The sequence below is a fragment of the Ruditapes philippinarum genome, unplaced genomic scaffold (assembly GCF_026571515.1).
Source record: "Ruditapes philippinarum isolate M1 unplaced genomic scaffold, ASM2657151v2 ctg6550_1_1_1_1, whole genome shotgun sequence".
NCBI lineage: Eukaryota > Metazoa > Mollusca > Bivalvia > Venerida > Veneridae > Ruditapes > Ruditapes philippinarum.
Genome location: NW_026864127.1, coordinates 1 through 217,146, shown reverse-complemented (window position 1 = coordinate 217,146; position 217,146 = coordinate 1). Strand labels below are relative to the sequence as shown.

At 31.7% G+C, this 217,146-nt stretch overlaps 12 protein-coding genes and 2 long non-coding RNA genes across 14 annotated transcripts; 4 read left to right on the top strand and 10 right to left on the bottom strand.

The window, feature by feature from the left end:
* The first annotated feature begins 1,026 nt into the window (after positions 1-1,026).
* LOC132724511 (uncharacterized) lies at positions 1,027-65,023 on the top strand. Its single transcript, XR_009624921.1, has 3 exons — positions 1,027-1,158; positions 1,573-1,633; positions 64,396-65,023. It is a non-coding gene; the product is annotated as an uncharacterized LOC132724511 (long non-coding RNA).
* On the bottom strand, positions 13,777-51,651 carry LOC132724500 (nephrin-like). Its single transcript, XM_060709371.1, has 15 exons — positions 51,397-51,651; positions 38,412-38,495; positions 37,210-37,545; positions 30,916-31,248; positions 30,009-30,296; positions 29,472-29,762; positions 28,873-29,163; positions 27,819-28,124; positions 27,391-27,669; positions 26,244-26,537; positions 20,917-21,219; positions 20,386-20,682; positions 19,548-19,677; positions 19,093-19,142; positions 13,777-18,617 (listed from the first exon to the last, which is right to left on the bottom strand). The coding sequence occupies exons 2-15, from the start codon at positions 38,461-38,463 to the stop codon at positions 18,415-18,417; spliced, it is 3,453 nt and encodes a 1,150-aa protein (XP_060565354.1). The 5' UTR covers positions 38,464-38,495; positions 51,397-51,651; the 3' UTR covers positions 13,777-18,414.
* Positions 44,791-47,763, top strand: LOC132724512 (uncharacterized). The gene is made up of 3 exons (XR_009624922.1): positions 44,791-44,968; positions 45,200-45,273; positions 47,044-47,763. It is a non-coding gene; the product is annotated as an uncharacterized LOC132724512 (long non-coding RNA).
* LOC132724501 (uncharacterized) lies at positions 59,861-61,127 on the top strand. Its single transcript, XM_060709372.1, has 2 exons — positions 59,861-59,928; positions 60,282-61,127. Exons 1-2 carry the CDS (start codon positions 59,861-59,863, stop codon positions 60,979-60,981), a joined length of 768 nt encoding a protein of 255 aa, XP_060565355.1. The 3' UTR covers positions 60,982-61,127.
* On the bottom strand, positions 61,328-63,957 carry LOC132724510 (uncharacterized). The gene is made up of 2 exons (XM_060709379.1): positions 63,611-63,957; positions 61,328-62,921 (listed from the first exon to the last, which is right to left on the bottom strand). Exons 1-2 carry the CDS (start codon positions 63,813-63,815, stop codon positions 61,738-61,740), a joined length of 1,389 nt encoding a protein of 462 aa, XP_060565362.1. The 5' UTR covers positions 63,816-63,957; the 3' UTR covers positions 61,328-61,737.
* A 3,597-nt stretch (positions 65,024-68,620) lies between the features above and the next one.
* On the bottom strand, positions 68,621-78,190 carry LOC132724499 (nephrin-like). The gene is made up of 9 exons (XM_060709370.1): positions 77,906-78,190; positions 77,260-77,566; positions 76,843-77,121; positions 76,023-76,316; positions 73,583-73,885; positions 73,059-73,355; positions 72,219-72,348; positions 71,767-71,804; positions 68,621-69,895 (listed from the first exon to the last, which is right to left on the bottom strand). The coding sequence occupies exons 2-9, from the start codon at positions 77,324-77,326 to the stop codon at positions 69,693-69,695; spliced, it is 1,611 nt and encodes a 536-aa protein (XP_060565353.1). The 5' UTR covers positions 77,327-77,566; positions 77,906-78,190; the 3' UTR covers positions 68,621-69,692.
* On the bottom strand, positions 77,451-127,574 carry LOC132724508 (uncharacterized). The gene is made up of 8 exons (XM_060709378.1): positions 127,508-127,574; positions 93,021-93,113; positions 92,101-92,436; positions 82,785-83,120; positions 78,803-79,093; positions 78,412-78,576; positions 77,906-78,196; positions 77,451-77,566 (listed from the first exon to the last, which is right to left on the bottom strand). Exons 2-8 carry the CDS (start codon positions 93,070-93,072, stop codon positions 77,451-77,453), a joined length of 1,587 nt encoding a protein of 528 aa, XP_060565361.1. The 5' UTR covers positions 93,073-93,113; positions 127,508-127,574.
* Positions 127,575-145,093: 17,519 nt separating this feature from the next.
* LOC132724507 (nephrin-like) lies at positions 145,094-162,699 on the bottom strand. Its single transcript, XM_060709377.1, has 12 exons — positions 162,615-162,699; positions 161,873-162,208; positions 160,766-161,098; positions 156,907-157,197; positions 156,238-156,528; positions 155,612-155,902; positions 153,460-153,756; positions 152,051-152,353; positions 151,611-151,907; positions 147,598-147,727; positions 147,189-147,220; positions 145,094-145,308 (listed from the first exon to the last, which is right to left on the bottom strand). Exons 1-12 carry the CDS (start codon positions 162,664-162,666, stop codon positions 145,094-145,096), a joined length of 2,868 nt encoding a protein of 955 aa, XP_060565360.1. The 5' UTR covers positions 162,667-162,699.
* Positions 162,700-173,070: 10,371 nt separating this feature from the next.
* Positions 173,071-175,695, bottom strand: LOC132724506 (uncharacterized). Its single transcript, XM_060709376.1, has one exon. The coding sequence runs from the start codon at positions 175,693-175,695 to the stop codon at positions 173,071-173,073; it is 2,625 nt and encodes an 874-aa protein (XP_060565359.1).
* Positions 175,696-175,728: 33 nt separating this feature from the next.
* Positions 175,729-176,277, bottom strand: LOC132724505 (uncharacterized). The gene has a single exon (XM_060709375.1). It carries the CDS (start codon positions 176,275-176,277, stop codon positions 175,729-175,731), a length of 549 nt encoding a protein of 182 aa, XP_060565358.1.
* Positions 176,278-176,304: 27 nt separating this feature from the next.
* On the bottom strand, positions 176,305-177,084 carry LOC132724504 (uncharacterized). The gene has a single exon (XM_060709374.1). The coding sequence runs from the start codon at positions 177,082-177,084 to the stop codon at positions 176,305-176,307; it is 780 nt and encodes a 259-aa protein (XP_060565357.1).
* A 6,184-nt stretch (positions 177,085-183,268) lies between these two features.
* Positions 183,269-184,982, top strand: LOC132724503 (P2X purinoceptor 7-like). Its single transcript, XM_060709373.1, has 3 exons — positions 183,269-183,691; positions 184,204-184,437; positions 184,832-184,982. The coding sequence occupies exons 1-3, from the start codon at positions 183,495-183,497 to the stop codon at positions 184,980-184,982; spliced, it is 582 nt and encodes a 193-aa protein (XP_060565356.1). The 5' UTR covers positions 183,269-183,494.
* Positions 184,983-188,235: 3,253 nt separating this feature from the next.
* On the bottom strand, positions 188,236-195,856 carry LOC132724498 (uncharacterized). Its single transcript, XM_060709369.1, has 8 exons — positions 195,255-195,856; positions 194,241-194,348; positions 193,332-193,430; positions 191,932-192,021; positions 191,533-191,656; positions 190,649-190,919; positions 189,131-189,653; positions 188,236-188,418 (listed from the first exon to the last, which is right to left on the bottom strand). Exons 1-8 carry the CDS (start codon positions 195,636-195,638, stop codon positions 188,371-188,373), a joined length of 1,647 nt encoding a protein of 548 aa, XP_060565352.1. The 5' UTR covers positions 195,639-195,856; the 3' UTR covers positions 188,236-188,370.
* A 9,344-nt stretch (positions 195,857-205,200) lies between these two features.
* LOC132724497 (receptor-type tyrosine-protein phosphatase mu-like) lies at positions 205,201-215,714 on the bottom strand. The gene is made up of 16 exons (XM_060709368.1): positions 215,461-215,714; positions 214,855-214,942; positions 214,625-214,689; positions 214,455-214,491; positions 214,123-214,226; positions 213,775-213,900; positions 213,117-213,265; positions 210,645-210,780; positions 210,393-210,521; positions 209,448-209,550; positions 209,226-209,302; positions 208,782-208,916; positions 207,496-207,624; positions 206,929-207,092; positions 205,704-205,839; positions 205,201-205,310 (listed from the first exon to the last, which is right to left on the bottom strand). The coding sequence occupies exons 3-16, from the start codon at positions 214,628-214,630 to the stop codon at positions 205,245-205,247; spliced, it is 1,497 nt and encodes a 498-aa protein (XP_060565351.1). The 5' UTR covers positions 214,631-214,689; positions 214,855-214,942; positions 215,461-215,714; the 3' UTR covers positions 205,201-205,244.
* Positions 215,715-217,146: the final 1,432 nt, after the last annotated feature.

Here is a 217,146-nt window from a genome sequence, read left to right as displayed (position 1 = left end):
GCATTTTGTCAGACAAACCGAAAGATAATGAAATACAACTTTTAAACGAGCAGTTATTACAACAAACGTGTATTAAAATAATATGTTTGTATAATTTGGAAGTTACCATTTTAACAAAAATATTTTCTATCATAGGGATATACAAATTACAGTCAATGCTTTTGTAAACTAAAAAAACATATAAAAGCACTTTATTATGGTTACATCATAAACAACGTTAGAAAAACAAACAGAGAAAAGACAAACTTGAAATTTACCAAATAGACAATTTATTTTATCTCTCAACGTTTTCAATTATGTTTGTACTTGACATGTCTACAAGTGTAAAAGCACGTACAAGTGTAAGGGTGTATTGTATGTATATTTGAAATGATAATATTCCTTCTGTTTCTTGTATTTGTTATGCGAATATTTAAACTCATTTTACATGTCTTCAATTAAGTGTATGACTGGGACAAATATTTTAACACTTACAGTGATAGGCGTTTTAATATTATAATACAGCTTGTGCATGATAATAAGGTGAACACTGAAATTTATTGACCATTAAACGCGGCCAGGTCTCGGTGAATATCACAAGAAGCCAAGACATTAAACGTTGATACTTATCAGTAACTTTTCCATTACATGAACCGAATAAAATGCTCCTTCTGTGAATTTTCAAACATGTAAGCTAACAGGTACATTATTTGAATATTTTTGGGAAAAGTGTGTGGCAACTATATAAGAGTGAACAATTACAATGTGACATTCATTGAAAATAATATATCTAGTAACACCTATTATATTTCAAGCAACATTGGTATGTAATTAATTAAGAGGAAATTCACTTTCAGTCACTTTCATAAAACGTAGAAAGGGAATTAAGCATGTATTTACTAATTGATCCTTATGTTGTTGTTTTTGTTTTCATTTAATATCTCAATAACTTTGATAATAAAAATTTAAGTTTATATGTTAAGTTAAAAATGCTTTGCTGTTTTCAATAAATTTTGAGAAAACAAATCTAATGGTCTTAAATCATTTAACGCACTTGTGTAGAAGAAAACTGAATTTTTGTGGATTATAGTAGTTCATTCCGAAATGTATTGATCATCAACTCGTTATACCAGATGTTTTTATGAAGTAAATCTTGAATATTATATAGATATAGATCAAGTTAGTAAATTTTAATATATATTTGGTTTTTTCAGCTTAAGTGTTTGTTACGTGAGTATCTGTAATTTATTTGTTTCATTTTAAGTATAAAAATTCTAATACTATCAAAAGGAAAGATCTAGACTACCAGGTTTAACTTTAATATAGCATTGTGTGTGTAAAATTAAATTGATGTTAGACGTGCTTACATGTAATACTGTTTTGTTGTATTGAAAATCATCAAAAAATGTGATTTATGAAAGAAATCAAGTAAAAGATCAATATAAATGTCCTTTATATATAGTTTGTAGAATGACAAAATATTGTGTATTTCCTTGCGTTCGAACACTTTGATAGTTTGTAAGTCAAACTGTTTGAATCACATTAAGCAATACAAATTATTATATTAATATCATTTCCTTTTATTCTTTTTAGACGTAGGACGATATGCTTTTCCTGTGTAGCTGTTTATTTGTCGTATTTATATCGTATTCAGGTAAGCGTATACATTGTGTAGTTAGAAAACCTTGCAATATGTTTTGCTCAATCATTTGGCAGATAATACTGTCATCACTTTAAAGCTTGTTTTAAATCGAATAACTTTTTAATAATTAAGACTCCTTTCGGCACTAATGTTTTACCTTAATAAGTCTTTTCCGAAGTGTATTCTTTAAAAACAAATATCTAAACTGAAAGAAGGATTTAAAATCTCATCACTTCAACTACTTTCCATATTCAGATTGTAGGAGAATGGCGGCCTTCTATAATACAGTTTCTAAGGCCTACCTGTAAAATATGTAACAAATTTAAAATTTATGGTAAAAAATTAATTTGCAATCAATTACTTATTTGGTAAACATCGACCTTGATAAATCCAAAACAAATTTTTAGCTCGGTCCTTTCATAAGCTCACTTTATACCACGTTTGATTACAATACCTTGTTGTTAACGATATTTATCGTCGGGAATCTTTTTTCTATTTAAGTAACAGTGATCTTGACACCAAGGGGTCCTAAAGCAATTCAAATCAGGATTTTCCAAAAGAATTCCTAAATACCAAGTTTGAATACAATTCAATGCGTAAGCTTGATGTATACCAAGATTAGAAAACATTTATCAAAGTATTGCAAGCAATGCATGTATAAGTATTCTGCCGTTCAGAACCCCAGCAACATTCCGAAGGGCCGTGATCATTCAATTATGCCATTTTGGAAGACATAAATGAACATTAAACATTTCGAGTTCTTAGTTAATCTGTATCATATTATTTTGTTAAGTTTCCATGCTTTATACGAATTTATATTTATACAATATATAATCAAAAGATCTATTTTTTCAGGATGAATATAATTACCTAATGTTTAAACTTTTCTCTATTGCTAGTAAATTTGTTTGAAACGTCCCAAGTTCTTAAAAAGTAATCTCAGAAAACAGTTTTTAGGGATGGCTAAACCAAAAGAATTAAAATAACGAGGAGATAACTCTTTAAATAAAGATGCTGTGAGTGGTGAAAAAAAATATGGTATCACACACCCGTGCCGATTTTGCGACTCCGTAAATATGGTATTGCACGGCCGTGCATATATATCTTGACGTGACGTCATTAGCGTTATACAAACATAGTGTAAAGACGCGCTAAATGTTAGCGTTATACTATAGGCGCGTCAATAAAAAATGACTCTTATTTCACTTTAAACGGTCTTGATTTTGGGTAAGTGATAAATAGAATATTAAATTCGTGTAAGTTCATTACTGACTTTATTGCACTCGTTGAATAAAATAATATTATGCTCGCCAGAGGCTCGCATAATATAATTTTATTCAACTCGTGCAATAAATTCAGTATTGAACTTATACTCATTCAATATCCTCTATATCTCAAGTCCAAAGTAGATACCATTTATAGTAACAAAGAAGAAAAGCGAAAGATATAACAATCTTAAGATATATTTCATGCATAGTTACAAAGAAGAAAATACTAAAACATATATAACATTTTTCAATTAAGAAATATGAGTCCTCAGCATGGGCACTATCGACGCAATCAGAAATGAGAGGTCATAAGTTAGTTAACCAGTAGCTATAAACATCACGTGTGAGGACGTGATCGTGAGTAAAACTAGGCGTTGTGTACGGTTCGTTTCCTTTATTCAAACTGAATGTTTACATACATAGGAAATGACGTTACGTTAAATTATCAATGAGCGCAAAAGCGACGTAACGTGACGTCGCGCCAAATCTACAACATTCTCCGGGCCTCAGAAATGCTAAATGTAATAATTGTCATACAAAAACATAAAGTAATAAAATTACTTATTTAAAATCATATTGAAGTTAAGCACCCTAATTAAAACAGCTATATTTAGATAATTATATCAAACAACAGATTGGCGCTATGTAAAGTCTCTGTTTTGAATTATTTACACTCTTCTATGATTATACAAATTGAATTATCTTTTCACGAAATATTAGCGATATAGGATAAATATTTCAATAAGTATCGTAATGTCTATTTATCTGGTGTCTGGATAATTTCCAATGGGTACAATTTGACAATCGGTCGTGTTGTTAGCCCTCAGGATGTACGTATCCCTCGAAAACCCGTCATTTCCCGTTAAAAGTTCATCAACTACCGCATGGCTCCACTGTAGCCTGTGTGTAAAGTCGTCTTGGACAATAACAACGTCTCCAACTTTAATAGTCTGACTTGTGGTACCACTCGACCGTTGGTATTCTCTTAATGACGTCAGATACTCGTGTTTTCAGCGGTACCAGTAGTGATTAATTAACTCCTAACGTCGTCTAGCACGTTGTCGAACATCGTCACCTTTGCTATGGTAGACCACAGTATCGTAGAATGGTAGAGTTGTCAGTCTGCGTCCATGTAGTAAGTGTGAAGGGGTGAGAGGCTTTTGAGCATCTCTAGCAGATGAAACGTTGTAAATTGGTCGGTTGTTCATCATTCCTCTACTTAAGTAACTATCGTCTGCAGCGTTTGCAAATTAATGGAGGCTTTGCCGAGAATTTTCTTAATCGCTGTTTTCATAACACCAATTAATCGCTCCCACATTCCATCATACCAAGGTGCTCTTTTTTGAATAAACTGCCAGTTTGTTCTTCTTTGTGTAAGGGCAGTATTAAGATTTTGCGAATTATAGAGTCGCTGGATTTGATTGACTGCTGCATGAAAGGTGGTACCATTATCAGATATCATCAGTCTTGGTAATGATCGTCTGCTTATGAATCGTCTGAAGGCTAACATAAATGATTCTTCTGTAAGGTCTGGAACTATTTCTAGGTGAACAGCACGGGTTTTGGCACACGTGAATAGAGACATATGTATACATTCTGCTGAACTTGCTTTTTCTTAAATGTAAAGTGCCCCTGTGAAATCGACACCTGTTACGGAGAAGTGTGGTTCGACGATTACTCTGGAAACCGGAAATGGTGGGGGATCTGGGACGGTATGGGGTCTTCCTGTAACTTTTCTGCAAAATGATACATCTCCGGAGAACACTTTTCACGTGCTGTCTGATTGACGGTAATCCAGTACTTCTGGTGTAGATGGGTAAACAGTATGGGCGACACCTGCATGTAATTGATTGTAATGACGTCTTCTATTATCAGTCTGGTGACATGACCTTTTGGGGACATAAGAAACGGGAATCTTGTTGTCTCTGGCAACTGTGCGTTATGTATTCTTCCGCCACAACGAAAACAACGGGGGTAACCATCTTTGTCTATATGAAGTCTTAGCTGCCTATTTATTGGACTTTGTTTTTTCTGGGATGTTAGATCTTGTATTACGTCTGGGAAATATTATTGTTGGCAAGTTTCAATCAGTTTTCCTTCTGCTAATCTCAGCTCTTCACTAGTTAATGGACCACTTTGGCGATAATTATACGTCACTCTGCAGTTTTTAGTGAAACGTATAACGTATGCTGTAACACGTAATAACTTGTGAAAGCTGCTTTATCTGTTTAACTCTAGAATTTGAGGTAAACCGGAGTTACCTCTCTTGTCACATATTATTTCTTCCTCTGAATTTGTTCCGTCACCGCAGTGAATGTGATTGCCCTGGTTTGTTCCAAAGTCGACATATAGGTCTTTAGTAATTATATTAGCGGCAGGGTTACTTGCATTCAGGGCCATGTGTTTTATTAATGTAGCATTGAGAGTAAATGGGGAACATGTGGCTCCAAAAAGGACAACTCGAAATCTGTATGTCACGAGCTGGCTCTTTGGATCTGTAGGGTCTGATAACCATAGAAATCTGGTTATATCTCTGTCATCTTCGTGTTAACCGACATGTAGAAAGGCTTTCTCTATGTCAGTTGATACTGCATATCTACCAAGCCGAAATCTTAACAGAAGGGCGGTTAGATCATTCAGCTCTGGAGGTGTGGATTCAATGCAGTCGTTTAAACTTGGACTTCTTTCTGATAGACGGCAACTACAGTCATAAACTATTCGTATGGACGTTGTTGTGGAATTCTTTTCAACTCCATGATGGGGTATATAATGCACGTGTTTTGCTGTGGAACTTTCATCTACTCTTTCAATGAAACCTCTATTTTCTTGTTCCTGTATAATATCGTTATATTTTATCAACATTTGGGGCTTCTGACGTCTGATAATGGACAACTTTGGCGATTATTATACGTCACTCTGCAGTATTTAGTGAACGTATAACGTATGCTGTAACACGTAATAACTTGTGAAAGCTGCTATATCTGTTTTACTCTAGAATTTGAGGTAATCCAGAGTTACCTCTGTTGTCACATATTATTTCTTCCTCTGAATTTTGTTCCGTCAACGCAGTGAATGTGATTGCCCTGGTTTGTTCCAAAGTCGGCCATTTATTGTTGTGAATTAACCAAGTAGGTCCATTTTTTCATAATTTGCTTGACTGTAACTGGGTCGCAGTTAGACCTTTGGTTTGTAAATAAGCGGGATTTTGATCTGTTGGACAATATCGCCTTTCAATATCGGGGGTCAGTTTCTTTGATTTCTTCGCCTCTTTTCAAAATGAAGCGTTTTAGTGTCTTTGTAGATTTCAGCCAACTTAACACTATTTGACTGTCGGACCAACATGTGATTTTCTTGCACGTGACTGGATTTGACACGTGTTGGGTTACACGTGCACCGATGAGTGCTGCCATCAGTTCTAGTCTAGGTAAAGTTATCTCTTTGACAGGTGCGACTCTATTCTTTGCAAATACAAGGGTAGATGTATGACCGGACGTAAGATACGCTACGGCTTCATAACCACGTGCACTTGCATCGACAAACACGTGTAAATTAAAATCGGCGGAATTCGCTGTATTTTCAGTGGTTGGAAAATATGGTCTCTGGAACTTGGTCTGAATTACGCTGTTCAGGTCGATGCTCAAATGAGCCCAGGTGTTAATGATATCAACCGGAAGTGGTGTGTCCCAATCAAATTTCATCTTCCATAGGTCTTGAACTAGTACTTTGGCACGTACAGTTACTGGGCTAAGCAATCCTAGGGGGTCATATAATTTTGAAGTCTGTTTGAGAAAAGAACGTTTGGTTGTTCTCTCAGAGTTTACTATCGTGCGCTGTACAAATGACATCTCGTCAACATCCGGGTCCCATAACATTCCTAACACCTTAACAACTTGATCATTGTCCAAGACTTTTTCAGCTAGTGCGAGTTCACGTAGTTTACTTGAGTTTGAAGTCCACGATCGCAGATTGAATCAAGCTTCAGACATGAGAGCACGTGCGTACCGGAAATAGGTAAGAAGATCCTGTTCTTGTTGAAAACTTGAAATCACATTGTCGGCATATAGGTCTTTGGTAATTATATTAGCGGCAGGGTTACTTGCATTCAGGGCCATGTGTTTTATTAATGTAGCATTGAGAATAAATGGGGAACATGAGGCTCCAAAAAGGACAACTCGAAACCTGTATGTCACGAGCTGGCTCTTGGGATCTGTAGGGTCTGATAACCATAGAAATCTGGTTATATCTCTGTCATCTTCGTGTTACCGACATGTAGAAAGGCTTTCCTCTATGTCAGTTGATTCTGCATATTAAGCCAAGCCGAAATCTTAACAGAGAAGGGTGTTTTAGATCATTCAGCTCTGGAGGTGTGGATTCAATGCAGTCCGTTTAAACTTGGGACTTCTTTCTGAAATTGACGGCAATACAGTCATAGACTATTCGTATGGACGTTGTTGTGGAATTCCTTTTCAACTCCATGATGGGTATATTACATGGCACGTGTTTTGCTGTGGAACTTTCATCTACTCTTTCAATGAAACCTCTATTTTCTTGTTCCTGTATAAATATCGGGTTATTATTTTTATCACATTTGGGGGCTTCTGACGTCTGATAATGGACAACTTTGGCGATTATTATACGTCACTCTGGCAGTTTTAGTGAAACGGTATAAAACGTATGCCTGTAAACACGTAAATAACTTGTGAAAGCTGCTTATATCTGTTTTTTACTCTAAGAATTTAGTGGTAAACCAGAAGTTACCGGTCTCTTGTCACATATTATTTCTTCCTTGAAAATTTTTTTTTGAAAGGGCCTATAAAGGGAACAATCAATAAACGGGGGTTGGGACTAAACATTTCGGTCGTCTGCTAAAATAAATTAACATTTGCCGGATTAAGAAAGTTGAACCTGGCCCCTGGGGGTCGCCCCGAAAAGCTGATAAATGGTAAATCCTGTTCCCTCAATACCAAAATTTAAGTTTTTCGGAAAATTTTTTGTGTGATAAAAAATTTGGGTTTTTTTGTCCTTAAAATTTTTTTGCCCTTTTGCATATCGTCCATTGCAAAAAAACAGAGGGGTTTTTCGGTGTTTTTTTTAAAAAAAACATTTTTGAAAATGGTGGGGTTTTTGAAAAAAAATAAAAAGTTGTGTTTCCAAAAGTCTCCAAATTAAGTTCTTGGGGCCCGTTTAAAATAAAAATTTCCCCTTAACCCCTCAGCGTTTTTGTTTATGGGTTTTAAAAGGGGGCCCATTTTTGGGTTTTTGTTTGGGAAAAAAGTATTGGGAATGGCTGGGATGTACCCCAAGTATGATGTTTTTTCCATGACACTTTTGGGGGAACTGAAAAACTTGGAAAGGAAAATCCAAGACAAATTGGGGACCTTTTCCTTTTGGGGAGTTAAAAAAACAAAAAGTTTTAAAAACTTTTTTGAAAATTTGAATTGGGGCAATTTTAAAATTACTAAATTTCTTTCAGTTCCCCCTAATGTAAATTTTTCATCATAAATAAACGCCTTTTTTCCTTTTTAAATGCTTCCCGCCCGGGTTAAAAAGGACTTCCCGGGTTTCCTCTTTTCGTTTCGGGGGGTAAAAAATGATGCTTGGGTTTGGGGAATAAATTTTTTCCTGGTTTTTGGGGTTCTGTGACTTTTTTTCCGGGGCCAAAAATTTCAAACTCTTTTGTTTAGGGATTTGCGTAAGTCCCGGAAACGTTCCCCAAATTCCCGGAAAAGGGGGCCCTAGCTAAAAGACGTCTGGGTTTGCGGTGATGGGTTTTTTTTGGGTTTTTGGGGTTTTAATTTGATTGCCCTATTTTATCTTTTTAGTTAAACCCAAAAGGCTTTAACCCCCCATTTTGTTTTAAGCATAAACGTACAATTTTAAAGTAATTTTTTCGAATATCGTCTGCTGGGGTTGGTAATGAACAAAGTTTGCAATTTTTTTGCGGAAAGGTGATGTTTGTTTTTTTGTCTGTGGCTTTTTTTTTTATAAACACAATTTCCTGACTGTAGTTTTAAATTCGTTAACGCAAACCCCTTAAACATTTTGCAAGTTTCCCTCTAGCAATGACTTTTAGGGGAACTTAATTTCTGCAACGTTCCCGTTTAAACTGGGAAAATTGGGTTTGTGCAATGATGATTCAAATGAGTCCTAAAATGTCTGATACGTCAAGAGATCACCACAAAATGTCGGCATAGAAATTGTTGGCAACTTGTGATGAAATGAATTAGACAGCGGTATGCTGGTTCTGTCTCCAATGTAGTCCATATGCTCGCCGTGATTGCTGGATGATGGTTCCCATCGTGACGAGTGGTTGATATTGTTTCTGTCTACGTCTCTTGCGGAGTCTGATAAAACCTTGAATTTCTTATTTTTCTGTAGTTGACGTTTGACACGAATGTTGTACATAGCGGTTTCCTTCACCTCTACTGCTGTATTTTCGGTATCAATCTTGTTTAAAATGTCTGCATCAGTACTCGCCAAAGAAAGCATAATGTTTTCGATTGTTTTGATGAGAAGCTCTCACTGCTTGTAGATTATGAAGATTCATGGCGGTTTTGGTTCACGGCACCATAAAATGTGAGGACGTGATCCTGAGTAAAACTAGGCGTTGTGTCAGTTCGTTTCCTTTTTTCAAACTGAATGTTTACATACATAGGAAATGACGTTACGTTAAAAACATAAATAAACAATTTGCGCAAAAGCGACGTTACGTGACGTCGCGCCAAATCTACAACAACATGTATGGCCGTTGATATTTGCTTTTTTTCAATGTACAGACATCTATCAGAGTGATTACATTCTAATCAAAAGTTTAAAGCAAGTGAATTTACCATAGAGCAGACTTCCTATATCCATATTAGATGTAACATGATAAATATAAGTATGTTTTGATTTCTTATTTATGATAAATATTATGTAAACTTGTGTAGATGTAAACTTGTGTAGAATATCTTATGTATTTACCTCTACTCGATTTTGATATCAATGTTTTGATTTCTTATTGTTTACATCTATATCTGAACTTGTCACGTGTTATAAACATAAATCACACACCGCGTGTACGCGTGTATACAATTCTGCCCGAGCCGTCCGATATCCATTCATAAACAGCTGGTTTGCGCACTATCAACTACACTATATCGAATTTGACCTACAAATTAACCAAGCACAACAGTGGTGATTGAAGTTGCTTATCAAATGTATTACGCATTTTAATCATATTTCAAGTAAAATAATACATCACTTTTCATATAGAATGTGTATATAGTGTATATATGTAGGGACAAAAACTACTGAATGCAAAACTGTTTTGTGTACAACATTCATTATGATTCATCAACATATAAGCTACAAAAACGAACTTTCTCCTCATTTTTTATTAATATTTACTATATTAATGTAGTATGTCCGTACATATGTTATAGTAATCTAAGGGAAAGAAGCCAGTTACTCCTATTTTACATGAAAGGCAGAGTTACTCCGCCTATTTTGACAAATTTATAATTGTTGTATATATGTACATACATAACAATGATATAGAGGGACGTTTTAATCACTCCTAGCTTATTTGTACATTATATCTAAAGGACAAACTAGCCATTTTTTTTTAATATAGAGTTATGAATGTCCCTTATCGACTATGTTTTTCTAAGTAAACATTTTAAGTAATATTTCGCAATATTCACAGTCGATATTGAATCTTGCATTAAGTTAGCAAATTTTGAATAGATTTCTTAAAGGCAGAGAACCCTTTTAGTTTTAAGATACCTAATTATCATCCTTTCAGTTACTAAAAAACCTTAAACATGTTGTTTCCAGTCAGTCTAGAGCTACCCATTCACCGCAAAGCGCATGTAATATCTTCCTCTTATATGCCAATAACTTATATATTTCAGACTGATATATAAGTAAGGGTAGTAAAATCGTTTAAGGTCTGATACCATAAACAAATTGACAAACATCGTCCATCAGGCACGCATCACTATTGTAAATAATATTATAGCTTTATTTATTTATTTTTTATTCATTTATTTTTTTTCTTCTTGTTTTTTTTCTCTTTTATTTCATTTGCTTATTTCTCGTTCTTTCTTGACTTTTTTTCACATCTTACCTATTCTCGCTTTTTATGAGTATGGTTCTCCTTGTTGCAGTGAATGGAGTCATTGGTCTTCGTCAGCCTTTTATTAAAATGTTGTCAATCGTCTTGTCGGAGCGCTGTTTTGCGGCGGCACGTCGCGGCGCCAAATTAATTTATACTAAATAACTTGACTTTATGATATGATATTTAACAGTGTTTGCGCGCCGTGACACGATGTGACATATCATTTAGCACTTCTGATTATTGACTTCCTTAAACAATATATTTATTCTTATAAACTCATACAAAACTCGGAAAATAAAGTATTTTTGCATTTCACTTTGCTCAGTGTCCAACACGTAAATCTTGCATACCTTTTATTGATGCTACTTCTTTCGGACAACATTCATCCGCATCCGGGACCAGATGAACCATCTTTAAGCGAATCGCTTTTTGATAGTGATTCCGATGTCAGCATCCATGAAATACTTAATAACGGCATGAGCATAATGCACCTTAATATAGCAAGCCTTGCCCCTAAGCTAGATACGATTTGTAATGTCCTACAATGTATAATTTTGTAAATAAAATATTGTTTAAACTAATTAAAATAAACATTCTTTAAGAATATCTACGTTCAATGGGCACATAACTCTGCAAATAGGCAAGACATAAATATATTCGTGTGTTGGGGTTTGATGCACATAATGCATGTTAGTTTGTCCACGAACTTCTATAGTTATATCATAATTTTACTTGTTAATATATAAAGCTTAAACATCAATTTAACGCTGGTTTAAAAAAAAATAACATACTGTTGCTCTAGTAAGATTGACAATAAATAATTCACATAATCTATGATATTTTTTTTTATATACCTTTTTACATTTATTTATTTTATTTTTATGCTATTTTTTTTTTTTGCGAAATAGGACACAAAACAGGACACATGTATTTTTATATGATTCTTTCATGTTGTGCTGTTGGTTTCAATTGCATAAAGATTATTAATTATTATAACATGTTTTGTGATTTTAATTGTTTAGGTGCATCCGTGTCGCTAGTAATAGACGGTGGTATGACAAGTTTTCAAGAGGGTACGGATGTGACTCTAATATGCACGATATCTCCATATAACAATGTAATGACATGGCTTGTGGATAACGATGCATACGCTGACTGCTTCCTAGGCTCATGTGGTGTTTCTCCAAACAAAACCTACACATTCATATTCAACTTTACTGAAAGTGATGGGGAATTTAGACTCACTATAGAGTCAGTAAATTCTACTTACGCTGATCTACTTTTTGCATGCGACGACGGAAATGAGAGGAAATCCATAACTTTCAACGTGACAACAGGAGGCCATTTTTTATTTAACTTTTAGCATAAATGTCGATAAATTGTGAATCAACAACACAATGATCACACACAGTAGATTTTAGGTAGAATTACTGTCTTACACGGATTTTATTTTTATTTATGACGCGTTTGTGCTAGATTACAACATCAAGTGAGGTTAACATTAAATTGGTATTTCTATATAAATGTTAAATGAATAATAAATCTTAACAGAGAAATAAAAACAAAGATTACATTAAGATATCAAAATGCTGGTTCTTTGTTGCTGGAATTTGTTGGGGCTGCGTTCATTAAATGACGCCATTCTGTGTTGATCTGTGTCCTTACATTTAAAAGTCTTAAATTAAAATCAAATATACCCTCAGAACTCGTTCGGTCAGAAGAATCACATATAACACCCAACGTCTCATTTCCAAATGGATAATATGGCCTACGACTGCTATACATTGAGCTTAAAAAGTAAGGAAATGTCAGTTAAATAACTTTCTAAGAAAATGTCCCATTCAATGATTGGTGTTATACTTCCATGACACTTAATTAATTTAATTAGAATTTATAATACATGTATCAAATAAGACCATGCCGAAGCCTGAGGGAATTTGTTAGTTTAAATACACCACATAAACTATTTTCATCTGAAAATAAATCATTATTGTCATTCTCTGATGCATTGTCCCGCCCCAACCGGTGGGGGTTCTTTACCAGACTTAGTGTTTGAGGATGTTCTACTATGTGCTTCACTGCTTGGACGATAAACAGCATATACTGGAACCGTCTTGCAAAGGGATTTATACGACCAAGCCTGAGACATTGTGCAATTTTTATTAGGTTATCTTTTTACATGATTCATGCTGAAACACTAAGTGTAGAAACCACACCGGATTCACCAAATTAACAATTTACCCGGATCAGAAGGGTATTTATTCCATCACATATACTTTTTTATCATAATTATCAAGTTTCACAACTGTCATATTCGAATATTGAACTACTCTCCAGCTGATGCTGGAATTAGTCCATCCGGTGCTGTCTTACCAAATCGGACGCCAGCTTTTGATTAATGCCTTCCTAGAAAGTGTTCATCATGACGACCAACACTTTACCGACTTCATTTAAGTTTCCATTTAATTTAATCAAAATATACCCAAACACTTAGTGTATAAGTAATTGCTATCTCAATAAGTAAAACATTGAAATAAATTATTTATACGAATATATAATCGTGCAATGTGCTGTATAACCCATTCGGTAATGCCGAAGTCTTGGTTCCCATAAAACTATTGATTGTCATAATTTTTTCTCAAGCATGCGATGAATAAAAAAAAACTTAACTATTCGATCCTAAATTGAATGTCTTATTGAGTGACCGCTACTTTTTAGTGTTGCCTCTTGGCCACCAGTGCTTCAGGGTTAAATATTTTACACTGGGCAGAAACAAACTGTTGGCGTAGTTTTGATGTTTTAATATAATTAGAATATAATTGGTCTTAAAAAGATAATACAATAATTATACAGTATATACAATACATTACATATAAAAAGCAAAATACAGTTAAATAGCTATATATACAAAATAAAGCGGAATAAGAATTACAATTAATAAATTTTAATAATACGATTGATTTTTTACCACAGCGTGTGTTTAAGTAAATACTATTTCAATGTAAATTGAAATAAGTAAACAAAGGAAAAACAAAATAAACAACAGTGTACTGTACGTAGATTTATTAAATGATATTTAACTTAAGAACGTTCGAGATGACAGTTTAGAGTGAGGGGGACAGGAAAGCGCAACGTGCGCAGAAGTGAAGAATATTTTAAAAGGAGCAATGATTTTGTTTTTCACATAGAAACATATAAAATATACACAACAATTGGACAAGTACAAGAACGAGTGACCGGTGTTTAGGATATTGCACGGGTGAGCTTGACAATGTACATTAGTGACGGAAATTGTCGAGTTTCACCGATTTAATACCGGAAGATAAACATATACGGTAAAGCCTAAACGCAATCGAATAAAAACACGTGTGCACAATGTTTCCGTTTAAACGAATTTATGGAAAGCCACAACTGCCATAAACATATTATTTCAATGTGTGACATTAGTAATTATTGAAAATAATGACAAGCTAAAACGCATGTCCATCAAATATTTAACCAGATCACATAAATAAACCTTAATACGAGTATAAAGAACTAGCAATGCATTAATAGTTGCTATTAAATTCAAATTTTATCATATTTCAGTATAATAACAAATAAATCTGACAACAATGTACATGCAGACACAATCTGATTAAAATCAGTTCCTTATTAACGCTACTCATTAGGATCTGACTGGCACTTAAGGGAGTTCACCTTCTCGATACCTTTTAAACAGCCAAATCGGCGAGCTTTTATAATTTTAATCGCTGGAAAATCAGATCTACATGCAGGAAATAAAAAGATCTGAACTGTAGTCAGATTGAACCAGACATAGGAAAAAATTCTCATTTCGAGGGATATCCGAAACTTTGTGGACTTTCTTTGTTTTTAAAAATGTATTTGATATATTGATTTAAAATTCTTACACTGCTTAGAAGAATTATCAACTCAACTAATAAACATATAAAAATTCATGTTAGTACCTTCTTTTATCACAACACTATTTAATTTTACATAAACCCATGTCGGCCAAAAAGTTATTTATGTTAACGTCATAATAATGTTCAAATTGTGTTTTAACGTTACGCAGTCAATACCCGTTACTCCTTCTCGAAGTAATGTCCGTTTTCCCGTCCATCATTTAATCTCGTATGCCACTTAAACACTAATTATCGTGAAATTTTATTTTCTCTGTTTGCCTTCTGAAATTTTTCAAATGTTTTTGTAGGTGACGTGACAAATTACAACATAACTATATGATCGCGCGATTTATACTTTCTGCACGTGCGTCATTTTCCCCTTTGTAAACAATTTCGGCGTCTGGCATTTCTAGCGATATCAACAAAAAAAACGGAAATGAGGTACACAATTTAGAAAATAAAATAAATTACTTCATGGAAGAAACATGCAATGTTAAGCGGGTTTTATACGTTAATTATAAGTTTTTAAGCAAAAATAAACGATGACTTACTGCACATTTCTACCGCGCGCCGGGTGCCAGTATGTGCTTATTTAAAACAATATAAACTTATATATTGACATAAGTGAAGCAGTTGACTGTTCCTTTCAAAATGTGTTGATAATATCCTACCAGGTATGCTGATAAAATGTCATTACAATACACGTTAACGTTCTAAGGATATTAAATAAGCACACAATCCTTGGAGAACCCATTGTATATGGTTTGATTGTTCCTTTATTAAATAAGCTTATTGAATGGTTCTATTATCATAGTTTGTTAAATGTTAAATAAGCCATATAGAAAATTAGAAAATCATCATGGCTTAGATTGTTTATTATAAATATTTTCAAACTGTGTCGTGCATTTTAAAGATATGATAATATAAATGTTGCAAACAAGTTATAAGTATAGACCTATATCAAATGGTACACAAATCTCGGAAAATATTTCTAGTTCCGTCTTTTCAAAATAAAAAAGATAAAACACACACTCACACACACACAAACACACATGCACACACACACACACACACACGCACACGCACACGCACACAAATGTTGTGTTTTTGCAAAATAAAACTAATTCAGAGCTAGATATTATACTGCTGTTTAATTTTCCTGAATAATGACATAAATGTATCAATTGATTCTAAAATACCACCATATTCTACATACACGCTCTTGGTTATCTTGGAATGTTTTTAAAGCCAAGTGGCATAAAGAATTACTTCGTACTTTGTAATAATCTAAAGATTGCCAATGTATTACTTATTCATAGAGGTTTCAATCAGTAAGTTATTATAATGTATTTAGTATGATGGATAGTTATTCTGTAATTGTTTAACAATAATTTTGTAGTTGTCAGTATCATTAAAATATGTATTATATCAAAGTTTATAATCACATCATGTTCATGAAAGATTGTAATTTTCATCATGAAAACGATATATATTGAATTACTTTGTTCAGGCCCCATTTGCATTTTATGTTGTTTTTTATTTGTACTAACATTTACTTGACTCACATGTTAATATGATGCTTATGCTATAGTATGTCTTATTAATAATAATTGGCCTTTTTTTTAAAAAAAACATCCATTAAGTGAAAGAGTTTCAACTTATGTGAACTATGCATATATCATAATCTATATTGCATCAAATTGTTACTGTGTCTCTAAATTCAGATGAAAACTTATTTATGTCTTAATTTTGTGTAACAGCATCAACAACCTCTGCCTCTAAGTCATACAACTTTGAATGGAATTGGTGAAAATTAGCGAAAATATCTACAATGTAACGATTCACATTATGTCTGAACAAATTTAAACACATTTGTCTTTTAGAACGCAACACAATATTTATGTATTAAGTTCTGCAGTATGTTATATTAATTAAACAGTTACGCTGGACAAACAAATCAATATCAAAAATCGTGATAACTACAACAAATACTACTCTATGTACTCTTAAATTAGATACTTTAATCTATCATATTCTTCTTCACGAATTATATGTAAATTTAATTGACTCAGGACCATTTTATTTCAAGGTCAAGATGTAAAATATTTAAAAAAAACTATCGATGAGTGCTTTGTACCAAATAATCAAAATGAAGGGCTTAAATGATTTCTACAATGAGATTTTTTAAAATGATTTCTACAGTATCTACAGTTCTGTTTGGGGTAGCATGCTTTCATCTATTTCAAAGAGCATTCCAGGCAAGTCTTATTAAATTGCTTTGTTGGAAAAAAGAGCAACCATACTGCTTCACCTTGAGGGAGGAATAATTATTGTGAACAGATGAGCTATTTTTTGACAGAGAGAAAAACAAAATTAACATACAATTTCAAGTAAAGGATAATTTGCTACTTTATATATTTTAGTAGTATTGAATTGTTGTAGGATACTTTTGAATATATCAATAAAAAGCTGCTTACATATAAAGGTATCTTAGTTGATAAAATCGCGTTAGTATGTATAAATGCATAACTCTATAATTTCCTGATTAAGATGTTTTGTGTAAACATACACGTTTTAAACATGTAGCGATAGTAATGAAGGTCATCAAATTATAAGTGTGTGATTATGTGATTTTGTCTTTTCTTTTTTTGTTGTTAAATATTGGAATATTATCGGCCGGAGACCTTTGACGCTTTGGCAATGTCATTGTACCATCTTAAACGAAATTGGAATGTAATGTGACGCAGCCATTATGTAGCAAGAAAACACATCCGTTGACTGTAAAGTAGCCGTTCTAGTATTTATTTTTGAATTAAAGCAATATTATGTTAACTGTCACAAAGTAAAATATTTGAAAGTATCAAACATATCCTTGCTCATATTTACCATTTAAGCATTTATTTTACTTTCTCAAGATTTTAGCACTGTTAGAGTTAATGTACAAATGCCAATGGAAATATTCAACATTAAAAACGAAAATAAAGAACAATATTTTCGAATACTTTAATTACCAATTTGTTAAGTGTCAACCAGAAATCTCAATGAACAGAAAGTACTTACAATATGTATGTTAAAAATTTGAACATATTAGTATAATAACCTCTTTGTTGTATATTGCTGAATACATTAAAATGTATATCACACGATTTAAAGAAACTCCACTAAGGTCAAAAAAGCAAACTAAAATAATTAATTTTCTATTTATCACATAGATAAACTGGGGCACTTAAAACAGAAATATATGCAACATATATTTAAATATAGTCAGAATGAATTGAAAATCGTATTTTGTGCTATTTTTGCCTAATCTGAGAGAAAAGCGTTGCAACGCTTTTTATATTTGGATAACTTTTCACAATAAGAATATTCATTTTTAAAAAAAAGTGAGCGACGGATCAGACCTTTTGCACACAAGTTACTTGTCTTGACCTGCATCAAACTGAACACTTATTTCGAAAAGAATATATTCAGTCGCGTCAAGTAAAATCTCAGTGAAGCCCCTTTTAGTTGTATTTTCTTTTAAATTTTCATATTGATATAAACTGAAGTTTCACTTTCTTTGTCCATGCTGTTGTTATAATCCGGTAAAGTAGACAGTTCTTGCATAATTGTAGAGTTACTTTGAGCATAAAGATTATTTGTCACTACTTGAGCATAAACATTTCCGTCCTTTTTAGTTGAATCCAAATCTTCGTAGGGTGAATGTGAATTGTAAACTGGTCCTTAAAAATAAAGTTATACAGTATTTAAAACAGACAAAATACTAAAAGACTGAATTCTTCATAAAATAAATAAACAAAGATTATTCAAATCGGCCAACTTAGTTAACTAGGCAAATGTTTCAATATGGCATCTATCAATTTTATATGTATTTTAAGAGTTTAGTTCTTGTTGATGAAACGGATATCAGCAAGGATCTACAGATCATATTGCAAAACTTATTTACTTCTTATGTTATTTCTACACACTAATCACTCCGCGTTCCAATCCTTTACGTCAAGCTATTTTCTTTTAGATAAGATACAAGGTAAAGTGTTCATGTTATTTTACACACACGAATACAGTTTAATTTCAGCAGCTGCTTAGCAAGTGAATGTGTAAATACGTACTATGTTTATTTCAAATTCATACAAATAGCTAAAACATAATTTGTTATTATTAATAATTATTATTGTTGATCATTATATAAACATATACCTGTAACTTTACCCTCTATATCTTGTTTACCGGCATTATGTTTGTTCTTCCTGCAAAAAGTTAAAAAGATACATATAAAGCAATAATTCTTGAGTGAAATTTTTTAGAGACTAGTTAAAATACATTATGCTTATTTTCCCGCTGTAATTAGTATTATTTTACAAATGATCCACTATCATAATCCAACCAATGATTGAAATTCTTGTCATACATTTGTATTTTGATTTTGACTTATTTATGAATGTGAAACATTCTTTTGTGATCAATAATTACTTCTTAATTTAACTCTAACCTGACTGAACATGTTGTAATGATTTTAATAACAGCCACAAGTTATGTTATGCTCGACATGAATTGATATATTAAGTATACTGCTTGTTTCCCAATCCATGTATATTGTGATGTAAAATGACACCATGCTAAGTTTCCTAAATAAAAACAATAAACATACTTACCTTACGCGCCTATAACAGAACAGGAAAATAGCAACAATTGTTATTGTTCCTGCAAATGTACCCACCCCGACACCGACAAACGTTCCTGTACTTGTTTTATATACAACTGGCTGTAGGTCAGATGCGCTTGCTATTTAAACAGAAAATAAAGAACATATATTTATATTTATCCTTGAAAACAAACAAATCCAAATAAACAAAAAAAATGATAACTTTAACATTATGGACTTTTAACCATATTGGAATGCTAACACAAAAACAAATATACTGTAAATGATATTAAGATCAAGATAATGAAAAGGTTTGTCAAAACAAACAACTTGTTAACATCATTTATATCGCTGCATAGCTAAGGGTAAAGGCCAGTTATCATAAATTTATACATTTGTGTACATTGGCATATTTTTGAGTCCGTACAAACTGTTTATGATATACATGTATATGCTTAATTGTCTTTGTACTGATATTTGGTTGAATTTAATGAACCTTTCAAATAAATACGAATATCCTATCATATCTCATGTATATTATCGATATTGCCGCCTATATATTTATTAACTTGTGTATTTACGTGACATTTTAGATTGCTAACATTTGTCATGTGGTTTTTATTATAAAAAAAGAAAACAAAAAAGTATGTTTCGCTTTCAATCATATCAATCTGAATATACATATAACGTGCCCTGAATATAATCCGGAAATATTGATACTATAAGTAAACATTTATTTAAAAGCTACAAATATAAGACAAGTTTCACTTTATCTCAATGTTTTCTCTATATCGCGGATACCTTAGAATGTGATATTTAGGACTTGACGTCGATGGTGATAAGCTTACCGTTTGTTGTTAACTGTAAAGTTTTTGTATTGGAAGAGTTCCCCTTTTTATTCATTGCAAACATTCTTATATTATACGTTTTAGAACTCAACAAGTTAGTTAATGTATAGCTTATTGTCTGTTCATTTGTATCATGAACTTGAACACTATGCAACGTCTCTTTGTGACTGATATGATATAATAGAATGAATGTCTGTGGAAAGCCACCATTAAAACCTGGTGTCCAGACCAATATTACCGATGATTCAGTGATTGATCCCAATTTATACGTTAAATCTTTAGGCATATCTGGCTTATCTGTAAAAGAAATTAAGTATAATTATATTTATTAATTATTATATTATTAAGAAATAATATACGCAAATACGACATTATTTTAAATCAGTAAATCATTATAAATCATAATATAGTCATTTTTTTATTATTTAACAATACCATGCATATATTATTTTCATAGGATATGATCCGTACATAATAATCAATAACATATTCATTTTGAAAAAATCATATGAATACAGAAATTTAGTTTACCTTCTGCTTGTAACATAAAATGATGGGTATACTCTCCTATTGTGTTTGACACTTTGACGCTATATTCTCCAAAATCTATTTGTGTAATGTTTCTAACCGAAAGGCTAGAATTTAATCCAATTGTGAATATTTCAAATTTTTCATCACTTCTTTCGATTGCAATATTTTTGTGGAACCACATAAATTCTGTTTTATTTTCTTCATCCAAGTATTCATAAGCAACAAAATTCATAGTCTTATTTGTATACTGAGCAGCTGCGATCTTATTGGGGAAAATGCTATCAAGTGACGGTCGTGGTGAACCTGGAATTTATACAATATATTTTAATAGAAATAGTTCACAACATGTTCGTTCTATCCATTTTAAAGCGAAAAAGGATTTACACAAGAAACACCACACGAGTTAAAGTGTAAAAAACAAAACTTTTAATCAGTCATCACTCCTACATACACAGGATCCTAAAAGTTATTGGACCATCCGCGTCATCTAACTACCAAAATACAGTAATTTTCAGCAAATAAAGAATGTACAAAGGTGTATAAGCAAAAAGGAAAAAAGTACTGGTCTGTTCGAACAATATTGAGCGCTGCGACGTCGTTGGTGTCGTCATCATACAAAACTTTAGTGTGGCCAAGTATCCAATTAATATTAAAGGTATCAATATGAAACTTGGAACACTTGCTTTACATGAAATGAACAATTGTAAGACATGAAGCATTTTTCTGAAAGCTATGTTTTAGAGCAATGCATGTTTGATTTTATTTGTCAAAATAACTATTTAAGTATTAGAATTTATTCAAAACAAAAGGACATCACCATGACATTTTGAAGACTTGTTAATCTTAACAATTTAAATTAAATAAATAAATAAATACTTTTATTTCCTCCAATATTGAAGAGCATAACATATTTACAGAGGTGAACATAGACATATACATAAACAAGTATAATACATATTAACAAAATAGTATATCCAATTTAGCATCGTTCATATAAAACAAATATAACAAAATAAATCTTAACTTACAATTTGTCTCATGAGGTGTTATTTTGTCTTAAATGTTAACTAGTATACTTATCAAGGATCGTATATAGCTCAAGAGGTAAGTATCAAATGTACAAACAGTTATCAAGGTATCATATATTGCCTAGGGGGTAAGTATCAAATGTACAGACAAATATTAACTAGTATACTGTACAGAAAAATATAAACTAGTATACTTATTAAGGTATCATATATAGCTCAACAGGTAAGTATCAAATATACAGACAAACATTAACTAGTATACTAACCAAGGAATCATATATATCTCAAGAGGTAAGTATCAAATGTACAAACAAATATTAGAGAAAAAAGAAAGTCACTAGTATCAGATATACAGGTTGTGGTGTGTGGATTGCAATATAGTTTGAATGTATTAGTTGAATTTTTATAATAGTTAAATGTATATATATTTAATCAAATATAATAAGAAGGTATATATCCGTGTGCTTGTGATAAAACATCATTATGTCACATAGATTACAGTAATTTTAAATAAAGAAATAAAAAAAACTGCTTATAGCATTAATTTTTATCCTTATAACATTATGTTGGCATATCTGTCATATTTGACAAAAGTCTATGCGGACGAAAACGAAAAACGTATAGACTGATGAGATGAAAATTACATGATATCATGTTATATATAAATATAGTTATACTATTTAGAGTTGATTCCTATTTTGTTAGTTTTACAAGTCCCGTATTAGGTATTTATTACACCGAGTTAATTCCGGCTTTTTGTTCATTATAGAGACCTGGAACTCTATAAGATTTCACAGTCACCCTCCAGGTACCAAGCTTTTCTAGTTTGTGCGGATCTTTAAGAGATTACGAATAGACTTCGCAACTCTATAATTGCGCAACGCTAGACTGTCATTATCAGATGCTAGCCGGAAACATTGCCAGCATTGTTCCTCAGGTGACAACGCAAGAAGGTCTATAAATGCCGCTTATAAGTAAGAGTATGGTGCGAAATTCAAAAAATAAAAAGTAACCACCCGGGGGCGCGAAGCAGGCATTAAAAAACAAACGACAGGGGTGCGGAGTGAAAACACGCTCTTAGCCGGGGGCGGGCCGATGTTTAATAAATAAAACGTCACCCGCACCACCGCTAATTAGCTTATTTTCGTTCTGTGGCCCCGCCATTTTATACATTCTATTAAACTTCAACCAGCGATCCCGCCAAGCGGAAAATCGAGAAATAATAAGACATGATTGCTCTCAGTTGCCTACCAGAAACAACTGCTTTTCAGTGTTGGAAATTATCCATTGTCAATATTTTCTTATATTGAATTTGAACATAGAATATGTTTAAACAATAATTTGAAGAAATGCCATGACCTGGGCATTTAAGCTTTAGCTTAAACGTGGCCAATCAAATTAATATGAGCAAACTTGATAAAAGACTACCTGAGAATGTTACAATGTTTGGTGATCATCTATCAATTATTTCAGTAGGAAACAAGTTAAATATTGATACTGCACATCAAAGACGCCGCGAAATAATGTGAACAGTCAATCAGCATTGAAAATCGTTCTCTATTTCAGTTGAATATCCGAAGCACAAATCAATTTTTCTCAATGTTCTTGGTATGTGCTCGCTGTTTAATACTAAAGTTGCATATTTTTGTGAAAATGTAGAACCTAATGCATAAATTCACAAAATAATGCCAGGTCTGAAATTCTTGAATGTTTGTCTGTTGCTATTAAGACTGAAACGTCCGGTGGAATCAAAATAAATTAAATAACAATAAAATTGAAATGATTGGTAAACTTAAAATAAATTCAAGACAATATGTGCCGAGAATATACCCATTTAAATATTGGTACGAACTGCATAATGTTCGAATGATTTTGAGGACTGATCTCCCCTTACAGGCCGTAGCGCAACCGGCTTGTTGTACTTTCTTAACGGTTGAGTGAGAACCATCTCTCTAGTGGTGGGCGTGGTTTAGGCTTTGTAACTTGTAATTTAATGATTCGACATGTGATATTGATCAAAGTTGTCCTGGTTCCCTTCTACCCCGTCAACAAAGACTAAATGCTAGCATATGGAGCATAATATCAATTTTAATATGACAATTTAAGGCGGAGCCGAACTTCAACAGAGGCGAAGCAAATGAAATAAGTGACACTGCCTCAGTTGTCACCTCTCTTAACGGTTAATTTTTAGAACGATCGACTATAGACTGGCTCATTGGCACGTTATTTAGTATGTAGACAAAATCAGATAATGATAAAAAGAATATGATATTCAAACATGGCATTCCTCTTCAGTTAAACGTTTATTCTAATCCCTTTAAGCTCTGTGACATGTTGTACATCAAAAAAGCTATTTCTATTAGAACATTTAAAGACAGTGTTATTTTGTTAAAACAAAAAAAAAATACACAAAATCAAGTCTAAAATTTTCCCCATTGCTGTATGGACAAATGCATATCTAGTAGACGCCGCTTGCAAGCGGCGTCTAATGGTGTACGAAGTGTTTTTCTTTATTTTTAGCTTAAGTGGCCCCTAAAGGGGGCTAATCAAATAAATATGAGAAAACTTGATAAAAGTTGAATCAACAAAACGTCACCCCGCGCCCCCACTAACTAGCGTGCTTTCGCTCAGCGCCCCCGCCATTTTAACTTGTAAACTCTCGACTTATCATTTGGCTTTTACGCCGGGCGAAAACGCGTATGACACAAACTAGCCACCATACAAGGGGAATTTTGCTAAAGTTATATAAATCTGGAGTAATAATATCATGATACCTCTTTTTTACTTTATGTCAAAATTGCTTGTAATTTTAAAGATTTAAAAACTATCAAAAAAAATCAACATACAATTTGAACCCTTGACTGTGAGAAGGCGAAGTTGTAAAACAAGGGACATTCAGCTAAAATCAAAATGGTAAGAGTCCCTTGATATCTATTTTTACAAAATTGCTTATTTTGTGGAAAATTTAAAAGACTGAAAGATTTGTCATTGCTTGCAAGTCACAGTTGAAATACAATGGGCAGGTTATGCATATGATTATTCTGTAAGCTATATTTCTGTAGTAATGCCCCTTTTCAATTCAGCGTTTTTGTCACAACTTCTAAGCATCAGTACGCTGATTTCCAAATTTGAAACGTGTTATACTTTATAGTCATGACAAGGCACTATATACTCAACTCAAGACATTATGCCTCTTATAGAAGTTATGCTATTTATGAAAATGTGTAAATGATTGTGGATATACATTTTACATAAGAGCATTAACAGTTAATGTTGTGCTTTTTCGACATTTTGACCAGGATCTGACTGTCGCTTCGCACAATCAACAGTAAGAGGACCACCTAGGTTATATACCTTCTTTATATAAAAACTTCAGTCAATAACAAAAGCTGTACTCGAATAAGCTATTGTTAAAATGTATTTTAAACAGAAAAGTCACTGATTAAAAGTAGTACAAGCAAAACGTAACAAGGCATTATAAAGTATTTTAAGGGGGATTAATTATATTAAGCAATGCGGCTTTAAGTCTCCGACAATGTACTTGAATTATAAAGAATTTGTATTTGTTGTACTTGAATGTAAGACAAAAAATATCTATGTTCATTATAAAATGCGGATAGAAAAAGACATTATGAAACCCATTTAGCGGGGAAGTAATATTCATGCCGTCGTTTTGTAAATTTACATCACAGTTGACGTCATATAACCTTTAAGTAATTCCTTTTGTATGACGTGCATATAATGCCATAAAGTGTCTTTTTAACAAGGGAATATAACAAAGCAAGATGGAGTTAAAAGAAAACGCGTCATGATGTTTTTGTTACCCCATTTAAATTTTGGCTTTATATCATCATCTGATCATCTTTAAGTAATTTGACAGTGGAATTTAATCATAGCGTAAAAAAACTGAAGTGAATGTAATAAATTTAAAAATTAAATAATAAGTTGAATTAAGCGCGAAATATAGTTATGTTTTATAAAAAAAAAAACTTGTACATTCTTCTATAGAGTGATCTAGTATCAGATAAAACATGATTATCTTATATAAAAACACAATCATCACAAAATCCAACACACACACGGACCATCTTATAAACAAACTGACTTTACAGCAAGCAGAAAAAGATACCTCTTTCTGGCTCCCTTTAAAACCCTTGACACTAGTTAATTTGGACTAAATCAATGCAAAAAAGATCAAAACATTTTTTTTACTTTAAAAGGCGATCGTTCAAGCCAATGGTAAATGTACAAAGAAACACTAAATGAAAGAAAGTTATATGCAAAGCCGGTTAAACTTACATTTGACAATCATTGTCAGCTCTGATACTGATGGTTTATCCTTTGTGTAGTTGTTTCTGCCTTCACATTTATATTTGCCTGCGTTTTCGTACGAAGCATTATTAATGCTGTAAAGCAGCACATTTCTGTTTTTTACTGACGATATCCTCTTACCACTTGTATTGTATATAGATAAATCCGAGACTGGGTTAGCTTCTGCTGTACATTCTAATGAAACTTCATCTCTTTGGTTTACAATAAACGTTCCACTTGACTTGTCTTTTACAACAGTAAAATGTTTGATTTCTGAAGAAACTGAAACATATTATTATAAGTCAAGATAAAACAAAATCATTTGTTGCCTCCCTAAATATGTTTCACACAATACAATATAAACTATTCAGTTTTTATATGCCCGAAAGAATTTCGTGCATATAATGTAATACCCCCTGGCGTCCGTCCGTCTGTCTGTCTATCCGACCGTCCGTCCGTCCGCAATTTGGTTTCCAGAGCATAACTTAAGTTTGATTTCGCCCACAATATTCAAACTTCATAGGATGATTGTCCAAAATTTGGTAGAAGACCCCTATTGATTTTGGGGTCACAAGGTCAAAGGTCAAGGTCACTATTACCTTAAAACTGGAAACAGTTTCCGGAGTTTAACTTAAGTTCCATGTGGCCCACAATATTCAAACTTCATAGGATGATTGTCCATATTGGGTAGAACACCCCTATTGATTTTCGGGTCACAAGGTCAAAGGTCAAGGTCACTAATACTTTTAAACTGAAAACAGTTTTCAGAATTTAATTTCTTTTTGACTCATAGTGTTCAAACTTCATAGGATGAGTGTCCATATTCGCGTTAAACATGAATTCGCGGATCGGAGGAAATATGTGATTTCGATAAAACGACTTACTTCTCTGTCAACGTGTACTCACTTCGATAGTTATATTTTCAATAAATAGATAATAGTGATAATAACTGACAATTCACTCTGTGTAATCAATAAGATTTGGTTATAAGTGTTTTATTTAGACGTAAGTCTTGGTAAATTGGAACCTCAAATAGTTCACATAATAAGCTTGCGTTATTCACGCCCTTGCCACAAACATATATTAACATTAAGAGATTGGTATGATTTTGACTATAATAACAAAGTATACTTACAAAAAACACTAAGATGTATTGTTTTGCTTCGTATGGTCAATGTTTCGTGACCAATTGTTGGAATGATTGTACTTCGTAAAGTGCAAGTATATTGTGTATCATCTGCTCTGGAAACATTAGCTATAATCAATTGACTGTTCTTCCAATTCTTGTCATCACTTATTCTAGTCCATGACACACTTTCTTCAGTTGGGTTTCCCTTCTGAACTCGACATATAACATTGAGGTCTGATCCTTCGAGAATACTTATGTCTACTAGTGATGAAAGAGTTGATGGATCTGCAACCGTGTTTGTAAAGACTTTAAAATGATGTAAAAAATATGAACGCATGCAGGTTGACACATTTATGTTTTGAACAACTGCATTCCTCAACGTTTAATATATTTGAAATATCTTCAAAGAAAATAAATATTTATTTCATACGTACACATGATATCGAGAGACAAGTTGGAAATGTTCAATCCTTGTTCAGAGTCACCAAAAGTGCGTTTCATCAAGTTACTCGCATAACACGTGTAATTCCCGGCATCCTTTCGGCTAATATTTGTAAATTGGCGTATACGTCCCTGTACTGGATCATTGTGGCTATCCCAGGTGTATTTTGGGAGAGGTTTTCCTTCAGAAAAACAGGTCATATTGATGTTGTCTGTTTCTCTTAATTGTATAGTCGCTGCTGTGATGTTAAATTGTCTCGTTCCGTTCGAAATCGTGATCGTAGGAATGTATGGCGCATCTTTGAATGTAATAATGAGCATTTACAGAAATATTTTTTATTATGTACCGGCACTATTAACTACACTTAACGAAACTTATAAGTACTCCGACCAATTTTTTATTATATTGTGATAGAATTACTATAACTAGTCTAAGTCGATACTGTATAAACTTTAATCATAGTATCATCATTTTATAATAGTAAATGAATTTTACAATAACTCAAACTTAACAGAAAATCAGTAACTGAGATCACCATTGTAAACAAAATCAAATAACTTCAAGTTTAGTATATATTTTGAAAACCGGAGTTTTCCTGCAAGTTTGAAATCGGAGTACTTATAAGTTTCGATAAGTGTACTTAAATACTATCATTATGAGCATATCAGAAAAAAAAACTAAAATAAACAATGTTCTTTACTCAGTGTCTTTAAATAAGTCGTAATGATATAAATAAAAGAAAGTTTTAACTCACGCGTAAATGTCTTAATAAATAGAACACTTTTATAAACATGGTAAAATTTTAGGTTTCTAACAAAATGTGTTTAAAGAAAGACAGCGAAACTAAAAATAATGCAGGCCTAGCTTAAAATAAACCTGTTAATGGGCGGTGATAGTTGAAAATTGAATTTCATTGATATGACTGATTTAAAATATCACTTGTCTGAAAAACTTATTTTCACAATTAAATTTAAAGATTTAAAATTGTGTTTGGATCAGTTCTTAAATACAAGTTTATATAATACATGTATTATAATTATACATACGAAGAACCCTGATAGAAAATGAGGCAGATGTCGATACTGTTCGACTTTCACCGACTGTTTCCTCCATTATGTTCTTTGCATGGCATGTTTTATTTGTGTCGGAAGTAATTGAAGTTATCTTTAAAATACCGTTGCCTTCATTACTGTCCCACTTGTAAGTAGGTAATGGATTTCCTGCAGCATTGCAATGTATTGAAAACGAGTCTCCTGCTATAACGTCTATCATATTTTGAGTACTGACCTTTGTTCCATTGCTATATTCATATTTGAAATAAGGATTCCCAGGTGGATCTGATAAAACACGATATTTTATATTATTGACATTCATTTTCCTGCGTGTACGCTTTTCCTTTACAACTGGATAGGACAAGAATGTGAAATAGCTGTGTACATTTCTTTACTTATCTGTTTAATCATTGTTTGGCCCAAATTGGTATTTTTTGAGACAATAAAGTCTAATTCTAATCAAAATGATATTAATTGAGAATAATTTTATTTAGAATTTGTATGAAGTTATGATGCTTTATTAAGTTGAAATTATCTGACAGTCATCTCAGAAAAATGTACAAAGAAAGTGAGGTGTAACAAGTGATACATACACAACACCTTTATTGTAACAGCAGATTCATTATGTCCATCTACATGTGTACCATTCTGTCTAACCATTCGATTTGTTGCCATGCATTTAAACATCTTGTCTATCGTGTTGTTAATTGTAACATCCAGTATTTGTTTCGTTTTGCTCAAATCAGCTGGGCCTGTCCATGTGTAGTTTGAGCGTGGGTTGCTTTTACTTTCGCATTTAACTAGCACGGTTTTGCTCAAAATAACGTTAATAACGTTTGAAACGGTTTTATTGCTGATGGTCATTGTTGGTTTGTTTGGAGGGTCTTAAAACATGTATGTCAAAATATTTCGTATCTATTATTGATAATATTTATCAAGATATTACATAGTATTAATAAATTAAAGCACGTTTGGAAAAATAAATAAATACTAAAAATATTATCACTTTAAAGCAGTATACGTAATCATCTTCAGTACTTTAAATGTTTTGTTACTGACGAACGTCTTAATATAAAACAAAACCATACACTATGTTATTTATCTGATATAATATGAAATATAAAACTTACAAAGAACATCAATCATTACAGTTGTATTTTGCGTAGTTCCAGACCAAGAATGATGTGAAATACACAGACAAGATGACTGACCACGAAAACCTGACCATGTAACAGTGCTGAAAACTGTTTTGTCTTCATTGGAAATAGATGTTGGTTTACTGTCATAGCAATTCCATGTCAAATTAGCTAGTGGATTTCCGCCATGTGAAGAACAAGACAATTTGCCAAACTCAGATTCTATAAGTGAATATTTTTCACCGTCTGTGAATCCAATAATAACAGGTTTCTCCGGGGGATCTTGAAATGTTTCAAAATATATTTTAAATAAAATATCAAATAATTTAAATTAACAATAGCTATACAAGCGTCATTGATATCTTTTAACTTCACTTAACAAATACTTCACTACTTGACTTAACAATTTAGCAAGCGTTTATAATATATGCATTTAATATATTCTTTAAAATCTTTAAGTTGTCTCGCTGTTTCTACTTGATTGAACAAACAATACGAATAAACGTAGGACTTAATATAATCAGATTGCAACATCTTATAGTTTTCAGAACAAGCTTAGGTATCTTTCTATTAGTTTTCCGTTAAGTCGCTTTATTCCCGACTTCATATTTATGATAGAAGTTTCTATACATTTGTCAGAATATTTGAAATATATACTTCAATCTTTGCTTCTCCTTATGAACTCCTGTTGTGAGCCCTATCTTTTTATCAAAATCCATTATTTATGAAAACGGAATACAGGAACTTTAAAGAAATGTAGAAAACAAATGACGTTTACGGACACAACTATCTAAAAAAAAAAAGCTTGCAATTGTTAAGGCTTTGCTTTAAACAGAAAAGCCTAATTTTGACTCTATCAATGAAAAACTTATTTATCAATTCATTCAAAAAAAAGACTTACAAGCAATATTCAAGGTTAATCTATTGCTAAGAACTGCACTAGTTTCGTCGTCTGTCCACGCTTCACAATTCAACATCCAGTTGTTAATCGATCTATTTGGGTGAAACTGTAAGGTACTTTCGACAGTTACAAGTCCATCTCCGCTATCATTGATTATTTGTGTTGAAACATTTACAGTTATCTTATGTTTTACGCTTTTATTTTTTTCAAAGAGATACCAACTAACTCTTGGTTGTGGTCGACCAGGTGATGTCTTACACTTGATTGTTTGTTGGGAATGCTCCTTCATGAAACTAGAACTTGGTCCAGAAAGTACTACATTTGCAACAGAAACTGAAATATGTCAAAATGTAAAATATAATGAAATAATATAGCAAATTACATAATTATGCATATTTTTACGCATATATTAACAAAGAAATTCTTTTTTAAAGATCCTTCAGATATTAAAAAAACAAAGAAATTAATAAAAATAACATAATGTGTAAGGACAATCATTCGTTAATTTGAAGTTTACAGCATCAAGCTTATCAAAAATCCTGTATGTTATAATTGAGGTTGTATACCACTGTGTGTGTGTGTTTGTGTGTGCGTACGTGCGTGCGCGTGCACAAGCGTGCGTGTGTGTGCGTTTATTTATACTCGCCAACGATTGCCCATATGGGCGAGTCCTCCAGAAGAGTATTGATTAGTCATTTTAGATTCTCTTTGAGGATAGTGCAATTATTGATACAGAAAGTTGTCCCAATTCCAGAACCTTCTCCTGGTTCTTTAACGTGCCAAGTGTTTAAGCACTCATACACGGGACCTCGATTTAAAGTCTCATCCGAAAGACTGATAAGGTAAATAAGTTGGCCACACTAAAGTGAAACTATTTAATTATATGTGTGTATCATTATGCATATAAAACAATTTTCAAACGAAGAATATGTAATAAATATGTACTGCAAATATTTGTACATATTATATGTAATCATTAAAATATATGCATTCATTTCTTGTTGAAAAATTTAACTTAGACTTTATAGAAAATAACTTTTTTATTACCTCCCTTTATTTACATGAAATGTTAAATTCGTTAATATCAGTATAAATAATGCTTTTTGGAACTTTCAAAATTTATAAATCTTAATTTGAGCATCATATTTATGTTATTTATGATATAAAATCATTAAAAATGTGTTACATGATCTTTAACGAGAGAGAAGATGAAGAGCATAGTATTTAGGTTGTAACGAATACTTTACATGTATCAGATTATATTATCTAAAATATGTAAATTACGGATTTCGATAAGTGCTTCGAAGAATGCCGAGTGTCGATCTATTACAAAATAGCATCTACAGTACTATATGTTGAAACCGAAACTGGTTATCCGTAATATCGACAGTTTTAGGAAACAATTCCTTTTATAAGTAATTTTCACACATTAAAAGTTATTGCAAACGCCATGCCTTTGAAATATCCCAGTTTTTATTTGGATAATGAGAAATTGCACTTTTTGTATAATGGAAAAAAATAAACCCAAGCGACCGTTAATTTCGGTAAACTTCTACTATCAAAATTATAGCAAAGCTTGTTTTTGGAGTTAAATTACGTCTTAAATTTTTAAGATAGCACAGAAGCGGCATATTTTCTTCTTGTATTGAAACATCGACATAAAGGCTGTCACGTACGACTTCGTACGTTGCTTCGCAAAACTGACCAGATGAGGTATTTTCTCGCACTTGCCCAACCTGTGTATGAAATGGTCTCGAATGGTCACGTCCCACCATAAAAATGTAGCAGACTTTTATAAACAATGGCGCTTAAGATGACGGTGCAAGTAATTCAAATATATTTTAAAATTATAAATCTTAACATATAAGCAAAAGAAGCGTTGTGGTCAAGTTTGCCATAAAATCGTATAGAAAAGATGAAGGATATTATATTTAGAATTCCCCCTTACAACTACGCCAGACTTAAAAAATATTGAGATAATTGTTGTAAAACAGCCATGAAATAAAAGCTATTATATTTAATTTTTCTCGAAATATTAAGAATTACAAATATCAGTATCTATTACATGTAATCTATAATCATTCTGAAAAGATCCAAATATGTGATAATGCATGTACATGAACATTTGTTTAGTTTCCAGTTTACTTCCTTAAATTATATCTGATTTGATGGTGATATCTAGGTTTGGTTATTTTCACAATATTTTTAACAGTTTACGGACATTTAAAGTATCTCCTTGTTTTCTCACACGTATCAGTCACCCGGATATGAACACATTAAGTTATTGTGCGTTTTTTTTGTACCTTCATATATATTTAGTAAAAGCTAATAAAGTTTTCAATAATTATTATATACTTTAACAACGTCATGGTAAAAGAACGCCCCGTTTGAATAATATTGTTGACAACCGATCACGGTTCATCTGTTTGACACTTACCACCTTGACAATCACCTAATCAAAGGAAGTGTAAGGTAACAATTATGAAATATTATGTTATTTACGATCTATAACACACTGCTGCTTTAAATTTAATTACTGATAGAAAAAGTCGTTTGGTGATACTTTCAAAAGAGAGTTAATATGTATATGAATTTGAATCAATCTTATATTGGTTCAAATAAAGTCCCGCATATGTTGGTTATATCTGGTAAAAATATCGTATATCACGTTTTGAGTACTAACACTTACTGCTACAAGTAATGCCAGTCAAACAACTGTTTTGTTGATTACATAACTTGTCATCATATAGGCCTTTGAGTGACAATGGTGCATAGAAACCCTATTCACAAACTCAGGAGTTCAACATTTAAATTATGACGTCAACCTACGTTTGTACACCATATCTGAGTATTTTTATAGGCAGATAGTTGGCCTATATCCATTTACGCTTTTCGAGCACTTATACTTGTATACGGAGATTAATATGTTAGGATCGATTGTATCAGTGTCCTTCAAATTCAAAACAAAATGTAAAAGTTCAAATGAACTACTTATATTCATCTTTGCATCGGTATTTTATCAAAATGCTAGCTTTTTAATTGTTGGTTCATACTTTAGATTCGATTAAAAGTGTCTAAATAATAAAATGTGTTATTTCTGGTATCCCTTTTAGCCGAACGCAGAATGTCAATGCGTGAAATGCTACTTCCGTTCTCGGAAACATCATAATGTAAAAAGAAAACAAGTCTCCTTTTTTTGCTGCATATTGTGAATTATATGTGCACACAAGTTAATGATAATTGTGCACACAAATCCTTAATAAAAACTAGCTATTTATTGTGTACATAACAAACCCAAAGATGCTGTCGTGAAGATCAAATAATAGAAATTTCCTAAATTGTCATTACTTTGTTATTCATTTGCAAATTTGATTTATATTTGAATAAAACAACACAATGACAAAAATGACATCTTGAATAACTTGATTATGACTGTAAGAATTATTAATATTCTAAAAACCTAGGTAGTTAAAACTTCACGAACTGTTCTGTTATTTTACAAATAGCAAAAATATGTCTGTAATATCAAAAAAATAGTACTGAATAAATTGTTAAAATGTAATCAATTCTTAGTAACGTATTGTTAACTTATTTATAAAAATAAGTAAACAATTTGATTTAACACAAGATTGCACATTTGCCTGGAATTTAGGTACAAAACCAATTATAATTGTAAAATATCTAGGCAAAAGGGAATGAACATCACAGAATCCGTCAAAATAACCTATTGCAAATATTTGTGGTACATTTTAAAATAAGCGTCTTTTTTCACTCAGTTAATCTGTTTCATAACTTAAATGTTGATTATTTTCATGAAGGACACATTTTGTCTGTTTTCCAAAAAGTATATTTCCGTTGCGCCCGTAGCGCCAAAGTACGTATTTTAGTCGTAACCATTGTTCCCTATCCAAATTTGGTTCCGGCGTCGCGTAATAATCACACGGGCGTAAACCGGTCATTAGAATAAAGACTGGCATATTGGCAATTTTTATCAGGTAAATAAAATTAGATAATTATAAAAAAAAATATGATTTTCAAACATGTCACCATTTCTACAGTTTAATGTTTATTTTAATTCCTTAAAGCTCGGTCACATGTTGTAAACCATTTTTTTTTTAGAAATAATGAAAACAGTGTAATTATAATACGCAAAAGAAAGACTAACATTTTTCAAATTGCTGAATAGACTAATGCATATCTACTAGAAGCCGAATGTGCGCGGCGTCTAAAAATGCACACTCAAGGTTCGTACTCAATATTTTTCCTTCCCATTGTTTCGTACCTGTCTCGTACGTAATATGCTCTTTAAAGAGCACAATTTCTTACTTTTATGGTTAAATGACCTGTTTTGCTACCTCAAGCTTCGATTGCAGCATTATGTATTACATTTTCTAGTCACAAATATATTTTATTATTGAAGTCTAGTCAATAAGAGTTTACAATAGAATTTTCAGAAAATCTGTCAAAATATGGCCTGTAACTGCCGTTGGCTTTTCTGTTTTGTTTTTTCTATTTGTAGCTTTTTACCACATCGACTTGAATTAAGACTAAAGAGATTTATTTGAGTTCTGGTTAACTTATCGCTCGTATCACAGGGCGTGACATATAATTTGATATAGCTGATATGTTTAAACACTTATTTTTATATATATCCAAAACTATGCCATACATTTTTAAATGAAATCTTCCTTTTTGTTTATCCTTCATTTACTAGGCTCTTGATCAACTGCAAAGAACTACGAAAAGTGGAGCGCTCTGACCTTCTGATAGCTCTTTTTATTTATACAGTCTTGTAAGATAGCTTAACATTAAATATTACTACGAAAGATCGGTGATGACATTCATCCGTTGAAATTCTTGGGTGTATCTTTACAAATGCCTCGTGAACTCATGATTTTAACATTAGATATCATGAAACTGAATTCATGAAGTAGTAATCTTCATGAAGGAAAATTCATGAAGTTCAAAGCATGAATTCATGAAGTTGATTTGTTACGTTGAAACCGTGAATCATATGCATGAATCTGAAATCGTGAATTCTTGAAAAATTCGTAAAGTTGAAATCGTCAATTCACGAAGTCGAGAATCGTGTAGTCTAAAACCTTAATTGAATCGCGAATTTAAATCCGTGAAATTGAAATCCTTCATTCACGAAGATAAAATCGGGTATTCATGAAGTTAAAATACCTCCACCGTACTTTCATAAATTCAATATTACATTTATCACCTCGTGATACAAACCCAAGACAAAACAGACAAAACCAAGCATTACAGAACAATCGGCCTGGATTACTCAGTATGGAACCAAACAAAATTTAAATGGGGCAAAGTCCTACCAAGGAAGATGATAATTAGGGCCGTACCAATAAACAGTTAAATAACTGACAGTTAAAGTCATGGGTAACTTGGAACATTTAAGAATGTCAACATATGCGGCTTTCCTGCATTACCTACCACTAATTACCAATTTCTCCGCAAGCGTCCGACTATTCAACCACTGGACTTACTGTCCGTGATCAGATGTCACTCAGAAATTTCGCTCAACCGAGGATCGAACCGGTAACCCAGGATTACGAATCTGACGCTCTTTCCTCTTAAGCTATGCAGGCAGTTTCATATAAAACAACATATAACAATTTACAAGACATACTTTTGAAGGAACACAATAGGCATCTCAATTGAATTTTCAACCACAAAAGTAATACATGGATGGTTTATACCTGTAGTAGGTGCAGAAAAATCTCACTCATTGCCAAAATATACTATACTATTTGACGAGAGGTTTTTAATGAAATGACTCTTCATCAAGTTTTTTTATAAATTGTCATAGTCACAGAAAACAAAATGACTATAACAACTGAAATGCTCATGTAGATATTAATACTGAAAAGTTAAAAAATGACCATAACCAAATAACTTAAAGGTTAATTTAAAGATGAACAACTAGAAAATCATCTACAAAGGCTGGATGAAGAAGACATGAGACGAGAATAAAGCAATAATACCCCACTGACTTGACTAAAAGGAATTCCTTAAGAAAATTAAGTTACAACTCCAATGTACTAGCTTCTTTAACTCAATATAAATGTACAAGTTAACTTCCCAGTGTATGTAAGAATATCTCACTTAACCTTGTTGTATTTAAGCCGTTCAAGTAATATTTCAAAAATGTAAGTGTACCATAAACCTTTCAAATAGTGCCAGTGATGCAGTTGTCCAATTGACAACTATAGAAATAGTTGGTGCATAATAACATTTATTATTTTTTTTTAAAACTTACATACTATAACTTACCTTTTAATAATATTTTAACAGTATTACTTGTTCTGTCAAGATCCAAACATCTCCATTGGGTATTAAGATCTTCTTGTTGTACACGTAATATTGTTACAGTAAAAGATGTATCAGACGGACACCCAACTCTGTAAATTTTGTCATCGGTGAAGATTCCACTACCACTACAAGTATTATCTTGATGACGTACTATATATGGTGTATGCTGATTATTTACACGCCACTTCGTGCCTGCCACATTGGTGTAAGCAATATACGTACAGGTAAACGTGAGGGCCTCGTTTATATTGGCATAAGCGTTGGTCGGAGTTAGAACTATGCTTTGACATGATATACCTTTTATAAAAAGATGACAATATGTCAGTTAAAGATCCTGTATGTTGTGATCAAAGTGGTAAACCACACTAAGTGCAATTATATATATGTACATAATTATGCAAATAAAACAATTTTCAAACACCTTTGAATATGTCAAATATGTACTGCACACTTTTGTACATATTATATATAATCATTAAAATATATGCATTTATTTCTTATTGTAAAATTTGGCTTAAACTTTAAAGAAAATATTTTTTATTACCTCCCTTTATTTAAAATGTTAAATTCGGTAATATCTTAATAAATAATGATTATTGGAACATAAACTATTGATACATCTTAATTTGAGCATCATATACATGTATATGATTACAAACCAAATCAAAATGTGTTACTGGATTTTTACGTAAACGTCTGCATAATATTTTATTCTTTTTATTGGTCTGAATAACTTCATGCCCACTGCATATTTATCAGATATTTATCGGACAGTTTAAAAACCCAATTCTTACATTTTGACTGTATACCCCCTTAAAAATGTTTATTTCATATGTTTGGAAGACCGGATTATACTAAAATGTTATTGTTTTTTTACAACGTATGAAACTGAAGTTTTCTGACAGAAGAATAATAAGTATTTCGACTTGAGTATAAAGCAAACCTTTACGCTTCTTTTGACAGTAGTTTTTTAAACACTTGTCTAGAATGCAAGAAATAAAAGATTTTAAAATGGCAACAAATAACGATGCAACATACTGTTTCTTAGAAATTAGCTCATAAGATAAATCAGATGCATCTCGACTGAAAACGGATGCTAACAAAAACGTATTGCGAGTACTAAACGTATATAAAATCAATGATTGACTAGTTATTGTACTTACCCTGAATGAAACACAGAGCTAACATACTTAAATGGAATTTCCAATTCTTCATCTCTTAAATATGCGTATTACTAAATGGAGTACCTAAAAAGGGAAATATATATAGTTTAAAATGGTCACACGGAGACATTTCACTCCTTTATTGCGCATTTGGATTTGCAGCATGAATTTGAATGGTTAATTTATGAACCATTTATATTATGGTTTAAATCATCTAGAAATAATAATATAATCTGGCATATCATAACTATCGTAGAAAAACACTGGATAGCTATGGTTGGATAAATGTTGTTATCAATTACCATAAGTAAAATTATACAATTTTCTAATTCCTAAAAAAATGGCACAAATACTCAAATGGGAAACAGATACATAAAATGCAAAACAAAATAGGCATAACATTGATAATATAAGTATCTGCCCTTAAACTAATGAAAAATTAAATTCACATTCATTTCACATAGAACGGAGGCAATTCCTATACCCCCTCCCCCCCCCCCTGCTTTGCGGATGTGGGTTAAAATTTAAAACCTTTGAATTGACAATAAGTTATAGAGGAGACATGAAAAATAAGATATTTTAACATTATTGCGCCCTGCACGTCGTCTCATTATGGTGATCACTTGTGCCAAGATATTTCAAACAATTGTTAGCGGTTTAAACGTTATGATGCGGACACGAAATGTACACTTTTATCACTTGACCTATAAGTGTGACATTGACCTTGGAGGTAGCAACCCAATTATTGCGCTTTGCACATCGTCTCATAAATGTGGTGACTTGTGCCAAGTAATTAAAAAAATCAGCGATTTAAACGTAACACAGCGGACAGATACGACCTTAAACGTGAGGGTAACAGCTCTGCACATCATGATCACTTGTGCCAAGTTTTTCAAAAAACAATTTCAGCGGTTTAAGTTATGGAGCGAAAACAGAAGTGTTACAGGCGGACGGACGGACGACACAAGGACGAACTGACAGACGGAGCCCATTCCTATAATCCCCTCCCCGCTATGCGAAAGGGATCAATAAATAACGTTAAATTTCAAATACTTTTATTTGACCCTGAACTTTACATATCTGGTTCTAACATTTCAGTAGTTGATGAAACTAAGTTTTTAGGAATTACATTTGATTTTATACCACATATTAAACATTTGAAAACTAAATGTCTTAAAGCTTTAAATTTACTTAAGGTTTTATCAAGAATAAGTTGGGGATCAAATTCGACCACATTACTGAAATTATACAGAAGTCTGATCAGATCAAAATTAGATTATGGTTCTGTAGTATATGGGTCTGCAAGAAAATCATATCTTCAAATGCTAAATACCATATATCACCTGGGTTCACGATTAGCTTAGGTGCTTTTCGGACCTCGCCTGTAGAAAGTCTATATGCGAAATTGGGGACCCGTCACTCCATCTACGTCGAAAAAAGCTATCACTTCAATATGCAACTAGAATTACATCTTATAGCAAAAATACAGCTAAAAATATTAGTTTTAATCCAAGTTATACTGAAAAATTTGTAAACAAACCACAGGAAATTAAACCATTAGGCCTTCGTTCGATGATTTAGAGAATTTTAAAATTAATCAAGACAGCATCCTTCAACTTGGACTTATAATTCCCCGAAAATTAATATTAACCTTTCAAATTTAAAAAAAAATGAAAATCAAATTTAATAGTTCTTATTTGATGCCGAGTTGGACACACTAAAATTACCCACTCTTATCTCCTCACGAATGACAATGCCCTTTTCTGTGTACCTTGTAATGAAAATTTTACTATCAAATATTTTCTTCTTGAATGTCATGATTTTTAACAGGCCCGTAATAGATTTTATAGAACTCCTTAATACAATTCCATCAAAAAACATCATTGATCATTTGAAAGAGATAAACTCATACTCCTCTAGGATCTAATTGACTCATTTTTGTGTCATTTATAAAACATAAACATAACATTTTAAGCATGTTATATCATTCGGCACGATATGGCCAGTTATGTGTTGACGTGCCGTAAAATTCCAAGCAAACAAACAAATAACAATTTTAGTAAGTCCCACTTGTGCAAATTCTCGATAAATCTATTTATATGTCTTGACATGAACGCTTATTTATAAAGATCTTTTTAGATCAAGCTTTTGTAACTTGTTTAATACAGAAACATTTAGACTTTACTATGAGTGTTATATTTCATGTTTTTTTATGTGCATAAACAGAAGAGGTTAAACCTGCAGACAGATGTTAGTCAGGACGATTACTTTAAAATCGTTAAGGAAGGTAAAATGAAACTACACATAGTGATTACAGGCAACCGTGCATTATTCTATCTTCATTTCCAATTTTACTTACAATTTGATTGTACGCTCAATAAATTGGAAAACAAATGAACACATTTTTAAGAAAAAAATCTATTAATGGGTGGCATTGAGAAAATGTTATGTAAAGTGTTATTAATCTAACTTCAGTACTTTTTCCATTAAGTTTCGTTATGTTCTTTTGTTTTGTGTCCCCACTCAGTTTCTTTGTTATACTTTTGTAATTTTTCCAAACACTTCACTGATTCACTGTTCCACAGTACCCGTTATACATAGTTTATAATAATATCTCGGTTCACACATTGCTGCAGAAGAAATTTAAATGTTTAAAAAATACTACAGCATGTATGGCAGACTCCTTACAAGATAATAAACAAAAGAAGCGCGTAACAGTTATATAGTAATACACATAAAGCGTTTATAATGCATACACTCTGCTATCATGAAGATACTTATGCTAATGAGCCCATATTTGAGCTATAACAGCCATTAATATCTTTTTAATCGTTAAGATTCACAACATTACACAAGCAAATCCAGTATGTCATTTTTGTCGACACAAGGGTCGTTTTATTAATATTACGTTGACTTTTTAATCTAAGTAAGTTCCTTGTGAATATAATGTCCAAAAATGTAAAAATGTGATGATATGAATAACGTCAACAGCAACAACACCACTATTGTCTTCAAATACAATTTAGTCGTAAGAAATATATCAATGGTAATGCCTATATTCCTACATGCATTTTTATGACGTATTACCTAAAGTGAACTTAAAGGATCACATCAATACAGTTTTAAAAGACGAACTTGTTCATAAAATATCTGTTTATGTAAGATTGAGTCATGGTTACTTAAAATACTAGTTTTCACGAGGTACAGTACCTGTATGTGATTAAATCCAATAAACACTGTAGGTATACTGTTACAACAAGCAATACTGTACGCGGAGAGTATCAGCAAATACCATAATCATCTACAAAAACACCAGTATTCACTAACTTTAGCTGTGACAGGTGTACAATTGAGATAAATATTTTGATTTCATTCCTGTCTGTGTGATCCTGAAGCCAGTTTCTTTATCTTTTGAAGGGTCAGCATTGTGTCGTATTTATTTATAAAATCTTTATTATTTATTATTAATGGTACTGTAACATCAAAGAATGAAGTCTTTATCTTATTGATAATGTCAATAAAAATATATTTATTTCATCAAGCTTTATTACTAACGGTTGTAATAAAACAGTGATTGTAACACTATACGTTTCTCGACTGCTCAGGTAACTGATAAGGCTAAGGGTCAAATTTGAAGATGATATCATTTTTTTTAATGTGGTTTAATGTGGAACGGTTAACATATACGCATAAGTATTTAATTTAGAACTTAATTATAAAATCACTCAGAATTTTACTGATTAATGCGTAATAATACGTTTTGCGTACTATTTAATACATTATAACATTTTGTATTTAAGAGTTCATAGTCCAATCTCTTTATGTTTTGTTTCATATCTTAATAATAATAAAAAATAATAATAATAATAATGTTAACATCATATATTTGAACTATCTTATTGTGCTAAGGAGATTATCTGAAATAATGAAAGATAAAGGAAAGACAATTAATTGTGTTCATATGTTGCATCTTTGAAAGTAACAGACGATAGTTAACGGATACAAATATTTACTGCAATAGATTGTTGAAGATCTTGGGAGTAGAAACAGTTTAATATATTTTTGCAGATTTCTATACATATTTACATATTGTTTTAATGTAATGAAAAATAAAACAATGTGTATCGCTCTACATTGGTTCAGCAGAACGATTATGTGTAAAACTACTTATGAATACATTATACGAATTAATTAAACACAAAAAACACGCTAAACTCGAATTTCTAGTGAATGCACGGACCAGTATTTTATTCAGTATTCTATTTATATAATCAAACTTTTCAGTCTGATATATTTAATTTGTTTCTAATATTGGGTAAAAACACACAATCGCTGAATAAGGCAACACGTGTTCATCCACCGACTGTAAAAGAAATGTACAATATGCCAACTCTCGTGTATTTGAAGGGCGGAAAGTCCGCTTTTGTGTTGGCAGGTTTTGCGCATGGTAATCGCAGACATATTCATGACCTTTTGTAATTTGAATGTCCAACGATACACAGATGAGATTTCGCAAGGCACGTTATCTCACTGTATCAAAAGAATCCCGACATCACTCTGTTTAATAATAATTATACAAGCTATACAGCAAGAGATATAGTAAATATATCTCAAGAGGGATAGTATTGCATTCTTCAATAATTGACCCGCCAAAATTCTAGATCTGAATGCCATAAACATTTGTTGGACAATTTGGGCCAGCGCCCCATTTCATCATCGAAAATCAATAAACTACCATAAACCTTAAATAAAAACATTCAACATATCAAAACATTTGTCAGTTCCATGCACAAAAATTTAAAAAAAATAGAGAAAAACAGAACTCCTAAAGAAAGCCTAACCCGACAAAATTGAAAATGTTGCAGACTCGGTTTGATTGAGTCTGTTCATGGACGGTACTGGAAAGTGCAAGTTACATTCAACGCCCCCTAGCACCGGCTTAAGCAGAATTCAACAATTAAAAACTCGAAAAGTAACCCATTCTCAGAGAGATCATACACGGTATAAATTTGTGATTTTGCTCTACGTTCTCTACTTAATTTAATATACACTACCGTTATTTTTCCGTCAAGATATGGCGATAAAAATGTCTACACAAATTCACATTGGATACTTGTAGAATAGAAATAAAAATAGTTTAGATCTTCTTTCAATATTTTTGGTTTATCTGCATGTTCCATTTTCTGCTCAGTATATGCTAGTAGAATTATGTACAAATGAAGTTTATATAAGATAAACAATTCTACCGGGACCACAATAAATATGTCAGTTTTGTAATAGTTGTATAGCTACTACATCGTTAAAACTGTTACCATTAAACATTGAAATAGATATACATTGTATTTCTTTTGCTAGTCACTTTAATATTCAATTGGTCTGAATCAAATGTACAAATGTAGGTCCCAACTAAGTGCATAGACTTTTCAACAAAAAATATCTTCCTTAAAAGAATACATTTTTCAACTACAAATGTGTCCATAGGACACGGGTGCCCCAACACTCCACCGATTTGTCCATCTTATGTCTCTAGGTCAAATTATTTTTTTTTTGGCTACATGTGCCCAAGTTGAAAACTAAAAATCTTTTACCAAGTGAAGGGCAGATACTACAAAAACTGAATAAATCCATATGAAAAATTTCATGCATAAGTACACATGCTGACCGACGTTCTTGTAAACTTTCAGGCCTTAAGGTCAAATACTTTTTAGTTACGTACAACACAAGTTGAAAATTGTAAATTTTTACAAGGTCAAGGGCAGTAACTCTAAAAAATACTAAAAATATTCACATAAAAATACCCTGAGGCACAAGTACGCATGTTTATCAACATTCCTAAAAGGCTTCATGACTCTAGGTCAAATATTTTTTGAGTAACGTGCGACACAAGTTGAAAATTGGAAATTTTTACTAAGTCAAGGGCAATAACTCTAAAAAATACTAGAAATATAAACACAAAATACCCAGGTGCACAACTACACATGCTGAGCAACATTCTTGTAAGGTTTCATGACTCTAGGTCAAATACTTTTTTGTTACGTGCGACACAAGTTGAAAATTGGAACGTGCAACACAAAAAGAGAAAGGACGGACGGACGTACGGACAAGAGTAAATCTAAATCCCCCTTCCCTAAAGTTGGGGCACAAAAACATAGAGATTCCACGGGACACAAATTAAATCAACGAAGTTGTATTTAATAAGCGTAATACTGACTGACGGATGCAATTATCTCATTGTTGTTTGAAAATTGTTGTTTGAGAATATATCTTAGAAGATTATGTGCCTTGCAAAAGTATTGTTAGTATAGGTTCTCATTTATTAAACAGAAACGTTCAGGGATGAAACTTAAGTTTTTGCAATTGTTGATAATCAAATCAGCTTTTAATTTGAGTTAACACGATATGTGTACAATATGGTAGATTACGATGAATGCCGGTAGTTAACTTAAAATGTGTATCGATTATCAATCGTGTGTGTGTGTACAGTCTGTATTAAGAAATGACTGGATACTATATGAAAATTGTTAACCATATTTCAAGGATAATCTAGCTATAGAAAAGTAAGTAAACTGTTTAATTTTTATTAATTTTGTACAGCATATCTTGTATTTACATGTATTTGATTATTTTTACTCAAAAGTGACTATGGCTATAAATAGTTGGCAGAACTTCTTTAAGATTAACATTTCTTTACTTGAAAGCAAAACGTATCTGAAAAGGTAACGTTTTTATAAGAAAGTTTCAGTTTTTGTTTCAACCTCCGTATTGATATAATTTTTCTTGTTCTTCAGCTGTTGCGTGATGTGTGCAATACGATGGTTCCTTCTCAAAGGCTGTATATTCGGGATGTACATTTTAGTCACAGGTAAACATATTAGAAGTCAATATTTATGAAATCACTAAATCTATTTTAACATTACATTAATTGAAGAAAAAATAAGATATAATCTAGTGTAACAACCTTAATAATTCTAGGTGATAAGGGGGGTAGCGAAAGTCTTTTTTTTTTTTTTTTTTTTTTTTTGGTGGGGGGGGGTTGTTTTTTATATATTTTGAGATGACTGCTGAGTTGACTTCTATACACTTAATGATGATTTTAAATAACTAGTTGCCCAATGGATTCTTCGCTGCATTAGGCTTTCTCCTAGGTTTTCCTAGCTTTTCTAAAATGCTCCTAGGATTTCCTTGTTTCTTTTTATAAAATACTATTGTGACAAACACGACTCAATTTTGGTAACTTGCTTTGCTCATCAGGTGAATATTTTGAATTTGTTTTCTTTCACTAAGAAAAACCTTTCTTACGATTTAATTCTATTATATTTTCCTAAAATATATTTTGTAAAATGATGATATGATAAATATATCAATCCTGCCATTAACCATTTCCAACAAATTTCATAACTTGGCTGCAAATATACAACGGCATTTCATACCAATTTACTGCTTTTCTGATTTTGGCTAGTAATATAAAAATTAAATCCGGTCAACCTTGCTGTTTCACAGATTGGTCAGTGAGTGTATTAACATAACCTTTAGTTTACTTCCATTAAATATCTTACTCAAAATTGTAAACAATCTTTAAAGTGAGATGTAAATATTTTGTCACTGAATGTGATGAACTATTTTTAAAGTATTGTAATGTTTTAATGTTGACAGAAAACCAATTGTTAATATTTCCATAACAATCAAATTTATTCAGAAATATACAATATAAAAAGGATTTAGCATGTTTATGATAGTATATTTCTGCCACCAGAAAATAGCTAAATTTAGCCTGATATTTATGTGAAAAACTAATTATTTAACTAGAAAATAACTAAGTTAATTTTGTGAATAGCACGTTACGTAACAAGAAAATACTATCATGAATGAGATAAACATCTTGACTGAGAAGGGTGCATGCTATTGCAAAATAACTGTCACCACTTACAACATATCAACACATATATGTTAACGTAAGTGATAAACAATTTACGTAACGCGATAACTTCACATATATAATTAAGATAGCAATGTCATTTTCTAGTTCCTAAAACAAAAAGTTACTTAGGTTACTTGTCTTTGTTTAAAAAATGTAAGTGATCAACTAGCTACAGAACGCGTTTCCTAAACAATCAGCAGATAATTATCATGTATGAAGTCGCTGTCGCACTTTTGTTAAAGTTTTGCATCAAAAATTGTATCTTCCAAAATTACTTAACAAAAATGTGTTTTATCTTCACACACTTCTCTGAGAGGCTTGAAAGTCATTATCCGTAGCTCATTACTCTCACAAGAAAATTTTACATAATCATGGACCTTTTTGTACTTTGAGAATTCTTATTATTCAGGTTCTTGTTTTGCTATCAAGCACTAAAATAGTTGAGCAAGCTACCCTACCAACAACTCTTCTTTTCTTTAAAAAATGATAAATACAGTTTTTACAGTTTTAAGAGAGTTAATGTATTCATATTGAAAAATATTGCTTATTTTATCTAATTGAAATATATTTTAAAACAAACTAAAACAACAAAGATAATATCTTACTCCACAGTCCAGTTGTCTTTCTTTGAATGATATCTTAAAACCATATTGCGTCATTTTAAACAGATAAACGGCATTTATATTTTATTGATGCAGTATTTATATTTTTCAGGGGCAAGTGTTTTGCTGCAAACATTAAATGGAGAGACGACTTATTTAAAAGGCTCAAACGTAACGCTCGTTTGCACAATTACTCCCTATAATAATGAGATGACTTGGTATGTGGACAATGACCCATATGCTGGCTGCTTTTTAGGGACATGCGGCCCTTCTGCGAACAAACCATATACATTCACATTCACTTTTGATGAAACTGCAGGGGTTTTCAAACTCATTATAGATTCAGTGGATTTTTTTCACGCTGAACTTTCATTTGTTTGCGACGATGGAATTGTGACAGAAACAATTTCTTTCAAAGTGACAACAGGTATTTTTCTTTTATTAATGGATAAAAAAAAATTTCTTGTATTTATTCGTAACAGAAAATTGTGTATAACCTAGGAATACCTTTAAAGGATTCCATGTTGGCTGAATAAAAGCGTTTTGCTAACAGTTAAAGATCCTTAATGTGTGTATATTTTCTCAACATAATGCATGTTATGTGCCAGGAACATACACATATTATTATCATTAGATCAAACAATAAAATAGCTTGATTGTTTGTTTATTTAGAGGGCTATTTCTAATCTTTGCTATATTTCTGAAGTGACTTTACCATATCTAATACACGATGAGGTACATTAGGTCCTCCTCCACCAGTTAAGCTTTAAAGTCTCCTTATGACATTTAAAAGTGTAGGGCTGATTTAAATTTCAACAAAACAAAACTCAAATATATTGTAAAACAAAAAAATATATTTTTTTATTACATAAATATCCAACTTAATTGAGGTTGTACTTAAACTAAAATAAGTTTAAACACATGTTTTATGGCTGACCTTGTAATTTTTATTGCATTCTATTATAGCATGGTATTGGTAAAAAAAAATATCACTTTCTATTTGAAAAGAATCATTATCTAGAGGATCCCCACTACATTTGTTAAGATTTAGCACTATGGTCAAAATTGGCCCCGTCCAAGGGGTTCATTGATTTTCCTTATAAATAAATATATTGCAAAATATAAATTTTTCACAAAGGTTTCCCAGTACATTGATTATCACGTTTGTCGCGGCATCTCAATCAAGGCAAATAGTTTAAGCTATATACAGTATTGTTATACCGTCGTGTTAGTGTGCAAGACTTAGAAAAAAGACAAATCACTGTTTATACTGTTTATAATAATTTCGTCATGAACTTTGTTTCTAAGCCTTCTTTATAAATATAACCATTACTCTTACGTATGAGAAAATCTTCTTTTGTCTGTCATCTGGAGGCCAGCCCCTTTTAAACCCATTTGTTATATAGCTTTTTAGTTTTTATACCCCCACCACAAAATGTGGGGGAGCTATAATGGATTCGCTTTGTCGCGTCGGTTGGTCGGTCCGTCCGTCCGTCCGTCGGTCCGTCTCCATTTTCGTGTCTGCTCTATAACTCCTATACCAATTGAAGGATTTTCTTCAAACTTGGCTCAAATGTTCACCTCAACAAGGGAATGTGCAGAACCCATGTTACCCAGGTGTCAGCTCAAGGTCAAGGTCATAATTGAAGGTCAAATATCAAACACAATCAAATATTAGACAGTATGTCGTGTCCGCTCTGTAAGTCCTACAGTAAAGGAAAGATTTTTATTCAAACTTGGCTCAAATGTTTACCCCAACAAGGGGATGTGCAGAACCTATGTTGCCTATGTGTCAGCTCAAGGTCAAGGTCACAATTGAAGGTCAAATATCACACAATCAAATAATACACAGTATGTCGTGTCCGCTCTGTAAGTCCTACACTAATTGAAGGATTTTCTTCAAACTTGGCTCAAATGTTCACCTCAACAAGGGGATGTGCAGAACCGATGTTTCCCATTTGTCAGCTCAAGTTCAAGGTCACAATTTAAGGTCAAATATCAAACAATCAAATATTACACACTATGTCTTGTCCGCTCTGTAAGTCCTACACTAATTGAAAGATTTTCTTCAATCTTGGCTCAAATGTTCACCTCAACAAGGGGATGTGCAGAACACATGTCACCCTTTTGCCGACTTAAGGTCAAGGTCACACTTGAAGGTCAAAAATTGACTTAGAAAATGTTCTTAAATTTGAACATGTACTTGAATATTTCTGAAATTAGCACAGGTATTTGCTTGAAACTTAAAAAATTATATGAGGTGTCGCAAATAAGATATGCAGGTCAAATTTCAATATTCTGTATTGCATTTTGACAAAGTTAAGCCCCTTTTTAAGTCTTCAAATTGACATACAATCAATACTAGACAATATGTTTTGTCCGCTCTATAAATTCTATACTAATGGAAGGATTTTCTTTAAACTTTACTCAAATGTTCACCCAAACTGGGCGATGTGCAAAACCAATCTTAACCCTTGTGCTAGATTAAGTTCAAGGCCACACTTGAAGGTCAAAAATTGACTTATAAATAAAATGTTTAGTACATCGGGAAAATGAAAGGTTATTTGTAACTGTTTCGAACATCATTTGATAATATATATGGTTACAATTAGTCTTTTTTACACCAGCGATAAATTATTTTTATGTATTTGTGCCACTTAAGTTATTCCCTTAATCACCTTTCCAAGTCGTCTTCTGTCAAGGACATTGGTGGGGGTATGAAACGCATTCAGCGATAGTTCTAGTTAAAAATTGCTAAATTTCACAAAATGCTTAATAATGTTCAAATATAAATCATGTGCCTTTTCCCAAAAATAGCTAAAATTGTCCCTGTATGATTTTTTTGAAAATGTCACTGTGACCTTCACCTGTGACGACTGACCCAAAAATCAATAGGACTCATCTACTGACCGGGGCCTCACTTGCCTCTTCCCTCACTGAATATAAAGTAAGTTAACGAAATACAAAATATTTCGTTTTTAGGAATTAATATTTCAAAATAACAAAATAATATGTCGTAAAAATGAATGAATATTGAGTAATTAAGAAGTTTTCAACATTTAAAAATGTAATGCAATTTCGATTTAGAAACATCCGCAGATACATGTTCACACGCTGGTTATCATTAACTTTTCAATACGACACGTTTGTGTCATTAAATGAAAAGTGACGTATGGTCCCTGGGTTAAACATTGTTTGTGTCCTAAACGAGGAAACAATAAGCGGAAACAATAAGCGGAACAAAATATAATTTGGAAAGGGTATAAGAGGTTAAAAAGCCTGCACGTCACATTTGAGCAAAGAAATCATGGTCACCTTTAAGGTCACATAATGGATTTTGGCTGAATAACTGTCCTTTGTGAAAAATTTGATTGTATTTTCTTGAAATCCACACACGCAGTTTGTTTATGATTATTAAGTGGGCGTAAGTCCTCTGAGGATTTTGACTGAATTATCGTCTATTCTGAATCAGGAATTTACTTCAAACTCAACACCAATCTTGGGGTCGTAATGGAATGATAGTATCGGGTCAATTACTATTGCATTGATTATGACTGAACTATAGCCCGTTTTAACTGTTACAAACAATTCAAATGAATAAAATCCCTTTGTTAACATGGAAAATGATTTGTTAAAATTATGCCTGCGAAATATGAGTTCAAGTAGTCAAGTCTCTTTAACGTGTATGATTATACAAATCTTGAAGCACAACACAATACTGGATCAAATAGTGTACTTATAATGATTTCAGAAAGAACAATGAAATTAGTAATAAATAAAGAAGATAAAGCACAACCATGGTTTCACTAACATTTAACTATAGTGTATCCATTCATGTCTTTTATAACAATAAACTCAACGTTGTTTACAATTTACCTTGAACATTTATCGATACTAACAACTCAAACATTTAGAAATACTCCTCAAAATATATTTTAATAAGGAGATGCCTGTTTATGGCAGCAAATATCATTGTGTATGAAATTATGCATTCTTTGTAACATTAAATGACCGCAGACCAATTTTATAACAATGTCATGTCTTAAACAATTTAAGTAGAAAAATATCAATGAATGCTACGTACAATTATTATTATCATTATTATTATTATTATTATTATTATTATTATTTTGCTTTACATATTTTTAAATGGAGATTTTCTGGTTCACTCTGTCATCCACAGTTCTACATAGATATTTTTCTTATCATTTTTTGGTAAGGACGCCTTCCCGGCCAGTTGTAGCCAGGCAATAGGCATGTCAAAAACAGACCGAAACAAAACTTGAAGCACTTCGTGAATAAGAGAACTAAAATGTGTTTTACATGTAACATTTTGCAGGACAAACAAACACATGCAGTTTTCAAAGTATATGATAGTTTAGATAATAGGTACTTTGTTTAGATGTTTTAGCATTACTTAATTGATGTCGGATAATGTTGAATATACCAATAAATAACTACTTACGTTAACAGGTATCCTTGTTGATAAAATAACCTTCAGTGTGTTTAACTACACATAACTTCCTGATTTAAACGATTTGTGTAAACAATAATTCAAGTATACATTTCATACCTACAACGATTAAGTTGAAGATCATTTAGTGATAAAGTACATTATCTGTACTGTAAAGTATAACATTTTTGACATTATATGTTTTTCTTCTCCAAGTACATTGACCATTTACAGAATTGATGATAATTATATACTTTTCATATATCGAAATGCCTTTACCATTTATTCGTTAACATGCATCAGATAGTATTTATTAATAAATGCATAGAGAAAATTATAATAATCTTCAAATACTTAATCCTCTCTTACAAACTGTGTTTTCTTTAACTTTTCACTTTCTTTAGTATTGAATTTGACACATTTAAGGTAAAATGTTTCTGCCAGTGTATGCATGTCCGTTTTAATTGATTTGGCATATATTTACAGACTTGTGTACGCTGTAATTTTGGTCATAATATAGAAGAGAAAAAAGTCAGAAAACATAATGATGTAACGTTTGCATTTACATGTATCCGTTTAAAATTACCTATCATACATAGAGAACGTTTTGTCATGCTTGGTATTAAATGATCATTCATGTTATATACTATCTTGAACATTAGCTCTAATAATTATGAAATTACATATAGAAAAAGTAACTATTTCACTTATTTAAAAATGCATCTAACAGAGAATATAGTGACCATTGATATAGTCTTGAATATGAATTAAATTAATGATTTATGTTCACAACGGCTAAATAGATAAATTTGCTTAGATTATTTTGAACGGGTCTGTTGTTTGACTAACCACTATCTATGAAATTTTAAATAAAGTAGACTGAACGTATTAGGTTTTTCGCACGTACGTTTTTCATATAGCATGCGTACGTAAATCGTGCAACGTACATTTGATAAAAGCGTTTCAAAACCGTGCATAGTTTCAGAGAGTTTATCATTTATCGTTTTCGTGTACACTTTTCCGTTTATCGTGCGTTTGAAAGCGTGCGTTTTCTATCCTCAGAAGCATTCAACGTTCGCTTGCGTCTGTGTTTTTTTACCGGATTGCGGTTTAATGTGATAAGAGATTTAATCCTACATTACATGCGGTATGGATTTAATTGACCTCATTTCTCCTTGTAATCAGTCACAAAATATACACCCTGTATTAAGATCTGTAAGATATTAAACCTGCGACCCCTTTTACTTTGTATCATAAAAATACGATGCATTACTTCATTACTTAACATCTTGGAAGACAATACCAGATGTATGCCTACTTTTTAAAACACAAATAGCCAAAATTGTTAATCTATATGTCATCGCTGTGTTCCTGACATTTACCTGAAATGACAATATTAGGTAAGAAAAGCTTAACAATATAAGTACATAAACTGAAGCTATACATAATTTTGAAAAAAAAAGAATACTTGTAAGAAAGAAATATTTTTGTATGTTTCCTTAAAAGCCAATGTTGCATGCACAAAAAAATGATAAACGGTAATTATCCTCTGTTGTTATATGTATTTTTCTACTTTAATCATTAGAACTAAATAAAAGAGGCATTGTATGTTACAGTCCTATCGAAAATTGTCAATTATATAACAACAATTTACCCATTTAACGGACATAAATATCATGTTACGTGTCAAGCGTAACGAAACAGAAAAAAGCAACAACCGGGTAGCACAATTGGCAGAGAGCATAGTCATAATGCAAGGGCACCGTGTTCGAGTTAATATCAGTATGTTTATACTTTACATCCGTTGATTTTAACGCCCAGTGGGGTACGTGAATCGATATAAGTCTTAAACAATTCTTCTAAGTATGTAATTATTAGAAAACAAAGATAGTATGCCACTGTTTTGAAATCTTCATCGAATTAAGAGTTAATGTGTAAGAGGCCAGATAAGTATGAGCTATGGACCGGATGCACACAGTGCTCCAACTGTAACTTGACTATTTAAATTAAATGGATATCGAACAAACTATTATTAAATAATTATAAGATTTTGAAATAAACTTCCTTGAAAATCATTATTTGATCCAATTTTCAATATTTGCTTAGGTTTATCTGCATACATATGGTCGCAGTAAGTATTTATTATAAATTGATTATACATAATACATGCTGTTTGACATATATACATCTACAACACATGTATCTAATCAAAGCACCGAATGTACTGGTGGGGAGGCTATGACAGAATGTTTCAGACTTATAGTGTTGTTTTCTTTTTGCTTAAAATGTACGGTTATTTCAATTATTACCAAAATAGTCCATTGTGCCATTTATCGTTACTGTTGTGTTCAACCATTCATATATATGGTAAATATGGTGGATTATTCATTTTGTTAATATTCCAGAACTTTTCATTAAGGTCTACATTCGGACTGTTAATCTTGCAAATTTTGAAAAACGTTAACTGCCAATATTTAATGACCTACCAGCAGCAAGAATGACGACTGTTTATTATAAGATCACAATACCATTTTACAACTTACGGTTCCTTATCACAATATTCTAGGACTATTGATCATGCATGCATAAATACTTTATGTCATTTATCATGCAACTACTATGGTAACTGCCCGATAACACTTGCCTGATAATTATTTTTGATATCAGGTCAGTAACCTGATATCAAAAATAAGCCCCGCCCATTTTAACGGACTTTTTTCAATTGCTTATATTCTCATTTTTACCAGCATGTGAATTCTACAATGTAATCTCATACCCTTACAAATCTTGAATCAAGGTGCGATATTTAGGCCTATTATTTCGATTTCAATTACGAATGAATTAGATAGCGAATAGTTTTAGCTCCAACTAAATGAAGTGACGTCATAATTTATATTGCAAATGACATCATCGATGTTCACGTCATACTATACATGTAATCATAACAAACAGGCTAGACGATTTTCATTGAGATCTTGTAAATGTTTACTTTATTTCGCCGGATTATTATTCAATAAGTGAACAAATTGTTTCGTTTAAAAAATAAGACGCATGTTTGTGTAGCTTGTGTTTGATTGCCGATTTGACTTTTCTTTGATTGAAATTATCGTGAACTTTTGAATTTGACAATTTAAGACAAAAATTGCAGTAAAGTTTAGTTTATGTGATTTCTTAGTGGATTTTTGGATCGATGTTTAAATTAAAGGTAAGAATTTTATCGTATTAGGCCTACAATCTGTTGTATCTTTTATCCGAGTCGAAAGAAAAAATGGCCGCCAATAACAAATTCTAAGTTTCAGAGGCGGAGGAATTTTTTTCAAGAACTATTTCTTTGAACAAAAATGCCCCTTTTTTAGTTTTAACGAAATTCGCTATTTAAAAGTAGATTATTCTTTTATTTTGATAGTTGTTATGTGTTACATGATAAATAGAAAAACATGCTACTGTCTTTTGATATCAATTTTATCAGGCTCGGCTGATATGGGCAGAAAGGGCTCGGCAAGCCTCGCCCTTTCTAGCCCATATCAGCCTCGCCTGATAAAATTGTTATCAAAAGACAGTAGCATGTTATTCTCTATTTATCATCTTTATGTCATATATGCTTACAAAAGACTGGACTGTAATGAAAATGGTATTTCATTACATCATAATATAATTATTAAGATATAATCGTAAAGAGTTAGTAAAATAATAAAATCAACACATGTCTGTCATGGTAATAGTGCATGTTACCAACCCGAGAACTGAAGTAACACCCGAGGCGGGACCGACGGTTTTATTGCAGTTCGAAGGTTGTTAAATTGCACTATTATCCTGAGAGACATGCGGTTTTTTTTAAAGAACATCATTTTACAGTAAAACATTTTTATATTGTTCATGAAAACAGAGCGGCAAGTGGGAGTATTGCAAAAAGTCACCTGTTCACTATTTCTGGGGTGATAGATCAAAGTAACTATCTAGAAAAATGTTTACGTTTGGTAAACTGAAACAAAACACACACTATCTTGTGTATAAAATGTAAATGTATAGTCTGTCATACATCTATCCATAAATTGATATCTTGGATTATTTGTAATGCAAAAGCGTCTCAGAATGAGGCATATGAAACATAGAGTTTGTAATTTTAACGGGAATAGAACATTCACATATGAATAAGTGTTTTTGAGATAATACAAATTGGCTGTTTACTGAAAACTAATTGTCAATGATTTGTGTTAAATATTTAATAAAACCAAGATAAAATTATGTTTGTATGTTCAAATATGGTAATTATGTATCCATGGCAACACTGCTATTTATATTGATACATGTAAACAGTACACTTGAAAATTCAACTCGTCGTTTTTTTTTTAAATTCTTTTAAACGATCTCACCAAATGACTGTTTACTCTAATATGTGTTTATGAAACCTTATTTTACATGATGAAAAGATAAGATAATAAAAACAGCACAATCATGACCTTCCGTTTAAGTATCACATGTTGCGCATTCCCTCTTTTTGCAAAGTATAACTTAAAGGAGTGTGTGACATTAAATATGTATGTATATCTTGCTAACAGACAAATTTAACAATATACAGATTCATTTAATTACAGTTTATATTTATAAAAACGTTTAATGAATTTTAAAGCCACAATAACTTTTTTATATTTAACTTCATTTAAACTGTCATGTAAATCACAAAACATAACCAGTAAAGTAAACCCATTTCTCGCCTTTTTAAACTTTCCTTTCATAGTATCATGACACTTATTTTGTTCATAAAGATGATTTGCAAACCTTAAATTATCTTCCTCGTCTGTATTGATGGGAACACTAAGGGGAAGAATCGTAGTCAATACCCAACACACTCGAAATCTAATATATGACTCGTTCGTAATAGTACAAAACTCTTTTTTTCTCATTGAAAATGAGATATGTTTTCGTTGATAAGCAACTTAATATTCAGAATGAAAAATTAGCAAAAATATTAATGTAATACCGGTATTCTATTCGTTGATTTTTAATCACTTTCTTTCATAATATTTCACGTTATACTCAGAATAGATTTTAACACATCAGATGATGAGTTTTATTTTTGCTAAGTTTTATATATAAACATAAACAATTTTTTTCTGAAATATTTGTGCAGTACATATAATTTAAAACACTCATTTTGCATGCAATTTGCATTAAGTGAATATGAACAATCAACGGATTAATGTAAACTTCATTTTTCATTTTTCCAAAATTTTGAGAAGAAAACTAAAGAAACAAAATAATTTAAATATTTTATGCATAAATTATTTCTTTTTTATATTAAAAAATGATTGAAAACTATATCAAGACTTAATTTTTTTCCGAGTATTTGCAGATATTTTTAATGTTACCATGAAGAATTAAATGTGTTACGATGGTATGGTTCATAAGGGTGAAAGAGTTACTCCCCTAAAATAACTGTTTACTTCAGTATTATATACTTTATACACTCAAACAATAATTGACTACATTTATTTTGAATGTTCATTAGATTTCCTGGAACTAATTTTATTACAATATTAAATTAAAACAAGCCTGAAATAAGGACTTTAAACACACATATCAATTATAGATTTACGTTTCAATATGACTATTAAACATGCACATTATGTACTTTATAGCTTCTTTTTTATGAAATTATTACAAAATAAAATAAATGTTAAATACATTTCGAAAAATATGCATACATATACCATAAATAGACGGTGTAACTTAAATGAAACATTTTTTAAATAAGTCATTAACTAATTTGTTTGTGACTATATTGTAGTGCCACATTTCTCAAAATAATACATTACGTGGACCATATGCATATAAATATGTGTCAAACCATAGTAACAGAAACTACTATGTCCAAAGTCTCCTGAATGTCATTTAATAAGCAGAGAATGCCACGGGATAAAATGGATAATTCGGAAATGTCTTTGTTTACCACTATACCGATCTTACAACTTAATATATTACAATGAAATTAAAACAATGAAAATGATGTGAATAAAATCAATAGTAAGCAATTGTGTTTTTTTAGTTTTTTTTAAAATAAATCGTTAAATATGTAATATTCGAATGTTAAGTATTTTAATCAAAATTTGTTCGCCCTCATTAATTGGGTGATTGGGTGAAAATGAGATGTAGTTGATGTATGGAAACTAATTAAGAAACTTACACTACTTAAGAAGACTCTTGGGTCGTTTAAAACCTTAACATTTGCATTGATTAAAAGTGTATGTCAAACTTTTTTTCAGCTAAAAATGTCTGTTTGCAAAAACTTGGTTGACTACCCCTATATTAAAAGATCATGTTCATGTGTCACTAATTTCATTCTCCTAGATAACTCACGTCTTTTGCATGTACACTTAATTTTAAGGTAGGGTTTTAAGTTTAAGAAAAAATATATCTTAATTAATTTCTTAATTTTCATGAAAATAAGCATGAACCTGGAGCCATGCTTCTTTGAGACGTTCAATGTAAGTATAAAGGAATTTTGAAAACACTCTTTTTACAATATTGCATAATAAGTTTGACGAGTCATCACATAAATATTGTGTCCTACCTTTAATTGTGAGCCTTGTTAAAGTTAAAACACTACAGTACTGCAATGTTGCTTGAGTCTGTTACTTAAACGTTGATTGTGTCCAATTCTGTTAAGATGATACAGTGACACTCTAGCATTACCAGATGCCCATATCCATGGCTTCATGTTACCTTTAATGTCAAAAAAAATGTCGCATACAAGCGTGTATCTTTTATGTTCTTGTATATCCTAAAAATGATATAATTATCCTCCCTACAACTAAGAAGGTATTTATTTGTTGTGCGTGTTTTTTTATTAATAAAAGTATCCAATAAGTGTGATGTTGGCATGTCATGTGAGATCTCACTACGTAGGCTGAAAATTACAGCTGCATTAATTGTGTTTCATTTACTTATTATTTGATGTATACAGACACTAATACATTTACATTTTGTTTTAAAATTAAAAGACCGACATACTGACTAATTATTTTATTTTTGGTCACAGGTTTATTAGAGTTAAAGAAATGTTAATGCTTGAAAGAAATACTTTAGTTAGTAAATCATTTGTTCGCAATAAAAAACAAAACATTTTCGCGGATGAATATGTAATTTACAATCATTTTTGATATCGTTTTCATATCGTGGAAAGGCTTATTATCAACGTTATATAAAATTTCAAAAGGCACAATCGTAAATATATATGAATCATTGAAAATATGCCGTTAAAGCATGTTTGTAATGGATATTGTTTGCAACCTGAGTATTTTCATCACGCAATAGGAAAGTTTACAGATTAACAAAACGCAACCAATAATTAATTATATGCTTGATTCGTATGTTAGTACATATATGAAAAGTTGAAAGCTGCATGCATGTCGTTTTTATTTTTCCCTAATCATGCGCTATATAACATTTTTAATATCCGCAAGCTTAGTGAGCAAGCAATTTCACGATAAAGACCGACCGGTTGTAGAATAAAATTATGCATATTATAGCTTTAATTATTTATTTTTTTATTCATTTTTTTTCTTCTTGTTTTTTGTTTGTTTTATTTCATTTGCTTATTTCTCGTTTCTTCTTGTCTTTTTACATCTTACCTATTCTCGCCTTTTATAAGTATGATTCTCCTAGTTGCAGTAAATGGAGTCATTGGTCTTCGTCAGCTTTTTATTAAAATATTGTCAATCGTCTTGTCGGAGCGCTGCTTCTCGGCTGCACTGCACGTCGCGGCGCCGAATTAATTTATACTAAATAACTTAACTTTATGATATGATATTTAGCATTTTTTTTGGATAAAATTTAACATTCGATACACGTTAAAACCATTGTTCTTGTATTGTTAAAAGGTGTATGCAACTTTATGAAAGTATTTTTCATGTATTTGTGATAAAGAAGCATCATGATGAACGATGTATCCAGCATCCCATGGAAATTCGTTTTGTATAGTAAGTGGGTGGGGTACGACTTTTCGAACAGACTGCGTTAAACGTCGGACAAATATCAAATGACTGTGATTAAGTATTGAATAATATTTGAGTAATTAATCAACAATAAGTAGTAAACTTATTTATTTAACTTCCATAGATAAACTGACCGTTATTTTTTCGTGTTTTTCAGATTGGAAGCCTATGAAAGAAATTTGAACTTTGGACAATCTGATGTATCTGAACCTGATTATTATATTACGCTTCCAGAGAAAAGTAATTAAAAAGATGTTAATTCTGACACAAAATTCTGTCCAATTACATTAGAAAAGGTGAATGACTATCTTGAAGCGTTTGACAAAAATTTCGACATTGCACTGACAAAGAAAATTTATGATGAGAAGTTTTTACTATTTTTCCGCCTTGCAAGTGATGACAGTAAATTGTATGTTAACAGCTGTTGCCAGGCTGAGATGAAAAAAGTGTTTCATACAAAATCGATATTGTTTTTAAAAGGAATGGGGACATTCTTGAGAGTCAGTGTGAGTGTGCTGCTGGAATGGGGCCAAATGCACATTGTAAACATGTATGTACAGTCTTATATGCATGTATCATATTTGCAACTAAAAAAACATTACATGTAGAGGAAAACATGCACACAAAAGCTGTAGACCTTTCAAAAGTGCAAAAAATACATTGGAAGTCCTTTAAAGGCTAATCAGTAAAATTTACCAGGAGCAGATGAATTTACATCACTAGAATTTGATCCACGCCCTCCACAATAATTATTTAGAAACCATCCTGGTTACAAGGACCACTTTAGAAACTCATGTCTCAGTGTTGCTGGTTCATCAATGATGCCAATATTTCAACTGTTTGAACCAGCTAACAGCTTGGCTGTCGCTCATGATCATGACTATTTATTGTTAACCCCTGAAGATCATTTTTAGAGTGTATTCTTGTAACCAAAATTACACTGGAAGAAAGAAAAGCAATTGAAAGGAGAACCATAGGACAGAGTAAAAACCCTCGGTGGTATGATGAAAGAACAAAGAGATTGTCATCATCAATGTTTGGTCGCATTGTGAAAGCTCTAAATTCTGACAAAACAGACAAAACAAAACTAGCATCTTCATTGGTGAATGTAGTCAAAATAACTGCACCAGCATTAAAACATGGACTTAAATATGAAACAATGGCCATATCGAGATATATGACAGAATCTGGAGAGGAAGTTAAAATGTGTGGCATTGTTGTTGCCAGAGATTTTCCATTTTTGTCCTGCTCACCAGATGGCATTATAAATAACAAACGAATAGTTGAAGTGAAGTGTCCTTATTCTGCTAAAGATAAACCAATAAACAGTGTAACTGTGCCCTATCTGAAATCTGACAAAGAATCTGGATTTTATTTAGATAAGATTCATGATTATTTTTTTCAAATTCAAGGTCAACTTCTTTGTACTGAGGCAGAAGAGTGTGTGTTTATTGTTTACACAATAACTGACATGGTTTACTTTAAAGTACCTCGTGACGAAGATTTTATTATGAAAATGATACAGGGCTTGAAAACCTTTTTTGATTTGTATTTCAAGGAAGCACTTTTAGAAAAACGATTTTACAAAACATATGTTGAGTAATGGTGACACTTAAAAGATTTCTGAAAACATCAAACTTTGTTGATAATATTAAGAGAATACATGCATAGTGTATTGATGGTCAATGTGATGTATTTATAAAACTATCAAAAATATTTTGCTCATAGAATTATAGAAAAAATAAAATGTTGTGATAATCCATCTAATTTTTATTTTATGTTTTTCTTTGAAAACATTTTAGGTCTGTAATATGAAAATATTCACATTAACATGTTACATAAAAAAAAGTTCTGAAACTTATGCTTCAAAATGTATTTTAATCAAATCATTTTAAGTGCATGCAAAGTAAATTTTACACATGTATGTACAATGTATAAATTATGTTTTAAGGTATAGGCATAAATTTCAGACTTAAACTTAAAGGCATATAATGTCTCAGAAATCAATATTTTTTAATACTTCCATGTTTTATAGTGTAAACTGTTGAATAGTGGTTTAAGGGCATGCTAGACGTTAAACAACTAAAAAAGTAGCACTGAAGCTTAGTAATGTGTCATAAAGGAAGAAAATGTAAACAAAGTAGTATTTGATTTCCAGACAAAGTACTAACTATCTATAATTATACCGATTGCCAAAAGAGCTATAGTTGCAAAAGAAAGTCGATATATATGGCAAATGAGTATAACTTTGAAAACTGTATCAGAAAAAAAATAAAAAATTGTTTTTGAGAAATAAAATTGGTAGAATTTCTGAGACATAATGGGCCTTTAAATCAAACTTCAACTTTCAAAATTGAATTCATGCATTTGTGGAAATAATTCGTGGTCTAAAATTGCAAAGCATGAAGCATACAAATATAATATCTGATGAGACTTTAGCATCAGTACCAGACATTGGATAACACAAAATTTTGTATGTTTTTCCAAGGCCAATTAAGCGTTCTATATGTACTCTTTTGCTGGAAATTTGGCGGTCCTTCATAACAATTTTTCCTGACATTCTGTTCTTTTTTTTGAAAAATGTTGGCACATTAATTGTCACATTATAAGGCGCAAACAAATCTTGCACATTGAATCCTTTGTCTGCCATTATGGAATCTCCAGGATCACACATGGTAAATAGAGAAATACGTTCAACAATTTGTCTGTCACTTGTTGATCCACCATATAAGGGGGATATATATGTTATTACGCCTCCTGGTGAAGCACCAATTAAAGTTTTTACTGTATTCCGGTTCTTATAGGTTGAATATGTCGCCTGTTGAGCTCTTGGGGCCTTTGGTTTTTTTATAGGACACTCTGTTCCATCAATAACTACACGTGTAGTTGGAAATTTAGACTTAAAGTCTGAGGGAGAAAAGTAGCGCACTAAATTTCGTGATGGCCATATATTAATTTCACGCCACTGTTTAGACATAAATGTTATCCATGTATAGACTACATTTTTAACACTTCCCTCTGATATATTAAACAGTCTTGAAAGTTCAAAATGTGTCATATTCCTTCTTAGTTTCATAAGTGTGATGAAAAATTGGTTTTGCACAGAGATAGATATGACATGGTGGTATAAGTAATTAAGATTGTATGCTGCAGGCCCAAGTGTATTTAATACAAACATGAATTTCATGTAACTTTCTAACCCAGTGTAGAAAAGAATTCCTTCATTGTCATTTGCAAAGTTATCAATATCAAACATTGGTTTTGCTACTGTTTGCGAAGCACAATCTTTTACCATCTTTAATGGAACAGCAGTATATATATTATCATCATCCGAGGGTTGTACGATCTCTTCAATTACATCTAAAGGCTGCGAAAATTCAGCTTCTAAATGTCGGACAACATCAGACTCTCTTTTCCTCTTCCGACTTTCTCTCACACAAAGCCGTTCACTCCGACTTACATCTGATGGAGTTTTTGGTTTTGTCCATTGAAATAGCGTGGGAACAGCAGATGACAGGAGCTTCTGTTGACAGGGTTTTCTTCCTACAAAATAAAAAGTAGCAGTTTCTAAAAAAGAAAAAAATAATGTATCTTATTTAATCAATTTGACTGGTACTGAAATAACAATAAAAGGTAAATGATTAATTTCAGGGGATGTACCATTCACCATCTCCTATCGGTAATTCCCATAATTCGGTGAATAGTATGACATGTTTTACTTTATTGTCTTGTCCGTAATATACAAATGTAAAAAAAAATTAATAAGAGAAACAAAATACATTACATGCGAAAAATAATATATTTCATATCAACACCCTGTCTCATTCAATTTTAATAATTAAGACCGGCACTGACAGGGCCAGTAAATATGAATTATGATACTATATCCCTGGTCAAAATAGACCGGGAGAGACCGGTGCATAGTTTATCCCTAATATCAATTTGTTTTATCAGCAGCTGCACTAAATTAAAAATCACTTGCATAACATCATATAATACTGATCAATTCATTATAACTAGTAGAAAGGTTTATCATATTTATATAGGTTGCCACAGCTAGGTCAACCATTAACTTATAAACTATATCCCACATTGTGCAACACAAGCCTTCAGCTTTACCCCACCCACTGACACACATCATTATTTGTATCCAATTTTACCATAACAGAACGTATAATGTACCAATTTTTGTTTATTCCTAAATGTTTAAACAATTTATGAACGAAACATACCGTCTTTTGTTTGCTGAAGGTAATCTTCAGCCCTAAAATGCGACTTGCACACAACGGCTGAAGCCGATGGTATCCAGTTTTTCATTGTTTCAACATCGAGGCGTTTTATGGCTACAATCCATTTCTCCCGTCGATCTTTTTCGGTTGGGAATTCATGCCCTCCTTTATTGTGACAATTTGGTACACAACAACACGTACTCGGCATTATAAACTTAGAATTTTTGTTAAAAATCACAAAGATATAACTTTTCTTCCTGGTTTGTAGTAGGATAAAATCCGAGTACGCCGGATATTTATGGACCGGGTAAAGTGGCGACACCTACAAAGGAACGACAACTCACTGCGATTTACCATTGGCACATAACTCTGAAAATAGGCAAGCTATAAAGATATTCGTGTGTTGGGGTTTGATGCACGTATTGCATGTTAGTTTGTCCACGAACTTCTATAATTATATCATAATTTTACTTGTTAATATATAAAGGTAAAAAGTCAATTTAACGCTGGTTTGAAAAAAATAACATACTGTTGCTGTAGTGAGATTTACAATAAATAATTCACATAATCTGTGATTTTTTATTAATTTATTATTTATAGTTTATTTAATTTATTTACTTTTTTACATGTATTTATTTTATTTTTATGTTAATCCTTTTTTTTTTTAGAAATAGGACACGAAAAAGGACACATGTATTTTTATATGATTCTTTCATGTTGTGCTGTTGGTTTCAATTGCATAAAGATTATTAATTTTTATAACATGTTTAGTGATTTTCATTGTTTAGGTGCCTCCGTTTCGCTAGCAATAGGTGGTGGTATGTCAAGTTTTCAAGATGGTTCGGAAGTGGTTTTAATATGCACGATATCTCCCTATAACAATGTAATGACATGGCTTGTGAATAACGATCCATATGCTGAATGCTTTCTAGGCTCATGTGGTGCTTCTTCGAATAAACCCTACACATTCATATTTAACTTTGACGAAAGGAATGGAGAATTTAATCTCACTATACAGTCGGTTAATACTTCTCACGCTGATCTACTTTTTGCATGCGACGACGGGAATGAGAGGAAAACCACAACTTTCAACGTGACAACAGGAGGTCATTTTTTATTTAACTTTTAGCATAAATGTCGACAGTGTGTGAAACAACAACATAATGATCACACACAGTAGATTTTATGTACAATTACTGTCTTACACTTATTTTATTTTTATTTATGACGCGTTTGTGCTAGATTACAACATCAAGTGAGGTTAACATTAAATAGTTTTTTCTATAAAAATGTTAAATGAATAATAAATCTTAACAGAGAAAAAAAAACAAAGATTACATTGAGATATCAAAATGTTGGTTCTTTGTTGCTGGAATTACCTGGGGCTGCGTTCATTAAATGCCTTTCTGTGTTGATCTGTGTCCTTACATATAAAAGTCTTAAATTAAAATCAAATATACCCTCAGAAACGTGTGCGTTCAGAAGAATCACATGTAACACCCAACTGGATAATATGGCCTACGACTGCTATACATTGAGCTTAAAAAGTAAGGAAATGTCAGTTAAATAACTTTCTAAGAAAATGTCCCATTCAATGATTGGTGTTATACTTCCATGACACTTAATTAATTTAATAAGAATTTATAATACATGTATCAAATAAGACCATGCCTAAGCCTGAAGGAATTTGTTAGTTTAAATACACCACATAAACTATTTTCATCTGAAAATAAATCATTATTGTCATTCTCTGGTGCATTGTTCCGCCCCAACCGGTGGGGGTTCTTTACCAGACTTAGAGTTTGATGATATTCTACTCTGTGCTTCACTGCTTCGACGATAAACAGCATTTACAGGAACCGTCTTGCAAAGGGATTTATACGACCGAGCCTGAGACATTTTGCAATTTTTATTAGGCTATCTTTTTACATGATTCGTGCTGAAACACTAAGAATAGAAACCCAACTGGATTCGCCAAATTAACAATTTACCTGGATCAGAAGGGAATTTATTCCATCACATATACTTTTTTATCATAATTATCAAGTTTTACAACTGTCATATTCGAATATTGAACTACGCTCCAGCCGATGCTGGAATAAGTCCACCCGGTGCTGTCTTACCCAGACGGACGCCAGCTTTTGATTAATGCCTTCCTAGAAAGTGTTCACCATGACGACCAAGCGCGCAACACTTTACCGACTTCATTTAAGTTTCCATTTAATTTAATCAATATATACCCAAACACTTAGTGTATAAGTAATTGCTATCTCAATAAGTAAAACATTGAAATAAATTATTTATACGAATATATAATCGTGCAATGTGCTGTATAACCCATTCGGTAATGCCGAAGTCTTGGTTCCCATAAAACTATTGATTGTCATCATTTTTTTCTCAAGCATGCGATGAATAAAAAAACTTAACTATTCGATCTTAAATTGAATGTCTTATTGAGTGACCGCTACTTTTTAGTGTTGCCTCTTGGCCACCAGTGTTTCAAGGTTAAATATTTTACACTGGGCAGAAACAAACTGTTGGCGTAGGTTTGAAGTTTTAATATAATTCGAATATAATTGGTGTAAGAAAGATAATACAATAATTATAAGTATATACAATACATTACATATAAAAAGCAAAATACAGTTAAATAGCTATATATACAAAATAAAGCGGAATAAGAATTACAATTAATACATTATAATACATTAATAATTAATAATACGATTGATTTTTTACCACAGCGTGTGTTTAAGTAAATACTATTTCCATGTAAATTGAAATAAGTAAACACAGGAAAAGCTAAATAAACAACAATGTAGTGTACGTAGATTTATTAAATGATATTTAACTTAAGAACGTTCGAGATGACAGTTTAGAGTGAGGGGGACAGGAAAGCACAACGTGCGCAGAAGTGAAGAATATTTAAAAGAAGCAATGATTTTGTTTTTCACGTAGAAACATATAAAACATACACAACAATTGGACAAGTACAACACAGAACGAGTGACCGGTGTTTAGGATAGTGCACAGGTGAGCTTGACAATGTACATTAGTGACGGAAATTGTGGAGTTTCCGATTTAATACCGGAAGATAAACATATACGGTAAAGCCTAAACCATGTAAACACAATCGAATAAAAACACGCGTGCACGATGTTTTTCGTTTAAACGAATTTATGGAAAGCCACAACTGCCATAAACATATTATTTCAATATGTGACATTAGTAAATATTAAAAAGAATGACAAGCTAAAATGCATGTCCATCAAATATTGAACCAGATCACATAAATAAACCTTAATACGAGTATAAAGAACTAGCAATGCATTAACAGTTTGCTATTAAATTCAAATTTTATCATATTTCAGTATAAAAAATAAATCTGACAACAATGTACATGCAGACACAATCTGATTAAAATCAGTTCCTAATTAACGGTACTCATTAGGATCTGACTGGCACATAAGGGAGTTCACCTTCTCGATACCTTTTAAACAGCCAAAATCGGCGAGCTTTTATAATTTTAATCGCTGGAAAATCAGATCTACATGCAGGAAATAAAAAGATCTGATCTGTAGTCAGATTGAACCAGATATAGGAAAAAATTCTCATATTCGAGGGGTATCCGAAACTTCGTGGACTTTCATTGTTTTTAAAAATGTATTTGATATATTGATTTAAAATTCTTACACTGCTTTATTATTAACTAATAAACATATAAAAATTCATGTTAGTACCTTCTTATATCTCAACACTATTTAATTTTACATAAACCCATGTCGGCCAAAACGTTATTTATATAAACGTCATAATAATGTACAAATTGTGTTTTAACGTTACGCAGTCAATAACCGTTACTCCTCGAAGTAATGTCCGTTTTCCCGTCCATCACTTAATCTCTTATGCCACTTAAACACTAATTATCGTGAAATTTTATTTTCTCTGTTTGCTTCTTGAAATTTTTCAAATGTTTTTGTAGGTGACGTGATAAATTACCACATAACTATATGATCGCGCGATTTTATATTTTCTGCACGTGCGTCATTTTCCCCTTTGTAAACAATTTCGGCGTCTGGCATTTCTAGCGATATCAACAAAAAAAACGGAAATAAGGTACACAATTTAGAAAATAAAATAAATTACTTCATGGAAGAAACATGCAATGTTAAGCGGGTTTTAAACGTTAATTATTAGTTTTTAAGCAAAAATAAACGATGACTTACTGCACATTTCTACCGCGCGCCGGAAGCCTGTATGTGCTTATTTAAAACAATATAAACTTATATATTGACATAATTGAAGCAGTTGACTGTCAAAATGTGTTGATAATATTCTACCAGTTATGCTTATAAAATGTCATTACAATACACGTTAACGTTCAAAGGATATTAAATAAGCACACAATTCTTGGAGAACCCCTTGTATATGGTTTGATTGTTCCTTTATTAAATAAGCTTATTGTATGGTTCTGTTATCATAGTTTTGTTAAATGTGAAATAAGCCAAATAGAAAATTAGAAAATCATCATGGCTTAGATTGTTAATTATAAATATTTTCAAAATGTGTCGTGCATTTTAAAGATATGATAATATAGATGTTGCAAACAAGTTATAAGTATAGACCTATATCAAATGGTACACAAATCTCGGAAAATATATTTCTAGTCCCGTCTTTTCAAAATAAAAAGATAAAACACACACACACACACACACACACACACACACACACACACACACACACACACACACATGTTTTTTTTGCAAAATAAAACTTATTCAGAGCTAGATAGTAAACTGCTGTTTAATTTTCATGAATAATGACATAAATGTATCAATTGATTCTAAAATATCACCATATTCTACATACACGCTCTTGTTTATCTTGGAATGTTTTAAAGCCAAGTTGCATAAAGAATAACTTCGTACTTTGTTATAATCTAAAGATTGCCAGTGTACTTGTTTTTAGAGGTTTCAATCAGTACTACCATACAATTTCAAAGTATATGACAACTTGCAACTTTATTTATATATTTTAGTTGTTTGAATTGGTGTAGGACAATTATGAATATATCAAAAAAGCTACTTACTTATAAAGGTATCTTTGTTGATAAAATCGTATAGTATGTATAAATGTATAACTCTATAACTTCCTTATTAAGATGTTTTGTGTAAACATACATGTTTTAAACACGAAGCGATAGTATTGAAGGTCATCAAATTATAAATGTGTGATTATGTGATTTTGTCTTTTCTTTTTTGTCGTTAAATATTGGAGTGTCACCGGCCGCGGACCTTTAACTCTTTGGCAATGACTGTTGGTTAAGACACAATTATACCATCTTAAACCAAATTGGAATGTAGTGTGACGCAGCCATTATATAGCAAGAAAACACATCCGTTGACTGTAAAGTAGCCTGTCTAGTATTCATTTTTGAACTAAAGCAATATTATGTTAACTGTCACATAGTAAAATATTTGAAAGTATCAAAAATATCATTGCTCATATTTACCATTTAAGCATTAATTTTACTTTAGCACTGTTAGAGTTAAGGTACAAATTTAAATGCCAATGAGAATAATTAATATTACAAACGAAAATAAAGAACAATATTTTCGAATACTTTCAATACCAATTGGTTAAGTGTCAACCAGAAATCTCAATGAACAGAAAGTACTTACAACACGTATGTTAAAAATTTAAACATATTAATATAATAATTTCTTTTTTGTATATTGCTGAATACATTAAAATGTATATCACACGAATTAAAGAAACTCCACCAAGGTCAAAAAAAGCAAACTAAAATCATTTATTTTCAATTTCTCACATAGATTAACTGGGGCACTTAAAACATAAATGTATGCAACATATATTCAAATATAGTTGCAACGCTTTTCATTTTTGGATTATTTTTCACAATAGGAATAATCATATTTGAAAAAAATAGTGAGCGAATGATCAGACATTTTGCACACAAGTTTTTTGTCTAGACCTGCATCAAACGGAACTCTAATTTCGAAAAGAATACATTCAGTCGCGTCAAGTTATAAAATCTCAGTGAAGCCCCTTTTAGTTGTGTTTTTTAAATTTTCATATTGATGTAAACAGAAGTTTCACTTTCTTTGTCTATGCTATTGTTATAATCCGGTAAAGTAGAAAGTTCTTGTATAATTGTAGAATTTCTTTGAGCATAGAGATTTGTTGTCACTACTTGATCATAAACATTTCCGTCCTTTTTAGTTGAATCCAAATCTTCGTACGGTGAATGAGAATTGTAAACTGTTCCTTAAAAATTAAGTCACACAAGATTTAAAACAGACTGATTTACTAAATGATTTATTTCTTAAAACAAAAATATTATTTTAATCAGCCAACTTAGTTAAGTAGCCAAATGTGTCAATATGACACCTATCAATTTTAATAGGTAATTTCAAAGTGAAGCCGTCAGCAAGGATCTACAGAGCATATTACAAAATGTGTTTACTTCTAATGTTATTTCTACAAAAAATTAATCATTCCGCGTTGCTATCATTTACGTTAAGCTATTTTCTTTTAGATGAGATACAAGTTAAAGTGTTTATGTTAATTTACACACACGAATACAGTTTAATTTCAGCACCTGCTTAGCGAGTAAATGTGTAAATACGTACTAGGTTTATTTCACATTTATCAAAATAGCTATGACGTAATATGTAGAGGTTACTACATGGGGCAAGTGTGCCTTTAGTCCATATTGGCACATTTGGTGACTTATTTGCCCGAGGGCTTGATTTAAACAAAGTGTGCCAATATGGACAAAAGGCACACTTGCCCCATGAAATGACCTGTTTATTGCATATGTTCCGTAGCAATTTTTCAGACTGGCATAAAATCAAGCAATAACGTAATTGTTCTAATATATTTATTAACTGGATGTCCGTGTTGTTCGATTATATTATCTAAATCCATCAAGCCATTCGCTAAAAATTTCAACGTCCTTTCGACTCCCATTTTTTGCGATGTGGTTGTCAATTACGCAACGTGTGTACGCGCAGACGTTCTGCCGTTACTGTACAACAGGTGCGTGATAACCGGAAATAGCCTCAATATGGGATTTTGGCACACTTGGCAAGTGCGCCAATATAGCTGATTGGCACACTCGCGCAAATACGGGATTTTCGCATGTCATATTCATATTACTAACAAGAATTTGTAACAGAGCTACCAACGTCCCCGGCCTCAGGAAACTTTTATATGAAGCATAAAATTGAGGAGGTATGGATCTCAGGACTTCCAGTCCAAAATTATGATCAATGCTAGATCTGCAAATGCAACAATAAATTTATCAAAGAAATAAGATGGAACACAGAATTTAAAAACCCATCATGTTAAGCTTTGACCTCTAAGTGTGACCTTAACATTGGAGGTAGGGATGCAGGTGCTGTGCATGACATTATTGCCTTATTATTGTAACTATTTGTGCCAACTATTTTCAAAATACCTTGAACTATAAAGAAGTATAGATTGGACACAAAATATGCCCTATAACAGACTGTGTTTATCTTTGACCTCTAAGTGTGACCTTGGAGGTAGGGACCCATGTTTTGCACCTGACATATCGTCATATTATAGTGACTATTTGTGCCAAGTTTTTTAAAAATCCTTTGATCTATAAAAAAGTCATGGACTGGACACAAAATATACCCTTTAACAGACTAAGTTAATCTTTGACCTCCCAGTGTGACCTTGACCTTGGAGGTAGGTGACTGGTTGTTGCGCATGACACATTGTCTCATTATTGTGAACAATTGTGGCAAGTATTTACAAAATCCCTTCAAAGATAAGAAAGTTATGGACGGGACACGACATATACCCTTAAAAAGACAATGTTGACCTTGAATGAGCAAGTGCGACCTTGACCCTGGAGGTAGGGGTCTGGTTGTTGCGCATGACACATCGTCTTATTATAACAAATATCTGTGCCAAGTTATTTCAATATCATTAGATAAATGACAAAGTTATGGACCGAACACGAATGTATGACGGACGGATGGACGGACGGACAGAAAGACGGACGGACGGAGCCTATTTCTATATCCCCCTTTTTCATTGAAAAGACGGGTGACAATTATAGTAACATATGCAATAAGTTATAATTATTGTTATAATTATTGTACCTCCTGTATCTTGTTTACCGGCATAATGTTTGTTCTTCCTGCAAAAAGTTTGAAAGATACATATAAAGCAATAATTATTGAGTGAAAATTGTTTAGAGACTAGTTAAAATGCATGTTGCTTATGTTCTCGCTGTAATTAGTATTAGTTTGCAAAGGATTCACTATCATAATCAAAGTGATTGATCAATGATTGAAATTCTTGTGATACATATGTATTTTCATTTTGACTTATTTATGAATGTGAAAAGTTCTTTTGTGATAAATCATGACTTCTTAATTTCACCCAACCTGATTGAACATGTTGTAATGATGTTAATGACAGCCACAACTTATGTTTTGCTCGACATGAATTGATATATTAAGAATGCTGCTTCTTTCCCAATCCATGTATATTATGATGTAAAATGACACATGCTAAGTTTCCTAAATAAAAATAAAATAAACATACTTACCTTCCGCGCCTATAAAAGAACAGGAAAATAGTAACAATCGCTATTGTTCCTGCAAATGTACCCACCCCGACACCGACAAACGTTCCTGTACTTGTTTTATATACAACTGTCTGTAGGTCGGATGCGCTTGCTATTAAAACGCAAAATAAAGTACATATATTTATATTTATTATTGAAAACAAACAAAGCCACATAAACAAAAAAAAAATGATAACTTTAACATTATGGACTTTTAACCATATTGGAATGCTAACACAAAAACAAATATACTGTAAATGATGTTCAGATAAAGATAATGAAAAGGTTTGTCCAGAGCAACAACTTGTTAACTTCATATATCGCTGCATAGCAAAGGGTAAAGGCCAGTTATCATAAATTTATACATTAAATTTTGTGTACAGTGGCATATTTTTGAGTCCGTACAAACTGTTTATGATATATATGCTTAATTGTCTTTGTACTGATTTTTGGTTGCATTTAATGAACCTTTCAAATAAATACGAATATCCTATCATATCTTATGTATATTATCGAAATTGCCGCCTATATATTTATTAACTTTTGTATTAACGCGACCTTTTAGATTGCTAACATTTGTCATGTGGCTTTTATTATTAAAAAAAAACAACAGAAAAGTATGTTTCGCTTTCAATCATATTAATCTGAATATACATATAACGTGCCCTGAATATAATGCGGAAATATTGATACTATAAGTAAAACATTTATTTAAAAGCTACAAAAATAAGACAAGTTTCACTTTATCTCAATGTTTTCTACATATCGCGGATACCTAAGAATGTGATATTTAGGACTTGACGTCAATGATGATAAGCTTACCGTTTGTTGCTAACTGTAAAGTTTTTGTATTGGAAGAGTTCCCCTTTTTATTCATTGCAAACATTCTTATATTATACGTTTTAGAACTCAACAAGCCAGTTAATGTATAGCTTATTGTCTGTTCATTTGTATCCGGAACTTGAACACTATGCCACTGTTCTTCCTGACTGATATGATATAATAAATTGAATGTTTGTGGAAAGCCACCATCAAAACCTGGTGACCAAACCAATATTACTGATGATTCAGTGATTGACCCCGATTTGTACGTTAAATTAATAGGTATATCTGGCTTATCTGTAAAAAGAAACTTAGAATGAAGAAATGATATTCGCAAAAACGACATTATTCTAAATCTGAAAATTATTATTAATCATAATATAGTTACTGTCACGTTATTTTTAACAATACTAGGCATATATTATTTTCATAACAAAATGATCAAGACTGTTACACAATAATAAACACAATAATCAATACCAGTTTAATTTGAAAATTAATATGAATTCAGAAATATAGTTTACCTTCTGCTTGCAACATAAAGTGATGGATATACTCTCCTATTGTGTTTGAAACTTTGACGCTATATTCTCCAAATTCCCTTTGTGTAATGTTTTTAACAGAAAGGCTAGAATTCAATCCAATTGAAGTTATTTCAAATTTTTTATCATTTCTGTCGATTGAAATGTTTTTGTGAAGCCACATAAATTCTGTTTTATTTTCTTCATCCAAGTATTCATAGGCAACAAAATTCAAAGTCTTGTTTGTATATTGAGCAGCTGCGATCTTATTGGGGAATATGCTTTCAAGTGTCGGTCGTGGTGAACCTGGAACTTATACAATATTTTTTTATAGAATTAGTCACAACCATATTAAAGCAAGAAGGATACATAACTTCTACATCCACAGATCATGATCACCAAAGTAAATGGACCATCCGATATATTTACCTACTAAAATACAGATTAATCTTTAGCTAATAAATAATGTACATGTACATGTAAAATGATGTATAAGCAAAAAGGAAAAATATACATAAGCTTATCTGTTTTGAGCGCTGTGGCGTCGTTGTTGTCATCGTCATCAAGCACCACCTTTTGTGTAGCCCATTACCCAATTAATTTCAAAGGTATCAATATGAAACTTGGAATACTTGCTTATCATGACAAAAACAGTTGAAGGACATGGAATTTTATTGTAAAAGCTATTTTTAGAGTAATGTCCCCTTTTTTTAAAGAATGAATTCAAAACAATAAAAGACATCAACATGAAATTCTGAAGACTTGTTAATCTTGTCATTCACAAGTTATAAGCCTATGGTATGGTGGCTGATTAGTGTCATTTCGTGTTATTGTCACGCCACCCCGCCAAGCAAATGTTGACAATTAACAAGTTGAAATGCGAGGAGCGGAGCAAAAAATCACTAATAAGCAGGGCAAAACTAAATAAATAAAACAGCCGCGTAGCGAGATTTCAGAAATTAAACGGTGGGCGTGGAGCGAAAACGCGCTTATTTGCGACGGCGCAGGGCGATTTATAATAAATAAAAACGTCACCCCGCGCGGGATTCACAGCGAGATTTTAGAAATAAAACAGCGGGGGTGCGGAGCGAAAACACCCTCATAAGCGGGGTGTGAAGTCAGAGATATAAAATGTCGCCATTCGCCCCCACTGAATAGCATGCTTTTGCTCCGCGCCCCCACCATTTATCTTGTTAATTCTCAACTTTTCGCTTTGCGGAGTCGCGGGCGAAAACACAATAGGACAAATCAACCAACATGCAAGGGAACCTTTGCTAAAAGTTATACATTAGTAGTAATAATAATATGATGCCTCTTTTTTAACTTAAAATTTATGTCAAAATTGGTTAAAATTCAAAAGAGTTCAACACTTAACTGTGACTAGGCGCAGTTGAAAACATTGGGGATTCACCTAAAATCAATATTTTAAGAGTTGTGTTCCTTTATATTTATTTTTTTAAACATTGCTTATTAAGTAGAAAATTAAAAAAAAACTGAAAAATTTGTCATTGAATGCAAGGCACAGTTGAGTGACATTTTTTTCTTCTAAAATTGGTACATGATTGCAGAAATGTTCGCCACAAGCATATAAATAATCAGCAAAATAGAAAATTGTTCTCTATTATACCATTTACGTATGTTATTTGAGCACAGTTGCATGTAAATAGTTTTGCCATTGCCGTATATAAAATAACCTCTTTTCTGAAAAGAATTCTGCATAGAAAACGGTTTTAACAGTTATAATGCAAAAGAAAACTACTGATCAGAAGTGAATGTTTGTCATAAATAAGAATATTAAAAAGTATTGCTATTGAGCGCGTAGATAATTTAATTCTGTTTTAAAAAAAACCTTATACATTCAATAGAGTGTTCTTGTATCAGATAAAACATGAATATCTTATAAAAAAAATAGAACACATCACAAAATGCCACACACACGGACCATAATATATACGGACTGACTTTGCATAAACAGTTTACAGCAAGCAGAAAAAAACATGTTTTTTTTCTGGATACCTTCAATCCCTCGACACTCGCTGATTTGGTTTAAATCTAAAAATTTAGAGCAATGCAAAACAGATTAATTCATATTTTTTTTCTTAACTGAAACAGCGATCGCACAAAACATTAAAAAATACAAAATTTACAGATTCATCAAAGGACGTACATGTTACATAGAATGGAACATGTAAGATAGGAAGATAGGAAAATGTTAAATGTATAACCGATACGTGACTCATCCTTTTACTTGCAGGTATACAATCTAAAAGTTAAGTTATAGTATCCTTTTGATACGGCGTACCGGTAAATGAAAAATATTGATAGCTTATTCGTTGTGAAAGAAACAAGTATTTTTTATCGTTTACGCCAATGGTAAATGCACAAAGAAAGACTAAACGAGACTAAACGAGAGAAAGTCATATGCAAAGCAGGTTAAACTTACATTTGACAATCATTGTCAGTTCTGATACTGATGGTTTATCTTTTGTGTAAATGTTTCTGCCTTCACATTTATATTTGCCTGCGTTTTCGAACGAAGCATTATTTATGCTGTAAAGAAGCACATTTCTGTTTTTTACTGTCAATATCATACTGTCACGTGTATTGTATATAGATAAATCCGAGGCTGGGTTAGCTTCTGCTGTACATTCTAATGAAACTTCATCTCTTTGGTTTACAATAAACGTTCCACTTGACTTGTTTTTTACAACAGTAAAATGTTTGATTTCTGAAGAAACTGAAACATATTATTATAAGTCAGAATAAAAAATCATATGTTGCCTCCCTAAATATGTTTAATTCATTTTCGCTTATTAATTGACAAATTACACACTACGGTAGAAAAAGCGGAAGTTGTGCCGAAAGTTTACTTAAATAAAAAATATGTTAAATCCTTTGCTTCTCATAAAAGGAAGGCTTTAAAATATAAAATGAAATATAAAATATTCAGTTGAAGATTTAGCATTGATGATAAGGATAAAATACATTTTTACTTTTTTCTGATGAATGGAAAAGTCAAGTATGCTTATGTGTTATACAGTTTCAAATGTGATTTCAATAAAACGACTAACTTCTCTGTGAACGTGTAACCAATTAGGTCTGGTTACAGGTTTTTTATAAGAACGTAAGTCTTGATAAATAAGAGCCTCAAAAAGTTCACATATTACGCTTGCATTATTCACGCTCTTCCGATAAACAAATATTAACATTGAGTGATTGATATAATAGTGATTTTGACTATAATAATAACACAGAAAACTTACAAAAAACATTTAGATGTATTGTTTTGCTTCTTATTATCAATGTTTCGTCACCAATTGTTGGGATGATTGTACTTCGTAAAGTGCATGTATAATGTGTATCGTCTGCTCTAGAAACATTAGTTATAATCAGTACGCTATTCTTCCAAGTGTTGCCATCACTTATTCTAGTCCATGACACACTTTCTGTAGTTGGGTTTCCCTTTTGAACTCGACATGTTTCATTTAGGTCTGAACCTTCGAGAATACTTATGTCTTCTAGTAATGAAATGGTTGATGGATCTGCAACCGTGTTTTAAAAAAAGGTAAGGTAGTTAAATTCAAATTATGCAGGCTCAAAAAAAATTATGTTAGAAACATTTGCATTTCTCCACATTGCAAAAGTCTACAAATAACTTATATATATAAGTCCATACGTACACAATATGTCGAGAGATATGCTGGAAAAGTTTAACCCATGTTCAGTGTCACCAAAACTGCGTTCCATCACGTTACTCGCATTACACGTGTACTTCCCGGCATCCTCTCGAATAATATTAGCAAATTGCCGTATATTTTCATGTATTTGATCATTTTGGCTAGTCCAGGTGTATTTTGGAACAGGTTTTCCATCAGAAAAAACAGGTAATATTGATGTTGTCTGTTTTTTTCAGTTGTATAGTCGCTGTTGTGACGTTAACTTGTCTCGTTCCGTTCGAAATTGTGAACTTTGGAATATGTGGCGGATCTTTAAATATAATGATAAGCATTAACAATGGCAGTATTTAACCATTTACTGGCGTATTTAGTAATTTAAGTACAATCGTTTTAAGCAACACATCTTATATGCATAACAGAAAAAACGAACAATAAAATTAACAATAACGTATTTCTTTTACTCAGTTTATTTAAGATAAATCTTAACGCTATAAATCGAAGAAATACAAGGCGGTATTTACTCATGCGTAAATATTTCAAATATATAGACCACTTTTATAATACAAGTACACGGTTACAAGTTACTATTTCAAATTCTGTTCCAACCAGTTCTTAAATTCATGCTTTATGGTACTATAGATATACATACAAAGAACCCTGATGAAAAATGACGCAGATGTCGATCCTGTTCGACGTTCACCGACTGTTTCCTCCATTGTGTACATTGCATGGCATGTTTTTCTAGTGTCGTAAGTAATTGAAGGTATCTTTAAAATATCGTTGCCCTCATTACTGTCCCACTTAATTGTAGGTTGTGGATTTCCTGTTGCACGACAATGCACTGAAAACGAGTCTCCTGTTATAACGTCTATCATGTTTTGAGTACTGCCCTTTGTGCCATTGCTATATTCATATTTGAAATAAGGCTTCCCAGGTGGATCTGTTAAAACATGACATTTTATATTATTGACATTCTATTTCCCCGTGTGTGCACTTACTTTTTTAAATTTGAATACTACAAGAATGTTAGATAGCTGCGTACATTTTTACAAATCTATTCTATTATTAAATAACCCAAATTTGTATATCTGAGATAAAAATGTCTAACCAGAATTAAATTAATTGAGAATAATTAACATTTTTTCAAGAAGTAACGATAATAATAAATATTATGCATGTCGGCAGGACCTGTCCATGAGTAGGTTGGGTGTGGCTTGCTTTTACTTTCGCATTTAACGTGGACGGTGTTGTTCAGTATAACGTTAATAACATTTGAAACGTCTGTATTGCTGATTATTAATGTTGGTTTGTTTGGAGAGTCTTAAAAATGTCAATATATCTTATAAAGCTAATTATTGGCATTTATCATATAAGTCATATTGAACATAAATTAAAGTACATTTTGCATTTTCAAAAACATTTTTGATACTTTTATCACTTTAAAGCAGGAGGCTTATTTATCTTTAAGGACTAAAGACCGTTTGGTTACTAACGAAAGTCCAAATTTCACAAAATAATGATACATGTTGTGAGAATTAAAACTTACAAAGAACATCAATCTGTATTGTCGTAGTTTGTGTTGTTCCAGACCAAGAATGATTTGAAATACAAGTACAAGATGATTGATCACGTAAACCTGGCCATGAAACAGTGCTGGTAACGTTTTTGTCTTCAATAGTTGTCGATTCCGGTTCATTGTTATAGCACTTCCATGTCAAAGTAGCAAATGGATTCCCGCCATGTGTAGTGCAAGACAACTTGCCTATTTCTGATTCTATCAGTGGATACTTTTCGCCGTTCTCGAATCCGGAAATAACAGGTGGCCTGTCCGGAGGGTCTTTGTTTTATTACATAAAAAAATATTACCATATATCAAATCATTCACATAAAGGTCTTGAAACAGTTATGAGTTGTTATACACATACCCTTAATAATAAGAGGTTAGTGACGGCATTAATGTCGCTCCAATGACTGTGAAGGCTCTATATGACAAGGAACAATTAGTATTCATACCTAAGGATAAAACAGGTATTAGGTCAAAATTAAGGTCATCTGATACAAATGCAACAGTGTTCAAAACAGGAATGATAAATTATTTTTGAAAGAAAAGTGATCGGTTTCTTTGAAAAATTAATGGTTACACTAGTTAAACAAACAATATATAATTTGGAAGCCATTAGTTGATTAGGGATGGCTATTGCAGCTATTGATGACAATCGTGTCTGAGGAAGTCACTGATTACTTTGGAGAGTCATTGTTTGCTATAGAAGTACTACTTGCAATGTACAGTCCCTTGTTGTCATGCAAGACACTGGCTTGTTTAAAATAGTTATAACTATGTACGTCAAGCAGCTATCGAAAATCAGTTGTTGTTGTCGAAGTCATTGGTTGTCAGGAATAGTCAATTGACTTGTTGAAATAGAAGCTACTAGTTTTGTAAGTCACTGACCGTTTTGGCTGCCAAAGGTTGTTATTGAAGTTTCTATTTGCTATGACAAATGAATGGTTGCAATGAATTGCACTAGTTGCGTAGAAATTGAATGATTTTTGGCAGTCAGTGGTTATTCCTGGAAGTAAATGGCTGCGAAGGAAATGATTATTGAAACCCGTAGTAGAATAAGCAATTGATAAGTCAGGAAAGCCCGTGGTTGCTATGGAAATTTAATGGTTGCAAAGGGAATCACTGTTTGCTATTGCAAATCAATGGTTGCTATGGGAATCACTTCTTCTTGTTTACAGTCAATGGTGGCCTATTTGTTTTTGTCATTCTTAAAAACGAAATATTTAATCATAGTCGCTACCCTTATAGTCCGATTAAAGTAAATTTTAGCATTAAACAAATTGCAACACAAGCTTTTTTTTACATTTTTGGTCTGTTATACACATCATATAAAACAGATAAAAACTCTAAACAAATCTAACCTTGTTAAACCAGAAAAAAAGCAATTCAAATTTTGTATTTGTTTCGAGTTTTTATATAGCTCTGCATGTACACCATACACAGAGTTTATGCTGTAACCGGTGTCGAGGTAAACAAAAGTTATGAGACCGCGCGATTTATATAAATCAAAATAAACATATTTACTACCTTGAGTTAGATTTAGAAGCTGTTGTGCGAAATATGCATAAATTTTCACATTGTATTTACTTGCTTTTACAACTTTTAGTTTCGTACATGTCTAAATATCTCATACTTTGAATGAATTGTAATGGGTTTTTGTTTGTTTATAAATCAGCGTTTGTCGTTTAAAACATTAAAGATTTTTTCAAGTTTCATAAGGTATAAATAATCATTAGCCTATATATTAACATTCCTTTTGGTAATAAGATGTTTATGAAGTAGGAAACATAAAATCGAACACTTTTAAGTTTATCCTGGGTCTAAGCTTCAAAAATGTAACTACGGAAGCGTGTTTGGGTAAACAATGCACGAAATCTTGAATAAATTGTTAGTAATTTTAGAATTATAAATGCATGATATTTATTAACAGATTGTTAGTTTTTAGTTTTCATTTCAGATTAATTGTGTTACACTAAGTACGGTGGGATAGTGCAATGTGATTTCCAGTAATCATTTAATAACCCTTGGAAGATAAGACTTGAAAAGTAATACTGAACGTAATATATTATCTTTTTACAAACTAGTGATATATGGGATGTCACAGGAGTCCAAAACAGATTCAGAGTGTACAATAATTATGTAATTTCAAAATTGTAATTCCTTAGAGGGTGAAATATTATTTTACAGTCGCAGTTTTTAAAGCAGCTCAAATTGTTGTTAAGCTACACGGGCTACAAATCTTGATGAAGAGCTATATTCGGAGTAAACTATTGCTTTGCTGGTAATAGATCCAAATTTTTTAGCGTTAAAATGTACTATTGTTGTACTATTTTACAAACACATGACGATAAGAGTTTTAAGTCTTTATTAAAATATAAAATTTGATAGCTGAACATTAAACTTTATTCTGAGATACTATTAACCTTTGGAGAACATGTGCCTATCTTTAATAGGGTATGTCTTTCTGTTTGCTTCCTTTTCTTATGCTGTCAGTCCTAAATTTATGAAAACTACAGTATATGGTCTGTGAATCATAATGAAAGTTTGGGCATAAACGAGCAGATAACTCAATATAGATATTAATGGTGATTGATAAATAAGTCAGGTGTTTTGTATGATAAGCCAAAAATGAAAGCCCTGTCATACCGACAACCATGTGACCACAAGGGAAATGCCCTTTTATTTAATTCCGTTTCTCTTGTCAATAACAGTTACAGATGCTTTTTTAAATATCTGGTTAAAAATTGATCCCTCAGAAGCACCAAAATAAGCAAATTACATGAAAATTACAGAGTCGGTTTGATTGAGTCTGTACATGAGGGATAATGAAAAAGTGCAACATCCCTCACGCCCCCTTCGACCTTGAAACCTTCGACTTTCACAAAATTGCCATTTTGTACATATGAAATTCTAAATTTTGAACCATTACTATAGACATTACTACAGCTCATTTTCAGCATTAAATTAAAATGAAGAAGATTTAAGCTTTACTTACTTAAGTATGTTGCAATATGAATAATTGTACAAAACAAGCGATGATAAATGAAGTTATTTCTACGAAATCATGTTAAAAGTGATAGTTTTCATAAAATTTATAGTTGATATTTTGATGGATGAGACTTTGGTAACGTACAAATATGTTAAACGACACAGCAAAAGTCTTTATAACGAGTTACTTTCAGAAGTTGGGTATATTGCCAGGTATAATGTTTGTTCCTATAGATTTTAGGAAAAATAACTGAGTTTGTTCTCTATTATATTTTCTTTAATCCTTGAAAAATTGGTAAACATTGCTAGAATAATGTCAATGTAATTGATGTAACGTATGTTACATTTTGCTTTTAAAATGTCATAAGTGGTTAAGTTTCTTTATTTATATAAGCTAATGTGATATAAATATTATTTGAACCTCTTTTCAATTGTAAATATTATGTATTTTTAAGATAATGAAATTTATACGTTTTTGCATTAATAATATGAGTTGGTGGGGTAATAATCTTGTGTGTCACGAGTGAATAAATAATTAAAAAGACCAAATCTGTTATTGTTCATTGCAAATTCTATTTTTATGAACACCAAATACAAGTTGGCTAAAAAACTACAAATCTATAACAGAGAAAGACAACACAATCGCCACATATTAACCATATAAACGATATTATATTACGATTGTTTTCGCTGGGCAGGTACTCGTAAACTACCTGCCTTAAGTCAAGTTTCCGAAGGTAATTTTTTAGGGTTTTACTACAAGGTCCTTGCACATATTTTTGATTGCAAAATACTAAAGAAAGCTTGTGTTGCAATTTGTTTGATGTCAATCTACATATACTCTTACTTTTAGTGGCCTATTACCAAATTAATAAACTATATAAACTTAAGATATTTCTCCAAGTTCATTTTTAGGTGTAAGCTATAATCCCTTTCACATCAATAACATCACAGAGAATAAATTCAAAAAGAGACTCACATGCAATATTTAACGTCAATCCTTTGCTCTGAAGGGCGCGTGTTTTGTTGTTTGTCCACGCTTCACAATTCAGCATCCATTCGTTTATTGATCTATTTGGATAAAATTGTAAGGTACTTTCAACAGATACAAGTCCAGCTCCGCTAGAAATAATCTGTATTGATGAATTGACAGTAATTTTATGTTTAACGTTATTGTTAGCTTCATAAAGAAACCACCTTGCATTGGGTTGTGGTCGACCAGGTGATGTCTTACACTTGATTGTTTGTCGGGAATGCTCTTTTATGAAACTAGAACTTGGTCCAACCAAGTGCAACGACACGTTTACAACAGGAACTAAAATAGATACAAATTTACAATTACGGATTCATACAAGTAAATCAATCAACAATACATACATCAAAGCCGATTTCGCTTGACAAATGGTACTTGAACTATGTCTAAAAGTGATAAATGCTCCCCGGAAACAAATTTTGGTTTTTAAACAACAGGCACTTTAAGCCGGGTCACAATTTTGAAGCACTAAATGCGAAAACAGACATGTGAATCATTTCTAGAGGCTTTTGTTGTGAATGTCTTTTTATTCAAACAAAGTTATCAATAATAAAGCACAATTCACTAAGGAAACCAGATCCGAAAATTGTATGTTCACGCATGTGTCAATATATTCGAATCATATTTTGTTATCTGTCATAAAACAGTCAGGTTGAGAAATTCGAGTAGGGGTTATGACCTTCAAATTACATTGAACACTCAATACAAATTATTGAATGTTCTTTTTTCTGGCATTATCTTTGTAACCAATTTTGACAAAACACAAATTAGGACATAACCGTAATGTGTATGACTTTTACCTCTTCTTATCTCTGACCCTCAAGAAGCATGCAAATTTTCTTTTTTATTAATTCTAGATGCAACAACATGTGGAACAACATAATTATACTGCCTTTAGTGAATACGCTTTAAAAATGAAATTATTTTTCAGATCTGGTTTCCTTAATCGACACGTTTATTTATTGTATTTCAATCTACCTGGCATCAATTTGCACTATTTTATTTTACTCACATTACATGATGATTATAGTGTAATTGTTTGCACAATTCCTAAAAACAATTCCTTTTCGTCGGATTCATTATGATAATGTATGTGTAATATCGATTCGATTCGTTGACATTTTATAAATTATATTTCTGGTGTATCTTAATTTAATAATTTTCCCACTTAGTCTAGCGGAAACAGAGTTTCTGGTAAAGAAACGTAAGGTTTACGGTAACTTATCATTCTAGGTTGATAAATTTTCGTTGGCAAACTGATTTGGATATTTTAATCGTGGTTAAATTAAATTGTGACTTATTTTAATCAAATGATACATCGTACAACTACCACCGTGGGCCATTTATTGTGTTCTTTTTAGCTTCAAATACTAACGTTTTCCTATAACTAGTTTACTTTTAAAAATGTAGACGATTTTTTTCCGAACATGAATTCAAAATTCTGTATAGTCAAAGGTCTTTTATCGTGATTTCAAAGAAATATAAGATACTAGTATTTCTAGAACATCTTGTAATTTAAAAAAAAATAAAGATAAATTGCTTCGGCAATTATTCAAAAAGAGGACAGAAATGTTCTATAAGTAAACGACATGTGATTTTGTTTTTGTTGCGTTATTATGATGATTTCAGCAGTAAATATGAGGGTTCAGAATTTATAGGTGAAGTGTATTTTCGAAGTGTACAATTTGGTGATAATTATATTACACTTGTATTATAATTGAGCAAAAATATCAGAATGTCATTCCACTTTCCAATGTTCCAGCGACTGATTAACTGTCCATTTACAAGATAAATCAATAATGGTCTGATTGATAACTTACAGTAAAGATTGCTCCAGGCACCCTATTAAAGCATTTTATCTGACACATTTATGTCATGGTAAATTAAAGAATACATTGTTCTAGCTCGTGTGGATTTAATGAACAAGGATCTCTCAAATAACTTAAAGCAAGAGATACTTTTCTAGCAAACTTCTTGAGAGTCAAATACAATTTATAGATCAAAATGTTTTTGTTCCTTGACCGATGACAAGAATTCACATTTCATATACCTGTAATTAATATAATCAGACTCGACATCCAATGACAAAAATGTCACCAATGTAATTCCGTTTCACTCTGATAAACAATAAATAATCATATATTTTTACCGTCTGATCGTATGTGTAGATATGGCAATTTATGTAATAATTGTTTGAAACAATTATCAAAGAACAGAAGGCGCTAAATTTGCTTGGATCTCAGAATGTCAGAAAGGTGAAGGTTGTGAGATTATGCACCAATTTGTTTTTGTAAAGTGTCAGCAATGTTGTTTTCAGTGTTACAACTAGTAAATTGGCAATAAGGCTCATTGCAACACTGATATTCAATTCAATGTTTATTTGGCTTAAACAATTTAAAAAAAGGTTGCCTTATCTGGGATCCGAATCCAGACCTCTTGCTACTTAAGCGAGCGTGTTATCCCTGGACCACGGGGGGGGGGGTATAAGAATCAGCTTGAAGCAAACCATATCATTCTAAATTAAGGTTTGTGTTCATTATTAATTTCGAGATATTTTGTTCACGGTATACACTGATATAAATAATCATGTCCCTGTCCTAGAGTCAACATCCTTACTTTATTCTACAGAAAGTCAAATTCACAAAATTAATGTTCATTTAGGCGATCAGAATAATCCGAAGCTTTATGGAAATAGCCGAGCAATTTTCATTGAGTAAAATGATATTCATCCGCATTACAAAATTATTTGAATATATTACCGGTAATTTGTGGAAATGTTAAAGAATTTCACAATATTAGAAATCTTCGATCAATTGAGAACTACTTTTTTCTTCCCTCAGAGGTTTGACAATAAATGCACCTGTCATTTGACAGTCTTACGCAGTGATCTCCCCTTATTTTTTCGGCGTTAGTGCGCTTATAAAGGGAAGTAACCGCTTCGGGAAATTCTTGATGGACTACTTTCGGATTATCGCAACCATTATTTGTTAGGGTCGTCACAAAAAAAAAAGGTTCATGGTTCATGTTAAGGAACGGTTTGTATTATACGGTTCTTATATCATTGGTCATTTTAAAAGGCTACATGACAGGAAAATGGACTTGTGTATTTAAAAAAAAACGTGAAAATTTGGCGATCCTGTCACCATTTTTTACTTCTGAACAGATCAATGCAATCTAAGTTATTTATAATACTATTGAGTTAACTTGCTTTTGTTCTCGTTCAAAGGAAATAAAAGAAAGGTATACTATCCAAAGAGACAGGTGACATATGCTGGAAGCTAAAAAGCTCTTTCAATGTAGCGTACTATGATGCAGAAGATGACTCTTTACAACATAATCTGCTACATATATGAAACACATAATGGTTCATAAGGCTGATGACGTTGTAACCTATTTTTTATACAACCCGATAAAAAAATGCACTTTTCTGTGTTTTTGGTGTGTATGTTATTTATTTTATATCTTGTCAGATTATATTACTTCAGTTTAATCATCATTTCAATGATTGTAATGGCAGCCAAATCCACATGGACAGCTACATATTGTTGCGGTTCGCTTTGTCCAGTAATGGCAAAGGAATGCCTTAATGTATGTTTACACAAATATAGTTGTTTCGAGCAAGTGTTAGAAACATCCTTAAACCCATTACAAAAATTGCCATGTAAACATAAAAAACAGGATTACAATGAAGCATTCAGTGTTTAAATATTTAATTGTTCAAAGAGTAAGAAAGTAAGAATTCCCGATTGGTCAAATTGAATTTGTAAATAATAGCAATATTTCGGCTATATCCGTCAGAATCTAGATCCGTCAGAATCTAGATAGACTGTAATTAGGTATGATTGATAATTGGTGAGGTGTTTAGAAGCTAAAGGACTAGCAAAATTTCGATTCACGGTTCACTCGGTTATATTGTATTGCTCTTTGATATTGTCGCTCTGGTGTTGACTGTTATTTCTTTCGAATTATGAAATCGAAAAAATGTATGCTGAAAACAATAATCAATGTATACAGTTTATATTATTTACGATTAAAAACGCAATGACTTGTTCGTAATGAAATATATTGTTTTATGATATTTTCTGATTTTTCATGCTACCATATGATTCACCTCAATATTAATTTTTCGTTGAAGTAAAGTCATTTCTTTAAGCGTAGCATGCGCAAAATAATTTTTGAAGACGGAAAGATGGTTGCCACAAGCAATCATTCTCAATAAAATTAGGTGATATTTTTAGAGGTCGTATGACACCTCCAATGACGTGAGATAAAAGGGTTACAATTAAGGTAGACCATGGGTAATGCATTACCTCTACTTTGAAGAGTATTCAAATAGGCTAGAATCACTTGCCCACTACATTGAAATTGAGGGGCGTGGGTTCAAACCCCAGAAGGGGCAACTTTTTTTTCTTTCTTTCTTTTTTAACATTTTTTATGTATCTCTCTGATCTCTTATGGAAGAAAAAAGGGTTTGATTTAAATTATATAATATTTATTTGCTCGTTATTCCAAAATTTATAGCAAATATGATACCAGATATTTTCAAAGTTTAATAAAATAAAAAATACACGGTAAAATTATTTTATATTTGGCATGATCAACCAATAAACATTTAAGAAAATTTAGGCAAACTTTGAAATCAGCCCCTCATTATGGTAAATTCAAGTTTTTTTGTTTTTTTTTAAATAAGGCACTTTAGATAGGGAAATGGTAACATTAGTGTTTAAAGTAGGTGTGGTAGGGTAACATTTTTATACTTATTAAGAACATTTTGTTTAGAAACAAACATTTTGTTTGTGTAATTTGTTACCTGAATGTTATTATTTGTTTCTTAAAAATGAGCAATAGAAAAACATTTTTTATAATGTTGATATTACCGATTATTTAAAGTTTCCTCGTTTCTGAAAATAAGCCCTTTTTATGGCAAAATCTTAGTTCACAAATATATCCATAACTCATAAACCACACGGTCAATCTTTTTAAAATTTTGCATACAGGTGACATTGAAGACATATAACTGTCCTATGTTGTCAATTTTACAGTTCCTTATGGTGCCCATTACCCATGGTCTACCTTAAAAGCAAAATATACTTTTTTATGTGTTAATTTCCCGAAAAATATCAATCGAAATTTGAAAACTCAACTCAAACGGTCTCAACAATTTGTATTGATAACAAATTGTTATACATGTATTAAAGGAAGCCCCTAAACTTACTTAATTGAGAAGCATATTACCATTTGCTATAAAATGTCGGTACCATATGTACTGTCGCTTCGAGCTAGCCCGCATAGCTCAATCGGTTAGAGTGCAAGACTTGTAATATTGACATTGTGGGTTCGATCACATGCACGATTAAAAAGATTCCGCTTCTTAGTTTAATGAATCGGTGCCTTTAAAGTTTACACGGTAGTCATAAATACATTTGTTACTAAATTAATTGGAATGTCTTAATTCTACAAGAAAAAAGCATAAAACCGTTTGGTTTGGTAATTTATACGAGTGTTTACTACTTCGTTACTTATTTGTTTTGGCAAAAGACCGCTCTCAAAGCTTATGAAGTTCTTGATGATTTTTAGTAAAATTGTTATGTCAAACTTGAATACTCAAAAACTAAAAGCTTTAAACAGATGTTAATAAGTTTCAACGAGCCCAATGTCTATCCATTTTATCTTAAATCAATCCCGTGTTTTTAATCAAATGCAGGTCGGAAATGGCAAAAATCCAAATCAGCTCAGAACGCTTACATACAAGTGTTCATACAATTCGAGATTTGGATTTGTTTATTTTAAAATTAAAGCTCTGGAGGATTAATCATAACAAAACCATCAAAAAAATCAGGGTGAGCTTTTAGGATCGATGATTGTCCGTCGTCCGTCGTCCGTCCGTTGTCCGTCGTCCGTTCACATTTAGTTGTTAACACTCTAGCGGTCGCATTTTTCACTCAATCATCATCAAACTTGGTCAGGATGCTTACCTAGTTGATAGCTTGGATGAGGTCGAACATGGGTCATCTTGGATGAGAAACTAGGTCACAAGAGCTAAAAATAGAAAAACCTTGTTAACACTCTAGAGGTCACATTTTTGCCTCAATCATCATCAAACTTGGTCAGGATGTTTGTCTAGGTGATAGCTCGGATGAGTTTGAACATGGGTCATCTCGGATGAAAAAGTATGTCACCGGAGCTAAAAATAGAAAAACCTTGTTAACACTCTAGCGGTCACATTTTTGCATCAATCATCTTCAAACTTGGTCAGGATGCTTATCTAGTTGATAGCTCAGAAGAGTTCGAACATGGGTCATCTCGGATGAAAAAGTAGGTCACCGGAGCTAAAAATAGAAAAACCTTGTTAACACTCTAGCGGTCACATTTTTGCATCAATCATCATCACACTTGGTCAAGATGCTTGTCTAGGTGATAGCTCGGATGAGTTCGAACATGGGTCATCTCGGATGAAAAAGTAGGTCACAGGAGCTAAAAATAGTAAAACCTTGTTAACACTCTAGCGGTCACATTTTTGCATCATCATCATCACACTTGTTCAGGATGCTTATCTAGTTGATAGCTCGAATGAGTTCGAACATGGGTCATCTCGGATGAAAAAGTAGGTCACCGGAGCTAAAAATAGAAAAACCATGTTAACACTCTAGAGGTCACAATTTTGCCTCAATCATCATCAAACTAGGTCAGGATGTTTGTCTAGGTGAAAGCTCGGATGAGTTTGAACATGGGTCATCGCGAATGAAAAAGTAGGTCACCGGAGCTAAAAATAGAAAAACCTTGTTAACACTCTAGCGGTCACATTTTTGCATCAATCATCATCAAACTTGATCAAGATGCTTGTCTAGGTAATAGCTCGGATGAGTTCGAACATGGGTCATCTCGGATGAAAAACTAGGTCACAGGAGCTAAAAATAGAAAAACCTTCTTAACACTCTAGTTGTCACAATTTTGACTCAAATTGTCATCAAACTTGGTCAGGAAACTTGTCTGTTCATTGCTGGGAATAAATCGAGCATGGGTCATCTCGGATGAAAAACTAGGTCACAGGAGCTAAAAATAGAAAAATATTGTTAACACTCTAGTGGCTACTGTTGTAAACCAAATATTCTCTTAATTGGTCTGAAAGTTTGTTTTGATGATTTCTAAGTCAAGATCGAACATGGGTCATCTTGGATGAAAAACTAGGTCACACCGCCCAAATATGGAAAAACCTTGTTAACATTCTAGTGGTCACATTTTCGACTCAATTATCATCAAACTTGGTCAGGATGCTTGTCTAGGTAATTGCTTGAATGACTTCGAAATCACATGTGAAACTAGGTCACCGGAGCTAAAAATAGAAAAATCTTGTTAACACTCTAGTTGCTACTGTTTTGATCCAAGTATCCTGGAAATTGGTCTGAAAGTTTGTTTTGATGATTTCTAGGTCAAGTTTGAATATGTGTCACCTGGGTAAAAAACTAGGTCGCACTGCTCAAATATGGATACTCCTTGTTAACACTGTAGTGGTCACATTCTTTGACTCACCTGTCATGAGATTTGGTCAGAATGCTTGTCTAGGTAATTGTTTGGATGAGTTTGATGAGTCAGGTGAGCAATCTAGGGCCATCATGGCCCTCTTGTTAGATAATATGGTCATCTTGTCTAGACGACTATAACTATTGAACTAATTTTAGCAATTTAAAAGGAAACTAACGATAACTTTTGTATAGTTTTATCACTATTGACCACACGACTGAAAAAATGTTATTTAAACCTTGTTTCTATTTAAAACTCTGAAAACAATCTGGTGATCAGCAGACAAAACCAAAAACGTTTGTTAAGGGCTACATAATGATCTTTTCTACACCGTTTTTTCCTTGCATATCAGATTGTTGTTCCATGCCGGAAATTTAATCTGGCATCGTGCTGCCTGATGAATCGCGAGCTATACAATGGCGTCATTCTAACGCATTGTATTAATAAACCGACTTAAAATGGCATCATTTTTGCGTATTGAAGAATGACCTGCATGCTAAGGATAACTTAATTTCGCAGTTATGAATATAGTTGTAATTTTATACGCTGTTGTATAAACATAGTTACGGGTGTTATGACATAAATGTCCATAGAAAATTATTTTATTGAGGTATATTATATTACATATTTTTATGCAACGTATGTCTGCGGTTCAGATCGGAATATCCGTCCTTTTGGAACATGCCCATAGACGCAACTTGGCAAGACTCGTTTCTGCCCAATGCGCGGGTCCCTCGGACGAATATTCCGATCCAAACCACGACATATGACAGATATCATTTAGTAAATTCTGTTTTTCAGGAGGAGATGTCTTTGAAAAATTTTTTTATCACTTTTAATATCTGATGGTCATCTTGTTCCATGGACTTAAAACATTTTAACATATTATATAGATAAACAACCATCTAAAGGCCGTTTCTGTTTAGTTGTTTTCACATTTACTAAGTGATGAATTATAATGTGTTCTATTTTAACTAGTCAATTCGAATGTATGAACTAAGACGACTATTTAAAATGGTACCCATGAATCGAATAAACATTGATATATAATCAGAAAAGGTTTCATATTCATTGATTAAAATGATATTCATTCGAGTAACAAAATTATTAAGCATTTACACTGTTAAACAACTTCTATATAAAACTATCGTTGTCACAAATACTATAAGTAAAATTGTTAACATACCTTCCATTTAAGACTAATTCTCTTTTAATAATATTTATTTTTGTTTCTAAATAAAACATCTCTAAATATTAAAAGTCATTGTTGATAAAATCTAACGGAAAGCCAAAATGTTTTCATATCATTAGATCAATATAGTACTTCGTTACAGTTTTTACATTCTTTGAAGAAACTTCTTCGGGTAAAAAATACAAAGATAGATAAAAATATGTACGACTGAATTTTAAAAGTAGCATTAATGTATTAGGAGAGGTATATCATTCGGTAATAAGACAATTTAAGGAATACTAGGAGTAGTTTCCATTTTTATACAATCTCATGTAAATATGATCAAGCTTTAATATAAATGTTGGCGAATTTAAGATAATGCACTAAAATAACTGTTCATTTTCTTATAAGAAAGTAAAAGTACGTAAACTCTAGGCTTACCTAAAATTAAAATTATATATATCAAACTATATCGTGAATTGTCTATTTAGAACTCCATAATTGTCTAAAACATATTTTAAATCTTGAAAACATAAACATGTTTAATTTGATTAAATTTTCTTTACTCACCTTTGACGAAAATTGTAACAGTATTACTCTTCCTGTCACGGTCAAAGCATTCCCACTGCACATTGTGATTATCAAGCTGTACAAATAATATTGTTACGGAAAACGATGTGTCAGACGGACATCCAACTCTGTAAATGTTGTTATCAGCAAAAAGTCCACCACCACTGCAAGTGCCATCTTGATGTCTTACTATATTAGGTGTATATGTATTGTCTATATTCCATCTTATACCAATGACTTCACCATATCCGATGTATGTGCAAGTAAATGTTAAAGTCTCGTTTATATCAACAAAGGCTTGTGTCGGGGTTAAAAGTATACTTTGACAAATAATACCTGAAATATATATACATTTACATATAAAGATGCCAACTCGTATAAGCAAAACATGTCAACTCGTCTGTCTAACATATATGAGATAAATGTGTATTTACAACCTCAACATCAATTCTTAAAATCTACAGAATTTTATTATTTGTAAAGAACAGAATATATATTTGTATCAACTTTTCACGTTCAATTTGTAAAATGATAAAATAACTATAAAGAAAATGTTATTTAAATAGTTATCAACTGATAACTTTGTTACATAAAGTATAAGCATTATATGTTTTTTACAGTTTCTAGGAGACTATAAATAAATCATTTCCGTATATACATATATTCTGGACAACATCATCAAGTGCATAAACTAATTACTATGAACATATTAAATCAAACCAAGTCAATATTTAGTAACGTTAAAATAGAATTGGTATTTTTATTAAAACGTTAAACATACAATTTACCTGTATAGACAGAAAAGAAAAAAATAAGATATCAAAACAAAACAAAAAACTGGTTCTATGTTGCTTGAACTTGATTGGGGCTATGTTCATTGAATGACGCCTTTCCTTTTTTATCTTTGTTCCTATACTCACCATAAAAAAAGTGCGCAGTAAGGAAGCTCACATATAATACCCAGCGTTTCATTTCTTAATTGATAATATGTCCTAGGACGGCTATACACTAACCTTAAAAGATTAAAAGAATATGTGTTAAATAAACTTCTTAGAAAAACATCCGAAACAATGATTTTGTCCTATACTTTTACATCGGAAATATAATACTCTAATCAATAATGTAATTATATGATATCAAACAAGTTTATAAATTCACTTAAGCCAGCAGGAATCAATTTTTATATACCAAAGAAACTAATTTTATCTTTTAAAAAACAACATTAATTTTATTTTCTGGTGCACATTTTCGCTCAAACCGGTGCATGGGTGCTTTATTAAGTGTAAGAGGATTTCCTACTCGGTGGTACACTGCCTGGACGAAGAACAATATCTTACGGTCCCGTCCTGAAAGGGCCATTCCTTACCGAGTCTGTGCCACTTTTTTAGGTTATTATTTCATGCAATGTGTTTGTTATTTCGTAAAAAGAGGACTGGATTCGCAAATTTAACAATTAACTTTCAAATTGGTAAATTTTAAAAAGGGAGTTCCACCAGAAGCCATGGTGCCAAGACGGTAGACATTTTTTAACCAGTTCCCTCATTAAAAGTTCTCATCATGACAATCAAGCGTGCATCATTTTACTGAGTTTATATAATGTTCATTTGATTTATCGATATATACACACAAGCACTTGATATCTCACTATTTAAGTTGGTGTTTCTTTTTTATAAATTATAGTGTCGTTCGACAAAGGGTGCTGTGATTTGTGGTTTTGATTATGTTTCAGTGTTGATAAGTGGCGATGTCATTTTGATAGCTGGTGCTGTGGTTTTGGTAGATAACACTGTGTTTTTGTTTTTATAGATGTTGATGACATTTTGATAAATGGAGAGTGATGCCAGTTTAGTATATGGTGCTGTCATTTTATATAATTATGGTGCTGTGGATTTTAAACATGATGATGTCGTTCTGATAAATGGTGATGTCGTTTTGATATATGGCGATTTGGTTTTGATAAATGTTGATACAATTTAGGTATATGGCGATGTGGTTTTGATAGGTGGTGCTTGGTTTTCAATAATGGTGATGTCGTTTTGTTTTGTGGTGATGCAATATAATACATCAGAATGGTTTTCTTCAGTTTGTATTAAAATAAATTGAGATACATGTATATGCATAAATATGCAGTCACATAACAAATATAATATCAAGTTTAATAAGAGGTAACCTTGTGAAACCCTCACTTTACTTATGTTGTTTTGTTGTTAATTTAACTTTTCTTTGCAGACGAAAGATCCTAAAACACTCTTACAACGTTAAATGTTTCCACTTGTCAGCTTTAAAACTTGGATAGTACCCTTTCCTAAGTTGTTTTAAAGAAAGTAATATGTTGTACTGAAGTTTCTTTCCGTCTATACTAAATTACAGTTTTTGTGATTAATGCTTGTTTTGGTAATAATGTATGTAACATTTGTCGATAAGTCAATTATACATGCTGAAAAGTGTTGACCAGTATTGTCGCATTAATATATTCATTAATGCCATGTTTCCTAAATGTCTACCGACTAGTCCCTTGATTTTTCTCCCTCTAAAATAGTGTGCTATACAAAATTTCTAAAAAGTAACATACCAATATTTTGCAAAGAAGCTCATTTCATTTTATAACAGAATTTAGAATTTCAAAACTCAATAACGCAAAGAGCTAGTAAACTTACATGGTATATCGGTGCATCATTTTATAAATCAATCGATCAAACGGCAAACATCAAGTATCATGTAACGGCTATAAAACGGTCATAATGAGGTACCCTCTGCGCAAAATAGTCCAAGTCATCAGAATGTCAGTAACGGAGGGTCTAACATATTGGATTCTAATCTTTAAAGAGATGACCAGTATAATATGGCTGATTATAATCCTTATAGCACTCTTGACGGCAATTTTTTATCACTTATAAGTTATTATAGTTATAACTTATTTTCATATGTAAAGTATAACAATAGCAACGCAACTGGTGTAAAGCTACTTAGCTGACGTTCAGGCAAATAATAAAATAGACATTAGTGGGATATATGAATCTGGTTGTTTAAGCCCGTCTCACACAAAACACGGTTGGGCACACGATTTCCCATACGGTATACTCGGTTATACACGGGTTGACTGGTACGAGTTTTGAGCTCCATCCGTTCCTGGGGATTAGTTGGCACGAATTTAACTCGAATATAGCACGAGTTTGTGCGAATTGAGCACGGATATACTCGGTCAAGCAAGGTTTGAACACGATTTGCATACGAATACAAACGACTGTTGCACGGTTCCAAGTACGGTCTAGTACGGTCTGGTACGATTAAACACGACTTTTACTCTATTTACTCGACTTTCACAGGGTTTACCTAGGGTTCCGCCGACTTTTGTTCGAGAAATGCTCGAAATATCACACATTTGTGTATGTTTTGATATAAATAAACCCATTTTGATGACTTCGCTTCATAAATTTTCGAAATTTAAACGAAGAACATCTATATATAGAAAATGAATAAAAAGGTAAAGCAATGTAAAATGTGTCTTCTAATCTTTGGTGCAGCGGTTGCTGGAGGGCCCACCGAGCTGGCATTGGAGTCTGAATCCCTGGGTATTGCCGGTTGGTACTCCAGCTCATCAGGGTCAATAAGTTGGAGTGGTCGGTGGGCCCGGATGGCCCTTCTAGTATTCATTCTGTGCGTCCAAACCTTCTTCTTTGGATACATTCCAGTGTGAATCAGCAAGTATTCTTGGTAGGGTGGCAGCAGGTCGTTGTGTTTTTTTGTACCGTTCTTGCTGACGTTTTTGTACCGTTCTTGCTGACGTAGAGGCCGTGTAAGACCTTAAGAGGCAGTGTGAGACCTTGTATACCCGTACTATACCGTGTCGGTCATGGATGTTTCGTACATGAACCGTATTGGTCGTATGGCGTTCGTATGAAACCGTGTGTGCCTAGTTTGAATCGTACCGTGATCTTGTGATATTCGGGTGTTAATCGGGTGTTGGATGTAGGACTTGGGGACGGTCTCGAACGATTCCATACGATTTATATACGACCTTGATATGGTTGGGCTCACTCGTTGAGTGGACTTCACATACGACTGTATATACGGTCTCATACGGTCTCACACGGTCTTTTACTGACTTGTACGGTCGCTTATACGGTCACACACGGACATGGCATCCGTACCAGTTTTTTTAAAAGTTTTAAAAATCATACACGGCTTACACGGATACACTCGAATGGCCCGAGTGTAACTCGGATAACGCTACGGTTCGGTTAAATGTACGGTTTATACAGGTGGCTAACCGTATAAGCCGTGTGTCCTGTGTGAGATGGGCTTTAAACGGTATTTACATTTTTATAAGAAAGCATTTACTCTGAATAATTAAGTCGTGATATATGTCATTTCGATCTAGATATTTGTTCAACGAGAAGAGAAGGCAAGGGAGGCCTTATTCTCTTGTGGCATAAACATTTGAATACGGACATGTTATAATGTAAATCTTATAATGCAAATTTATTGATTAGTGATGTATTTTAACCCATATATTTTTATGTTCATGTCATTTCAACTTCATGTATAATGTATGTGTAATTTGTAATTTTTATATTTTTCCTTAAAGGTAATGTGATCATGTTTAATATCACAATGATCATCTGTTTTTTATACGAATCATTAATTACGGTAAATTGCAAGTTGATTTCAATAACGAACTTTTTCTGAAAATTGTTTTTAAACTTAAAAAATTTCTCATTTAATAAAAACACCTCTAAGAAAAATTCTTTGAATACAAAATGGCATTTTAAGTATTCCTGCTTAATAGTGACACTGATTAGTTATAATTAATCTCAAAGGCTTAAGCCCAAGCCAAGCTGTTTATTATACAAACAAGGAAGTCGGTGTGATAACTTGTCACAAAATAAAAATGATAAAAGGTGATTTGTTAATAACTAATGTTTACAAAGTTAATGAAAATGTCTTCCTGTAATATTTTACCTTGTTCAAGGAAAATATCAAGCTATCTGCTATAATAAGAAATATTGTATCGACTTTAATGTATTGCCTTGATATTTCTTAAGTATAAAAAAGCATTAACAAAATATAAAATATAAGTATAGAAAATTTAAATCTAACATGCATCATTTATCAATTATTGTTGCTAAATCTGAAAATTTATATCAGGCTAAATTTTTGTTACATTAATTATTTTATACTAATTTCTTAAAATCTAAATTCTTAATTTTTATATGCAAACAATGCGTTTTTTATCCGATTAATTATTTTGTTCTTTAAATGCATTTTAAATAAATTGATATTGGTCAATAAAACAAGATAATTCTGCTAATTTCTATATTTTAATTAAGTACCTAATAGCTCGGGTTAAGTCATCGACCAAGATCTCGGTATACATTTTCACTGCCAAGCTAGTAAATTTTGTTTGTTTGTTTGGATTTTAACGGCACGTCAACACATAACTGGTCATATCGTGCCGACTTAAAATGTTATGTATAACTTTGTAAATGACAATAAAAATGAGCAAATTAGATCCTAGAATACGAGTCTATCTCTTTCAACTTTTCAAATAATCAATGATGTTTTTGATGGGATTGTATTAAAGAGTTCTTTGAGTAATTTACAGAATAAAATCTATTAAGGGCCTGTGAAAAATCATGACATTCAAAAAGAAAATGCTTGACAGTAAAATTTTCATTACAACCTACACAGAAAGGGGCATTGCAATTCGTGAGGAGATAAGAGTGGGTAATTTTAGTGTGTCCAATTCGACATCGTAGAAGACCTGTTTGATCATGGCGGTTTGACAGAGATAGAGATGGTGACACATCAAGAGATGGGTTTATATCGTGAAGTTTATTAAAGACGGCATTGTCCTAATTTGCTTTCCATTCAGATGATACGAGTTTATTTATAGCCGGTCTTAAGAAGTCACAAGCAGGTAACAATAAGTCAGTTTTTTTTTAAATTTAATGATTGTTTAGCTAACGCATCTACTTTTTCATTTCCTCGTATACCTACATGACTTGGAATCCAATATAATGTAACAAATTTTGTTTTAAGTATATCATATAATCGTAAAAGAAGTTTCTTTATCATGATATTGTCAGATTTTTTATTTTAAATGAATATTAAAACAGAAAGCGAGTCAGAAAATATCACAAATTTATCATGGGTATGCTGTTCTATGTATGACAATGCTAAATCTATAGCTTTTCCTTCAGAAGTAAAAATTGATGCATTATCTGGCAAACCTATATCAGATGCAAAACCACTCCCAAACACAGCCGCACCCACCCCGCAACCCTCCCCCTAACCGTCCGCACAAACACGCACAAAACCCCCACGCTCATCCTCAATCGCCAGAAACCTCTCCTTGAAATGCCCAGTTGAAACTGACGACCCTCTCACACTTGAAAGGTCAACATCCATTTCTGGGGAGCCACAAGTCCAAATTGTTACTTATATTGATTAAATTAATTGTATATGTATATCATTTCGCTTCTTCCCCTATTGTTAAAATGTAATATATTGCCATCAATGTTACAACTTCATTTAAATATTACTTTCACTTAATTGCATACTTATGCAAACATTTTATAATTTACCTATGCTATTATAAATATTATTGATATGATCATTCACAATCCATCGTGTTTAAAATAAAATTGTGTAATTAATTTTGGATTTTGGATTTTTATATTGAGTTTCAGTTTCCCCACCCCGTCAAAATCTGCGTTATAACAGACATAACCAAACTTAATTGAGTTGTGAAAACTTCATTGGTGTTCAAATTATGACGTCCCCTGGATGTAATATATTTATGATGCAAGTGTAATTTTCATGTAAACATCACCCAATAGTATAGACGTAGAACATATCATATGTGCATATCAAGATAAAGGTACATTATTTATAATTGACGAATACAATGTTGAAATTGAATCAAATCGCATCTCAACTTCTATCCATATTGATTCTAGAAGTTAAGTTCACTCGCCGCGAAATATCTATTTTCATACTAGTTTATGCAATGTATTAGTCTTAGAAAAAGCATAAAGCATTAATGAATTTTGATACGATTATAAGGGTTTCACCATGCTGGTATAAGATGTTGGATTTAGCTAATTACAAGACTGGGGCAGCACCTCTAGACTCTTGCAAAAATCATAATCACAAAATAAACAAATATCGTTTTTTTTTTTTTTTTTTCGCCGATAATTACATTATTCATTCATTATCACCGGTGCGAAAGGATGAATTACACATTTTGAAGTTCATTCCGTCGGATAAAAAATCAAGATTTTAGCATTTTATTATTCAAGCACCTTGTCCGGTACTTAACGGAATTAAGGGTGGTGCTCCAATCTCTTTTTTGTCTCACTCTAAGATGTTTAAAGGTTAAAAAATATGTAAATGTGTAATAAAATTTAGCATATCTCATGTTAAATACAATTAAGATTTAATATTGTGTAAAATTAAGCATATCTTATGTTGTGTACAATTTATAACAAAATGTTTCTAAAGGCCTTTAATCGAATAAAATTGTTGTCAGTGTCATTGTCTGAATCCATTCACTTCAGGGTTTTAAATTAACTTTAATGACTGTATCCTGAATGACCCGACCGAAATCAAATTCGAACGCAAGCATTATTTCAGTGAACTTTTTTGATATGGATAAAAATATGCATAGCTATTTAATTGAATGCTGACCTTATTAGACACTCTAAACGATTTTAAAAGTGTTTTTTTTTTCAACTTTTTTAAGGGAGACAATAAATGGAAAACTGTAATAAACAGTTACCGAGCTTAATCTTTCTGTTATTGTATGCCAAAACTTTATGAAAATGTCCACACACAGTTAATTGAAGATTACGGTGTTAAACTCATCGTAAGAAAGATTTTAAAAAATGTGTGAACTGTCTGATGACAACGTTGAGTGAATGTATTAACTACGCAAAAAAAACTATCCGACATGTTTCTATGACGCTTAGCATACGCTCCACAGGACATAGGCATCTCTCCTATTAACCAAATTATACAATACCGGTATTGACAATACATTAGTTAAGGCAATATCATCAATTCTCACAGAATGTTTCTGTTGCGTTTAATCGCTAGGCTATACACCGGACTTGAGCGATAGCCTTTTAATGTGCTCCTAGCCATAACTTGACAACCATATCAATGTACAAACTGTGACATTAGCAGATTGCGAAAATCTCAAATACATTAAAGTTAAAGATTTGATTACATCTTCCAGCTAAGACACGAATTACAACAGTGACATTAATCCAGCATATGTCCCTTTAACATGTATAATCTGTATTTTAACTACATATTTGGTATGATTTGTTTGCAAAATGTTGTCCAGCTTAACATTGGCATTTCCATTGACTAGCTGATTGTTGATTGCCTCGAGAGAATTATAATATGAACACTTCGCTATAATTTACCTTAATTCATTCACGTTTCTGTCGAGAACTGTAGCTTATTTACAAAACTGGTGACTACAATAGAAAGTCTTCGAAAGAGAATGTTAAATCTTGCTACTTATTTTTGTTAACAAGAACTGTCCGTAACCGTCTGCTGGACTATTCTCAGTGCTTGATGATAAAACAAGTAACTAGATAATGTATACATTTCTAAGTTAAAAAAGAGCCAAAGTATCTAAAAATCTACATTAGGTATGGGCTAAGTGATTGGACAATAACTTTAATATGACATCCAATACCACAAAAATAATAATAATAATGAAATAAATAATAAATAAATAAATTGGTAAAAATATTATTATTTAGTCGTAGGGTACAAATGGTTTGTGTGTTCAGACAGCTCCACAAATATCATATATCTAACACTATGTATTCATATGTTACAGCAATCTTATGTCCAAACTCAAACTGTTTAAGTAATAGTTATCGTGTTCTTGTTATCTAACAATCTGCTGGTCAATCATACTCTTTATCTATAGTTTCTTCTTCGAATGTAAGCTGCCTAAAGGCCATGCAAATATTTTCTATAGTTGTATATTTTTAACAAAATTATACATTTCTTTTCAAATATAATTATTTATTAATAATTATGTTTATTCATCTATTTCATTGTACTTGACACTTAATCGTCGTAAATCAGATATAATTACTCGTATTCTATTCCAAAGTATCTTCTGCTAGTTGCTAGGACAAACAACAATTTATCCTTGACGCTCCGGACAATGCAAACAGTACATCTGTAAGACGAAACTTTTAAAGAAAACTCGTACTGTATCCATTGCAATCATATAATCTTTAATATGCAATATTTTGTCCGAAATGTCGGTTTGTTGTTCAAATACGGTTTAAGCGGGGGCAAGAATGTTATTGTCAACGTCTAGTGATGGCATTTGGCTGCAATTCATTTTATATATCTTTATATGATTTATATTAAAACAACTTTTTACATACACTGGACTAGTGACATTCGGTCGATTTGGTGTGTTCAACCCCTTGTCTATATATTAGATATATACATATTTTCTAGAATTACTTATAACACTACCCAAACACTGTGTCGAGTCCCTGTGATACAGACTAGGGCAGTGAATTTCGGTCCTAATATGTATAAGTTTATTGGCGTAATATTTCAATGAATCCACCATAAAAGTGGAGTAACTTGCGAGCTCTCGATAAAATGATAGCAAATTTGCGATAATGGAACAATTTTGGATGAAAAACATTCCAAAAGCTTTATAATTAATGTGTCGTGCCGTGCCTATAATGGACCATTGAACGTGTGTCCAGACACTTAGTAGTTTTTTTTAATACAGCACCGTGCCATTAGACATTACATTGAAGTCCACGCACGTTCACCAATTCTGGCAATTACCGAGGACATGTACATCAAACCGATATAGAGTTAAGAACATTGTTAATTGGAAATACTATTTAGTCTTATTGATTATAATTGCTCGCAATTTTCATTTTTGCCGGGTATTACGTGGTACTAAATGAACAGTCTCCAGAAAGGAGGTTCGCATTAATCAGGCATCTTATACCTTTAATGTATGCTTAATGTTTTCAGTCCAATAATAACCCGTAATTGTAAAATGTGGAATAGTTTGCTACGTATTTAAGACACAAACGTTCTGTTAAATTGTAGTTAAACAATCAAGCTATCAAACTAATTAAGAGGATATTTTTTCGTGTGAGTGAAATATGGAATATATTTTCACAAAACATGATTAAATGCCATATATTTTCACGAGCCGGGACGGCGAGTGAAAATATGTGGCATTTTATCATGTTGAGTTAAAATATATACCATAATTCACGAATAAAGAAAAAAAAGCGTTTTTATTTAATTTCATTATCAAAGAAAAAACGTTACGAACCCCCTTGCTTGCTACGCAACTGAAATTGTACATCGCGCAGTGATATATAATTATTGTCTTGTTTTGCACGCGATTTATTTAAACGTCTGTACAGCGTTAATGACTGAATTAAAGATACTGAAATTCGGATTTATTTTCTTAGTTAGACCATTTTCTATCATTTTAGATAGTTGTCAAAACAAAATTCAACAAAAAGTTGTTTAGTATTAATCAGTTTCATATTTATATTTCATATTTATTTGAAAAAAAAAACAATGAAATATATTTGACTGATATAGCACCATATTTCATGGGTAAAATTAAATAATTAAAAGTTATTTACTTAATTTGAAAGGTATCCTGATTGATAAAATCACAGTAAGTGTGTATACATGCACACGATTTCATAACTTCCTGATTTAGACGTTTTGTGTAAACAATATTTAACATGTTCATGATAAACTAACAACGACAGAGCGGAAGGTCGTTATTGATAAATTGTATACCGGTATCCTTTAAATCTTCGATAGTATTGCAAGATCATTTACCAAAAAAAGTTGGTTTATTGATATATAAATCAGAATGCTTTCGATTTTTTTCCATAAATGAATCATCCGGGGAAAAGTAAAACCTTTAAATACTGTATCAAGCAATTGACGTAACGTCGGATTATAATGAGAAGTAATGTTAAACCATCGTTCAACCCAATATGAGTTTCCCTCATATTTCAAGGAACAGGAATGTTTTGCAATTTGTTTTTTGTGCGGATAATACTTTTAATGCAAGACTATTGCTTCTGGATTTGGGAACATCACACAATATATAAGTAGTATACCTTCTTGGCAAGTTTGAATATCACTGAACTAAATCCATATATTAATGGAAATGTTTCAAAGGCTACGGTATATATGACTGTTCTATTATTTCTTAATCAATTCAATTCATAACTGAAAGTTAAATTATATACATGCTAGTAGGATAAGCCTACACATGAATGCGTTAATGATAATTCAACTCACGTAAACGATGTCCATGAAAGTGTTGGAACGTAATAAAGTTCCCAACGCCTTATAAGCATTGCTATGTTTTCGATTCACGCTCATTTGATATTTACTCAATAATTTATCAAGTCACTATACTCCTGTGTTTTTACAGATTTTCAAATTAAGAAAAGTTGCACATTCAAAATAATACATTAAGAAATATTTGAAAGAATATAATATCATAATTATATGTTTCATTAACTTTTAAATAGCTGAATTTTATTATAAAACTACGAATACAGGCAAGTACAATGTGTCAATTTGACATTCATTTCTTTCCCCAGCGTAACAATTACATAAACAAACAAGTACAAATGCTGCTGCAATGCAACGACTGAGAAGCTCCGCGCATAAAAATGCGCTCATTACAGATACATTACCAGATCATTCCCGCGCACAGGTCATTTTCTTTTTAGATTAAGTACAAATATACATTATCAAAGGGCATCCAAGCAAGAAATGCAGCAAGTGACGATGACCTAGTGGACAGCTGTAGACCAGATATTCCTATGAACTTTTCTATGGTTAATTTGATTTTTCCTGAATTGTACATGTATATCATAGATGAATTGGCGGACGAAAGACATTGTTCATCGTGAACGTTGGTAGGCTTGCTAGAGAAAAGAATATTAAATGTTTTTGGGGTTTTTTTTTGGAACATACAAAACAGTAGTCAAAATGAACAACGTCTGTTTCTTTATTTTTATAATAATTGTAAAATATTACAAACAGAATATAAGAAAGATAACAAAATGGACTAATACGAGTATTTTATATTATATGTATTTATTCACGTATAATTAAAAATGGCTTATTTAAATACCCGTGAGTTAAAAAGAGTAGCTATATTTTAAGTCCCAGATAAATACTGAAAGTTGAACACACACAGGAATGATAAATTTTTGATGAACTTTAAAAAGACAAAATTCAGGTTTTTTTCGTTATACGTGTTAACAAAAATTATGGTACATTAAACATCATGTATACATTTGCATGGCATGTTGATATAGTGAAACATTATTTATCAATTCTAACCTGAATTTTAGACAGATATGAAGAAATTCACTAACATCATGTTCATGCGAGTCAAGGATATAATAGCTACTTGACATTGGTTATAAATAAAAAGCTATAACTATTAATTGATTTATTGCGAGATCAATCTACTATTTTGTTGAATTGCTTAAAAACCCTCGTCAAGTTTAAACACCTCATGTTAAAACTTCAGACGAAAGTTTCTGTTGTTAAAATTTCACTGTATTTGGCAAATCAACATTCCACTCAAACCACCATAAACCGATTGCCTTCAAGCATAATAGAATTAACTTCTTACAGCAAAAATGCGGGTAAAATAAAAATGTCAGAAGTGCTATCAGGGAAGGACCTATTAATTTACCGGAAAAAACTACGGTATAACAATTTCAAAATAATAAACTGTGATGTAACAACACGTAAAAATGGCCTCCTTAAATTGTTTCGATAAATTTATGATGAGTGCAATTTATGGTTGAATATGTTTGCATTTCATTTCCTGCAAAACTCTCCAGTTCGGTAATTATAACCATAGCGCAAAAACAAATTACCATTAATAGATTTTCGGACTTTCACAATGTGAAGGTTATATCTATGTATAGCTTACATTATTACAGGATTTCTTGCAATAAACGTATTTTCGTTAGTTTACTTTGTTGTTTTGTTTTTTTCAAGGCTCAGCTTAATATTCACTTAGAAGTACTCTGTATAGAAAGGTTTCTTTCCTATCCACACAATATTATCAAAGATATTTCATTTCACTAAATGCAATTTAAAATTATCTTTTTTAAAAGACTCTGTACCATTTATAAGGCTTTGCAATTGCGGGAGTTAGAGGTTTATACGTTATTGCTTCCCGCCATTATGCAATTATACCCAAATTATGTCGGTTATATGCATAAGGCCATTATAAATTGGAATGCAATTTCACAATATTGCTAGCAAACTTTTACGTGTCTTTTATGCCCTATGAACGCAGCTGCGGGTGTTTCTAAATTACCAATTTCACCATTTTTGTGTTTAAATGTTGAATTCTGCTAAAGCCGGGGCTGGGGGTTACTACATTTTCTAGTACCGTTCAATCAAACGAAGCCTGCAGCATTTTTAATTTTGCCGTGTATGGCTTTCTTTAGGAATTCTGTTTTGTCTCTGTTTTATTTGTGTGTTTCTTACTTTGCATTACATAAGGCATGTCCTTTGAAATGACACAATGCGAAAACACTAAGTAGGACAAGTTCGATTAAGATTACTTTCAATTTAAACAAATGATAATTAATAGGATAAAAATGATTATTCATTTGACTGTCATATAAGAGCTTGGCATATTTGACTCCCTCTCAAAAATTTTAGATATTTGAAATTAGTGTCTTTCATATTACAGTGAAGAAATTGCCTTTCATTTATGAACTATCATGACTAATGAAATAAAAGTATTTAACTAGATAAAGACAATTAAAAAATTACAGGCCATGTTGCAGTCTGCTGATACGTGTGAAAGAGCCATTCCAAGTTGCTTATTCTTGTTGACATCACGATAACCTATAAATACGTTAAGACCGATAAAGTTCGTGGAAATGGTCGTTTTATCATGGCTTACTTTTTTAACGGACATAAGCGAAATGGCTTTAACAAAAATGCTGGTTTGAGATTGAAAATGGAAAATATGCTCAGTTCTTTTGAAAAACAACATTTTTCCTAACGGTATATATGTATTCATGTCTTATTTTGAAAGTATGATAGCTTAACTTTAAGTCATGGCAGTAAATTAGATTTTTCAAAAGATAGACACGTAGATTGCTCTATTGTAGTTAGTTGTTAACAAAATCAAGACAAATTCGGGACCTTTGTATGTTTCGGTTAATATAGTTTTTCGGACCTGATAAAATCATATCATTCAGAAAAACTGTATACCGACCTCTACATCAGTGAATCATTATATAAAAGTACGCTTGTCGCCTGTGTGTAGAACTGTTGCTTCCTTTGTGTGTGTAAATAATTAAACTTACTTTTATAACTTGCTTAACTTGCTACTGGTTATCGTTTATATTAATTTTCTTTACTTTATGTCAGATTTTTTTAAGGATTAAAGATGTAATGTAAGTTTATGCGGGTGCATAAAATCATGAAAAGTATTTAAAAATGTGTTTCACGGCTTCTCGTAGTTCTGTTTCTTCCCCCTTACATTAGCGGCCTTCCATCGTATACCCGGCATATATGTTGAAACGTCTATATTTTGTTGCTGTTAGCCATAATGTTATAATAACCCTCGAAACCAAAAATGCTAGAAGCAACCAAATATTTAAGAAATAATATATCCAAAACAGTGATTTTATCGCTAATTAACATCACTGTTTGGAGTTTGGATGCGACGAATTATATCACGAGGGCGTAGCCCGAGTGATATAATGATGCGCATCCGAACGACAAACAGTGATGTTATCAAGCGATAAAATCACCGATTTGGATATATATTATTATGATTCTAACACGACTTAACAATTAATGCTGCCGTACCTGATATTAAGCAAAAATCGCCAGATTTGTTTCCTTACTTATTTTCAGCGCGTTAGATTCTGTTTGTTGTTACGTCACATGTATAATGATTGCGTCACATATCTAAAATATAGATTGTCAACTGTGACTTTACTGCATAATAACACACACTTTCGGTTCTTCTATATTCAACAGCAAAAAATGTGGGTCGTGTTAGAATAAGTTATAAACAATTGAGAATCACTCAATTTCATAGTGTTATTACTATACACAGTCATTTTTTAAGATTTTTTAATTTCTGCTTTGAAGAAACCAAATAAATATGAAGTATCGTTACGTTAAAAAGATGTGTGGTTAGGAAAGTACTGTAACAGTTGTAAAAAAGCCTTATGCTAATAAAAAACGTGAACTAAAGTTTCGTTCTCAATACAGTTCTCAACAAAGCGTACGTTCAGTTCATTGCATAGAATGTTGTTCAATAATGAGTTTATGTGGAGAGACATGTGATTTTGCCAAAAAAAATCTAAATTTTGAATTTTCAAAAAAACAAATGATGTTATCAGAATTATAATCAAAGCACTCAAAGTACTGGAGTGTCGATTGTGTTGTGAAATATATAACCTTTCACAGCCTGAGTCTGTTTATTGATTACGCCATTTATTTTCGTTGCAGATAATGTACAGTTTGATATTTATTCAAATATTTTAGTTCCATTAGACCTATCTCTAAAAAGAAGAAAAACAGATCTAGATGACATAAATTATAGGTTTTTACAGCAAAAGTGTGCCTTAAGAAAGATATTGGCACACTTATTAAAATATTGGCCCAAAGTTAATGCCGTTCAAGTATACCAGTATTGTCTTAATGAACACTTGCCCTGTATCATAACCTTTTTATTGCATTTGCAGCAATGCTGCCGTGTATTTTAATCTTATCAAAATTTGAGACTTGGGCAGCCCTTATACTCCATATGGGATCACATGGCCCCACCTGGGCGGCACATGTACTCAATATGGGCCCCATATGGGCAACCCTTGTACTAAATATGGGTTTCAAATAGGCAGCCCAGATACTTCCATTATGGGTAGATTTTTAATTCCGGGATAGATCTATTTTCAAGTACTTCAATTTTTAAGTTTGCTGGATGTTAAGTTGCAACTGGCATAATTCTTGTACTTGCATTAAATATTCAAGTGATGTTTTAACTGGAAACAGACAGATTATGGCACAAAGCCTTTATTATCCTGCAAGGAAACAACACACAATATATATGCTTTAACAATGTTAACTTTATTTAGTAAATCTCAATTATGGTAAGAGTGTATCATATATACTACAGATTCTCAAAGACACAACTGCAAACCTACTCCCATGTCTTTTTAAATTTTTACATAATTCATAGGAAAGTATTATACATTTATTGTAATTCACTACAAATTTCTATCTACCAATTACTTTCATTTTCAAATGAAATAGTATCTATGTTTTATATGATATTTAAATTTTCAGATTTCTTTGTATTGGACAAATGAAATAGATCTACGTATTGAATAAATATAAAAAGTTGTTCATTACAACCATATATTACACTTTGGTATGATAGTGCTGAAGAAAAAAATATTATACAGCTCGTGAAATGTAAACAAATATTAATAAAACCAAAACCTTGGGCACAGTTGTAATACTGTTTCAAAGATGTGTAAACAAAATATACAGCTGATGAAAAAGTAACAAATATAATAACAAAACCTTGGCACATAGAAAAAACTGTTTATAGACGTTGTAAAAAAAATATGCAGCTGATGAAAAGTAACAAATAGTTTGTAACCAGTTTGTAAAATAACCAGCTTCATTTTCACATATCTTCATCAACAAAAACCACAATAAGGCAAGAAATAACAATAGTATTTACAATTTAATGCATTTCAATTGTTAATATCAATAGTTATAGTAACCTTTTGTGAAACGTTACTGTTTGGGTCAGTTTTCTATGTGCTAAATATCATTCTCAATAAGAATTTCATTAATCTTTTATCAATTTTTTCAATGGTTTATGGAAGTTAACGTTGAATTATTTAATCCTGACTCACTAGCCACTTTGTTGAAAAAAATTATCGAATTTTGAAACTATATAAATATCAAAAAAGTTAACCAAGTATACTGAAAGCCGGAAAAAAATATGACAACAACGTCAATTAAAATGACTTCATCTTTGCGATGCTTCCTGATAAAAAGTTTCTCGCATATTTCAACATTTTATTGAAAGGAACCAAACATTAGTGGAGTTTTAGACATAAAGTAAACACATACATGTATACTGTATCAATGTAAATATCATGATAAGTTCACTTCTGAATACCAAAAAGTTGTTATTTTTCACTCATGGCTGCGCCACTTTGTGAACAACACTTTAGGTATCCACTCTGTGAAATTAATTATAATTAAAATGTGATATTACACCGAAATTAACAATTATCCTATATATCACAGAACAGTAATTAATTATGGATATATTCTTTTTAAAAATGTTGAAATAATACTGATTTAACGAGATCAATTTGTTGTGAAGAAGTTCATTTAAAACAAATTGTCAGTAAAAATAAAAAATTGTTGTTTCAGTAATTTATCCGATATTATCAAAGTTTCAGCAATAACAAAAATAAAAGATTACAAGAAGCATCATTGTAAAGTATTTCAACTTGATTTAAAAGGTTATTACCATATCTATATATGTGTTCCCTGTTAGTGTTAAGTTTGGACCAAGATGTTATAATTGTATTGATCAGTATCAAAAACATTCCCCAAGCATTTAATGTCTTTTGATTTAAATAGCAACAATGTTTAATGAAAAAAAATAACAACAACCATATAGACAACAGAAAAATAGCATATAATGTCAACAAAAAACATAACATAGCAGCAAAATAAACTGACTAGAAGGCAAAGAATTTTGCATTTACAAGAAAGACATGCTATGCTGATGACCTCAAACATTAAAATTAGCAACAAAAAGTATAACAAGATACACAAATGAGCCACTTACTGTAGTTCTGACCCTTATCACATTTTAAAATACTTTGATATCTATTGACTTTCAATCATTGGAATAACTTATATGCCGATGAAGAAAAGGTTCGAAAATGTAAAATAAAAGTCATTCATTTTATGCTTTTGTGTGTATTACTGATGTATCCGTGAAAATTATATTTGATAATTTCACAGCGAAAATGATCCAAAGTTCAAACTTTTCAATGACGAAACTACTTTTTAAAGATTTTCCCCATGTGGTACCTAATTATCATTTTTGCTGACAGTACTGACATTCTCAGGACTGCTTCGAGACTAACCTATCCAAATAATATTCCTCTGAATAAAACAAAATTAATTTTCCTTAAAATACACAACTTTTAAAAATGGCCGCCACTTACATTTCACAAAGCCAGGTCATACATAAATTGCCTGAGTAAAGAAATAAGGTGGGATGGTGTGACTTTTTTCTTCTTGGTTGTTTTTTATTATTAAAACAAGCGATTATTCATATTTTTTGAATAAAAATAAATAAAATCATTGCTATTCAATGTTTGATTTGTCAAACTTTTTGTTCAGCCCAAAGAACTCCTGTATTTATGAATAATTGGACTTAAATTCAACTAAAATTGATGTTAACAGTGGGGAAAAAGATTTAATAATTATTAAAGTTAATAATTGAGGAAAAATTTCATTAGCATAAAATAAAAAAAGACACTTTATTGTTTGTTGTGTAAGATGTAATTTTATATCATTGAGGGACTTTTAAATAACAGTGTTCTCACTCGTGAGAATAATGTTTTTACAGCTCACTTGATGATATAAAATTTCATCTTACACACTAACAAACAAATATCCTCTATAGATTTGCATTTTTTAAAAAAAAAAAACATGTCTAGTCACTTCCTTCATTTGCTTCAGGTAAGGTCTCGGGACACTTTGTTCTTGCTTTCCTTCCCCCATCGCGGTCCCACGCCCCAGCCAGCCACTTTGAAACCTTTTATTTCAATATCCTTCCTCATCGCAGTCTTTGTCGGCAAGTTCCTTTGGACACATTCTATAAAAAACAAGCATCCTTATCCTTAAAGAATGAAATGAAAATGCAGTGAAATGTAGGTATTTGAAAACCATTCAAAGGTCATTAAGTCACCTTGTAGCATTTTGAGCATAAAATTGGAATATAAACTAATTCTGGTATGTTTTAACAAATATAGATTGTTTGTGTCCCCAGTTTTACATAGGCTTTTAAAAACAATATTTCTGTGATATCGCTGCAGTCAGTTGTAAGCTGAAGATCATCTTATCGGTGTATCAGTTAAAATGTTAAGGTAAGCCAATAACTTGCTTTAAAGGGAAGGTGATTTCTGCTTATATTATCCAACAACACAACGCATGGGATCAAAACCACACAGCATGTAAAATATTCTCTCTTATTAATTTCCATAAAAGCTAATCAAGCATTTTCTTTCATTAAAGCGATACCTGAAGACACAATAACAAGATCTTGGATAATATATCTATTTTGAAGCCTTACTTAAAGACACCACTTTGCAAATTCGTAATATATCATTTACTATATACAATACATTCAGTATCTAGAGGCCCCCCAAATGTTTTCTTCCCCTTTCAGCCCCTTCAAAATTGTAACCATTCTTGCCAGTTCATTTGACATGGTTTCTTTCATCTAGCGGTCAACAGATTTCCCGCACAACTGCCCCCAAACATTGAGAGGAACCGCCGCACCTTAAATAAAGCAGACATAAACTTTTTTTAATGTTAATTTTAACACTACTAATTTTAAAATTTGTGATGCGTGCAAGTCACCAAATGACAAATAATGTCAACTGGACCTCAAATACATGATCTGCCAAAGAAAACGTTTGAATTGACAAATTAAAAGATCTTTCCTCATATATTTACAGCCTAGGAAACAGCAACCTTAGAGTGACTTGTGCCTTTTTGTTTGTCCCCTCCACCGAGTGTTAATGGGGCACATTATCATTGTTGTTTTTTAACATGGAGTTTATACAGTATGAACAGAATATTTTTGATATTAATAAACAGCGCAATTCCTGGATTTTGTGGGTTTACTAGTCATTTTCCCTGGTATTTTGAAAGCTGCCAGCATTTTGGATTAATGAATCGACTGTCTTGTCTTAATAATCAATGTTGAAAACGTGGCCAACTGCCCATGTCTTGTGCTCATGGCTATTATAGCATATCTAAATAATAAGATAACTGTTTCAATATGAATCAAAAAATTAAAACATCGCCAGTTTTTAATTCCGAAATTAATGCAGCAAAGTGTTTGTCCACTGTGCAATATTTTCCTACATAAGTAAGCAGAAATGATAATACATTATCATCAAGTGCTAACCACAGACCATTATGTTATTTCGCATTTAAGCCAGTGGATATGGGGTATACTTTTTTTCATTTACTAATGGTGCAACAATTACATGACTAACACTATGCTTACCACAGATGACAGCTTTGTCTGATCTCCCAGAAGCTCATCGAATTTTTCCATCTGCTAAGGAGAACGAATAGGGAAGAGATATCTTCAGGAAGCTGCAGCGGTTTGGTCATTCTGCTGCTGACCCTTGACAAACAATTGCTACATCATCCTCTTAATTTCACGATTCTCCCCCCGCATTGTCTCCAAGACTCAGAGAATCTGTGTAACAGCAGCTGCAAAAAAGGATTCATAATTCTAGGCTTTATACTTTTAGAGCTATGTGAATTACAAATGAAAAATCCAGTATTTTAAATTTTTCCTTGGCTTAACAGTAATTAACGCTAAAATCTCAAAAGGATTGTTGAGTGTGCAAGGTCACAAAATGTGAAAATGATAAGAAATCATGAATTAAACTTAAAATATGTTGAGCTAGGCATGTCATGGGGTGAAAATAAACATTTTTGACTATTCCAAGGACCGTAACTTTGGATAACAGTTGTGGGGTCAGACAAGAATAGCGCGCACATTAATTCACATCATGATAAAGACTAACACAAGTAATCATCAATTTCTTTTTTGAATTTTTTAACTAGGGCGTCATAAGGTGAAACTTTCCATTTTTGGCTGTGTCACTCAATCCAGCTTGTTACAACATTTATTGCTTGTTTTGAGGGATAGAACATTTAAAAAAATAAGTATGTACTGTAATGAATATATTTACAGCTCCGAAAATTATACTTACTGGGCACAATAATCTGCCCACGGGAGGGCGTATCAGAAGCACCTTGTATTAGAGAAGCACTTGCACATCACTGCTGGCCTCTCGCAATGCCTGTGCAGATAAGCAAGGCGGAGGTGAAAGTAGGCTTCGTGCCTGTTGGGCGTTGTTGCTTTGTCAATAACTTTGTGATGGCCTACTCTCGGTGTCTGTCTCATTCTCATCAGTGTCACTATCCGATTCTTACAGCCTTTTTGATGGCCTATTTGACAATAAAATGAAAATACATTAATAAGTAGTTAAAAAAATACATAAACATTAAGTGAGTTATTGCACAAGTGACAATATGATTATGACCTGTACAACGGCTGGCAAACATGTATTAGTCTATGTTTACGTAACGAATTGTTGTGGCCGCAATTTTTTCTACCAAGGATTTTTAGCACGAATGCGCTCGTTTCCTGATAGGATTATTTCATGAACAGGAAGGGCTAGAGACTTGGAGTTGGTCTCATTTGGAAGCTTAATACAAATGTGAAATAAATGATAAAAGATTTTTTAATTGTCTGGACAATTGTTTCTCACCAACGGCCGGGTAGTGAATCCCTTTGCTTGTAGGCTCGAATCTAGAGTTTCCGGCCTTCTCTTAACTTATAGTATGTTTTTTAAAGGGGGTCATAATTTACATTTTTTTTTTTGGTTTTTGAATTTTTTAAGATGAACACAGGTTTAATTATCTATCAGGTCATATTTTTTCTTCTCAGGTCCGATACTCATGCCTGCTGCAACAGCTAAAGGGCTTGGTTGGTACTTGGAAAAAATACTTGAATTTGTAAAAGTAAGTATTTGTATTTAATATTTTAAAATGCTTATTTAATGAAATGTTGGTACAAAATGGAAGGGACTTCTAAGGCTAGAGGGGGACACTGGATTTCAAATGATGGTGTCCCTTTAAAAAAAGATCTTTTAAAGTTTAGTCTAGATAGAAACAATATTTTTAAAATGTTAGTGTCGACTCCGTCACAGTTAAGTAATTCAACAATAACAACTATACACATGCATAGGTCAGCTAAAGTGCCTAAGAGTCAGGACGTAAATTCTAGAAAATGTCGCAAATTAAACGACTATTGGGAAATTACATGGCAAAGGCAAAACCAAAAACTAAACAGCATTTACAGCTTACCTACACACACAATAAACATGTAAGGATATAATATGAAAGGTCGTTATACGAAAACGTGGTTAAATGCTCGGAATCGAAAAGAATTATTTTTTTCGTGTACAATTTTACAATTTAACGTTTCAATACACAATTTGATTTTAAGCGGCAGCGGAAATCACGTCTGCACATGCTCGAAATAAATTTTTTCATCAAATGCTGATTTTTGTGTCGCCTCTACGGAGTAGTGGCGACATATAGGGATCACTTCTCCGTCGTCTGTCTGTCCGTCTGTCTGTCTGTCCGTCCGTCCGTCACAAAACTTGTCCGGACTACTCCTCATAAACTACTGGTGCAATTTCATCCAAACTTTACAGGATGTACCTTTACAGGAGTTATGGCCCTTTAATAATTTTTAATTTTAAAGTTTGTCCGGACTACTTCTCTTATACCACTAATGCAATTTCAATGAAACTTTACAGGATTGATCTGTAGCTCAAGTCCTTGCGCATATTTTACGGGTTTTTCGGTTGAATGATTTTTGGCCGAGTTATGGCCCTTTGATAAAAAGGTTTCTTTTTCTGTGTGATGCCAGATACACAAAAGCTTGTCCGGACTACTCCTCATAAACTACTGGTGCAATTTCATCCAAACTTTACAGGAATGATCAGTACCAAGTCTAGTTGTGCATATTGTCAGCATTTTCCGGTTCATTGATTTTTATCAGAGTTATGGCCCTTTAATAATTTTTATTTTTAAAGTTTGTCCGGACTACTTCTCTTATACCACTCATGCAATTTCAATGAAACTTTACAGGATTGATCTGTAGCTAAAGTCCTTGCGCATATTGCACGGGTTTTTCGGTTGAATGATTTTTGGCCGAGTTATGGCCCTTTGATAAAAAGGTGTTTTTTTCTGTGTGTTGCCAGATACGCAAAAGCTTGTCCGGACTACTCCTCATAAACTACTGGTGCAATTTTATCCAAACTTTACAGGTATGATCAGTACCAAGTCTAGTTGTGCACTGTCCGTCTGTCTGTCCGTCTGTCACAAAATTTGTCCCAACATGAAATTGGCCATCATGAGGCGACACATGTGATTACTGATCGCTCTTGTTATAAATTATTTCTGAATTTATAGTCTAAAAACACATTTTTATATTTAAATAATAAAAATTAAAACCAATATAAAAACTTAACAAATTAATTTCTCGCACCTGCTCAGGCATGCTAATATTTATCGGGTTGCCCAAATGGGACCCATATGGGTCCCTCATGGCTTGTATAAATGTTTAAAATAATGCTACGATTTTTATATAAGATAATAGCAATTTATGCCAAGGTGGTCACACTATAGCTCAAAGTAAACGAGTTCTAAAGAAATAAATAAAAGAAAAATCGTTTTTCCTTAAAGTGCTGGAATATGGTACCCATATGGGTCTAATATAGGCGTACCCAAATGGACTTGCCAATATTGGATCCATATAGGTCCAATATGGGCATACCCATTAGCTTGCCTAGATATAGCCCATATGGGTCCCATATATGCATGTTTGCTGGGTATGTATTATTCAGTACAGTACCTCCAAAATCTGCATATTCTGCACATATGTCAATAAGTATACACATTGTGACAATAAGAAATATTTAAGGTTAAATGTGGTAAATACTCTGTGATTACTTCTCACATTTACTTGATATTAATAACCAATACTCGTTACATTAAAAAGCATACTAGTGACACCGGCGAGCAACTCCAAAGCAATACTCGGTAAACTGACATGTTTATTTATTCTCAAAATGCACTGTCATCTGAAATTTTATTGTTGTCAGATTGAACGTTTACCTTGAATTTACCTTTGTTCATAGTCTTGAAATGGGATGAAAGTCCTCGTAATATCGAGCAATATCCGGCGGTTAAGGCTCCCACGTTTACATTTTTTTGTAAACCTTTACATGATTGCTAAGAACCGAATCGATACCGTTTAAACGGTGGTACTTCTATGCACTATACTATACCATGTATTCGAGTCGCCAAATGATGACTTACTTTCTATACAAGTAAATAATGTTCAGTGCTCATCACGATTTAGGCGGCACACATTTTCTGCATTGTACCCGCATTTCGTTATTTAAAAGATCAAAGAAAAATCAACTTTAACAAAAATGAATTATGTCACAAGCGATTATTGCACGGTGATGGTGTGTGGTCCGGGTTGTAAACACCCATTTTCCATTTTTTACTTTGATAAACCAATTAGAATAGATAAAATCCATGATTACAGGAAATTATTAAGATAATTTGTAAGACAATATGGTCATCTCGAATAAACGGTAAAAAATATCATGACCGTTTATGAATGAAAATCAAAACGAATCCGTTTAAAAGTGTAACCGTGGGGGCCTTACCGGCGGTATTCCTCAGTGGAACTAGTTTTGTTGCTCTATGTTGAATTATCTTTGTTTCATGTGTTCATACCTTTCATTGTTTTACGTTTTCATGTCATAATTTATATACCTTTTCTAATTGAAATTGTTATTGATGAAAGTGTGTGAGGGAAGAATTTACAGTTCATAAATGTTTAGGCTACTGCATGGTTGGGGACCACCAAAACCAGACAACCACCAAACCGGGACAGTCCTGAAAATGCTTAATTTAGTATTTTCTTTGTTCAGTGGTTGTCAGTCACTTTTTTATCAACAATAAATGTATGTTTCTTTTAGAATTAAGTAAATAAATTAATTTCAACCTCCGTTAATGGTAATATTTTAATGGCTATTTCAAGAATGTTGACGTTGAATTTGGGGGTCAAGAAAGCAAGGCCTGACCTCATATACCAGATATAATCATTTGCAGAGTAAACAATAGAATTTCCAAAACTTCAGCATTTGTTTCTGAATCATTGTCTATCATGTTAAAAATTAAAACACCCAAGCTGTTATCTGAATTAAATAACGTCATGTACATAAATGTCCGGACACATGGTACTGTAGTGTAGACAATTGAGGTAATTTTGATACCTCCTTGTCGAGCCTCAGATATAAGTGTCAATACAATCAGACAAACAAGTTTGTTAGTTAGGGGAAGAACCTAGCTGAACCTTGTCAATTTTTTTGGTCTCTTATGAAACCTGTACAGAAAAATGTTCAAAAAGTGTCCGGTTGATGGTCCCTGACCCTGTTGTATTAATCACAACATCTCATCTTAACAAAGATAATAAAACATACAGACCTTTTCAATTATTTTTAGTATATGTGATCTACCGCTGGATGTTCATCAACTAACAATCTAAAGTGATTTCTTTTTTGTTGCGGACCGAGTTGGTTTAGGGCCGAGTGGACACTTATCTTATACCTCTTCGTACACATTGATAAGATAAGATTCGTTTTATTTCAAGTCGGCAAGTTTTCAACAGTACAACATAAGCTCTAGGAGCTTTTATAACCGACTGTATATAACATAAAGTATAAGATCAACAAAGATAAAACAGCTACAATAAAAAAATGATTAGACATGATATATATACATCACATACATAAAATAGACCTTTTTAGATATTTTTATAAAAATAAATCAGATGGTAAAAAACTAAATGATAGTCAGTGTTCCCATTCACGCACAAATGTGAATTCCGTATAATTTACAAAAATCACGCATGAAATTACAACTAGGTGCGTGCATGCACGTATAAAAATTGAAGTAAAACTGCCAAAAAATGATCCGCAAATTCGAAGCACAAATCAATAATCTACTCATAAATCTCTGAAATTGTTTACAAGACCGTAATTTAATCCGATCAGTCATAACTGAGGTCATAACTTGGGTTTCCCAGCTGTGCTATTTTTAGCTCATGGACTGGTTTATAATTATTAACGATGCTTCGCACGCCTTGCTCATTCTGGGACAATTTATTTTGTTTATTAATTAGTCAAAATCGCTGTATGAGTATTCAATACTTACAATTTCTTCAAAATAGCCTGATATATGTGTCAAATAACGAAGTCGAAACTGCATTTCAATCTGGCTGTTGAATAAAAATGGCGTCGTTGAAGAGCCAATCACGTGATTCACTCGCGCATTTATATAATTTCTGCGTACAGTACAAATTTAAACTAAATTGTAATTTTAATTTTCAATACTTTAATACAATTATAAATGTATGACAACCCTTCTATATTCAATGCATGAATGGATTTTCTAACTTGTAACCGAACATACGGAACTATTTTTTTTGTCAACGAAATTCGGTTGGAAATAAGAAATAGTTCGGTTAGCGCGGTGCAAAAATACCGTATCTCGTGAAATGGAAAGGCAGAGTTGCGATTGTTTGGAATTGCGATTGTTTGCCTGTAGATGGGTGGTTATACCTTTGTGTCGATTGTACACAATCGACACAAAAACTGCATTAAAACATTTCATAAAAAAGAAATAACTATGTATCGTTAATAAAATGTGTTTATTATGGAACTCCGTTCTTGCTTAGGTGTCCAGACAACCAAAAATGAGTTTTATAAGCCTAAAATTTTGCGACCTCCTTGTGGCGAAATCGGAAGTACCATTTCTATTTGCATGAAAAACTCCGCATTTTGGTTATCCGTACATCAATAGAAAATCTACAATTATTCTTAAGTAACAGTCCGAATTTAACGGTATATTTCCGCATTATATCACGGATGTTTTCGTAAATAAATAATAAAAAAATAAGTAGTCAACTTAAAATGATATAAATCCCTTTAATATACCAATGTTTCGTCTGAGCAGTCTCCTTTAAAGTACATAAATTAAAAATAATAAACAATAAACAGGAAATTACGTCATATGACGTCAATAGCGACGACGTCAAAACGTAAGAAAGAATTTGGCAAAATAATCATAAACAGGATCAACCTAATGCATTATATCATTGAAGAAAGCAGTGTAAGTGCAAATTCAAGCAAAACACCAGTAAAACGGACTTGTTTTATTTTCAAATATGCATATAATACACCCTTACATTTGGGTTTGCAGACACATCAAGTACAAACAAACTTGAAAAAACTGTGTGATAAAATAAATTGTATAAATTTCAAGTTTGTCTTTGCTCTGTCTATACTCATCTAAATTTGTTGAAACTGTAAACAACTCTTAATCTTATGACATTGTATTGACACTTTAAAAATTTGCCCCTTAAAATTAGTCCGGTATATTACCCATTTTCTTAATGTTTACAAATCAGTATGTGCCGATATCGCCAGACACATCATTTAAATCGTTCAAATCTACTGTGTTTGAATATAGATATAGACTAGAAATTGTAACCAGTGCCGAATACCCCCCCCCCCCCATGCGCTTGTCAGAAAAAAATGCTTTTTTGTTAATGATTTTGAACATAGAGAGAATGCAGTAGTTTAAAGATTTTTTTCAAATGTTTTTGAATTATTAGTCATACATCAATAAGATAAATTTAAGTTTGGATTTGAAGTTTTCATGACTTCTTTTAAGAACAATACGTTCTTTCACCCAGGGATTTATGCACTTACAGTAACGTACATAGTTGTCAAGTTATGTCCTGGACAAAGTTCAAAGTGTTAAAATGATCACAGAGCATTACCCAAATATTAGGGTAGGGAAGGTTACGGTTCTTCTAACTCAGGGACATCTATCTACCTACAAAGCATCAAGTTTATACCATATAAAGTTCTCAAGTTATGTCCAGGACCAAATTCAAAATGTAAAATGAACAAAGGCAATAACTCCAAAATTTGGGATAAGAGGGTTACGGTTCTTATTCACTGCACTTCTACTCATTGAGATTATATAACTACAAAGTTTTAAGTTGATACCTTTTAATGTTCTCAAGTTATGTTCCGGACAAATTTCAGTGTAATTCAGTGTAATTTTAAGTGTAAAAATGAACAAAGGGCAATGACTCCCAAATTGTACTTCTACCCAATGAAATAATGAAATGTATCTACCTACAAAGTTTCTTGTTGATATTTTTTGTAGTTTCAGAGTTATTACACAGACAAAGTTCAAAGTGCAAATACTCCAAAATTAGGCAAAGGTAAGTAACAGTTCTTTTGCATTGCACTTTTACTCAATGAGATCTATCTACCTACAAAGTTTCTTGTAAATATATTTTGTTGTTTTAGAGTTATGTCCGGACAAAGTTCAAAGTGTAAAATAACAAAGGGCGATAACTACAAAATTAGGCAAGGCAGAGTTTAGGCTCTGTTGCAATGCACTTCTCTTGTGGTTAAAGAGCAATGTCCCTGACAAAGTTCAAGGTGTAAACATAATCAGAGGGCAATAACAACAAAATTAGGCAATGCAGAGGTACGGTTCTTTAGCACTGCCCCTGTACTCAATGATATCTAGCTACCTACAAAGTTTCTTTTCAAAACCTCTCGTCGTTTTAGATTTATGTCCCGGACTAAGTTCAAAGTGTAAAATAAACAAAAGGCAATAAAAAATAGACAAGGCAGGGTTATGGTTCTTTTGCATGGCACTTTTACTGAATGAAATCTACCTAACTACTAAGTTTGAAAATTATACCTCTTTTAGTTATGTCCCTGACAAGAAATCTGCAACGGACCGACAAACAAACATACCGACAACCAGCTGACTCCAGTATACCCATTTAAACTACGTCTGTCGAACGTATAAATACATATACAGAAAATTTTAAAGGATGAGGTTAATACAATTCAGACTTTGAAGAAATGTGGTTTAGTGTAAAGCACGCGACTCATGCCAGATAAAATTTGGAACATATGGAAACACAAGACTGATATGAAGTAAATAAGTCTTTAAAACATTTAGGCGTCATATTAGTTTCACAAAAGTTGTATTTTAAGTTACTTATACCGGTTAATCCGGTTTCTCTATGTCTGACGAGGTACCTTCGTCCGCGTTCAGATTAAGCAGCCTATAGACGTGACAGTTTTTGTTAATTCTAATAGTTTTGAAACATAATATTAATGATGACAGTATTTAGCCCAAAAAGAAAATGCAAAACTAGTTCAGGTCTTGAATATGCAACATTGCATACAAGTCTTGCCCCGAATTGTCTTTTTAGTACTGATTGACAAAAAGGAAACATGTGATCGAGGCAGGTTACCATGCTATATTTATCAGATAACTAAAATATTTATGTTTTAAAATTAAAATTGTTGATCACACCGATACTGTTATTGTTGATTTAGTTGACTTTCCAGTTTTACTGGTGTTGAATGACCTAAAGCAACTGTGTATAATTTTGAAATTAGTTAATAATGCCACTATTTGTATTTTGTTAATATGTAAAATACATATTGAATATACTCACAGTTGTCTTATATGTTCTTATTCCTACACAATGTCTGGTTTAAATCTTTCTTGTCTTTACTTCTCCGGTTTGTTTTCCAGATTTTTATTTTTTTCTGCAAACCTTTTTCACGAGTGACTCAAATCAAAATTATTATTATTCAAACTATTCTTTATAACAATATCCCTGTTTTTTTTATCTTTTATAAAGCAAAACACTATTTCTGAATTATACGAAGATAACAACAATTTACACCAATGTTAAGAGTGGTAATCAGTCATACTTTAAAGCCACCTTCTCTTCTTTAACTTAAAAATGTTATGAGAAAGTTTCAAAATAAAATCTTCTTCATGCAATATACTTTAAAACACCATGCTTCTTACTCCCTTTTTTTCAAACCACAGTCATACAACCATGGTATTCGTATAAAAAACAGTGTATTGTTTTCTTCAGTAAAACGTTAGAATTAGGCCTGCTTTAATCCATTTATGAATATTATGATTCAATTAATTTTGAAGTTGAAAAAAAATACATAAAACTAATTACATGAAATGAATACGCAATTAAAGTCCAAAAGAATGTTTTCGAAGCAAGTAATATTGTAGTACTTAGATATTAACATGCTCTTTTCATCTGTCACTTTGTACTACACTGCTTTACCCTTTGACAAAGATATTTTATATAATCGGGGAATTCATCACGTTTATTTGATTAACTCTATGCGTAAACCACTTGAAGTTGTCTGTAAAACTGTACATAAGTTTGATACATCGTCTCTGTGCTTTAGGAAATGCTATTGTATTCTATTGAAATTCTGAGAAACATTGATATATCAGTCCTATGTTGCAAAGAATAAAATTATAAATTGCGTGAGGTTTTAAAACAAGCTGATGCATATAAGACAATATTAGGCCAAGAAAAGTTTAATAAGCTGGTGAAGAGCATGAGTCCATTTTTTTTAGTGAAAGAACCATGCTGATACGCTTTTCGTTAAAATTGAAAACCGGTATCCTCCTCACTTGCAGCAATTCTTAAAATAAATCAACACGATGTACACATTTTTGTTTTTCAACATCTGCCATTCCTTCTCCAACAAGGATTGGGTGAAAATAATATTATTTACTTGAATACAATCACCTTCATTTAATATTTTACATCGGATATATTTTGATCTGACAGCAAATGCTAATTAGAAACAATAATATCATCATTTTGAATAAACAAAATCCATTGTTATATATTGTTTTTAGCACGATAATTAAGTTATTTTCTCTTGTGTTATTCTATGAAAAAATGGCGTTAAGTTAAAAAAGAACAATTCTCTTTCAAAAGCAATGAAAATGTTAAATATGTTAACAGTTTATCGTATTTTGTTCTGCTTATCTGTTTTTATAAAGGATATCTCGGCGTTTCATTCAAAAATTGGAATATTTTCCAGTTAGTAATAAAAGCTTTTGACTACAAAATCTTTCTACAGTTGGATAGTATCAGCAAAAATATTACAAAATATTGCTGCCTCTGCAAGTAACGTTGAGGAAAGCGTAATCTGGAATAGAATAATAAAAGAAAAAACAACATATCACTTATATTTTTCAGGAATATAAACGTAGTGACCACAGCGTGTTTGCTGTAGAAAAAGGCACACATTTTATTACTAACGTAACGTTATAAAATATCATGCATGTACGGGGAGAATACATAAACAAACGGATAAACAATATTTTAATAAGCAGTGATTCCCCTTACATAGACCTAATTCGCCAAGACAAGAACTTTGTGAGGACTAATTTATTTTTTTGTCTTAAGCTCATTTCCGTACTGTATCATTTTTCGTACTATATCAGTAAAATTACAATCATCTTTGTTGTCCCAGTATCACTTTGTAGGCTTAGAAACCTGCATGCATGTACATTAATAGAGAACATTGTTATAGATGTCCAACCTTTAACCGTGAGGTAGAAACAACTTTTAAAGCTGCATTAAATAAATTATTCAACATATTTATCCGTCGGCTTAAAGTCCAAGCATTCGTTTCGTCAACGTATTTAACAGTATTGTAAAACTCATTAAATATTGTTAATAATGATTTGAAAAGGAATCGAGGTAACACTAATGTTACGAATTTCAACATGCAAATGAAGACTGTAATAAGCTCGTGTATGCGCTACGTCATAAGTGGTAAAATCAAACTTAGTCTTATCAAATTGAAACTATGTGTATCACATTAAATTTGAGATATTCTTGTGCTTACAAACTTTTACCGTTTTAGTTTCACGTTGCATTAGCCCTGTTGTTCACAAACAAAGTAATCAACTCATAAAAATAATCGAATTTGTATGAAACATCTATCATTTATCATTTATCTTCTATGCCTTTTGATAAAGTAACATATCCTTGGAAAATACAATCAAAAGAGACTTCCTAGAAATATCACTTAGATACTTTATAACCAAATGGAATGAATTCCAAAGATTTGTTTTAATAAACGTAAGCTTTTTAAAAGTGTTATACATATATATTTAATTTATATATACATACATACATACAGAGACCGGTCTATTGGAGGTATCGGTCGGTATCCTTAACGTCGGCAAATTGTATTTTCCACCTTACGTTTGTTGTTGTTTTTTTTTTGACAATATATATATGAAACGGTTCATCTCAATACAATATATGAAAGCTTTAGAATAGTTAAAGGCCGCTTTCACGATACATCAACCAGCATGATATATAGACATATGATTAAGCAATCGGTTGTAATTTTACTGATATAGTACGAAAAATGATACAGTACGGAAATGAGCTTAAGACAAAAAAATAAATTAGTCCTCACAAAGTTCTTGTCTTGGCGAATTAGGTCTATGTAAGGGGAATCACTGCTTATTAAAATATTGTATATCCGTTTGTTTATGTATTCTCCCCGTACATGCATGATATTTTATAACGTAACGTTAGTAATAAAATGTGTGCCTTTTTCTACAGCAAACACGCTGTGGTCACAAAGTTTATATTCATGAAAAAAATAAGTGATATGTTGTTTTTTCTTTTATTATTCTATTCCAGATTACGCTTTCCTCAAAGTAACTTGCAGAGGCAGCAATATTTTGTAATATTTTTGTTGATACTATCCAACTGTAGAAAGATTTTTTAGTCAAAAGCTTTTATTACTAACTGAAAAATATTCCAATTCTTGAATGAAACGCCGAGATATCCTTTATAGAAACAGAGAAGCAGAACAAAATACGCTAAACTGTTAACATATTTAACATTTTCATTGCTTTTGAAAGAGAATTGTTCTTTTTTAACTTAACGCCATTTTTGCATAGAATAACACAAGAGAAAATAACTTAATTATCGTGCTAAAAACAATATATAACAATGGATTTTGTTTATTCAAAACGATGATATTATTGTTTCTAATTAGCATTTGCTGTCAGATCAAAATATATCCGATGTAAAATATTACATGAAGGTGATTGTATTCAAGTAAATAATATTATTTTCACCCAATCCTTGTTTTGGAGAAGGAATGGCAGATGTTGAAAAACAAAAATGTGTACATCGTGTTGATTTATTTTAAGAATTGCTGCAAGTGAGGAGGATACCGGTTTTCAATTTTAACGAAAAGCGTATCAGCATGGTTTTTTCACTAAAAAAAATGGACTCATGCTCTTCACCAGCTTATTAAACTTTTCTTGGCCTAATATTGTCTTATATGCATCAGCTTGTTTTAAAACCTCACGCAATTTATAATTTTATTCTTTGCAACATAGGACTGATATATCAATGTTTCTCAGAATTTCAATAGAATACAATAGCATTTCCTAAAGCACAGAGACGATGTATCAAACTTATGTACAGTATTACAGACAACTTCAAGTGGTTTACGCATAGAGTTAATCAAATAAACGTGATGAATTCCCCGATTATATAAAATATCTTTGTCAAAGGGTAAAGCAGTGTAGTACAAAGTGACAGATGAAAAGAGCATGTTAATATCTTAAAGTACTACAATATTTCTTGCTTCGAAAACATTACTTTGGACTTTAATTGCGTATTCATTTCATGTAATTAGTTTTATGTAATTTTTTTTTCAACTTCAAAATTAATTGAATCATAATATTCATAAATGGATTAAAGCAGGCCTAATTCTAACGTTTTACTGAAGAAAACAATACACTGTTTTTTATACGAATACTATGGTTGTATGACTGTGGTTTGAAAAAAAGGGAGTAAGAAGCATGGTGTTTTAAAGTATATTGCATGAAGGAAATTTTATTTTGAAACTTTCTCACAACATTTTTAATTTAAAGAAGAGAAGGTGGCTTTAAAGTATGACTGATTACCACTCTTAACATTGGTGTAAATTGTTGTTATCTTCGTATAATTCAGAAATAGTGTTTTGCTTTATAAAAGATAAAAAAAAACAGGGATATTGTTATAAAGAATAGTTTGAATAATAATAATTTTGATTTGAGTCACTCGTGAAAAAGGTTTGCAGAAAAAAATAAAAATCTGGAAAACAAACCGGAGAAGTAAAGACAAGAAAGATTTAAACCAGACATTGTGTAGGAATAAGAACATATAAGACAACTGTGAGTATATTCAATATGTATTTTACATATTAACAAAATACAAATAGTGGCATTATTAACTAATTTCAAAATTATACACAGTTGCTTTAGGTCATTCAACACCAGTAAATTTGGAAAATCAACTAAATCGACAATGACAGTATCGGTGTGATTAACAATTTTAATTTTAAAACATAAATATGTTAGTTATCTGATAAATATAGCATGGTAACCTGCCTCGATCACATGTTTCCTTTTTGTCAATCAGTACTAAAAAGACAATTCGGAGCAAGACTTGTATGCAATGTTGCATATTCAAGACCTGAACTAGTTTTGCATTTTCTTTTTGGGCTAAATACTGTCATCATTAATATTATGTTTCAAAACTATTAGAATTAACAAAAACTGTCACGTCTATAGGCTGCTTAATCTGAACGCGGACGAAGGTACCTCGTCAGACATAGAGAAACCGGATTAACCGGTATAAGTAACTTAAAATACAACTTTTGTGAAACTAATATGACGCCTAAATGTTTTAAAGAATTATTTACTTCATATCAGTCTTGTGTTTCCATATGTTCCAAATTTTATCTGGCATGAGTCGCGTGCTTGACACTAAACCACATTTCTTCAAAGTCTGAATTGTATTAACCTCTTCCTTTAAAATTTTCTGTATATGTATTTATACGTTCGACAGACGTAGTTTAAATGGGTATACTGAAGTCAGCTGGTTGTCGGTATGTTTGTTTGTCGGTCCGTTGCAGATTTCTTGTCAGGGACATAACTAAAAGAGGTATAATTTTCAAACTTAGTAGGTAGGTAGATCTCATTCAGTAAAAGTGCCATGCAAAAGAACCATAACCCTGCCTTGCCTATTTTTGATTTATTGCCTTTTGTTTATTTTACACTTTGAACTTAGTCCGGGACATAACTCTAAAACGACGAGAGGTTTTGAAAAGAAACTTTGTAGGTAGCTAGATAACATTGAGTACAGGGGCAGTGCTAAAGAACCGTACCTCTGCATTGCCTAATTTTGTTGTTATTGCCCTCTGATTATGTTTACACTTGGAACTTTGTCAGGGACATTGCTCTTAAACCACAAGAGAAGAGCATTGCAACAGAACCAAAACTCTGCCTTGCCTAATTTTGTAGTTATCATCCTTTGTTATTTTACACTTTGAAATTTGTCCGGACATAACTCTAAAACAACAAAATATATTTACAAGAAACTTTGTAGGTAGATAGATCTCATTGAGTAAAAGTGCAATGCAAAAGAACTGTTACTTACCTTTGCCTAATTTTGGAGTATTTGCACTTTGAACCTTGTCTGTGTAATAACTCTGAAACTACAAAAAATATCAACAAGAAACTTTGTAGGTAGATACATTTCTTTGGGTAGAAGTACAATTTGGGAGTCATTGCCCTTTGTTCATTTTTACACATAAAATTACACTGAATTACACTGAAATTTGTCCGGAACATAACTTGAGAACATTAAAAGGTATCAACTTAAAACTTTGTAGTTATATAATCTCAATGAGTAGAAGTGCAGTGAATAAGAACCGTAACCCTCTTTTCCCAAATATTCTCTTTGGAGTTATTGCCTTTGCTCATTTTACAATTTGAAGTTGGTCATGGACATAACTTGAGAACTTTATATGGTATAAACTTGGTGCTTTGTAGGTAGATAGATGTCCCTGAGTTAGAAGAACCGTAACCTTCCCTACCCTAATATTTGGGTAATGCTCTGTGTTCATTTTAACACTTTGAACTTTGTCCAGGACATAACTTGACAACTATGTACGTTACTGTAAGTGCATAAATCCCTGGGTGAAAGAACGTATTGTTCTTAAAAGAAGTCATGAAAACTTCAAATCCAAACTTAAATTTATCTTATTGATGTATGACAAATAATTCAAAAACATTTGGAAAAAAAATCTTTAAACTACTGCATTCTCTCTATGTTCAAAATCATTAACAAAAAAGCATTTTTTTTCTGACAAGCGCATGTTGGGGGGGGGGGGTATTCGGCACTTGTTACAATTTCTAGTCTATATCTATATTCAAACACAGTAGATTTGAACGATTTAAATGATGTGTCTGGCGATATCGGCACATACTGATTTGTAAACATTAAGAAAATGGGTAATATACCGGACTAATTTTAAGGGGCAGATGATACAAACCGTAAGACAGTCAACGATTCAACCACGTTCTCGAAAAGACCTTTTCGCATATTCTTTTTTTCTAATTATATATTCGATACAAAGGGAATTTATCCTTACATTTGATACAAACATCAGTACCTGGTGATGACGTGATTGAAAATTGTCTTTTGTAGCTTGGTCAAGCAAGGTTGTTTTTGATATGATAACTTGATTTAATAAAGATAACATTCGGATCAATATGTAAGAAACTCGTTGTAAATACAAATACGACTTCCAAAACAATAGATTTTAAGGTGTGACTAATCAGAAATTGGTTATGTATTAAGCATGCGACTCACCTGGCATAAAGTAGTATCGGATGAAATTGCAAATCTTTTAAGAATATGCAAGAAAGATTATGTATGTCATATTTATCCGTCCTTTGGATACCCGCCACACATTTTGGCAAGAAACATTACCGCAAAATGGGCGGATAACCTCCAAAAGTAAGTCATATCAGGATTGCAACACATGACAGATATTATCAATTAGCTTTTAAATTATTGGATTACAGGTTAAAGATGTTTGTAATATTTTACATATAAATATATAGAAAAGCCAAAATGAATACAATGTTAAAGAGTTTATTTTAACTGTGCATGATCTAAGAATATGATATAAATTCACTTCTCTCGGTTTTAGTTACATGCCCTTGAATTCGATTGCGCTTGCTTATTTTCATTTAGTGTCAGGGGCAAAAAATTGTTTTGTTGGGATTTTTTGTCAGAATACAAAATTTGGCACACGATTCGGTAAAGTAAAAAAACATAGAATCACATCTTATAGCTTTTCTTTAAAATTTGCACATAGGGTCAAACGGAAGTCTTCCTTTAAAGGAAGAATGTATAAAGTATTTTTCCATCATGATTGTAAAAACATTAGCAAAATCTTTGTCGTGTAGTATGGAAAGGAAAACGCAGAACTTTTACGTTTCAATTCCTCAAAAGTGTACATTGTTAACAAGTCTCAAATCCGAACTCCCAACTTGACTTTTAGACCAATATATATATGACAACCACCCACATTAAAATGCCAACAAATTGTGTTACAAAATAAGTTATAATGAGTTATAAATAGAAACTATTTAATCATATCCGACATTTGACAGATTGTCAAATAACATATATAAATCTTGTCATATTTAATGTCCCGTTTATAAAAAAAACATGTCTCTGCTCAAACCTTCAAAACTGTGTTCGTCATTATTTGAATTATATAAAATATGTATGACTAATTAACCATTATGTGCACAATGCAACAACTTTTAGACAACATGGACATGATAATATTCTCTCATTGTGTACGTTATCATATTTAAAGATCATACATTTGTTCAATAATGTATATCAAACTGTATTTATCCTGCCTACATATCTATATAAAAACACCAACAAATATATCAATAGAGGCTACAAAACTACAAATACGAAAATGAATTGAAAATGATGTATTTGACCTCAGTATAAAATAATAAAAAAATCTTCTAAACGTTTGTAAGAAATATATCTGATTCGCTTGCAAAATTTCTATGAAACCAAATATTCTTAAATAAATGAAAATGCAAACGGTATAAACATACCAGATTCTGATGAAATAACTCGCAAAGACGTATTCAAGATGTAACATAACATCACCAACGGCGGAAACACCGGTTTATCCACAAATGCGATGTCACTCTAAAACTATACGTTTAAAGTTAGATAAAACATTAGACGAAATACACAGCCGTGTGTAAATACTTACACGGTTTGATAGAGTAGAAATAAACCAGGATAAACTGGTCGAACAAAATAAAGTCAAACTATAATGCTAAGTATCTTAGAGTAAGTCTGCCATAAATTGTTATGAAATTTCTATAAAATCAATGTTTTAAAACCGGACAAAACGATATCAACAACTGTGTCTTATGATGAAATACAAATACATGAAAGAAACGACTAAGATAAAAATTATATTTTATAAAAGAATCAGAATTTCTGCATCCCATAAAGTTATCTCAAACTGATCTTAGAAAAATATTATCATTTGGAAACGAATTGTATATGTAAATGTGTTTTTATACACACTACATTAGTATATTGTCACGTGCAAAGGTTGATGTTGTAGATGTTGAATATGTAAAAATTGAGTAAAATAGATCCTTACAGGCTATTTCGATTTTCTCGATCTGTTAAAAAAAATGTTTGTTTGCCCTCGAAGAAACGTTCAAATATTGTTCTTCTGGCTAACCGAGTAACAATGTTTAATTTAACTGTTGTCAGATTTCCTTTGATCACATGCAGTTCTTTCAGCAAAGGCGCTCACTGTCAGGGAAGACAAAGGTACTGCAAGAGGCTAGGTGTATTTTTATTATAGTTCTTTTAGTTAATGCTTTTCAGATATAGTTTGTTCCTTGTTCTTTTTTAGTAAATTGTGTAATTATTTTGTCAGGTGAACCTGATTCGCCTTAGGGCTACTACAGAAATGTATCATTTGGTACGTGTTACTGCTTTAAACTGCAAAACCTTTTCAAAGAAAACATGCAGTTTCTGATGCGTTGATTGGACACTTTATTTGCTTCTCTTGCTTACCGAGTACAATTTATCTTTTAAAGTGAAAAATACTATAAAATTGCGTGTCCATATGTACACAGTTATCGTTGGTCTTTTTGCAATCTTTGGGATAGATATACACCAACTCAGCATTATCGACATTTATAACTAGATAACCTTGGTCCGTGATTATTTTAATAACTATATGACTTCCGTTACCCGGCAAAATGTTACATTTAGTAAATTAAGAGTCAGGTAAATTAACAGATGCATCGGGCAGATAAATATTTAAATGTACGTATTTTTTAGACAAATTGTAAGATTTCATCCCTTTTTAAATACGACTTATGAACTTTCATAGTTTTCTACACGCGACTTATGATAAAAATTGTTCTTGGTTACCATATTATCGAACAGCCACGTTTTGATCAGAATCCAAAAATTCCATATTGTATCCAATGTAGAATTTTGTTTCATTTTTAGAGTCCAAAATTTTGTTTCAAAGGTAATTTATACCCCACATAGCCTTGTTTTTATTTTTGAAATATCAAAAAGAACAAAACTTACTCTTTTAGATTCGTACACAACTCAGCTGCTAGCGCCTCATCCGATAGATGTTTGACAGCTGTGTACACGTCCAATGGAATTCAGAATTCTACTCAAAAATGTATTATGAGATCACAATTTCATTTAATTTAGATTTTTTATTATCGACAATTTCAATAAATAGATCATGACGTTGGGATAACAAACATGTACGTTTATGTTATTAATCAAGAAAGAAAACATGTTTTAAATTGAATACGGTACTTTGAAGTTTACAATTGAAGAAATGTCAAGGACCGTCAAACTTGTCAATGACAACACGTTTAACAAGTCCTATTCATATCAAACCAGAAGGCCAACGACCCATGTGATAAAATGTAAAGTACAATTACAAATATGAATTTCCATTATTAATAAATGTTTACACAAGATGGATGTTGGATGTGCTCGCTATTTTTTGTATGTCATGTAATGTTCTACCCAAAGACAGTTTCAATATTTAAACATGTACGCCTTATATCTAATAAGCATACAGTCGACTCCACTTATAACGAACTCGCTTATAACGAATTATCGTTAAAAGCGAACTAAATCTGAGATCTCCGGCCGATTCCTTCTTTATTTTATATGAAATCACATCGCTTAATACGAACTCGCTTATAGCGAATTTTCGGCTATAACGAACCATTTTTTCAAGCCCCAAATGACTGAAAACATTTAAATTTCCTCGGTTATAACAAACTGTTATTATTGAAATATCGGGATGCGCTTGATTAGGATCAGTACATAAATAACACTATCCGATAATTAATCGAATGACAGGTTAGTTATGGCTTAAGGGAATACAGATTTTGAAAAATATTCTCATAACATAATTTCCTACTTGTTACGGAAAATTTGTATTTCAAACCCTCAGTTGATTGCTGTAAATACCCGATGATTGCCAAGTAATCGATTTTTTGTGTTTGCATTATTAACCAAACGATAATAAGCAAAAAGTAAAAGAAAACAAATGGTAAGAACTTCATAGACAATTAATACATGAATAAATATATGTACCATGTACATAATATATTGCTCAATAAAATGCCCCACATTAAATAACCGCTGCAGTAACATACCGGTAACAACGGTAACCAGTGAAGAGTATGGCTTTGTCACGGCAAATTTGCCGACCAAATTAGTCAGCAAGTTGTTGCTACTTCGTTTTTAGCGAACTTCGGATATAACGAACGATATTTTAATGTCCCATTGAGTTCGTTATAACCGGAGTCGACTGTATTATAATTGCATATCTTTAGATGACATCTATGTTTTTTTTAAATTTCCATTCAAACAAAGAAAAAAGCAGTATGTAAAACATGCGAATATTTAAGGTAGTGCGCATATTTCTTAATTTGGAAATTGTGCAATCGCGTTCTGTGGTTTGTACTTATATGTGTTTTAATATATACATTAATAAATCACAGCATTTATTTCGATTAACATTGGGTATCATCTTTCATTCATCTGATTGCTGCATGTAATGTTCGTTAATATGTTAACTACTTTCATCATATTTACTAAAAGCGATAAACATTCTTGTATTATTACATTCAAAATGGGAAATAGGGATGCCATAAATTTTCACATAGTCGATAATTGCGTTATACATTTAAATATTCTGTTCAAATTAAAGATATTTTTCATCAATTAATAGAACAAAAATATTGAGAAACAGTTCAGCTTTATTAAGAGAGGCTAATCCGTCGAAGTATAGCTTTCTCTACTAGACAGGTTATCTCCCTTTATACGAGGGGCATATTTGAATTAGTGGCATAAGCAGCGTATTTCTATGAATTACTCATACCTGTGAAAAATGATTTAATTTAGTAGAATCCTTGAAAATATTCACCATGGGCTTCTACATATATTTTCTCCAGCCTCAGTATCCATTACCCAAAAAAAGCATTTTTGAATAGCTATATGGCTATACCGTTTATACACGGATAGAGAGCGCTAAGAACAGCCTTACGGGTTTCGAACCGGCGATCTGGTGTATGGATTTCTTCAAAAAGTCTCAAGGAGAGAGGTCAAGACTGTAAGCGGGATATAGCATAACCTCAATTCTCTGCTCCTCAAAATAAGCTTTAACCAAGACTGACAGGTGCGCGGGTGCATTATCATGGAGTAATTTGATCCTGCGCATCACGTACATTTGGTTATTGTAATATAATAATTGACTACAGCAAAGAGAACGTGGTCACGATTAAATTGTTTCTATGAAACTACTCCTCGCGACACGGGCCATTATTCCATCACTGTCAAAAAAGAGCGTACATAACTTTTTAACGCTCCTGCACCGTCGTGCAACAACTGGACGATCGCTGTTTTAACCTACCTATATTTTGTTATTTTATTGTCGGGCTCACAAAAAATGAAGCCATGTGTCAGCTCCTGCGACAATTTCTCTCAGGCGTCTAGGGTTTCGATCTTTGAACCTAGTCAATAAGACTTTTTCACCCGCTCCCTTCTCTGATCAGAAATAAGCAAATGCGGGTTCCAACTGGTGCACACTTTCCTTAACTTCAAGTTGGAAAATAATAAGACGCACTAAGACCCGATATGTCAGTTATCTACTCCATGGTTTACCATGCATCTATCTAAACTATATAAACTGTGGCTTTGACATTGTTGATGTCTTTCTCAGAGGTAGGGACAATTGGCGGCAAAAGATGGGGTTCATCAATTAACACCCACCTGGCAATTGTACGAAGAGGAAGGTCATTTTCTCTTTAAATGAAATCAAGACCCGTCTTTATTTCTGATGCGCATTTACCCAATAACCAACTGATTATTTTTACAATTACCTCTTTGCTTCTCTTTCAAATCACAATGTAACTCAGTTCACAACCAGTATACAAAACAGCAAATATTTAAATGACCAGCTAAAATAATATTGTATCGCACGTGCAAATCGTGCAAAAAGACTGCTGGTTAGAAATCTCAATAAGTGTCCCAAAGGTATAATATACATGTACTTTCACGTGCAAATGATTGTTAAATTGAGTTTTTTGCCATTATTAGAATATGCCTTTCGCATATGCATAGCGAGTCTTCCTAGAAAGAACCATGCAAAATTTTGATTTTAACTTAAGAAAATCCAAAAATGTATCACGCAAGATATTGTTTAATTTTTACAGTAGAGAATTTATGATAATTTTAAGAACATCAAAACACCAAAATTGGCAGATATGGCCTCGAGCGTGTATTATGACATCCTTGGAAAAATGCCGATCACTTTGTTGGTATTTGTCGATTTGCCGGTCGGTCGGTAGACCTTTTCTATTCTGCTCAATAACTAGAGAACCATTTTACAAGGATCCTCATGATGTTCATTGAGAGCAGTCTTCTATTTTTTATTATTTTTTAGGGGTGGACAGGGAGGTGATGCTGCGTGAACGTCAACGTCACAATGACAGTGACCTTGATTTTGAAAATCATTTCTGGTCAGATTCTTGAGAACCATTTGACCAATAGTCTTCAAGCTTCATATGATAATAACCCTAATTGAGTTATCATTCACAGATAGTTTTGGCACTGATGCATAACAGTCAAGGTCACCTTGAATAAGACAACTGTTTCCGTAATAATAACTTGACTATTTGACCTCAAACTTCAATTCCCCTTTGGTTAAAGACCACTGTTTTGGGGATTTGGAGACGTACCGAAGCAGGCAGATGACATTGAATGTCAAAATTGTCTCTCCTCAATGATTTGAGTTCCATAAGATCCAATGTCTCAAAAGTTCATAGTATGATCACTAATATATTGTAGAAAAAACCCTTTAATTTTGGGGCGCAGATGCGTGATGATTACGTTCATACAGGTTTTGAATTAATGTTATAAGCATTTCCGACTAAAAATTTCAGAATCAGTTATCCCATAGTCAATGTCTTAAAGACCTTTGCAGTGTGAACAATTTGAACGCCTTTCAACAAGCTAATCATTTGGCCCCGTGTATTTTGTTTTCTTGATAAGAAAACCCATCTGGTGAATAATGATCAAGATCACAATGACCTTGAATTCCATAGGTGCTCCACTCAGTAACTAGAGTATGTACAAAAATATAAGTCAATGTTTGTAAGTCTATAAATAGGACCATGATCACTTTTTATAATGGTTACTTATTTTGACTACACATTAAAGGTTATGCGATGGGGGACATCTGAGTCATAATGATTATTTCTTGTTTCATTCTGCTGTGACATTTGAATTATCGATGTCATTGAGTTTGTGATCGAATTTTTTATACTTTGATTTCCTAAAATATTAGTATTTAACTGATTATTTGATATGTATATGAAGTACATGCTGGCTTGGAAAAAAGCTTTGATATTGATATTAGGCGAAACACATAAAAGAATTTCAATGCATCCACCGACAATGAAAGCACGACAATAGTTCTGCTAAAGCTTGAAAATTGTCAGTATTTTACAACTTCGTTAAGATACAGTAAACGGATTCAAAGTAGTTTGTCTGGGAGCTAAAGTAACATGTCGGAAAATCTATGGAATTTAAAGATTCTGTATGTTTTGTGATTGATATTATACCTGTGTGTTTACCACTCTTACAATAAATTATATATGTACAATGTATATAATTATGCAAATAAAACATATTTCAAACATCGAAGAATATATAAAAATGTGTACTGCAAATATTTGCGCACATTATACGTAACTAATAAATTATATGCATTCATTTCTTATTGGAAAATTTGACTTAAAACTTATAGAAAATAAATTTCTAATTAACTCCCTTTATTTACATGAAATGTTAAATTCGGTAATATTTTTATAAGTAATGCTTATTGTACCTTACAAAATTGAGCATCATATTTATGAAATAAAACTATAAAAAAATGTGTTACTGGATCTTTAAAGTTATCATTGAAACAATAAGGATTTTTTTTAAATTCCAACCTTGTTTGTGTTGACTATCTCCTAGTGCTTGCTTGTTAGACTTACCGACTGCACACTTTCCCTTTTACATAAAATTTGATATTGTTTTAAGTCATTTTCAAAAGAAAATAATTTTGACAAAAACAAATCTTTTATTTCTTTCCAAAATAAAGGGCTCGACGTAGTTTTGATTCCCATCCTGAAAGGTTTAATTCGAACAATTTCCAGCTAACGCCAACAGTATCAATTGAATGTTGAGAAAAGTAAAGGCAAACATCGGTTATTATCTAAATATGTAGAGCGTTGGAATGTGCATTTGGCTACCCGATTTTGATTTTCGGACAAAGAATTTTCGAAATATGTATTCTCTTTGTATCTGTTCCGTAGCAATCTTTGTAAACATGAAGAGTTGTTAAGTGTTGATAACGATTCTCTTTCTCATCAAATATGTGCAAAGCTGTACTAACGATTTTGAACAGCATGTGTACTTATTTTATAGAGCTCAGAATTTATTATTTACTTCAGTCGTTATATTTAGAATTGTCGAAACATGTTTGCCCTTTATTTCCGTTCCGTCGCAATGTTGTCAAAAAAGAAGAGTTATATTTTTGATGAAAGTAAAATATATTTCAATCTTGTTGGATTCGTCTAAGAGAAACCTTCTTCCTCCTGTCCTTGTCATAGCGATTTGTTTTCAAACACACTGTGCGCTATGTTCTTGCTTGTCAAAATTGTGTGAACATTACATTTCTGTTTGACGTGGAGATAACTCAGTTTGACGTTTAAGTTCAGTTTTACCAATCGAGATACAGCAATAAGACATGAGACATTTTCTTTAGTTTTCTTTAAAACTAAGCTATCTCCTACAAACTTGAGTATAACGCTGATATCGGTCATTTTAAGTAATTAGATTTTATTATTTCCCAGTGTTTCTGACTTCTTTATTTTAGACTGTAATATTTCCACGTTTATGGCACTTAATTGCGAGCAACATTTTACAAAATTAAGCTATCTTTAAATAGACCAATAATAAATTAAGCAAAAATTTTATACTTCAATAACGATGCAAATGAAGTTAGCTTATTTTTATAGTAAGAAAGGTAATGATATATCAAGGTCTATACCGGCCTTTTATTAAACTGATAAACAATTGAATATATTTTAGCGTTGTAGTAAAACTATATTTATTCATATGACATCATCTTTGGCATTGATAATTTCGCTCATAAACAGGTCATCTGACTTTCAGCTGTTTATGTATTTGATTTTACCAAATAGAATATATTTTATGTATTTTCAATGATCGTACACATCTCGAAATGTTTATTTTCATTCCAAAAGCCGCCTGGTTTGCACGATATATACTAAAAAGAATGGTTTAATCTAAATATTATTAAATAAAGAAGGGGGATAACATTTGGGTATTTCGGCTAAGATACTTTACGCACTTATTTGACCTTATAGCTATACATCATATCAGGTTTGACCAAAATATTCATTTGCATACTTAAAAAGAAAAGTAACATTTAACCCGTTCCCTAACTGCACGGAAAATATGCACAATCATTATAAATCATTATACAATTGTTATAAAATGATTTAATGTATCAATTGATGATGAAGGTACGCTCAGCATAAAGAAATCAACCATAGAGTAATCCTGATTTTCTATCAGAATGTTACCAATTTTCCGAGAGTTTAAAAGTAACCGTCAGCAGCCTCGAGCAAACATTTCTGCCTACAACAGCAGAATCTTTTTAAGCACGTCGCACTATTCTCAAGAAAAGACACATTGAGTTGATATTTAGCATGCGTGACCTAAATGGCGAGTTGTTGTGTGTATTACGCGAATTGTCTTTATATATTTCAAACTTTAGTTATTTTTAACAAAACACAATTACTTTCATGGATCTTTCCGTAACTATGATATTAGAAAACCCACACAAATCATTTATTGAAGGGACGAGTCCAAACTTTGTCCAGATGGTATCTCCAGCCAATGGAAAGCAAATATATAGTAATAAAATGTTCTTAGTTTGCATTATACTGAGTTTACAGACTGCCTAAAGAAATTAGAAAAAATTAGATTTCTGATTCCCGTATATGGATATTATAAAGTCATATCATATAATAGTTTTAAGTTACTGGGTATGGTTCAGCTAGAAAACCGTATTTACAAATGCTCCATATTTATTCATGTAACATTATGCGTGTTCCGAACATTGCCAGTAGAAAGTCTAAATGCTTTAAATTCAGTGTACAGGTAGAGTGTCATGAAATAACACAAGTCCCGCGGTAATTCTTCATATAAATTTTAGAACAAATCAAAGGAAATGAAATCAGTATGCATTTGAGTAACAGGTAGTTAAAAAACAGATAAGGCGAAACAGACACTTTCCATGTTACTACCATAAATGTCATTTAAACCAACATTTTTAGTAAAAATTGTTATTTGTTTAAATTTTGTCTATTAAATTTCTTTGAACTTCGTAAAAACATATTTGAAAAAGAATGCCTTTGTAAACAAATTTTGAACATAAATTCGGTAATTATAAATCGTCATGTCAAAAAAACAACAAAAAAAACAAGGCAAAGGCAACGTTCATAAAATTTCTCTTTGGTCATTTTTGTGTGTGGGTCATCATATATACATAATTATAATATCTTGCAAACAGTGTCTCAAACTTTTTCTATCTTTTCTCAAAAAAAAACTATTACGTAACGTCAAAAAGTGTATGCGAATTTTGACAACATACAAATTACGTAATTAAAGAAATTTAAGTCGCTGATTGAGTAAACAAACCCTCTGACACAATTACCTTAAAGTTTATTCCCTTTCATGTGTTTCAAACCGCATGTAAATTGCTTGATTATCAAAAATATTATGCCAATTCACAGTTAGTACGAAGCGTCATAAATTCGCTGTTCTCTCATATCCCGACGTTTCACGCTTAACAGATAAATATCGCACCAAAGGAGTTCATAATATGCGTTAAAAACACTCTACTCTTTTGCGGACCCAGTGGCATCTCACCATTTAAAAAACTGCTGATCCAAATCATTTTATATCAATAATTTCTTCAAATCTTAACGTGATTTCTGTCCGTTTGGTATCTGCGTTTATCAGAAAAATTTGAGGCACTCTGTGGATGGAAATGGAACGCATTAAGCCTGCTGACCAGTAACCTCTAGCGGAATATTCTTTTTTAACTTTTGGATTTTGTTATTATTATCATCATCATCATTATTATATTACATCAGTGTCACTCTGTTTGTTTGTTGTGGTTTTTTTTTTTTTTTTTTTTTTTTTGTTTTTTGTTTTTTGTATAAATTTCCTTTAAAATATAGATTTAGATAACATAAAACTGAGCCCATAACAGACTTTTAAAGTTCATGGTACGATGTACAAATATATAAGAACTGGATATTATACATTTTGTCTGATCAATTCTTATATATGCTTGACACATCTTAACAGAAATAAAAGGTATTTTTAAATCAATATGATCGGACCTTTTGTGAATTCTATTATCATGAATTTTCATCTATGCATATCATAGGGATTCAGTTTCTTCTGGCACATACAATACATTTCATATTTTGTCCCAGGTGTGATAGCAATATGTTCGATTTACTGGCGAACAATATAAACAAAGCATTCACTAAAAATATTGTTCATATCTGTCTGATTTTTTAAGATTTTAATTAATAAAGAAATAATGATCTGCGGACTTTCGTAAAAATATATTTTAGAAATTTCTCAGGGACACAATAGCATCAGTCATTAGGCGGTTGTTAGTGTCTTTTGACATTGTTAGAAAACGAGATTTAATTTACTGCATCAGAATCCGAATCTTGAATCCGAAAAACAAATCCTCAAACTCAATGCAATGTCTATAAGATTACTGGACAAACAAATTTAATTATAATTTCACACATTATGTATATTTAAGGCAGCTTCAATGTTTTGTCGTGCGATTTGCCGCTATGGTTGCATCCGACATTTTCTTAAATTAGAAACAAAAGGCTAAAATTGTGGACGATATAATGTGAGATATTCATGTACAAATGTAGACAATTAGTATGATGTTACGAGAAGTATCGACTAATAACAAATAAACCAGTAATAATTCGCAGATATGTGAAACTACCAATTTCTTAACAGGGGCGGAGCGTGATCGATAATTGACTGGTTACGCGCATAGCAGATAAATCTTGTACTAAATAATTTCTGTACTTAATTTCCAAAATTAAATCCCGAAAGTGTTCAGAAAAGGTTGATATAGCTACTAAGCAAAAAATCTCCCTTTATATATTTTTTGGTGAAAATTGACTACGTTGTCACCTTAAAATTAACCCTACATATATTTTTCAAAATGTCGGGGCAGATGTTTCCTTGTTGGCTAACAAAACAAAGTTCCAGAAGTTCACATAAGTCTTTCAACTTAATTCAATTTTCCTGAAAATTTCAAGCTCAAAGAAGAAAGTGAATATTGTATACATATTCGAATGACCGGCTCTTAGGATGCATAGTACATGTAGATGCAGTCGTTTTAGAAAATCATTATTATTCCCCTACCGGTTTACCGGAGGGGACTTTAGGTTAACCCTCCGTCCGTCTGTCCGTCTGTCTGTCTGTCCGTCCGTCAGTCCGTCCGTCTGTCCGTCCGTCAGTCCGTCCGTCCACAAAACTGGATCCCACGATAACGCAAAAAGTACTGAAAATATTTTAATGAAACTTGATATATGGATAGATGGCAGTATGGAGATTATGCAAGTCTTTTTCTTTTCTTCCTATGTTAAAAATTCTGGTTGCTATGGCAACAAATAGACTGAAAATATGGCAAATTTTACACATAACCTGGATCCCCCGATAACGCAAAAAGTACTGAAAATATTTTTATGAAACTTGATATATGGATAGATGGCAGTATGGAGATTATGCAAGTCTTTTTCTTTCCTTCCTATGTTGAAAATTCTGGTTGCTATGGCAACAAATAGACTGAAAATATGGCAAATTTTACACATAACCTGGATCCAGTGATAACACAAAAAGTACTGAAAATATGTTTATGAAACTTGACATATGGGTAGATGGCAGTATAGAAATTATGCACATTCTTTTCTTATCTTCCTATGTTGAAAATTCTGGTTGCTATGGCAACAAATAGACTGAATTTCAAGATTTCTGATTCTAATTTTTAAGTTTTTTCACTATAAGTTCTTTATTTCTTTAGGTATTTTCTTCAAACTTTAAATATAAATTGCTTGTCATCAACCACATCATATGTGACAAGGTTTACAACTCTAGCACAAAATTTATCAGAATTACCTCCCTTGAACTTAAAATTTTCATGAAAAAAAACATTGTTTTTTTAATAACTTCTTTTTCTGAATGTATCTACTTCAAACTTCATATAAATGTTTCTTACTATCACTCAACTCAACATTTGTGAGTGTTCAATACTCTAGCAAGACTATTTCCAGAATTATGCCCCTTTTGAACTTAGACTTTTTTTGAGAAATTGGTAATTTTTACTCCAACTTCTTCAATCATGATAGGATTTTAAAAATGTTATATTTTGATAACAGGGATGTTTAAAAAATAACTTTAGAGTGTCCTTCAGTCCGTCTGTCTGTACATAAAAACTGTTTCCTGTGATCACTTTTAAAGAACTTTTTCAACAAATTTACTTAAAATAGGAACCTAAGTGAATGGCCAATGGCCCTTCATAATGTTGCTTGTTTAAATTAAATCTATGATAAGACTTCCTGATAATGCTGAAGCAGAATTTCACAGCGTAATAAATTCGGTTTTTTTTTTTTTTTTTTTTTTCGTTATATTTTTGCAAATGCACTCGTGATATAACCATTTAAAACTCGTATTTTGATAGGTTTGTTGTTACAAAACATTGCATAGGTGGACATCAATGGAAATCAAATTGGGACAATGCCATACTTCATGGTATCAATCCCTGTCTTGGCATGTGACCACCTCTGTCCCTTCTTAACCGTCATTACCAATGATTACTTCTTTACTGACTTCTTGAATGCAACGGTTTTGCAATGATCTCGCAGAGGTTCATGACAGATTATATCGAGTTAATTCACTTTTAGACATTTTTCACAAAGTTCCATCAAAAAATTCGACCGATTACTTAAAAAATATAGCATTTTAGGATTCAACTTACTCTTTTTATAAGCCTAAATACTATCTAAATGTATGTGTAGTAATCGTATTTAGATAATTACAGCGTCTGACGTGATTTGACCATTATGTGTCAGTGTGCAATTAAACAACCCAAATAAAACAAAAGTAGCACATTTATATTTAATTATATTAGTTTGCATTATACAATGGGAAGGCTTTCATTAGAAAAGGACACAAACTTTATATTGATAAAATATGTTAAAGTATTTGTTTAGATAAATTATAAGCAATGTAATGAGAAAATAATTTATATATTAACTTATTGTTAAGTTTATAACCTTTCATTTTAAAATCAGATAAAAGGAATGTACAAGTTAAATATAGTTGTATGGAGGTTAAACGGATAAAGAAGCCATACGAGCTTTTCTATATGTTTATCCTTTGAAGGCTATATTCCCCCTTATATTTCGTTAATAATTTGTTATAACAAATAATGAAAATATGATGGTGATAACAATAATAGTATTTGAGTAAATGTATCCTTGTATGAAAAGTTCAAACTTGAAAGTGTTGTTTAACTTTATTTATTATTATTCATTAATTATTATATTATTATTTTTGTATTTACATATACATCGACTCCAGTCACCATTTACTTTGCACTCGCGTTCAAGAGTGCACACATTTATTGTCCCGCGAGGAAGATAATTTTGTGTCATTTTGAAATTTAAACCCTTTAAGGGAAAACATCAGAGTGCGAAAGCTAGCTTTTAAGAAACAAAAAACCTCAAACCTTTCCTTTGGGAATTTAATTTTAAATACACCCTTTGTTCCATCGGGGAAACGAAACCAAAAACAAGAAAAGACAGTTTTGAAAAAAAGTTACCGCCAAAATTTCTAAATTTGATAAATTTTTAAAACATATATTTTCTTTTCTTTTGTACAATGTACTAAAAAATTTAACGATAAATCCCCTTTTTAAAAAACATTACGTTTAAAACAATAAACTTTTAAAGGGCTCTCGAAAGTTTCCCCACAAGCCCGTAAATAAACTTTTTTTTTTTGGTAGAAAGTTATTTTGGGCGACTCTTTGCAATGCCCGGCCCGTTTAAAAGGGCAAGGAGGGATTTTTGGGGGACCCCGATTAAAATAGTTCTCGTCTGATGTTAAAAGCACAACTAGTAAATTGAATTAATAAAACTGGGGAAAAAATTTCTTTAAAAAGGCAAAGTAGACGATTTTTAAATGTTTTTCCAAAAAATAAAAACCCCCCTCAAAGTTGGGGGTGCTTATAGAAATTTTAGAAGTTGAAAAGATTTAAAAAGATGGTTTAAAAGAAAAGAAAAAAGTTTTTCAAACAAAGAGAAATCAACTTTCGCCCCTTCCATACATGCAAAAAAATTAAACCAATTTGGGCAATATACATCATAAACATATACTTTATAGTATACTATTACAAAATTTAACCCAATTTTTCAAAGTTTTTGTAAAGTAAAAAACCCAAATTAAAAGACATAAACAAAACTATTTTGTAAACTAGAGGATCCCATAAATCGTATACGTTAGTATAGTTTTGCAATTTGATGCATGAAATAAATGGGAGGTCAAAATTTAAAAAAGATTTTTTCGTTACTTAACAGTTCGAAAAATTTCCCACAAGGGGTTTTTTTCCAAATACTATTTTGGGAAAATTAACTGTTTTTTTAAAGTCACATATTAAAATACGAACATTTTACTAAAAAATCTACAAATTTATTTTTTTAAACAGCTGATAAAAAAAAAATCAAAAAAAACAATTTTTATGGTTATTATTAATTTTATATGTGCAAATTATAAAACATAAACAAATAAAAAAGACTTATTAGGTCTGAACAAAACATATTACAAATTTTTAATCAATATTACAAAATGTTTCATCCATTTTTTTCCCCCTAAAAAAAAAGAAAACAGGTGCCATAAAGCCTTTTGATCCATAATTTCGCTTGCTTTTTTTAATTTTTACAAATACAAAAATGACACAAAAGAAAAAAACAATTTCGCAACTAAATTTCAGAAGCGTCCTGTATCAAACCAAAAGAGGAAAGTAAAAGTCATAAAATCAACTTCAAAGACAAAAACAAAATGAAATAAATAAATGATACAAACAGGTATGATTACAAATGAGATTACATGAACATGAATATTTATATCATATAAACAGAATTATTACTGCGTTATATCTTTGCATCTCCTGGCCATTTTCCATTGAATTTGTTTAAAATTGCTTATTATAATATTATGATAAGATACCAAAGTAAGTCTTAATTTGTATTATATGAATAAACATACATGTACTGATTGTACTTAATATACTACATGATTGTCAATCGGTATTAAATAGAAATTACAAATAACAAAAACAAAATTCTTGACAGAAATGTCCAAATGTATTTTCAAATTGACTTTAAAATAACATAAGTTACAAGGAAAATATACAAGAGTCACCCAATTTATCTTTTAAATATTTGTATTTATGTACTCAGATGTTTGATTCTGTTGACATGGTTGATGTGTTCTGCTACCTGTTTCTTTGAATGAACTAAGTTCTTGTAATGCAGAGTCAAGTGACTCATATGTAGGAGTTGTGTGTACTCGATTATTCTCATTCTCTTTACTTTCGGTCGAATCCAAATTCTCATACGTAAATGCATTCTGGCTGTCCTTCATGTTTCCTTCAGAAATAAATGAATCAAATTGATTTATACATGCTACGTGTTGCAAACGAAAACAACAAATATCAGATACTTTTTTACGCAAAACACTCACTATGACACACAGGAGGCAATCTATGCATTCATGAACATTTCTATCAAATATATTTGAAAATATTCCAAAGCTCTTGAAAGATTATCTTAACTGATTTGTGTAATGATATTCTATTACTAGTACTACAACTATCGATACTATTTTGTGCCTTTTTATTAGTATTAAGCATGTTAAAAGTATATTGTCAAAAGTCAATCTTATAAAAAAAGAAATTTAAAGCAAAATCCTAAATATTTGAATAATTGACAAACGACTGAGTTTGAAATGAAATACATAAAATTATATAATTAATTAATAAAAAAAAGATATTTAATAATGATATCAGAATATACGAATACGATCTATAACATTTAACAGTCCTTCATTTTTGCATTTGTTTGCTTGTTTGCTTGATGGCATTGTAACATTTTATTTTTGTTGATTTGCTACCTTTTCGCTTTTTGACATTATTTTATTGTCACAGCTGTTCTGCATTGTTACATTTTCGTTACAATGTGTTATTTTCCCTTTTCGGGTTTACTAGCGAACGAGTACATCAGCAGAAAATAACCAAACATACCGTACAGAAGATAAGATTATTACATATAATATCATTCAAACTATTGAAGGTCAGTTTATAATCAACTGACTAATTATATTTGTCAAAATTATATCATTTGCTGTGACGTATGTGTTATATCTGCACATGCTTAAATGTAACGTTAAGCTGCGGAAAAAGCAGCAGTTCAACAAAGAGAATTGAACTAATGCCAAAGTAAGATAGGCATGCTATTGCAACATTGACAAAAATGCAAAATTACAAATATACGACGAATAAGAGGTGAAAACACAACACATGTTTTGCCTTATTTTTGTGTACACTTTGAATTCTCTTCTTGATAATCGAAATTTGTAATATCTTAACGTTTCGCATTTACGTGGTTAAAAATACGTAAATAAGCCACCATAGGGTATGAAAAGAACAGTTCATGGCTTCTTCTGTCTGTCTCGCGCTCATGTCATCATATTATAAAGAGAAAATAATTATCTTAATTGCGCCAATAATAATCATACATGTTATTTATTGCAAAATGTGTCTTAAAAGGAATGTATAACCCATTCTAACCGTATGAAAAAGTGATTTGTTCAGCATTAGATAGTTTAAGTATATTGTAAATACAGTATAGTACAGTACAAAAACTACACCAAAAAGAAACAATTCTTATCTTATTTGACACATTTATAAGCATTTTGTTTGATGGTACAACAATGAAAAACCATTTATGATAAAAAAAAAACCTGAGATAACATCGTAGGCATTTCCGTAGTCAGCAAAAAATGCCAAATGCCACAGCTTACGATTTATAAAAGGCATCTTGCAATCGGTGAATTGAATAACGAAACTGCATTGTGTTCATTTCACATATGTTTGGTATTCAATAACATAATGCAAGCATTCAAAAGGAGACCATTGATATAATCGCCGTGCAAATTGATTTGAAAGTTTATTTATTTAGGATAACTCCCTTATTCTATAGTATTGACAAACACAAAGGCAATGTGTATATAAGAGAAAGTACACTTCCTGTCCGATTATTGAGTTGTATCATTTTCAAACTTATTTAAAAAATGATATTGTTTTTTACATTTTCATGTTTGCTACAATTACATATTTTGGCACAAGATAGGCTTTAAATAGCTCATGTAATATTAACTAAAATTTAAAAACATGGAAAATATAATAATTAAAGCATGGTACCATAAAATATTGATTATTTTGATAAGAAATCTCAAAAAAAGAGAATACCTATCGCTTTTCTGGCAGAATTTTGGTCCTTCCTGTAAAAGAATTAAACTAATATTAGAGTAACTTTTTTTTCAATCGTAGTGCCTTTCTGTTATATACTTGTCATTGGACGATTTTATGCATACATTTTATTATTGTACACAATATATTAAAAGCAGTTTCAATTCATTATCTACGAATATTATGTTACGGAAATAGGAATTACTTAATATACATTTAACTATGAAAACAGAAATGGTTTTTATAACATCGTAAAAATTATCTTGCCAAGCAGTCGGATACATATGTTCTAATTGTTGCAAATTTAAGTATGCTGTAATTAAAAAAAAAACTAAAAAAACATAACATGTTTATTTTTTCTTTTGTAATTCTGTGATGACTTTTATGATAATTTATAACGTGAGCACACCTGAAGCACTTGTAACAAATTAGAGTAACGACAACTATCAAAATAGTTCCTGCAAATGTACCAACGCCAACTCCAACAACAATACCTAAGTTTTTCACATCAGTACCTGACTTTTGCTGTGAAACGCCCGCTACTTAAAAAAAAACACAAAATAAAATGTAGTTAGTGCATCTACAAACAGGTAAATTCAAACACATAAATGGTAAAAAAGTACTTTATGTCTATTTCAACGAATTTAGGAATAATGTGTAATTGTCTTAAAAATAAGGGTATATCCAGTGTTAAAGCTATCATAGATACTGAATAAAGTTATGTGAACATACTTAAATGTTAGACATTTGTTGACGCTACAAATAATTATATACGTATTATTGGTATGTTTCACGAATTGTGTGGAGGAAAGTACGATTTCATCTAGAAGTGAACCACCATGACAGAGTTATGCACGTGTAATCACTTTCTATCTTTGGATGTTACCAAAGTGGCGATACCACGCCACCTTTAGAATGCGGAACATGCGCGACCCCTTGTGCTGTTACCAAACCGATTTTGACAAGATAATACATTGAGTAGTCTACATTGTAAAAACGTTCCATGGAATATAAACATTTAGAATACCAAAAAAATAGTTTCGGATGATATCCATATCTACTCCAGGCGAACACTGTACACACTCAAAAAAGAAAATAAATAATACTAATGTTTTCTAGTAAATCCGCAGTTTTTCCTCACTTTTGATAGAAATAAGAATAATATTATAGTTTTGTTAACATCATTCCTCTTATTATATGATTAACATATACCCTACAATATACATGTTATAGTAGATTCTTGTATTAAATTCATTAGAGTTTTACAGATAATTATACATTTTACAGAAGAAATTTAGTATTCATGTATAACTTTCAAATATATATCATTTTTGGAGTATTTTCCAGTTTTTATCGAAATTGCTTAAAATGACATGATACATAACGAATGTTTAAACTTAATTTCAGAAACAATAACGATAAAAGGTTTTGTTTATGACAGGTTACATTGTTTATCCGAAATTGTCCAAACTATTAAAGGGTCAAACTAGTTTTTCGAGGCTTTTGAACAGTTATTTTGATATAAAACAAAAACACAATTTTAGTCTCAAATTGTCAATTATCCGTTTCACGTATGGAAGTTTAATCCTCATATGATATACCAGAAACCTACACATTGTTTGAAGTGGCGCATGTCGGTGATCAATATTAGGTTCGCCCATTCCCATGTGTACAGTTTGTACAATAATCTTCATACACAATGTTAAGCCACTTTCGTTATATCAAACCGAAAAACATTGTGCTGGATTACACGTTACTGCCCGACTGATCTTTTTTTATTTGTTTTTCTGTTTTATTTTTTTTTTCAAAACTGAGCCAAAATAGAGTGTAACTGTTCTTTTGTCGTGCATTTACATAGTTAAAATGCACGTGTACACATTTCGATTACAAAACCGCAAGGCTAAGGATTTAATAAGTGTAAGGGTTTCTGAGATGTAATGGCACGAAATTGTAGTGCTAAATCTTTTAGCATCTATATCTACACGAACACAAAAATAATCTTCACAGTATCTAGAGGAAGAAATTTGTAAGCAATGTAAATATTTTCCAATCTGGCAATGACAAAGAAAATAAATTTAATGAATCTTTTATCAGACTTTTGAGGACGTTTCCCAAAGTGTAAATAAAGTTTTATTTCTCGAAGGAGTTAAACGTCAAATCTTTTACTTTTTATAAAATTATCTTATTGAAAACTTATTTGAATGTAATATTTACAGACAAGCTTATAATAATCAGCTCCGAAATAAAGCTACATATTTCATGTAAGATATATTAAGTAGATGTGAACTTAAGATTGTTTTACAGGTAAATTTTGATAAACATGTGATAGATCATTAAAATTAAATAATGCGCAAAGTAACCTAATAGTGTTTTCTTTTGTCTTCATAGATTTTAACTTCTACAAGCTATTAGTAAAAGCCTCAACAGACGGTAGGATTTAGTCGTAGAGGACTAATTAGAGATAAGATGTACAATTTTCAAAGCTATACAACACTTGCATTCAGACGGCAATTCTACACTGTGAGAATCATCTGAGGTTTCCCCTAAAGGGATCCCTTTACATTGATCCTTTACATACTTTTACTCACTAAATACTTTTTTCGCCATGAGTAATGATTGAAACACCTCCATTTAAATATATATATATATATATTTTTTTTTTTGTGAAGCCTGACTAAGACTCAAACCTGGGACCCTCGGAATACCGTACTGTGGCTCTACTTACTAAGCTATCTGGCCGCCTACAAACTACCTCCCCTCCCCTTATTAGAGAACAATTCAATACAGTGACATAATCATTTACGGAATAATTTGGGATTCGAACATAACAAAACTTTGGGTCTCCTGAAGAGTTTTTCAACATCATTTTTACCCCACCTTACTACTATGTTTACCTTTTAGCCCTAATTGTTCTGGAATTTCACTCATTACACCCATTATCAGGAGATAATTTGGTAATCTGTTACTTGTCATGGTGGGAGGTCTGTAAAATCTGTACGACAAGATTTTCAAAATAGAACATGTCCTATCCCTTACATCTGGTTTTAATAGGTGTTGTACTTCAAAATTTCAAGTGTGTACCGTTTCCTCCGGCCGTAGCCATGAAAAACATAAGTATACTGGTTTTCATAATTTTGAAGTATTTGAGAAGCTTTTATAATTACGGGTAATTAACTTGTCAAATTCGGTAGGCTAACATGAAAGATTTGGAGTAAAACCATACCTGAATCGGGCAAAAAATGGACATAAATAGATAACTAAAGGTCACGTGGTATCGTCACATTGAAGTTACATGTCAAGTGAAAAAAACCGGCGTGTTCCGTTTATTATTATTATTATTATTATTTTATTATTTTCAAGTGTGTACCGTTTCCTCCGGCCGTAGCCATGAAAAACATAATTATACTGGTTTTCATAATTTTGAAGTATTTGAGAAGCTTTTATAATTACGGGTAATTAACTTGTCAAATTCGGTAGGCTAACATGAAAGATATGGAATAAAACCATACCTGAATCGGGCAAAAAGTGCACATAAATAGATAACTAAAGGTCACGTGGTATCGTCACATTGAAGTTACATGTCAAGTGACTTTTATCACTCAGGTCTTAAACTTCTTTTTTATTTCATGAAAACATTTTGCCTTACTGAACACTTTGGACAGACAAGGCGCCCATTTATGATATTAATAACCCAACAAATGATGTTAGAGTTTTTCGGCCGATCTATCTGTCATAATGTCAATCGGTCGGATGGTACTCCGAGAACAAGGAAATGGATTTTACAAAATGCCAAAGAAAAGGAAACAGATCTATTTCAAATATACTTTTATGCCAATAAATTCCCTAAAATTATAACCTCTTTTATCTCTATTTGTATTGAATTGTGCTAGTTTTAGCACACAAAAAGATCAAATGTTACTTTATTAATATTAAAGAGGTCGAGTTCAAACACAGCATAAGAATATTTATTGTTACGGTCCCTTTCATCTTCCTGTCAACTTTGCAAAATAAGACTTTCAATAAGCTTAAAACAGTTTCCAGATGATAACTCCTTTAAGAGACAGTTTTGGTATACACACATTTTTAAATAAAGGTACAGTTAGAAATTTTAAATTTGTAAATGTTAATGTAACTTTGTGTCATTTCGATAATGTTGGTACATGTTTTATGTGTATTTACTGTTATTTTTGTTGCCATATGTACATGTATGCTAGAAGGACACACGTTTTTGTTAATTGAATCAACAATAAAATAACGAAAGTGCAAAGCAAACAAATTCGTATAACGCTACGATTTTTAAAATGACTACAATAATAATTCTATAAAATCAAACCAAATAAAAAAAATGCAAAACCATTAGCATTTGTAAATTCATCTGATTTTGTATACAGAAGTGAGTAAAAAAACATTAGAATTATATACCTTTTGTTTTAAAATGAAGACTTGGAGTGAGGTTGGAGTCACCGATTTCATTCCTCGAGAACATTTTAGCGTCGTACTCCGTCATTCTTGATAAACCTCTGAGGGTAAAATTCCTCTGTTTGAAACCATTATCCTGTATCGTTGTGCTCTTCCAGTTGTCCCCGGAAGACATTTTATAAATCAGAATGAACACTTGCGATTCACCGCCGTTGAAACCGGCAGTCCATGTCAGAGTGACCGATGAGTCAGTAATGGAGTTTTCAATTTCATTGAAGTAAAGCGGTTGGTCTGGTTTATCTAAAACGAATTTAAAGCTTTCTTAACAATAAACATTCTGTACATTCCATTTTGTCGAAGTATTTTGCATTTAGTCACAGTGTTTTGTTGGGGTTTTTTGTAGTTTCATTTGTAAAAGAAATACACAAACTCACCTGACTTACCTTTTAACAAAATTTCATAGAAATGAATGTATTTGCCAACGGAATTCGATACATGCACTGCAATTTGCCCAATATCTTCACGTGTTATATTTTTGATAGTAAGGTTTGACTGCATTCCATCTGAAGATATTGTGATTTTACCACCATCGTTTTGTACAGACTGGTGATGTTGAAACCATGTAAAAACTGTGTTGTTTGGTTCATCAAGATAATCATGAGCAGTGAATTGCAAAAGCACGTCCTCATTTAGAATTGCAATGATCTTCACTATGCTGTAATCGACAGAAGATGGTCTTGGTGGACCTAAAATGCAAGGTTAATATCATAATTTGAAAATGCTATCGAAATTAAAATGTTAAACGCAGTAAAACTGTATTATCTATAAAAAAGTAATAAATTTAAACACTGATATGGATAATACGGTATATTATGTTGTAATATCTTTTTGAGGCTTTGTATTTTGCTACGAACAGCGGTGCAATTTTCCAACGTTGCGAGTAGAAAAACACATAGCCTCAGAAAGCTACTACAACATAATTTTCCTTTTATAATGTACCTTTTCGTTTTATTTAGAAAATGAAATGTAATTGTCCAGAAATAAATTCATGACTGACGGATGAATATGTAATTGCAAAACCGGCCACGCCTTTAATAATTTTGGTTCCTGTTTTCAAATGCAACGTTATACAATGCTAAGATCGGAATCAACGTCAAAAATAGTCCGGCACTTCCATATATGGTATATTGTTTGTCACTTACATAATACGGAACTTTCTATCCGTTGAAGCGTATTTGCTCTTCAAGATATGCGTGTATGTGTATTTTAGGGAGAAAATTTATAGGTATTTAATAATAAATGTATTTATTTATAAAATATAAATTAATAATTAATGATTTTTTTGTTACTAAAAGGTTACAATATCTAAAATAAAATCATGAATATTATATCACAATGACATTTAATCGTTTATTTTTTTATTTTATTTTCTTTGTTCGCGCTGTCATCATTTCTGAAATTTTTCCTCCATGTATAACAAAAATGGCATTCACAATCGTAAATGGAAGTTTACTAATTGTTAAACTTGAAGCTGAGTAGTCGTTTAAATCGCTTGTGTGTGTGTGTGTGTGTGTGTGTTTTTTTTGTGTTTTTTGCTGTATTTTCATTTCAAAAATCTCGAATGAAAACGACTTTCGGGTCTTGTCGTTATGTTAATCAAGAGCTATTACATATGAAAAGAAACGTTTAAACGTTTTTATTTAAAATTTGCCAAACGTCATGATTATTTTTCGGCTCTTGTTTATCGAGTCAAACTATCGTTTAGAATTATAATCGTTATTTATGTCTTACTTTATTGCTTAGTTCCTAAGTTTTAATTAAATGTGCTTCTGGCAAACATAAAATATCTTACATCGAACAATAAGGATAAGTTTTGACTTGGAAGACTGATTATCTGTGTTGTATATATTCTGTCCAATGCATGTATATTCTCCAGCATTAACATATGATACATTAATCAGTACGAGATCTATGCTGTTTGAATTTGTTATATTTAAAATAGCTTTTTCTTCAGGACTGATAACAATAATATCTGAAGCGGGGTATCCTTCTGCACTGCAAATAAATGATACCGTACTGGTTTCATTTACAATAAAGGCACCATTTGATTTCTTCGCATTGACATAAAAACGTTGTATTTTCGACTGAGCTGAAAGTAAAACGGATACACATTTTAAAGAAGATAAAATTGTACAAGTATAAAGCAATATGGTATTGGATAAATATTGCTGCTTTTATCATATTTGTAGCGGGAAAACTATTTTGAATTCATGTGAAGACTTAAGCTGATATTTAAGTTCCTATTTTTTTTTTTGATTGGGTTTTGCGTCACATCGACCAGACCTGGGGATGATTACATTGATCATTAATTGATTTAATTACAATTACTTTCAGATTTTATTGTAATTGATTACAATTGATTACTCAGACTTGCCTCTGTAATCAATTAAATTACAATTACTTTAAGAAAGTAATTGATTGATAATTGATTACATTCCATGTATAACTATAAACAAAAGTTTCTTAATGCTATTTAATATACTAGTATACATTATATACATTATATACACAAAGAATTTCCAGCTCATCAACAGTCATCAATTTAACACACTTTTAGTTACTGTCACATCACTTTATCATATTTTAGCATTGCACTTTAGCATCATAAGTTGATGAAACCGTCTGTCAGTCAGACTGCATCTATCAGGACGGAATAATTTACCGCAACACTAAACAAACGCTCTACAGGGGCCAATGATGCAGGAATGGTCCTCAGTCTTCTTGGTGTAGGTTTCATAATGAACTCTCTGCAACAGAAATTTTGAAAAGTGTCAATTGTACAGTATGCTGTATACAGGTGTTAAAACAGGTGTGAAAACAATAATGTTTTATATGGGAATACAAAGAGACAATAGAATTTACAAAGAAATTATCAATTATTTTACAAACACTTCAATGGTACAACAGTATCCATTATAATATAGACACATTGTCTATCACCTAACAAAATAACTGTTGCATATAATTAAAATATGGTAATATGCATCTGACATAAACTCTAGAATATACAAAGTAAAGAAGTTATCTACATTGTTTGAAACTTTTTAAAACATGGTTTAACCAAAATATGTGAAACAAAATTTAACATACCTTTATGTGGGTAATGAAATTTGAATGTGACTTAATGTTTCCATTTATCTTCTTAGGGCACAATTTGCACTGTGCTGTCACATTTCCAGATGTTTCTTTAGGAAAGTCAAAGACATCATAAATCCAATGATTTGACAATTTGGTAAGAATACAAGCCAAACAATAATGTCTATCTTTCAGTTAGAATTCCAGGTTAACTGTATGGATTAAAACTTATTTCTTCATTGTGAGTGATGTCTTAAAACATCTCAGTTGATATTGTACTACCTTAGTTAAACTGTAACATGTGAAATAAATCATTTGAATTTCAATAGTTTCATGTAAAATCTGAAAGTAATCAACATCAATCAAATTGTAATCATAATTACAGACTGAATTTAAGCTGTAATTGATTAATTACAATTAATGTAATCAGTTTTGGGCAAGGTAATCAATTACATGATGATTACAGTGTAATCATGTAATCAATTAAAAAATCAATGATTACGATTAGTGATTACCCCAGGTCTGACATCGACAAAGTATAGGTCATATCGCGACGTTCCAGCTTTATTTGTGGAGGAAGACCTCAGGTGCCCTTCCGTGTATTATTTCAGGCACGAACGGGCACCTGAGTAGAACCACGGACGTTACATAAGCTAGCTGGATAGCTTCCTCACATGAAAGAATCATAAGTCCCTGTCGGGATTCGAATCCACAGCGGTGAAGGGCAAGTGGTTTGAAGTCAACGACCTTAATTAAATTCCTAATCACCGAATACAGTAATAGAAGTATTTTGTTCAAGAGAACACCTTTATTTGCTTTCTATATTTGAAATGAAAGTCAAATAGTAAGCAGGAAGAGCACATACTTACTGAAAACTTTTATGATTAATGTAGATTTTGAAACACCATCTCTGTTTTCTCCAACGGTTTCTTTCATTTTATTTCTTGCAGTACACGTTTTGTTGATGGCAGATCTTATAGACTGTATATTTATAACACTTTCGTTTGTATAGTTATTATCCCAAAACACAGTGGGAGGAGGATTTCCTATGGCATCACAGTATATAGAAAAGGATTCTCCCTTGAATACTTCGAGCATGTCATGACTGATAAGTTGCCCGTGTATATGTCCATATTTAAAAAAAGGTTTTTCAGGTGGATCTTATAAATCAGTTCATGAAAAGCAATATACTATAATTATTATTAAAACAAATATACCTTATACTGCGTGAAATCCTTCATGCCATTTGATTAAATAACTTCCGAATCAACCAGAAATATAAAATTGTAATTTGAACAACATGTAAAACATATTTGCACATAATGTGCTGTAAAAAAGATAAAACATATATGAATTTTAAACTGTATCTAATATGAAAATTAACAGTACTGTTATGAATAGCGCTTTAACATCTGTATATATTAGGAAAATTAGGCTAAGCAGATATGAATAGAACTTACTTAAAATAACATTATTTATGTAAAGTTTTACTTACACAAAACCTTAACTGTTAAAGCAGTTTCATTTCTTCCATCTGTTTGCATGTTTTCCAAACTTGTAATAACATTTCTAGCTATACATTTGTATGTTCTGTCGTTTTTACTATTGATCGTAACATTAAGTTCTTTACCCATAACATTTCCTATGAGAGGACCAGTCCAAGTGTAGTTCGGGAGTGGGTTACCTTCGCTATCGCATATTACATTCAGATTTTGGTTGATTATTACGTCAATTGTACCAGTCACATATGCTGAGTTCACTTTTAATGTTGGTTTCTGTGGTGGAACTACATTTTAAAGGATAGATCGTGATATATACTTTATCGAGGTTTGTTATCATATATCATATGAACGTGAGCTAGTAATCAAAACAATTATTGACTCGAATACTATATACATGTATGTGTCTGTATCTGTGTGCGCGTGTGTGTTTGAGTATGTATGTGTGGTGCTTATTATCCGTTTAATTAAGTTGATTGATTTTTTTTTTGCCATAATGATCATGTATGTTTATTGCACTTAAACTAGCTATTTACACATATATATATATATAGAGAGAGAGAGTAACTACAGAGAAGAACAACACGTAACTAATGCATAATGTATAATTGGCTTCTTTATTATTTTTGTAAGGAATGTTGTATAATATATTTCGAATAACTTACATAGAATGTGTACTGACACAGTAGTGGATTGCGTAACTCCTGACCATGGATGGTTTGATACACAAGAACAATACGATTGATTACGAAACGCAATCAAAGTCACATTGCTCATAACTATGTTGCCATTTACTGTGCTCAATGCCGGTTTGCTATTATAGCATATCCACGTTAAATTTGGAAGTGGGTTTCCACTAGATATAGAACAGGATAATTCACCAACTTCTGATTCTATAAGTGTATACATTTTGCCGTCCTCGTATCCAAGAATTACTGGTGGACTATCTGGAGGATCTGAATTGTAATAGTTTACGGAGTTAAAGACCTAACTATGGATTTAAAGTCATCCTTTGTTTTAAAGGTAAATTGTTTGAATCTGATCCTATATTTTATGATATCATCTGATGAGACTGTGTTGCTCTTATAGCAAAACAGGTAACGCTTAACAGCCCCTTTCTAAACATAGAAACTAAATACTTCCAAGACAATAACAATGCATGGACACATTTAGATAAGAGAATAAACGGGGCTTTTTATTCTCTACGAATTGTTTATTCATAAATTAGTTACGTACTTCAATAATGGGTATAGGTGTTATACTGAATATACCCAATAACTATATGATGGCTTGCGTTGCACCCGTAAATATTGTAAATGCCCGTAATTTGCCTGAAATATACTGGAGGTGGACATTATTTTCAACAGACTTTTGTAGACTAGAATTGATTGAGGTTGTTTATTATAATGTTAGATTGCACTTTCTCTCATACCTCTTTACCGGATTAAACGGTATTCAGCCTTCATCACTTACGTGTTAGAATCAATGATTCCGAAGGATAAGAACAATAATTTATAACAACACTGAAGTGAAGAACGGGGCAACTCCTTACAGCTACCACACTGCACTAGACACCTCCTGCTTTAAAGTATGAAAATATGGGAAAATGATTATGAAACAATATTTTCATTGTAAATTAAATCTATTCATGGGCGATAATGATAAAATCTAATATCCTCACTCCAACCGGCTTAAGCGGTATTCATTCTTTGAAATTCAGGTGCTAGAATCAATTATTCCAAAGCACCAAAAATATAACAACACTAAACTGAAGTATGGGACAACGCTTTACAGCTGCAACACGGCTCTTGACATCTGTAAAGCATGCACATCTATAGAAAAGGCGATCACTGAAAGATTATTTTAAAACTAGAAATTGCCACAAGTGCAGAATACCCCCGACACGTGCTTGTCGGGAAACATGCTTTTTATAATTTTGCACACAGAGATTGCAGTAGATTATAGATTTTTCTAAAATAATTAGTAATTATTTGTCCTATATCAATAAAATAAATCAAAGTTTGACAATGTTAAAAATGTAAAATGAACAAAGGGCAAAAACTCTAAAATTATGGAAGGGATGGTTACGGTTCTAATGCACTGTACTTCTACTCATTCAGATGTATCTACCAACAATATTTCAAGTTGCTACCCTGTATAGTTCTTATGTTTTGTCCCGGACAAAGCTCAAAGTATAAAAGTAAACATAATGCAAGAAGGGGGCGGGGAGGCTACAGTTCTTCAGTGAGATCTATATACCTACAAAGTTTAAAGTTAAATTTTATACTAGTTCTCAGTTTATGTCCAGGGCAAAGTTCAAGATGTTAAAATTTACAAAAGGCAATAACGCCCACATTAGGGAAGGCATAGTTCCGGCCTTTTACACCGCACTTCTACTTAAGGACATTTAATTACCCTTTAAGTTTCTTGTTAATACCTGTAGTATTTTCAGAATTATAACCCGGACAAAGGTTAAAGTGAACAAAGGGCGACTCCAAAACTTGAAACTATGCACTGCTACTCAATGTGATCTATCTTGTTGAAACCTCTCGTGGTTTTATAGTTATGTCCCGGACTGTCCCGGACATCTTAAGCTCACAATGTAAAATGAACGAAAGGTAATAACTCTGAAATGAGGGTTACGATTTTATGCTCTGTAATTCTACTTAATAAATTATATCTAACTACAATGTTTTACGTTAATACCCTATTAGGTCTCAGAGTTATGTCCCGGACAAGTGTATAAATATACAATGGCCAATGACTTTAAATAAGGCAAGGCAGAGTTACGGATGTTATGCATTGCAAATCTACACAATGAGATATAGATGCCTACAATGTTTCCTGTTGATAACTCTTGTAGCCTTGGACAAAGTTCAAAGTAAAACATAAACAAAGGGCAAAAATAAGGCAAGACAGAGTCTCGGTTCCTTTGCACTGCACTTCTACTAAATAAAATATATGTACCTACAAAGTTTGCAGCTGATATTTCTTGTACATTCTGAGTTATGTCCCGGACAAGAAATCAGCAACGGACAAAGCCAAAGGTTAGAGCGTAAAAATGATCAAAGGGCATTAACTCCAAAAATAAGATAACACATAGTTACGGTTCTTATGCACTGCACTTTTACTCAATGTGATTTATCTACCTAAAAAAATTTCTTGTTGTTACCTCCTGTAGTTTTAGAAATATTTCACGGACAAAGTTCGCAGAGTAAAAATGAACAAAGGGCAAATACTTCCATATTAACAAATGCATAGTTACGGCGTTTATGCACTGCACTTCTATTAAATAAGATGTATCTACCTTCAAAGTTACTTGTTGATATATATCTCTTGTAGTTTCAGAGTTATACCCCAGACAATATTCAAAATATAGAAATGAAACCAAAGGCAATGAATCCAAATTTAAGGCAAGGCCGAGTTATGTTTATAGCACTGTATTTTATATCAATGAGATCTATCTACCTTGAATATTTTAAGTTGATATCTTTTGTGCATTATGTGGTATGTCCCGGACAAGAAATCTGCAACGGACCGACCAACAAACCAACCAACTGACCAAACGACCGACCAACAAACCCCCAGCTGACTCCAGTATGCCCGTTAAAACTTCGATTTTCAGGGATATATCAACAATTGCAAATCCGGTTTGATTGTCTCTGCGGATGTGAAACAATGGTAAAATACAATATCTCTCTTGCCTCCTATCACCGATTTCAGCGGTATTCACGTTTCAATAATTACGTGCAAATATTAATAATCCCGATGGACCAGACAAATATAAAAGCACTGACGTGTTTAAGCTATTTGAATATTTTTCGTAATTACCCAATCAATTTATGATATCCTAATAGGGACGTTATCTACACTACACTTATTTCCGCCCTTAATTTGAAGCCAAAGAATAATTTACTTTTACAAGTACCTAATCAAACTAGGATGAAGAAATAAAATTAAAGCCAAATAATTTCATAAAAAGCATATATTTAAGATATGTTTTTCTAAGACAAAACTTACAAATTGAACTCTTGTATTAAAAAAAACGTTTGTATTACTCTAAAATATGAGAACAAAAATCAGCAAGGGAAGGCTCATTCAATTATTGCAAACCCCAACAAATGCCGAACTGCAACTCATGTATCGTATTATGTTGAATTAAATGTTAGTCAACCGCTATTAAAAGTTTACCTAAACGCTGCATAGATTATTTATTTAACCAAATGTTGTGTGCACATGTACGTTTTTCTTTTTTTCTTTTCTAAACTGTTTTATACGGAAGCGTCCTAGTGCCAATACATAATGCTCTACAAAAATATTAAACCTAATTAAGAGTTTAAAACTCCTACATAGGAGATGCAAGCGTATTTAGGAGATTATAAATCCTTTTAAAGACTTTGAAGTCCTACGTAGGAGATGAAAAAGCATTATTAGGAGTTTTGTTAACGTTTTAATGTTTGCATCTAAATATTTGTAAGTGACAATTTCCCAACTTAAAAAGTGAAACTAATTTATTTTACTTACACATTATATTAAGGGTAAACTGGTTGCTGAAAATTGCACTGGTTTCGTTGTCAATCCAAGCTTCACAATATAGCATCCAATTGGTGAATGTTTTATTAGGATAAAACTGGAGAAGGCTCTTCACAGCTACAAGTCCATCTGTGGTTGAGGAAATGATTTGCGACGAAGAATTTACTGTGATTTCATGTTTCACGCTACCAGTATATTCAAGGATGAACCAGTCAACGTAAGGTTGTGGTCGACCAATTGACGTTTCACATCTAAAAGTTTGTTTGGAATGCTCTTTGAATAAACGAGAACTTGGTCCCGATAACGTTACATTTCTAACAGGAACTATAACATAATCAAAATGAAATTAAAATGCAAGGTTGTTGTTTAATTTAAAGTTAAACAGACAAACTAATTTGTTATATCTCTAATTATAAGATTTTGATTTTTGTCTTATTCATGTACTAAAGTATTTATTTCATACAAAGAGTCAGGTAAAAAGCCTTTCGTTTAATATGCATTAATCGTATTAATGGTACTTTGAATAAAAATGACATTTCTTCTTCTTCATCTTTTTTATCGTTCTTAGTTGTCATTTTTCATGTACGTTAATAAGGTATATTCATATTTTATCCATCAATACACCTTTGTTTTCCTCAACAGATATTTTTGATTAGGTCGTTAAAAAGACATCTTTTTCTTCTTTACATCGACTAGACTAAGCATGGTAATAAAGTTTTATGGCAAAGATTTTGTAAATTTATCTTAAATGTCACCGAAAAGCCTCAGCCGGGGCAAAATTTTAATATCGAAGCACTGTGTCAATAACAAACATGTTATGTATATGGGAAGGTTTCAAAATTTACAATTTATCTGTTAAATTAATTTAGATCCAGCTTTTAATCGCATCAAAATTATAGAATTTCATATATGACAATGTATTATATTATATTTTTTGAAAAATTCCGGCAATTATGCCTTGACGCATGTATTGTCATCTCTAGGTGTCATGTTTCGAGCCCAGAATCAATTAAAAACACTTTAAACGGCACTTATTGGATTTTTAAGTATTACTTTTGAAGGTAAAGATCATAAACGATATTATTTGCAATTCTGTACCTTTAACAAAAATAGTGACATTGTTACTCTCCCTTTCACGATCAAAGCAAATCCACTGGGCACCATGATCATCGAGTTGTACTCGTAATATTGTTACAGTGAAAGACGTTTTTGACGGGCATCCTACTTCGTAGATTGAGTTGTTAGCAAATATTCCGCTACCAGAGCATGTGCCGTCTTCGTTTCTAACAACAGATGGTGTATATTTTCCCTGTACATTCCATTTTGTACCAGTTACCTCAATGTACCCGTTGTATGTGCAAGTTAATGTAAAGTTATTGTTAACAACAACGTCAGTTTGTGATGGGATAAGATATATGCTCTTGCAAAACAAACCTGCAAAATTATGAAATGGACAAATGCGTGAAAATGTGTTGTGGAAATATAAAGTATAATTGATGTTTCACACTTGCACGCATGAAATTGTAAAAGTGTGAATGAAAAAGATAGTTCTCATTAACAAAGACTTCATAAACTGAGATGAATATATATTGTGAATGGAGAGTTTATTCCTTTATATATGTTTTATAGTGTATTTGTTTATTAGTTGTTCATTCATTTGTTAAAACTAGCTTGTTTTCTAGAACAGAATAATTTCTATTCTGATTCAACATTTGCAAGTATCAAAATATATGATGAAGATATAAATATGTTTTTATTTTCTAAATGTCTGCATTTTTATTTAGGGCAACAGACCTTACACAGCAAAATACTTTAATATTCATTTTTTTTTTACACATACCTTGAAAAAAATGTGCTGAAAGGAGAAACGAGCATACTTTCCAACTCATCATAGCCCATGTATATGTCCACGTATTAAAAGAACGAATCTTAAAAAAATAAAGAAAATGATAAATGGTATGCAAAAGTCTACATCAATTCACTAATTTTTTTCAATGCAATAAATCATTATATAACAAATGCGGAGCAAATATTGATAAAATAATAAAAGATAAAAACAAGAATCGGTTGAAAAGGGTGATGCTCCCCGAGAAAGTTTTGGACACAGGAAAGTATATAAAAATGAACAAAGGACAAGAACTCCAAAATAAGGCAAGGCGAAGTTTTTTTGCACTGCACTTCTAATGAGATGAGATCTATCTGTCTATGAAGTTTCCTGATGATATCTCTTATAGTTTCAGAGTTATGTCCCGGGTAAAATTCAAAGTTTAAGAATGAACAAAAGGCAATAACTCCAAAATAAGACAAGGCTTTGATTAGGTTCTTTAACCAATTTAGTTCTATCCAAAAATATTTATCTACCTACAAAGTTTCATATTGATATCTCTAATAGTTTTAGAGTTATTTACCGGACAAAAGTAAAAAAAAAAGTAATCAAAGGACAATTACTTCAAAATAAATCAAGGTAGAGTTATGATTTTTAGCACTGCACTTCTACCTAATGAGACCTATCTATCTACAAAGTTTCATGTTGATATCTCTTATAATTTTAGAGGAATGTCCCAGACAAAGTTCAAAGTGTCAAAATGAACAAAGGACAATAACTCCAAAATAAGGCAAAGCAGAGTAACGGTTCTTGTGCACTGCACACCTACTTAATGAGATATATCTATCTACAAAGTTTCATGTTCATACCCCTTATAGTTTTAGGGTTTTGTCCCGGACAAAGTTCAAAGTGTAAAATAAACGTAGGGGGATAATTCAAAAATTAGGCAAGGCAGAGTTACGGTTATTTTGCACTGCACGCCTACTCAATAAGATCTATGTGCCTACAAAGTTTTATGTTGATACCTCTTATAATTTTAGAGTTATGTTCCGGACAAAGTTCAAAGTGTGAAAATAAACAAAGGGAATTAATTCAAAATTAGGCAAGGCAGCGTAACGCTTCTTATGCACTGCACACCTACTCAATGAGATCTATCTACCAACAAAGTTTCATGTTGATACCTCTTATAGTTTAAGAGTTATGTCCCGTACAAAGTTCAAAGTGTAAAATAAACAAAGCGGGATAATTCAAAAATTAGGCAAGGCAGAGTTGTGGTTCTTGTGCACTGCACTTCTACTCAATGAGATATATCTACCTACAAAGTTTCATGTTGATACCTCTTATAGTTTTAGAGTTATGTCCCGGACAAAGTTCAAAGTGTAAAATAAACAAAGCGGGATAATTCAAAAATTAGGCAAGGCAGAGTTGTGGTTCTTGTGCACTGCACTTCTACTAAATGAGATATATCTACCTACAAAGTTTCATGTTGATACCTCTTATAGTTTTAGAGTTATGTCCCGGACAATGTTCAAAGTGTAAAATAAACAAAGGGGGGTAAATAAAAAATTAGGCAAGGCAGAGTTAAGTTTCTTATACACTGCACTTTTTCTCAATGAGATATATCTACCTACAAAGTTTCGTGTTGATACCTCTTATAGTTTTAGAGTTATGTCCCGGACAAAGTTCAAAGTGTAAAATAACAAAAGGGGATTATTCTGTAAAATAAACAAAGCGGGATAATTCAAAAATTAGGCACGGCAGAGTTACGATTCTTTAGCACTGTACACCTACTCAATGAGATCTATCTACCTACAAAGTTTCATGTTGGTACCTCTTATAGTTTTAGAGTAATGTCCCGGACAAAGTTCAAAGTGTAAAATAAACAAAGGGGGATTATTCTGAAGTTAGGCAAGGCAGAGTTACGGTTTTATGCATTGCACACCTACTCAATGAGATATATCTACCTACAATGTTTCATGTTGATATCTCTTGTTGTTTCAAATATATGCTCCTCCGAAATTTTTCGAGGAGCAAAACAACTTGATAGCATGTAAACGGTTAAGGTGAGATTATTTATTTTTGATTGCGAAAGTGAACAAAATGTTAGTCCTGAAGTATCGATAATACATTATTTTAATCGATAAATAATCAACTTCTATCTTACATTATAGGTATCAAAACCTGACAGAATCCTTGAAAAGAAAGACTGATTATCATTTATTCTGCCACTACTGGAGATAATCAAATTAAAAAACAAAAAAAGGCCGAAAGCGTATGTTGTTTTATCAGAACGCACTCGAAGTTCTAATTCCCACTCACCTACACTATATGATATGCGATACGGTACAATGCGTAACCGGACTTCTTCGACAACTAACACAATCTGTTGTTAGGTGACGAAATTTAAACCGACATATTCAACATTTGTGCAATACGTAGATGTACCAAACGTTCTTCAGCAGATTGGAATAACTAAACGCCCAAAGCTCTGTTTCTTTGCCTTACCCTTTCTTCATGAAGTACCAGTCAAAGATAAATTGTTTCAGTTTAAAACAGAACAAATATACATTGTTTTATATTTTAAACAATGTATGGCAGTTATTCATGTGACAATTGAATAGAAATTAAACTGGCAGGAAGATATCAGTCCTATGCTTTTAAGCTAATTACACAATGTAAGAAGTTTACAAAAGGAAGAAATGCAAACAGGGAAATAATTTTTACTTTCGAAAATGTAAACATGCATTTCTTCCTTTTGTAAACTTAGGGATAGTTAAACTAATAGTTTATGTCATATAAGTTCGTGAACAGTCACATACCCGCGTACAATTAATATATACAGGTTATCTTAATTTGTATTCAGACGATGAATGCATTTTATTACATACCCATGCCGCTTTTTCGACTCCGTAGAATCGGTATTGCTCGGCCATGCATACAATTTGACATTACACCATTTGGCTTATACGATCATTGCGTAAAGACGAGCTAAATGTAACGTTACGATGTAAGCACTTTAATAAAAAATAAGTCATTTTGACAGTAGACAATTCTTAAATTGGGTATATGATAAACAAAGTATCCGTGAAGCTTCAATACTGAACTAATTGAATTCATTGAATAAAATTTATTCCACTCGAACAATAAATTAATTATTGAACCTAGACTTTCAAAAACCTCTATAAATAAGATGTCAGGTGTTGTTTGCATAAACACAATAACTGATAGTGTATCTTCCAAACTTATGACTGAAACAGAAAAGCGAAAAAAATCTAATAGTTATATATTAAATCTTTATAATGTGATAAAGAAAAAGAAATACAACCTTGTTTCTTCTTTCAGCCATTGAAAAGAAAATGTCCTTACATGAAACGAGACTCAGTCAAACCCAGTCTGCAACTGTCATGTGATATTGTTGTGATTTATGCTTCCAAGGGATCACACTTTATCCAGTTTTTATAACACTTTTCATTAGTAGAATGTATTTTAACGTTAAAATTAAATTACTCCCTGAATGAAATTTTTTTAAACATTTCCCATGTCTGTTTACCAATTTGAGATAAATGATATTATTGTTTCTTGTATTATAAACATGCTATATTCACTCGAGTTGAAAATGTAATTTTAGATTTTTTTTAAACAAGTGAACAATGGTAATTTCAATCGTGTATAGATAGAACGAAACAAGGACATTTTATCACTTGTTTGCTTGTTTTTTTGTTTGTTTTTAGGGTTATTTTAATGTCTCTTTTTATTTCCTGTCTTCTATTTTTGTCTTATTTCTTTGTTTGATGTCAATCAATAACTTATGTTGCGATTTTTAGCGAATAAGCGAAACCTCTAGGTGTGTTACTGAACTGTGATCACCTAAGTGACTTAAAGAACTAAATATAGGGCAATATCTAGTTGCTGATTGTCATTATGCGATAATGGCCATAAGGGACACAGGCCTTAAGGATATTATTGACTCGAGGGCTAAGATTTATATTGATTAGCAGTAATAAAGTAAGTGCATGCATGTTTTAATTATTACATTAGCTTGTGTTCACTAATCATGATTGTACTGTCAGTAACCTGACATAATATGTATCGGCGATATATCTTGTATCGAAATTAGTTGCTGGGATCATATCTAAACAATGTATGAAAAGAAAGGTTAAACCATTTCTATTATTCCATTCCTTGTGTATGGCTTGTGTTTTTCCATAGATGTCCGACAGTGGAAATTATCACCCTGGTGCTCGATGGGAATCAGATCACAATTATGCTAGGACAACTAATATTCAAAGCAATATTATACGTCCTTCTCAACTGTATCTCTTGATGCCATTTGTTTTTTGCATTATCCTGACGATGTGCCTCGTAAGATTCTTATCTCGGTAGCATTAGGCATTAAGGTTCCTATCGATAACGACGAGAGGTGTGCGATAACTATGCCTAATGTCTGTCTAGAGCAAGACAGAATTTCCTACGAAACCCGATCTCATTCAGGTTCACGATAAATATATGTCGCTATAAGCTAGGCAGTCTACATCAACGAGTTATTTTCCAATAGAGAAAATTATTCCAATAATATGGATGGTCGATTCTAAATCTTCGTCACTTTAGGTAGTTTTTACAGTAAGGATAAATCAAGTCAAGTACAAAGTCCGCCCCTATAAGTCATAGACAACAGTGTTTTAATATAAACTGCTCGATGTGTTTCTTAAATATTTTACTGATATATAAGTGTACACGCGAACATATGCAAGATATCATTCGAGTTAATTACACAGGACAAATTAAAATATTATATGTGTGGAATCATGTGTCTCATTTTCTAAGTATCATTTAATCATAGGATGCATTTTTGAAGTCAAGCCACCTATTTATACGAAACTTATACAAATTGTATTGGAACACAGTCAATTGTTTAAAGTTTTAAATGTCTGAATTTCTGATACTGCAAACTGTTTGAAGTTTTTTATGTTTTTCTTTTAACTTTCACTGTCCATAGTTCGCTTGACTACGGGTATTACATTTAAGCTAATTCTTTAGTGGCCTGTTAGATATTTTTATTGCATTTTATGCTAACGCTGGCAAAACGTTATTGGTCTTTTTAATTAATTTAAACTTGATCATTTGTGTAATGAAGCACTATAGCAGAAATTGTTATCCATCTACGGGGCCGCGTAAGCCTCAACGTTGTCATTTTTATTGCGCTCATATGAGCACGGTATGAAGTGACAGAAATAATTAAAAAAGTATGCCTTAATATTTCTTGAAGTTGCTTCATGTAAGTAGTTCAAGACATGCGGTTAATTCAATGCAATACTATTAGGCAGATTGTCCTTGTTTGAAGATGTTTAATAATGTTGTAAAACCTAAATGCCTCGTTCGCAGGTTATTCTCTTGATAAAACTGTTAAATTACATACTTTTTGTATTTTTTTTTTTTTCAAATTTTTTACACAATACAAAACATTTATGCATATACATACAATATATGAGATATACGTATAATAAGGAATAAGAGATTACTTTTTAGAATCTACCAAGTTTATAAATATAATTAAGGTAATAATTCAGTAGTATCTTAACAGAGTTGACAAATTTTTAATACCAGACTTATTTCAGTATAACATAAGTAAAAGATTCGTTTTCGGAACTTATTACTTTACAATATTATAGAACTTATCTAACATAAAGGAGAAATTCCAATTTTATATTGAATTTATATTTTAAAAATGTCATTAATTCAAGGGAAACAACTCCTACTATCTTAAAATTGATATTCATTTAAGAGTTGCACCTCTTGTCATAAATACTTTATGCATTTATATCATGAGAGAGATTATAAAAGACCAAAGGTCATTCAAGGTGTTTGATAAGTAAAGATACAAAAAAGGCAGTGGGTACAATACAGAGTGGATCAATCCTAAAAAATAATCTTAAAACATTTGTCTCAATTAGGCAGCAAAGAAATATATTTTCCCCACAAAGTGTCAAACTTTGAAACTTTATTTTTTTTTGCACTGTATAATTGTGTTCTCAAAAGAATAGCGACATATTTTTTAAAAAAGTTGGACGCTTGGAACTGTGTTTTTTAATTTGCATCGATAGAGTATACTTTCCCAGCAGAATTAAATTCAATGTTGCATTATCTAAGTGTTCATTGACTAGAATTATATCTGTTAAGGTTTACTGTGTGTTAACATCTGTACATTTTGAATTTATCCATGATTTTATATCTTCCCAAAAGGAAGAACTTAACTGGCAATTCCAAAATAAATTTTTTATAGTTTCAATATAGTTGTTGCAAAAAGAACATGTATTAAAATATTTTATTCTCATTTTATGTAAAAGATAATTTGTTGCTAGTATCCTGTAATTAACTTTATACTGAAACCATTGTAACTTTGAATCCTTCTTTAATGTTAAAAGGGAGCCTATAAATGCCATTCCAATTAAAATCATTATTCAAATTGAGTTCATCTTCTTATTTTCTCTTAATAATAGATGATATATTTGCTCTAAGAATATAATCATAGATTTGTCTACATCCCTTCTTTTGACTATTGATTATCTTGATCATTAAAGGCTGAATATGCATTTCCTCTTTCTGAGGTAGGTGTCTTAAAGACAGCTGATTTAAATTCTCCTAATAGACTCTATAATGTTTTGATACTCTAAAAAATTGGTATTTATATCAAACTTAGTTAGAAATTCATCAAATGATAGCTAATTTCCTCTCTTGTGTAAGAAGTCATTAACCAATATAAACAACAATTTACATATCTTTAGAAACAAACAGTAGAACCACCTATTTTAAACATAGAATTATGCCAAACAGTAAGTGAGCAAAATTCACACCTATTCCTGGGGTATGAGCCCAGTAAAAACATCTTTCAAAAAATTATTTTGCACTGTCTGAAGTTTATTTATCAAAAATTGGTCTCCATATTTACTAATATTTGATAGAAATGGGTACATATTATTAACAAAATTAAAGTATTTGGTATTATGCATTAAAATTCTTCTTAATATATCCATGTCAATTTTAGATACATTATAAAAGTCTCTAAGTTTATCACTCTGAAACCCCCATTTTCATACTTCTGAATAACAACATTTCTTTTAATTTTATCTGGTCCTGACTTCCATAAGAATTTAAAGAAGGAGTTTTGTATAGCTTTAATTGTTCCTATATCAGGATTTGGCAAGCTAAGAATGAGTTGATTTAATTAAGGTAATGCTAATGACTTGATAACAACATTTTTACCAATAGGGGTAATAATACGTCTTGACCAATGGGTAAATAACTTATTAACTTCCTCCTGTTTAGATAAATAATTGGCCTGAGTCATGTTATTTAAAATAATTGTAAAAGTAACACCAAGTAGCTGAAAACATTCAGATTCCCACTGAAGATTTAAGTCAGGGCAAATTTTTTTAGTATTCCCTTTCATAGAACCAATCCATACTGCTTTTGTTTTATCTATGTTAAAGTTTAGACCTGACATTTTAGCATAAAATTTTAAAACTTGCATAATGTGTCTTAGAGACTTAACAGTTCCATCAAGCATTATAGTTGTGTCATCAGCATATTGTGATAATAAAAATTCAGAATTACATGTATTAAGTCTGATACCTTTTATATTTGTATTATTTTTCATGAATAACGCAAAAATTTGTGCAGATACTATGAAAAATGTAAGGGGAGAGGGGATCGCCCTGACGACAATCACGCTGTAATTGAAACCAGTCTGACCCATTTCAATTTATTGTAACACAAGAATGAATGTTTTTGTAAATTAACTTTATCCAACTTATAAAATTTTCACCACAATTGAAAAACTCTAAAACGTTATGCATAAATGTCCATGATACAGAATCAAAGGCTGTTGCAAAATCAATAAGTAACAGCATTCCAGGAATTTGATGACCATCTGTGTATTGCATGATATCATAAATAAGTCTTATATTGTCACCTATGTATCTTCCCGATAAGAAACCAGTTTGATCTTCACTTATAAGTTTATTTAAAACAGTTTTAAGGCGTATGGCAATACTTGTCGTAAACACAATGAAAATAAGAGAAACACTTTTTCGTTTCTACTTTTAATATTCAATTTTTAAACACTTTTTTATCTTTACTTTTACAATCCACAAGTTTTTATCTCTCTAACACATTTTTACTATTAAATTAATTTTACATCAAAATCCTTTTCATATCTCAATCACTTTCCTTCTTACAATACTTTTTAACACACACTAAAACTTCTGTGACCATGCGATCTCTATTTATACAAAGCTATCATGAAAAGCACGTGAATATGTTTGTGGCGGAAATTCAATGGCGGGAAAGTTAAAAGGAGCAATGTAATATAATAAGACTTTGGCGCAAAAACCAAAGGAGCAATAAACGGAGTATCAACATACAATAAAGTTTAAAGGAGCATATTCAAAGAACAGCATTTAAATACCAAGTATTCATTACATAATCGCTATGTTAGCGACACTCCCGCCATAGAAAATGAGCATACAATATATTTATAGTAGAAAATACAATATGTATGTTTTTGAGAAAAGTGATTAACTTGAGCTAATTATAAATACTTAGAAATATCCAATGACAATGCACATTGATTAACTTAGAAGTGTCAAATTAAATGCAATACATGACATATGATCTATGTCCAAATACATGAAGTAAAAACAATATATAAAAAAGTGCTTATATACAAAATAGTCTCATCACAATCTCTTCCTGAGTGTTTCAACACACATTGCTATAATGTCAAACAATTAAAGACTGTCTTTGTGTCTCTATTCGATACAGAATGTATGTTAAATGTTTTAGAATCTAAACACATATTTATTTTATGAAATATCATCGTTATTTACATCATTGATTTTTTTAAATAATTTTTACTTAAAATAGTTTTTAATTTTTTGTTTTGCAATTTCCGCTGCCGTTCTGTTTGATACTTTATCTGGTTTCTTTCACTTTTCTCATTGTTCGTATCACCTTTGTCATCAATAAATGTGAGATTTTTATCACATTCAAGAAGATAAAGTAAGTTCAAAGGTCTGCCTATCAGTCTCTTCGAAGGTAGCTGTACTTTAGCAGATCGAATTTCTCCATCATTACTAGTCACTAACTCCACAATGCGACCAATTTCCAACTTCCTCTAGGTAAGTTTTCCTTTATTTGCACAACATCACCCACACTCGGTATTGTTTTGGCAGTGATCCGTCCTGATTTTAATTGAGTCTGAAGGCGCTCTCTTAAACTCACAAGGTACTGATCACGCCAAATTTTCCAGAACTCATTCAGTAATCTTTGTCCTTTTTTCCAAATCTTTAACAGTTTTTTCAGTTGAACTTTCGACAGGTAAATAGTTTTCATCACCATCGTCGTCTTCTAAGTCTGGTACGCTGGTGTTTGGATTTAATGTTAAAAAATGCCAGGTGTCAAAGTGATGTTAGAAGATAAATCATTTTCTTCGTAAACTAAGGGTCTCGAATTGACAACGGTTTCCACTTCCTTGATAAGTGTTTGAAGTTGAATCATTGTAAGAAGTTTTCGTCCTAATGATTTTCTAAGTGCACTTTTAACTACCCCAACTAACCGTTCATAGAATCCCCCCATCCAGGGAGCTAACTCGACAATGCAATTCCAACGCATGCCCTTCGAAGCTACGTATGACATTACTTCATTACTTTGCACTACGTTTTTCCATATATGATGTATGACTTTACTTGCAAGTTTAAACTGAGCAGCGTTATCAGAAACAATCTTGATAGGAGTGTTTCTTTGTGAAATGAATCGTTGCAAGCACATCAGGAATTCTTCTGTACTTAAATCCTGAATCACTTCCAAATGAATAGCACGTGTTGTCATACACGAAAATAAACATATCCAGACTTTTCTATTACCATTTGATGTTTTAATGTTCAAAGGTCCAAGATAATCTAATCCAGTTCGTGAAAATGCACTTGATTTGGTACTCTTGAACTGGGAAGTGGGGCCATAACAGGCATATTGTATGGGCCTCCATCGTAGCGGCGACACACATTACTCTTATTTAATGCTGCTTTGACCGCTGAACGACCGCGAGTTATCCAATATGTTTGTCTTGTTCTGGATAGCGTATATGATATTCCATAATGCATACACTCTTTATGTGCCCTTTGAATCACTAGTTCAGTAAACTTTTCTTTGTGAGGTAGAAGAATAGGTTGTCTTGCTCCTTCTGATAAGCAAGGGTTCCCTTAACGCCCAGTACAACGCAATAATCCATTGTTGTCGATAACCAGTCCAAGTTGTCTTTGTAGTCCGGACGGCTTTTTCTTTTGAATATTCTTATAGTCCTTATTATAAATGTTCCTTTGAACATAAACTATCCACAAATTTTCAGCTTGTCGTAAGTCGTCACAAGTTAGATATTTTGCATCATCTTTTACATTTTTGAGTTTCCTAATGAACTTTAACACAAGAGCTGTAACACAAACACTTTTGTCAACGTTGAATATCTTTGAATGTCAATTCCACAAGGTGGTACAATATCATGTTTTGTTTTGCTTTCATTTTCTTCGACATGCAATGAAACACATAGTTCTTTTTCATCTTTTTCTTGCTTTAATTCCATGTCAATAATATTGTCGTGATTTGTATTCCAGTTTCGTGGACTTTCACAACACCAAGTGGGACCGTTCCACCAAAAAGAATTGTCCTTTAAATCACTCACCGACGAACCTCGAGTTGCAACGTCAGCTGGATTATCTTTTGTGTCTACATGAGCAATAATCACACAATTATTGTTTTTGATTTCTTTAACTCTATTTTTCACAAATACGGGAAGTTGCTTTTTACTATTAATCCAGTCTAATGCTACCTGAGAGTCGGTCCAAAGGTATTCGTGAGATATTTCTATCATTAACTGTGTCTTCACAAATTTCAAACACCTAACACCTATTAGCACTGCCATTAGCTCTAGTCTTGGAATAGTCATTTTCTTGACTGGAGCAAGACGTGTTTTGGCAAAGATCAAGTTTGATTTCACATAAGTTACATTTTCTTGCTGTAGATAGATTGCAGTGGCATAAGCCTTTGACGAAGCGTCACAAAAACAAAGCAAATTGTATTTTACATATTTGTCTTGAGAAACGATACTCCGGCGTATTTTGATGTCAGATATCAACCTAAGCTGATCGCTGATAAATGACCACTTATCGAGCACATGTTCGTCTGTTATCTTTGTATCCCAGTCGAAACCACTTTCCCACATTTCTTGAAGCAACATTTTTCCATGAAGAATGACTGGTGACACAAGACCCATGGGGTCAAATACTGATGCTATTCCTTTCAGTACGATTCGTTTTGTCACTAATGAACGGTTTATATTCGAACATACAGATTTTACTGACAGAATATCTGATTTTATGTCCCAAACATGTCCTAGAACCTTAGTTTCAGTTTCAGTGGATCTGTCAACCTCTGGAATAAGACTGTTTACTTTTTCACTACTTGAACTCCACTCCCGAAGATTCATTGAGGCGTCTTTAAACATGCTTTTTGCTTCTTTATACAAGTCTACAGCTTGTTCATCGCTGGATGCTCCGGTTATAATATTGTCAACATAAATGTCATGTTTCAGCTGTTCTGATAGTTTAGTGTCATAAGCATTCAAATGAGCCTCAATCGTTGCACTCAGAAGAAAAGGGCTTGAAATAATCCCAAACGGTACTCTACAGAAACGATAAATTTCGATGTTGTTTGGAAACAGTGATGGTCTTTTTGTGTCTTTAATCCAAAAGAATCTGGTTACATCGCGTTCTGAGTCTTGCAGACCAACTTGAAGAAACGCCTTTTCGATGTCCGCAACCATTGCCACTCTATGTAAACGAAATCTCATAAGTAGCCCACACAAGTCCTTGAGTAAAACAGGACCTCGAAAAAGACACTCATTCAAACTCTTTGATTCTGGTGATATTTTTGCCGACGCATCGTAAACAATCCTTAGCTTTGTTGTTGACTTTTGTGGCGTGATAACCGCATGATGAGGAATATAGTGATGCATATATTCCTTGCCTTTCCCCGAGTCTTGAACCTTCTCAATAACTCCTTTTGACAGTTGGTCTTTTATAACATTGTTGTATTTTTCTAGCAGGTCAGGTTTGTTTTCTAGTCTTTTCAAACACGACTTAAGTCGTCCAATTGCAAGTCCTTTGTTTTCGGGTAAATCTGGATTTTCTTCTTTCCATGGCCAGGTAACACTGTATCTACCATCCTGAAAGGTGAGTGTGCTTTTAAACTTTCTCATTGATAACTCATCATCATTCATTTTGTCTTTGTCACAAATGCCTATAGCCTCTATGTTCCAAAAATCCTCTAGATCTTGAATCGAGTTTTCACAAGAATCGATACCACAGAATATTCCTTTGTTTATAGTTGAATTGTTAACACTTCCGTGTGTGAGAATGAGCATGTTTGGTTCCTCTTTCTCTTTTATTTCTGAGTATGACCTTCCTGTTAGAATCCAACCGAGTTTAGAACACATCAGATACAATCCGGGCTGAACTTCAATCTTTTGTTGAAGTACAATGTCTAGGTAATGATCATTGCCGATCAAAAGTTCTATTTGAGATGTTTCATTTTTGTCGGGAAACGTATCAGCTAGATCCAAATTTTCTGCAATATCTCTGAATTCTTTCAGGACTTGTTTATTCAGTGACTTTCTATGTATGCTTCCACTTATCACTGGTACAATGTTTGCTTTAAGACATAGCTTTTGTCCATTTCTTAACTTTAAATTGATGGAAGTCACGTGTGTCTTTATCACTCTAGCATCTTTACCGCCAAATGTAAACACATGTAACTCTTCGACATACTGCTTCTTTAGTCTTAATTTGTCAGCTAGTGACTGTGTGATATATGTTCTCTGAGAGCCACAGTCAAGAAGAATTCTTGTCTTGACACTTTCGTTAGATGTTGGGTTTTGAATATCAGTTAGCGCCGTCTGCATAAACACAGATTCTCCGTGAGACAACATAGCATTTTCTTCATTTTGCTCCATCGGTGAGATATTATTGATTTGCTCCGTTGCACTCATCTGTGATTCTTCTTGTGTTGTTTGTTTATATTTCTAAGGACACAGACTTCTATGATGTCTATTGAATTGATTACAGTACACACACTTTTTATTTGATTTGCATTCACGAATTCCATGACCATCCTTTAGGCAACGATAACAACTACCTCTGATTCTGTTTTTCCGTTCTTCCAATGTTGCGAATCGAGTACACATGTCACTCCAATGATTCTCTGCACAATATCTACACACTGGCTTGTTATGAACAGTTTCATTGGCCACAAATGTGTCGGCACTGCTACGGAATTTCTGAAAATGATGTTGATTATGAAAATCTTTATTCCAAGTATTCGTTGGCATTGCTCCGTCTTTCTTTATTCCCCTGTTCACTGAATTAAATTGACCTCCATGCACTCTATCACTCTTTCCTTTGTCAGACTTTTCACAAGCGGTAATGTAATCTCGTAGGTGATCACGCAAACTGTCAACAGTCCACTCATTCTTTGCACCTTTTATTATTTCCAGCTGCCGGAGCACATCCTCTGGCAGCTTTGTGCGAATCATTGAAACAAAAACGTGTTGATTCACATTTTCCTTTAGCATCTCAAGACTGCGTAAGGTTTTTTCAACTTAATCCAAAAAAAATCGCAGGCTTTCAACCTTTGTAGTTGGTGAATGAACATTAACCATTTCTTTGTAATGAAGATCAATAATCTCTTGTTTGTTGCCGTACCTCTCTCGGAGAATTCCGACTGCAATAGAATAATTGTCGTTGGTACGCGCAAGTCCAGCTAATGCTCTCTTCGCTTCTCCGCTTAGTTTGCTTAGCAAATAGTTAAACTTTTCTATGTTGGATAGTTTGGTGTTTCTGTGCACAATGGATTCAAAAGAGTCCCAAAATTCCCACCAGTTTATTTTGTTTCCGTAAAACATGTCCAAATCAAGTTTTGGTAATTTAACTGCACTTGTATTTTTTCTGTCCGTTTGCATCTGCACCATCATTTGATGTTGCTGTTCAATTTGTGTCATCATCATCTTTTGCATTTGTTCTTGATATGTCTCTTTTTCTTTCTCATCATGTTTCAATGGTACAGTTGACTCACAAAATTGGTCTAAATCAATGATACAATTTTCTACCTCGAAATTCAAATTGCAATCCTCATCTACAATCTGTTGCAAATATTCCGAATCACTTTTAGTTAAACGTTCTGATAGTTTATCCATTTGACTCATCAATTTCTCAGAATAGGATTTCAATAGACTTTTACACTTTTGAACATCTTTTAAAAACTCAATTTCTGACACTGCACTCACCTCACTTTTCAGAAGGTCGTTTGCTTTTTGAAGCTCAGTTATCACCACTTTTCTGTACTTCGTTCTCACTCCTTTCAATGAAGCAACAGTTGGCATTTTGAATATATATTCAGGTTGCACAAACACAATTTTGTCAGAACACTTAATCGAGTAAAGAAATAATCCACCTTTGAAATGCACTTAACACCTTTTGTCACTTCTCATTTTTAATTTTCACTTCATACTTTACGTCCACTTTAGTATCCAAAACAGCAGGGCCATTTTCATTATGTCGTAAACACAATGAAAATAACAGAAACACTTGATAGTTTCCACTTTTAATATCCAATTTTAAACACTTTTTTCCTTTTTTTTTCTTTTACAATCCACAAGTTTTTGTCTCTCTCACAACTTTTTACAACTAAATGTATTTTACATCAAAATCCTTTTCATATCTCAATCACTTTCCTTCTTACAATACTTTTTAACACACACTAAAACTTCTGTGACCATGCGATCTCAATTTATACAAAGCTATCATGAAAAGCACGTGAATATGTTTGTGGCGGGAATTCAATGGCGGGAAAGTTAAAAGGAGCAATGTAATATAATAAGACTTTGGCGCGAAAACCAAAGGAGCAATAAACGGAGTATCAACATACAATAACGTTTAAAGGAGCATATTCAAAGAACAGCATTTAAATACCAAGTATTCATTACATAATCGCTATGTTAGCGACAATACTTGCTGGTGTAATTTTGTAAGAACAATTTAATAAAGAAATAGTTCTCCAATTTTTAATATAATGTTCATCTTTGTTTTCTTTAGGGATGCGTGTTATAACCCCTTGTTTAAAGGTATTTGATAATTCTCTTTAAACAAAAGCTTGGTTAACTGATCTAACTACAAAATGACCTAAATCATTCCAAAATGTTTTTAAGAAAGCCGCTGTAAAACCACTACTACCTGGGGAAGAATCATTTGACTTTTTTTAAACTGGCTAACATTTCATTATAAGTTAAAAGACCATCAAGTCCTTTGCTTTCTTCATCATTCAGTTTTGGTATGTTATTATTATTAAATAAAGCAGTAAGGTTGACATCATCTGTTTCCCTAAAAGTAAACAAATTTTTGTAATGACCAGCTACTTCTTGTAGAATTTCTTTTTTATCTGTAAGCAAAGTATCCGATACATGTATATCATATAAAGAATTCATTGTTTTTGAGACATTATTTCTGTTTTCCTTGTTACAAAAATATCTTGATGGTTTTTCCCCTTCTGAAATCCATTTGGCCCTAGATCTTATAAAAACACCTTGCAATTTTTTAATTCGGAATTGAAGTAATTCTTCTTTTTTTCATCTAAAACCTGAACATTAATATTTGACTGTCTTTCTAAATTACCAATTTCTATCATTAATTTTTCCTGAGTTTTGTCTTCTTGTTTTTTTTTATAATACGAGTATGAAATAGTTTTTCACCTAATTTCCATTAACAGTGTTTTAAAAAAATAGTTTATCATCTATTATAGAACTTATAAAATTATTACTTATATTTTCTAATTGTACCTCTGTTCATTGGTCTTCAAAAGCATATTGTAATTTGACCTGGGATATAAGGGATTTAATTTCATTAAGTTAATCTTTCAAAAAGGAATTATTAAATTTCCAGTATGAAATACCTTTTTTAAATTTGCCAAATTGAATACTTAATAAAATCATGGAATGATCTGTTCTATAACCTGGCACAGTGTCAACACTACTCATATTTGTAAAAAGATTATTGGAGATTAAGAAAAAGTCAAGCCTAGCTTTTTTATAGGATTTCTTTTAAACCAAGTATATTGCCTTTTGTCTAAAAATTGTTCCCTCCAGCAGTCCATTAAATTACATTCAATTATCATATCTAAAACTTAGGGTTATTTATGGTTAAATAATTAAAGCAGTCCATATTAGGATTTAACACCATATCAAAGTCTCCTACCATTATACATGGGTTCTCTAACTGTAAGATTTTCTCTTTTATATTGTTACAGAAGATAGGGTCATCTCTATTTAGTCCGTATATACAAATTAAAGGGATATCAATATTTGAAATGCATGCATGTATAAAAAGTCAATTACCATTTTGATCTGTTTCAAGACTTTTAAATTTAAAGTCAAAATTGTTATTAATAAATATTGCTACTCCTCTAGATTGACTAAAAAGTATTATAATTACTGAAATAGCATTCATATCCCCACTGCGAACGGAAAAATAACTTCTTCATTAGTAAAATGTGTATCTTGTAAAAAACACATTGTATTTTTCTCTTTTAAGTAATTAAATATTTAAATGTTGTAAAATTCAAGATTGCACTTTCTTAAAAATTTAATAAAAAAATGTTTCTAAGGCAAAATATGCATATAATTAAATAATATATAATAGATATTTTGATATTGTTTAGTAATTGTAGTCTGATCTAAATTTGTATAAATGCCTCGTTAAACATTTTGACCTGCCAGTCATTTATGTTGCAATCCAATCAAGTTATTATCCAAAAGATAATTCCTTTGTTTACATTGGTAATTAGAACTGCACTGACCACACCCCGCCACAATTTAATGTACAGGTGACTGTCATTAAGGTAATCATTCAATCGAAATCATAATATTTAAGTTCTATTCTAATTCAATATCAGACTAATTGGACATTGGTAACAAAAATAATTAAATAATTAATTGATTAATCAATTAATTTATTCATTTATCTATCAATCTATGAATGAATGAATGAATGAATGAATGAATGAATGAATGAGATAATATATAAAAAATAAATAATACATGAATAAGTAATCGGTAGTTTCTGCCGCCATATTAATTGATGACATAGGAAAATCACTACCTTATTTTGTTAACCTTCATGTCAGTTTACTTATGTGTATTTCTTTTCCTCGCTAATACATTAAAATATATGCTGTTTTGTTTCTTTTGGCGTGTTGTACAAGTTAAATTTATGTAAAAAATGATTTGCTATTTAAGTGCTCTAAATGAACGTGCCTACACGATTATCACACAAATAGCCATTCAATTATTACAAAGAAAGAAAGAGATCAATGAAACAGACGAGAAAACATCCTAAACGCTCTAATTTCTGTTACAAACTATGTAATTTACGGCGTACATGTATAAATTATTATAACTTACATTATTATATATGAACTATTTATTTTCAAAAGTTCAACATCCTCAATTTCTTTATTTTTTATCATTCTTTTAAACCGTGTTTTTTTCTCTTCTTTTTTTCTGTGTGTGTGTGTGTCTTTTATATAATAATGCTGTTATGAAAAAGCCCCATCATGAAGGGAAATAAAACTTAATTGATCTCTGTGAACAAAAGGATGTAATACGTAATTTATGACCTTCGATGGTTATGTTTTTCACACGTTCAAGTGGTGTCAACATTCTTTTAGGGGGCAATCGGACCTGCCAGTCATTTATGTTGCTATCCAATCAAGTTATTATCCGAAAGATAATTCCTTTGTTTTCATTGGTAATTAGAACTGCACTGACCACACCCCGCCCAAATTTAATGTACAGGTGACTGTTATACCGGTATTGAAACTTAAGGTAATCATCCAATCGAAATCATAATATTTCAGATCCATTCTAATTCAATATCAGACTAATTGGACATTTGTTACATTAACGAATGAATTAATTTATGAATTTATAAATTTATTAATTAATTTATTTATCTAATCAATTTATTATTTATTAGTTTATTAGTTTATTAATTGACTAAATTCTTAATTAATTTATTAATTTATTCATTTAATTAAATTATAAGTTTAATTATTTATTAGTTTATTAATTTATTGAGTTATTAATTTATTCATTTAATTATTTATTATCTGTCTTTTTATATATTTATAATTAAATGAATGATTTTTTTGATTTTTTGATTTTTTTTATATTTTATTATTTACTTATTCATTCGTTCGTTCGTTCGTTTGCGTTCGTTCTTTCATTCATTCATTCATATAGAATTAATTAATTAACTTATTGATAAATAAATAAATAAATAAATAAATAAATAAATAAATAAATAAATAATAAATAAATAAATAAATAAATAAATAAATAAATAAATAATCGGCAATATCTGCCGCCATTTAATTGATGACGTAGGAAAATCCCTACCTAATTTTGTTAACCTTCATGTCAGTTATACTTATCTGTATTTCTTTTCCTCGCTAATACATCAAAATATATGCTGTTTTGTTTCATTTGGCGTGTTGTACAAGTTATACATATCCAAACAAAAATGTTTTTGATATTTAAGTGCTCTAAATGAACGTGCCTACACGATTTTCAAATACGCCGTTTTTAACACAAATAGCCATTCAACTATTCAACTGGATTGTAAACAAAGAAAGAAAGAGATCAATGCAACGGACAAAAAACATCCTAAACGCTCTAATTTCTGTTACAAACTATGCAATTTACGGCGTACATGTATATATAATTTGTAAATTTACATTATTATATATGAACTATTCATTTTCAAATGATCAACATCCTCATTTTCTTCTTTCTTTATTTTTTATCATTCTTTTAAACCGTGTTTTTTCTGTGTGTTTTGTGTGTGTGTCTATGCTATTATAAAAAAGCCCCATCATGAAGGGTAATAAAACTTAATTGATCTCTGGGAATCAAAGGATGTGTAATATGATACGTAATTTATGACCTTCGATGGTAATGTTTTTCACACGTTCAAGTGGTGTCAACATTCTTTTAGGGGGGCAATCAGACCTGACAGTCATTTATGTTGCTATCCAATCAAGTTATTATCCGAAAGATAATTCCTTTGTTTTCATTGGTAGTTAGAACTGCAATGACCACACCCCGCCCAAATTTAATGTACAGGTGACTGTCATACTGTTTATGAAACTTACGGTAATCATCCAATCGAAATCATAATATTTCAGATCTATTCTAAATCAATATCAGACTAATTGGACATTGGTTACTTTAATGAATGAATTAAATCTTTAATTTATAAATTAATTAATTACTTTATTTATTTAATCAATTTATTAACTTATTGGTTTATTTATATATTAATTGATTTATAAATTTATCTATTTAATTAATTTATAAGTTAATTAATTTATTAGATTATCAATTTATTGATTTATCAATATATTAATTCAATTATTTATCATTCTATCTATTTATATATTTATAATTGAATGAATGAATGAATGAATGTATTTATTTATTTATTTATTTAAAATTAATAAATAAACTAATTGATAAATAAATAAATAAATAAATAAATAAAATGAATAAATAAATAAATGAATAAATAAATAAAAAAAATAAATAGAAAAATAAACAAATAAATAAATAAATAAGTAAATAAATAAATAATCGGTAATTTCTTTTGCCATTCTAATTGATGACGTGGGATATTACTTTGTTAACCTTCATGTCCATTATACTTATGTGTATTTCTTTTCCTCGCTAATACATCAAAATATATGCTGTTTGGTTTCATTTGGCGTGTTGTACAATTAATATTTATGTAAACAAAAATGCTTTTGTTATTTAAGTGCTCTAAATGAACAGGCCTACACGATTTTCAAATACGCCGTTTTTAGCACAAATAGCCATTCAATTATTCAACTGGATTGTAAACAAAGAAAGAAAGAGATCAATGAAGCAGACGAAAAACATCCTAAACGCTCTAATTTCTGTTACAAACTATGCAATTTACGGCGTACATGTATATATAATTTGTTAACTTACATTATTATATATGAACTATTCATTTTCAAATGATCAACATCCATTTTTTCTTCTTTTTTTTATTTTTATTATTCTTTTAAACCGTGTTTTTTTTTCTTTTTTTGTGTGTGTGTGTGTGTGTCTCTTGTAATTATGCTGTTAAGAAAAAGCCCCATCATGAAGGGTAATAAAAGATAATTGATCTCATTGCTAATTAGAACTGCACTGACCACACACCGCCCGAATTTAATGTACAGTTGACTGTCATACAATTAATTAATTTATTTCATCAATTTATTAAAAAAATATTTATTTATTAATTCATCAATTTATCAATCTATTAATTTATTCATTGATTTCTTTATTTAATTATTTATTTTTCTATTTATTTATATATTTATAATTAATTGAATGAATGAATGAATGAATTTATTTATTTAGAATTAATTAATTAAATTGACTGTCATACTGTTTAAAAAAAATTTTGAGTATTTCTACAATGTATAATAATATTTATTTATTTAAAGGTCCCATTGATTGACGCTTTTACATTTTGAATATAGCAAGATATAAGTACAATAAATCGAACGCACTCGTTACCGACGAAAAATACCGAATGGTTACCTGTTTATAAACCCATAAAGTTCCCCTTTAAACACACCTGTACGGAAAGGGACGGAAATATTTCCGGAAAGTGCCGATCGGCATTTTTCCCCAGTTGCTCGGGTGTGACGTCATTCCAAGTACATACAATGGCCGACTACAGAGAAATACATGACAGCGAGAGCGAATATTCGTCAGATAATGCTTTTTCTGAGAGTGAAGATGAAGAGATTCAGACTTTACCTTACCAGTTTGAGCCAATTGTGCGGCTTGATGAAGGAAATTCAAATAATCAAGCCGATGTGATCGAAAACGAAGAGCCGGAACGATCGGGCAACACAAACTGGTATGAAATTGTAAAGCATTTCTTTTTCATTGTTTTGTTCAACTTCAGTGGTGCAAATTCGAGTTTCTATACACCCAATGGAAAGAATATTGTAAAGTTATTTAATTAATAAATTCAATTGTATATATATTTAATATAGGAGGATTACTAGATTGTAACAAGTAACATACCCCACCCACTAAAATCAATTTCGGCAATGAATCGGCACTAAATAAAATTAAACAACATAAGACCATACCTATCGTAAATAACATTCATAAGAAGTAAATTTAAAACTAACAAAATCGAAATTAAATATTTGTTGACTGTTCTTACGGAAATAAAAAACATGTCATTTTTAAAAGGCATCAAGGAGTCCCCTCTGTAAATATTTGCTGAGTGATCACTTTATATGTATTAAACCAATAAAATGAGATTAACCTTATATACTGTTGCTTTAGACCCCGAGACTATTCCAGAATAAAGTCTAGTTTACTAAGCTGATTTTTTCTTTTCTTGTACTATCATTTCAGGTGTGAATGTGAGAACTGTAGAGCAATGGATACAGACAGAGAATCTATCTGTTGTAATGAGATTGACAGTGTGAAACTAAAGATAGAGCAGTATAAGGAAGAAACGGCAACAGAACTTTCCTGTATAACCCGGCATCCTGGTTTCCAGTCTGTTTGTCTCGACAGGTATGTCTTGGAGACTGCCTACTACCAGTACAGACAACAATATGGCGAGGTTGAGCATACAAACAATGAGTAAGTGTAATAAATATAAAATTAATTTTTTGTCAATAGTTTAAACTATTCAACTGATATGTTCTGTGTTTGTGCACTACATAAGTCATGAAGGCATTTTCTTAGAGGTGACGTGGCTGAATATGGAATTGTGCCTGTGAAATTTTGTAAAATTATTTTATACTTTACATAATTAATACAGGCCAACAGGGGAAATGAAATTCTTGAGATTTTTATCAGTTACTTAAGGCATAGATATACATACAATATTTAGCTTCATACTTAAAATGGCTACACACTAGATTCAAAAGTTCAATTTGTAATAATATTCATGTAAAGCTATAATTTATTAAAATATTGTAATGACTTCCCAGATATTGCTCTGACAACTAAGTAATTTCTTGCTTTTTTTCAGACGACAGAGATATGTTGCCTACAGGCAGTTAGCCAGGTGGTGTTGGGGATACCTTGGCAAAGAAGTTCGAGTTGTGCTTCCCTCATGTGCTGTAAACTTGATAAGAAGTACTTTCCCATCAGACGTTTACAAAGGGTTTTCTGATGCATGAAATAAATTATAAAAAGAATTATTAAAAGTTGTAAATGTAAATGATTTTTTCTTTTCTCTTGTCTACCGGTTATTTCCAATCTCGAGTTGAAGCATCTGGCTAACTAGTATATTATTTGAATCCAATGTCCATAGTGGGACTGTCAAAGACAGAAAAGGCTGGGATGCATTTGTATACCAAATATCATGATGCTGTGATGTTACGAAAAAAATTTACCATTGACCATTAATGTCGAAAATTTAACTAAGTAAACAGGATGTGGTTGAGCTACAGACCTAAAATCAAAATCCACGGTATGGGACCACATGTTTATGATGTATGCCAAATATCAAGAGACTGTGATAAGTAGTTGCTGAAAAAACTGTTACAAACAGTTTTCCCCCCGTCTGCTTGCCCTACATTCACCATACTATAACCGGGGTTTGCACCTGTGCAACCCGACCAAACATCTATTAATAGCTGTGGTCTCTTTGTTAATGTGTCGCTATGAACCTAATTTGTACAAAATCTGAAAAGTATCACACCTATACAGCTACTGACCCATGGTTAAATAAGCAGAACAACAATTAAATTTGCAACAATTTTAATCTTTATCCTGCAACTAATGCTTTTAAATAACTATGAACAAATTCATTTTCTCAACAGCATTCTATATCAATGAACATTAAAAAACATTCAGCAAAAACAATAAATCTCTATATACAAATCAAGCAATAATATCCAGTAAAATCTAAACGCCATAACCAAAAAATTGAAATTCTGTCACACAACTGAATAAAATATGCAAATGATCATACAAAGAATTGATATATGCTGAGAATATGTGAAAATCTATGTCTGTCATGTTTGGGCCATTTTTGCACAATAAAAATACTGTTCATTTAGCAGAATTTCTTTTAGCTTGAGCATGGAATATAATACTGTCAGTAAATGAAAGCCCCTATTGCTTTTAATCTGGGCTATATTTAAGAAAGGGAAGATAATTCTGTATGACTGATGGAGTTCATTGCCTAAGCAAACAATTTAAATGGGAAAAGATGCAATTGTGCGACCATTAATAAGTAGTCTTTAGTATTATTGAATTAAAAGAAAATTATTTATACAAAATGGTTCAATGTTATTTCACCTTTTCAAGTTTCAATTCATTCCTTTCAGTTGGTTTTATTATACAAACTTGCATGTACAAAAAGTTAAGTGTTATGCCCACACCAACTGCACACCTTGACGAGTACAATAAATGTCATTTTTCTTCTAATCCTTGAGCTAAAATGCATACACATGGAAGTGAACAAGCAATCAAAGTTTGAAACGGATAACATCTGTAGTTGTAAATTCTTTAAAATTAAAATACAATACATGTATATGGATGCTTGAAGCCCAACTTTCATAAAAACGACTTGTTTAACTTTTTTTGAGTGTAAAATATATAATGTAATTTTGTATCCTGCAATTTGACTTCATTGTTTACATTTGAACACAAACATACAAATAATAAAGTTATCGGCAGTTTAAAGCAGAAAATAGTTTCTTATAAACACTGTAAAAAAATGTCTTAAGACTGTGCAAACTTTGTTTGCTCATAATGTTCACAAGTTTTTTCTAAAATTTTAGTTTTTTATAACGAGATGACAACTTTGTTACTGCTTCTGCTTTGCTGGGTTTCCTCTTGCCTGATGTCAGGGGTGGCGGTATTGGTGTTTCCATAGAATTTTTTTTACCACACATTTCTAATGTTGTATCTAAAAGTGTTTGCACATATAAATAAGTATTCTCTGTCGACACAATTTTCACAGAATAGTCATCCCCAGTTTTAAATTTTGGGAAAACAATTTTAAATTTGAGGTTTCCATTGTCTGATTTCCTTGGCTCTCGTTTGATATTTTCATTGAAGTGAAGAGCAGCTAAATGCTGTCTACACAGCTGCCCATAATATGAGTAGCTGGTCATTTTAGGTGCAAAATGGTTTATCACACTGTGAAATGATTCCAATGTTGATGTCTGAAAACCTGTTGACATCTTCCTGATGGCCTTACATAAATGAGTCCCCCATACAATATCTTCTATCTTCACAGCTGCTTTACTTCCTGAAAAACACATTATAACAAGCATGTTATATTTAAATTTTGATGTGTACAGTTAGTGTACTCCCATTAACAGTTCAGGAGTTTAATTATTTATCAAGATCTTAGACACTGTCAATAAACTAGATGCCAAAGAGCCCACTGTGACATCTGACATTGAGGTATGACTTTGTCAAACAGTTATTGTGTGCGATATGCCATCTCATAATGTTGAATATTTGTGCCAAGTTATTTGAAATTCAAGAATTACGTCCCGGACAAGCATAACCTGACGGACACATGGATGACTAGACAGACACATGCACATACAAACACTGCCATTGTGACAATTACGTGCAGCTCTCCACAAGTGGGCTTGAAGGAACTGCTGTACAGCTCAGCAATATAAGAGAAAACCAGTAAAAATGTTGGAATGAAGTTCAGAGGGTTAATTGCAAGTAATAGTAGTTATAGAGACAAGCAAGTTTACCTGGCTTCAACCATACTCTGTCTTGAAGAAGATCATGCTGACATTCTTTATAAGGCCCTTGATGACCATGATGGATATTCTGAACATGACTGGAAACTGATTTCCATTTAGACTCCATAAGATCACTATCCCCTTTATTACAGGAAGCAGCTGTCCAATACAAATGGTTGGTTATACTCTTTATCCATCTGCTTACATCTTGACAATCCTTCTCTTTAGCTAATGACAATAACTTTTTCTTCACACCTAAGTCAAACAAAACAAATGTACATGTACTGATGTACTGTAAATGACCAAATGTTTAATGATACTTTGATTATGATATCAATACAACTCAGCTTTTTTACCATACTTTAATGACAAATACTTAAAGAAGAATCGAAGTATCACGACAAGACCAAGCAGTAAATGTGTCAGATTATATCAATCTATGAGTCCAATCCCTGTTTTATGCAATCTTTTATTTACTTGAGCAAGATACTTCCAATACCATTTTATTAAAATAAATTTCGTAATAACTAAGAACCTAAAGTGAAAGTGTAAAGTGCATGTCATATTGTTCCAATAAGAAAAAGTGTTTATTGAAACAATTGATAGAATAGTGGGAAGAAGATGACCCAAAAAGGCTTGTTGAAGTTCATCAATTTTACAAAAAATATAAATATGAGCAGCCTATTTTCTTTTCTGTATTTATTACCTTTAGCAATATGCCACACATCAAAACTATGGACTGTAGATGGCATGTTCTCTCTGATCCATTTCTGTATCTGCATGTGGCGATCTGTTATAATTTCTAGAATATTTTTTCCAGCCCCATTTAATGCAGAAACAGCTCTCTTTAAAATCCTTCAAGCTCCATATGGTAGCTTGATTTTACTTCATTACTCTGAAAATGCAAAATACAGGATCACTTACACGTCTGCAAAAATGACAAGTTACTAATTGACATAAGTTACTAAGTGACATAACATTCAAAATTGTAATGTACAGAAAAATCTCCTAAACTAAAAGCATTATAAAAATGGAGGTAGTGCTTTGCCATCAGTGGTTATTTTTTTTTCTCTATAACCACTACCCTAAAACGGTACTATTCCAAATAGTAAATAGACATTAAAATTCCCAATTTCTAATGTTTAAATTCCAAAAATGGCTGTTAAAATTTCCACAAGACCAAGTTATTTCTCTGAAATCATTTAAATCCAGCATATTCATATAAATCATCACTCAATAGTTCCATCTGGACAGTGGCAGCTGTTACCTATCTTTATTCATGATGACTTATCTTATTTGTAGCAGAAAAAATGCATTAAAAAATTCCCAAATTTAAATAAAAATAACACATTTTTCCTATCAGTCTAGTATCGGCACCATTCCCAAAGAAGAGGGAAAAAAACGCTGTCCATGTATGCAAATTATATGGCAGAGTTCTAATTTTAAAACAATAATCACTATTAGTTTTTCAATAAACAGTCGTCATCAAGACTCATTCGTAAAATAATGTGAATCAGATCAGACATAAAAAAGTCATACATTTTATAATTTTGATTTTGTTCCCCAGGATATCTTGAATATTCTATAATTGAATTTTTATTAATTACCTGTACGAGATGGAGACCAATGACTTGACCAGAGTTCATGTCAATTAGTGAGTAGACACCATACTTTGCGCAATGACCAGGACTGTCTGCTCTTCCATCACCGGCCACAACAACTTCTCCTCCTCTTTCTCTTAATGTTCTCATCATTCTAACACAGTAGTTATTCCAAGTTCTTTCTATGACAGGCCAAAGAATTCTTTTCTGATGGTCAAAAAATGTATTCACTGTGACACACATAATATTGATAAAGTTAAACACACGTAGGAACTTTGTTGGGGAACATCCTGAAAACAATATCCCAGCACTCAATAGAATATTACCAGCAGGCACTCCATTAACTTTTGGCTGAGAATCCCAGCGCCTTGTATGACCGCAGTCACATATCTGACGCACCGCAACATATGAACCCTGGACCTGGCTTACTTGTGCTTCGGTTTTATGACCACAAACTTGACAAGAATTAAAAAGTTCCATAAGATTGTCTTCAAACACAAGAAACTTTCGTTGCTTTACTGGGTCATCTCTACAAAAGAAAATAATTGAAATAGATAAAAAGAATACATTACCATTATTTATTTGTATACCAAAAATATTATTTCAAATATACAGAGATTATTCAAGTTTCTTCTATAAATACAGGATTTATTTTCATCAGGTGGTATGAAAATAAATTTTTCAAGAGTTTCTATAGCAACGAGTGAAATATGATAATTTTCATATCACAAGATGAAATTAAATCCTGTATAAATAAAAAAAAACTTGGCATTGTCTGTTTATTATATATTTTTTCTCTTTTTTAACCTTATGGATAGGAAGAATTCCCTTTATTTTGTGTATTGGCTGATTTAACAAGAAAGTAGCCTGGCAAGTTACCAGTGAAAATACAGAAAATAGGTTTCACTGCAGTGAAAAATAAATTTTTGAAGTGAAAATACTGAAAATAAAAATAAGCATTTTATTTCATCAATATTTCATTTATAAGTAAATAATAAACAAATGTATTTCTCAATTTCAGAAATTAAACCAGTTGACGGACACTTACAAACAATTTTTAGAGTGTGTGAGTCAGAAAAAAGTTTACAAGGACTTTTAATGTTTTTTTTTTGTTTTTTTTTTAATCATGCAGTCCTCTGACAATTGATGAAGGAATAATTATGACATGATGATATCATCATCAATTAGTGAAATATTATCATAGATTTCTTCTAAGGAGAATATTAATGAAAATAGCTTTTGTCAATTTATTTTTCATGGATAGGTTTTCAAGTTACACCAACATAATAAAGTTCATAGGAAAACTTTTCAGCTTTTTTGTCGGAGAAAGACCTCATAAGCCTCTCCATTCATTATTTCAGACACAAATTGGCACCCGGGCAGAACCACAAATGTTCCCTTAGTTAGCTTGATAGCTTTCTCACATGAAAGAATCAAAAGTCCATGGAGGGTTTTGATGGGCATGTCAATTAACTAACTATTTTTAATTCTCATTACTCTGCAACCATGAAAGACATGACTTACTGTTTATGGCATTCTTCATCAGTGTCACTGTGAAAGGAATCATCTGGCATGTAGTCTGGGTCATTTTCTTGGTCATCCATGTATACAGTTGATGCTGACTGGAATGACGTGTTCAGTGGTGAGAATATGGTAACTTTCTTATTAGATGTTGACAGTGTTAAACAATGGAGTGTATCATCTCTGTCAGGGAGACATTCACTACAATCGCTAACATTATACTGGCTAGATGAAGAGACCATCCTAACTGTATGTCTTCGCAAAGTCTGAGTAGCTGAAAATGACAAATAAAATCTACAAATGTGTCCACAGTGCACTTATCCCCAATGTTACCATAACAGCAAAGTTTATTTGCCATTCATAAAGACGGTCCAGAGGCATTGTTGTCTGTTTCAGTTGGACTGAAAACAGACTTTAAATTGTGATTTTTGCCACTTGCATACCTGACCCAATAGTACCTGATTCAAAACTGATCTAAGCCAGCTTTAGAGTCAGACTTTGGGTCCACCTAATCTTTAGTCCAGTCAGTCTTTGAATAGTTTTTAACCAGTGGATCATAGATTCAAGCCCTAATCCGGTCACAGCCATGTTCCTTCATATGACAACAGTACTGGCTGGTTCCAGGAAGCGAACTTGAAAGTGACAAATATAAGTTGCAAGAACTTAACTACGCAATCAAGCTTAAGTATGTTTAATCAAACTAAGTTACCCCAATGATGGGCCAATATTGATGTTGGCAGTTGTAGATTCATAAATTATCATATTTATCTCAAAACGTACTAAAGCATATAGTTAAACCTGTAACCAAGATTTACAATTTAAAAGGTGTTTCTTACTGGTAAGCTCAACAGTCACAAATAACTGATTAACTGAATATTATACACTACCTTTCACAGCATTTGTGACTTGAACTTTTCTGCTGACTTGAACTCCCTTAACTGTTGTTCCAGGCTTTACCTGGGTCCCTGTAGAAGTTGTTTCGGGCTTTATACAAAGACATCTACCATCCTCCTGTAAAGATAAAAAAAATCCATAGCTATATACATATATGACATAGACACTGGTTTCTAGTTCCTACTGATTGGGCTGTAACAATTCAACAAGTGTTCTATTTGATATCTGTCACCCTTTTATGATTCATGTCTGATTAAATTTTGTCGTTGCTTGACAATTCCGCTCATTTGCCATAAATTCAGCTCTTCAAGACACAAAATCTATATGCATCAGAATGTCTAACACAAATTCCACATTTTTCTACATTTTTTTAATAACTGAAACAAACATACCTTGATCAAGTCTGAAACCTCGTCCTGGGCACATTGTGGTGGGCACTGACTCTTGTTTTCTTCAGATGTCTTTATAGGAAGATTTGCTCTCTGTCAAAAAGATCATTAAGGAAATAATTAATTTAATCAGAATACAAAGAATGAAAGATACATAGAGGATATTTGACTGTTTTGCATGTAAGATTGAAATATATGTAAATAATTGAACACCAGATGCAATAACTTTATGAGTGGCGTAACCACAAGTGAAGATAGAAAAGTTGGTGTTCACAAATGAAATACATTTTAATCTTATATGAATAACAAATAAATTTTCTTTTTATTTCATACTTTTAAGTGATTTAAAGTATTTTTACTGATATTGCCGCTTAACGTCGTGCATTCTCTTATGAGACATCATCACACCACGTCATCAATTTTGAAATATAGTTCTGTTAAAATTTCTCTACTTTGGTTACATTTTGAACATGATGTAAGATCAGATGATATTAACTGTCTGTTCCTAAAGAAGCAAAAATTACTTATGACAGCAATCAGCTTTGCCTATTACTGTATCCTATTTAGTTATGATATTCTTTTCACCGACATTCACATATTTTCCGGCCACAGTAAAATTTATATTTTAAAAATTGCACTAGTGGTTTATCAGAGTATAATCATCTGATATATTACAGTAAAACACTAGAAAGCATGAAACAAATGACTGGATTTCAACAATGTAATTACACATTACTGTTGGTCAGTATTTTTTTAAAAAGTACAACTACTAATGGATGCTGACATATGTAATAGAAAGATCAGTGAAACTTGAGGTTATTTTTTTGTATCAGTGAGCAAAATTCCTATGTAGAAATGTATGTATGTTGATCTGGCATTAGGCTAGCTCTTTCTTTGAAGACTTGGCTAAATCACAGAGCTATACAGTGTTTTTTCCCACTTAATTGGGAAGAGGCCTTAGCCTCTTGATTTTGGGAAAAATTATCGCTAAAACTGCTGATTTGGGAAGTAAAAAAGCTGGTTTAAGTTCAAATTTTTGGGAAAACTGCATGATTTTAAAGAAAATTTCAATTGGGAAGAGGCCTTTTTTCGGAGTCTGTTATGTAAGTAGGAAAATCACTGCTATATTAATATGGACAGGAAACTATGATGTAATCCACTTTAAATCTGTATAAGAGATTTATTGATCAGCATGTTCACATTTTGTGAGATTTTCTGAGATAATAAGTTCACAGCCATGTTTCTTATAAGAAGCTATAGAAATCAAAAAAGTAGTAACAAAATAGAAGTCGCAAAATTGTAAAAGAACAATAAAGATTAAAAAATGAAAAGATTTTTCTCAATTATGGATTAAACTGCTTTAACACTTTTAAGAAGAAAATAATCTTTAAAAAGATCCATACTTCTGTCTGTACTGATAAACTGTCCTCAGACTCCTGATTGTTCTCACTGACACATGGCCCATTTTCACTAATCTCAGGTAATTCGGCATCACTATGTATCTAAAACAAAATTATCATAATTCATGTATATTAGACAATCAATGTTATTAAACCAAAAAGAAAATTATGAATTCTCTACAGCTGTCATTGATTCAGTGAAAAGCATATTTGATTTATACATTGATACCCAATGACACACTGAAATTTTGTTTCTGTGAATACAGTGAAACACTGAAATATTGATATATTTTCTCCTAATCTTTAGTATATAATTCCTTTCATAGCTGTTTAAAATGGAGTAAAACACATGTTCTGTTTATACAAATTATTGAAATATGTTCGGATTATAAATGACCTTTGCATGATTTTTCCTAACTGATTTTTTGCCATCACTGCTATGAAATGGGTCCATTGTGTAATAGCAGCTTAGTGTTTGACATGGCCACCTGCTATTGTATATGTTTTGGATAATTTTTCGAAATTAATTATTCCTAGACATTTTAAGTGTGTGAGGCTATACATCTGCTGCAAATATTATTGTTTGAGTTAAAAAAAATCTCCCAAAATTCTTGAGTGGAAAATCTATGTTCTTTAACTGCATTAAAAATGAATAGTGCATGTACAAAATCATTGCTAAATAGACAAGAGCGTACTTAAAATAGTACTAAGCAGAACAATACTATGTTTACATACAATATTCATGTGTGTTAAATAACAGTGGCAAGCATCTAACGCTACAATTAATAGCCTATAAAACTTGGGGTCTTTTATCAAAACCAAGTTCAAATACTTCCATTACTAAGCTAAACACAAACTGAGAGTACAGATTTAGCTTGTGTATGTGGAAACAAATGTTCACTTGATATTTACCGTTAGCGTCTCTTTCACTTGTCCAGTGGAGGGCTGAAGTAGTGCTGGTCTGACTGGTAGGGGTTGCTCAGCATGTCCAGTTGGTGTGACTTCATATTCTCCAATAATCTAAAAAAATGTATTATTATTATATTAATTATTTAACAAATTTTTAACAGAAGGTCTAGATGCATTTCTTTAGCAGATTTTGCGTAATTTTCTATGATGAAACATACTTTGTTTGCCCAATTTACAAAATGAATATTTGTGTAATTTACAAAATGAATGTAACATGAGCTGAATACAGGCTAAGTTGTTCCAAGTTGATCACACCAAGCTGACTTGAAATCAATCTAGTGATATATCCTTGAGATAGCCTAAGCATTTTACAAATTACAGTGCAAATTTCATCCAAATGTTCCATGTATGACTTCGTAGAATTCTATAAATTTTGCAGACCACATAAAATTTACTTTGAATTTTGATGTTTTAAAAAATATCCAACTATATTCTTTCTTTAACAAACATTTGTTGAGACGTGCTTGACCTGTATACAGTAGGAAGTGGCTAGCCGTACGGGCCCGTACGGCTAGCCAAAAGTTCTAGCCGTACGCGAGTCACGTACGACTAGTCTAGACAAACTGTATTGGCTAGTCGCACGCCACTTTTAAAAAATATATGGAAGTCATAAATGCATATGTTATTTTGTTTCTTTAAACAAGTGTTTACTGTAACCAACGCCTCGATTAATCTCTAAAAAGTAAACATTCTTGACTAAAATCCTCGCTTTAAGTCATAATTAACATATGCAATTTCGCCTTCCATACATTTTTTAAAAGTGCCGTACGGCTAGCCAAAACAATGTGTCCTGGCTAGTCGTTCGTGACTCACGTACGGCTAGAACTTTTGGCTAGCCGTATGGCTAGCCACTTCCTATACAATAACAGTTCATATATTAGCCACAAAATTTACCTATTTTAATATGTATTTTTCAAAAATTTGACATCAAATAAATATGCATAGAAATACACTTACTCTTTCCAATTCACGTTTTCTAAAGGCTCCTCTAGAACTTGGATTCTCTACCCTATTCTTATACTCCTGTATCTGTACACCGAACAGGGTAGGCACCGCTTCGTCAGTAAGGGCAGCCTTGTATGGTAATCCCTGCTGCCAATGCATCCTTGTGGTGAGGGTAAAGCACGTGAATTCAAAATGTTCAGAGCATACCAATTGTGCTTGTGCTGATTTTGAAGAACTAGGTCCATTCCAGTCAGCTCTAGAGACATTCGTTCCTGTACACTTGATAGCCCTCACCCATTGTTGTCGAATGTTCGTGTCCTTAGGGAATTGATGTAAACTAACCCGCTCACTTCTTTTATTGCTGCATCCTCCAACAACACATCTCGCGCCTCCCATTGCTTAAATCCAACCAATTACGCTGAATAAGTCTAAAAATTACTGTACGATATTTTTTTTCAATGTTTCCAATATGGCGATTCTCGAATGAGTACTGGGTGTGACGTCACACCGAGTTTCTTCCGACTTTTTCCGTAAATCGCCGAGGTGCGTTGAATCGTAAAACGCGTGAAATACTGGCCAATGATAAGCGGTGATTTATGCTCCAATAAACACGACAGCAGTCGGTAATTTCCGCTGAATAAGGTTTAGTGGCTTTTTCTTACGAATATAAATGGAAATATCGCTGTGGTAAATTACCAACCAATGGGCCCTTTAAATCTCATTCATGCACATACACAAATAAAATTCATAAGCAAACATAAAACACAGAAAAGTACCTGACCATTCAATCATTGAATTATAAGAGACTAGTAAAACATTTATAATAACACGAAAATATCATACTAATCATAAAATTATATCCTACTATAAATAATAACTAACTACACAGAACAAATACTATAAATTAATGGAAAGAAATATACATTTATATATTTATATGATTAAAAAAAACAGTCGCTATTAATGTTTATGAAACTTAAGGTAATAATCCAAGCGAAATCATAATATTTCAGATATATTTTAATTCATTATTAGACTAATTGGACATTTGTAACATTAATTCATAAACCAATTAATTAATTTATTTATTTAATCAATTTATTAAAAAAATAATTTATTTATTTATTAATTCATCAATTTATCAATCTATTAATTTATTAATTAATTATTTATTTATTGATTTCTTTATTTAATTAATTAATAAGTGTATTAATTTATTAGTTTATTAATATATTGATTTATCAATATGTTAATTTAATTATTTATTTTTCTATTTATTTATATATTTATAATTAATTGAATGAATGAATGAATGAATGAATTTATTTATTTATTTAGAATTAATTAATTAACTAATAAATAAATTAATAATTAATTAATTGAGTAAATAAATAACTAATTGGACCGGACCTATTTCATTTTAAAAAGGTCGGAACCGAATATTAACATGTAGAAAAACTTTTACTGTTAAACTTCCGATCCAATAAGTAAAACAAAAAAAAAGATATAGATGAATTCTCCCATAATGTTATTCTCCCATCACGCTCTAATGGGGTATTTCTCCAAGTTAGCCATCATGGGAGATTTCTCCCATTTTAATTTTGGGAGGTTTCCGCACCATTTTAATTTTGGGAGATTTCTCCCATTTACTAAATGGGTTAGTTCAGCCAATGGGAGAATTGCAAAATTCTTTAAATATATTCCTCGAATACTTATAAGTTTATTATAAGTATTATATATTCAACACATGTAAAAATATTTAGAAAAAAAAAATATTTTTCCTCCCATGGATTTATTCTCCCACTTTAAGAAATGGGGTTTCAACCCCACTAAAGTCCCAGTGGGATACGTAAAAACCCGTGGGAGAATTGAAAAACCCCATGGGAGGTCACACTTTGAACGCTCACACAGCGTTTAGTTATTGCGCTATCTTTGTGTAATCGGTCAATAATCGTCTATTTTTATCCAAATTACTGTTTGATTTAACTTTTTGTATTGAAACTATGTTAAAAAGGGTAGTTGAGTTTGCGAAAATTCCGGATTTGCAAACTTATTCCGGAGGCTGTTATACATCTTTTCTTTTTTGGCTATCCCATAACCCCTGAACATTCATTGAGACAAAATTTATATTTTCAGTCATTTTGTCAAAAAATCCCCAAAACAGTAATAATGTTTGATCATGGAAAAATTATCAGTTTTAAAAAAGTAATTTAAACTGCTAAGTAAAGAAAAATACCAGAAACATGATCCTCTCTGCATTGACCTATTTAATTCTTAAAACATCTTTCCCTTATACAAATAGAAATTTGGAAAAAAGAAAAGAAGGCTGTCTGTGTTTTGTTATATTTTTAACACTTTTTATACTATAATACTGTTTAATTTAGTGTGACCTGTAATTAAATTATGTTTAACTTCACCCCACCATAGCTTTTTGTGTATAACTATAATAATTATATATATAGGAGACATACATGAATATTAATTATAAATACAAAAAGCAGAAAGAGAAAGTATGCATAATAAGCAACATTGGGACTAACCATCCATACAAAGAGTAGGCTTACACATACTTAAGTATAAAAATATGGCATTAGCTTCTACAATTTTCACACATCACATAAACTGAGTACATAATATATACTGTAGTAATCTCTAAAAACAAGATTACAGAAAAAAGAAGCGCAAGTCAATATTTCAGAGTTACGGTCTGCAATTGTCGGCATGAATGGCTAAAAACCTGTCTAATATTAACAAAATACAATAACGACACGCGATAGTTCGATTATATTACATGTTTTAAATTTGTTAAGGTTTCATTTCCTTGTTTTGCCGCTTACGTGATTATATTAATTTTTCACCATTATTGCTTGTGCAAAAAGAAAAACAAACTGAAAAGCGAACTCTCAATGACTCATCTAACAAGTCACATCATTCTTCGTAATATGTTATATTTACGCTTGTAATTCTAACCAGCTGAATTGCGTAAATAAACAAAATTAGCTTTGAAAAATATATGTCTAATATAAAGTAAGTACTGTAGCGCAATAACTGGTGACGTAGACGTTTATGTGTAAATACATGATGCTTTGCAATAGGCCAATCAAAAGCGCAATTTATCTCATTTGATTAACCTACGTAATGCACATCGGTAGTTTACGACCAATGAAAATAAAGTAAATCTATAAAAGCTTATGACAGGGCATTATTTACATAAATCAACAAACAAAACAACGTGTGATATTGAAAATCAAACATGTGTGTATCAATCATCAGTTTTAACACATCACGCAACTATATACAGTTTGTATCATAAATCTATCGTTTCTTCTAAGTCACAAAGAGTTAAATTAACCTTCTTTTTCACACTTTAGAGTAAAGGCCTTGAAAGATCTGTGTTCATATCTACCTTCATCTTTCTTCCGTTTGTCAAAAGGACAATAATTTTGCCCTCGTCTGACCAACAGTTTTTCACTTCCTCTTTTTAAGACAGTTTTTCAAGTAGTCTCGCATTTCTTAATGTTATATCCTCCCTGTCCACCTGGATTGATCCCTTTAATTTCTTCCTGGCCGTTTATGTGTCCTATATATGAATCAACAGATGACATATTACATACTTTCTGGTAGTTAAATGTTCTGGTTGACCAGACTTAAAACAGTTAATTACTTAACAACATGGAAAGCTGAAAGTCTTAGAATAAAAGGAAATATGTGAGCAGGCTCCTACGCAGATAATGCAAATTAACCCATGGCTCTGAGAAGAGAATGGACGTTATTGCAATAAAAAATAGTAAACCTTTTAGTTCAGGGTCCCGGACCACATTTGTTACTTTCAATTTTGATGGGAAAGTTACTTTAAAATACCCCACAGTCTGAATTCAGAAATTTCTAGGAGAATGACCCTTTGTTCTACTGATTTAAAATGGCTGCGACGTGGAATTTAAATTCTACCAAGGCCTTTCAAATAGAGTTTCTATTTGAAAGGCCTTGGTAAAATTTAAATATATATAGATTTTATAGGCAAATTAGAGGATAAGGGGTGTTTATATATTTAGTCATCGGGCAAAAGCTTAGAAGTTGACAAAGAAAAGAAAATCCTTGTGGACCTCTTCAAAATTTATAAGGACCATTGCTATTGGCTTCAAAAGTGTGCTTTTTTTTTCATTTAATTATATAGGAAATTAAATTTAAAAGTTTTCTCAACTGTTGCGGAAAATATTTAGTATCAATAATTGCCTATTTGACAATATCAAGAATAATACAAATCATGGCCCTTGATTAAAAATGTCTAAGGCACAGAAACCTGAGTCCTATATTACTAAAGTGTCTGCTTTTTTGTCCATGTTGACAAATCAAAACACAATACATCCGTTTTAATACCGCTTATACCTTCAAAGTTTTATCCGTCCGATATCTGAGGTACCTGATACTTGACATCGATAACGGGACAATTTTGATTAAAATAGTAATCAAGCATAACCGGAGTCATACCAAACGATGGGGCAAATGACGTATATCACTCCTTGTCAACTTAATATACCGTCAGAGTTGGAATATATTTAAAGAAGCAGCTCGTATAAAATTGATAATACTGTGCACTCGTAAAATATGAAACGATATTTAGGTAAAATATTTTAAAAGCCATTACAAGATAGGAAATATGAATAGAGTCCCGTTCCCAACTGCTTATGCTTAAGTCTTTATAAATGCGCTATATTATAATTTGCCTTATTTATATTGTTCTTAAAACAATATTCACTTGCAATTAATGGGGATACACTTATGGCTACGCAATTATTTTGTTTCTTCAGCCTTATTAACATTGATTGCCCTCGTACATTTATTTTTTTTTAACATTCGCGAAGTTAACGGTATCATCGAAGGCTACAATACTATAAACCAAATGTTTGGCAATCAATTCAAGAGTTCAATCAACCAAAAAATATATGATATATAATATATGATAAAAAAAAGTTCACCAAGGAAAGGCGGCGTTCAATGAACACAGTCCCCACCCGACCCAGTAACAAGAGTCAGTGGCAAGGAGCCCAGGAGGACCCCAAATGAAAACAGGACAGGGCACAAGACAGAGCACGGACAAGTTAATCAATAAAAGATAAATAATTTGTAACTGATAAGGAATTCAAAGAAAACAAATAAATAATTAAATAATAGGCCCACAAAGTCACAGGGAAGGAGACAGGAGACCGGGGGAAGGGGGGGGGGGTAATCAAAGAAACAAAAAAGGGGAAGATACTTACCGTAGACGAGATAACAACAAGGGACACAAGCAAAAGTGTCACCAAAACAGTATGAAACAACATAGACATGTACATCTGAGGAACACAGAGCGGCGCCGCCTTGGAACGGTCAGCAGCATAATAATAAGCCACCTTCAAGTTTGTACATAAGGTATAATGAAAAAGTGCAACATATTTCACGTCCTCTAACACGGGCTTAACCGGTTGTCAATACTTCACACTTAAAAATGCTTGACTCAATGATCCCGAAGGACCAGAAAAATATAACAACACTGAAGTGAAGCGCGGAACATCTTTTAACGGCTGCCACACAGTACATAACACCTGCCGTACTACTCGATAATCCAGAAGGACCAGAAATATAACTACACTGATGGAAAGTTTTACGGCTGCCACACAGCACTTTACACCTGCTGGTTGCTGAAATGATGTATAAATATCTTGAAAAAAAATGATCCCTCGGAAGCATTCGAATCAGAAAAAATACATTTAAACTGAGGACTCGGTGTGATTCAGTCTGTACATTAGGAATAATGCAAAAAAGCAACATCCCTCTCGCTCTCTTGCACTCTTGCACCGACTTAAGCGGTACTCAAAACTCAACACTTAAAAGTTTTGGACTGAATGATCTACAAAAAAAAAACAGAAAAATATAACTTCGCTGAAAAGAAGTACGGAGCAAATTCTTCCGGTTGCCTCACAACACTTCACACCTGGCGTTGTAATGCATATTAAATATCTGGAAAAATGTGATCCCTCGGAAGCATTTATAACAGCAAACTTACCTGAAATTGCAGGCTTGGTTTGGTTGAGTTTGTACATGAGGGATAATGTGAAAGTGCTTTATTTACTCGTAAAATTAACTCATAAATTAGGCAAAAAAGTATATAAACTGATATAAATTTGAAACAAAACGCAATTTTCTTTAAATAAAATGTGAATAATAGAAAACCATATCTTTTGTTATAATTAAACGTATTTCAATTATTTTTGTGAAATAGCATATTCTTTTAATTACAAAGTTTTTCAGCAAAATATTTCGACTATTTTATGTTGTATAATAATCTAAAATAAGAATGATTTTGGGGAGAAAAAAACCTTGGAAGATAATACTTACGATTATAAAAAAGGTGTTTCTTGTGATTGCCATTGATAATGCTATTTTCTATAAACTTTATAAGAAAACACATTATAAAATGTGTTATTGAAATTTGACCATTTATTCGGGAGGTTATGTTTCTTGAATATAACAGATAACAGGAGAATTAGATCTTCACAGCTTGATCAGCTTGTGCTGCAGTGGACTAAAATGTGTTTATATGTCTTCACTCATATTTGAATTTTTTAATCACAAATCAGACAAACGACAAAATGATTGAAATTTTATTTCGTTGTACACCAATGTATGAATATAATACAATCAAGCATTTCAATCAAACTTTACGTATATCAATAGACACTTAACAAATAGCATACACCAAAACATAGGTATAAATATTTGAATAAGAAGATAAAAAGACGATAATATATTTCCTAGGCAGGTGTATGTTTGAATATCACAACTTAACATGGTTGTAATTGTTCATTTCAGTGAGACAAATGTATAATTAGAAATAGTTTTCTTATGCACAGATATATGAACCTTGCAAATGTAAATAAATGAAAATTCCAAATTCCGAAGATTTTTAAACGTTAAAAAAAAACAAAAAAAACAATATGTTATATTTAAACACGATCCATTTGTCACAATATAAAAAGAAGAATATAACTGCAAATAAACACGAGATGTCTTGTTTACATGTATCCCTTTGATAAAATGAATTAACAACGGACCATTATAAATGAATATGGATATTTTCCGTTTAAATTATGTTTTCTTTTGATATATATTTTTGTTAATTTCTCAATATCATCCTTATCCATATCAGTTGATTTAATCTATATGACCATTCATATGCATTACAATGACGCCATCCCGTTTGCAATTAATTCGAAAAGGCACTCAATAATGACGTCATATAAACTTACAAAGATGCCGACGTTTATCGATTTATCTACAATCGATGTAAACACGTTGCATTTCTAAATATCTAAATATTGAAAATAAAAATAATTATTTACGATACTTTAAATGAGACTTTACTCATAAATTTCTTTTCTGTTTTTGTTTTCACTTTTACAACAGTAGACTGTGATATAGAACAGCAAAAAGAGAAAAAAAAACTCGAAAATATGTATTGAAATTATTCTCCGATTGAAAAATAGCGTTATCGATAGCCCTCAACTTGTCTTTTTTAGAACTGAATATATATCAATCTATTAACGGCTATTAACACCAGTTTGTCGTTCTGATGCAAATAAAAAAATACCAATCAGGCCTAGGGCTATCGTTGTGAATTCTTACACATCAAAACTCCGAACCATTGTGAATAGCCGATACACACAGCTGATTAAGTCATAATCTAAAATTGCATAGTTATTGTAATGCTTTTTCATAAGGGAAAATCCAAACACACTGTTTTTCTACTCTATAAAACGTTTGTGGAGACCCTTACTGGCAAAGAAAAGGCAATATAAACAGATCAATAAATCAAGGTTTGAACAATATTATTATTTCAGGAAAAAATGTCATCATTTTATTTGTTTTGTTTTTTAAATGTCATATCATATTTATTGCCAACTTGTCTTATATATAACGATAGGTTTTTACATTTTCAGTGACATTAATCGAAATGATCTAACTTATGACATGATTTTAAACGACATATTAAATGAAATAGCTGGGAGATCATAGCACGCCGTAAAAACATTCTTTTTAAGGAGCTTTGAAACCTAAGGTAATGGCATTATTTGATGAGTTATATCCAATTTCTTGGCATACATATGTACTAAGATTAATTCATATTTGGTCATTATTTTCCTCTTGTTTGGCAGAAGAAGGGGCGGAATTTGTCGAACAACCACATGAAATATATTATTAATAGCCTACGATAACAATTTGAACGGTGTAATTGTCGAATCAGATGTTTTATTATGCAAATTACATCATGATATACATGTGTAGTAATAAGATTGGTATAATATTGTTTTTATTAATTTTATGCCGTGATTAATGTAGTGGATAAAATATACACAAAAATAAGATACTTTGTACGTAACCAACTATCTCTTTGGTGTCTTGACCACCTATTTCATGACAGAGCTGTCTCGAAAAACAAATGTCCTATATTTTCTTTAGTAACTAATGTGTTGTTCTGATTTAAATTTTATCTGATATCTGTTTGAAACGTTTTTTTTAACTTGAATCGCTGTTATGATAACAACTGGATAAAAAATAATCTGTTTCATGATAAAAAGGTCCATTTCAACGCTAAATTTGCTAACTGGGAAACGCCGCCACAACTACATTTCAAATACAATTATAACAACTTCAAATTATAAATCTCAATCAAATCTACATAGCATAGCAATCTCCGAATTTCGATATTTAGTGTAGAGTTTACAAAATATATAAAAATGACAACATTTGACACCTAATTTTAGCGACATGAACTTGCTCGGAAGTAGCGATAAAGCGATTGACCGTTTACCCCAGAATGAGGTAGCTGTATTGTTTACTAGGCGTGTATTGAGTTGTCTAATACTTTTTTAAAAACATGTATCGATCATTTCAAACTAACTAACCTTTTTTATTTTATAACTAAATGTATATATTCACAAAAAAAACTTTGATATTCTCTTAGATCAAAGCCAATAAAAAAATTGCAATCAACAGCCTCATTAAAAAGTTTATCTTATAATGCGAGTGTTCTAAAACTGATTACTAGCATGATCAAGATAGTTATTATATACATGTTGATGAAGCAGTCTTTATGATTCTGGTTTTGTTTACCGTTCATAACCTTACAATTTACCGAATTCTACCAGGTACAGTTTGTTCCCCAGTGCAGAAGCTTGTATGAGCAATAAAAGTTATAACATATCAAGATCAAACCTATAAGGTCTTAATAAACACATGAACATAGTACAAAAACAGCGGAAGAAATATGAAATATAAATAACACAAGAATAATGTCTGAATAAGTATTCCAATAAACGTGAGAAAGGAATCAAACACTCAGTGTGAATTGAATTTTTAATTAAAATCAGATAGATCCCTTCAGACAATGGTTACCTATCATAAGGTTTGTAGAAACTGTATTTGCTTCGTTTTCGAACTTAAATAGCAAGAACATTTGTACACGATGCCCAAAAGGAAATACTGTATATAATTGGTTTACGAATGGGGTCGAATTATATAGTTTTTAGTAGAGTGACTTGTTATTTTGGCAATAATAACAACACAAAAAAACGTTTACGTCAAAGTGACTCTCAGTAAACATTTCGAAACGCGTTCCTAAAATTCACAGTTTATGAACATAAATATCAAAAGATTTGTTTAATTGCATTTGGCTGATTTTAAAGTTAACACTAATATATCTAAAAACAATGTATGAATGTGCAGCGGATGTGTATCCGATCAATTATATGCTAGATGAAAATAAGCACCACTGTATAGTGAAATGTATTTTCTTTAAACGCATCACCACCAGAAGAAACCGCGGTGACTCCTGTTTTTCAATGTAACTTTAAGATGATGAGTACATAATATAGCAAATGATAAATTTGGAGTTATTTTTTATTCTGACTATAAAAATAAATTTATAAAAGTCACTTTTTCTCTTTTCTGTTTTCCTGTACAGACCTATATATTTTTCATATGCAGATTGGTATAGGCACTTGCAGCTTGATAGCAGAACTCAAGTTGTTTCTAAATTTAAAAAAGATGAACTTCATTAAGAACATACTTAGTGACGCATAAATTTTTATTTACTTTATTTACTATCATTTTACTCAAAGGCTTTACTTAAAAAATATTTTTAAAACTCATAAATGGCTATATTATGTTTAAATAACTAATGGCCGATTCTCTAAAATCGTTGTAACAGAGATTGTCTCTGTTATTTTACACACAGTATACAATTTAAAGTAGAGTAAATCGCCCATACGCTTCTTTTTTCAGTAAGGAGGTGATTGCAAAATTAAGAATGGTAATGACAAAATTATTGAAATGGTTATTAAGAGACATTAACGGCTCTTTATGTTACTGTCTACTTAAAAATGCATTATCTTGTATAGAATAGGGAAAATTAAAGCACAGTACCTGGCTTGTAATTGCCGATGGTCTCCTTGTTCTCAAATGTCTTAGACTATCGAGAATGTTAACCCGACGCTCATATTTAATTTTTTCCATCAGTATTATTACTCCACAAAATAAACCAATCCTCTCGTTTGCTTTGCTGAAATACATCATAAAAGGTTTACTACATTCAATTTAAGTGAGTTATTATTATTTACTAGTATATAATTTTCAATTTCAGTTTGCGTTCTTATTGTGTACTCGGTCTAAAACATTAAAGACTGTACAAAATCAAATACAGTTATTTGACTTGTAAAACCGTGTTGAAAACACTATCTGCACATATCCCGAAACATGATATGCTAACTTATTATCTATAAGTTTCTCTGAATCTTTTTCAAAATTGACTTTAACAAGTCCAAACCATAATGGTTTTTTTCCGGACTTTTGGCAACAATAACACAATTCTATTTTTGATTATATATAAATGAAATAATATTTTATTTTGTTTTGTTATTTACGTTTAATGATGTCTTATTTCTTGAAACGTTATGGAAATCTCTATCTCGTTTAACAATGTCTTTAAATAGATTAAAAGTTGAGATTTGTAGATGGTAAAACTTTTGATCAATTACTTACCATGAAAGAAATGTATTATTTGCTCCAAATAATGAGATGAATTGCATGTATTAATTAAAAGTCTTTTCTGTACAATGATTTGAGCGAAAAACAGCTTACAAAATGAGGTTTTTATATTTTTTGATACCAGATATACGAAAGCTTAATGAATTTTTAATAGAACAGCATTAAAATGTTGTCAGAAAAGTATTAATGTTTATTTTTAAAATGTCTAAAACAAGAACTAAGGTTAAATACTTGTATATTATAACAGGTAGGTAATCTGATGTTACGTAATTGGTATTATTATATGAAACTTGTCCTTTCATTTACTTGTGCTATAATATAATTATCATATTCATTTTTAGGTCACCTTTTAATGTTCTTTCATTTTTAAATTTGTTGAATATACTTACAACGTCATTGATATAGTTTTTCTGTAAGTATGTATTTATGTATGTATGTGCGTGGTGCATACGTTTGTCTATATGCATGCATATATGTATGTATGCAAATATCGGCGTACGTGCGTATGTATGTTTGTGCTCACATGTTGTTTCGTAAATGACTCTCTAAACCAATAAAATAATAATATGTGTTTGAGAATTAAAAAAAAAATTTTCGAGCTTACAGACAATGCACAACGACCGGTGATTTCTCGTCCCCTAATTCATTTGCATACTCCTCAACTTCATTTGCAAACTGCACGAATTCACTTGTATTACCAGGAATATCGTTTTCAGCTATCCATTGTGTGTATTGAAAGTGAATGATGCTCCTTTCCCCACTCTCATACTAAAACAAATAATTTCGAAGTTTAGACAAAAGTCTCACCTATCACTTATAACTTTTTATATTGCTTATTCAAGAATGGATGTCTACGTAAATGAACAACATATAAAATGTTGGAAATAAATTACCCACAACTGGTATCATTTGACAGGGGATAGTTAACTGTTTGTTTGTGGCAAAGATGCTAACAGTAACTAGCTGTTGAAAAGTTCTAACATTTCTAGAAAATACTTTTTGGCAGCTTTTATTATAATGCTTTATTTAGTATTTTCTTTTTCCTTTTTGTTCTATGAAATTATATTACAAATTCCTTAAAAGTACGATGAACAATCTTCATATTTAGTACCTTACCAGACAAGGAAATTCAGGTTCTAGAAAATGACAATATCATTAAATGAAATTCTACCTTTCCTGTATATTTTATCTTCATTTTTCGTATGATGTGTGACTTTTTAGTCTCTAATCTCGAGCATGACACTTTGAAGTTTCCAACAGTTAAGGTTTTCTTCTCTTCAGGAAGGTACACACCGACTGTCTATCAGCACGAACCATATATAGTATATAGATATATATTACAAAACTTTTTTTCTAACAATTCGTTATTAGATTGACTTTAAAGAAAGGTTATGACTTTTCAGTTTTACAATTGTAATAATTAGTTATATCTATCACATGAATTTAATTTTCAAGCATATTCTTAAAGAATATAAATAATAAATATTTAATATTTATAACATATATTATTCAATAAAAACTGATTTTAAAATATGTTTGATTTTAATATTCAAGCTTGATGGAAATATATTTAAGGATCACCACCCTCTTTTCCTAGTTTTCTGCCCCTTAATGTGAGGTTATTACTTGTTTCAGGATAACTATAAATCAAGCATGCCAATAATTTCAAAATATTTTTGAGACGCCATTTCTAGTCAGTATGCAAAATCATAAAGGGCATACCTCGAAGTAACGTTCTATCATTTCCCACAACCGATAGTTTAATAAAATCATTCTCCTAGACTTAGCAAAGTTTATATCATGGCAAGAAAGTAACTAACAAACACAAATTTAATTTATTGCCACTGTTTTGATTTATATCTTAAACGAGAAAAGAAAAACTCGCCTGAAGGGACTGATAGTTTAAAATGATAGTGACTTTAAATCATTTGATTAATTTGTTTCAATTATGATTCTCTTAAACCCTGCAGAGTGAAATGATATTCAATGCCTTTAGTTGCTTTTTTCTTCTTCTTTGACTTTGTAAAAAACCCAATTTTATACTTTAATATATTGATTGTTTTATAAAAGATATTCGTACTATGGTGAATGTTTTGTTATAAATTAAGCGGGATAAAACGAACCATTTTTACTGATTATATAAAATTTTAAAAAACAAGTGATTTTTTAAATGTTAGTAAAAATAGTACATTTACAATAATGAATATATTAATACAAAGATCTGTCCTAATCGAGAGATAACGGATATCTATTGTCACATACTAGTATCGATTCTCAAACCATTACTAGCAGATCTCTTGCTCGTATCTAAGGTTATGTACTGAAATGCTTAATTAGGCTAAGTAGAAACAATTCTTTTAGATACGATGTTAAGAAAGGTTTGAATTGTTTCGTAAATTAGTGTGTGCTTCTTAAACAGTTTTATCCATTTAGAATAAAGCATAATTATATAATAACCATTCCAGGCTCATTCAAATCTTCCATAGCGACAATACAACTACAATTCTCTTGGTAAATTAAAGCAAGGAAATCTTCAACCGTACTTGGTAGAGGTGATTGCGCTGCAATGAAGTGATCTTTTTTCTTGAAACTCTGCAATTAAAGGACAAATAGTTTTAAACTGTCCGACAAATTAACGTTAAAACGAAATTTAAAAATCTTAGTATCTAAGAAAATAATCTTCACTCATGCATAAGTTTATCTATTTAACAATTTGTTGTATCTTCAATCGTAAATATCATTTCGTAATCAGTCCTAATTGCTACATGATTATTGTTTCCGGATAAAACATGAGAACAATTACAATCGTGCAATTACATGTATAAGACAGCCATAAAAAAATCAATGTATTACTATTAAAGCACAGTAAAATAAATATAATATATTCAATAAGATACTTGCGTTTATGTATACTGCATTAATATATTCAGATTCGTCCCCTTCTCTGTTTAAATGAAGAAATATGCTAAATCGACTGCCTGAAATAAAAGATATTTGCCTAAGATTAAGTATAAAACATATACAACCTTTTCTCATTTTCTTATGTGTCATCAATTCCATAACATTTTACTGCTATATAGTCTTTTAGTATGTATTTTCTGGATTAATTCATGCAGGTTCTACCTGGAATGTCTGCTCCGCGACGATTTTTCCCCGATCGTTCTTTATTTTTGATGCGAGCTTTCTGTTCTGCTTCGCTGTCTGTTTCGATCGTCTGTTGCAATTGCTATACAATAAAAAATATAAAACGGTACGAACATGGAGCGTTGTCATTTGATGAGTCAAAAAACTTAAATAATGCATCAAAGTTAAGATAATCATATTAATCATATATTGCTTTCAAGAATATCTAAATCAGCTCTGGGACATTTCTATCTCTATGAATATATCCATTTTTGTTTGTTTATGTAAAAATACAGTGTGTCTGTCTATAAAGCAACATGCCTCCAGATGAGTCAAAATATTTCAATAAAATCAAACTAGAGAAAAATGTACTAAGATGTAAGACAAAGTAAAGAGTTTCAAGATTCAAGTAATATTTTACATATTTTGCGCGATTAATGACTGATTTTTCAATATTTACAATTATATCTCTACTGCGTTACTAACGCAGTAAATGCTTTCTATGCATATTTTGACAAATTTTTGGTAATTTACGTGATTTGTGTGTGCAATTGATAATGTGTAAATTACTTCCTTTTAGTTATTTCACAATATTACACATTTAAATACATTTTCAAATTTTTCATTGAAATTAGCATGAATCTGGAGGCGTACTGCATTAAGGATAAATCATAAACGTTTCATGAAATAGCAGATATCTATCAACGAATTAAATCATTTGGTCTTATTATTTGTTACATATTTATGTTTTATATTTGTTCATTTGTTTTGGTAATTGTACTTTAATTTTACTTTCATTAGTCGCATTCTGATCACAGTTGACAGGCTTCAAATAAATAAGTGGTAATTTGATTTTTGTAAGTAAATGAATTTTAAACTTTTTACCATTTACGAAAAACGAAAATGAACTATTAAAATGAACTTCATTTATAAGTTATTCCATACCTGAAAAAGCATGCTGAACATATCTCCATTTGATCGGTTAACATATTCACGAATTTGTTCAACGGGTACAGCTTCAGCGCGAAATGTCAGTGCCATTACCAGCGCTTTATGAATGTAAATGTATTGTTCCTGCACATGAAATTGAAATATAAGAAACAAAATCCTTAGTATAATTTATAAATCTAATTTGGTCAATTAAGTGTAGCAAAAGTCAGTTAAATGTCAACATAAAACATGCAAATGATTACTTACAAGTGTTTGAACCATTTTTACTCTCTGTTCTCTCATGTTCTTAACACATTCAAACACGTTCACTGAACCTTTGTCCAAGCCCTCTTCTATCAACCTATCGATTGCTATCAAAGTCCCAGTTCGACCGATGCCCGCGCTGAAAATATGTGCAAGTCAAACATTTAACTCATTGAAAAAAAGGTTAACATATTAAGAGTACAAGTATTATTCAGAAACCACTAATAAATATTCTTTTTGTTACATTTCAGCGTCTATATTATTTCAGAACACCTGCTTTATTTCAAAACAAATCTTTCAATTCTAAGAAGATAAAAAGAGTAAATTTTATATCAAAATTTATTTGTCTGTTTTATACACATTGAGAACAAGAACTTGAACAGATAAAATATCATGTATCGTTTATATTCTCTGAACAACAATGTTGTTGGGTTTGGTTCATACATCAACGACGGGCTCAGAAAACTAATTATTATTGTTTTGCTTAAATATCTGACCATTTAAAAAAGTACAGATACGGTAGAAACTTGATTAAAAACAAATCGATTGTAATATTATGTCGGTATTTTTGTCATTACATGCATTCGTCGATTATATCAAACAGGAACGTATTATTGAAGGTAAAAACACACTGTACTGTTTTGATTAGCTGGTTTGAATGCATTTTGTTTTGTTCTTATACCCAGGTACAACAAAGTTGTAAAGGAGGTATACTGGCATCAGCTTGTCCGTCCGGCCGTCTCCCGGTCCGTCCGTACGTCGGTATTTCCCTGTCCGCCCAATAACTTAAGATTCATTTGACCCATAGTCCTATTTGGCATGGAGGTTAGTAATGATTAGAAGATGACCCTATTGATTTGGGGGTCACAAGGACAAACGTCAAGGTCACAGGGGTCTTGTTAATATTTCGTAAACCTGATTATTATTTCGTAATTACGAATGAATATTTTATAAAAACAAATAAATATTTCGTAAAAACGAATTAATATTTCGTAAAAACGAATTATTATTTCGTAAAAACAAATTAAGTTTCGGGAAAAAGTGTGGAAAATATCACCTTAGGGGCTCCGTAGCAAATACTCAAATTTTAATATTAAAGTTTTAAATTTGTATAAAGCGCGTAAAACTGTCTTACACGTTCTGTTTTTCGTCGTTTCTTGACTATCATAATAGCTTTAAGACAGCTATTTTAGTATGTTGCTTTAGGAGAAAAGAAGATATGGAACAAATATCAGTAGAAATGCTAAAACATTTGATATTCAAAGTGAAATGATCTTTGCGATTGCTGCAATGATTCTAGTTAAAGAAAACGGAAAATAAGACGAGTCACGATAATTTGTTGAAATTCTTACACAGTAATAATTACTTAGATAATATAGCAAGACCATCTTATGTACTTAGGAGGTATTATAACTTACTATACATTATTACAAGGCAGTCTGGGGGCGGGCATATCCCCTGCTGCAGTAAAATTCAAACCTGATCCACCTTTAAATATTACTTTGGACGTGGAGGAAGCAAGCCAACTAAATATTTGGGTTATTGACCTGATAGTTTGGTTCTAGACACCATCTCATAATGATGTTAATTTGTGTAAATTATTGTAAAAAAGTATAAAAGTCAAAATCAATTATTCAGAATTTGACAAACTTATTTTTTTCATTTGACCTTTAAGAATGACCGTGGACTTTTTGTAGGGAACTTGTTGTCGCGTTGTGCACATCGTCTTTTTGTGATGATCATTTGTGCCAAGTTACTTTTCATTTGTTTAAACGTTAAAGAGCGGATACAAAATGCTTACTTCGTACGTTTTAAGACTGACCTTAACCTTTAGGTAAGGGACCTTATTGTTGCGCTCTGCACATCGTTTTGAAATGTTGATTATTTGTGTCAATTTATCTTAAAACCTACTCAACAACTCAAGAATAACAGTGTAGAGTTGTAAAGCGGTCACAAAGTGCCTTTCTTTACATTTGACCTTTGAGAGTGACCTTGACCTTGGGTGGCATATTTGACCTTTGAAGGTAACCGTTGCGTTTGGGGTAGCGACCTTGTTTTGTGCACTTTACAACGTCTTATTGGTGATCATTTGTGCTTAGTGATATTAAATGTTTAATTAGTTTACAAGTTAAGAATCGGACACGATAATGTTACAGATCGACAGTCTGGCAAACAAACATACCGGCAGACGGACCCTCCTCCAATCACCTCCCTACTACACTACAGAGGAATTATAGCATGCATTGATAACAATATGTATTATATATATTTCAAATAGTCATGAAATGTTTTTAAACAAAAGGACAAAAGAAAAGACTATTTGATAATTGGGCGATTATCTAGAAAGCACTATAACAGTGTACAGAGTCCAAAGATGGATCTTAGACAACATACGATATAACCTGAATTTAAACCTAGCCTTAAAATGAAAGCTATTATCTTGTTATGAAACTGAAATTCATAGTATTCTAGAACCTGCAATGTACAACCATTGGACCCTCTGAAGTCGTTGGCGTGCTCTTTAGTCTTTTTCGAAACTCAAGTAAGGTTGTGACGTCTTCTGGAACCGTCTTATCGGGCCATGCTGTGTAATGAAGATGTGTTAGTGAACGGTGTTCATCTTCCTAAAAAGAATTTAGTTTTATAAACATCATTCTGCAATATAAATATTATGCTGTCTCTTTGAATTTAAAATGTTAAAAAATTGAATAATGCATAATTTAAATGATAATAAATGTCACGACTTAAAAGTCGGATTATTAAGTATATTTGCCATATATTTTCCAGAGCTATAGAATTATAAAATCTAAAATTGTTGGGAATATCTGTATTTTAATTTAAATTTACCAAACGTTTGTAAATTAAATCATGTTTGTAAATTACAAGTAAAGAAGCCAGTCGATATTGAATTTTAAAATTGTATGATAAATTTGTAACGGAAAAGAAACTTTAATCTATGTCATTATAAATATATATAATGATATAAGTATGTGAATATTAACAATTGAAGTATAAACGTGAAATAAATATATTCATCATCACATTGACTGACACTTGTAGCAATTATCTTTTAAAATATAATAAATGATAAATCGTAATAAAAGTGTTTGATTCAAATGCTATCCGATAGTACCTTTGAAACCGTAAATTTTCTAATTGTATACTCTGCAAAAACTTCGGTATTTTTACTTGTCACGGTAACTTGGCCATATTGACACAAAGAAGCCTCATTTGGCCAGTACTGCTCACATTTCATTCCCTACAAATCAAGATTATTATATGTATTGATATAATATGAAAGGGCAATCCACTTTTCTGGTAACTAACATTAATATTATCTTTGAAAACATATGGGTGTGTTTTATCTTTGCATCTGTATATTTTATTTTATTGCAAAATGAAAATAGTTCTTTTTGCATTAACTTAATTGTGTATTCAACATTCACATTTAAATATAAAGAACCTATATATGTCAACTTACCGAATGTTCACGTAAGTTTGTTAGCATCACAATCAAATCAGATTTTTCGTGCCAAATCATTTGCCAAAAGGTTTCAAAGTCGTTTGTTGTTTTTGAAGTCGGCCCTTAATCACAGTAATTAAAAGTTTTGAACATAAGTATACATACAAACTGTTCCTTTTAGACTAATTGAAAAATACTAAACATTTAAACAAATCAAGTTACATATGACAAAAGTTATGAAGCATAACTAATCAATAAAATATTTTGCCTTTATTTGATTGCTTAAATACTTAATTATCTTATTACAATAGCTTAAAAGTATTTTGTCATAAATCATTCAACTGAAATACCTAGTGATGCTATGTATCTTCTACTTTGTCTGTACCCCTGCAATTAAGACATTTTTAATACATACATGTACTTGTAAGTTTATCGTGAAAAATTAAAACCGCGGATACTATTGAAACACAAATTGGCATCTTATCATTTCAGAATGCTAATCAAATTAAATGCTACTTACATCCATGTAGCATGCATTAATGAAAAAAGCAGCGTCCCCATGAACGTTTACCCTAGAATGGTCGTCTGAAACAAAATTGTAAAATAAATAAATACATCTGATACTACATCATTAACAGTTTAACCCTTTTAACACAAGGTAAATAACTATTTCATAATACACAATCATATCTTAATCTCTTATATATTTCCAAACAGTAAATGAAATAATTGTAATAAACGTATGCTTACATGGGTAAATTCCATTGTATCTATTAAGAGCAATGTTCTCAGGCTTTCTGGCAAAAGTGCATGGTTTTTGTAGCCCTGTTGGTAGTTTCTATAAATTCTTGCATTCATTGAAATTGAAATGAAAATGATAAGGACTTCAAAATGAGTCGTAAAAATGTTGCATGTTTTTAAAGTAACTGTTTTAAACTATTATCTTTAAAAACATATATCAACCATATACTTAGTAAATTTCAAATAAACGTTAAATCTACATGTAATTTTAATTTCAATTTTGTCAGTTAAGGTTTTATTTATATACAATTTATTAATTTATTCATTTGTATCTTTACATTTTTTATGATAAACGGTTAATGAAAATCTGTATCTGATGTATCCGTTGAACAATTACATATTTTTGACACAGACATTCATTTAGAAACACCAAGACGTATTAAATCATGATGTTGATAATGTTTGTATCCCCAGGCGAGGCCAGATATCTGTGGCAGTTGGCTTTGGACATTGAGTCGAATGGCCTTTTGTCACTAACCACTGATTCTGAGATCATGTAGGATTAGATTTAATAGAAGATCATTCGAGGATAACTTGTTTAACAAACAAACATACCTGCTGGTACTCAATTTCAAATGTATCTTTGCGCCCACATACATAAGCGTACAGCTCCGACACTCCAATTCTATCTAATTGTTCAATAATTTCAGGAGAATTTGAGTATTCAGTGATTTCACTAACTATATTTGGAACATCATCAACCTCCTGTAGATCTTCGAAAGTTGTTTCTTTCTCATGTTTTGTCTCACTTTTGCTTTTTTTCTTATTAGAAACCGAGTTTCCTTAACCAAAGAATAAACTAACAGATTAGAGCTTTGGTAAAACAATGCTAAGTTAAATAAATAATGTTGAAAATTATAGAATTCCTTTCCAGTTCATGAAGTTCATAACTATTTTATTTTCAAGGTGAATATATCTAACATCAATTTGACCTTTCTTCGTACTTATTTAATTGCTCTTATAAAAAAACGGATATATCTCTTTTTACATTTCAAAAACGTGTCTTTTCTAGTCTTGATATCAACTAACCCATTTTTCTTTTTAACTTGCCTATGAGTCATAAAATTTATGTAACAATAATAAAGTAAGAATTATACTTACCAATTAATGGCACATTTTGATACAATCCATCTGTTTCTTTTTTATTTCTAAAATACACACGTTGATCATTAGAGTTATGTGTTTATGAAATAAGGTCACCATTCAAATTCTTTTTCTCCATAATGCTGATTCAAATGTAACATTAACAAAACGATATCTTATCGTTTTTCAAAAAACAATACATCATACAAGCACGTCTTTTTATCCCCTAAGGCTTTAATGATCGCAGTTTGTTTAAATTATGCGGACATTTTATCACTGAATTTACTCAAACGTTCTTCTTGAGTCCAATTGGGTTTGGTTGATACATTAGATTCCTTTTGTTTTAGTCATTGCAAATTGCATTTATGAAATGTATAATTAAATTTTCATAATAGTAATTTATTGTTTAATAACAAATATATATCAGAAATCTAAATGTATTTCTGTATATATGCTTGAATGTAAGTCGTGGATATATTTAAATGTAAATGTGCTGGTCATTGCGTTATGCGCTTAAGTTTAAAAATGTTATCTACCGTATTTTGCATTTTGAACGCATCGATATGGCATGAACAAACAATATAATCTCCTTTCTATAATATTACAAAGTGGGTATGTTTTTAATCATGCAAAGTAATTAATTGCTGAAAAAATAACTTAAATAAAAGAGCTTTAATGATTTACATTGAAGCAATAAAGTAACAGGGAAACTTTTAGAATACATATAAAGTAAATAAAATAGAATTAACATCATTATGCCATAAAAGTAATACACCATAGTTCAATCTAAATTTTTTTAGCGAAACAATAAATTCAGAACAACATATATAACGTCATTAATTTTTATTACCTTCTTTTTATGAAAAATACAGCTAAAAGGATGCTCACAATCATAACAACAGCAACACCTGAAATACTTCCACCTATAATGCCGACATTTGTTGATGATTGTGAGTCTGCTCTTTTAACATTTACTGAAATATATACATAATTAAACCAAGTAGTACATAGGTAACACTGCATACAAATAATACAAGTTTTAACAATTACTTAGCTTTTACAATTGTTGCCATGCATTAAATGTCAGCAGCATCATTTTGTTTTTATAACTTTATCATATATACCGTTTGTTTGTCTAGAAATAAAAGCTTATGAAAA

Excerpts from the sequence above, each read along its gene's own strand:
- LOC132724500 (XM_060709371.1), bottom strand. The coding sequence starts at position 38,463 with ATGAAGAATTGGAAATTCCATTTAAGTATGTTAGCTCTGTGTTTCATT. Across the intron at positions 29,164-29,471 it reads TGTTACAATAAAGGTGTTGT|ATCCACCTGGGAATCCTTAT; the intron begins GTATGTATCACT and ends GTGTTTTATCAG. Across the intron at positions 19,678-20,385 it reads TTTACAGTTAACAACAAACG|CAAGCGCATCTGACCTACAG; the intron begins GTAAGCTTATCA and ends CTGTTTAAATAG.
- LOC132724501 (XM_060709372.1), top strand. The coding sequence starts at position 59,861 with ATGGGGACATTCTTGAGAGTCAGTGTGAGTGTGCTGCTGGAATGGGGC. Across the intron at positions 59,929-60,281 it reads CAAATGCACATTGTAAACAT|ATCATTTTTAGAGTGTATTC; the intron begins GTATGTACAGTC and ends TAACCCCTGAAG.
- LOC132724510 (XM_060709379.1), bottom strand. The coding sequence starts at position 63,815 with ATGCCGAGTACGTGTTGTTGTGTACCAAATTGTCACAATAAAGGAGGG. Across the intron at positions 62,922-63,610 it reads CCTTCAGCAAACAAAAGACG|GAAGAAAACCCTGTCAACAG; the intron begins GTATGTTTCGTT and ends TTTATTTTGTAG.
- LOC132724499 (XM_060709370.1), bottom strand. The coding sequence starts at position 77,326 with ATGGAACGCAGTTTTGGTGACACTGAACATGGGTTAAACTTTTCCAGC. Across the intron at positions 77,122-77,259 it reads CATATCTCTCGACATATTGT|ATCCATCAACCATTTCATTA; the intron begins GTACGTATGGAC and ends ACACGGTTGCAG. Across the intron at positions 76,317-76,842 it reads AATACATCTAAATGTTTTTT|TTTCTTCAGAAATCAAACAT; the intron begins GTAAGTTTTCTG and ends AATATGTTTCAG.
- LOC132724508 (XM_060709378.1), bottom strand. The coding sequence starts at position 93,072 with ATGAAACGCTGGGTATTATATGTGAGCTTCCTTACTGCGCACTTTTTT. Across the intron at positions 92,437-93,020 it reads TACTGCGCACTTTTTTTATG|GTATTATTTGTCAAAGTATA; the intron begins GTGAGTATAGGA and ends TATATATTTCAG. Across the intron at positions 78,577-78,802 it reads AATACAGATTGATGTTCTTT|ACTCTCCAAACAAACCAACA; the intron begins GTAAGTTTTAAT and ends GACATTTTTAAG.
- LOC132724507 (XM_060709377.1), bottom strand. The coding sequence starts at position 162,666 with ATGATGAGTTGGAAAGTATGCTCGTTTCTCCTTTCAGCACATTTTTTT. Across the intron at positions 153,757-155,611 it reads ATTAATCATAAAAGTTTTCA|CTCAGTCGAAAATACAACGT; the intron begins GTAAGTATGTGC and ends TTTTACTTTCAG. Across the intron at positions 147,221-147,597 it reads ATTTGTTACAAGTGCTTCAG|GAAGGACCAAAATTCTGCCA; the intron begins GTGTGCTCACGT and ends ATTCTTTTACAG.
- LOC132724506 (XM_060709376.1), bottom strand. The coding sequence starts at position 175,695 with ATGAGTGCAACGGAGCAAATCAATAATATCTCACCGATGGAGCAAAAT.
- LOC132724505 (XM_060709375.1), bottom strand. The coding sequence starts at position 176,277 with ATGCTAAAGGAAAATGTGAATCAACACGTTTTTGTTTCAATGATTCGC.
- LOC132724504 (XM_060709374.1), bottom strand. The coding sequence starts at position 177,084 with ATGCCAACTGTTGCTTCATTGAAAGGAGTGAGAACGAAGTACAGAAAA.
- LOC132724503 (XM_060709373.1), top strand. The coding sequence starts at position 183,495 with ATGGCCGACTACAGAGAAATACATGACAGCGAGAGCGAATATTCGTCA. Across the intron at positions 183,692-184,203 it reads CGATCGGGCAACACAAACTG|GTGTGAATGTGAGAACTGTA; the intron begins GTATGAAATTGT and ends CTATCATTTCAG. Across the intron at positions 184,438-184,831 it reads GTTGAGCATACAAACAATGA|ACGACAGAGATATGTTGCCT; the intron begins GTAAGTGTAATA and ends GCTTTTTTTCAG.
- LOC132724498 (XM_060709369.1), bottom strand. The coding sequence starts at position 195,638 with ATGGGAGGCGCGAGATGTGTTGTTGGAGGATGCAGCAATAAAAGAAGT. Across the intron at positions 192,022-193,331 it reads GTTTATCAGTACAGACAGAA|AGAGCAAATCTTCCTATAAA; the intron begins GTATGGATCTTT and ends TCTTTTTGACAG. Across the intron at positions 188,419-189,130 it reads TTGGTCTCCATCTCGTACAG|AGTAATGAAGTAAAATCAAG; the intron begins GTAATTAATAAA and ends TTGCATTTTCAG.
- LOC132724497 (XM_060709368.1), bottom strand. Across the intron at positions 207,625-208,781 it reads ATTTGAATGAGCCTGGAATG|ACAGTCGGTGTGTACCTTCC; the intron begins GTTATTATATAA and ends TCGTGCTGATAG. Across the intron at positions 207,093-207,495 it reads AGATAAAATATACAGGAAAG|TATGAGAGTGGGGAAAGGAG; the intron begins GTAGAATTTCAT and ends TATTTGTTTTAG.